This window comes from Ovis canadensis, chromosome 16 (assembly GCF_042477335.2).
Source record: "Ovis canadensis isolate MfBH-ARS-UI-01 breed Bighorn chromosome 16, ARS-UI_OviCan_v2, whole genome shotgun sequence".
Classification (NCBI taxonomy): domain Eukaryota; kingdom Metazoa; phylum Chordata; class Mammalia; order Artiodactyla; family Bovidae; genus Ovis; species Ovis canadensis.
In genome coordinates this window covers 48,421,633-48,625,099 of record NC_091260.1, presented here as the reverse complement: position 1 = coordinate 48,625,099, position 203,467 = coordinate 48,421,633, and the positions used below count along the sequence as shown (strand labels likewise).

At 38.8% G+C, this 203,467-nt stretch overlaps 1 protein-coding gene across 3 annotated transcripts; it reads right to left on the bottom strand.

Annotated features, from left to right (window-relative positions):
- Window positions 1-17,059: 17,059 nt before the first annotated feature.
- FYB1 (FYN binding protein 1) lies at window positions 17,060-189,605 on the bottom strand. Of its 3 annotated transcripts, none has more exons than XM_069555984.1 (19): window positions 189,487-189,605; window positions 116,378-117,539; window positions 64,484-64,640; window positions 53,442-53,488; window positions 51,084-51,103; window positions 50,609-50,643; window positions 49,518-49,638; window positions 46,526-46,685; window positions 45,882-46,026; window positions 40,679-40,701; window positions 39,547-39,613; window positions 38,397-38,534; window positions 36,743-36,768; window positions 34,723-34,789; window positions 31,767-31,857; window positions 30,620-30,782; window positions 22,289-22,322; window positions 19,922-19,953; window positions 17,060-19,159 (listed from the first exon to the last, which is right to left on the bottom strand). In XM_069555984.1, exons 1-19 carry the CDS (start codon window positions 189,487-189,489, stop codon window positions 19,137-19,139), a joined length of 2,514 nt encoding a protein of 837 aa, XP_069412085.1. In that variant the 5' UTR covers window positions 189,490-189,605; the 3' UTR covers window positions 17,060-19,136. The 3 variants fall into 3 exon arrangements, with proteins under 3 accessions (XP_069412085.1, XP_069412086.1, XP_069412087.1); XM_069555985.1 differs by lacking the exon at window positions 189,487-189,605 and adding an exon at window positions 136,623-136,848; XM_069555986.1 differs by lacking the exon at window positions 38,397-38,534.
- Between the last annotated feature and the right edge of the window lie 13,862 nt (window positions 189,606-203,467).

The following is a 203,467-nucleotide window of genomic DNA, read 5'->3' as shown; positions in this document are numbered from 1 at the left end:
ATATACCATAGTCAAATTGTCAAAAATCAAAGCTAAAGAGAAGGACTTCCCTGGTGGTTCAGAGGTTGAGTCCACCTGCTAATGCAGGGGACACAAGTTTGACTCCTGATTTGGGAATAATCTACATTTCCCCCTGATTTGGGAAGAATCTGTGGGGCAGTTAAGCCCATGTGCCAGTACTGAGCCCATGAGCTTCAGTTATTAAAGCCCACAGGCCAAAGCCCATGCTCTGCAACAAGTGAAACCACTGCAATGAGAAGCCCACACACCTCAACTAGAGAGGAGCCCCCACTTGCTGCAATTAGAGAAAAGCCCGCAGGCAGCAACAAAGACCCAGTGCAGCCAAAGATAAAATAAATAAAATTTTTAAAAATTAACAAAGAGAGAAAGAGAAAAATCTTTGTTTGTGCCATGCAGCTTACAGGATTTTAATTCCCTGACCAGGAATTGAACCCTTAACCTTGGCAGTGAAAGTGCAGAATCCTAATAACTGGACTGCCATGGAATTCCCAAGAGAAAAATCTTAAAAGCAGAGAAGAGAACCAAAAGCAAATTAACTACAAGCAATAACAATAAGAATTACTGGTGACTTCCAGTCAGAAAAAATGTAAGCCAGGCAAAAAGAATATAAGATATCAATTAAATGACAGCTTTAAAGTGAGAAAGAAAAGAAATGTCTAAGTCTAGAATTGTGTATCTAGTAAAATCAGTTTTTAAAACATGAAATAGAGACATTTTAAGACTTTCAAAAATTTGAAAGAATTTTTCATGAACAGATGTATTCTGCAATAAATGTTGAAGGTAGTTCTGTAGACAAGAGAAATAATTCCAGATGGAAATTCAGATCTACATGAAGAGACAAAGAATGCAGACAACAATGGTTAATATATACGTAAATGCAAAAGATGCTTTTTAAAAGATAATTTCTTGTTTAAAGCAAAGGTAACAACAATGTATTGTGGGTTTAAATTATAGAAGTAAAGTGTATGACAAAACCAGACTGTTATAATGTTCTTGTAGTATGTATGAAATGGTGCAATATTAGTTCAAAGTATGCAGTGATTAGTTAAGATAATATAAATAATTAATTAATATAATATAAATAGCTACATAGGCAATTTCTGCCCTTCCATGTCAATTATTATATTAAAAGTATATAAGTTATACACTTTCTGACTTTAAAACTTACTGCAAACCAACAGTAATTAAGGCAGTGTAGACCTGGCATAAGGATAGATGAAAACAAGAGGCAAAAGCCAAAAGAACTGCAAGGATAAAGAGATAAATACACATTTGCAGTCAAAGACTTCAACTCTCCTTCATCAGTAATTATGAAAACAAATATGCAGAAAATCAGAAAACACATTCTTTTTAATGCAACCAGAATAGATACAAGAGAGAGCACAGTCTGGGCCACAAAACAAATTCTAAGAAATCTGAAAAATTGAAATCATATGAAACATGTTCTTGGACCATACAAAGTTAAACTAGAAACCAATAGCACAAGAAGTTCTAGAAAACTTCCAAATATTTAGAAATTAAACAGAAAAGAAAGAGTCAAAGAAGAAAGAGTCAAGAGGTAAATTAAAAATGTATTTTGAATTAAATAAAAATGATAGCTTAGTATACCAAAATTTTTGCATGAAGCTAAAGCAGGGAATTAACAATATTAAGTGTTTTTATTTAAAAAAAGAAAGATCTCAAATCAATTGTTTAAACTATTACCTTAAAAAACTAGAAAAAGAACAACAAATTAAAGCCCAAATGAGCAGAGGGCAATAAAAAAGTTAAGTGCAAAAATTAATGAGGACAGGAAAACAGAGAAAAACAATGAAATCAAAAGTCATTTCTTTGAAATAAATGAGTGATAAACTCCTAGCTAGATTGATCAAGAAAAAAGAAGCTGCAGATTACAAATATCAAAAGTGAAAGACAGGACATCACTGTCGAACCTCCAGATATTAAAAGACTACAAAAGGAATATTAACAGCTTGATGCCAGCAAATTTGACAACTTAGATGAAAACTGGACCAGTTCCTTGAAAGATACAAAATACTAATGGTTATTCAAGAATCTCATTTATAAATATTAACAAAATGACTCTAAAGTTTATAAGGAAAGGCAAAAACAGAATAGCCAAGACAATACTGAAGAAGAAAAACAAATGTATATTTTTCGCCTGGGCCATACAGCTTCTAGGGTTTTAATTCCCCTACCAGGGATCACACTGGAGACCTTGGCAGTGGTCTCCAAGCCTAACCACTGGACCACCAGGGAATTCCCAAGACAGGGTAATTTTATAGAGAAGGATAGATGTAAATGAAATGAACAAAAATAAAGAGCTCAGATATAGTCATATCTTCAATTAATTTTTTTACAAAGTTGGGAAGACAATTAAATGTTGAAAGGATAGTCTTTTCAACAAATGTGTTGAATAAATTAGATATCCACATACAAAATAATAAATTTTTATCTGCATTTCATGCTTTATGTAAAAATTAACTCTGAATAGATCATAAACCCAAATATAAAGCCTAAAACTACAAAACTTCTAAAAGAAAAGAGGAGAAAATCTTTGTAATCTTTGGGGAGGCAAGGATTTCTTAGATATGTTGCCAGAAGCATGGTCAATATGAGAGAAAAACTGATAGATTGGATTTTATGAAAAAGAATAATTTCTGCTCTTAGACAATTTTAAGAGAATAAAAAGATAAATGATAGACTTTGAGAAAATATTTTCTTTTTTAAAGTAGTGTATAATTAACAAATAAAAGGATTGCTGCTGCTGCTACTGCTGCTAAGTCGCCTCAGTCATGTCCGACTCTGTGAGACCCCATGGACTGCAGCCCACCAGGCTCCTCCGTCCATGGGATTTTCCAGGCAAGAGTACTGGAGTGGGGTGCCATTGCCTTCTCCGAAAAGGATTGCTAACATTGAGTTAATTAACATTTTTCTCACCTCATAGATTTACCTTTTTTGTTATTGTTGAGAACACATCTACTCTTTTAATAAATTTCAATGACACAATACAGTATTATCAACTATAGTCATGTCATAGATTAGATCCTCAGAATTTATTCCTCTTGTAACTTAAAGTTTGTACCCTTTTACCAACCTCTCTTTATTTCCCACACCTTCTGCCCCTGACAACCACTAAACTGGTCTCTGATTCTATAAGTTCCATTTTTCAGAGTCCATATATAAACGAGATCATGCAGTATTTGTCTCTCTCTGTCTGGCTTATTTCACTTAGCATAATGCCCTCCAGTTGGACCCATATTGCAAACAGTAGGATTCCTTTTTTTATTGATAGTAATGGTTATGTGACTGTATGTGTTTGTTAAACTTACAGGACTGTATATTAAAAAGGTTAAATTTATCTGTATATAACTTTGACCTTGCAAAAATGGAAGTAAAAATTACCCCAAGATGTAGAAAATATACGGAGAGTAGTATAAGCTCTAACATACTTTAAAAGGATTCTCAGAAAGAAGGAATTGAGATATTAGAGAAGATTCAAATTTGAAGAGATTAGGGTTTACATCTTCATGGATTTATTAAAAATTCAAATTTACAAATACTAGAAGGACAAAGTATGGCAAGCAGGATAAATAAAATGAAATTCACACCTAGACACCACATAGTGAAAGTGCAGAGCATCGAAGACAAAGAGTTCTTCAAGGCAGGTGTAGAAGAAAAATAGATAACCTATAGGAATCCCCAGAAGAAATAATAGATGCCAGAGGAAATTCTCTTTAAAGTGGTAATAAATATGACTGCCATCCAAATGTCTGTACTAAAACAAAACAAAAAAATCTATCTTTAAATAATACAGAAAAACAAAGACGTTTCTAGATAAACAATGGGAACATTCACCACCAAAAGACTTGACTGTAGGACTCTTCATTATATGCATTTCAAGAAGAATAAAATGGTTTTGAAAGGATAGTCTAAGATACAAAAGAATGATGAGTAAAGAAATTAGTAACTCACATAAACAAATGTAAACAAAAAGTTTGCTTCTGAAAATATTTTAATATTAGGGATTAAAAAGGAAAGAAATAAAATACTGGACAATATTAGTTTGTTGTGTAGGAATGATGATCTGAATTAATCTGTCCAAAAATACTTATATTGTTCCAAGAGAGGGGATAAGTAATTAACCAGCTTTAGACTTCTTGAAGTATCCTGAAAAAAATGCAAGTATACAACTAAAATAAAAACAACGGATTATAGAGCTTACACATGAGTGATATGGGATTATGGGGAATGAACTAACAAAAATAGCAAAGGAAGAAATAAATCGGTCTTCAGAAAAAAGACAAGAAGGAGAACAAAGAAGCATAATACAAAACGGAAACCTGGGAGACAGAAAATATAATGCAAGATTAAAAACACATCTAATTATATGTACACAGATGGAATGCTTTATCTGTATTTAATTATAAATTGACCAGTTAAAAGTCAGAAATAATGAAATTAATTTTAAAATTCAATTATGCTATTGCTATACACTAAAATTTTTAAAAAGTTTAAAATTATACAGATAAAAAAAAATGAGTGTTTATATGAATATGAGAAAAAATAGACTAAGCCAAAAAGTGTAACTAGTGGCCCAAGTTATCCCAACATAATGAAAAGAGGCTCAGCGATAAGGAAGATTTAAAATTATAAAAGCATGTGTACTTAATAAAATAGTAACAATACAAAACAAAACAAAAATAGAAATAAATGAAGAAAACTTGCTGATCATTATAAGAGGAGAGTCCAAAATAGTTCTTCAACTATTGTTAGTTTAGGCAGATTTCTTTTCTGATGAATGCTGTTAAAACTTGATTTTCCTGTAAGGAGTCTTATCAGAAAAAGCAAGCACAGAAGAGGAAGTAAGTAGGATTCCTTAGAAAAGAGCTTCAAAGAGGTGGTTTACTCAGGCTCTCATTTACTTTCAGTGCAGACACACAACTTGTCAGTCAGAAGAAGAGCCTTGGGACATGCCTCAGTCAGCTTTAAGAACAAATGTCATGATCTGTGAGATTTCGTTTTTTCAAAAGAAGAAAAAATAATTACATGGTTGGTGCCAGTCGTTTTCAGATCCTATTTTAGGATTTTCCTGAAGATCATGCTAGACATTCATAAGAATTCTTTTGTTTAAGAAAGTAATTTGTTCAATAGAATAGCTCTTCTAGGGACTGAAGTGTCTATTTCTGCTCTACGGCAGTACCCTCTTTCCAGATATACCTTGGAAACTGAGGTTGCTTTGTCAGCATGAAATCAGAGAAATCGTTTCCTTATTTTTTGATAAGTTTACTTATTTGGGGCTGTGCTGGGTCTTCACTGCTGCTCGGGCTTTTCTCTAGTTGCAGCAAGCAGAGGCTACCGTCTAGTTGCAGCAAGCAGAGGCTACCGTCTAGTTGAGGTGCACGGGCTTCTCACTGTGGTGGCTTCGCTTGTTGCTGAGCCCAGACTCTAGGGAATGTGGGCATCAGTAGCTGTGGTGTGGCTCCCAGGCTCAGAGCACAGGCTCAATAGTTGTGGCCCATGGGCTTAGTTGCTCCATGGCGTGTGGAATCTTCCAGGACCAGGGATCAAACCCGTGTCCCCTGCATTGGCAGGCAACTTCTTACCACCAGGGACAACCAATAGTTAGATTTTTTGAAGAATATTTTAATATTAGGTTTTAACAAATTGTGTCTAATATTCCTCATTAACTTTTCTGACTTTTGTAAATTTCTAATTTGTATTTATGCTTTTATTAATCTTTTCCTTTAGTATTCCTACAAATGATAATTAATTCTTTTAATTTGCTACTATCATGGAGATTTTTAAAAATTATTATGGCTTCTTTTTTAATAATTTATTGATGCTTCGGGCTTCCTTAGTAGCTCAGCTGGTAAAGAATCTGCCTGCAGTGCAAGAGAGCTGGATTCAGTCACTGGGTTGGGAAGATCCCCTGGAGGACGGCGTGGCAAACCACTCCAGTATTCTTGCCTGGAGAATCCCCATGAACAGAGGAGCCTGGTGGGCTACAGTCCATGGGGTCGCAAAGAGTTGGACATCACTAAGCAACTAAGCACAGCACAGCACAGCACATTGAATTCTTTAAATTTTTTGCAAAAAGTGCTCAGAGTCTTGAAATTATCTGGTCAGATAAGAAGAAAAGTTCAGCATGAATTTAGCGGAAACAAATGTGAAGCCCTGGGAATGAGACTCAGAACAGATATAAACGAGACCTTAGCACGTGATGGAGAACTGGTCTTGCATTTAGTGAAGACAGTTGAACCAGGCAAAAGTGGTCTGAAGGAGGAGCTTAATTGGGGTGGGGGAAAGATTCACATTTTCAGGTGGATTCAAAGAATTAAACATGGAAAACAAAATGTTCAAACTTTTAGAAGTATAGAATAACTTCATGAACGGGTAATGATTAGAGTTTCTAAAATAAGACACACAAGGACTTCCCTGTGGTCCAGTGACTAAGACTTTGTGCTCCCAATGCATGGGACTGGGGTTCAGTCCCTGTGGGAAACTATATCCCACATCCAGAAACTAAAGATCTTGCATGCCACAGCTAAATATCCCACGTGATCCAACTAAGACTTGGTGCAACCAAATCAATAAATAAATATTAAAATGAAAAGAAAACCAATTGGAGATATCAAATGGAGATTTTTCTTGTGGAGGTATCTATTCTTGTGGAGGATGCCCCATTCTAAGATTTAAAAGTACCCCTCCTGGGTATAATGACAGAGAGAACCCTCATATGTGCTCCCACAGAAACTGACATGAATTTTCACAACAGCGTTATTTATGATGCCAAAAACTGGGAATAATCAAACTTAGATGGCAGTTTAAAAATAGAAGTATCTGTGATTTGTTTATTCAAAGAATGATATACCTTTTCCAAACATAATGAGGAGTGACAGAAGCAGGTTGCTGATAAGTAAATATAGTATGATACTAGTTACATCAAATTTTAACAAATAAAAAAATATTTACTGATAAATTTTGAAAGATACATACATATGTAATGAAAGTATAAAGAAGTACTTGGGAATGATGAACACCAAAATCAGGCACTGTTTTTTTCTGAGGAGGAAAGGAAGAAATAAAATGTGATTGGAGTGAAGCACACAGGGAGCTTTACATATATTTATAATACTTTATTTAATGATAAAATTCACTTTTAAAAGATGGCTGAGGGAGAAATAAAAACCTGTTATACCATTATTGTAAATGTAAGATTTAAATATTCAATGAAATTTATCTTTAGATACTAAGAAAGGTTAGATGAACAAGAAAATACCATCAACTTATAGTCACAGCTTAATTGTGCATAGAAGCCTTGCTCTGATTGCTTACCCACTTTATACCCTAGATGAAGTTTAAATGGTTTTAGCCCTTTTGCGAAAAACAAATCTACTTTCAAAGGATATACATTTATTATCTTTCGACAACAAAGATATTAAAAATAATTTGTTCTAAGTTCTAAAGGCAAATTTGAAGTGAAATTCTTCCTTTTTTGGCCTAAAAACAAATCTTAATCTTGTACAAATAGTTGAAACAAGTGTAGATACCTAAAATTGACTGCTTTGAAAGAAACAAATGCTAGGCTGAATGTGTAAATTTTGATATGTTTGCTAAAAGTCCTTCACTATATATTGTCTTTTTTTCCCTAAAGTTATTGTAGACTTTATAGTTCGTATTCTTCAAGCTGACCTAACAATAATTACATTTATATTTCAGTCTTGTAAGTCTTTCTCTTGAAACTAGACTCTGTACCTTACTCAATGCTAAATTTTCTGTTTGTCATCTGTTTTATAATAAAAAAAGAACCAACAGTGTTTCTAGTTTCTGACTACTTTGTGCCCTAGTGATAATTTTTATGTCTGCCTTCCTTCCATTTTTTAGTGTTCAGGAAACAGAGGGAGACGTATGTATCAGATGCACATGGAAAGCAGGTGATCACAGTAACAAGAACTCGGGTGCAAAGTGCAAGCCTCAGTGGCCATGTAACTTGGGAAAAGCGTGGATCATCTCTGAGCCTTGTTTCCTCTAGTTGAATGAGCCAGATGTAGGGCTGATGATAGGTTGATGATGTAGGTTGATAAGGTTGACATGGGGTTTAAATGGGACAAAGCTCATAGCACTCCGTTCAGTCTAGCACATGGGAAACTTTCAATAAATGTTAATGAATGGTGATGATGATGACAATGCAGCATATACATACTGGAAAAGTTGGCTTAAGGTTCAACGTTGAGAAAACTAAGATCATGGCATGCAGTCCTATCACTTCACGGCAAATAGATGGGGAAACAGTGGCTGAGTTTATTTTGGGGGCTCCAAAATCACTGCAGATGGTGATTGCAGCCATGAAATTAAAAGACGCTTACTCCTTGGAAGGAAAGTTATGACCAACCTAGACAGCATATTAAAAAATAGAGACATTACTTTGTCAACTAAAGTCCATCTAGTCAAAGCTATGGTTTTTCCAGTAGTCATATAGGGATGTGAGAGTTGGACTATAAAGAAAGCTGAACGCAGAAGAATTGATGCTTTTGAACTGTGGTTTTGGAGAAGACTCTTGAGAGTCCCTTGGACTGCAAGGAGATCCAACCAATCCATCCTAAAGGAGATCAGTCCTGCGTGTTCACTGGAAGGACTGATGTTGAAGCTGAAACTCCAATACTTTGGCCACCTGATGTGAAGAGCTGACTCATTTGAAAAGACCCGGATGCTGGGAAAGATTGAAGGCAGGAAGAGACGGGGATGACAGGGGATGAGATGGCTGGATGGCATCACCAGCTCAATGGAACTGAGCTTGAGTAAATTCCGGAAGTTGGTGATGGACAGGGAGGCCTGGCGTGCTGCGGTTCATGGGGTCTCAAAGAGTCAGACACGATGAGCGACTAAACTGAACTGAACTGAAGTCAATCACATACATAATTATATGTAATTATCTCACTCTTTTAAACAGTGAGATTGGATGGCTTTACTATTTGGATGAATGTATAAAAGACAGAATAATAATAAATAGGCTTATAATGAACATTCACCTTTAACTGCCTCTCAGCTTATTTACCCCGTGTACGTTTGGTGACAGATGATGCTGTTGCTGAACTGATTCGGGGTGCTGACAGGACCCTGACAAGCCAGGACAAACCCTTAATGATGTGAGGGGGGCTTGCTTTAGCATTTGGCTCTTAAAATACACACTTTTGTATCCCTTCCAATTTGATGAGAGAACCACTATTTCTGGAGGAAACTGATTTCTGATCTATTCTTGGTAAATTTTCCTGGCAGGTGCACACATCCTTCAGCTTCTTTAAGAAGTGGCTGCTGTAAAAAAAGAGTGCAGTAACGCCATTTACATGGATGAACCTAGAGATGATCATACTAAGATATGACGCAAACAAACTCATCTACAAAACAAACAGATTCACAGACATAGAGAACAGACTTGTGGTGCCAGAGGGTGGGTCAGGGGAGGGTTGGACTCAGAGTTTGGGACTAGAAGATGCAAACTATTGTACGTAGAATGGATAAACAGCAAGGTCCTCCTGTAGAGCACAGGGAGCTCTACTTCATATCCTGCAAAACACTATAGTGGAAAAAATATATTAAAAAAAGGAATCGCTCTGCTGTACACCAGAAACTAACACAACATTCTGAGTCAACTATACTTCAACAACCATGAAAAAATTTTTTAAGTGTCTGCTGAAGTTCGCAGCTGTACCTCACTCCAGGGAGTCACCCTTGGCCCAAAGGAACAACGTTCCCCCGAGATGCATTGGAGAATGAGATTGGGAGAGAAGGAAGCCTCTGGCAGCCAAAGACTGTTGACAGGGGAACACAAGCCCAGATGCTTTGCTTCAGTGAGGGATGAGCACTGTCCCAGCGCTTCCTTGTGGCATCCAGCTGAGCCTGGGCTGCACCTGTACCCGTCCATGTCTTTGCCTGCCTTCTTTTCCTGAACTATCCTGTTCCTTTTTCCTTACAGATTTCTCCTGGGAGATCTTCCTCAACAGACACCTCACAGAAGAATTCCAGTCTCAAGTTCTGTTTCCAGAGGACCCAACTTAAGAAACCTTCCTAGTAAGTCGACCTTGATAGCCATGTTAGGAACAGGAGAGATTTTTGTCTTCTTTCTCTTCTAGACGAATGCCAAAAAAACTTAATATGTCCCTGAATGGTTTGGGGTTTCGGTTTTCTAGTCCTCTATCTTTCTAGTCCTCTAGTTCTTAGAAGTTAGTAACCAGCATAGCTTAGCTTACCTCTTTTACATCTATACATATTAAAAATGAGAAACCAAAAGAAAACTTTGGTCCCCTGAGGTGTCTGCGGGGCAACAGCATTTCAGTGCTTTTCTTAACGCAGCTTTTACCATTAGGGTGAAACTCCGACAAGCATATCATATTAAAGTACAACAATCTAACTCTCATCATAACTTTAAAGTTTACTTTCAATAGTACTGCTAGCAATATGATGGTGAGGGAAGCTTCAGTAGCTCATGGCATGTGTTAAATCAGAAATTTGAAAGGTAAGAGAGAATTTACATGCCTGAATAAAATTCTTCACCAACTTAAAGTTTTGGAAAAATATTAACAATATTTCAAAAATCTATTTCCGAGAACTGAGATAAGAGGGTTGACATTGGTGGTCATAGAAAGTATTTCTTTGCTCACCTTTGTTTATAAGAATCTGACCACAAATGAAGAAAATAGCTTATATTAGCAATTGAATATCATTCTCAGCTGGGCAAACCCCAAACCACAATTTTGACTAGATTCCCATTCCAGGACATGGCATTTGCAGTGTATCAGAGGCTAAGGAATTTGTATGCGGCAGCATTAGTTTTTCTATGATTGTATTCCTATTAGACCTCTCAATGGCATTTGGTGTTAAAATGGAATCTGGCTGTAACAGACACTAAATAAATTTAGTCCACCATTTACACAAAAAGACTCATTATTGGCAAGTTGGGTAGCTATACAGTGGCCTGTGTTCTGTCTCATTGATTTCCCACCATAAATGGCTGACATTGCAGATGGACCATATGGGTCAAATCTGGCCCATAATAATTTGGGATAATAATTAGGGTTAATTTGTTAGGTCTGAATAGTACTTTTAAGAAAACTTGAATCAAAAGTAAAAACAAAACAAAACAAAAAACCCTAGGAAGTATATAAACCTTGACATCACTTCTTTTGAAAAATTGAAGACTCTGTTGACACCAGACTCACAATCCATGAGATTTGAGTCATACATCAGTAGCGCTCAGGTGAGAACCAGATGTTGCTGTTCAGTTGCTCAGTCGTGTCCGAATCCTTGTGACCCCATGGACTGCAGCATGCCAGGCTTCACGGTCCATCACTATCTCCTGGAGTTTGCTCAAACTCATATTCATTGAGTTGGTGATGCCATCCAACTACCTCATCCTCTGTTGTCCCCTTCTCCTCCTGCCTTCAATTTATCCTACCATCGGGATTTTTTTCCAGTGAATTGGCTCTTTGCATCAGGTGGCCAAAGTATTGGAGCTTCAACTTCAGTATCAGTCCTTTCAGTTCAGGGTTGATTTCCTTTAGGCTTGACTGGTTTGATCTTGCAGTCCAAGGAACTCTCAAGAGTCTTCTCCAGCATCACAGTTCAAAGGCATCAATTCTTCAGTGCTTAGCCTTTTATATTGTCCAGGTCTCACATCTGTACATGACTACTGGAAAAACCATAGCTTTCACTATACAGACCTTTGCAGGCAAAGTAATATCTCTGTCTAGCTTTTCTTCCACAGAGCAAGCATCTTGTAATTTCATGGCTGCAGTCACTGTCCACAGTGATTAAACTCAAATTGGGAAATTGGAGGAAAACTTTAAAAATGGATTGATTACACATGTGTGGACAGTGTGTGTGTGTGGGAACCATAAAGTAAAGAGCAGTACCCTGCTGCTGCTGCTGATGCCAAGTTGCTTCAGTCATGTCCGACTCTGTGCGACCCCATAGATGGCAGCCCATCAGGCTCCTCCGGCCCCGGGATTCTCCAGGCAAGAACACTGGAGTGGGTTACCATTTCCTTCTCCAATGCATGAAAGTGAAAAGTGAAAGAGTCATGTCTGACTCTTAGAGACCTTATGGACTGCAGCCCACCAGGCTCCTCCGTCCATGGGATTTTCCAGGCAAGAGTACTGGAGTGGGGTGCCATGAGCAATACCCTAGAACCAGTAATCTTAGGGAGCGACTACAGTCTTGGCGGAAGGAGAGGGAGAAACAGTGGAGCCAGGGAGGCAGCGCAATGGAGAAGCCTGTCTGGCAGAGCTGTGACTTCTCATGCAGGACACAACGAGCTTGTGGACAATGCCTCAGGGAGGAAACCACAGGAATAAATAGCTGAAGTTCACTCTCTGTCCCTCTGAGTGTCTGCTAGTGCTCCTCATAGGCTGAATGAAGCTAAGTCAAGGGAGCAGCTCATAAAGGGTAGTCCTGAGGGTCACAGAGAAGAACGAAGAAGATTGGAGCAGGGATCTGCATGTCCAAGTAGGAGATTCTCAGTATAATTAGCAACTCACCCCTGTAAATAGGGGATTCCCCTGTAGCTCAGTCAGGAAAGAATCTCCTGCAATTCAGGAGACCCAGGTTCAATTCCTGGGTGGGAAAGATCCCCTGGAGAAGGAAATGGCAACCCACTCCAGTATTCTTGCCTTCAACCCACTCCATGGGAGAATCTCATGGACAGAGGAGCCTGGCAAGCTATAGTCCATGGGGTCGCAAGAGTCAGACATGACTTAGCAACTAAACCACCACCACCTGTGGACAGAGCTTATATTCCACTCTTTGCCACAGTCCCACCATTCCTTATTGTCCTCATACCAAAGATAAGTATCAGTTGCCAGTGATCATCATGTTGACATCATGGTGTTTCTTATAGGAAAGAACCATTTCTCTATGTCTCTATCAAAAGTGAGCAAGGAAAGATAGAAGAGCAAATTCTTCAAGAGAACTCAAAATATACGAATATCTATCTACACATTTCTTATCAAGAAATATTGCTAACGTGTTTAATATGTAAACAAAATACACATTTGTCTTTCTTATATATACATGCACACATACACACCTTGGCTGCTTTACTCACGAGGTCAGGTTTCCTCTTCTTGGCAGCACTCTGATTTTTGTATTGGGAAATTATCTTCCCACCATTGAATATAGTCTTGCTTGAGAGGATGATTTTTGATGACTTTCTTTAAATTGGGAGTCAAAGAAGTAAGAGCCTCCCTGCCCCCAGCACGTAAGCAAGTACATGACTTAACCACAGTCAATGGATTTCTCTCTCTAGGGACTTTGGTTCCATGAGTGAGTTATGCAAAGGCAACACTTAATTTATGTTGCTTGCAGCCAGGAACTCTGAATTTTTATCTAAACTCGCGTAGGAAAACCATTAACAAGTTGGCGTTTAAACATACCTTTAAAAAAATTATTTAGTTAGTCATTTTTGGCTGCGGTGGGTCCTTGTTGCTGAGCACAGGCTTTCTCTAGTTACAGCGAGTGGGGGCTACTCTCTAGATGCAATGCACAGGTTTTTACTTGTGGTGGCTTCTGTCATTGTGGAGTATGGGCTGTAGGCTGCATGAGCTCAGTGGTTGTGGCACACAGGTTTAGTTGCTCTGTGGCATGTAGGATCTTCCCCGACGAAGGATTGAACCAGTGTCTGCTGCATTGCAACGCAGACTCTGAACCACTGGACCATCAGGAAAGCCCCTTTTTGACATTTGGAAAACTCTTCTAATTCAATAAGTTGTGAAGACACTTACAGAGCAATTGTTGCATGTGGAAAACCTCTCAAAGATGGGAGGTACCTGTTGCACATTCATTATTTTGCCAAATTTGCTGTTAAAGCTGAAGACTATGACTATGCCCTAGCCTACTCTAGGAGACCATACACAGTTCAGTTCAGTTCAGTTCAGTCGCTCAGTCGTGTCCAACTCTTTGTGACCCCATGAATCGCAGCACGCCAGGCCTCCCTGTCCATCACCATCTCCCGAAGTTCACTCAGACTCACGTCCATCAAGTCTGTGATGCCATCCAGCCATCTCCTAATATTTTCCTTAGTTAAACAGAGTGAAAACTGTCACTGAATTGGAAAATAGACTTGCTGTTCAGTTGCTAAGTCATGTCCCATTCTTTGTGACCCCATAGACTGCAGCATACCAGGCTTCTCTGTCCTCTCCACTATCTCCTGGAGTTTGCTCAAATTCATGTCCATTGAGTAGGTGATGCTATCTAACCATCTCATATTCTGCCTCATCCTAAAGAAAGTGAAAGTGAAGTGGAGTTGCTCAGTCATGTCCAACTCTTTGCGATCCCATGGACTGTAGTCTACCAGGCTTCTCTGTCCATAGGCTTTTCCATGCAAGAATACTGGAGTGGGTTGCTATTTCCTTCTCCAGGGGATCTTCCTGACCCAGAGATTGAACCCAGGTCTCCTGCATTGCAGGCAGATGCTTTACCCTCTGAGCCACCAGGGAATCCTAAAGAAAGGTAAGCACTAAAGAATTGATGCTTTTGAATTGTGGTGCTAGAGAAAACTCTTAAGAGTCCTTTGGACTCAAGGAGATCAAACCAGTCAATCCTAAAGGAAATTAACCCTAAATATTCACTGGAAGAACTGATGCTGAAACTCTAATACTTCGGCCACTTGATTTGAAGAGCTGACTCATTGGAAAGACTAGATGCTGGGAAAGATTGAAGGCAAAAGGAAATAGATGCTTCTATTATAAAAACCAGGATGATTACCTCCCTAGGTGTTTTAGGAGATATCAAATAAAAAAAAGATGTCCATCCTGTAACCTGAAACTCAGATGTAGGAACTGGACCTGATTGAGACATTGGGTTTATTTATTATTACATTATTTATATTTATTGTGTTAAATCTTAAGTGTTTCAGTGTTACTTCCAAATTTGTTGGTGGTGTTTAGTTGCTAAGTCATGTCTGACTCTTTTGTTACCCCATGGACTGTATCCTGCCAGGCTTTTCTGCTCATGGGATTTCCCAGGCAAGAATACTGGATTTGGTTGCTACTTCCTGCTCCAGGGAATCTTCTCAACCCAGGTATAGGGGTATAAAACAAGTAAGGCAGATTCTTTACTTTTGAGAAGTTCTGCTTAATGATGAGTCATTGAACATGAAAAGTGAAGGAGCAGAAGCAGAGAAACTTTTGGGTTTTGAGCTTGAGTGAATGGATGATTGATTTGTCATGGAAATAGAATCTATAGGAGGAATCATCAGCTGAAAGGGAAAAGAAGATGAGTTCAGTTTTGAGTCACGTGAAGTTAGAGGTACTTGTGGGATATCCACAGAACCTTGACTTGAGAGTAATTGTAGCGGAAACCAGACTGCGGTAAGTTGAAGATTGAATATAACTTGAGAATGTAGTAGAGGGTGAATAGGGGCCAGGGCTTCACATTAAATTCATATTTGAGTGAGTGAGTGAGTGAGTGAAGTCATTCAGTTGTGTCCGACTCTTTGTGACCCCATGAACTGTAGCCTAGCAGGCTCTTCCATCCATGGGATTTTCCAGGCAAGAATACTGGAGTGGGTTGCCATTTCCTTCTCCAGGAGATCTTCCTGACCCAGGGATTGAACCCAGGTCTCCTGCATTGTAGGCAGACAATATTTAGAGTTAATTAAAAATTGATTGAAAACAACAAGAATCTATTGTGTTGCACAGGGGATTGTACCCAATATTTTATAATAATTATCAAACAATAACTTAATAATATATTATATATATGCATAACTGAATCACTTTGCAGTACACCTGAAAACTAACACACAACATTGTAAATCAACCATACTTCAATTAAAGAAAATTGATTGAAACATTTCTTCACCAGATATTCTGATTCAGTTGATCTGAGGAGGACATGTATTTTTACAAACTCTCCAGTGCTACGGTGGTCCGTGTAGGTCTTCTGGAAAGCAAACACCAAGATGGAGTGAAAATGCAGTAATATGGGAGAGGGGGGAGGGGCAAATACATGTGTCAGAGGAAATGGGAGGAAGGCAGGGAAGGCTGGAGGAATCAACAGGGAGCAAGGCAAGTCTGAACCCAGAAAGGGAGGAGAAAGAGATGGTTGGGGCAAAGCATCTCAGAGTGCTATGATGGTAAGGAAGGGTTAGCCAGGCTGCTGGAAGGTTTTGTATCTTTCAGGAACAGGCCTGCCACACCCAATTGCTGGGTACATAGGAGCAGTCTGTCAGAAGGCTGGCATTGGTAGGACTGGGGCCTTTGGTTAATTAAGCTCTCTGTGGTTGAAGGTCCATGAGGCACATTTTCCTGGCTGCCACACATAATCTACTTTTTTGGGGGTGTGGGGCACATCTCATGTGAGGGTCTTTCTTCCTTGACCAGGGATAGAACCCAGGCCCCAAGCATGGAAGCATGGAGACCTAACCACTAGACCACCAGGGAATTCCATATACCATACCAATGAAAGACAACAAGATGAGGAAAAGAAGATAGAACAGACTGTAGTTAGAGGGGTATTTGGATAGTAGGCAAGATTTCCTGTTTTTCTAGCAGGAAAGACTTGAGTATGTTTGTAAGCCTAAAGGAGGGAATTTGCATAACGGGAGAAAAAGATAGAAAAGAGGAAATGAAGGAGGGAAAGAGGGATGGGGAAGAAGTAAGACAGGGAGGCTGAGAATGAAATAATTGTGAAAGAAGAAGACTCCAGAGAAGGCAGGAAAATGTGAGATAACAGGTTGTGGCTTTGACTCTGAGTGGTGATATCTTATTTTCTGGGTTAGTGTCTGGATATAGACTAAGGCTGCACCTTGTAGGATATTTGAAGCATTTGCACTTGGTTATCTCAATTTCTATCACACAACAGGAAGCGGGTCTCAGGGACATCCATGGTGGAAGGTTTGGTTTGAACCGGAGGTATCCCATCCTCTGAGGCCGAAGCCAAAAGAGATAAGAATGGGCTCAAACACAGTCTTATACAGATATGGGATCAAGTTATGGGACAGAAAGCCTGCTAGCCTTGATTTCTCGATAAGTAGGAGGCAAAGTTATCTGTGAAGGTATTATTTATTTGTCACTCTTCTCACATGACAAAATTCCTTATGTAAAACCAAAACAGAAATAATATTTAGTATATTAAAATTAATACTTCAGATATTTCCTTTATATTAAGGCAATTACCTATTACATAAATCTCTCACAGGCATGTATCTGTTTCTTTGTATATGAACCAAAATTCTAAAAGATTCTCTTGATATAATTTGGCATTTTTAAAACTGACATTGTATTGAGTTTATACTATTCTGAATCAGAAGAAAAAATTACTGGAAACATACTGACAGTGTATTCTGTATATTTGTTACCTGATTTAACAAATAAAAACCACATATGGATGATGTAATTTTATCTGGTTTTGAAGTAAATTCATCACATGAGCAAATACTGTCTCCTTCTATCAAAAATTAGGCATCAAATATTTCATAATTGGAAGAGGTCTTTTAAGATCAGTGTCTTCTAATCTGGGGGCCTCAGACTAGAGAAACGATAGTAGTTGATGATCTATTTTTACATTTCAAAGTACCTAATAGAAATCTCACTTAACCCATATGAAGACTTTGAATTTCTTTACAATTACTTGGAATTATTTCAATTCAGAGGGGCCACTCTTCAGACTCTCCAATGGGTGGGCCTTTGCAATATTAAAACATGGGTAATGCATTAATCATTATTTCATCACTGAATTTTAAAAATCAGGAAAAGCTTCTAAAGCACAGGGCTAGGGCAGAGGAGGATTATAGAAGTTAACTGATAGTGAAAACATTGGGGAAAACTGACTTAGTCTAATCCTGAAATTTGCAAATGAGAAAACTATTAATAGGAGGAAGATTAATAATTTATCCAATATCACATCAAGGTTCATTAATAGCAGGGCCAGCATTAGGATTTGCTCAATTCATATTTTGTTTGTTTAGTCACTAAGTCCTGTCTGACTCTTTTGTGACCCCATGGACTGTAGCCAGCCAGGCTCCTGTGTCTATGGGATTTTCTAGGCAAGAATACTGGAGTGGGTTGAAGTTGAAAAAGTTTCCTAATATACTTTTTTCTTGGGTGTTAGGTCTCTTCAGTTTGTGTCATGTTTAGTGTTCTTAGCTTTTGGAACCCAAATGATTCACATTTTGTTTTGGGATTGTTTTTGGTTGAGTAGGTACTAATATGAAAAACCCCAGCCCAAATGCTAAGATTTATTAATTTGTATGCCCTCTGTTGGCTAACTTTCCAGTAAAGTGGTTTAAAGTTTTTTCCATAGAGGTGATTGAAAAACAAAAACCTGTAAAAGAGTCTTCATAGCAAAGAGGTGCATTAAAGGCTAGTTACTTTCAAACTTCATTCTTCATAATTTTAGGGTAGTCTTCATTCATATCCACTCTAGCTACAAGAGCACTTTAAACAGAATTATACTGTTAGCATACAATCCTACAAAAAGAAAACATTTTAGACTCTTCCACCGTTTTAATCTCAGGTGTGTATAGGAATCGCATACATTCTCATCAAATAATTAAAACATATTCACAATTAACTTAGGGACAAACTTTATACAAAAGTTCCACTACTACTATCATTTTTAAAAACATTTAACCCACCAATAAGAGAGGAGACAGCCCTGCCTTTTAAAAGCTAGATAATTTGAATGGAGAATATAAGATATGATCATTAGAAGTACAAACAATAGTTTTCCCTCTTATGAAAAGTCTAAAAATTTCCTTCCTTATATTTTTTGTTGTTCTTTATGTTTCTTTAGACAACACAGTCATTTCTTCTCAAATGATTTTTTTAGGAAGAGTTGTCTATTGATGGACTAAAAGAAGTGCCTTCATTGTAGCTGAGGCAGAACTGGGTTTTTAATATTTATTACATCTCTTAAATACAGTCTTCTAAGACATTGATTAGGCAGAGCTATCACTTTCCAAGTCCAAAATTTCACGATGTATAAAAGTAATTGGAATTTTTGGATAAAAGTACTAAGTAGCTTTGTGCATTCATTTTCTATGATACTCGATAACAAGCCAATTAAAACCCAGACTTCACACTGATGTCAAATGAACGTAGCAGAAGAGCTTCTGAGAGCTAGTCATTGTCATAGATGCAACCTGAAAGGAGAAAACAGAAATTAAATTAGTTACACAAAATACATATTCCCTAAGTGTTCATAATTGGAAATGTAAATGATTCATACTCTCCTGGTTTAGGATTAAGGTAAAGCAGAATTGAAAAAGCAGTTAACTGGAAGACCATATATTTATTTAACACTCATTGCTTAGTGTACTTTTCCAAACAAAGTTTCTGGACAAATCTATTCTCTACCAAAATGAGACTCAGGATTATTTAATCTGAAACTTTATTAAATGTACCTTTTGAAAGTACTTCTGGATGAGGCTGAAAATATTAGGCATCAGTAAGAATCGTACATTTAAAAGGAGACTAAAAGGAACATTACACTATGCTTCATTTCAGGTGAGATTAAACTTTTAGATCGTAATTTAGAAGTGTTCAATGCTTAGATAATACTAATAAGTAATACATGTTATGAAATATGTACCTATTTACTGTCTAAGCACAAATATTTTTTGTGGATAAAAGCAATTTTTATTAAGACTCATGGTATAATGAAAAATTCACTAAATATTTTTATTCTTTTATTTTCAAAGGAAATAAAGAAGAGATTTTCTCTTGATTTCCAGTCATTTACAAAAATAAGTTTTTTTCATTATACCAAGGTATTTACATTTCCTAACATTTTCAGGTAATTCAAGTTCTGGAAGGCTCTTATTAATCCAGTAAGCTATTTCCAGTATTTGTAAGAACAGTAAATTCACCATTCTTCCCTGTGGTGAGTGCCACATGAGACTTACCATCAGCAATATCATCATAAATCTCTCCATCACTGTTAAGTAGAAAATAAATTTTACTTTAATGAAATAATCTGCTTAATATTAAAGTAACATTAGCTTAAAAGTTTAATAACATTTCATGTGATACAAGGCATTTAAGGATGAGAAGTATTATGATGATGAGTATTACGTGTTATACATTTATAAATGGGAAGAAATTTCATATACATCTGGATCCCCTTTTATTGACTATAAAAGTCTTCTGTTTCACTCTTAAACACGCATGCACACACACACCACACACACAACTTATTCCATATCACAGACATACAAAATAGTGAAAACATGCCCCAAGAACACAGACCATGCCTTATTCATCTTTTAATTAAACTACAAGCCTAGCATATATCTGTCCTTGGTTAAGAAATGTTTGTTGAACTGAACAAACTGAAAAATCAAAGCACAGTACTCTACTGGGGGCCCTCATCCAAAACTCTGATGAATTCTTTATGTTGTTAATATCAGATGTATACTACTTTCATGTGAATTTCAAGTGTTGAAGGAAATACAAAAATATTTGGCATAGGAAATGGGTGTATCATTTCTACAATATTTCTAATTATAATTTATAAATATTAATTAAAATATATAAGTATTGGTTACAAAATAAGCAGCCAGGGTATGGTTCGTAGGTGATTCTTATGTTACATAATTTAAAAAATGTTTGTGGTTATAGGCAGCATCCCTAATGATAGTTTGTGACTTTTACACATTTTAGGTTTTATCTGATCCTGAATCTTTGTGACATACTCTATTCCATACACACACTGAGTCCCTCCTACGTACCAGGAGATTTATAAGTAAGACACAGCCTTTATTTCTAGAAGCTTATAAGCTAATGGAGGAGAGAATGACATGCAAGTAATTAAAATAGAATTATAAATATTAATAGAACCTTGGAATAGAGGACACAGGTTTGAAGTGCAGAAATGTGAGGTGAGTTTGTCACTTAGTCCAGAACTACTCGTGGTTCCTGTACTACCTTTGTGCATTTAGAAGCAGCAGGCTTTTCAAATTGCTGCTAATTATGGCAGATGCTGTGAGTTCCCTATGTCTTCTGTTTGAATCCTTTTTCTGAGATTGAGGAAGGATTTGGCTAATGGAAATTTGATACAAATGCAAAGAGGACAGATTTTTTTCTACCGTTCATTCAATAAGCATTTATTAACTGTTCACTTCAATAGATGGTAAAGCAATAATTACTTAGAGTACACTTTCGGAATTCTCTCTAAATCATCCTGTAATAATCACCGATGAAGATGTGGTCCCATTATTTGTCACACATTCTTTCCTTGAAATTTGTATCTTTCATAGAGTAAAGCCCATTGAAAAATCCAATGCCTACTACTGTGATTAATGCTCTGAAGAAAACAAAAGTGTTATGATTATTTTTCTCTTGATTCTTTACTAGTTTGCTGACAGAGCACTTAACCTGCAGTTGTCTCTTTCTGATGGTGTCAGGTTGTTTATGGATACCGTCTGTGAATCCTCCTTGATTTCTTAATTATGCCGAATTCTGTAAATCTCTGGATTGGTATATGACCTACTGTGATAATGGAGCTCATTTCTTACACTGGTTTGCTTGGAACAGAATCTTGTAACATTGGGGTGGGGGAGGGGTAGGGGTGTGTGACTCTGTTAGCACTAGTACCAGACCGTGACAATGTCCTATTCATAAAAATAGAAGAATCATTGACCACTATCTTTTCTTTTTGGCGTGCTTCCAAAAAAGACAACTTAATATTCTATGATGCATGGCGTGAGTAAAGAAAAGCCCTCAATTAGGAGCCAAACTATAAACTGTTAACAGGTGATATTTGTACCTACTCTGCAGAGCTATTGATCTCCGATCAATCCAATCCACTGCATTTTTGTTGTTTTGTTTTGGCTATGAGGCATGAGGAATCTTAGCTCCCTGATCAGGGATCACACCGATACCCCCTGCATCGGAAGGTGAAATCTTAACCACTGGACCACTAGGGAAGTCCCTCAGCTACATTAATAGCTAGTGAATAGCAAAGTATTAATGAAAGTGCTAGCAGTTTTGACCTGTATCCAATGTTGCTATGTCTGTCTCCAATGAATATATAAAACCAGCAATGGTATAATCATGAATGAGAAGGGCTCCTCTTTTAGATTTAAAAGAGTGATACTTAAAACTAACTTCATTATGGATACTACCATATTGACATTAGTATAGTGTATTGTTTTAAAATTTATTTATGATAGTTTAGTAGATTATGTTATTTAAATGATATTAAAAATCCTTCCTAAAGAAAAGAATATCATTCTTTTTGAAACTATAGTAGGAGGAGAAAATAGGCTTACTTGTCCACCAAGTAGCTCCGGAGGACATAACCATCTAAGAAAGAAAAAGAAAATATATTTTAGTAACAATATAAACTTGAAAACTCTCTGCTATTTTTAAAGAAATTGAAATAGAATTTAATAATTAAAAGAATATTATATAATATATTGAATAATTATATCTATCTCCAAATATGACTCATTTTTATGTCCACTTTTCTCTTTCTTTTTCTCTCTTTCCTGTTTTCTGCCATTTACAATATTTCCTCCTTCTCCCTTAAATGAAAAACTAATATTTTCTTTTCTAAGCTACTGTATGTTGTAGCCCAAGCTTCTTTCACAGTTTAATCTATTTCTTCAAGGTGTTGCCCATGTGGCGCAATTTTAAGAATTTATTAAGCATAATTTCTCCAGTTACAAGAGTAGGTCACGGGGGTGTGTGCTTAGTCCTTCAGTCAAGTCTGACTCTTGGAGACCCCACGGACTGTAGCCTGCCAGGCTCCTCTGTCCATGGGGATTCTCCATGCAAGAATACTGGAGTGGGTTGCATGCCCCACTCTGGGTTGGATCTTCCCAACCTAGGAACCAAACCAGGGTCTCCTGCATTGCAGGCAGATTCTTTTATCAGCTGAACCACAAGGGAAGCCCAGGTCATGGTAGGGATTTTAAATATCTCCAGGTCTAAGACTTAACTTTTCAACTTTTTTTACACTGAACAGTCAGAATTATATTCTACTCCCCTTTCAGATCTGCAATCTAGATGTTACTTGGGGGAGTGTGCATTCGAAAAGGTTTCAAAACAGCTCTCTTGTAATCAGTGTGAAAGATCTTTCACTATTGCTTTTGCCGGTTGACAGAATGTCAATGTTTGTATTTTCATCTTTGATGGAACAAATAATTATTAGAAGAACAGATATCAGAGATTCCAGTGATTCCTCTGTTAAATAGAAAATAGACATTTTATACAGGAAAGCAAATTATTTTTTTCCACTTTATTTTTGCCCCTCTTGAGCAAAATACTCCTAAGAAAAAATATGCACTATTTTTCACAAGAAAGTGTCTGCTGACATCTAATTAATTTACTAACCCTTATAGCTGTTAGTTTTGTGTTAGCACCTAGTCACTATTGCTTGCTTGCCATTAGTACCGTTTATACTTTTGCCAATCAGCATCTAAATAATTTCTTGCACTGAGTCAATTTATTGGTTTTGTTCCACCTCAGATCTGGTTTTGGGCTCTAAATCAGAGTAAATGTGTAAAAAATGACAAAGCAAGATGTTCATAAATGAAAATTAATACCAATGCTAATAAACTTACTTAAACATAGTAATATCATATTGCCACTGACTTAACACATAAAAACTTTAAGCTGAAATCATATAACTGAAATTGTGCATTAAAATTTAAGGAAACAAACTTTCCTTTGAAATATTCCAGGGTAAAAATACTCCACCAAATATTCTGTCAACAGATTCATCGCTTTTTGATAAAAACTTTTGTTAAATTTTTTAATCTTATTTTATAAGAATCATATTTGGAAAATAAAGAATCAAAGTTATTTTTGAATTGCTGTAGCATAGAGGTAATGAATCATGTGTCAAAATCATAAAAACAGACTAATATTTTTCTTGGAATATGAAAAAATTAGACCACGTTATATCTTCCATTTTATTTCAATTAAAGCAGATGTGGAAAAAGTTAATATAAAGGTCATCTAAAATTAATATCTATGATCCTTGGATTGCCTTTGATTCCACAGTTCTTTCGTTTCACAGTAACAAACTTAAAAAAATTTAAGGTTGGACATCATCCATTTAGCGTGATTTTTAAAGGGGGATAAGCTCATCTTTAACAAATTCAATTCTCTGTGTGTCTCTCAAAAGAGAAACTCTGCAAATAACAGACTTTTAGAACAAACTGCAGATTTTGTATCAGGGTTCCAATAGTGGAAATCTGTCTTTATCTGTACCTGTGTTTAGGGCTAACATAAAGTGTGAACCATTTCTACAGACGGTAAGAGCCATAAACTTTATTTTTTCGTTAGTTAAAACTGATGGTTATGTTTTCATTTTTAATTTTCTCTTAAAAACAAATTGGAAAATAAAACAATACAAGTTAAGTGTTCCCATGATATTCATGTTTAAATTAATAATTTAAAAATAACGACTGAAGCCTTCAATGATGAAGTTAATCTCTTTGTTAGTTGTCTGGGCTTTGTAAAGTATCTGAACTAAAATTAGAATGTAGACAATTAGAGAAATATATAAAAAATAAGAAAATATTGCCAAAGATTGGAGTTATTCTGGCATCAAATATATTTGTAAAAAATATTTAGAAGGTCAAAAGAAACTAAATCCAAAATAAAGAATATAATCCTCATTTTGGGAATTAAAGGTTTTTATTTTGCAGTGCTAGAGGAGCCTGGCAGGCTACAGTCCATGGGGTTGCAAGAGTCAGACATGACTTAGTGACTACACCACCACCACTATAGGACATCTATTATTTTAAAACTCAATTATGCTAAAATTGCATCAACATGGATAAGACACTATCTGTAATTAGGTGTAAAACAGTACTTTCAGTGATCAAAGTTAATAACTCATAATACAGTTTAATTACCTAATCTCACAAAATTAATTACAAAAAATTTATTTTCTTAGCTTCTCAAACCTCGATTACATTTCCTCCTATATCTTGTCTGTTCAAGAGTTGTAACCACTTTTTCGTTAGAGGAAAGCACTAATGTTGCTGCTGTTTTTGTAGCTGTGAGATACATAAACATCAATGATTGGGAACATTATTTGAGAGCAAACATATTAAGGGGTTGGAGAAGGGTTGGTCCTGCGCTGCTCTATTTTAGTTCCCTGAAATGATGTGATCATTTGGGGCTCATTAGCTATAAAATTGCTATTAAATAGCATTTCTACAGGGTGAACAACTTTTAATACAGCATAGGTTTTGCTGTCTAGTACCTTTAAAAATCTCTGCTAAAACTTCATTATATTAGAAGCATGATTCATGACAGTGTCAAAACAAGTGTCTTACCATGAGTTTTTATACAATCTCTCCATTATAGTTCCTAGAAACAAATTTTTGTTTGCGGTAGAAAATGTTCTCTTTGCTCACATGTTCCATGTACAACCATCATAGGGAACATTAATGAAAAATACAAACAAATGAAATAAACAGAAAACTCACCATAGTTCTGAAACATGCAGAGGAGCTGCTGTGTTTAGTCAGCTCTATAATATGATGGACACTGGCACACCAAGGAGTCTCATATATCATATGAGATTATTATTTGGAAACTTCACATTCATAGAGCAGAACATAGAACACAATGGCTTGAGACAAATGATTTGAAATATGCGGTGGGGTAGACCTACTTAAGAAAGTCACACCCACCCCGTATACATGCCAGTTAATTTCTTCCCCTAACCTTTACTTGCTACAGGTCAGATGTGTCCTAGAACTAATGACTAACCTTTCTGAAGGGTGTTGTGAATATAAAATTACCAAGGATATACAAAGCCATCTTTGGAATAAAATGAAAGAGATTGTTGTTCTAATATTTTCAAATTTTTTACTCAGTAAAAATGATGAATTGTATTATTTCCTTATCATTTCATTTGTCGTAAGCAAGCCCAGAAATAAAGCTAAATTTACTCACTTTGGCCTCATGCAGTTTAAAAACAATAAAGTCACACTGCATCCTTTTACCCAGGCAAGTGAAACAATGTCGAGCTTCAAGAGAAAATGCTCATAGTGGAATAGAAATTAAAAATGAAATGCAGTATAAAATACTAAATATAAATTATTTTATCCTAGTGTATTGGAAATGTTCTCTTTCCTCTCTTTTTCTCTCCCTACTTAGTTTCAGGGTTTCAAATCAGATGAATTATTAAATTTCTGAACAAAAATTTTTTTTCTTCACTTAGCATGTGTTGTTTTAAAATGGAAAGCAAAATTACCAAAGCAAAGAAACGATCAATTGGATTGGGGACATTCAAAGTACCTTTAAAATTCCCCTTCCTTTGATGCCCAAAGGAAATGGAGAACATTTTGACCACAAATAACTCAGCTCATGTCTCATTCCACACATTTTTGTAGGAAAATTTTCTCCAGTGACAGGAGGTGGGAAAACTCCAGCTAACGAGAAATTGAGTTGAGGAAAATGCACAAATATTATCAAGAAATTCTAAACATTTGGGAATGTGCCATCAAATATATATGTAAGATCTCAATGCCGCTACAATATGCTCTCCTACGAGTCTGTGGGTGAGACTTTTTCAAATGTGCTAATGCCAGTAAAAGTGGTCTGTACTCTACTCTGCAGTGAGAAGGGATTACTGTTCATGCTTTAGCCTTGGATTTCTAGCATTACAATTATGTTTAAGTAAACTATGGTTTTCTCTTTTTTGTGTGTGTGTGCCAGATTAAAAAAGAATAGAAAGTAAGGAAAATGTTAGGATCACCATGGTGCTGGATTGCAAATGCTATTACTGCTAATTACATGTAGAAAAAGGAACGGAAAGATTTAGAGTCTCTCAAATGATACACAAGTGAATGGAATCACTAAGGCTAAGACAGAGAACTTGTGTCTTGAAACAAGTTAAACTATTCAACAGACTTCTTCCCACAAATGTCAGTATGTCAGATTTTCATCTGGTTAAACAATTGCAGTCTCTGAATTCTTATACTCAATTCAGCAAGTCCCAAACAAGGTACCAGGCAGTATAGAATGTATTGGCAATACAATGTTGAGAGCATTTCATTGAAGTTACTCTCAAACTCAGAGTTTAATAAGAGTAATATGTTGTTAAAGCAATAAGGACAATTGCCGCAGTAACAGTAGTGGTATGGTAGAGCAAGGAGAGATTAATTGTGTTAGGGAGGAGGGAATGAGTGTGCTTCCAATTTTAGATGACAACTGGTTTGTTTTTAATAGATAATTTATGGGCATTCCAAATAGAATACAATAGTATAGAAGCATGAAATAGCATAATTTACTCAGGGAATGACAAGTCAGTAGTCTGTATTTCTGAAGTATCACCTGCAGATGGGAAATAGTTGAAGAGGGGAAGGCGAGATCATAAAGGATTTTATATACTAACCCTAAAGACTTCATGTTTTTAAAAATAATATTCGGGTAACAGTGTGGTAAGTGGACTGGCTGAGAGTAATGGTAAGGGAGACATATCTTTTGACAGGTTACTGGAATAATCCAGATGAGGGAGGGTTAAATCCACACAGCAATGGTCCCAAATCCTATAGTGATATTTGAGGAATGGATCAGAAATTAAGAAAATTAAAAATGTCAAGGATTCAGTTCAGGGAAAGAATAAGGAGCGATTTTGGAAAAATTAAGAAAGATAAGAGATTTGGGGAAATAAAAGGGAAATGAAATAAACCTGATCATTGAATTGTGGAATAATGTAATTGAAGATGCTTTTGATGGCCCTCCCATATACTTTCACCCTCATGATTTCAGATTTGTGGTTCGACTTGCAACTGATAGTAATTGCATTTTCTGTTTATTTACTGATGACTTTTTTTTTTCCTGGCTTCCAGAACTCTTTTTGTCTGCTTTCCCAGTGTCCTGAATGACTGGCCACACGCCCAGGGGTAGTCTTCAATTCCTGATGGACAGGAGTTGATGTATAAATATCCCTGTTTGTTTCCCACCAGATGGGATAACACTGATGCTTGAGCCTGCCAATGCAGAAATAAGAGATGTGGGTTCAATCCCCGGGCCAGGAAGATCCTCTGGAGGACAGCATGGTAACCCACTCCAGTATTCTTGCTGGGAGAATCTCATGGACAGAGGAGCCTGGCAGGCTACAGTCTATAGCATCGCAGAGTTGGACATGACTGAAACATCTGAGCATGCAAGCTCCACCTACCCAAGTGATACCTCTTTTTGATAACAAGGTTTTATTAGCTGCCTTCTCTTCCCAGTCTACTCTGCCACTTGCCCATGGGAGTTTCCCAGACTCACCTTCCAACTGGGGAGGCCAAACTAAGACACAGTCCAGGCCAAAGAAAGTTTTTAAATAAAAAACAACTAGTACACAAGATATAATAAGATGATTTTCATTCTGTTTGAGATGAACCCCAAACCACCAAAGAATTGAATTAGTTATTAGTGAGCTTGGGAACTGTAAACTGCATTGATCCTATACTAGGAAAAAAAGAAAAAGATAAAAGTAACAAGGAACCCTTGATTTTATCATGTAATGTTTTCACTTCTCATTTTTAACAGATGATAAATTCTTAAGAGGATGGGAGCCCTCCGGTATTCATAGTAGTATTTAGAATGATTGATGTCCAAATAGAAAATGACAGCAGATTACAAATTATCCCTGAATGGCTGCTGCTTTTTCTCCTGTTTAAGGTCTGTTGATTCCTAGAGAGGAGTCTGCTCCAAATTTCTGTTCTTGATGCTGAATCTACATCTGCCCATCTGTATCTATACATGTCTGTTGCTGAGGTTATTTATATCCTGTTACTCAGAGTCTGTTCTGTGGACTAGCAGCATGAATTATGTGAGACCTTAGGAAAACTCCTCACCTCAGATCTACTAAATTAAAGTCTACATTTCTAACAAGATCTCTGTGAAGTGCATGTACTTTTAAGTCTAGGAGCATTGCTCTAGATGGGGTCTGTTGTTAAGGACAGGAATCTCTGGACAGCAGGTCAAAACAAGCCTGAAACTTGTCCTCTGGAGAAAGGTCCATATAACAAGCATTAGAACAATTGTCTGTTGTGAAAAATGTGACATAATTGGAAAAGCAGAGGGAAAGAAATTATCACCTAGGCCCATCACCCTGTGCATGGGTGCATGCTCATTCGCTTCAGTTTTGTCCGACTTGCTGTGACCCTATAAACTGTAGCCTGCCAGGCTTCTCTGTCCATTGGATTCTCCAAGTAAGAACACTGCAGTGGGTTGCCATGCCCTCCTCCAGGAGATCTTCCTGACCCAGGGATTGAACCAGCATCTCTTATGTCTCCTGCATTGGCAAGTGGGTTCTTTACCTCTAGCATCACCTGATAAGCACCCCACTCCATCACCTTAATCAGCCATTATTAGCATTTTAGTTTTATTTAAATATTTTTAAAACATGGCTGTAAAGAAATCCCATCCTTTATTAAGCAGGCTTCTTATTTCTGTTACTAATGGATCATGAGCATTTCCTCATGTTATCATAATCATCCTGGAAAATATTCGATTTGGTATATTCATCATAACTTCAATAATTTAAAAACCTTGAGCATTTAAAAAATATTTTGGCAGCCCTTTAAAGCATGCAGTTATCCGCATTTAAGACTATTCCTTAGGGTGTGTGTGCACAAATCCTGGATTGAGTTGGGGTATTCTTTGTCTCCTGCAGCTCTGTCTTCAAATGATCTCCTGTGACCTTCTAGTCTTAACACTACATACCCCTGCCTATTATCCTTTGTACCCACATTCCATTTTTCCCTTTTACAGCCAACCACACCTTGTCCATAAAAACTTTAGGTCCATTTTCCCCACCCTTGAGTCACTGTGTTTTATTCTTGAAAGATCCTTTTTGGTTCCTGTCCCTGAGTCACCTTCCTGTCATTAAAATTGAACTCAAGAGTTTTCCGTGCAGACTTACTGGGCTGATATGGGACAGCCAGGCTGGCTATTCAGTTTTAAATATAGGACATCATAATTTTGACTTACTCTTCCCTGGACTTTAAATGAAATAAGCTACCTCTTAAAATTGGACAAAAACATTTCCATCTGTCAGCTTAAGTATCTGTCAGAGAGGAAAGGACTGTCTTGTATTTATTTGGAAGAGTAGGTTATATTAAATGTGCCAAATAGGAAATGAAAACAAGTGAATTTGCAAGGTAGGAAAACTGGAAATGCTAGGTATGACATATGAGATATAATTTTAAAACCAGACCACAGCAAGACTCACTCAGTTCTTTAGCACAGTAGTTCTCACTTTTGTGTACATAGGAACAAACTAGGAAAGACTTACAATCTCTGTCTGACCCGCAGAGCTCATGACTCAGCAAGTCAAATGTGGGGCTAGGGTATTGCAATTGTGATAATTGCATCAGAGTTTTCTGATGCTGGGGGTCTGTGGGACCATATTTCCAGAAACACTAATTTGGCATTATCTTTGCAACTCAGTGCCAAATATAGCAGGTGGGAAATGAAAAAAATTAAAATGAAATACATTGATTCCAGCCCAGCAAGATCTCCAGTTTCTTAAATTTACCAAGCATGGAGCAAAAAGAGTTTGGAGTGATCACTAAAACTTGTTTAGCTGTTAAATGCTGGAGCATCATATTTCTGAATAGTAAGTAGTGACTTACATTTTCCTTCTTCATTTCTGCAGAGAACTTTTGTATCATCTGTGTTTTGTATAACTTCCAGTGATTCTCCAGGCTTTATCTGTAGATCTCTGTTGCCCCACTTTTTAGAAGATAAGGAGGGTGCAACTTTGGTGGAATAGAGGACTCTAATTTCACCATCATACTGGAAACATAAGGGAAAACATTTATTATTGATTGATGTGTATTATTAAAGTAATTCACTTATTGACAGACTTATTAAGAAATTTTGTTAAAAATTTCAGCAAAATTTCAAATTTTGTTAAAAAAAACTAGTTCCTTGTTATCTTTTCAAAAGATAACATAAGAAGATTAAAGAAAACTTTTTTGGAGAAAAATCACTTGCAACCTCGCCAATCTAAAATAATAATTATTTTTAAATTTAAAAATTTAAGATGTACATGCATTGATTTGTCACACTCATTTTCTGCAAAATGATTACTATCAAAACTTCAATTCTATTGGTTCGATCACTTTACATAATTACCATTTCTTCTTTGTAGTGAGAACACTTAAGATGTACTCTCTCAGGAATTTTCAAGTATGTAGTACAGTATTGCTGACTATAATCACCATGCTGTAATTAGATCCCTAAACTTACTCATCTTATAACTGAACATTTGTACTCTTTGACAAACAGCTCCCCCTGCTCTCCACCTCTGGTGATCACCATTTTACTCTTGGTTTCTGTGGGTTTGGTTTTTTTAGATTCTACATATAAATGATATTATACAGTATTTGTCTCTGCCTCTTGTCTGACAATTTACTTAGGATAACGCTCATGAGGTCCATCCACATTGTCACAAATGGCAGGATTTCCTTGTTTTTCATGATTGAATAATATTTCATATCTCTATATATATCACATCATTTTTAATCATTCTATTTTTAGCTTACCTTCTTATTGAGTTTCAAAGGACAGCTAAATTTAGATGATTACCACAGTATGTATATTGGGCATGTACAAGAGTTTGCTTAATTTCTTAAAGGAATAAATCTAAATCTAAAACAAAGTTTGTAGAAAATAAAGGTGTTGTGATGGATAACTGTGATATTGATAATTACAGAGATAATCATCAGCTTTTTCATTAAGGCTTTGAACTTTGTATGATATTTAAATGTAACATACTTTAAATTTTTTCCTGAAGTCTTTTTCTTCTTTTTCTTGCTTTTTTAGCTTCTTAGGGTCTTTTTCTTCGGCTTTGGTCTTGACTCCTTGACTAGGATGGCAGAACATACATAAAACAGCATTTAGTTTCAAAACATAAAAAGAATAGTGTATAATGGAGAATTCATAGCATTAAATTTTTGTTAAATTTCATTTTCAATTAATTTTTTCTTAGAAATCGAGTACATTCACTGTGATAAATGATGACTTTTCTTAATGTAGAATATTCTTGAAGAGAGTACAGCCTGAGTTAAAATGGAAGTTTGAGATGGTCATGTTGAACAATATAAAATGACTGAAGTATAGTTTAAACATTGTTACATATCAGCAATTTCAGATGATCCAACCTATTCTTGAATCCCCTATATTTTTCAACCCTTCCTAAATAATCAAGTGGTTTGGTTAACATCATAGAAAAAACGTCTTTAAAAAGAAACATTAAAAAAAAATTTGACCATGCCATGCAGCTTCTAGGATCTCAGTTCCCTGACCATGGATTGAACCCGCGCCCCAGCACTGAAGGTGCTAAATCCTAACCACTAGACCATGAGGGAATTCCGCCCCCCCAACAAAAGAACACTTTTTGAAAGACCGATTTTCATGGTTTAAAAATTTATCTATATATTAATTTTTTTATACCTACTTAAAGTGAAGCCAGGGTTGTATCTCATGATACCAGCTAAAGTTAATTACTATAAGAGAAGTCAACTGGTCTAAGCTAGTGATTCTCCAGCCTGGTCACAAGTAGGATCACCTGGGAAGTTTTTTTAAAGATACCACTGCCCTTGTCTAAATCCTAGAATTTTTAATTACATTAAATTAATTAAAAATTCTAATTAATTAGGTTGAGTGAGACACACATATTTTAAAAGCTCCCAGGTGATTGAATCTGCAACCAAGGTTGTGAACCATTCCCCAGGATTAAATATGGTTGCTAGGAAAAGGCTGTGAATCTCTGTAGGAAGGAATTTTAAAAAGCAGAATATTTGTGAATAATGACAGTTTTTAATCACTGATATTAATTTTATTTTGATTACCTAAGATAAAGCTTTGTTTGTAACTGAGCTATTTAAAATTGAGTTTATTCACTGGGAAGTGAATTAGTATACACTGTCCGGCCCTAAGCTCTGCACTGTCCCTCAGCACGTTCTGTCTGCAGGCTTCCCTGGTGGCTCAGTAGTGAAACATCTGCCTGCTAATGCAGGAGACACAGATCCCATCCTTGGGTTGGAAAGATCCCTTGGAGAAGGAAATGGCAACCCATTCCAGTATTCTTGCATGGGAAATTCCATGGGCAGAGGAACCTGGTGGGCTACAGTCTACAGAGTAGGAAAGAGTTGGACCCAACTGAGCAACTAAATAATACAATCTTCTGTCTGCTGGTGTCCTGGGCAGTGATGGAGTCCCTGGCCCAGATAAGCACACTGGAGCAATCAGAACACACACAAATGTTAAAAAGGCCCCACACGTTCTCTTTAAAGATAGTTTATTGAAATTTATTAAAAAAAAAAATGCAATGCTATGTTAGAGAATACACAATTGTCTTAAACTCTGAAAACAAGAATGGGAAAGAAAATAGTCCCTATTGCATAATGTTGAATCAGCTGGGGCTTATTTTGCTTAAAGAAAAGGGCCAATGGATGACTCTGGGTTCCTAGAGAGCTATTTAATGGAATGTGGTGGCATTTCTACAGTAATATTAAACACAAAAATGCATTTAAAACTGTCAGGGATAGAAGTGACTTCCCTATGGTAAGGACTATTAGATTTTCTTTTCACGGAGCACTAAAAAAGGAGAATGATTCTCCTTTCACATTTCTGGTGTGTTTTGCCTGTAGAACTTGATCTTCATATATAAATAACAACATATTTCCCCCTCAGTTTCTTTGATCTTGACACTGCATCTTGTTCCGTAAAATTAGTTTAACAATGTTGGTAAAAAAATAAATATTTACTTAGAGTTCACTCATGCATTTTTTTTACCAGTACAGCTCAGAATACACCACTTACTATATTCCACCGATGTTACTTTCATCCTTTAACTGAACAATTTCTGAGATCTTTTTATTCATCTTTCTCTTTTCTTGAAAAAGTTAAAGGTGTTCTTGCTTTTAGCATGTATCAGATCATCTCACATACTCACTGGAGTACAAGAAAGCATTCTACCATGTTACATTCTATTTCAGAAGAATTTTCAAAAGGTACTCCTCTAGTATTAACTGATTTTAGATTTTCTTACAATTTTTTGTCTAAAATTAAATTGAAGCCTTAGGGAAAATAAAGAATGTCACTATTCACTGTTGACTGCTTTTGTTGTTGTTGTTAGTTTGAATGGAACCTTTGAGAATCTGATGCTTTTGTAAACGTATGACATAACTTTTAAAAGTCCTTTCAAAATACAATTCTTGCTCTCATTTTTTTCACAAGAAGAAACAATCCTCTTGAGAAGGACAGAGGAGGTTTGAAGCAGGTGGGTTAGGATTTGAGATACAAATTAAGCAATGTCTTCAAGACAAACAATGTTTGGGAAAAAGTAAAAATAAAGGGAGGGGATGAATTAGTGAGATCAATTGCTACCAGGCTTTCAGATATTTTCCCAGTGAATGAGAGAATAAATGAACATAGACATTGGTGGGTCACAGGGCAGAGGATGACCAGGGGACCAGAAGGACCACTGGGGAAGGGGGAAGGGAAAGGGAGAAAAGTGGGGGAGGGGAGAGAGAAAGAGGAGGAGGACCTGGGCTATCCATCCATTCACAAACCTGGCAGAGACAGCAGAGCTGGGATCAGGGAGAGGAGAACAGAGCCAACAGGATGGCACATAGTACAAACGCACCCCATTGGGGTTTTATCCAGTTGAATGTTCTTGAACTGTTTGATTTTCATTACTTCACTGTAATGAGAACATTTTAATTACCTTATCTCTATTGGGGGAGGAGGGAAATCAGAGGCATCCACATCATCATAAACTTCATCTCCCATGTCTAACAAAAGACAGAATAGCAAACGGTGAAACACTGTTAGTGGACATTTTGATATGAGCATTCAGTGATATTTTTAATATATTTTAATATAAAGGACAACATATTAATATATTTTGTTTGAGGACAACAAAATAACTTTCCCCGAGGTCTCTGTACATTTCTCCTGGATGCATCATCTATTCTTTAAAGGGGAAAGATTTTTCTCTTCCTTGATGCATGTGTTAAAATTCCCTCAGCAACAACAACAGTGACAATGATTATAACTACTGTTATCAGGAAAAAACCCTCAAGTAGTGACTGAGATTATTTGAAGATCCACAAGTATGATGAAAGGCAAGATCAGTTGATTGCTGACAAACAAGTCAATATTCCTGGCCATTAGCAGCAGGTAAAGATATTGAAAAAGTACTTAAGAAACTTACCTTTGGGGTGCTATGATAATAGCTATCATTTTACGTATATGTTATGTCTTTGTCTATGTATCTATCTACTTATCTATTGATTTGTCTATAACTCTTTTTTTACTCACTGATCTCTTCTTCATTAACTTTTACCTTATAGTAATATTACCTGTGGTACTACCTGAAAATAAAATGTGCTTGTGATACCTGACCATTTTGAGAATCAGTATTGATGGAAAAGTGGCTATGACCTTAACTGCCTCAGGGATTTTTCCAATCTGTAGACACTTTTCTTCCTTCTAGACTTCTTGTTATTAAAGTCAGGAGCACTGCTTCCTTTCTGTACCTATTAAGTTGCCCCACAGCAAATTAAGCTGAAGAGATGGCTTAACAGGAGTACAAATGTTTTGAGGAATGCTTAGCACAGAAAGCTTAAAATGCTCTCTAATAGTGGCAAGAATTCGATTTTCTTTAACTCCCCCCTTTTCTGTATATATGTACATACATATACATGCTGTATTTATATGTGCATATTTTCCTTCCACTCAGATTAACTAATTTCACAGCATAAAAACTTGTTCAGCTACCTGAACAATCTAGAATAAATATATAAAAAATAATGACATATCACTGATATTCAGAAGAGGAAAAATTACTGTTCCATGCACATGCACTTGAGACATAATTAATAAAGACAAAATCAAAACGAGCAATACATTTGTACTTAATTGATCACATTTGTTCCATTTTATGCCTACTCTTTGTGGAGCTAAGTTTTTTGAGTACTTTTTAAAAATTGTAAGTTAAGGTATAAGTTCACCATCAGTTATTAATCAATTTGAGCTAGAGACTTACATATTTTCAAATTGTTAGATGAAAACAAAGTCAGATGAACAGTATGGAAGAATAGATTATCTCTGTGTTTGGTTTGCTTTTTCAATTTATTTATAAATTAAAATAAACTTTTTGAAAACCTCTGAATATACTTGCAGGATATTTTATTTTGTTCGAAGAAAATTTCAGAAAAATCCTTTAAGTCTCAGCAAGGGTAAAACATAAGATGATCAAAATTGTACAAAGGAAAAACTATTTGACATTTAGCAGTGAAAAAATTTCCAAAGACAATATAAACGATACATTTTTAAAAATCAAAGAAATTTAGATTCAGAAGGATCTTGGTTGCACATAGTGTGGCACGTGTTTAGAAATCTTTTTGCAGAAATCTAATACATCAAACTCTAACTAAATTGGGGTGGGATCCATTAGGATTGTTGGGGCCATCTCTACTCATTTGTCCCTTTCTCCATAGTGATCCTGTGACTGGGAGAACACTGGAAAATCACTGAAAGTTAAAAATTTCCTTTTCCCACTATTTTACTTTTGAGAAGCTGTGACCATCCCAGGTGAAGTTACTTGACAGAGTTACACAATTTATTATTTTCAGAGTCAGGACTTTAATTCGGATAGCGTGACTAAAGCAATCATTTCTGCTACTCTATCTGCAGGAAGTGAGATTTAAAATATATTAACACAATTAGTTTTTATTACTTACCCACTTGTTTAGGAGGAGAAGGGAAACTGGAAAGAAAATGAGAACATAATTATAGTCAGACCAATATAAATACAGAAATTGGGTCTTTTATTTAGGAAAGGCATGAATAAGTAACAGCCTTGAGGCTTATGAAGGCTAGTTAATCTGTTGAGTATTATTCCTTTCTCATCCTCCATTTCTCTGCTGAGTCCCAAGTTTTTGTCAAGCAATTTGGAATTTAGCAAGACTTTTTGTGAACTCTGGTATTGGCCAGACAAATCAAGAATCATGACATCCAGCGGTTTATTTTTCTCACAGCCATTGGACCAATGTTTTTGAATCTGTTCTATGAAGTTTGGGCATATTATCATACCAGAGTAAATGAAATGGTCTAAATATTTCAGAGTCATTGCAGAGTAGCTCCGGACGAAAACAGTTTGACTCAAAGAATAGAAGTGTAGAGTCACAACAAAAGTCACAGGAATCTTCATATGACCATATGGTCATATGCCACAGTATGACATAATATTGTTTGATAATATGTACACATATATCCCCAAACAGAAGAAAGGTGAATAAGAGAGGAATAGCCACTGAAACTAGAGAGTGAGAACTTATTCATAGAAGTGATTTGAAATCAGGATTGGGTGACTTTTAGTTGCAACAGAAAAAGACCTTAGTTTTTATTACTTTCTGAACTTTAAACACACATACCCACATAACTGGAAGAATGGTGCACAGTTACACTGAAGTGTGAGAGGTCATTAGTAAAAGTGATTTAAATCAGAATTAGCTGGTGTGTTATTGAGCAAAAAAAAAAAATTTGCTCTTATTTCTAAGCGAGGACTACATTTGAGTAATGATACATGAAGAGAAGATTTGCTACGTTTACTTACAATTTTAAGTATCTCGCTTATTGAATGTTGTTTTAGCGTCTCACGAAAGGATTTAAAATTAGGAATTCTATGTGTAATTGACATCTTATAAAGACTTCTGTTAAAGTGAGGTGAGTCAATTAGCATATATAAAACAATGAAAATTTGAGTGTACTTAAGGTCCTTCAAATTTATACACATGGAACTTATACTAAAGGATTATTTTTGTATAGAAAGATAAAATGTATGCTTTAGTCTTATTTATACAAACTGAAGATACTTAGAGTAATTTTAGTATAGGACAAACATGTAATTCAAGTGGAATTAATATATCATTATTGTGAAAGTTACAAAGACTTTAGATACTGTATTTAGAGAAAAGAAATTCCAAATTTTGTACTTTTTTTTCTATAAGTTAACTTTTAAAAGAGAATGTATATTTTGAATAGTCAGTATAAAATGTTATATAGTAAAATGCAGTGTTGGAATTCTGACCTTTTAGATGTGATTTACAGCTTAAAAAAAGGTCCTACTGAATGGAGGGTGAGTGTATGCATGTGTGTGTGTGTGTATGTTTGAACGGAAAACAAAATACATTTTTGATGTATATGATGATCTTATGTAAATGCATGAGTTTAAAAGTGACACAATAAATGAGACTAGAATGACTAATAGAAAAACACATTAAAATTTCTTAAGACTGTCCAAATTTGGTTATCGGTTATAAAATATTAGTAGCATTTGATTAAATTATTAGTGTAGTTATTGTGCACTGGATTTGGTGGTTGTTTGACTCTTACGATGAACCTTCATCATTGTCTGACTCAGAGTCTTTAGGTTTCTCTCGTATACTTTTCTTTTTGTCATCTTTTCCCTTTAACATCTTCAAAATCCCCCAGGACCAGGTGTTACTCTTCTCTTCAACCTGTAGTGTGGAGCTTTGGAGCATGCAGGCATTGATCAGATTTTTTATAATTATACTGTGTTGATCATTCAGGCTGTAAGCTACTTATTGTATTCAACAAGATGAAGCTATTAAGTTTATAAGTCATGGTCTTTGAATACTGCTGTGACTAGGTAAATAGTAGGCAAGTTATTTTCTCCTATTTGGTAGATTTATTAAACCTTGTTTCTTAAACCAGTGAGCTGAGTCAAAAGTTTTAAACATCAATTTAGCTTTACTATGATTAACAGTAAGTTGTTATTAGATTAAAATTTTTAAATATGTATTTAAATTTAAAAATGCACCACTTGAAAAGTTTAAACACCTGAAGGATTAAGTTTTCAATATTGCCACATATAGCCACAGATAAACATATGATCTCAATTTATTTGGATTGCTTACAACTTTGATTATTATACAAGGGCTTCCCTGGTGGCTCAGATGGTAAAGAATCCACCTGCAGTGCAGGAGACCTGGGTTCAATTCCTGGGTTGGGAAGATCCCCTGGAGGAGGGCATGGCAACCCACTCCAGTATTCTTGCCTGGAGAATCCCCATGGACAGAGAAGTCTGGCGGGCTACAGTCCATGGGATCCCAAAGAGTTGGACGTGACTGAACGACCAAGCACAGCACAGCACATGATTATTATACAAAGGCTAGCCATGCAACTACAAACTTTCCAGAGATTGTCACAAAAATGAAGTATGGATTGATAAATAAATGATTGGGAAAGGTTTGAATACTTGTAACCCTTACCCCTTTTCCATTTCACTCTTTTTGACATAGTTGTCAAGGTTCCAAGTGGTATATTCCAAATAATATACCACTTCATTTGAAGTGTGGTATAATTACAATTCCTCATTTGCCATTGCTATTAATTAAACATTTTTGGTTATGTAACAGGGAATGCTACTTTCTGCTTTTTATTCTAACTAGAAATCAAAACTAGTGACAATTTTAGTATATATAATACTTTGCAAAGAGGCAATTAAGCTGATTATTCTTACCCATCAGCAGCATCCTCTTCTTCTATCCCATCATAAATATCATCATCTGGGGGAGGTGGGAACATCCCTTCATGTGAATTAGGGGGGAAAAAATCTGTTAATTTTGTAATTTGGTCACAAATGCTCACTCAAAATTTGATAATAAATGTCTTATGCAGAAATAAGATGTAGAAAGCATCTTGTTTTCATATCAATTATTTAAATTAAAGTAGCTTTATTTTCCCACTCTTACACAGAAGTAAATTAATTTTTAACATCATTTTATAAGGAATTCTTAGAAGTGAACTGTAAAAATATGAGGGATGATATAGAGTACTGTGCACTGGAGGTGATATAAGTGGGGGAAATAACTGAGAAAAAGTAAAATTAAACAGAGGATGGAGTTGAAATTTATTGTGGAAAAAGAAGGGAAAAGTTGATAAGAAAAATTTAATTAATACTAAGGAGACATTCAGAAGAAAGCATTGATCAAGATGTAAGTAAAGGAAAGCAAATGAAAAGTGACTCTCTAAGCATTGATGGGAGCTGGGACAAAGAAAAGAACAGAAGGTGACTTTTTCATTTCTTTATTTCATTTCATCAAAGGAATATTTTAAAAGTTAAACCCTTGCTTGATTTGTTATCCTATGTTTGCTATTTGACAAATATTTATTTAACCAATGTTTACTGACTACCTTCTTTGTAAAAATGTGTATAATAAAGTTGAAATTAGATTTTTAAGATGAGAATTTCAGCACTGCTAGGTATTAGCAACCCTTATTTTGTTGATGGGATAATGAGAAGTCTTTAGGAGTCATAGCTATGGTGATTATGTAAGGTATCATCCAAATAGGGACATTTCTGAAAGTGAAGGGGGATACTACTAGAAATTGTGCTCAGACAACTGCGCAAATCAAGACTGCCCTGGGCACATGGAAGTGGAATCACCCTATGACCCATAACGTGAAAGAAAGAAGTGACTTGCTCAGGGTCACTCAGTGGCCAGGACTGGACTCCATGTTATTGATTCCCAGTCTATCTTTCTTTCTACCACATTAAGATCCTCCTCCTTATTTGCAAACAAGAGCATTTTGTCAGTAATATATACAAGAACGTCGAAGACTTGAGAAACTGATAAAAGCGGGTAGCTTACCTCCACTTCCACTCTGACTGTGGCTAGGAGAAAAAGAGTAGACATTAATTGATATATTAACTATTTAGCTGTCAGGAAAGGAAGTACATATGGAGCAGTTAAATGAGAGAAAAGATAACATTCCAGTCAACAGTTATCAGGATGTTATTTACAATTGTCAAGATATAAAAACAACCTAAATGTCCACCAACAGATGAGTAGATAAAGAAGACGTAGTGTATATACACGATAGAATGTTATTCAGCCATAAAAGAAGAATGAGATTTTGCTATTTGCAACAATACCAGTGGACCTGCGGGGTATTATATTTAGTGTAATAAGTCAGAGACAAATACTGTATGTTGTCACTTATATGTGGAATCTAAAAAATAAAACGAATAAATATTACAAAACAAAAAGAGACACAGATTGGAGAACAAACTACTGGTTATCAGTGTTGGGGTGGGGGTGGGAGTTTAAGGAGTACAAACTACTATGTATAAAATAAATAGGCTATAAGGCTGGGTGGCATCACTGACTTGATGGACGTGAGTCTGAGTGAACTCCGGGAGTTGGTGATGGACAGGGAGGCCTGGCGTGCTGCAATTCATTGGGTCGCAGAGTCAGACATGACTGAGCGACTGAACTGAACTGAACTGAAGGATATATTGTACAGTGTAGAGAATATAGTCAATATTTTATAATAACTTTGAATGGAGTATAACTTATAAAAACACTGAATCACTTCTATACCAAAACTAATATAATATTGTAAATCAGCTACTTTTTAATTAGAAGAAAAGTTATTAGATGTTATATGTGAAAAGGAAGAAAAATTGTTCCTTATTGTAATAGATGAGTAGTAACAAAGCAAAAAACAAAACAAAACTAATAAGGATCAAGTGAGATTCAGTACTCCATAAAATTTTCTAAACAATGATATTGTTTGTTTCTAGCATTTTACCATAAGGCAATATTCAGATTATATAGTATTACATCACTCCATAGATGGACTTATTAAAAAAGGAGAGTATTATTCTAGAACCGTTGCTGCATTGAATTCATTTTCCTCTCAATATCTTATAATGACAGCATTTAACTTCTAGTCCAATAGCATTACATTTTTTTTTTTTTTGCAGTATAGGATTCTGCATTACATTTTTTACAAGAGAATACTTAAAAAAATTTTGAAATCCTATTCATGGGGCCACTGTAGAGTGTAGCTCCTAATTCCCTAAATCTCTCTTTCTATAACATTCTATACCTCCCCTCTTTTAAAATTGTTTTCTTGCCCATTTCCCCACTAAATTGTGAATTATGTGAAAGCAAAGGAAGTCATCTAGTTCATTTTGCAGAAGAAAAATTGAGGCTCTGAGAAATGAAGTGATATGACCATGTCCACTTTGATTAACTGAAAAAATGAAATAATCTCAGTGTCCTGCTTTCCTGTATGGACGACATCATTTTTACTACACCTCGCTGTGCCCTCTGTGTCATCATTTTTGCCTTTTAGATAATCTTCCAAGAACAGATATCTGATATTACAATCGCATAGTATATTTATACAACATATGTGATCCTTAACCTTTAAGTCAGAATAAATTTAAAGTCTACCGCTAATCTAGAAATAAAAAGTATTTTCACTAATGGAACTTTGGAGAAAAACATGTTATAAATGTCTTAATATACAAATAGAAATGATTTTTGATGAAGCTTAAGTATATTTGCTACTTGCTTACAAACTATTTTCACACTCACTGTCTTTAACGCTTTCCTCTGAGCATGAAGTAAGCATTTAGAATTATGAGAAAAACTGCAAATTTGGGTTGGCTGCCACTTCTGGCAAATACAACATATTCCACCTTAGAGACTTCATACCCAATTTCCGAAGAATTGGGTGATCACAATCAGGAACAAAGGTCCTATATATTATTTGAATTCTAGAGCAGTTCTTCATTTTCTCTTTGGAATATAAACCATTGATCTGGTGAGCTAGAGGGAAGGAAAGGAGAGTGTGAGAAAAGACAAGGAAAGAGAAAGAGGAAAGGAGAAATGGCAGGAAAAAGGTTGGGAAACACACCTAGAAGAAAAGTTTTTTATATGGTGAAGGAGCGGTATTTGTACTTGTAATTTCCTTTTGTTCAACTTCTCACTTTTATTACAAAAAACTGCTTCACTGAGAAGGAAGGGAGAAGAACAGCTGCCAGGATCTGTGCTTTTTAAGCCCCCTGTCTGCTCTCAGAGCGTGAGGTATTCAGTTGGATCCCCTAACCCTGGAGAAATTGGGAATGAGTTGGTCAAGAACCTCCAGATAGGAGCCAGGAGGTATATGGGGGAGGCAGAGGAAAGGCTGGTGCTTTCTCTTATTCTTGCCGGAACAAGCTGCCAGCTATACTCAGCATCTCTCCTTGTTCTACTAAGGACAAAGCATGTTCTGTTATAAGATCTCTGCCAGCAGCAGCTGTAGTTAAAAAAAAAAAACAAACCACAAAACAACTTGTGTAGAAGTGATGTCTCTTCTTCCATTTTCTTATTAAATATGCATAAAGAAGGAATCAGTTCAGTTCAGTTCAGTTCAGTCGCTCAGTCGTGTCCGACTCTTTGCGACCCCATGAATCGCAGCACGCCAGGCCTCCCTGTGCATCACCATCTCCCGGAGTTCACTCAAACTCACGTCCATCAAGTCGGTGATGCCATCCAGCCGTCTCATCCTCTGTCGTCCCCTTCTCCTCCTGCCCCCAATCCCTTCCAATGTCAGAGTCTTTTCCAATGAATCAACTCTTCGCATGAGCTGGCCAAAGTACTGGAGTTTCAGCTTTAGCATCAGTCCTTCCAATGTAATAGATGTTAGTAAATACTGTGGTGATGTACTTGTTTAAAATATTAATCAGTGAAGCTATACACTTCCTCTAACCCCATTTTATTAAACAGAAGATCCCTTTTCTGCTACATGTTTACTAACTGGAGATGTCTCGTAGAGTTGTGGAATGTATGGTGGTGGTGGTTTAGTCACTAAGCTGTGTCCTACTCTTTGAAGCCCCTGGACTGAATGTAACATGCCAGGCTCTTCTGTCCATGGGATGCCCCAGGCACGAATACTGGAGTGGGTTGCCATTTCCTTCTCCAGGGGATTTTTCCGACCCAGGGATCAAACCTGGATCTCCTGCATTGGCAGGTGGATTCTTTACTGCTGAACCATCTGGGAAGCCCTGTGGTATGTACAGATTAGTTAAAATGAAAAAGGTAATGGCATTAATTTGGGAAAGTCACTTATTATGAAAATAATGCTTCATTTTAAGGATATCCCTTTTTTGTGGATTTATTTATTTTTTATTTTCATCAGTGTAAATATATATATATGTATATATATATATATATATATATATATATATATATATCACTGCTGCTGCTGCTGCTAAGTCACTTCAGTCATGTCTGACTCTGTGCGACCCCACAGATGGCAGCCCACCAGGCTCCCCCATCCCTTGGATTCTCCAGGCAAGAACACTGGAGTGTGTTGTCATTTCCTTCTCCAATGCATGTAAGTGAAAAGTGAAAGTGAAGTGGAGTTCTTTAATTCCAAAATAAGAGAAATTGTGTGTGTGTGTGTGTGTGTGTGTGTTTTTAAGATAAAAGACAAACATAAGGTATAGTGAAGTAGTTCAGTCGTGTCCAACTCTTTGCAACCCCATGGAATATAGCATGCTGGGCTCCTCCATCCATGGGATTTTCCAGGCAAGAATACTGGAGTGGGTTGCCGTTTCCTTCTCCAGGGGATCTCAGGCAGACTCTGCCATCTGAGCCACCGGGGAAGCCCAACATAAGGTATATATACTGATAATATACATGGTAAGACACACTCATGCCCAGAAAATTCTGTAACTCTCAGAATATGGCCATTTGGAACTCTGATATCAAATTTGACATTTGCTAACTTCAAGGTAGGTCAAGGTGTTTCTTATCGCTAAGGTCAATTTACAATCTGTAAACTCCAGTGCATACATGGGATGTTTTGATATGTATTGCATAATTTATGATCACAATATGTTAAGACAGCATTGCTATCAGTCATTTTAGAATGATGAACTGCCAGAAAGCAATATAGGTTTAACTGGTGCCATAAGCTCAAAACCATAAAAGGGAAATTTAATTCTTTATATGTTTCATAACTATTAGTATTAATAAATATTAATATATTTCTATTTTGATCTTTTTACATTTTTAGAATGCTTAATAATAAAAGCATTTTTTACTTTGAAATTTGAGTTATAAAGAATGCAGACACATTTTTTTCTCACATGAAGATCTTGCATAGATCATGTGGGGAGGTTTCCCTGTTTCACAAAGTGGGCATAGAAAAATGAGGATTCTTCACTGGGTTGGAGATTTTCCTTCTCCTTTTCCTTCAGTTTAAAGAGATTATGGCTCTACCAGGAAAGGGAGATATTGGAGGAAAGAAGGAATGAAAGGAGAACAGAAAAGGAAGAAAAAGAAAGAACAAGGAAGATCAGAGCTAGGAGAAAGAGACAGAAGAGGAAGCGCTATAAAGGGAGCTGGAGATGAGAAGGAAGAGAAGGAAAGTACGAGAGAGAAGTTTGCCCTCCCCTTTGATTCCTCTAGAAAGGATGTCTTGATCTGTCCCTCTGCTCCAGAAAGATGGTCCTGTAGTTTTTCCAGGGAAGGTCACAAGGTCCAATGGAAAGTTGAACCCTTAGTTGATTGCTGGGGATCATAGCTGATTGAGCTTTTACATTTTTACTCTTAAAGAGCAAAGTTGTCATAAAAAAGCATTTCTATTTGTTATATTTTCAAATAACAATGACAAATATATTTAGACTCAGATTTCAGAGAAAAGTATTTTATATTTTTAGAGCTAACTTTTATATCTCATGCTTCATAATTTACAAAGTCATATGTATTCTAGGCATATCCTTAAAGTCAAATCAGAATGAATATTGCAAAACAGTATTTTGGATGGACACCATATCTGCCAATGGCCTATTACATTTCAAGCAGTATTTAACACAAATAGCCAAAGAGTAAACTGAAAGACTATAGAGTTTCAAAGGAGTTATCATCCATATTGAAGTGATTGTAAACGGTAATTTAATTTAGTGATAGAAAGTAGTAGGAAATTAAGAAAGTAAAATTCTAGCATCTTAAAACTCACAATCTCTGACAAACAGATAGTTTGATTTGCTTTCCGATTTATTTTTACGTATACCTGCTAACATTTTCCTGCTCTGCAACGTCATCATACACTTCCTGGTCATCTTCAAAAGGTCTTGATGGAAGAGTGCTGAGACAGCCTTTTTTCCGTTTCAAGGAGTCATAGTCAATCTCTACAGCTGTTGTTTTAATATAGCCATCTACCAAAAGGGGAACAATTTATGTTCAGATAACTGTAGTTTAAATATCATAGAGTTGTAAATAAAATATCAATGATACACTTTCTTTTTACATTTTCCCTTTATTTCTTTGCTGGCAATTCTGACTTAAAGACTTGTTGACACATGCTTCACTGTGCTTTGTCAAAGTCTCATGATGTTGTGCTTTTGGGGTAAGTCTGGAGTCTGTTTTCAAGGTTCTAAAGTGATTCAGAAGAAATATTTTTGCTTTTTAACATCCATGAAGAATCTAATACTCTTTACTCCTCCTTGGGATATTATATTTGCATTTTTTCCCAACTAAAAATATTACACAAATGAGGTGAAGATGGAGCTATGCTTGTCATTTAAAATCTTCCTATTTTTGTCTACTCTGTAACATACTTCCAACTTAATGCTTATGACTAGCTTTGGAAGAATTTTCACATTAAGATTGGCTCAAAAGAAAACACTTTGAAGTCTTAGAGAAATATGAACTTACATGACCCCCTGGCTGTTCTGCCCAGCCATTTTCCTTCAGGGTTGTCTGTTATGCGAATTATTTCAATATTCTCTCCTTGCTTGAAGCTCAGTTCATTCTTTCCTCCTTTGACATCACAGCAAGCTTTTGCTTGATGGATGACTTGAATAGGGCCTGTTAGCTACAAAGAGGGGGAAAAAAAAATCACAACCAGCTTCTTACTATTCAGGAGATCCTTAAGGAATGCAGTTTTGAAAGACTAGGTCCACTACTTGCTAACCTGCTTATTACCAACACTTATAGGTTTGAACCAGAAGTTGAGGGTGAATGTTATTTCTGGTGAGGGTTCTTATAGGAGGGGCTAGGGGAAAATTGCAGAGGTCAGACAGAGCCAGCAAAAATAGGTAAGCACGTGTTCAGGGGCCAGGAGAGAATGGCAGTGATCTGTTAACCTTGGGAACTCTGTAGAAGATTTGAAGAGGAAGTGACTAAAAATCAAACACCACTTATATATGTGACATGCTGGGTGCTATGTGTTTTTATGGGGTATGCTGGTGTTCTGCTTACTAGACAGAGGTTATTTCCCTCTCTGCTTTGTGCAATTATTCTGATGGTTCTCTGCAGGCTTAAAATAGCAAGAGAGAGAGGGTTAGTAGTGGTGGTAGGCTGTACTTGTGAGAAAAACATTTTCTTTCCTTTTTTTTGACTTCAAGGTACTTGCTATCTATAAACTTGGAGTAGACATTACCTGTTATAAACAAGATAACAGTTTAGAAATAGCTTTGTGAATAAAAATAAATAGCAAACCAATATTATGTGATGTTTTAATAATTAATATCCTGAAGAGTACAGTGGTTTCTTGACAGCAGAGGAGTAATCTAGTTTAGAGCCCACGAATCCTAAAGTCCTAATTTCCTAATCTTTTGTCTTTTCAACAGAATTTCTTGAGTCTTTTGATATGCAAATATACATCATGATTTTTGAAGAAGCTCTACTTTATTTATTGAACTTGTGATATGATGAATTGTGAGATACCATCATTAATTATATACTACCAAGAGAGTAAACTAGCTTGATTTAAACTTTGATGTGCCAATAATGTTACAATGCATCCTAATTTTGGAATTTTAAAATGTGAAATATTTTGTCATAGAATTAATGAAATGTGGAACTGTATAACAGTTCTCACATTTATTTATTTAATTTGAACATCTATTAACAATTTTGTGAAAGGAATATAGCGTGTGAAGTCCTAGTCTTGATAAATGTTTGAGTTCATGTTTGGTGGTGTGATTTCATATCTTATCTTTTTCTTACTAACAAATATTATTTGAATAAATGAGTGAAACCATCCAAAATTGGCTTCTCCAAAAAAAAAAAAAAAACCCACACCCAAAAAGAAAAGCTTTACTAATTCCTTCAAAACTATAAACAACCTCTTCATAAAAAGTATGTTATAAAGATTTTCATTTAAGAAATTAATTTTCCATGTTTTCTACTTGAAAACTATGAACATTGGTAGCCATACATTCTGCATGAGTAAAATATTTTAATAGTCATATTGCAATCTTACTTTTGCTTATATATAGTAAGCAAAATTGAATGAGAGCCTATAATAGATACCACATATCATTTTATTTAATCCCATAACAAACTTTCAGGAGAAATATTGTCTACTCACTTTAAAAATAAGAATCTGAGGTTCAGAGAAGTTTAGCAATATGTCTACTATTATATAACTCACAAATGCAGCTGGAATTTGAATCCACATCTGTCCAACTGACTCTAAGTTTTACATTTTCCCTGTGCCTGCTGTTGCTTCTTTATTTCACTATAGTCAATATACTGGGAAATTATATATAAGCCAGGCTTTTATAACTCAAACCATATATTAATGCTCTGGAGGAACTAAATATTTAAAGGAAACTTGATATGAATCCTTTTCAAAGTGAAGAATAGTTTTGTGACTAGATAATCACTCTAAATATAGCTGACATACCAGACCCATACCAGATGGGCCGTGTCGTTTAAAGCCTAGCCAAGAGAGTATAGCCTGCAAGTATAGTGGTGGTGGTGGTAGTAATGATAGGAGGTGATAACTGGTGATAGGAGTCATCCAGCTAGAATGAAAGATCAGAGAAGACAGAGATCAATGAGGAAGAAGGAGAAACAGAAGGTATGAGAAGTCAGCATGTACATAGGCTTAAAGTAAAGGCATAGATGTGAGTCAGGTCTAGACAGCATCAGTCAGGGTGGCTCACGGAGTTTTATTGAGATGAGTCTGCTTAATCCAGACAGTTCTGTCCCATGCACCATGATAATACATGCCACAGGGATATGTATGTGTGTAGTCCTGAGCCCATATTCTTTAATCTCTTAGTTGCTCAGTCGTGTCCGACTTTTTGCGAGCCCATGGACTGTAGCCTATCAGGCTCCTCAGTTCGTGGAATTTTCCAGGCAAGAGTACTGGAGTGGCTCGCCATTTCCTTCTCCATGGGATCTTCCCGACCCAGGGATCGAACCCAGGTCTCCCGCATTGCAGGCAGACTCTTTACCGTCTGAGCCACCAGGGAAGTAGGTTAATATGAAATGCTCAGTCGTGTCCGACTCTTCGTGACCCCTTGGACTGTAGCCCACCAGGGTCCTCTGTCCATGAAATTTTCCAGGTACGATGAAACACATAACAAGGAGAGTCAGAATGGATTTGAGTAACTGAGTATTCATTCACCCAACTGACATAAAATTTCTTGAGCTCCCACCATATTTTGTTTAGATTTTATCCAGATTATAAGCCACATATTTTATTTGGATTTTATTGTATTGCATTTTTAGTGCAGGGATAATGGAGTGTAGCAGACAAAAATATTACTGTTATGAAGGAAGTTACTCTTTAGAAAACAGTGATTAAGTAGTTGTCCAACCATATAAGGTTTCAAAAAATGGTGCCCCTTTTGTGTGAAAGTTATAAAAAGAGAGGTTACTGTTTTTCACCCATCAGCAAGCAAGCTCTTACTTTAAATTTCTTCTTTATTTCTTGTTCTTTCTTTTCTCTCTCTTTCTGTTCTTTTTTCTCCAGCTCTAATCTCTTCTTTTCCTCCTTTTCTCTTTTCTTCTCTTTTTCTTTGGATGTGTCTCTGTGGATAAAAATTTGGTTGTTTCAGCACCTGCAGGCATTTATGTGTTAGGGCTCACTATTTAGAGGTTCCTACCCCAAACAGAAGATAGTATGTGGAATAGAGGTTAAGGTACAAAGCTAAGTCCTGTCAAAATTCCTGGGTGTGTGAGACTGTTCCTAAAACCTGCAGGAGGCATTCAAAGGAGGATGCCTTCCAAAGGTCCTGCTACTTTTACAACCCCTGAGGGCAAGTGGAAGGCATTGTTTTAAAGGTTCCTGCAGCCTGTCAGCATGAATACAATTAAGCACCCCCCCATCCCACCCAATCTCTCTCACAAGAGTACGCTCACTGGTACAAGTTCACATATACATATTCACTTGTACTCATAGGTACAAATCTTCATTTAGAAACTTTACTCAGAATTAGCTGAATTCTGGGTGGGGAAGATTAACATATTTGAATCAACAAAAGTTAAAATGAGAGAAAATGCTCATTTTTATTTTCACTCATTTGCTAAGAAATTTCTTAATCCTGGCCTGCCCAGAAACCCATTTGGGAACTCTTTTTAACATTTTTCTTCTTAAGCAGGTTAAAACTTTGGCATCCGGTGCTGTGTTAAATCGTCTCTCAGAGTACTGCCTAGGTGAGGACATTGTAATATATACACAAATTCATTTGCCCAGACACCCTGAGAGCAAGAAATACAGATTCCTGGCCCTGTAACTCCTTGCCTGTGGGCTGTCTAGTGGGTTGCAGGACTCTGACCTCTCACACAATGGCATTTTAACAGAGTCCTCTGTAAAATCCTTAGACAAGAAAGGAATCTTTAGTCCTTTGTATTGAAATAAAGGTTATCATTATATGCCCGTCACTTGAACAGTTGAACTTTCCCCCTCCTAGTATTGAATATCCATTCATTCTCCCTCATACAAATTATTATATTCATCTAAGAAGAAAAATATCATGGTAAAAGAAATGTTGCTCATACATGTCTTCATATGTTTCTCCTTCACTCTCTTGTTCCTGTCAAGAAAAACATTAATAGTGATTTACTGCAATTATTCAATAAGGGAACAAATATATACTACATTGCTCAAATACTCAGTAAAACAAACATAAATTTGTGTGTACATTTTACATATTTAATTTTTTTTTTCCTTTTTGGAGACAGACTGGGAGAGGAAGCACAGAAAGATTTCATTTTATATCTTGCTATGTAATTCAGATTTGTAGCCAGGCTTCAGTTTCTGTTTATCATAACAAAATTACTGAGTCAGTGAAATGACTGGGGTTTAATGTCTCAAGCATTTCGGGTGAAATAAGATTGCAATGGAAAAATATCACCATTATTCTTAAGAGTTTTCATTTGTTGGTTTATGTCAGTAGAAAATAAATCACAGCAATTGTTACATATTCTAGTTATAGCAACATAATATGAGAAGAATAAAAAAAGAGAAACTAACCTCATCTAGATTTCCAGTACCTGAAGTATTTAAAAAAAGGGATAATAATTAAGAAGTGCTTTAATAAAGGATTGTTAGATGTAACATAACATAATACTCAAAACAGTTCATGTTAACAGAATCTATACTTTACCAAAGGTTTAGAAGTAGATAATAGAATATGTGGTTTAGATCCTTACTATGGCTTTTCCAAACCTTGTAACTTGTTGTAAAATCATTTCATTAGCTTTCATAAAATAATGCAAAAGTGAAAAAAACTGAAGACACTCTTTAGTCTCTTTACAAATGGACGCTGAAAGCATCCACATTTGTTTTTCTGGGGCTTGTGTGGAACACAGGCTTTACCAGAAAATCACAGGTTCACACTTTCTGACTCATTTGTTCCCAAGGATTTGCTTTCATGTATCAAAAAAATCAAGTTAATTAGTTTTTTAAAAGATATTTTACTGCTCAAGTGTTTAATAATATCAACAAATTTTCAGGTATTAAGACATCATCTAAAACAATAACAATAAAAACCATGTGGAACTGATATGTGAATGAAGAGACCAGTAGAATAGAACAGAGAGCTCAGAGACAGATAAAATTTACATACACACAAATAGGAACACACATTTGTTGTTGTTTAGTTCCTAAGTCTTGTCTGACTCTTTTGCAACCCCAGGGACTGTAGCCTGTCAGTCTCCTCTGTCTGTGAGATTTCCCAGGCAAAGAATACTGGAGTGGGTTGCCATTTCCTTCTCCAGGGAATCTTCCTGACCCAGAGGTCAAACCCAGGAACATTATGTACACACAAACACACCTATGTATGAAAACACACAAACACACCAATAGTTAATATAGTAAATGTGGTATTATAAATTAATGAGAAAAGGGTGAATTTCATAGTATCATAGTGGGAAAACTGATTTTGTACATGAGAAAAAAAATCTAGGTTTCTACTAATTCCTCAGAAGTGGACTGCAAACAATCAAAGACCTAACTATAAAGGATAAAGTTCATAGAAGAAAATAGAAGATAATATTTTTATTTCCTAAAGATAGGAATTCTTACATAAAACTTTAAAAGTACAAAGTATTAATAAATTCGATTATATCAAAACATATTTATGTTCAATGAAGGACAGTATGGACTAAATAGACAATGGACAGAATGAGAGAAGATATTTGCAATTCCTAAAAGCTGCTGCTGCTAAGTTGCTTCAGTCGTGTCCGACTCTCTGCAACCCCATAGATGGCAGCCCACCAGGCTCCCCCATCTCTGGGATTCTCCAGGCAAGAACACTGGAGTGGGTTGCCGTTTCTTTCTCTAATGCATGAAAGTGAAAAGTGAAAGTGAAGTCGCTCAGTGGTGTCCGACTCTTAGCGACCCCATGGACTGCAGCCTACCAGGCTCCTCCATCCATGGGATTTTTCAGGCAAGAGTACCGGAGTGGGTTGCCATTGCCTTCTCCACCCTACAACTGATGTGGTATTAATATCTGGAATACAAAGGAACTCCTGCAAGTCATCCAGAAAAGGATACCAACCCCAAGAAAAAATGGTCAAGGAATTGGAAGTAGCAACTTACAGAAGAGAAAACCACAAAGGCTAATAAACAAATCAAGGTTTTGAACTCAGTAGTAAGCTGAGACATGAAATTGAAGCAAGACATTTTATACACAGAAGATTGGAAACAACTGGAAAGCTGCCTCTGCACTGGTGAAAGGCGAGCATCTTGGAATCTTCATGCCCTGGGATGGGACTACACACAGATGCAGCTCTTCTGGAAAGTACTCCAGTACTACTCAGTCAGAATGAATATGCCATAGCTTACAAGCAATCACTCTACTCCTTGATACACATCTTAAAGGAAGGCTCTCAGAGGTTCACACGGGGATATGGACAAGAAGGTGCATTGAACCATCAATATCATTTTCGGTAATAGCAAGTTGAAGGTGAAATATGCATAGGATGCATACCATGGAGAGCTGTGCAGTAGTTAACAGAAATAAATTAAATATACATATATTCACGGATGAGCCTCACAAAACTCATTAGTCTGAGTGTAAAAAAACAACCAGAATGAGCTATAATATACTGTTTATGCAAACTGAAATATATACATATACACATACAACAATATACAAAGAATGTGTACAAAATACATATACACACCAAGTGCATTAAAATATTTTACGCCGATGAGATAAGGAAGGAAAGAGAGTGGGTCGTGAAGAAAAAAAGGGAATAAATAAGTAAAACAAGAGGACTTGCATGGACTAATGATGATATTGACTCATTAATGACCCTATGAGAATAATTAACTCGAACTTTCATATCTGAGGGAACAAAAAATAAAACATCATTTGCCTCTTACCATCAGAGTGCATGACACTGTCTTGATTTTCTTCATTTACAGGGCCTCTGAAAACAAGAGAGAGGAAAAAGTGAAAATGGGATAAGTAGATGCTCCTCTTACAATGAAAAAGGAAAAAAAAAAAAGGATTCTTTAAAAATAACTCTTGGGCTTCCCTGGTGGTCCCGTGGTTGGGAATCTGGCAGGGGACCCATGTTTGGTCTGGGAAGATCCCACATGTTGTGGGCACCTAAGCCTGTGTGCCACAGCTGCTGAAGCCATGCTCCACAGCAAGAGAAACCACCAGCACGAGAACCCCATGCCCTGCACTAGAGAGCGACCTCCACTTGCCACAGCCAGAGAAAGGCAGCAAGCAGCAACAGAGACCCAGTGCAGCCAATAATAGTAATAAAAATAACAAAATTTAAAAAAATGAGATAAAATAACTCTTTTCTCTTTCACATCTACTCTGATTTAAAACTTCAAAGTCAGTAGAACAGGTTTTAGCTTTGTACTGGCGCTGCTACTGCTGCAAAAAAGTGGAGAATTGGGGAACTTGTGTCCAGCACTGTCCATTCAAAGTGAGCACCTACAATTAATCCATAGTTTCAGGGCAGTAATATGTTTTTCTGTTAAAGTGAAAGTGAAATCGCTCAGTCGTGTCCGACTCTTTGCGACCCCATGGACTGTTGCCCACCAGGCTCCTCCGTCCATGGGATTCTCCAGGCAAGAATACTGGAGTGGGTTGCCATTTCCTTTTCCAGTGGATCTTCCCAACCCAGGGATTGAACCCACATCTCCCGCATTGTAGGCAGACGCTTTAACCTCTAAGGACAGTATATCAATAAGTCAATTCTGAGTTCTGAAGGCAGATAATTGGCTGTACGGTATAGATTTCAAAGGCCATTAGTTTCAATCCTGGCTCCTCCCCCCTTTCTAGGTATTCTCCACCTGGCTTTGCTTCTTTCAGCTGTGGCTTGGACTCCAAGGTGCTTCATTTCAAACCACTTCACTCCAACTACTCATAACAGTCATCAATACCTGGGCCCCATGAATCCCTAATGATTTATGGAACCATCTGTATTCTCTATTTCTATTCTTGGGTTGATCAGCACAGCTGGGGAAAATTGCCATCTTACTGATTTGGGAGATTACAGATAATTGACATTCAGTCTTAGCTGCACTCCCAACACTATCCTATAAAATCGTTACACCTTTTTCCTAGTCAATCTTCTCTTACATCATTCTTGATAACTATTCAAGACCTTCACTTCTTCCCTTAAATCTCCTATTTATCTCCTTTCCTTTGTCATTAGATGATTCTGTTTCTTATTTCACTATTTAGCTGTTATTGGGAGTGAACTTTCTTAAGAAAATACGTTTCTTTAACTTCCAAGCTTATCTACAATTACACCCATCCTTAGATCTCCAAAGTTCTTCTTTCCGTCTGTGTTCTGAATGCTATCTGAATGATCAGTTATTTCATACCTTTTATTCCTTTTGTGTGTCATCGTATCATTTATTTATTATTATTATTGTTCTTCTTCTTTCACTCCCCATCCCTAAATATCTCACTATAGTAAGTCCTCTACAAACAAATCTTCAAGTTGCAAGCTTTCAAAGACGTAGATGTGTGTCTGTGTTTGCATATCCAGCTATGTCAGGAGTAAGTGAAATTGCAGCTTGCCCTCTGTCTCCTATTGCTGATGATCCTTCAGCTCTGCTATCTCCCACCTCTTCTCCCTCCTCCAATTAGTATCTCTTCTTGCCTGTCCACTCAATACCAGCCTCTGTATCTCAGCTATTGTAATGTTCTAGTGTATTTTGAAGACACTGTACCATAAGTGTAAAAATATTTTTTTTTACTTTTTGTGTTTGTTTTTTATGTATTATTTATGTGAAAAGTATTATAAACCTATTACAGTACAGTACTATATAGCCCATTGTGTTAGTTGGGTACCGAGGCTTGCAGTTACAGCCTAAGCAATACTTACAACCTAGGTTAGAACAAATGAACTTATGGGCTTTCTCTCGGAATGGACCTTGTTCATATGTAAGGGACTTATTATACTGTTTCCTCCCTCAGCTCAAGTTACTCTCATTCATAAAGAACACGCATTTCTCTTCACCTTTCTAAATTCTGCACGTCACCACAAGGAGATCTTCCTCTTCCTAGCCCAGGTAGGGAAAACTGTCCGTGCTCACTTTACTGGCTCTCCTCCTCTTTGTCTCTTCATTGACTGCAGTCTAACTTCCTTCGCTAATCCTTCACTGAAACTACCCTTACGGCTATTTTGCCTTCCTGGAGCTTCTTTTGGTTCCATGAGAAATCTCGTCTAGCTCATGTCTTGTCTCTCTGGTCTCAATCCCACAGTTTTTTTGTGGGTTAGTTTCCTCTGACTCCTCTTTTAATGATGGTGTTCTTTGTGTTCTTGTCTTGGCTTCTGCATTTTTTTCCTTCTGCCTTTGCCCCCAGATGGTCTTACATTCTCACATGCTTCCTCACCTTCACAAAGTATCTTAACGTCGGCGACTTCACACTGAAATCTCTAGCCCATAGAGAATCTTGTATTCTTTGTTTCAGACACATCTATCTATCTGTCATCTGCCTATCTATATATTCATCTTTCTATCTGTGTTTGCATGTCCCACGGATGGCTCTATATTAACATCCCTGAAGTGGAGGTTTTCCTTTCTCATGTCAGCCTAAATCTATGTTTCCTACTCAGTTTCCTACCTTGGTGAATTGCACCACAAATTCACTTCACCACCCAAGCCTCACTCAAAAAGTGAGAGCCTTTATTTCTTACTCTTTTACAGTGCTATGTCAAATTAATCAAGTTCCGTCAGTTCTATATATTTAATGTCTCCTATAATACACTTCCCTTTCCATCTCTCTCCCCTGTCCTCCTAGACACAAGAGCAGGATTCTACCATCACTAGTGTGGAGCCCTGCAGTGGCCTTCGGGATAGTCTTTTAGTAATGAGAATTGTGCTTCATTTTTTTCTACCCTTACAGTCCTTTCTTTATTCAGCTGCCAAAGTGATCTTTCTAAAGTGAAATTAATACCATTTGAAGAATGTGAACAGGAAGAGCCTTGCTATCACTTCGGCCATAAAAAAGGCTTAGTGGATGTCCTTGTGACTCTGGAAGAAATACCTTAGATACATACATGTAGTCATAAACTTTTATCTAATAAATTCACTTAAAAAATTGAACATTTAAAAATTAACATATATGCATAGCTTACTATCTAGGTAAGTGTGAACGCCCAGTGAGATTGATCATGGCATGACACTTGTTTTTCTTCTGAATCTTAGAAGATTCAGAATTAAATACAGAAAGGATGAAGTAATTCAAACCCGTGATACAAAAATCTGTGAAATAAATTTTCTAATCATTGGGACAATAATGTATGTTCAATATTTTAAGTGTTTGTTATGTTTAAGAAATTTGTCACATTAGATATGTGTGAGTTAGGCTTATTATTTTAGTTGAAAACTCAGGACTCTTAAGTGTTGAATGTCTATGATTGCTGGCCTCACAAAACAGAGTCAGCTAAAATTACGAGCTCCTGATAAAAAAAATCCACCATCACTTAGGAAGGAGTCTTATGTCTTACCTAAACAAAGAAAGAAGCACATTTAGAAAATAGAACGAAATTTGATCAAGCGCTTGTCTATATCCAACAGCCAGTTTACAGAGGAATGGGGAACACATTCCTTACTATAAGGAAGCAATCAGCACAATGTAGAATGTGGGCAACTATAATGCCCACCAACAACTTGATGTATTCAACAAATAAGCTGCAATAAGTAAAACGAAAGTAATGCAAGAGGAACCTATAGCTTGAAAGAGAATTGCAAAACATACAAACCACAGACTTTGCTTGGATTCTTACTCAAACAAACAAAAAGACCCACACAGGATTTAAGAGACAACTGAATAGTGGCTTGATGTTTTATATTAAAACAAAGGGTCTATTTTTAGGAATACCTACTGAAATATTTATGACTGTAATTATATGATGTTTGATATTAGTTTCAAAATAATACGAGATGAGGGAAGTGGGTAGCGTATAGATAAAACAAGATTGGTAGTGAGCTTATAATTGTTGAAGTTGGGGAGGGGTATATGGGTACTCATTATATTATTCTCCTTGCCTTTTTTATGCTTAACATTTTAAAAAATAAATATGTTTCTTTAAAAGTATCTGAAAAATCCAATTATAAATGAAATTGGATTATTTAAAGGAACTGGATATGATTTAATGGATTTGTGAGTTGTTTACAAGTTCTTGGGAGGGTTTTGCTGAGCAAAGTTATGAAATTTGTTCAGTCAGGCATCAGAAATGCTTAAAAATAAAATTCAGTATGTAAATTCATACATGCAATGTCAAACATGTAAACGAAGTTTATTATGAGCATAAGTATTGATATGAAAGAATTTAGTCTGAGTTGTCCAATCATTGATCAAAGATCCCCCTGAAAAGAATAATTTTTATTGAAATAAAAATTACTGGGTGTATAAATAGCATAGCAAATTATGTGAATTTAAGTACTTAAATTAGGCCCTTACACTATCAACTTTAGTAAATTGGGTATTAATTAAAAGCATAAGATGTAAAACACCTCAGACATCAAAATACATTGACATCCTATAGAATAAAGCCTATTGTCCTTTTCATAGTGTGCAGGTCCTTAAGATCAGTCCTGCTCTTTTACAGTTTTATTTTTCATATTTCCTCTTCTTACATTTTCTTTCCAGATATTAACACTGAATCCACTTATTCTCTGAAGACTGGTTTCTTGTTCCTCCATGCTTAGCCCACGCTATTGGCCTTCTCTGGAGTAATCCTCCCTTCTCAGCATCCCCTGTGGAGGCCCTCCTTAATCTTTAAGATTCTCCTTAAACACTCCCTCCTCTGTGAAGTTATCTCAACTCCCCCAAGCTCAGGCAGTCGCTACCTCCATCTGTCATACATTGCTCACTACAGAGACTATTCTGGATCACTGTAATTATACAGCAGTTACTTGCAGGTCTCTCTTCCTTCACTTCATTTCACTTCATTCCTACTATGAGACCGTAAACCCTTGGCATGATGAGATTATGTCTTTGTTAGTTAATTTATTATTATGACTGTCATTTTTAGGAAGCTGTTAGAATAATTCTTGTCAGGTATAGGACTTTTGACTAAATTAATGCTGTCTTAGTAACACTAAGAAACTAGCATTTATTACTAAAGCAAATTGTTTATTATTTTTGAAAATAATATTAAGTTAAAAAGACTACTGGACTTGCAGTTAACTTCCTGAAACACACAGAAGAGTAACAAATATTTGCAAAATGAAGATCTGGGTAGCATGCTCATTCATATCTACTTACACTTAATTCAAACCATTTATTACTTATAGATAATGTTTACATGCATGCATATATTCATGGACCCAACATTATAGCATTTAAATTTTAGTTTTATATAGGTCTGAATTCAACACATATAGAACAGCAAAATATTCACTAAGTATGAAATAATATTAAGAATAGGAATAACAGTGAAGAATAAAAGGAAGAAAGATGAGGGGGAGAAGGAGGTGAGCGTCATGGATAGACCCAGATCAAACTGTAAAAAAAGAAAAAAAAAGTGTTACAGGCATTGAGAAAAGCCAAACAGAGAGAAACAATCAATGAAACTAGTCACAACCCAAGTCCTAGAAAATGAAGCAGAGGGAGCGGGTGAAAAAGAAAAGGAGGCTTATCAGTTGTTACAGTAAGGACGTCTATTCAAGAAGGTCTTTCACTATAGTTCTTTGTTTTTCTACTTTAGCATACAGAATTAAAAAAGAAAAGCAAAATTAATTGAATGTTATGACTGTCATGCTCAGAAAGCTATTAGAGCTCTATTTCCTGACTTTTAAAGATGGGAAGCTATTGACCTTTATACCTTATTTGCCATTCATGACCTTTATTCTGTGACTTCAGTATTTCTCAGTTTGATTTTTAAAGACAGAGGAAATCTAAGTGACACTTTGTTCCATGCCTGCCCTCACTGAAAATGAAATCCAGTGAATTTTTCTCTGGAACACGTCTTCCTGTATTTAACGCATGAGAAATTATACAATTATGATGACTTGTTTAAGCCAATGGACTTAGGTAAGTCTGTCTGGGAGTGCATGACTGATACAGCAAGTCTCAAACTCCAGAAAATGTTAAATATTTCTAACTAATAAAAAAGGTTACAATGGTGAATTCTCACATTTCCTCTAATTTTAGAGCCAGAAAAATCTTACACTAAGAATGACCTCAAAATAAGATCTGGTTAAACTTCCCTTTTTCAACTTTAGTCATTTCTATTAGTTATTATTTTTCATTATTTCACTTTTCCTGTCTCATTACTATTAATAACCATGTAATTTGCCTTGTATACTAAAATATTCAACTATTGGTTCTATATTCATATGAATAATCAGTTACATTGTTAAAATTATAATTACTTTTTTAAAGTGGCACCAAGAAATATGTTACCCTAAAGAAGTTGATTTGAACACTGAAAATGATAAATGAGCTCTTCTGACCCATTTCATTTCCTCTTCAGACATCTGAATAAAATAGAACATGGAGCTAGCTGCTTTCTGACCACTAGGTGGGGAAACAATACAATTTAAAATGCACTATAACTTTGGCTTCAACTGCTTTCTTTTAAAATATGTTTATTATTTTAAATTCTCACTTGCCTCCTATTCTTTACATTCTTAAGGAAAATTCTGACCTGAACAATATAATTCCAAGTGACTTCTAGGAAGCAGGCAGGTAATAATGGCCATGTGATCCTCTGAAATTCTTTCATTGATCCACATTAGAAGTTCTTTTCCTTGCCTTAAGCAACACAGACTCAACACCCTGGGGGATATGTGAAACTTATCAGTCATTTATGCCTCTTGAGAGCCAGTCCCTCATTTGAGCACTGGTTCTTTTTCTAATCCTTGGTTCCAGGAATGCACTTCCTCTGTGATCCTAACAGTGTCTGACTTGAAGCATGGAGTATACACCCATGACAAACACATATTTATAACTCAGAACTCCCTTCCAGCTCTTCACTTCTTACACCTAACTGCCTCCTCAACATCTCTGCCTGCATGCACACCACAAGTTTGCACAGCTGGGCTGTCCTGATTTTCCCCACTCCCAAACTTGCTCACATTCAGCCGGTCTCATTCAGTTATGGACACATCATCCTTAGAGTTACTCAGGCTCAGAACCTTGGAGTCGCCCTGGATCCTCTTTTCCTTTCATACCCCAAGTCCAAATTCTGTGGTCTCTACCTTCAAAGTACATCCAGAATCTGTCATCATCTCCACTGCACCATCCTGGTTAGAATATCTTGCCTGCATTTCTGTAGGATCTGCCTAACTGGTTTTCCTTCTTCAACATTTGCCTATTACCTCTTTTCAGACAACAATTAAGGCAATACTCACAAAACGTGAGCCTGAAAACATCACTGACTGAGCAACTTCACTTTCACTTTTCACTTTCATGCATTGGAGAAGGAAATGGCAACCCACTCCAGTGTGCTTGCCTAGAGAATCCCAGGGACGGAGAAGCCTGGTGGGCTGCCGTCTCTAGGGTCGCACAGAGTTGGACACGACTGAAGTGACTTAGCAGCAGCAGCAGCTGCAGCAGCCACTCAAGCTCTTCAGCGTTTCCCATGTCACTTAGGATAAGAGCCATCATCTCTATCACGACTTGCAGGGCCTCCATGAGTCTGTCTCTATTACACTTTCCATCTACTTCAGCCTCAGTTACCGCTTTCCGAGTCCCTAGACATTTGAGGACTTTGTCCTGTCTGTCCTCTCTGATTAGAATGGTCTTCCTCCAGATATGTGCATGCTTTAACACCTTTACTGCCTTGAGTCTTTTCTCAAGTATAACTTCCTATAAGGGGAGCGACCCTCATCTCTCCTTTTAAAGTTGCAACACACTGTCCCCAGCCCTCACACCACCTAACCTGCTCTACTTTATCCCATATCACTCGATATTTCCTAAAATTCTATATCCTTTACTAGTTTCTTATTTTTTCCCTTATGTCTCTTGCCACCTGCTTTATGTGAGTAGGGATCTTTATTTTGTTCACTGATAATTCCTGAACTTCTATTACAAAGGCACGAACTGGTGCCTCACAAAATCATTACTAGAAGGGTGGTGGTGCAAAGTAAAAGCACAGAGACACCCATCTTTCACAATTTTACTTAAAGATCATTCTATACATTTCCCTCTCGCATGAAATATAAATTTGTGAGTCTGACTATCAAGACCTACTTTACTTTCATTTCCTCTTTGTGTCTTTTCTAGCTTCCCCTGCTTGGGGGAAAGTTTCCAACCTAGATATTTCTTCATTTTGGATTTTACTTGGGCTCTTTGATGGAAGCCTGAAAGTCTTACACCATATACCACATTTTTACTTTTGAAAAAATAATCTTCTGACAGATATTCCTTAGCTTTCATCTTCATCTGATATTTAACTTTTAGATCTGACAGTTCCAGCATATCTAGGCAATGTAACATCTAAATTCTTGTTTCTCGGCATCTTTTTTTTTTTCTGAGAATATACATTTTGAGGAGTTGGTAACTCTTAAATGAATCAGACTTTTGAATTAGGAGTCCTTAATAAAATGGAAATAAGGATGAAGTTAAGTTTATTACAACTGTTGGATTTTGCTAATTTCTAATGTTACAGGCAAAAATTTGAACCTGGTTGACTGGTGGACTCTTTTTGACTTTGTATGAATTTCCTACAAATGTGGGAAATTGACCAACATTGGTAGGCTGCAGTGCTCCAGGCTTCCGGTCTCTTTGAAATTTGTTCTTCCTTCCACACCTGTGTATTCCTCACCTTATCACAGTGGATTCTAGGGGCAGGTTTACAGAAAAGAGTTAACGTAGCAGGCCTGAAGCTGCTATTTTAAAAAGAATCTTCTACCAAGATAGTCTGTTGGCTTATATCTGGAAACTCAACTTCTAAAGCATTCCTTGCACTGATAGGAAAAGTTGCCTAATGATAAGAGTGCATTGCTGTGCCTAGACTGTATAAACAACACGACTTATGGTGAACACCTGCTTTACTTCTAGAAGTCTGGTATTTTGGTAGTTGCTAGGCAGAAGGTGCCTAGGTGGCAGCTTTCAATAGAAAGATGACTCTAATCGGCTTCCCTGGGAAGCAATACCACACATGTATTGCATTTTTGTAGCTAGAGAAAGGAGCAGTTTTACTCTGTCCACTGCCAAGTTTAGAAGAGTATGACTAGGATAAATCTTAGCCACAAGTACTCCTGTATGCTAGGTCCTGTGTATCCTTGCGGTTGATCACCAAACTTAGGACTGGTCCTGGGGACCCTCAAACAACAGGAATAGTGATAAACCCACCTCAATGATTTCTTCAGTCAAAGAATTACCAGTCTTTTTGCCTTATCAATTATCAAGAATTCATACTCAAGGTATTTACTGAAATTTCTCACTAGAATTACACAGAATCCAGAAGCCTAATTAAAGCTATCTGTTGGGATAGAGTCATTATAGTAAGCCTCAAAAGTACTGAGATCAAAATGTAATGGGTTAAATTCTTAAGAGTAGGATAAAGACATAGGATTTAATACATGTGAAAAGAAAGCAATTTATACAGAAATCAAGTTTATATAAGAGCACATATTAGTTATTTTAATTAAGTTAATATTTATTTGACACTCATATGTTAGTAGGCAAATGGCTCATATTCTGCTTTGGTAGCTGGTTGTCATATAAACTAGGATTCATAAACTCGAATGCCTGGAAGGGCATGTGGTTAACATAAATGTAAAATGCAGGTTGTAAGTAAGATAGTAAACTGCTCTAACATCTTCTAGTCAGCTGGAGTTTTGCTTTTAACCAACAGCACCCCCTCACTCCCCATCAAAGCCTAATAAAGTGAAACGTAGCACTAGCCACCCATGACAAGTGTGTTTTCAACTCTTGTTCTAAATTGTAATTATCAGCATTGAAGGAAAGCTGTCAATCAGACATGATATTAACTGGGTCTATCATGAGGATTATGGATATTAAGTACTTTAGATGTAATGAACATCAATCTCGTAGGGGACTGAAGTGAAGGAGAAACAACTGTAGCTAAGTATTTTTGGCATATTTGTGGTAAAGGATAACCATGCAAAACAATTTTTTAGAAGAAGAAACCGAAGATCTACTCTGACTTGTCGATAGAATCTATGCTTGCCATTGTCTATTTCTCTTTAAAACAATATTTCATTCTATCCCAGTCTTCTGCTTGTTGTTTTCTCAGCCAGCTCTTCTGGTAAATCACGGATAAAGAGCCTGTGCATAAAAACATATACAGTTTTGACATGTCTAAAAAGTACCATCTAAGAAACGTGAGAGTGGGCTTGAATAAGTTTCCTGTTTTTTAAATACACAGTCAGAAATCTGGTTACTTAGAGAAAACCTCCGTTTTTTTACTTATAGGAGGTTATTTAGCAGAGTGGTTAAAAGCATACAGGACAGTCTGCTATTGAGAGTCACTTAACCTCTGTAAAGTTCCATTTACTCATCTGTGAAATGATGAAAACACTACCCACTCAATAAAGTCATAAGGATTATATATGTAAAGTGCCTAGCACATTACAGGCCACCAATAAAATGTGGTGGTACTGGTGGTATAATGGTGGCATGAAAATGATGGTAGCAGTGATGATAATGCTAGTGGTGGTGGAAATGATGAAGATTAAGGAGATGGTGGTTGTGTTGACCTGAAGAATGCTTCAGAACTTCTAAAAAGGCTCTAGAAATTTTCTTCAAATGAACTCTTAACGGGAAAACCATTGCCAAAGCAGATAAATAAGAATTGCTTAAGGATATGGAGGTGTGAGAGCAGCTTGCTAAGCCATCTCTTCTCCCTGCTAACTGACCACTTCTTTTGCTCCACCAGAGTCACATGGAACCCTCAGCACTCAGCCAAGCATAGTTTGAAAATTCCTGACAAGAGACTGACAAAGAAATGGTGAAATAATCTTTTGCTTACTTGAGGTCTAAGGGAGGTTTAATGTTTCTGGGAGGTAGACTTGGGGCTGGCAATTGTGTTGGGTGAGATGCTGGCAATGGTGGTTGGCTGGCTGGATGGGATGGTGGAGGTGGTGGCAGGGCAGTTGTTGAGAAAGTCATTGGTCCTTTGTTGGTACCTATGAAGCAAAACAAAAAATACTGTGAATTAAGACAAATCTTCACCATGCAAGAACTGACCATTCCAAGTATGCAGAAATGAGGATTTTAAACATAATAATGAAGGAAATGCATTGTGGGTTGAATTAATGCTTTAAAGAATTTTATACTCTCAGTATCACGGGACATAGATTTTTAACTGTTCCATTTCTCCCCACCCCCCACCAACCAGTTTACTGATGTATAATTGACAAATAGAATTTTAAACTGTATAATGTGATGATTTGATACACATATATATTGTGAAAGGTTTCTCCCCACCAAGTTAATTAATATATCTATCACTTTACGTATTTGTCTTTTTGGGAAGGGTGGCAAGAATACTTAAGTTGTACTCTTTTAACAAATTTCAGTTATACAACTGTATAGTGTTGTCAGCTGATAGTGTTATCAACTGTAGTCACCATGTTCTGTTTTAGATCCTCACACTTTATACATCTTACCCTTTGACCAACCACCTCTCCTTTTTCCCCCCAACTCAGCCCCTGGCAACCACTTTTCTACTGCTTATATATTATATAAAAAGTTTCCTAATTCTTTTTAGATATTTCTGCCTCTTTTATGGTAATTATTAAAAATACTATCCTTTCAGGAGCCTGGCTACAGTCCATGGGGTCGGAAAGAGTTGGACATGACTGAGCGACTTCACTTCACTCCACTCTCTGCTCACTATCCTAGTCCTCTTGGAGTTTTAAAAATTGTCCAGTCCCTACACCCATGACTTGTGACATTGCTTGACAGGAGAAAATCTCACAGGCTTAGCTCGTGTTTTCTTTTGCCAGCCATTTTTTGGGGGGTTGAGGTAGGGATAATTAGTTCCCTTATAAATCTGATAAATGAAAATTTCTGATTACATTTATATGTTAGAGATATTTTTGTCTTTTTGTCATAAAGTTAAAGTTTTTTGATATTTAAGGCTAACTACTTTTTCTTGAATTTGATTAGTAAATTTTTTCATGGATAATTTGTCACTAGAGTTACATTTAAGAAGGCCTTCCCTACCGTCAATTCAGTTCAGTTCAGTCACTCAGTCGTGTCTGACTCTTTGCCACCTCATGAATCGCAACACACCAGGCCTCTCTGTCCATCACCAACTCCAAGAGTTCACTCAAACTCACGTCCATCGAGTCAGTGATGTCATCCAGCCATCTCATCCTCTGTCGTCCCCTTTTCCTCCTGCCCCCAATCCCTCCCAGCATCAGCCTTTTCCAATGAGTCATCTCTTTGCATGAGGTGGCCAAAGTACTGGAGTTTTAGCTTTAGCATCATTCCTTCCAAAGAAATCCCAGGGCTGATCTCCTTTAGGACGGACTGGTTAGATCTCCTTGCAGTCCAAGGGACTCTCAAGAGTCTTCTCCAACACCACAGCTCAAAAGCATCAATTCTTTGATGCTCAGCTTTCTTCACAGTCCAACTCTCACATCTATACATGACTACTGGAAAAACCATAGCCTTGACTATACGGACCTTTGTTGGCAAAGTAATGTCTCTGCTTTTGAATATGCTATCTAGGTTGGTCATAACTTTCCTTCCAAGGAGTAAACATCTTTTAATTTCTTGGCTGCAATCGCCATCTGCAGCGATTTTGGAGCCCAAGAAAATACAGTCTGACACTGTTTCCACTGTTTCCCCATCTATTTCCCATGAAGTGATGGGACCAGATGCCATGATCTTCGTTTTCTGAATGTTGAGCTTTAAGCCAACTTTTTCACTCTCCTCTTTCACTTTCATCAAGAGGCTTTTTAGCTCCTCTTCAATTTCTGCCATAAGGGTGGTGTCATCTGCATATCTGAGGTTATTGATATTTCTCCCGGCAGTCTTGATTCCAGCTTGTGCTTCTTCCGGCCCAGCATTTTTCATGATGTACTCTGCATAGAAGTTAAATAAGCAGGGTGACAATATACAGCCTTGATGTACTCCTTTTCCTATTTGGAACCAGTCTGTTGTTCCATGTCCAGTTCTAACTGTTGTTTCCTGACCTGCATATAGGTTTCTCAAGAGGCAGGTCAGGTGGTCTGGTATTCCTATCTCCTTCAGAATTTTCCACAGTTTCTTGTGATCCACACAGTCAAAGGCTTTGGCATAGTCAATTGAGAACACATAATTATTAACCTTATATTTTCTCCTGTTTCTAATTGGATACATGTTCTTACATTTAACTTTTAATAATTATTAGTAATTTATTTTGGAATTAGACGTGAGATCAGGATCTATTTTTATGGGTTTATTATTGTTCATAAGTCATTTATGAATGTCCCAGGACCATTTGTCTAATAAGGTATTATTACTTACCTCTTCTTTCATAAAACAAATATTAAAAATCCTAGTGAATGAGACAGATAATGCAGATTGTTATTTTAATTTATAAATAATATGGTTTGATAGAATCATAAGTGACTTGAAAGCTTTACACAAAGAGAATAAGCCACTGTGAATGGGTATTAATAAACCATTGGTGGTTTAGTCACCAAGTCGAGTCCGATTCTGCCACCCCATTGACTGTAGCCCGCCAGGCTCCTCTGCCCATGGGATTTCCCAGGAAAGAGTACTGTAGGGCATAGCCATTTCCTTCTCCAGGGGATCTTCCTGACTCAGGGATTGGACGTGGGTCTCTGCATGGCAAGCAGATTCTTTACTGACTGAGCTACCAGGGAAGCCCTAACAAACCATTATCCAAAGAGAAGAAAAATTATTTGTTAGCCATTTTGATATCTTTTCACGGAAAATGTTTTGACAAGTGGCAGACCCCACCACATGAGAGTGATCTAAGGCCTGAAGCTGAGAAATTATAGACATGGTTTGGGGAATGCTGAACTGGGTAGACTAGAACCCAACCTACCCTGAACTCTGTGCGCTACGGATTTATCTTTACACAGGATTAGGAGGCTTTCTCATGGGGCTGCTGGGGCAGCCCCCTGCTGTTCTTCTTGCTGGGCATCAACTCCCTCTTCCCTGGTTATAATAACTTGAGCTGTCCAGAAAGTGGGGTGATTCCCTGGACTTGTAACTCCAAGGGGTCCTCAGGGAACTATGACAGCCATCTCACCATCACCACCAGAGGGCGTGCCTGAGGGTGCAGTCAAACCAGAGGAAGGGAGAGCTGGGTGATGGAGAACTGGATGGTTTGTTTTTTCAAATTACTTTTGGAAAACTCTTAGAGACAGTCTGACAGGCTAAATGAGACACTAAACTATAAGTGTCTTGTTCATTAAACTTGAGGGAACACACACTAAAGTATTCTTATGTTACACCAGTATTTAGCAATGGGATATTTTGCTTTGCAAAATCTATGGTCACTTTCAAATACTACAAGGAATATATTTGCACGCATACAAATAATACTAAGGAAAAGCATCTTAGTTTTTCAGGGAGGCAAAAAACAGGTAGACTTGCCCTACTCTAATATGATTGGCTCTAAAATCTTAATGTAAACTTCAAAAATTGTGCCAAAATATAATTAATAATATCAGAATTCTCAAAAGCAAAAATCTAGTCTGATGTCATGGAAGCAAAGAATGGATATTGAATTATAATAAAGCAAATAAAGAAGAAACAGAAACAATAAATCTATAGGAAATTTCTGAGATTAATTTTAACATTAATAAATCATTTTTTTGCTAGGAACGACTTTAGGCATTTTGCACATGGAATTTTATTTAACTTACATAACACTTCTTTAGGTGTTATCTAGTTTCCATTTGATAAGTAAGAAAACTACCCAACTTCAGAGAGTCAGTAAGCAACAGATGTGGAATTCAAACTTGGCCAGAATATAAAACTTAGTTGATATCTTATGATGTTTGTGCCCTTTCTGCTATGTTCTGTCCATGCTCTTAAAGTCATTAGATGGAAATCATTGCTAAGTTCAAATGGATGTACTAACAGATTTTCATAAGTCCAACTTTTCTAATTGGTGCTTTGCCTCTTAGCGAAATATTGAGCAACTGCTTTCAGTATTATTAGGGCAATATTAACTCTGGAGACTATAAAATAATCTAGAAAGGAATTGAAATAAAGTGGTGTTTTGGGTACATGTTTCAGAATTTGACAATCAGATAGCAGGAAAGTAGACATCCAGGAGTTAGTGGAAAATAGGCCCCCAAAGATGGTTGACTGATACAGGTTAACAGGGCAAAAAATATCTCATGATTTGGAATTGAGGAGCTTGAAATAAAATCATGAAAAGATCTAAAATATATGAAGTAAAACAAAGGGAAAGAACAACAAGTTTAGAATTTAGTTAGTATCAAGAATTAGAAATGTAAAATTTGAGAGTTAACAACCAAAACTCTGATCAATCTATCTATCTATATATTTGGGTCTTATCCCTCAAGTCTCAGAGATATCAATATTGCCTAGGTAGTCTGTGGCTTTACAAGAATTGAAAGACCATTTGGAATTTCTTCCTCCGAGAAATGTGCAGGGATATGGGCCACATTGTAGCAGACAGAGCAACACTACTGGACAGTCCAGGACTGCTCAGGTGCAGGGAGCTAAGCAGGCAAATTTATATCCTACTGCCCCCTCTCATCCCAAGTCAGATTCAGGAATTATGTTCCTGGACCATTTAATAGGAGCTTAAGGCTTAAGGCCTTAAGTATATTTTCACCCTGCTTATTTAACTTACATGCAGAGTATATAATGAGAAATGCTGGGCTGGATGAAGCACAAGCTGAAATCAATATTGCCAGGAGAAATACCAATAACCTCAGATATGCAGATGACACCATTTATGGCAGAAAGCGAAGAAGAACTAAAGAGCCTCTTGATGAAAGTGAAAGAGGAGAGTGAAAAAGTTGGCTTAAAGCTCAACATTCAGAAAACTAACATCATGGCATCTGGTCCCATCACTTCTGGAAATAGTGACAGATTTTATTTTCTTGGGCTCCAAAATCATTGCAGATGTTGACTGTAGCCATGAAATTAAAGATCCTTGCTCATTGGAAGAAAAGTTATGACCAACCTAGACAGCATATTAAAAAGCAAAGACATTACTTTGCCAGCAAGGTCTGTCTACTCAAAGCTGTGGTTTTCTACAGTAGTCATGTATGGATGTGAGACTTGGACTATAAAGAAAGCTGAGCACTGAAGAACTGATGCTTTTAAACTGTGATTTTGGAGAAGACTCTTGAGAGTCCCTTGACAGCAAGAAGATCCAACCAGACCATACTAAAGGAAGTCCTGTTCTGAATATTCATTGGAAGGACTGATGCTAAAGCTGAAACTTCAATACTTTGGCCACCTGATGTGAAGAACTGACTCATTGGAAAAGACCCTGATGCTGTGAAAGATTGAAGGTGAGAGGAGAAGGGGACAACAGAGGATGAGATGGTTGGATGGCATCACTGGCTCAATGGACATGAGTTTGAGTAAGCTGCAGGAGCTGGTGATGGACAGGGAGGCCTGGCGTGCTTCAGTCCATGGGGTCACAAAGAGCTGGACATGACTGAGCAACTGCCCTGAACTGAACTAAGGCTTCAAGTAGATGCTGGCCATTTTGCTAAAAAGCTGAATGGGAGTTTGACTTACACCTAGTTGTAACACTTGAACTTCCACAAGAGATGTAATAAGTTTGATAATAAAATTCTTAACCATAATTTTAAAGTATGCCTAATAGCAAAAACAAAAGAGAACCGACCGTACGTACAGTAGGGAGCAGTTCATACTGGTTACAGAAAAATGGGAAGAGTTGTGAACGAAGGGGAGCGAAATTGCAGAACTGTCTAGGACATGAAAACAGCTCTCAAGAATCTGGGAAGTTAACAACTTTTGATTTGAGTTTTTCATTCTCTTTAATTTTGGGAGCTTAGTAGAGGCCTTGCACAAGTCATGTGCTCTGACACATGGGTGAACACTCGGGCCATTTTACTAGGAGGAAATGCCTGGCAGGGGCCTCCATGAGTCTGCCATTAGTCCCCAGGCATTATCTGCCCAACCCTGAAGGGTGGTTCCAGGTTCACTGAAACACCAGCTACCCAAAGTGGTGACGTTACGTCAGGATCTAAAACTATAAATGGAAAAGCAGAATTGAAGGGGAAGGGAAGAATGAGTGGGGAGAAGGGGAGGGGATAATTAACGAAGAAACTTTGACAGTGGTAGTATACTTATATATAGAAAATGGAAATTGTGTTATTTCACAAACTTTGTACTTGAGATCTTTTTTTTTTAATTTTAATAAATACTGGTTCCTGGTATTGTGACAATTCTTTTGTAATGTAAAGATCTATGAGGACTCAGGAAATCTACCCCTTAGATTCTGACACTGATGACTTTTGATGAAGAAGGTGCTTGTAACCTTCACGGTCCACGAGGTCTAGGGAGCATCTTGAGTTGTGGTTCTGGATTTCCTTTTCAATCCATGGATTCCTTAAGAAAACCAAAGATACTATGAGGACGTCTCTGGTGGTCCAGTGGCTAAGACATCACACTCCCAATGCAGGGGGCCTGGGCTTGATCCCTGATTAGGGAACTAGATCCTGTATGCCACAACTAAGGGTTCGCATGCCACAACTGAAAGATCAAAGATCACATGTGCTGCAACTAAGCCCCAGTACAGCCAAATAAATAAAATAAATATTAAAACATCCCAAAAAACAATGTATCATATCATCCCCAATCACCATAAAACCTTGACTGTAGAGTTAATTTCCAGTCATGATTTTGTTGGGATGTCTTAGAATTGAGTCAGACATTAGAAAACTGATTTTACCACCAGCTTTACACCAAACAGTCCTTTATCTTCAGCAAATCATTTAATTTCCATGTGATTTAATTTTTCTATCTGTCAAATGGGAGTGGTATGACCCCAACTATTTCATAAAGGTTTAAAGATTAGATGAGCTGATATGTATTGAAAGCATCTTGAAAAGTCTGAAGCATAGTATAAACATAAAAGATGATCACATAAGGATGAGGAATGTGACAAAGAAAAATCATTACTGAGCTATCCTGACGAGTTATTTTGAAATCAATAGTTTGAATTTTTATAAGGTCTTAAGTTATTTATTGGGGAATTATTATGTGCCTGCCCCCAAAATTGATGCTTTTGAATTGCAGTGTTGGAGAAGAGTCTTGAGAGTCCCTTGGACTACAAGGAGATCCAACCAGCCCATCCTAAAGGAGATCAGTCCTGGGTGTTCATTGGAAGAACTGATGTTGAAGCTGAAACTCCAATACTTTGGCCACCTAATGTGAAGAGCTGACTCATTTGAAAAGACTCTGATGCTGGGAAAGATTGAGGGCAGGAGGAGAAGGGGATGACAGAGGATGAGATGGTTGGATGGCATCACTGACTCAAAGGACATGGGTGTGGGTAGACTCCGGCAGTTGCTGATGGACAGGGAGGCCTGGAGTGCTGTGGTTCATGGGGTCGCAAAGATAACTGAGTGACTGAACTGAACTACACTGCCCCAAGATTTAGCCATTGAACTGGCAATGTGGAATATAAACTTTTATCTTCTATACACTTGCGTAGGTCGACATATGGCTATTGTTCATCCAAATGGGACAAAAAGCTCTAGCAATTGTCTGGTATTTCCTGAATCTAGGCTGATAAACTCTGCACTAAGAACAATCTAAGTGTATATTTGATGGGGTCCCTAGTAATTGTCTGCCCAAGCGAGTCATTTACACTACCTAAACACAGCCTCTTCAGAATCTGGTCTCACCGAGACCTTATCGCGTTTACCATAATAGTTGTTTAAAAGCTCCCCACATTCCCGGACCCTCTCACTCCTTCCTCGTTCACCACGGATACTTTACCTTTTATTTTACCAAGATCATGGAGAGCACTCTACTGGACCACCTCCATTTACCTTTTGTTCTAACTTAAAACCTCCTTTCATCTTGCTTCCCTTATTTCCTTTGCCTCTGATTCTCTGGAAAAAATGTCATTCTTACCAATACTAACTGCCATTCTTGGTTCATAACATGCCTGCTTTTTTATAGACTTTGCTCCATTAATCAATAACTCCTTCACTTTCATCAAGTAAGAAACAATTATTAAGCACTTACTCTGTGCTCTGGACTGTATTTCAGTCTTTACGATGCACTTCCCATCTTAAACGTGGTTTGATCTCCTGTACGTTAAAGAAACACAACAATATCCTTACTTCCTTGTCCCTCACTCTAGTTAACAGCTGCTGTTTCTCATTCCCTTCACAGCCATGTTTCTTGAAACAAATGTCTTATATTTGCCACTTCTATATATATCTTTATTGTGCTTCAGTGGCTTCATGGCTGAGGGAAGAATGAAAAGTTCTGGCATAGAGAGTTTTGAGTTTCAATTCAGATTTCACCACTCATATTCATTTAATTATTTATTACTCAGTTTTGGGGCATGAGTAAGTTGCTTGACATCCCCAAGTCTTTCTTTTCTCATCTGTGAAATGGTCATATACACCCACCTTGCAGAAGCATCTGAACCTTATAGTTCTTAATAAACATTCCTATTCTTAGCTATCACTTAATCTGGCTACATCATTGATACATGGCAGTCTCCCCATCTCAACTGTAAAAACCAAAAGCTTTTCCTCAAACCAATTATGAATAATTAGGATATGCATAATTAGGATATCAGTTAGGATATCTTGGAATGGACTAAGAATCAGGAAGTGTAACTCCTTATCCAGCCCTTCAGGTAATGAACAAACAAACATTGCTTTTACTTTCTTGATTCCTGTGTGTGTATGCTCAGTCGTGTCTGACTCGTTGTGACCCCATAGACTATAGCCTGCCAGGCTCCTTTGTCCATGGAACTTTCCAGGCAAGAATACCGGAGTGTGTTGCCATTTCCTTCTCAATTCTTGATTCCTGAACAACACCAGAAGGAAGTTTTCAGCATGGGAAGTGGAATGGTTTGATAGAATACTTGTGCTGAAATCATTCAGATCTAGGTTTGACTACCAATCCCAACTTGTAGTAGTTGTAGGGCACTGGATAATGTATTTTGCTTTTCTGGGTTTTATATTCCCTGGATGTTAAAATAAGACTACTGCTTCCTAACATGCAGGATGGCTATGAGAATTAGAAAGAGTATGTACCTACTATTTATACGCAACAGGGGTGTTCTGCTTAAGAAGTATCCTAGCATCTAGAACCATTTTTTTTTCTACATGGGACAGGCTCTTATTAAACCTTCAAGGGCACTTTTATGTCTCTATGTGTAGAGAGACTAGGATAATCAAACCTTACTATGCTTTTTTTCTTTTAATTTTTGTTGAGACATAGTGGATGTATAATATCATGTTAGCTTCAGGTATAGCCTAGTACGATTTCTTTTAAAAGTTTTCTAGGGACTTTCTTGGCAGTGCAGTGGTTAGGACTCTGGGCTCCCAATGCAGGGGGCATGGGTTCAATTCTTGGTAGGGAAACTCGGATCTACATGCATGTGAGATCAGTCGTTTCACCCGTGTTCAGCTCCCTGTGACCCTATGAACCATTGCTTGCCAAGCTCCTCTGTCCACAGGATTCTCCAGGTGAGAATGCTGGAGTGGGTTGCCATGCCCTCCCCCAGGGGATCTTCCTGACCCAGGGATCAAACCTGTGTCTCTAGTGTCTGCTGCAGATTCTTTACTGCCGAGCCACTGGGGAAGCCCAAAGAGCTACATGGCAAGGCCACACACAAAAAAAGTTTTCTAAACTTCCACTTGTGCTTGAAACAGCATGCTATGCTGCACTTGTGACCATTTTGCTACAAGCAAGCTTCTGACAAGCCACCTGTTTTTTTTAAGCGTCGTGTGGTTGCTCTCCTTATACTCTGGCTTGACACCATGCAGCCGAGTGCTGCTGGGCGAACTCTCTCATCTGTACACAGAGCACTCACACATGGTTTCTTATGCTAATTTTATGTTTTGTAAAGTTCCCATAAATTACGTTGTCACTTTTAAATTTAATCTCTTCCTAGTTAAATAGTAAACAGGCTGGGTCTGCACCGTCGCCATCTGTGTCTGCCCCACAACACTTTACATCTATCATGCATAGCAGGGTATTTCATGTCTTACTGATTCAGACTTTTTTTTCCCTCTCTTTTCCCTTTAGGAAAAAAAATAGTTTATTGTGGAATAAATATATGCACAGTAAAATGCTTAAGAAAAGATAAGAGGGAATACTGAAAAGAAACATCTCACATTCTAATCCCATCTCCCATTTTCCAAAGAAAACTGTTATCAGCCTCATATGTGTCTTTCAAGAAATATCCCATGCATGTTGTCACATAAATTGGACCTTAGTACATACAGTATTCTGTACTTTGCCCTTACAACAAATTTCTTTAGAAGATTTCTCTTTACTGGCACAAATAGGGCAATGAAATTTTCATAACTGTGGCATTCTCCATTGCATAGATTTAGTATCATTTATTTGACCCATCTCATTATTGATGGAAATTTTGATTATTTTTTTGAAAATTATTTTATCAAGTAAGAACTATATGGGTTTAAAGAGTATACTTTAGGGACTTTTCTGGCTGCCCTGTGGTTAAGACTACCCCCTCCCAAGGCAGGGGGCACAGGTTCAAACCCTGGTTGGGGAGCTAAGATCTGTGTGGTGCAGACCAAAAAAAGAAAAAAGGAGTACAATTATATGGAATCAATATGTTTGTGTTAGTGCAATCATCATCCTAATCTAATTTTAGGACACGTGAATCACCACAGAAATAAAGCTGACCGATTATTTTCCTCACCCCATCCTCTCCCCCTTACTCCTGCCTTAGGCAACCACTGATTTACTTTTGGTCTCAGTGGATTTGTTTATCCTGTGTTCTTCATTTTGATAGAATCATACAGTATACGGCCTTCTGTGACTGCTTTTTCACTTGGTTGTTTTTGAGGTTCAATCATGTTGCAGCAGATATCAAGATTTTATTCTTTCTATGGCTCGTTTATATCCCACTGTATGGATACCACATCTACTTATCTGTTTTTCAGTTGATGGACTTTTGAATTGTTTTCATTTTTTAGCTGTTACAAATAATGTTGGTATGAACATTTGTGTACAAGTTTTTGTGTGGACATATGTTTTCATTTCTTTTTACTATTAATATATGCCCAGCATAGAATTGCTTAGTAACTGTATGTTTACTATTGGGAACTTTAGTTTGTTTTGTATTTTTTGATATCTTTGGGTTATTAGACAAGTACAATTACAAAATTATTCTTGTACTTATATGTTTGATCACAAGTTTGAATATATGTGTAGGGTAAATTCTTAGAAAGTGGACTTCGTGAATCGAAAAATAGAACATTAAAACACTTTGGTAAACAGTGCCATTTGTTAAGAGTTTATCAATTCATGTGTCTTCTAACACAGGAGGATTACACCTGTTTTACTATAACCTCACTGACAGTGAGGTATTATCACATTGTTTTGGTCTTAATTCTGATATGTAAAAAAATGCTATGACATTTTAACTTGCATTTCAATGTTTGCAAGTGATGTTAAGGATCTTTTCATATGGTTATAAGACATTTTGTGTGTATGTGTGTTTCCTTAATATAGTATGTTAGTGATACAGCACCCTATTTAATTAAATTGCTGAAAAAAAGAACTTACTCTTCTATGATTGACAGTTGATCGAATACATTGCTGTTTGATCTAAAATAGAATATCATTTACAGTATAGGCATTCAAGTAGATATTGCCATTTATGTCAAAGCATCTTACAAGTTTTCAGAAGATCTTCAGTAGCTTTCAAAGGTAAGGATTTGAAAGTATTTATGAGCCTATCTGGGTCATAGGCTTAGAAAAACTAGTTTTGCAGAATTCTTTTTCTTGCCTAATTCAAAGTCATCTATTCTTATCTTCAAAGAATTTGTAGGCCCGTAGTGGATGTAAACCCACAGAGGATGGGAAATTTTGGAAATCAATTTGGTTGAAAACAAAGTACTGTAACTATATTAGTGAAAAACTCTTTGCTTTGAAAGCAAACTACCAAGAAAATGTTGGTCAGCTTAGAATATTCCATCAACGTCGAAAGAAAAGTAATACTGAAACGTTCCTGTTTGCATAGATAATTAAGCAGAAATTAAAATGAAGGTGAAAAGTAGAGATCAAAACAAATACAATCAATTAGAGGAAAATAAGTAAAGAAAGGCTTTGATCACTATCTTAAACTTCCCCCTTCTCAGATCTAACTTTGACATTCAATGTCTCTGAATCTTTTTTAATTCTTAAAAATTTACTTCCCCAATAACTTTGTTGGATTTCACAATTTATGTAGTTATTTTTATAATTAGATGTAATCTTGAAGCATTAAATGTTTTTATTTTCAGTTCATAAAATGACATGAAATTCAAATCAGGCAGTAATTTGACTGAAGATTGCTGACTTCTGAATCTTTATTTTTTAAAAAGGTTAAGGGATTTCCCTGGGGGTTCAGAGGTTAAGACTTGTGGCTTTTACTGCCAAGCCCTGGGTTCGATCCCTGCTCAGGCAGCTGAGATCCTGCAAGTAGTGCCGTGTGCGTGTGTTAGTCATTCAGTCGTGTCCAACTCTTTTATGACCCCACGGACTGTAGTCCACCAGTCTCCTCTGTCCATGGAAATTCCCAGGCAAGAATACTAGAGTGGGTTGCCATTTCCTTCTACAAAATATTATATTAAAAGGAAAAAAGTCAGTGTATAGGAAAAGTTTTTTGTCAGAAGCTGATACTTATAGAGTACCTTTCTTTTTTCTAAGATAGAGTGCATTGGCGCAGAAGATAATAATTGAATTTCTTTTCTTCAAAGGCTAAAATTTTTTTAAAAATATACTTAAACATATAGGAGTAAAGGAAGTCCTACTAGAACTCAAGGTTTAGAAAAGTCTCATATGAACTGATTGATATGTTGAAAGGATAGTGAATGTTTTGAGTTAATCATCATTTTTAAAATAAAAATCAATATAACCCAGAAATATAACATCTATGAGCAAAGAAGGAGTAAACATTGGTGATGCAGAGATAATATTATAGCTTCAGAATATGAGCAAATAGAGGGACATCTAAAGCGTATGCTCCAAAGTCAACTTTCAGTGGAAGCCAGGCAGCAACATGCATTTGTATGTATTGCTGGAAATTGACTGGTGAGCAGGAAATTTGTGTCGTCTTGATGGGGTCACTGCTACAGGATTCCAGCCTACTGTAAATATGTGGAGAACAGTTCTCGATTTTTCTGTGAAATCTTCCAATTTTTTAATATTGGTAACTAAGTAAACAAAACAAAACAAAACAAACACATCAAACATACACCCCCACCCCACCCCAAACTCTACACACCAAACAAATCTCAGTTTTGGATTACTTTGTGATAGATGTGGAATATTTTGTGAAAATTACTTTGTGATAGATGCCTTTTTTTTTTTTTTTTAAAGTAAGAGGAAGTGTTATAATGAAAAGGACTATTAAGGGAAATTGCCTGATCATAAGTTCATCCAGGAGGCCAGATTTTTCCTGCTAAAACTGGAAGGTTTTGAAAGGGGTAAATTAGACCATCAGACCAAGCAGACATGAATTGAGGAAAGAGAACGAGAACTGCCAATAAAGAAGGCAGAACTTCCTTGTAGTGCATGGACAGAGTATGAAGTGACCAAGATCCAGCATAGCTGGAAGCACAGCTGTGTAGACAGACTGGTTTAAACAGAAGGTTCAATTCAGTTGCATGCTCAGTCTCCCCTCCCCTGGAGGAGTGCATGGAAATCCACTCCAGCATTCTTGCTTGGAAAGTCCCATGGTCAGAGGAGCCTGGTGGGCTGCAGTCCATGGGTTCGCAAATAGTCAGATATGACTGATTGATTAACACTTTCATGCTTACATTAATTTTTTTTTTTTTAGATTTTCACTAAAATGATAATATAATTAAAAATATATAGAGAGGATCTAAGGGACTCTGAGAATTTCCAAAGGCCTCACATTGAAATATACTACCGTGACAGTTCACAACTCAGTCAGATTTGGGGTCACAAATAAAGATTTCTCCACCTCATTTACCTCATCTGTGTTCTTTGCTTAATGATTCTAACTGATCAAACAATACCAAGTTTTTCTATTCCTAAATCGAATTAATAAATTTCTTCACTATTTTATGCAAAGTAAATAATGTATCACATTTACATTGTGCATCTAATTTTGTATGAAGTCCAAATAGTAAATTGGTGACATTAATGTAATCAATATAATATTTAACAACCACTCATGTTGATTCCTATTTTGCGTTTTCTTACTCCCTATACCTAGCATGTGAACAATTTCTATCAGTGCTACCCATGAAACATATTCTGAATTCGTCTTCTTGTCTCTCCCACCCTAGTCATTTCTCACCTGAAAGTCTTCTAATCAGTCTTCAGATTTATTCTTATGTGCCTACATTTTGTGCTCCATGCAGCAGTCAAAGAGAAGTCCCAAAATGTAAACTAGATTAAAATATTCTTCTTCATAATGCCTCCAATTTCAGTGGCTTCCTATTTCAAATTCTGAACTATGACCTTCTAGAACCCAAGGAGTTTGGTCAGTGCCTACTTTTACAGCCTCATCTTGAACCACTCTCCCTTCACATAGGTATTCTAGCTGACATAAGGGCTTGCCATTTCTTTAACCACATCAAGCTGATTCTTGCCTAAGTAATTGTCACTAACTCCTTTCTGCGCAGACAATCCTTTCCCATATCACTGTGTAATTGGATCCTTTCATCATTCATGACTCTGCCTGAATATTATCTGCTCAGAGACGTCTTCACTGACAATCTCATCTAAAATCACTTCACCTTGTCTGCTACCTTCTCAATCACTTGGTTGCAGCGTTGGTTTTATTTTATTCACAACACTAAGCATTCTCTGAATTTGTTTATCCATTTATTTGTGTTTTATCTGCTCTTCTAACTAGGATGTAGGCTATATGAAAGCAAAAACTATATACATCATTCTTATTGTTGTATTCCCAGGCATAAGACTATGGCAGTCACTCACTAAATATTTGTTGAATAGATAAATGAATACACAAGAGATCTTTTGCTGGAAAAAAATAGGAAATGTCAAATTCTCTTGCATCTTGCTCTTAGAACAAAAGCAAGGATTAAACATAAAGGATTTATCTTGTAATTCATGTTTATCACTAATATTCATACTAAGGATCATCATCATTTTCAGCATGAAGCGGTGAAATTGAGTGCTACAGGGCACTGAACAGAAAGAATGACAGGCAAATATAGGCATAAAGTGACATAATTAGTATAAAGAATAACATTTAACATCAGACTTGGAACTGGAATAAGAAGTCATCCATAGAAAAATTCACTAGGTCAAAGTACAATTAAATTTTAAATCAATGATTGACTGAAAGACAGTAAGTCTTCGGAAATAAGAGAGTCCGTCCAGTCAGGAGTGCAGGACTGGAAGAAAGGATTCTGAATAGATAAGAAATGGACTGGTCAAAAACCATCTAGATTAGGGGTATTTATCCCAGTTGGTGCTAGTGGTAAGGAACCTGCCTGCCAGTGAAGGAGACGTAAGAGATGTAGATTCCTGGGTCAGGAAGATCCCTTGGAGGAGGAAATGGCAACCCACTCTGGTATTCTTGCCTAGAGAATCCGGTGGACAGAGGAGCGTGTAGGCTATGATCCATAGGGTCTCATGCACGTTCAAGCACATCCTAGAAATAAAATGGGATTGAGGTGAGGAAACAGGTGGGATTATAGCTGGCCTCAAATACATGAAAGACTAATTTGAGGATGAGTCATGTATTTGAACATACTACAGAGGCAGTATGAACACCAAAGGAAGTTATAGAAAGATTTCAGTGGAAAATAAGATTAAAATTTCTAGGAGACAGAACATGTTAAGAAGCGGATTCTCTAATCACAGAAATTTCAAGTGTAAGATGGTGCTTCCAGGGACTTCCCTGGTGGTCCAGTGGTTAAGAATCTGCCTTCTAATGCGAAGGATGCAGGTTTGATCCTTGCTCAGGAAACTAAGACCCCACATGCCGTGAGGCAACGAAACCCATGCTGCAAGTACTGAGCCCATGCCTCAGCTAGAGAGAAGCCTGTGCAATACTGCATGTGTGCCGCAACTAAGGCCTGATGCAGCCAAATAAGTAAATAAATGAAAAAAAAGAGATTATGCTTCCAGACATTTAGAGTCCATTCCTTTAGCATGGCTCAGTCAAAACAGCCGTCTAGCCAGGCTAATTACCAGAGGTGAGACCGTAAGTCCTCTACCTTCCTCTCATTTAAAATGGGAACGGCTATACCTGCTACATAAATTGAATGAGATAATGTGCATAGTGTACCAGGTACAGATTCTGCAAGCAAGTAGGGGCTCAGCAAATAAATAATGGTCATTATGGAAACTTTGCAACTATGAGAAGACAGCCCAGGATACTGATGACTTGATAGCTTGTAGGGGCCATTCAGACTCTCCAAGGCTTCTCAGTTCCCCTGATATTGATATTGAACTATTCAATTGATATTGAGCTAATCTTTGAAGGGAAAGGACAAATTTATGACTATTATTTCAGCCAATTTCTTTTATTTTGTTTTCAGGAAAAAATATTGCCAACATTCATATTCATTAAGGCCTCAACAAAAGCATTATATATATATATATAAAAGAATTGGTCTGGTCAAAATTCATACAGAAAGATCAGCTGGGAAGGAGAAAAGAGTCCAAGATAGGCAATGTAGAGTTCCAGTCAAAACCTTGTACTTTGGAGTTAATCAGACTTGGAGTTGTGGGCAAGTTATTGAGCTTGCCCATAACTGCTCCTCTAGTCCATTCACTGAGTAATCGTTGTTACTTGGCTGCAGTGTGCCTATATATATATGTAATAGTTAATCACTGTTATATAACTTGTGGACAATGAAGCAAGATAGTGCTGGTAGCCTAGTAAGAAGTCATATGTGAAACAGCAATACCAGATGCAGATAATACGACTTGCTAAATGCAGATTTTGCAACCATGAAAGTTAGTGATACTGGAATTTTAGCATGATGAAACTGGGGAGGGAAGGATAAGGGGCTTAGTAAAACTCCATTTTGCTCTTTTCACATGTGTCAAGAATTCACAAATGAAATATTTTATGTCCAACATATAATGGACACCAACCCAGTTGTCTTGAGGAACTAGGAGATGTAAGAAGCTATGCTCATCTAAACTCCCAGTCTGACTTCTTCTGATATGTTTTGCTAACACTGTATTACTTATACTTATCTTGGTAAATTTTAACATCTACAACTTGTGTTATAGTGTTCATTTTGACTAAACTTCTAATGCAGTCTTTTGTAGGACTGCTCAAAGGGGCATACTTAACTTAGATTGTGGATAACACCCTTGTTGAAGGGCCAACTGCTACTTTCAGTCAATTCAGTTCAGTTGCTCAGTTGTGTCCAACTCTTTGCGACCCCATGAACTGCAGCATGCCAGGCCTCCCTGTCCATCACCAACTCCCAGAGTTCATTCAAACTCACATCCATCGAGTCGGTGATGCCATCCAGCCATCTCATCCTCTGTTGTCCCCTTCTCCTCTTGCCCCCAATCCCTCCCAGCATCAGAGTCTTTTCCAATGAGTCAACTCTTCACATGAGGTGGCCAAAGTACTGGAGTTGCAGCTTTAGCAGCATTCCTTTCAAAGAACGCCTAGGGCTAATCTCCTTTAGAATGGACTGATTGAATCTCCTTGCAGTCCAAGGGACTCAAGAGTCTTCTCCAACACCACAGTTCAAAAGCATCAATTCTTCGGCACTCAGCCTTCTTCACAGTCCAACTCTCACATCCATACATGACTACTGGAAAAACCATAGCCTTGACTAGATGGACCTTTGTTGGCAAAGTAATGTCTCTGCTTTTGAATATGCTATCTAGGTTGGTCATAACTTTCCTTCCAAGGAGTAAACATCTTTTAATTTCTTGGCTGCAATCGCCATCTGCAGCGATTTTGGAGCCCAAGAAAATACAGTCTGACACTGTTTCCACTGTTTCCCCATCTATTTCCCATGAAGTGATGAGACCAGATGCCATGATCTTCGTTTTCTGAATGTTGAGCTTTAAGCCAACTTTTTCACTCTCCTCTTTCACTTTCATCAAGAGGCTTTTTAGTTCCTCTTCACTTTCTGCTACTTTAGAAGCTAAGAATTATATTTAAAGAAACCCCATAAGTTAGAGATATCTAACTAGAAATCATTAAACAAGTACAAGCAAGTCAATTACTTAGTGACCAAAAAGTTAGTACATGATGGGGAAGAATTAAGGTATGTACAGCAATCACAGAAAAACTTTCAGAGTACCCTTATTTCATTATAGGTGATACATTAATAAATTATATAGCATAGCTACATATTTATATCACATGGCTATATATTTATATTGCATACTACATATTTATATCACATGGCTATAGTTTAATAAGATCCGGCTATGCTGGGTCTCAGTTGTGGCATGCAGAATCTCTTTTTTTAGTTGCAGCATGTTGGGGTCTAGGGATCTACCAGGGATCAAACCTAGGCCCCCTGCACTGGGAGCATGGAGTCTTAGCCACTGGAATACCAGCTATTTTGAAACTTAAAATAGTTAATATTTTTAGATGTTTCAACTTAAATATCATCCCTAGTTCTAAAAAGAAATCACCTTTTAGACTGTTATTAACTTGTCAGACTTTTCTTGTTCAAAAATTGAGTATAAGGCTGACTATTGAACTTGGATCTGTAGCAGTAGTTTTCAGAATTTAAGAATGACTTGGTGCATATTTAATAAACAGGTTCTAGGAACCCATCTTTAGAGATTCTGATTCAGATGCTCTCAGATGGGGCTCAGGGATCTGCATTCTTGCCTAGAGTCTCAGGGAATTCTGATGCATGTAGACTATGGACCATGCTTTAAGAAACACTAGTTTTGCTATCGTCTCCTTTAAAGAAACAGTGAAACTCAAGCCAGCGAATGCTGGTACTACTGATGTGGTAAAAGGTTTAGATTAAGATAGGAAGAAATGTTTTACATAGATTGCTTACAGAATCTTAAAAAATAACTTAGAGATAGCATTTATCCATTTTCTTCTACTTAACATTGAACAATATCTCTTAAAGCGTAGACCCAACACTAGTAGTATCAGCATCATTGGAGAACTAGTTAGAAATACAAATTCTCAAGCCCCATCCCAGAGCTAATGAATTTAGAGATTCTGGGGGTGGGTTCCAGAAATCTGCATCTTAACAAGTTTTCCAGGTTGTTCTGATGCACGTCAAGTGTGACAATCACTGGTGCAGACTAAATGGTGGGGATCTGGTATGATTCGAAGGGCAATAGGGTGACATAGAAAGCTGTGAAGAGACTGGTAATTTAAGTAGTCATTGTGCTACCAAGGTGTGCAACCTGTTGCCTGGATGCTGGATCCAACCGGGGCTAGAACCCCGTACCTGGAGTCTGCTATTATCACAAATTCTCTTTCTTAAAGCACAACTTGCTTATTTTGTTTTTGACCCTCATATTGGTTACTAGCTGATGCTTTCAGTTTGTACTTTATTTTCAGTTCCTTCTGGTTATTTCTTGTCCTTTCTGTAGGAACCAAACCTTACAGGATCCAACCATAGTTGTAATAAGAGAACCTGGTGATTATAAAACAGGGAAAATCTCATTAAGATGATACCACACTGAATTAGGAGGTTGGGCTTAACATATACACACCAGATCTTCCCGACCCAGGAATCAAACCCGGGTCTCCCACATTGCAGGCAGATGCTTTACCATCTGAACCACCAGGGAAGCCCCTAAATGCAAAATAGGTAACCACAAAATCACTGTGGATGGTGACTACAGGCATGGAATTAAAAGATGCTTGCTCCTTCGAAAGAAAGCTATGACAAACCTAGATAGCAAATAAAAAGCAGAGACATCACTTTGCTGACAAAGGTTCATATAGTCAAAGCTTTGGTTTTTCCAGTAGTCATGTATGGATGTGAGAGTTGGTTCATAAGGAAGGCTAAACCACAAAGAATTCATGCTTTCAAACTGTGGTGATGGAGAAGACTCTTGAGAGTCCCTTGGACATCAAGGAGATCCAACCAGTCTATCCTAAAGGAAATCAGTCCTGAATATTCATGGCAAGGACTGATACTGAAGCTGAAGCTCCAATAGTTTGGCCACCTGATGTGAAGAGCAGACTCATTTGAAAAGACCCTGATGCTGGAAAAGATTGAGGGCAGGAGGAGAAGGGGATGACAGAGGATGAGATGGTTGGATGGTATCACTGACTCAATGGAGATGAGTTTGAGTAAATTTCAGCAGATATTAAAGGACAGGGAAGCCTGGTGTGCTGTAGTCCATGGGTGTTCAAAGAGTTGGACACAACTTAGTGACTGAACAACAGCAACTAACCACGACCTACTGTATAGCACAGGGAACAATACTCAAAATTTCGAAGTAGCCTATAAGAGAAAAGAATCTGAAAATGTATATATATACATATATGAATCGCTGTACTGTATACCTGAAACTAACACGACATTGTAAATCAACCATACTTCAATTAAAGAAAAAAAAAACGTAAAAAAAAATGATGATACCACATTACCCCTTTTATAATTGGATGGATGGGGAAATGAGAAGTAGGGGTGAAGGGTGATAATCACAAAGGCAAAGATCAGCAGATAACTTTAGGAGATGGCAGACTGAAAAGATTGGAGAAAGGAAGGCAAAGTGATTAGGAGCAATCTTTAATGAAAGTTTATAGAATACTGAATACCAGTCATCTCTCCATAAAAGAAACAGAACCAGGCAAAGGTAGATTCACGAAGGAGATAGAATTTATTTTGACTACCTATTTGCAGCCATGAAATTAAAAGACGCTTACTCCTTGGAAGAAAAGTTATGACCAACTTAGATAGTATATTCAAAAGCAGAGACATTACTTTGCTGACTAAGGTCCGTCTAGTCAAGGCTATGGTTTTTCCTGTGGTCATGTATGGATGTGAGAGTTGAACTGTGAAGAAGGCTGAACGCCGAAGAATTGATGCTTTTGAACTGTGGTGTTGGAGAAGACTCTTGAGAGTCCCTGGACTGCAAGGAGATCCAACCAGTCCATTCTGAAGGAGATCAGCCCTGGGATTTCTTTGAAAGGAATGATGCTAAAGCTGAAACTCCAGTACTTTAGCCACTTCATGTGAAGAGTTGACTCATTGGAAAAGACTCTGATGCTGGGAGGGATTGGGGGCAGGAGGAGAAGAGGACGACAGAGGATGAGATGGCTGGGTAGCATCACTGACTTGATGGACGTGAGTCTGAGTGAACTCTGGGAGTTGGTGATGGACAGGGAGGCCTGGCGTGCTGCGATTCATGGGGTCGAAAAGAGTTGGACACAACTGAGTGACTGAACTGAACTGATCCTATACCTTTCTGGAGCAAAGAGCCTAAGAATTAGGCTATTACGTCTATTTCTCAAGACAGCCATAAAATTGTAGGACTGAAAGTTCTTGTGAGTTTACTATTTTTGTGCCTTTCACATAATTTGGCATAGAAAATTTGTTGATTGATTATGAAGCTATCTTCCTGCTTCTGCATAGAACTTTGAAACAGAGAATAAGAAAATCACTTATTCTTGTCAGCCTTGTGTGTGACAAAGCACGGAATATCTCTTTAAAAAGTCCTCAATTCTGATCAAAGATAAGAAATTATCTGAGGTCCAGATAAGTTTAGTGATTCATGAAGGAATGCAAATCTTAAAATCATGAGGTCCTGATAAAAGAATCTTATTTTCCTTAGTCAAGTCTCATGTTCTTTCTACCATCCCTGGAAATAAAATCTCTCTCTCTTTCTCTCTCTCTCTCTCTATATATATATGTAATTTGTTTCTAAACCCTAAAGTGATAAAATTTTAGCATCTTCTTTTTGAAAGTTTTTTCAGTATCTCAACATTGAAACAACCAAAAATATACATGTTACTGTCCAAATGAAAGAAGCAGCTAAGGAGAGACTAGACAAAATAGAAAGTCAATAACTAACAGACTTATACGTAAACACATCAGGCAGAACTATTCTCCAATAAAGAAACAGTCTCCCAGTTGTTTTTTGTGAAAGGGAGGACTGTTATAATTCCCCAAAGTCGTGAGTATATGGTTGCTCACTCACATGTAAGTGTGTGCATGTGTGTGCAGAGATGATTCTGGGCCTGAGCAAGGCTGATAAATAACTTTCGGGAAAGAAGGGAATTATTCATAGTTAGATCTCTGAGTTGGAGGAAGGAAGGAGGAGCTTAGGATTGGAAGATAGAGCAGAGTGGAAATTGACCCAGGCAAACCCTGTGTTGAATGTTGAGTCTTCTTTGTGGATAATTCAAGAAAATGTCAAGGAAGGGACTCGGTTGGTGGGTGCAAGGTCATGTGTCAACAGCGATCTATTTGATGGGGTTTGGAGAAGACCTCAGTTGATCGATGTCGCTGATATAAGCACAGAGCTGGGTTTGATTGTGTTGAAATGGTTCTGAGGTGAGAATGTCTCACATGGGCTGGAGCATGGATATGTGATGGTGGGAAATAGAGAGGGACTTCTTTTGACCTCATTGAGCAAAACCCCTGCCTTCTGGAGACAAAAAGAGAAGTAGGACGAAAGTTGCTGCGATAGTATAATATGTGCAATTGCCACTCTATAAGTTCATAATGAGTTCAACTATTAGTGTGTCTTTTATGGGCAGGTTTCCTACTACAAAGGATGTTCCCAGAAGATTTTAAACTGAAGACTCAGACTGCAAAGTGGTCTGCTTGACCATCCTGATAGGATGCTAGGCAGAAGAGAATACCCATGTGCATCTGCTCAAGGGTCCAAATGGAGGTGGTTGGCAATACCAGCTTCAAAGGAAGCATTTGGAATTGAGGATGGGGGTGGGAGAGGAGGGGTTGATTTTGGCTGTTCCAGTGGTTAGTGAGTGCTACTTGCTTTTCAGTGGCTAGAGATCAAGGAGGCTAAAATTCTTGCCCTAGGCAAGACTGTTCTACTTGAGGAAGAATAGTGTGTCTCAGGCTGCTGGTGGCATTCCAAAATTATGAAGACTTCATTTTATACATGAGATCCAGGGGTCTCCAAAGCACAGAGCAGCCCCGTCTAAATACAGAAATGTAGCATCTCTGCCCCATAGTGGCTCCCTCATGCTTGTCCTCTTTCATTCACAAAATCCCAAGTTACTACTATCCACCCAAGGACGATATAATTATAAAGGCACACTGACACTGCTCCACTCCTGTAATCAGCAAAAGCAATTCTATATTTTCAAACAACTAAACATATAATAACTCCCCACTCTGGATGATCATATGATTAGTCTTCATTTGGCATCAATGATTAGGAGTGGCTTTACTATGAAAGTGCCAATTTTTGAAAAGATAAACCCCTCTTATCTCTCCAAATAGTCATAAATAGTAGGAAAAGAAAGTTGGAAACGAGAGTTTTTCAGAAGTGAGGGTTTTTGCTAGAGTTAAAAATAAAATAGAAATAGAGACACAACTTCCTGATTTTCAGATTCAAGTCATTTCACGTGCTAGTCATTTGGTTTGCTTTCCCAAGTCTACTTTAATTGAGATGGTGTAGGCAGTGAAAAGTGTACCCGTTAAACCACGACAAAGTTTCACCTTGAGAGACAGGACAAAAACAGGAAGGTAAGAAGTCAGCCTAATTTCCAGAGACTGAGAAATTACAATTTTAATGAGGCATTATGCACCCATGGGAGGAAGGTTGTAATCCTTCTCTTATGTAGTATTTGTGACTTTAAAAAATGTGGACTCTGGCTCAGGAGCTCTGGCCCTGGCAACCCTAGAAGATCACTTTGTGACAGCTGTCATTATTTCCAGCCATTCATGGCCTACACTTACTATTTCAGGCCCATCCTGAATTTAGTAACATGACACAGCGGCCTGCAGGCTGGAGCCTAGACACCTATCTGGTTTCCTGAGGGCTGTGGCTAACCTCTGAAGTTTATTGTTTCTGTTGCTGCCTTCTTACTGCCATGCCCCTGCTATCCAGACAGGTCTCTATTTTCCTTGAGGAATTAACAACCAGTCTTGAGATCTGAGACCCACCTATTCCTTTAATTTCACAGATTTTCAGAGCTGCAAGGCACCTCAGGGGTGATCCAGTTCTACCCTCTCCTTTTGCAAATGAGAAGGTGGTCAAAGAAATTACTTGTCCAAGATCAACTGAAGTTGACAGAGTTGAAGGGAACTTTTGACATTAAACCCAATTTTTATTAACTGCAGGTTGATCAGTCACTACTATTTATGGTACTGAAACTGGTGGGCATCATAGAATCAGGGAACCATTTAGCATGCAAAACTACTTTTTTTCCAGTAATTTTTTAAGCTTTAGCATTACTTTACTTCCAGCCTTTGAACCTCAAATTTTATATTGAAAAAGGTGCCACCAAAATCACCAATGTCCTTCCTCACCTCTCTCCTGTCCCTGAGGTTGTGTGTGCACATGTGTGTGCTCTCTGAGAGAAGGTGTCTTACACAGCTGGCTCTGAACAACAAAGTTGCTGAAGCTGTTAGAAGCTGCAAGAATACCCACTTCCTACTTTACTGGTGACATATTTTTGCAAAGCCGTTCTCACTCAGCTTCCCCATCTCAAGCAAATTAAGAGTTAGAACAGTGACTTCAAATTCCTTTTTATGAAGTTTCTGCTCTGTATAGTAAAACAACTTAGCAAACAAAATATTTTTCACCAGTGAATTTGAATTGCGTTTATCTCATGCAGCATTTCCTTCAAAGCTAGTTCCTGGGAACATTGGTCCTACTGAGCTATTTTGAGAGAGGGAGGGAAAAAAAAAGAGGTCTGTGGTCAAATATGATTTGGAAATTGCTGCAAACTATATTCTCTGCTTGATATTCATAGTACTCAGCAGTATATTAAAGATCTGACATTAAAAAACTGCCTTTCCTTGCAATATTTCCCAAGCACACTTGAATTGCTTTTCCCCATAATATTTATTAAATCCTGCAGAACTCTCAGTAGATGGGTAATTCTGAGAAAACATTAACCTTTCGGTATATCTCAGTGTTCCAAGCACTGAATGGGAATACATTTTTTTTTTTAAGGCTCAAATATCAGAATTCAAAATAAGATTCTGTAGTCAAAATGCTCAGGGTTCAATTTTGGCCACATACTAGTTACATAATTTTGGGTAAATTACTTGTTTCTGCTTTATTGACTATGCCAAAGCCTTTGACTGTATGGATCACAACAAACTGTGGAAAATTCTGAAAGAGTTGGGAATACCAGACCACCTGACCTGCCTCTTGAGAAACCTATATGCAGGTCAGGAAGCAACAGTTAGAACTGGACATGGAACAACAGACTGATTCCAAATTGGGAAAGGAGTACATCAAGGCTGTATATTGTCACTCTGCTTATTTAACTTATATGCAGACTACATCATGAGAAATGCTGGGCTGGATGAAGAACAAGCTGAAATCAAGATTGCTGGGAGAAATATCAATAACCTCAGATATGCCGATGACACCACCCTTATGGCAGAAAGTGAAGAAAAACTAAAGAGCCTCTTGATGAAAGTGAAAGAGGAGAGTGAAAAAGTTGGCTTAAAACTCAACATTCAGAAAACTAAGATTATGGCATTCTGACCCATCACTTCATGGGAAATAGATGGGGAAACAGTGTCAGACTTAATTTTTTTGGGCTCCAAAATCACTGCAGATGGTGATTGAAACTGTGAAATTAAAAGACGTGTGCTCCTTGGAAGGAAAGTTATGACCAACCTAGACAGAATATTAAAAAGCAGAGACATTACTTTGTCAACAAAGGTCTGTCTAGTCAGGGCTATGGTTTTTCCAGTAGTCATGTATGGATATGAGAGTTGGACTATAAAGAAAGCTGAGTGCCAAAGAACTGATGTTTTTGAACTGTGGTGTTGGAGAAGACTCTTGAGAGTCCCTTGGACTGCATGGAGGTCCAACCAGTCCATCCTAAAGGAGATCAGTCCTGGATGTTCATTGGAAGGACTGATGTTGAAGCTGAAACTCCAATACTTTGGCCACCTGATGTGAAGAACTGATTCGTTTGAAAAGACTCTGATGCTGGGAAAGATTGAGGGCAGGAGAAGAAGGGGACGACAGAGGATGAGACGGTTGGATGGCATCACCGACTCAATGGACATGAGTTTGAGTAAACTCTGGGAGTTGGTGATGGACAGGGAGGCCTTGAATGCTGCAGTCCATGGGATTGCAAAGAGTCAGACACAACTGAGCAACTGAACTGAACTTAGTTTCTGAGCCTCAGTGTCTTCATTGCAAAATGGGAAAAATTGGAATGGATTATAATATAATATCAGGAAAAAAGGGAAAAAAACCTGGTAGAATATCCAAATAAAATAAAGGAACATGAGCAATACTTGGGTTTTTTTAACTACATGTGTGCATCCTAAGCTGCTTCAGTTGTGTCTGACTCTTTGCCACCCTGTGGACTGCACCCCACCAGGCTCCTCTGTCCATACGATTCTCCAGGCAAGAGTACTAGAGTGGGTTGCCATGCCTTCCTCCAGGGGATCTTCCAGACCTACGGATTGAACCCATGTCTCTTGTATCTCCTGCAAAGGCAGGTGGATTCTTTACCACTAGTGCCACCTGGGAAGCCCATTTTTTTTTAACACCAAGATAAAAAAAAAATACAGAAGTCCTGTCATTATGTTTCTGATAATTATCTTTAATCTTTAAAGAAATATTGCTTGGGAATTTATTGTTGGATGTGATAGGACAGATTTTTTTTCCCTTAAAATCTTTTACCATATTGTAATACTTTTCTAACAGGTAGCTGATAATTTTCTCAAAATCTTAAGAAATCTCTAAGAAAAATATTATCTTGTAGAACACACAGAAAATTTGCCTAAATCTTAGAAAAAGTCTTCCTAGTTCTGACTCCTAGTGAATTGGTTCCCAGAGAAGGCTGTAAGTTGTTTCCCTTGGAAGTGTAGGTTAAACACTTATTTCCATGCTATCTAACAAGAGTCCTTTTAGCCCAGGCTGATAGCAAATAACATTTGTAGGGTACTTCCTATGGGCCAGGCATCTATATTCTCAAAGTTCTGCTTTTGGAAATATTCCTATAATTCCTCAAAAACTTAGAGGTAGGTAGCCTTATTGTTCCATACGTAGATGAGGAAACATGCAGATTATTATAACTTGTCCAACGTCTGACAGCTACTGGTGGGCAGAGCTGGGACTGACACCCACATAGCCTGGCTCCAGAAAGCATGTGTCTAACTGCTACGCATTGGCTGAATGGCAGATTCCTGTAGGGGAGCAAGAGAAATAGGGTAGAGTAGAAAAAGAGAAAATAAAGAGATGAGATCGTTTCCATTTCTAGGGAACCAAGAACAGTGTGTAGGATTTAATCTTTTCAGTACTTTTTTGTATTTTCCACACCTTGTCACTTCTCCCACAGATACTCTTTGAGTTACGGAAAAGTCCACCGTGGGGCCCCTGTCAGCTCTCATTTCTCTTCAGATATCATACGTGCTTATCTCTCTCTCCACCAGCCCTTCTTTTCAGCCTCTTGCCTCTTCCCTATCCAGTACTCTTGCCTGGCAAATCCCATGGATGGAGGAGCCTGGTGGGCTACAGTCCACAGGGTCGTGAAGAGTCGGACTCGACTGAGCGACTTCACTTTCACTCTTCAGTTTCATGCATTGGAGAAGGAAATGGCAACCCACTGCAGTGTTCTTGCCTGGAGAATCCCAGGGACGGGGGAGCCTGGTGGGCTGTGGTCTCTGGGGTCGCACAGAGTCGGACACCACTGAAGCGACTTAGCAGCAGCAGCAGCAGCAGCAGCCTCTTCCCTCACTGACCTGATTGACACTCTTTTCTGAGAGGGCTGGGGGTGTCTGCTTAGGTGTCAGTTCCTCCTCCTTTAATTCCCAAGAATGTTACGACTCACAGTACCCAGTAGCCTGTGCTCTCCTCTCCTTAGAATTTATCAGGGATAGTATATGTGCCCACTGACTTGTCCACTGCTCCTAGCACGAGACTAGTGTCAGGAGAACGGTGCAGCATTTGTTACCTCTCTGGCAGGTCCCTAGGGTCCCACACAGCACCTAGCACATGCTTGGTACTAAAGAACTATTTGCGGCTGTCCACAACTACAACTACTGTTATTGTTGTCTAGTTGCTAAGTCCTCTCTGACTCTTTTGTGACCCCATGGACTGTGGCCTGCCAGTCTCCTCTGTCCATGGGATTCTCCAGGCAAGAATACTGGAGTGGGTTGCCATTTCCTTCTCCAGGGGATCTTCCAGACCCAGGGATTGAACCCGCATCTCCTACATTGGCAAGTGGATTCTTTACTGCTGAGCCATCAGGGATGCCCCATTCCCCAGTGATTCACCATGTCCAAAATAATTATCCCTCACCTATGATTTCCTTCTTCTTTGTGCTTAAACAGAAAAATCATCTTTGACCTTACATGCCACTGGGATAAAGGAGGAGGAGTATGTGTCTACTCAAGTTTTGCATCTTCTGTCCTGTTTCATGTACCTCATCACCCCTCCTGGGCCCTCCACTGATGCTTAATTTCTATTCTGACCCTCCCATCTTTCTGTGTGACAAGGCAATCCCTTGTAAAAATACTGATGAACAAATACAGGTTGGGTGTTGACTAAGACTTGGGAAAGTTCCTATAGTGACCAGTCCCAGAAAGACTATGTGGCCAGAAGGCTCAACAACATCATGGTTATCTGGCCAGGTATTCTGGCTCTTGAGGGATAGAAACACAGATGCTATAGCAACAGATGTTACTCCTGTTACTGTCTCCATGAAGTGGTACCTGGTGGTATGTACTACCCACTGAACGCTGGTCTCATTAAAGCTGAGTGTTGTAGAGACAGAAGGCAGCTTGGGAGGACACCATCTCCTTTCTACCACTCCTGCCTTTCCTCTGATTATGTTTTAATTATGGGTAATAAACCCTCTTACTGAAGCTGTCTTATAAACCAGGTTATATTATTCTCTGCTTCCAAATTTCAGTAGTTATCTCACCAGTGTAAGCGATTACATAAGTGATTTTTTTCTACATATTTTGGGAACAGAATTTTAGATATTATCTTGCTCAGTTACTCATTCATTCAAGCAGTGCTTACCAAGCACATAGTACAAAGGCCTTTGGCTGAGTGACAGGGGACTTGAGGATGAGTAGGGTATGGTACTTGCTTTCACAGAAGTCACAGTACACAAGAGTTCAGGCACAGAAATAACTAGCACCATGTAACATGTAATTGGCATGATATTGTTGGTGATATTAATTCAGTTTTGGAGATGTAACTGAGGCACCATTAGATCAGCATGTGTGGTATAATGTTCTGGGATGATGAAAATTTTAAAATCTGTGCTGTCTTATACTATAGTCACTAGCCATAGATGGCTACTGAACATTTAAAATGTGATGATTGCAATTAAATAACTAAATTTTAGATTTATTTGTTTAATTTAAAGTTAAATTGCTCCCTGTGGCTAATGGCTGCTGTCTTGGACAGCACAGATCTAGATAACAGCGTGTCAGACAAGCAGAAATGTAAACACTCAGAAAAGCACTGGGCCCCAAGAGTCATACTGAGCTATCAACAATGTAGAGAGCGAACTGAAACTGCTCTGAGCACCAGACCCTTGTAACTATCTGCCTTTGTGACGGCTCAAGGACTCTCCTGATTGAACGTGTTCAAGAGAAAGATCATGGTCTTCTCGCATAGCTAACCCATCATTTTCTAGTCGATATTTCTCTCCTACCCACTCTCTTTTTCCACCTCTACTGTCGCCTCTTTTGTCCAAGCTCCTGCCTGGATTACTGCAGTGATCTCTTACTTCTTTATATTGTTTCTAGAACCATCCTTCCCAAACATCGAATCTAGCCAGGTCATACTCATATTTAAGCAAAAGTCTTAAGTCCTTTACATGGTCTATAAATATGAAGTTGGACCCCTGCCTACCTCCCTGGTCCCCTCTTTCACTGCTCTTATTCCTTTCTCTCCATTGCAACCTCACTTACCTTCTTTTCTTTTCTTTGGTCAAAATATTTTACAGCATCATTCACTCATTAAAAATGTTTCTTTGAATTTTCGCCTTTTAAAAGGAGTAGCCAAAAACCTTAATATTTAGCTACTAGCTGTTTTACACACTTAGGGTCATGTGTCAGAAATCTTTTTTTTCTTAATTTTATTTTTTTAAAACTTGAACTTTTATTTATTGTGGTAAAATGCACATAACACAAACTTTACCATTTAAACCAATTTTTTCTCCTTTTTTAAAAGGTTGAAGATTTACAATGCTTTAGTTTTAGGAGTTCAGCATAGCAATTCAGTCATATATATATATCTATCTTTTTCAGATTCTTTTCCCTTATGAATGCATGCATGTTAATTTGCTTTAGTTGTGTCAGACTCTGTGACTCTGCAGACTGTAGCCCACCAGGCTCCTCTATCCATGGGATTCTCCAGGCAGGAATACTGGAGTCAGTTACTGTGCCCTCCTGCAGGGGATCTTCCAGGACCAGGGATTGAACTTGCATCTCTTACTTCTCTTGCATTGGCAGGAGTGTTCTTTACCACTAGTGCCACCTGGGAAGCCCTCTTTTCCTTATAGGAAGTTATAAAATGCTGAGTATAGTTCCTGCGCAATATAATAGGTCCTTCTCATTTACCTTCTTATTGTCCATTAAACAATGCTAGTGTGAAGGGAGAGCAAGCGGCCTGTACAGATGCTATTAATGTGTGAGTGTGTATGTGCGTGGTTAAATATTATCTACCATTGCCATTTGGTTTCACTAAAATTTGTGGAAGCTCCCAGAAGCACTGTGCAGGTGTGTCTAAGCAATACAAATAGATGCTTTTATTTAGGCCTGAGGTCTATATCTATTTAAAATAAGTTTTAATTAAACAGAAGGCTTTCAAAGGGACTCAGGTTATATACATCATTTTAACTAGGTTAGTGTGACCTATGCAGGAGCAATGTCGGAAAAGTAAGCTTATTTGAGCACCATCATATCCCTCACTAACTTGTTCATCACAGAACTAAATCAGGGTGAAAACAAGGAGCCATAATTTAAGATCTTTGAAGGTCAGAGTATGTAGCATGTGGGTGATGTGAAATATTTAGTAAAATAAAGTACCCAGCTGGAGGCAGAAGAATGAGTGAGAGGAGACTTTCTTCACAGCATTTCTCTAGAGTAGTTGGCACCTTGGTTCGATGTATTTTGTGTTATTGTTTCTTTTCTGTTTGTAGTTGTTATTAATTTTTTAGGTGCTTCAGGAAAATGTCATTGTCCTCAAAAGTTATTCAGGACAGAATTGTCTTCTTAGGCAAAAGGAAACAAGTGTGGGCAGGCCTAGTTCTAAGCAAAACTGAGTTGACAAAGTTCGTCTTCAAAGGTCCCTGTGTCTCCTGTTTGCAATTGTTTCTCCTTTTAGGTACTCTCAAACTCTGGTCCATGAAGAAAAGTTGTTATATTGAAGATGTCTTTTTGCCACAACCAAAATCAAGCATAGTCTATGCATTTACCTGTTTGGGCCTATCCTAAGAGCACTTGACTCTTTAAGGAAGATTGGCTGAAATCCCTAGCATGATGGGAGAATAAATGTTGTCCAGAAGTTTTCTCTGATTCTACACAAGCTGTCTGACAAATGCCAGCTCTAGTAGAACTTCAGGCCAGCCCAGCATCTATGACAAAGTTGTATGGAATGATGGCTCAGGCCAACTGCCTGGTTTACCAGTTGTCCTTTTCTTTGATGTCTCTATCTTTCCATTCCTACTCTATCTGGGACTTACCTAAGGAAAATGAGTTTCTAATATTGCTCAAAACAAGCCATTGTTTACTTTAAGACACCAAAAAAGGCCTTTGCCCGGTAAAAAAGGGCTGATTTAAAAAAAAAGAAGAAACAAAACAAAACAAAAAAGATTTAAGTTTTCTCTATTGTTAACGTGCATAAGTATTTCCTGCGCAGTCATTAAAAATGGAGATAACTTGGCCTCAAAGCCAGAAGTTCTGATTCAAAAAGGTGGCTATGGCGGTGGTAGAATTGTGAGGCAGCAGTGATTTTGAGTTTTGTAAAGTCCCTAAACCCATTCTGATGTAAATGGTCAACAGGCCACACCTTAAGAAGTGACAGGTAAAAAGAAAATTTTGTGACAGTTGTCAGGTGAGCTATTCTGAGAAGATGAAAATTTACTTTTAATGGAAGACCCAGTCTGCCACTTAGCAACTTAGAATAAAACCTAATTTTCAATTATTAGAGAAAACATATTAATGTGTTATAAATTGATTTGCTAGGCTAATTTTGCGACCATATGAGAAAATGTGATTAAAACTATCTAAAGCAGATAGCTGCCAAAGTTTTAGGTGAATTGTAATTTAACAAATTGATTGATGAAGTCTAAAACATTTTGGAATGTTGTATGTGAAATAGAATAACAATAAGTTAAAATAATAAACAATTCAACCATTTTAACCAAAAGAAAGTTTGGTGAGCTTTCTTCTACAGGGAGGTATACTTATCATACATACATTAAATCAGTAATGTGGTTACCTTTTAAAATTATTTTAAATTACCAAAAGGTAAAAACTTGAAAACAAAAGTTAAATGGGTTATTTTGGTGAATTTCAATATGAAAATAAACTATTAGGTAGTATAGTTAATTCAGCTCTCTCTTTTTTCTGTTCATTCACAGAACACAAAAAATCCCAAGGAAAGTTCCAAAAAGTTTTTCCTTTGGGTGATTAGGCCATTTGAAGACTATGAAAAGACTCTTTTCATTTTTGCAGAGAATATTAACAAATATGTTACTGCTATTGCAAACTGGGCTTTTACTTAAATATTCTTTGTTGAATCAAGATGCTGAAGCAACTTGCATCAGTTCACTGCTGTGACTTAGGAAAAAAAAAAAACTCTTTAGTAAATGCATATATCTTTAGACAGTTCATCCTGTGCCCCTAAATTTGTTTAATAGTGGGTGCTATAGAGATACCTGCCAAATATATGTTTTGAATCATTGTTCATTTAAAAGTGAGAGATTGAGGGGAAAGGCAAGCAGGGATAAAGTGGGAGGTTGGAATTAACTTATGCAAACTACTATATATAAAATAGATAACTAGAAAAGACCTAATGTGTAGCACAGGGAATTCTACTCAATACTCTGTAACGCTCTATACGGGAAAAGAATCTAAAAACAGTGGCTATATGTACATGTATATATAGCTGATTCATTTTGCTGTATACCTGAAACTAACAAAACATTGTAAATCAACTATATACTTCAGTAAAAATTTTTAAAAATTCTCCACCAAAATAAAAGTGAGAGATGATGCACAACCTATTCTGATCTATATACCTATAAAATCTTATGGAAATTGTGTCGATTTTACTTATCAAAGATTAATTAATTTTTATCCCATAGTCATCTTTTGACTTTAATTTATTGATTTCCCCCCAAGTAAATGGAAAGCACTTCAAGTAAAAACAATTTTGACCCAGCTTTAATGAACGTGGATTCCGGATCATATACTTATAGCATTTATACCTCAAGTCTGGAACCCAAGTAAAAATCCATTTTTGAGACTACGTAATTTTTACAATGCCAAATAATGAATTATGTGTCCCTTTAAGGTGCTCAGATACGTTTTTCAAAGCTCTTTCTTTAGATCTTATAAGTCCTTATAAATAGGGAAGAGTACTCATTATACGTAAACATTGTTTTTCTTGTAACATAATTCAAGAAGCGAAAAGCCCACGTAAACAATTATCTTCTTAAAGATGGTTGTCTTTTATTATTACCAGGTGCAAGCTCTACACTGACACAGATATATTATCAACACATGAGGATGGTTGAATTTTTCACTGTTTTCTACACTATGTAAATTCAAACTTTAGGTGATTCTTTTAAGACAGCCCGTTAAGCGCTTTTTCTAATCTTGATGCTTTACGACAGTTAAATGGCTTACTAATATTTTTCCCTTAGATATATGATTAAACGTTCCTAGTCAAATGGCTGGTGGATTACCCACCCTAGCAACTCTGCTCACCTCAAATCTCTAGAAATTGTGGAAAAGATTATTGATGAAAACAAAGAAAAACTGTAAACATACTGTAAAGCAAGAAAGTAAATCCACGATGGACCAGCCATGCGGAATCCCTAAAAGCCATGAAGAATCCCTAAAAACAGATTTGAAGAAGAGATCTACTTAAAGAAGAAACAGAAGCTCAAATGGACCACAAGAGAGAGGGCTATAAAAGAGTCAGAGAGCTCTACGCTCAAAAGACAGAGATTGCTGGGGCAAGAAAGGTCTTTGGGGAGTACCTGGAGGGAATGAAGCGGTATAAGTATGGCCAGAGATCATGGGAACAATGATGGAGTTCTTGGGTGGGAGAAGCTGAGCAGAGCTCCAGAGGTGCAATACCCAGGAGGAAAGGGGTGTCCTGGTGAAGACAAGCCATCAAGGCCCTGTCCCCCAGCACTCAGCTACTCCCTCACGCCACTGAACCCTGCCTTTCCCCCAGAGCCTGCTGCACAAACAGAAACAGCAGTCTAACTAAATCTCCACTACCAACCTGCGCACAAAGAATCTCCCCAAATTCAGGAAAGGCCAGCGCCAAGAAAGGAGGACTCTGTAGTGAACAAATGGTAGAAATCACACCTAAGAAGACAGCAATACTTGGATGCAGGATGATAACTGCTTCTCAAAGAGAACCAAGTTAAAACTGTGAAAATGAAAATCTCGCATGCTGCATGGAAACAAAATAAAAAGTGATTTAAAGTCTGCAACAATTGGATGATGTTCTTATTAGTACTGGTTGATACCAGAGGTGACTGCTGATGGCTGCCCTTTATTACTCATCTATTTTTCAATGAGGTCTTTATTTGAACATTATCTTCATTTCTCCTTTAATAAATGTAATTAAATTTCTGCTGGTGATCTGAGTCTTCAGAATACATCAGGAACTTTAATAGTATATTTTATACCTTTTCATCGAATCCTCACAACAATTCCATGACACAAAATTGATTTCTTATCTCCATTAACAGATGAGAAAACTGGAGGCTTGAAAAGCTAAGAACCCTCCTTAGGGTTATAGTAAATAGTTGAGCTTGTACTAGACCCTGAGTCTCTAGCAACAGATCATCTGCTCTGAATTCTCCCTGACGAGAAACAATTGTGTAAAAGCTTGCATTTTTCAAAACCAAAAAAGCACTACTGTCTTTAGAATACATTTCACTTTCTCATAGATCACAGGGTGTTCAGAGTGTTTTCTGCAAGTTCCCATACCAATTTCAACAGCGAGATTAAAAAGAAAGTTTCCAGCTTACAAAAATAGAGTGAAAAGATTGAAAAAAATCCGTTTTTTTTTTTTTTTCCATGCTACATCTACCCTTTCCTTCTCTCATTAGGCTTATAAGAGCAGGAATCTGTCTGCAGCATGAAAACTTGAGACAACTTTTCTCCAAACTTGCATGGCTTTGAACCTCAACTAAAACAGCACTACAGAGGAAAGTGAAGTAAAGTCGGGACAAACATTTAGTTTTCTTTTGCCTTGGCTAAATTTCCAAGTTCTATGTGAACATAGGCTTATTTTGAAGGTTAGCAAATTAACATACCCAGAGAAGGTGATGGCACCCCACTCCAGTACTCTTGCCTGGAAAATCCCATGGGCGGAGGAGCCTGGTGGGCTGTAGTCCATGGGGTTGCTAAGAGTCGGATACGACTGAGAGACTTCACTTTCATGCACTGGAGAAGGAAATGGCAACCCACTCCAGTATTCTTACCTGGAGAATCCCATGGACAGAGAAGTCTGGCAGGCTACAGTCCATAGGGCCCCACAAAGTCGTGAGGGATGAGTGAAGTGACTTAGCATGCACAGCACACACAAGGAGGGGTAGCTAGGCCAGTACAGTTGCCCTTGGGCACTAATCAGATTCAGAGCATAGAAACACCCAGTGCTTTTAACTTTGCTCATCCCTTGGCCCTCCTGGTCAGTTTCAGTGGAGGGGACCCACAATCTCCAAGCATGGAGATCTCCCAAGGAAATAAGTGTGGCTACCCTAGGCAGGACTGTAGGCTCTCCTGTTATTCTGGCCGCCATCAATATAGTGGTAGTTCTTACAGTGATACACAATGATTCAGGTTTCCAAAGTCTCTTTATCTGAGCATTGCACTTTTCCCTTTGCCTTGAGTACCACCAGCGGGGCTTCCCAGGTGGTGCAGTGGTTAAAAACAACAACAACAACACAAAACAGGCCTGGCAATGCAGGGGATGCAAGAGATGCAGGTTTGATCCTTGGATCAGGAAGATCCCCAGAGCAGGAAATGGTAACCCACCCCAGTATTCTTGCCTGGAGACTCCCATGGACAGAGGAGACCGGGCTATAGTCCATGGGGTCACAAAGAGTCAGTGTGACTAGAACACACACACACCATCAGTAGTGCTAAATAAGGTTTTTTAATTTGATGAATAGTAACTATAAGTGGCATGTGAAACACAATGCTGAGCTAACCCGATGGCCACTGCAGGGCAGAGGGAAGCAAAGAAATGGAAAGAGAAGAGAATTGAGAACAGAAAAAAGGAAGAAAGGAGACAGAGGGAGCAAGTGGCAAGAGCCCTTGGTGACAGGTGTTCCGTGGGGGTACACTGCACTCCTCCAGGCTGGCTGGCAGCCGGGCTGTACCAGCCAGCTGGTGTGTATGATTTAACCACCAGCCTTTAAAACAGCCTAACTAGTTGAAGCTCCTGAGGGTTCCAAATACCCCCAGTCACCCCTGGATATCTCTGTCATCCAGCAACACACAGGTTAATGCCTGGTACAGGAAAAGACTTTCAAAACTCCAGTACCAGCCACCTAGATGGTAGATATTTGAATAGCACCTTCTCACTTTCCCTAACCAAGCAAATTTTTAAGATCAACACTTGGATACTATTTGTTTACTTAAACAGATCACTCAGTCATTTCCATGTTTTGATGTAATCACTAACTTCTAATATCCTGTCTCATTGTTTCAGTATTCCTTTTGTTTATGGGAAAATACCTCTGGCTTAGAAATCCTTCCTCTTCCATCAGTCCCTTTACCCCTCCCCGACTGGAACAGTTCTCATCAACAGCAGTATATCTTAACTGTGGTCCAGAAACAATTTGCAACAGAACCACTTGGTAATGTTGATAACTATTCCGATTCTTGGGTTCCATCTCAGGCTTCTTGAGCTAGAAGCTTCAAGGGCATTCCTAAGCAATTTAAAGTTTGAGAAACTTTGAAGGACTAAGACCCAACTTTGATGTTCTCTTCGCTTCTTCTGAGTATATGACATAGTCACTGTTGATTGGAACACCTATCCATTTGGGTCATCTTTTTCTTTAGGACCCATTTAATGTCACAATGATCTGGAAGACATGTAAGGGACATAGGTTTCCATGGCTGTCCTTGTTACATTTTAATTCAGGCAAAAGTCTGAAAACTTGCAAATCCCAGATCTGACAGAAGAAAACCACTCTCCAGCACTCTTAATTTTTAAAAAATCCCTGGTTATTAGACACTGCAAGTAAACAAAAGAATAAAACTACCTGACTGAGTATAGGACTATTTGGAACAATTCAGTTCCTGTACTTCTATCAGAACCAACCAAACTCTCCTGGATCTATTCTATTCATCATCAATTTTTTTTCTAGTAATAAAATGCATATCAACCGCAATATAAAATAAAAACATTTCCGCTGTCCCCACCCCTGGCCATCCCTTCCTGCAAACTCCTTCCACTCTCAAGAGACGGTGAGATGGCCTTTGAATGAGAAACTCCTGCTTATGTGCAAGGGAAGACCCCAGCTGAGTTCCAGGATTCGGATTAGAGACAAGTGAACTTTTCTGAATAAGGAAATGGAAAGAGTGTTCTCATTTTTCTTTACCACTGAGAAAGAGGAGTCAAAGAAGTGAGGAAAGAAAGAAGGTGAGTCACTGTGGTGGGGACAGAAGATTGAGCTGCAAAGTGCCCAACTGCTTTTGAAGAATGATGGTTGCCAAAGTTCCATCTTACACCTCCAGCCATGGGAACTGCTGTCTCCACACACACCTTCACTGAAGTCTGTCACTCACGCACACTCTTGCTTCAGTGAGTGGTTTACAGTGAAAATTAAAGGAAAGAGCCAGGTCTTGTTTGGGTGTTGTGGTATGGAACAGGATCAGGGCAGCAGTTGCTAAATGACCCCAGTTAAACTCAGGAGCTTAAAGCAAGAAATGACCTTGAGAATTCAGGTCACATGGGTTATTCCTTTATCTTCTGAGGGGACCATTAAATTTGTCCATGAAACCTAGGCTGGCATTTGGAATGAAATTTATCCAGATTTTTCAGGAGCATGTTAGCAACTTTTATTTCCCACTTTAGCTTTTTCATTTCAAAATCACGTTGATGCATGTATTTAGCCATACTTTCTTAGTAGTTCAGAGTTCAGTCACTTCTTTGAGCCTCACGCCTCCATAAATCTCAGCTTTTCTGCAGGTTTTATTCCCCAGGCTTCACTGTCCCCAAAATAAAGAGATTTGTGGTGATGGTGGACAGGGATAGAAAAGAATAAGATTTTTAAAAAGGAAACAGCTTAGAAGATGAGAAGAACAAAGCAAGAAAATAGGAGGGAAGCTGATGGTTCGGGGAGTGGTGGGCTCTCATTTGCAAATTTGAGTGGCAGAGGAATGTTTGTGTTCCTCCAAAATTTACATGAAACCTAATCCTTATTGTGATGATATTTGGAAACTTTGGGAGGTAATTAGGTTAAGAGAGTGAAGCCCTAGTGAATGGGATGAATGCCTTTAAAAAACAGACCCCAGAGAGCTTTCTAGCTCCTTCTGCCATGTAAGGACACAGAGAAAACAGCCACCTATGAACCAGGAAGTGGGCTCTCACCAGACTCTGAATGTGTTGGTTCTTTGATCTTGGACTTTCCATCCTCCAGAATTGTGAGCAATAAATGTCTGTTGTTGCAAAGTCACCAATTGATGATACTTTTGTAATAGCAGGCTGCACTGCCTAAGAAACTATGTTCACTCAAACAGAGGGACTATTAGACAATCACTCAGAGTCAGCAGAGAAAGCAGGCATTCCTAAGTGGTAGATAGAGATCGAGCAGAAGATAGTGATCTAGAAACCTTGCATGCCACTCAGCCAGAGCACGACTAACTCCTCCTCTTGAGGGCTGAGAACTCAAGTCTTCAGAGGAATCAAAGATAGCTTCTTAAAGCGTGAGATTTCCTGCTTGTCAAACTGATTTTATCTGGTCTACAAAATCCTCTTTAACTGAGAGTAACATGAACGACTGAACTGTATTTTATAGACTTGCCTAAAATTCCTTCCATATAAAACAGCTTTTGAAAGAAAATAGCTGAGGAGCCAGTCAAGGCTGTATTGTGTGTGGGGTGTGTGTGTGTGTGTATGTGTGTGGGGCCTTCTTACCCCATCTAGATGAACGAGAAGCTAAAGATTGGAGAACAGGCAGAAGTTGGGGGCTAGACCCTTAATAACTGAGAACACGTGATGTATCTCAACTTGTTTAAGGTGACCATTTGGAAGAGAAATAGGGACTATTGCAGGATTTTAAAACAAACCACTGAGAGGGGCTCTTTTCAGCATTGCTAGAGTAATGCCTAGAAGCTTCTTTCCCCACCTAACAACAGTTGAACAACTTTCATTCTAGATGAGGGGAACAAATACTCAAACACTCCTAGAATCTCTGTGATATTTATCTGCCTTGCTATTTTACAGGGACAGATTTTTAGCTGCCTGGTTGCAGCAATCCAATCACCACAGGGGTTGCTTCGGAAAATCAGATGATCTATCTTATTGCTCTAAGTAAAGAAAACCAAGAAAAGAGAGTGGCGGGTGTTACGTGGCAAGAACTTCCCTGTGCCCCTCTCTACCTCAACAGACCCACTGTGGCCCCTGGAGAAACACCTGCCCGGTTGCCTGGAGCACGCTCGCCAAAAGAGCTGTTGTGGTGTTCAGGAACACAGCTGCAGAGAGATGCAGACTTCTGTTAACAAATGCAAACAGCTGATTCTACAATGCAAGTTCTTTCTTTGGGGAAAGAAAAACCTCATATGGGTTTTTGTACAGATTGTTTTTTTCGACAACAGATGTCTCATCTTCGGTTACTTTTTCTTGATAGCATCTTTGGGTGTTTTTTTCTACCTGTGCTTTGCCAGACAACATGAAGTATAATCTGTTTTCTTTAGCGGCAATTTAAATGGAAGAGAAATAGGTTTCTTACCTACGTGTTTACCAGTTAATATGTCAGTTGGATTCTCCAGCGTATGGACTTTTTTTCTTTTTTGTTCCTCACATGTCGGAAAAACAATCTATTGTTCTAGATGGTTCTCTGGGCTTTAGAACCATGCCAGACCACCATGATTGTGCTTCAGTTCACTTTAGTCGCTCAGTCGATTGTGCTTACTCTATTAGTAAAAGGATAAAATATTTTCTGGTATTTTTTTACAAAATCAAGTAGCTGAATTTCTGCTCCTGAGGCATATTTTGCTCTTCTGGAGCTATTCTTGTGTTATCAAAGTTAATTCATTTTCTTTTGAGAATAAAACATACATGCACAAAGAGGTATTTTTTTGCATTCGAACTCATCATATTCAAAAATAGCTATTATTGGGAGTTAAAAAAGGAGCCTTCAATGGCAAATGAATATTATGAAATTCCAATTCTTTGAAAAAAATAAAAAAGGTTTTCTTTGGCTGAGTGCCGAAGAATTGATGCTTTTGAACTGTGGTGTTGGAGAAGACTCTTGAGAGTCCCTTGGACTGCAAGGAGATCCAACCAGTCCATTCTGAAGATCAACCCTGGGATTTCTTTGGAAGGAATGATGCTAAAGCTGAAACTCCAGTACTTTGGCCACCTCATGAGAAGAGATGACTCATTGGAAAAGACTCTGATGCTGGGAGGGATTGGGGGCAGGAGGAAAAGGGGACAACAGAGGATGAGATGGCTGGATGGCATCACGGACTCGATGGACGTGAGTCTGAGTGAACTCCGGGAGATGTGATGAACAGGGAGGCCTGGCGTGCTGCGATTCATGGGGTCGCAAAGAGTCGGACATGACTGAGTGACTGAACTGAACTGAACTTGGCTTGGATTGGAAATTATTTTAGCAGATTATATGAAGCAAGAGATCTCTTGTCCAGTAACCAGATTGAATGTATGTTTGTCCCAATCTTCCTATCTAAGGTTTTAAAAAACTTTTTAAAGTGCAAGCACAATTGAAATTAAGGAAAAGTTTGTAGGTTTTTGATTATGAGACTCATATATATTTGTATTTGACTCTTAGCTGTGACTTTATTTTTTACCCCCTTCTGTCCTCAAGTAAATTGCTATTTCATTTTATTGCTTTTATCTCTATGGGTTGCATGTTTAACTTTTGCCAGTTTTATTGAAATATCATTGACATACAGTACTGTGTAGGTTTAAGGAGTCCAACAAAATAATTTGACATACACAGCATGAGAAGATTACCAAAGTAGATTGAATGAACATCCATTATGGAATAAATAAAAATTAAAGAAACAGAAAAATAGTTTTTCCTTGTGATGAGAACTCTTAGGATTTATTCTCTGAACAGCTTTGCATGCTTATTTAAAGAATTAAACACTGTTGACCAAATTTGTTATATATTAAATCATTTTGTATGCATTTCATACTTTAAGAGTAAGTGAGCCAGTCAGTCATTATAAAACAATATATTCATTTATGTTATAAGTGGCCATAGCTTTTCTGATCTAGCACATATATTACGTGAATGCTAATATAATGCCAGTTGATTGGGCAATATTTCCATACTTTGCTTTGTAAGTGGCTTTAAAATATGCCAATTTCTGCCCCTTGGTCACAGGAAGAATTATTATATCAGGGTAAGTCATGGTGTGTTGCTCCAAACTGGGTTTTACTGAAATTTCTCTTCTCATAATGAGGAAAAGCAACAGTCCGTCTTACAGGCATGGTGACTATCACTGAAAGGAAACTTTTTACTGTGAGTTAAATGATAAGAATGGATAATTGTGTCAAAATTAATATTAAAAGACTAGCTGGTGTCTGAGCCATTAAGAATGAATTTTGATGCCTCAGGAAGGAAACAGGAACTTCAATATTCCGAGGGGACTTTTAGTGGTGGCAGTGATCCTGGAGAGGGGGACTCTGCCTTCCCCAGGAGTCAGCCCGGTGGTCTTTTCCTTTTCCTGGTTCATCTTCCTAGCCGGTATTCAATTCCTCTCTTAGTCTAAATATAAACTGATTGGATGCTAAGGCTTAAAATATGATTGCTCTCAGGGTATTGTAGTCGGTAGAGGTCAAACGTTATCAACTGTCTGAGGGAAGCCTCCATCCGGTAGCCCCCTCACCCCTTCTTGACTGTGTCCTGAAGACTCCTCAGAATAGGAGACTTGGGGTGGGGGGTAGGAGGGAGTGGTCATACAAGTGTCCATGCCCGGTAAGCCCAGTCCAGAGGGTCCACAACAAAGCTCTCCATAGGCACTCAACGTCACATGAGTTTCCTTTCTGCCATCTTGCTGCCTGTCCTGCCGAGGGGTGAACTTCACAAGGTCCCTTTGGAAATACTGCTGACTCCTGGATTATAGCTGAAATGCTTAGTTGGTATTGAACAATGAGGGAGGGACTTACAGGATGTCTCTCTTCTAATTACCAAATAAAATAGGAAAAACGAAATAAGGCAAGATAAATATTCTCCCAAACTCAGTTGCAGCCACTGCACAAGAAAAGGAAAATAACTTCATTGAAGAAACTTTTAAAATTAGTGACTAAGGGAAGAAACAGAAGAGTCTGGTGCCACAGGAGGCAAGTGAGGCTTCCCACTTGTTATGTGGGCTCAGAGGCAAGATGGGATGGTGGTGGTAGTAGGGGAAACAGGTATTCTAGGGAAACCTATGGATGCTCCCTAATACACACCAGGTTGGGGAAGTGGAATGAATAACCTGGGGAAGGTCAAGGCAAAGTCTATAGTGTGAAGCCCTAAATACCACAACAGGATTTTCCCAGAGACAGAGCGGGAAATGAGCTGCTATGGTTGGCCTTGCCTGTGCACACGCTCTAAACAAGATGTCAGAAAATGGAACAGTATTCACGTCCCCCGCAAAGACTGCCCTCAAGACCAGCACAGCTCACCTTCGTTTTGCAGGTGAGCTGATTAAAAGCAATACTCAGAACTCAAATCACAGCTCTGAGGGGAAGAAACATTTATCACACTGGATTAAAGTGAGTAGATGCGTTTGTCATCCATCAGTCAGATCAAAAGAAGTGGTGACGCCTCCACGTACATGGACCAGAAAATCTCTGAGAACTAAGAGGAATATCATCTCAGAAAATACTGGTGATAGAATGACTGACACAGATACATCTTGGCTAAATTTTAAACCTTAGTAAAGACAGAAATTCCTTTGGGAATCCAGACAGAAAAGCAAGTCATTTTCAAAGAGGGGAGTTCAGGGTGGTTTCATATTTCTCTACTGCAAAATTATATGCCAGGATATAAAAACAAAGACCATGAAGATTGTTTATAATAGTGATAAAAATATTGGATAAAAAACCCCTAAAGCATGCTGTTATAATACAGCAGGGGATAGGTTATTCAAGAGAACAGGGATTAGACTGAGGAGCTGGTTTATAGAAAAATGGTTGTATTGAATGTTTCCCGGTAGGTTTTATTAACCCCTATATGCACACCTGCAGTCAAGCTAGGGGTCCTTAACAACTCACACTTTGCTGGGAGGCACACACATTGGTGTCTGGGAGGAAGGCCTTTCACTACTAGCTCAGGAACCAAAAGGAACCACAGAAAAGGTTAGTTCAGAAAACATTTTGATATTTGGATTTTTTTATTTTAAGTTTAGGCTTTTGTACCTTCAATGATTCTGGAGAAAAGAAAAGCTGGTCATCCCATGCTCAGAAATGTAACAGGTTATATTCAAGCTATGGTTACAAGTAAGTAAAGGAATAGATCTAAAATATGGGTAATTTCATATAGATAGACCTTGGAGAGGAAAGACCAAGAATGAGAAGATCATAATATTTGATTCAGCTTTTTCAGTGTTCTGAAACAGCGAGATGTTTCAGAGGAATTTTCCTGGGATGTTTTTAGGTACCTTGTTCTTAGATTCCAAGCACAAAGCAGTGTAGTAATGCTTGAGGAAATCCTGCTGTAAAGGATCCGCTCAGCCTCACACTTCTTAAGTGTGCTTGAGCATCGAATCCCTTTTTCATGCAGTGGTTAGGATCCACATACACTGATATCAAACATTTTCAAATATACAATCTAATAAGGTGATTTTAAGAGAATACACGTAACAGGAGAGAGAAAGAGAAGAGACATGAGAGTTTCAGAGTCTGTGATGGAAAATCTTGCCCCTCCTAAAAACAAGTGGCTTGTTGATGAAAATAACCCAAGCACCTTTTGGTTCCCAGTTAGTGCAGAATGGATTAGTTAAAGTGATACAAATGAAGAGGGAGTGGGTCAGCCGCATCATTAGCCCTTTGTTATTGCCCACTGGAACCCTGGTCTTACCCCTTCAGTTGTCAAGATGACGAGGTAATCATTCTCTCTCCCTCTCCCTCTCTCTCTTTTTTAAAAAAAAAAATTTACTTATTTGACTGCACTGGATCTTAGTTGTGGCATGAGGGATCTTTGATTGTTGCAGAATCTTTTAGTTGTAGCATTTAAACTCTCAGTTGTGGCATGTGGGATCTAGGTCCCCAACCAGGGATTGAATTTGGCCCCCTATCATTGGGAGAATGGAGTCTTAGCCACTGGACCACTAGGAAAGTCCCTGAGCTGATCATTCTTAAACTAACATATGGAAAGATGAGTTTAGTTTCTCTCTAGCTTTCAAAACAAGACCAGAAAAACGGTTGTATTGAATGTTTCCCGGCCGGTTTTATTAACCCCTATATGCACACCTGCAGTCAAGCTAGGGGTCCTTAACAACTCACACTTTGCTGTGAGGCACACACATTGGTGACTGGGAGGAAGGCCTTTCACTACTAGCTCAGGAACCAAAAGGAACCACAGAAAAAGTTAGTTCAGAGAACATTTTGATATTTTGATTTTTTTTTTTTTAAGTTTAGGCTTTTGTACCTTCAATGATTCTGGAGAAAAGAAAAGCTAGTCATCCCATGCTCAGAAAAGTAACAGGTTATATTCAAGCTATGGTTACAAGTAAGTAATGGGATAGATCTACAATATGGGTCATTTCATATAGATATAATATTTATTTTGTATCAAAGCTTCATTCTATTGAGAATAATTCTATTGGAATGGGTTATATAGTTTGTTAAAAGTAATTGTTAAGCTGTAGAGAGTTTTCAGTATCACAGTAATCCAAGTCTATGCCCCAACCAGTAACACTGAAGAAGTTGAAGTTGAGTGGTTCTATGAAGACCTACGAGACCTTTTAGAACTAACACCCAAAAAAGATGTCCTTTTCATTATAGGGGACTGGAATGCAAAAGTAGGAAGTCAAGAAACACCTGGGGTAACAGGCAAATTTGGCCTTGGAATATGGAATGAAGCAGGGCAAAGGCAAATAGAGTTTTGCCAAGAGAATGCAATGGTCATATTGTAAACACCCTCTTCCAGCAACACAAGAGAAGACTCTACACATGGACATCACCAGATGGTCAACACCGAAATCAGATTGATTATACTCTTTGCAGCCAAAGATGGAGAAGCTCTATACAGTCAGCTAAAATAAGACTGGGAGCTGACTGTGGCTCAGATCATGAACTCCTTATTGCCAAATTCAGATTTAAATTGAAGAAAGTAGGGAAAACCGCTAGACCATTCCGGTATGACCTAAATCAAATCCCTTATGATTATACAGTGGAAGTGAGAAATAGATTTAAGGGCCTAGATCTGATAGAGTGCTTGATGAACTATGGACAGAGGTTTGTGACATTGTACAGGAGACAGGGATCAAGACCATCCCCATGGAAAAGCAATGCAAAAAAGCAAAATGGCTGTCTGGGGAGGCCTTACAAATAGCTGTGAAAAGAAGAGAAGTGAAAAGCAAAGGAGAAAAGGAAAGATATAAGTATCTGAATGCAGAGTTCCAAAGAATAGCAAGAAGAGATAAGAAAGCCTTCCTCAGCGATCAATGCAAAGAAATAGAGGAAAACAAGAGAATAGGAAAGACTAGAGATCTCTTCAAGAAAATTAGAGATACCAAGGGAACATTTCATGCAAAGATGGGCTTGATAAAGGACAGAAATGGTATGGACCTAACAGAAGCAGAAGATATTAAGAAGAGGTGGCAAGAATACACAGAAGAACTGTACACAAAAGATCTTCATGACCCAGTTAATCACAATGGTGTGATCACTCACCTAGAGCCAGACATCCTGGAATGTGAAGTCAAGTGGGCCTTAGAAAGCATCACTACAAACAAAGCTAGTGGAGGCGATGGGATTCCAGTTGAGCTATTTCAAATCCTGAAAGATGATGCTGTGAAAGTGCTGCACTCAATATGCCAGCAAATTTGGAAAACTCAGCAGTGGTCCCAGGACTGGAAAAGATCAGTTTTCATTCCAATTCCAAAGAAAGGCAATGCCAAAGAATGCTTAAACTATAGCACAACTGCTCTCATCTCACATGCTAGTAAAGTAATGCTCAAAATTCTCCAAGCCAGGCTTCAGCAATATGTGAACCATGAACTTCCAGAAGTTCAAGCTGGTTTTAGAAGAGGCAGAGGAACCAGAGATCAAATTGTCAACATCTACTGGATCATGGAAAGAGCAAGAGAGTTCCAGAATAACATCTACTTCTGCTTTATGACTATGCCAAAGCCTTTGACTATGTGGATCACAAGAAACTGTAGAAAATTCTGAAAGAGATGGGAATACCAGACCACCTGACCTGCCTCTTGAGAAATCTGTATGCAGGTCAGGAAGCAACAGTTAGAACTGGACATGGAACAACAGACTGGTTCCAAATAGGAAAAGGAGTACACCAAGGCTGTATATTGTCACCCTGCTTATTTAACTTCTATGAAGAGTACATCATGAGAAACATTGGGCTGGAAGAAGCACAAGCTGGAATCAAGATTGCCGGAGGAAATATCAATAACCTCAGATATGCAGATGACACCACCCTTATGGCAGAAAGTGAAGAGGAACTAAAATACCTCTTGATGAAAGTCAAAGACGAGAGTGAAAAAGTTGGCTTAAAGCTCAACATTCAGAAAACGAAGATCATAGCATCTGGTCCCATCACTTCATGGGAAATAGATGGGGAAACAGTGGAAACAGTGTCAGACTTTATTTTGGGTGGCTCTAAAATCACTGCAGATGGTGATTGCAGCCATGAAATTAAAAGACACTTACTCCTTGGAAGGAAAGTTATGACCAACCTAGATAGCATATTCAAAAGCAGAGATATTACTTTGCCAACAAAGGTCCATCTAGTCAAGGCTATGGTTTTTCCTGTGGTCATGTATGGATGTGAGAGTTGGACTGTGAAGAAGGCTGAGCGCTGAAGAATTGATGCTTTTGAACTGTGGTGTTGGAGAAGACACTTGAGAGTCCCTTGGACTGCAAGGAGATCCAACCAGTCCATCCTAAAGGAGATCAGCCCTGGGTGTTCTTTGGAAGGAATGATGCTAAAGCTGAAACTCCAGTACTTTTTGGCCACCTCATGTGAAGAGTTGACTCATTGGAAAAGACTCTGATGCTGGGAGGGATTGGCGGCAAAGGGGAAAAGGGGACGACAGAGGATGAGATGGCTGGAGGGCATCACTGACTCGATAGACCTGAGTCTGAGTGAACTCCGGGAGTTGGTGATGGACAGGGAGGCCTGGCGTGCTGCAAATTCATGGGGTCGCAAAGAGTCGGACATGACTGAACAACTGAACTGAACTGAACTGATAGAGAGTATGAATACTAAATTCCAATTAGACTTTGGTGGGAAGACAAATTTAAACAACTAACAAGAATATATTATTTCTGTGCTCTACATAGATCTTATTTATGGTATTTGTAGTATTTATGGTGGTATTTATAGCAAAACAAAAAAATGACAATTTTCAACCAAAGGACAGAGAAAAGGAGAAGGAAGAAGAGTCTGTGGGCTTCGTTTATGCTTGATTTATTATTTCATAATATCTTATATTTCAAGAGGGGAAAGTAGTAGGGAGGGTGATGAAGGGGTCACAGTCTCTGAAATCAGAGAGATAGGAGGACTGTGCCCCATGTCCAGGACCAATTTCTCCGCCTAGTCACATTGTTGATTTGGGCAAGTCCCCTAACCTCTCTGAGCTTTAGTTTCCAGGTAGAATTCCCATTTCCATTGGTTTCTTACGAGGAATAAACAGGGGTAACATGCATCTAATATGTAAGAAGTACTCAATCAGTGATAAGCATTCTTTTTATTTTTAAAGTTTTTTTTTTTTGGATGTGGACCATTTTTAAAGTTTTTATTAAATTTGTTAGAGTATTGCTTCTGTTTTATGATTTGGCTTTTTGGCCATGAGACATATGGGATTTTAGCTTCCCAAACAGGGATTGAATCCATGTCCACCTGCATTGGAAAGCATAGTCTTAACCCCTGGACCATCAGGGAAGTCCCCTTACTGGCTGATATACTGGACAAAGATGATAAAAGATGGAAGGTAGATTTGGGAAAGAGGTTTAAGGAATTAAATGTGAACCTGGAAAGGAAGGAATCAGGTAGAAGGCTAAGAAAAAAGTTCTAGAGTTTTGAAAACCTACAGAGTTAGATGAAGCTTCAATTAATTTGAATACTATGATATACTTTCAAACTCTGGTATTTTTTTCATCCTTCCTAAACGGAACGCTAAACTACTTAGTATGGAACAATAGCAGTGGCGGGATTAGGAGTCAGCGGACCTGACTATTAAGAAATTCTCTTTGTTCAGGAAACAAGTGTTCATTTTTGTGACGACACGTATACAGAGTTAATTTCTGCAGCACTGTTTTGAGGAGCAAAAGTTTGAAAACAATACAAATTGTTATATCAATTAGGCAAGTCATCCATTTACTGGAATATTAGGCAGCTCAACAGTAACCTCTTATTAAAATGTGTAAAGATAGGCAGGAATTGTATTTTCATTTTAAAAATACAATCAAAGGATCAAAGCAATGCATACTGAATTTTATTTCTTCAGTAAAAGGCAAGAGGATTAATATCTATATTTATATTTGCTTGGGTAAGCATAAAAAACTTTGGACAAATAGCAATTAGAAGAGTGGTTTCTGTGGAGACCCAGCAAATGGTGGAGACTGACTAAAAGTGCTTTTCACTGTATATCATTTTATAGTTGTTGTTTTTGAGCCAGATATAATTTTTACTTAAAAAATCAGTTAAAAATTAAATGATTTTTTAAAATTGTGATTGCCATAAAGGGGTGTTACTCAGAATTAGTTATGAATTGGATTGCTTTATACTGACAACAACTTGATGTCAGTTCAAATAAGATTGAGTTTTGAATTTATGGTTACCTTGGGGGAAAGGCGGGGGAAAAACCAGCTAGGGAGCTTGGGACTGACATGTATACACTGCGATATTTAAAATAGATAACCAATAAGGACCTACTGTATTAAGATAGGGAACTCTGTTCAATGTTATGGGGCAGCCTGGATGGGAGGGGAGTTTAGGGGAGAATGGAGACACATATATGTATGGCTGAGTCCCTTTGCCATTCACCTGAAACTGTCACAACATTGCTAATTGACTACACTCCAACATAAAATATTTTTTTAAAAAAATTCAGAATCTCACCTCCCACCAAAAAAAAAAAAAAAGATTGAGTTTTGATTTCTGGAAGAGGTGGATGAAGAGGGAACAGTTTGAAACTTAATACGTATCAAGGAATCAGAGGGTAGAGCTGGGTTACATTGATGAGAAGATTTAGAATCTTAACTGTGTCATGGGACACTTGAGCAGTGGGGAGGCACATCCAGATGGGGACAGGGTTGCAAAGAGAAGGAGAAAGAGGGCAAGAATCAACTTGGCTTCCTGAGCAATTTTGCTTGAGTTTCTGAGGGCTGTATTTCACTGAAAATAAGCTCCAGGCTCACCTTGCTGGGATTACAGAGCCAAAAGAGGGCTTCACTGGCATTTCAATAGCACAACAGCAGACGTCTGAGTACTACCATTCAAACCAGACAGTGCAGTGGAAATAGAGATGGTGGACGTGGAAGAAACCTCTCAAGGATTTCTATTTTGCATCAGGACAGTTTTCTTTGACATGAAATCAGAGGCATAGAATGGTGGTTATGATAGCTCATTTTCACCTGAGACACAGAAAAATTAAGACAGGGAATTAGAAATGGTCCTTTAGAAGATTAAAAAAAAACCCAACATTGCTGAGTTATGGATCAGTATTAGAACTAGTGATCCATAACTCAGAAATGTTTGGGTTTTTTAAAGAAAAAATCTTCTAAAGGACCCTTTCTAATTCCCTGTCTTAATTAGAACCAACACATGATGGATGACACATAAGGACTCGTTCTAGAAAACAGATGATGGGGGGGTCACTCCAAACTTGTTTCTATGTGAATGATTAATGGGGCATTTGATTACTGATCTGTGGTTTGACATAGAGAATACTGATCTCAGGAAAATGACATATTGCAAAATGCTTCTACAGGACCAAAATAAAACAAACTACCTTTACACTCAGAATTGCTTTAAATAGATCACATTCTTGTAAGTAAAAAGTTATATCTAGTAGTGGTGTGGTCACTTGTAACCATCCTTTTCCTTTTCTCATGATAAACAACAATTGCACATTCTTTGCCTAAAGTCTTTATCATTTCAAGCATAAGTGAGCTGCTTTCATCCCTCAGAGGGTTACCAATCTTTACCAAGTCATTCAGCATCAACTTTTATTGTATGCCATAGTTGGGTGGTAACATCTCTGATAGAAAATTAAACTATTTACCCAGAAGGAAAATAATGTGTCCCTCTGTCTGGCTTATTATCCTAAAGTACTACTTTATCAATCAGGAATGTTCAGAAAACTTTATGCTGACTGAAAAAGAGCAGCTAAAATATAAAACAGTAAGTGCCATTTCACAAGTCCTGTGCATTTCTTCTTTGAATACTGAACTTAGGAGACACATGATAAATTTGTGGACATTTAAAATCATTTGTAACAAGGTTTCTCAACCTCTGCACTGTTGACATTCGGGCCTGGATAATTCTTTGTTGGGAGGAGCTGTCCTGTGTTCAGTAGGGTGTTTAGCAGCGTCTCTGGCCTCTGCTCGCTGGATGCCAGTAGCACCCTGCAGCCGTGACAGTCAAATGTCCCCCTGGCTCAGCCACTTGACTCGGAGGTTGGCTCACCTTCTAATGCCTTCGTGGTACGAGAGGGAGCACACCTCACTCTTAATTCAACAGAAATGAAACCCAACAAAGGAAGTAAAGGAACTAGTCATCATTAAGCAAGACTGCCTAGTAATCAAATGGATGTATTCCTCCCCAAGCCCCCAAACCAGCTCCCTCAAGGCACTTCCTCACAGAATACGACTAAGGATTTCAACTCTCTCAGATGTCCTACACCAGAAAAAAGAAACCACCAAGGAAAAGTCATCATACACACAGGAGTACTGGTGATGGAATCATTCCTTGCTACAAATTTTTACCCAGAAGCTAGAACACCCTCTGATGGGAAGCAAAACATATGAAATAACAAAGGAGAAGAGAACTCACTGTTTCCAGAAGTGGCTTTTCGGAATTTCGACAGGTCAACGTGGGGTGGTCTGCTGGGCTTTGGTGGAGGGGGTCCCAGGGTAAGCAAGGAAGGCAGGGGTTTCTGCCTGGGGGTCGCTGAATTCTTGTCCCCCTTTTCCTTGTCTTGACTTTGGCTCCAGGGCCCTGTTGATGTCAGCTTCGAAGGGGTCTTCGAGAACCTGCCAGGAGGAGCCCCAGAGGCTGACTCTTCCTGAGTAATTTTACTCAGGAAGATGTTCTTAGCAGCGTCCATCTTCCTGTCTTCTCTTTTCTCTTCAGTATTTCTTGGGAGGCCTCCGGGGGCCCCTCTGTTTGCAGCAGGTTTCAGAACAACTCCAGGGAAAGGAGATACTGACGTCTCACCTCCATGCTCTTTATTCTCTGGCTCTTCCCTGGCTGGTTTCAAAGGGCCAGACTTGGCCTTGGCTGCCAGGGGGGCCAGGGGCCCTCTCTGTGGGGCTGCAGTCTTGGTGGGGCTCTCATCTTCCTGGGGATCCTCTGTATTCATAGGTGGCTTCTGGCCAAAGACAGGTTTGGGGAAGAGGGGCTTGGGGTCCAGATCTTGTGAGGCTGACAGAAACTTGCCTTTTGCCCCAGCCAACTTTGACAAGACTTGTTTTGGTTCATTTTCCAGGGCTGGAGGCATTGACCCCGGCTTGGGGCCTGGTTTTAAGTCATGGTCTTGGTTTACACTGGGAAGCAAAGGTTTAGTCCCAGGAGGCCAGGGAAATGCAGGTTTGGCGTCTTCTTTGGGTAAGTTGATGGGCTTGGGGCCTACAGGTTTCAGAAATCCTGCTTTCAGCTCGGAGTCTCTGGTGGCCGAGTTAGCCTGTAGTCCAAACCTGGGACTCACTCCCGTTGGCTTTAGAAATGGGGGCTTGGGCTCCTTGTCAGGCTTTTCCTCAGGAGAAGGTTTCACCCCCAGAGGTGGCTTGGGGGATCCAAACTTGGGCGAGTTGCTCAGTCCTGCAGGAGGGCTCGCATTTCCTTGGTTGTTGAACAAGTTCTTTTTGGCTTGGATTCCTGAAGGGGAGTTTTGTCCTGGGACCTTGAAGGGGCGGCTGTTGATGGAGACCTCCTCCGTGGGGTTGCCCCCTGTGTTAAACTTCGCCATGAGGGACTTCACATCTGCTTTTCCATCCTGCAAGCACAGGGAAGAAACACTCGCTGAGAGCCTGAAGTCTCACTTGCACAATTTAAAATACTACACTTTAAAGGTTTCCTGGTTTGAGGCCTTCAGCGTTGCTGATTGGTTCACGAGATATTGTAACATTTATCTTCCTCTATGGCAAAATAAGTTGTGAGACTTTCTTCAAAGGGGAGGGCTGTGATACACAGACTTCTCTTTTGGTTGTCTTAGACTGACTTGGTATTTTTTTTTTTTGTTGTTAAGTCACAACTTCTCTTTCCTTCTTACCTCTCACTGTTTCTCTAGCTCTCTTGTGGGATTTACTCTGAACTTGGTATTTATCTGTTTTGTTGAACTTGAAAAAAATGTGAAAGTGACTAACAAAAGACTTCTTCCATATTTTACAGCTGAGGCTCTTAAAGAGAAACTGCGTTTCAAAAATGAAAGCAAGCTCTTCTGTAAATTTAGGTTGCGTGCTTTATACTGCATAGCCACATTTGACATCTCTGTGGTTTTCGAGCCTGTTCTTGTTCGTATGTATATTTAAGCCCATCTGTTTGCTCATGGGGAGATGTGGCAGAAAAACCCACTCATTTTTATATATAAGCAATAAAGTGAGTTTTGTTCTGCTTATCGATACGTATTTAGTGTAAATGATTCAGTTGGAACCAGACTAGCAGGTCAACTGCACTTGTTTTCAAGGGTGTAGAGTCTGGGACACTGGAAAGGTGAAGAGGAAGGGGCTGGAAACTCTCATTTCCAGAAGCTGGTTTCTCCAGTCTGCTGCTACCGTTTTTGTCCCTCTTGTCTAGAATCAGGGTGTTACCTAGGAAAAGGGCGGGCTGTCACCTTCTCTGAGACTATAATCCTAAGTAACCTGGAAAAATTCATGGTGGATTTCCTTTTTTCTCCCAAAAGCTGGGAGTTGAACTTCCGTAGTTCTTTCAGGAAATTGAAAAAAAAAAAAAATCACAGGTAACCACAACAGTTTCCATTTCTGTGCTTTAAAAAAATTCACCTAGAAAGGTTTTCTTATTTCCCACACTCACCTATCATTGCCACATGCCCGAGCACATTTCTTCTCTCAAGGCCCCACTCAGATACCAAGAAACCAGAGATCCTCTCTGGTTGGAAAGAACTGCTTTCTCCTCTTAAGTCATGTAGCACCGAAGGCACTGTGATATACCCCCATGTTACTTTCTTTCATAATAGTAAGCGCTACTGTTTAGTGTGTAAACACATGTGCTTGATCCTGAACCAGGCATGTTATCTATGTTGCCCCATGTCATTCTTTTGAAGGATGGCATTGTTTTATTCCATTTCAAAGGAAAGAGCACTGAGGTTGAAACTGCAGGAGGATGTGATGGTAAGAGCATGGGAACTTGGTTGCAATTCTCATTGATTCACAGGGCCTCAGTGATACAATCTATACAATGGGGATAATAGCGATTATCTGCCAGAATTGTCACATGTGTTAAAGGTGGAGTTTGTGAAGTGGCTCCATGACTCTCAGCCTGGGCTCAATGAAAGGAAACTACTCTTATTAGAAATGTTAAGTAGCATATTCAAGGGTTCACAGCCATAAACTGTAAGGCCAGAGATGCAGATTCAGGTCTGTCTTGGGCTACAAAGTCCAGAAACTGTCTCATTTTCCTTTGTATAGAACCTCTGCAGTTCTAATATATTTGGGGAATTGTTCAGGTTGACACTGAGCTGAATTCTGTGAACGGTGATTTTTAAAAGAAATGGTCCTTTCGTTAAGAATTTCTCTCTGTACTAACCTATAATGTGTGTGTACTTGCAAGATGGGGGTTAGGAACCTAGATAGGAGGAGAAAACCAAGTGGAAGCGGCATTTTCCGGGTTGATTTTACTCTTTTAATTTATTACCCTATATCCAAGTTGCTGAGAATATCTTGCTTTCTACCTTGCCTCCTTTGACCATCTTTTTAATCCACATGATTTTCTCAAATCCTCAAGCAATCCCTGGGTGTAACAGGCAGGAAGACCAGAGAACCAGGGAGAATTTGGTTGCTGGAAGAAGGAACAGGTGAAGACAAGTTCTGCCTTTGCCTCCCGAGATCATAGCTATGGAAGACTAAATCTTAACACAAAATGGAAAAAGAATTATCAATACAAAAATTTCCTCAGTTTGCTTTCCTCTATTATGGGACTAGTAAAGCCATGTCATAGGGCTGTTAGGAAGATAAAACAAATCAATATCTGTAGGACATTTTAAAGAGTATCTGGAACTTGGGAGGGTTTCCTATTTTTACAAAGCAAGTGGAGCCTTGGAAATACATAGTTCACCTCTCTCACTGCATTGGTGACAGAACAGAAACCAAAGGATTTGAGTGACATCCTTTTTAGTCACAGTAACTTTACATCTTGGATTTTGGCTGGAGTGGGGGAGGAATTGGGGGAAATCCATGAAACACACTAACCCATTGTCAAACTGCATGGTCTGCTTTTACTTTAAAAATATGGACATGGTTAATTTGTAATTGTAATTTAAGTCCCAGGTGCCAACCCAGACCCAGAAGGCAGTGTAACATCAGGGTTAATAGCCCTGGCTCTGAAAGTACTGACTTGGGTTCAAACTTCGACCCGACTACTTAGTTATTGTGTGACCTAGCGAGTTATTTAACCTTTCTGAAACTCCATGCTCTTCATCTATAATGAGAATTGTAACAGTACCTATTCCTCATTGGGTTTTATTTTTTTTTTTAAATAAAAGGATTAAATGAGTTAATGCATGTAAATTTTCTTAGACCAAGAATTGCAACGTAATATACGTTCTGTGATTATCTGCCATTGTGATTTTTTTTTTCTAACTCACTAGTCACATAACATCATTTTCTCCAAGTGACCAAATTCTGAAGCTACAATCATTAATGTTATGTCCTAATTTTATATCAATGTGACTGAAACCAGCATACTGCTGGGTGATATTGTCAAGTTATGATGTTTGAGTTTGACTTACCTCCCCACCCCTCACCCTGTGCCCCCCAAACTTTAACTGGTTGTTGAAAGACAAGGAAAGAAAGAACCACAGATTAGCAACAGCCTCTGTGTTTACTAATACTTCCCTGGTGGTTCAGTGGTAAAGAACCTGCCTGCAATTCAGGAGACCCAGGTTCAATCTCTGGGTCGGGAAGTAGGAAAGGCCAACCCATTCCAGTACTCTTGCTTGGAGAATTCCATGGACAGAGGAGCCTGGTGGACTATAGTCCATGGGGTCACAAATAGCTGGACACGACTGAGTGACTAATATGTTCACTTTCTGAATGGCTCAAAATCCACAACTATTAATCTATTACATGGACTCTTAGGTTTAGAATTTTTGGTTGTTATCACTCTTAGTAAGTTTATTAGTTAAAATTTTCAACACCCAGGTTCACCCTTCATCTTAACAATAATAGTTGAATTTCTTCCTTAATAATAATGATAGAAAGGCAAAAATGGTTAAAATTTTTTTTTTTTACATTCTCCCATATTGATTTCATTGTAGACTGAATATTCATTCCATTTTCTAGGGCTCTTTTTGCTTTGAGAAAATTAAGAAGAGGATAAGAACAATGTATTTTATGATAAAGGGAAAAGTAATCCTGCTCTGAAGAGTTGACTCATTGGAAAAGAGTCTGATGTTGGGAGGGATTGGGGGCAGGAGGAGAAGGGGACGACCGAGGATGAGATGGCTGGATGGCATCACGGACTCAATGGACGTGAGTCTGAGTGAACTCCGGGAGATGGTGATGAACAGGGAGGCCTGGCCTGCTGCAATTCATGGGGTCGCAAAGAGTCAGACACGACTGAGCGACTGAACTGAACTGAACTGAACTGAACGGAATCCTGCTCTAAAACCTGACTCTCTAAACCCTCCTGCCCCAGGTCTAGGAGGGTCATAAACCTAACTTAACAGTACAACACAAGTTTATGCTTATTGTTATGGAATAATGATTAATAATCTTCCCTTTTATTCTCAAAATTGACCTGCTTTAAACAATAAATTGCGTGGAGAGCTTATTCAACTCCTCTCTAGAGTCAGTCAACCACTGTTATCAGTTTCTTATGTATATTTCTAAGCTATGTATATATTGATAAAAATGTATATAAATAAACACACATATATCTTTTCTGTCCCTATGTTTTGTACATGTGGGAAGCTCTGCTTTGCACTTTACTTTTTTCCTGTGTTACACACCAGCTCAGCAAGATAAACCATCAGTAGCCATTCTGATTGGTTCCTAAGCGATTCTAGTTGTTAAATACTTTCAGTATCAATTCTGCTTTTTTCCCTTAACAATTGATCCTTATCAGTGCCTATTATTTACACAGCCTTTTAAAGGCTTACTTTATTTTTTACAATAATTTTAGATTTATGGAAGAATTCAGAAGATAATACAGAGAGTTCTCACATAATTTATATCATTTCTCCTATTACTAACACCTTACATGAGTTTGCAGGACTTTTTAAACTTTTAATGATTTAAGGATCAGGCTTCTGCTTATCCTTAAGAAAAGATATTTCAGAATCTACTGTAGAAGGTCTCAGAGTTTAAGATATTTTAAATGAAACAAACATTTCACCTCAAATTACTCAAAATTTATTTTCCAAAGTTATTTGATGTAATTTGCTATTTTTTTCCTTCTGTTAATATATTTGTGCAGATCTTTCTCCACTTATGACGGGGTTTATCACTGCCATTAGTTGCTAAGTCTTGTGCAACTCTTCTGCGATCTTGTGGACTGGAGCCTGCCAGAATCCTCTGTCCATGGGATTTCCCAGGCAAAGATTCTGGAGTGGGTTGCCATTTTCTTCTCCAGGGGATCTTCCTGACCCAGCAGTCAAACCCACGTCTCCTGCGACTCCTGCATTGGCAGGCAGATTCTTTACCACTGAGCCACCTGGGAAGCCCTATGATATCCCTATGATAGGGCTGCATCCCAATAAATCCATCATAAACTGAAAATACCTAAAGTAGAAAGTGCATATAACTCACCTCACCTAGAGCACATTTTAGCTTAGCCCAGTCTCCCTTAAATGTGCTCAGAACCCTTACGTTAGCTGTTAGTTGGGCTAAAGCATCCAACAAAAAACCTGTTTTATAATAAAGTGTTGAATATCTCATGTAATTTATTGAATACCACACTGAAAGAAAAACAGGATGGCTGTCTAGGTACAGAGTGGTTGTAAGTGTACTGGTGTTTAACCTGTTTACCCTCCTGATTGCTCAGCTGACTGGGAGCACTGAGCATCACCTGAGAGTACAGTACCACATATCACTAGCCTAGAGAAAGATCAAAAATCAAAGTTTGGTTTCTGCTAGATGCATCATTATAATGTTGAACAATTTTAAATTGAACCATTTTAATTCAAGGAATGTCTGTACAATGTTTAGCCAAAACTACTACCCATTGCGCTATAATTACATAGATGTAATTGTAGAAATGCTCTTGATAGAAGTGAATTTCCTTTAGACCTCATATTTTCCCCTTCCTGAGAATTATACATCTTCATTGATATAAAGTTAACATGTTTTCCATAGTCCCTGGGAAGATGCAAAAATACTTTAGCTACATCCTCTGAACTTCTAGTTAACAACTCCAGATTCCAGAAAATCTTTTTTGCTTTCAGCAACTTACATAAAGGCAGTGAATCAAATATATATACTTAAACAAAGACTGAGATGGCATTTAGGAAAGACATCAAGAAATTACATATCAAGAAAATGTTTTCTTTTGTAGCTAGTTCATCTACATATTTTCATATGGAAAAATTGGTAATACCCTATCACTGTTATTGGTAACTGGATTTTGCTTGGTTTTAAATATGTTTTGGATATTAGGTTAATCCAGTGGTTCTCAAATTGGGGCAGTTTTTGCAATGTCTGCAAATGTCTTTGATTGAAATGGCTGACTGAGAAAGTGCTCTTGACAACTCATGAATAGAGAGGCCAGAGCTGCTGTTAACCATCCTACAATACCCAGGACTGACCCCTGAAACTAAGAATTATCAGTCCCAACAGTGCTGAGACTGAGAAGCTTTGAGCTAATCCTCTTACTCCTGGATTATTAGAAACATCTTACCAGAAAGCCTGTTTTTAATTTTTATAATGCAATATACTCTAAAACCTACAAAAAACTGTAGAGAAACTAAATAATACAAGAGACTATCACTAGATTGTTTTCAAAGTTCCTTGTCTTTCAAGTCTCATTTTTGTTAAGTTTCACTTGTAAAACAAACGAAATGAAACACCCACAAATCTTGGGTAACTAATGGATTTAAAATAATTTTGAAGATTTCTTTGGTGATGCAGTGGATAAGAATCCACCTGTCCCCTGTGCCAGGGGACACAGGTTTGATCCCTGGTTTGAGAAGATTCCACATGCCACAGAGCAACTACACCTTGAGCCACAACTGCTGAGCCTGCATGCTGCAACTACTGTAGCCCGAGTGCCTAGAGCCTGTGCTCCTCAACAAAAGAAGCCACTGCAATGAGAAGCCTGTGCATTGCAACTGGGGAGTAGCCTCTGGTCACCACAACTAGAGACAGCCTGCAGAAAGCAACCAAGACCCAGCGCAGCCAACAAATAATAAAACATAAAATAACTTTGAGCTTGATTTTGCTCCTTAAGATGGGGTAGTATCACTTTTGTAATTAACTCATGAGGAAAATGAACCCCTAGTATGGATGTTCTTATTCTTTCCTAAATGGAGACCATGGAATAAGAGAAGAAAATGATTTTACTTGATCGCATATAATGCTTTTAATCATGAGGAAAGTTGGCAAATAACAATAGTTTATTCAAATCTTTCTCTATGTCTCTGATCCTCCTTGTTCTTTCTTGAATCTCTGATCAATTTTACCATGTATAGATTTTCTTTTTTTATTGCTATGTTGAGATAACATATCATTGCTCAAATATGGTCTGAATTGTTGGTTCTACCTGTGGAACAAAATTAGTTCCTACCACTGTCACTATCGCCCAGAACAGAACCCCATGTAGAGTGACATCAGAGCATAATATGAGGCTGAGAGGAGATGCATATGTAACGGGAAAGTATTCCAGGAAGTCAGCCTTACTCCTGCCCAGTGAAGAGGGAAGGAGGCAGATGAAGGGTGGTGCACTGTACGGGAGAGCCCAGCTCCTGCCCAAGTGATGGCTCATGTTCTTCAAATTTAGGATCCACTCAGCCCAGGACTGACCAGAAGTATAGCAAAAAGACTGAAAAGATAGCACATTCTTCTATAAGCCAGATAAATTTACCACCCCTGAGGTAAGAATAGGCTGGTGAAAATTTGGATTAGACTCATGCAATTCAAACTTTCATAGAACAATAGTAGTATTTAGCCTCATTGATTTCTGTTGCTTAGATTAAATAAAATAGAAATATATTCTTCATGACCAAGCCAAGCCCTCCCAAACTTCACACATACACACACAGATAAGTTGCTTTTTCTCTTTAAATAGAACTGATCTGCTACACCTAGTAAACTTGGAAAAGAGAATTTTTTTGGGGGGGTGCAGTTATTTTAGTCTGAAAATAAAATGTCTTAAAACCCCTTTTTGTTAGAAATTATATAATAAAATGACTTTCATTGTTTTTGATTGTCAAGATAGAGTTCATGGCAGCTGACTAAAAATATAGTACTTATGACACAGCTTCTCAAGATGGTAGACAGTAAGTTCTACAATAGACATTGAAACTGAAGTAAAGTCTTTTCATCTCTGTTAACACTGTCTAAATATTTAGATGAATCATAATTTATGTATTTAATGTGTGTACTCTGTTTCCTTAAGGATTTGAAAAATCAGGGACCTGTTTTTTTTTTTTTTCCTCAAAAATGTTCCCCCTCTGTCTCTCCCCACCCAAATAAGGACTCCCATATTTCCTGACTCATTTATTTTCATAATTGCTAATTTTAATTTATTTTTATTTAAATATTTAAAACATTTTTACAATGTTGTGTTGAAAAGTGAAACTTTAAGTCACTCAGTTGTGTTTAACTCTTTGTGACCCCATGGACTGTAGCCCACTAGGCTTCTCTGTCTACGAGATTGTCCACACAAGAATATGGAGTGGGTAGCCATTCCCACTCCAGGGAATCTTCCTGACCCAGGGATCAGACTCAGGTCTCCTGCATTGCCAGAAGATTCTTTACCATCTGAGCCACCAGGGAAGGACCTAATGTTGTGTTGGTTTCTGCCACACAACAACACAAATCAGCCATTATTATATATACATAAACATACTGGCTGATGGGCTGAATTGTTTGAATTTCTCTGTGATTGATCAGACAGATGATAGTAAGAGAAACAATTTTCTTAGCTTCTTAAGGAGTGTTGAACCCAGCCATGAATCTATTCTCAAAACCTCCCTGTCTACTTCATGGCAAATGGGCTGTTATGAATTCCAGTTGGCTGAGCCTCTGATGCTGAAGGGAGCATCAAGCCCCTCTTTAACAGGATGTGGGAAAGTGCCTCTCACCACAAATTGAGTTCCTGGGGCAGGAGAGGGCTGCTACAGGCTGGTCAAAGCCCAGGGAGGAGGGGCTGGCAGCGGAAGAAGCAGTGGCAGCCCCTGCTGTGACAACCCCTTACATTTTTGTCAGCGACTTGAGAAGGTGGAGAGGGAAGGGTAGACGACCCACCTCAGCCTCGCGTTGTGAGGTATAATGTAGTCAGAAGAAAACAGCTGGCACGAGTGGGGTCTCTGGTAGCTGTGTGTGTGCCTGGCTTCCCCCCGGAGGCTAGACTGAGCAGCACCTTGGCAGTAACCTCTATGGATGCCACCGTGCATCATCACTCCCTCTTCTGTGATCTCAGGCACCTGCTGCTCTGCACTCCTTCCTGGTTCCCACTGGGTTCTCCCTTCTGGGTTGAACTGAAGTAGGGGAAGCCAGGTCACTCAGCGATTGGTAAAGTTTAGCCGGCGAAGGCCCATCTCCCAAATGCTGAGTCACCTTGAACTCTCCAGGTATATTGATCGGTCCGGCTTTTGTGTTCCCTTTGTCCTGAAAGATCAGGTCTGAAAATCACCATCACTTTACAAATTAGAACCTTCAAACATCTTCCTGGTTATCTGACCAAATAGCTCTGATGACTTAACCATTAATGGATGAGGAAATTAAATATGACTCTTTAAGTATTTCTGAAGTTTGTTCTCCTGTAAATTTTTGACTTCTTGATGTTAATGGAATGCTGATAGGATGTTGATAATAAACAGTTCTGAAACCATGGGTTTTTGTTATTGCATACAGTTTTTACAGCAAATTTAGCCCACATTTGCTTAGGATATAATTCATTTCAGTTCAGTCACTCAGTCATATCCAACTCATTGTGACCCCATGCACTGCAGCATGCCAGGCTTCCCTGTCCATCACCAACTCCCGGAGCTTACTCAAACTCATGTCCATTGAGTCAGTGATGCCATCCAACTATTTCATCCTCTGTCGTCCCCTTCTCCTCTTGCCTTCAATCTTTCCCAGCATCAGGATCTTTTCAAATGAGTCAGTTCTTCACATCAGGTGGGCAAAGGATTGGAGTTTCAGCTTCAGCACCAGTCCTTCCAATGGATATTCAGGACTTATTTCCTTTAAGATGGACTGGTTGGATCTCCTAGCAGTCCAAGGGGCTCTCAAGAGTCTTCTCCAACACCACAGTTCAAAAGCATCAATTCTTCGGTGCTCAGCTTTCTTTATAGTCCAACTCTCACATCCATACATGACTACTGCAAAAACCATAGCTTTGACTAGATGGACCTTTGTTGGCAAACTAATGTCTCTGCTTTTTAATATGATGTCTAGGTTGGTCATAGTTTTTCTTCCAAGGAGCAAGCGTCTTTTAATTTCATGGCTTCAGTCGCCCTCTGCAGTAATTTTGGAGCCCCCCAAAATAAAGTCTGCCACTGTTTCCCCATCTATTTGCCATGAAGTGATGGGACCAGATGCTATGAACTTAGTTTTCTGAATGTTGAGCTTTAAGGCAATTTTTTCACTCTCCTCTTTCACTTTCAAGAGGCTCTTTAGTTTTTCTTCACTTTCTGCCGTAAGGGTGGTGTCATCTGCATATCTGAGGTTATTGATATTTCTCCCAGCAATCTTGATTCCAGTGTGTGCTTCATCTAGCCTGGCATTTTGAATGATGTACTCTGCATATAAGTTAAATAAGCAGGGTGACAATATACAGCATTGACTTACTCCTGGCTTGATTAGGAACCAGTCTGTTGTTCCACGTCCAGTTCTAACTGTTACTTTATAACAAAGCCTTTGTTGTGTGGATCACAACAAACTGTGGAAAATTCTTAAAGAGATGGAAATACGAGACCACTTGACCTACCTATTGGCCTGTGTACAGATTTCTCAGGAGGCAGGTCAGGTGGTCTGGTATGCCCATCTCTTTAAGAATTTTTCAGTTTGTTGTGATCCATACAACAAAGGCTTTGGTGTAGTCAATAAAACAAAAGCAGATAATTCACTTAGCCTGCATTAACTATATGAAATCAGAGGGTAATCTCTGAGGAATTTACATTTTGTCTAATGAACTTACAGATAATTGAAGTGTTTTTATAGATCTCTTTCTAGGGACTTATTTGGATCTTAGGATAATATTTAATGTGCACATGGTGATACAACATAAGTCATTTCATTTTTCTGTATCTCCAAGTGTCACCCCAAAGAAATCTTATTTTCATCTACTGTTTCTAATGGCTATTCTATTTTCATAGAAAAAAAGAGTATGAACCAGCAAAAGAGAACACACTTTGCCAAACACATGAAATTTGAAATAAAACATTCTTGATGGCTGAGAAAGATACTCCTTGGCATAGGAAAAACAGGACAGAAATGTTCTCTTCTTTTTTTCCTCAGCCCCCACATCCCTCTCAATACACGTAAACACACGTTGACACCAAGCCTGGCAGTTCCTTTCTGCCCTTGACGGGAAGTTAGAAACTGAAAGGGCAAGGTCTACATGGAGTGAGTGGGGGTGGGGAGAGGAGGCCATCTGTGGGGTTTTCTAGAGACTTCCTTCCCAGCATTGAGAAGTTCTGTGTGACGAGAACCACTTAGAAGAGGAAGATTTCAGCAGGCCCATCAAGACAGAGAACAGCTAGCTGCCGGTCAGTGAGGGAGCCAGAGTGTGATTTGAGGGGGGGAAAAAAAAACTAGACATTAGAAATGGAAGGTTATGGGAGATTCATATCCATCCACAGAGACATGGATGATTTTTGAAACCTCACTTTACAGAATATGTGGACTCCTTCCCTCATACCTCTTTCTTCTCAACCCATTTCTGTTCCATTTCTTTTGAACTTGGAAGAAAATGCACTCACTATTTTAAATCAGGATTAAATAATATAATCACTCTGCAGTCCTGACCTCCCTTGTTTTCCTCTCCTGGAAGTCACAGCAGCAAGAGCCTGCCATGAAATGAGCAATTTCTCTCATCTTTGTTGTCATGGGTTCTTTACTGTCAGTTGCACCTTTTCTCATTAAAACTCTGAGGTTCTCAATTTCAACCTTTTCATGGTGTATATCCTGCTCTTAACACCTAGCCACTCTCTTTTCGCAGGCACCCTCAATTTTCCAAGGTGCTGCATGATTTCAGCTGCTCTGGGTTTTCACATACCCACTCATTCGTGCATTTCTTTATTTTCTCCAGAGGGTCCTAGTGATTCCTTGCTAATGTGTTAGTTCTGGTATGTGGCACTTTGCCCCTATCTAGTTCAAAATCTGTGCTTTACTAAGATTACTTATTTAGGGTACAGATGATCTCAATATTTTTCATTGTTTGCTTGTATATACGGCAAAAAACATTCTGGAGTTTGGTATTTTATACCCATTACTAATTCTATTATTAGAACTAATAATCACACTAAAAACAAAAATTCCACGTGTAATATCTCATTTGATCCTCCCAAAGCCTGGTAAATTCTTCTTGTTACAGAAAGGTATATGGAGTTCAAGCACATGGTAGAATGGAGATCCAAACCCAGATTTTCTATGTCTCATGTTCTCCTTACATCATAGAATCATGACTTTCTTTCCTTCTTGTGTAGTTTGTATTTGGAGTTTAGAGTCTCATTTCACATACAGAACTTTTTGTTTCTTATTCTAATCCAAAAAAGTTCCCATCAGACCCTAGTAATTTACCTTCAGTTCAAGAACCCCTCATCATTGCAGATGATGTGTTAACATCTGTTCTATCAATACCCTGACATCAACAAGGAGACAGAATGTGACATAGGGGATGTAGGTCTCTGGCCAGAATATGCTGACTGGTTTTGCAACATCACAGATCACCTGGAAAGGGGAAACAGCTAAGAGAAGACAAACAATGCTGCCTGCTTTTTTAGATGTTTGGTCTAAGTGTGTCTGGTGTAGGAGTTGGGGTTTAAGTAGATAACTATATTAAATCTCTTTCCCCTTAAAGAGCTGTTCCCTACAGTCAGTGACGTGAGTCCTGTAACTCTCGGTTTAGGGTCTGGAGCACCATTCTGGTTTATCCGTTGTCCTCTGGGGCTAGTGTTGATTGTTCAGCTGACTGAAACTTCAAGTTTACTACCAGAGGGAAGTTGAAGAAGGATGTGAACCAATATGAAAAAAAGTGCTTTTATATTTTCACACAGTGAGATATTTTTTCTTTTTATCTAAGTTACAGTGATTGAAAGAGCAAAATCAAAATGACTCCATCCCTCACACCAGACACAAAAATAAATTCAAAATGGCTTGAAGACTTAAAGATAAGATGAAAAGAAAGAAAAGTGTTAGTTGCTTAGTTGTGTCCGACCCTTTGTGACCCCATAGACTGTAGCCCGCCAGACTCCTCTGTCCATGGAATTCTCCAGGCAAGAATACTGGAGTGAGTAGCCATTCCCTTCTCCAGGAGATCTTTCCAACACAGGAATGGAATCTGGATCTCCTGCATTGGCAGGAATTCTTTACCACTGAGCCACCAGGGAAACCCTCCAAAATATACAAACAGTTCATACAACTAAAACAACAACAACAACAACAACAAATCAAAAGACCTAAATAGACAGTTCTCCAAAGAAGACATACAGATGGCCAACAGGTACATGAAAAGGTGCTCAAGATCACTATTAGAGAAATACGAATCAAAACTACAGTGAGGTATCACTTCATACCTGTTGAAATGACCGTCATTAAAAAGTTTACAAATAAGAAATACTGGAATGGATGGAGAGAAAAAGGAATCCTCCCACACTGTTGGTGGGAATGTAATTTGATGCAGCCAATATGAAGAACAGTGTGGAGGTTTCTTAAAAAGCTAAAAATAGAATTACCATATGATCCTCCAGATCCACACCTGGGCAAATATCTGGAAAAGATGACAACTCTTAATTTGAAAAGATACAAGTGTTCACTTGTGAGTTCACTGCAATGCTGTTTATAATAGGCAAGATGTGGAAGCAACCTGAGTGCCCATTAACAGATGAATGGATAAAAAAGATGTGATATATATATAGCTATATCTGTATATATCAATATATATATATTCCAATATATGCACAATGGAACATAGCTTAGCCATAAGAAAGAATAAGATAATGCCATTTGCAGCAACATGGATGGACCTAGAGATTCTTATACTGAGTGAGGTCTGTCAAATATCATATGATAGTGCCTATAGATGGAATCTAAAAAATAATAAAAATGAACTTATTTGTAGAACAGAAACAAACTCACGAACATAGAAAACAAATTCATGGTTACCAAAGGAGAAAGAGGGAAAAGAGATAAATTAAGAGTACAGGCTCTCCTGGTGGCTCAGCGGTAAAGAATCTGCCTGGTAATGCAAGAGATGGGGGGTTGATCCCTGGGTCAGGAAGATCCCCTGAAGAAGGGAATGGCAACCTGCTCCAGTATTCTTGCCTGGAAAATCCCATGGACAGAGGAACCTGGTGGGCTACAGTTCACAGGGTCACAAAATAGTTGGACCTGACTTTGCGAGTAAGCAACAACAATGGGATTAACAGATACACACTCCTATGTACAAAACAGATAAACAACAAGGCTTTACCGTAGAGCACAGGGAACTATAGCCAATGTCTTATAATAAACTGTAATGAAAAATTATATATTTATATGTACATATATACATACCTGAATCAATTTGCTTTACACCTAAAACTAACACAGTATTGTAAATCAAGTATACTGCTACTGCTAAGTTGCTTCAGTCGTGTCCGACTCTGTGCGACCCCATAGACAGCAGCCCACCAGGCTCCCTTGTCCCTGAGATTCTCCAGGCAAGAACACTGGAGTGGGTTGCCATTTCCTTCTCCAATGCATGAAAGTGAAAAGTGAAAGTGAAGTCGCTCAGTCATGTCTGACTCTAAGCGACCCCATGGAGTGCAGCCTACCAGACTCCTCCATCCATGGGATTTTCCATGGAAGAGTACTGGAGTGGAGTGCCATTGCCTTCTCCAAGTATACTTCAATTAAAAAAAAGAAAATGTCTCAAAAGGGAGGAAAAATGGTATTTCAATAATATCAAGCTTATATGTAAACATCTTACTGTTCAGATGAAATTTCAACTCAAATTTTTTTTTAACTTCTAGAATATTTTAAATGACACATGTAAGAGTGACTAACACATAACAGTGGACCAGTGTCAAATTTCTAATATGAATAAAAACAAAATCGACTTGAGAAGTATAAGCACATTGTCACTGACTGAAGTTATTTTTTGACTGATAGAGTAAATACAGATATTTTGAATGGTCTACTTTGAGGTTAAGACAAGGAAAGAGGCACAGGGTGTGGCGGAATCACCCTGGGGATTTTTTCAAGCTGCACATGTTAAATGTCCCAATGCATCCTGTTTTGTTTCTTCAAAGATTTCTTTATGGAGACTGACCAGCCCAGCCAGTACAAATGGGAAGGTGTGACATCACCTGGTGTATTTGGGTACAAAATGATTCAAAACCATTGGGACCTTGGATCTCTCTTGCTCTTATCCTCACACGTTTATTGAGTTGCCGAAATTCTGTGGCAAGGATTGGAATGTCTTTGGGGGCTACCGTGATTCAGCATGGGCTTCCCTGGTAGCCCAGATGGTAAAGTAACTGCCTATAATGCAGGAAACCCGGGTTTGATCCCTGGGTCAGGAATATCCTCTGAAGAAGGGAATGGCAACCCACTCCAGAGTTCTTGCCTGGAGAATTCCAGGGACACAAGAGCCTGGTGGGCTAGGGTCCATGGGCTTGCAAACAGTTGGACATGACTGAGTGACTTTCCCTTTTTTTCACTGATTCAGCATGGGTGAATGGAACTGAGGTGCAGAGGCTGCTTGTCTTTTTAAATTTCTGCCCTGTCTTCTCTACTCAACTGAGTCGTTTCAATGGTAGCAACCTCAAAATATATGTCCATGTCTCAGAACCTGTGCATGTGACCTTATTTGAAACAGAGGGTTGTGTATAATTAGGACCAGATGAGGAGATCATCCTGATTTACCAGGTGGCACTAGATCCAAGGACTCATGTCCCTGTAAGATAAGATACAAGGAGGAAAAGACCAGAGAGGATGAGAATGCCCTGTGAAGGAGGAGGCAGGCTTGGAGCGATGCACCCACAGGCCAAAGAATGCTGGAGGCTGCCAGAAATGGTGCGTGCGTGTGTGTGTGTGTGTGTGTGTGTGTGTGTGTGTGACTCAGTTGTGTTTGACTCTTTGCAACTCTGAACTGTAGCCTGCTGGGCTCCTCTGTACATGGAGTTCTCTAGGCAAGAATAATGGAGTGGGTAGCCATTCTCTTCTCCAGGGGATCTTCCTGACCCAGAGATCGAATTCTGGTCTTCTGTATTGTGGGAAGATTCTTTATCATCTGAGCCACTAGGGAAGCCCCAGAAGTTGCCAGAAGTTGGAAAAGGCAAAAACTGGATTTTCCTCTAGAGCTTTTGGAGACAATGTAGCCTTGTGGACACTCTGATTTTAAAACTTCAGCCTCCAAAACTCTAAGAGAATAAATTCATGTTGTTGGTCGTCACCTAGTTTGTGATTTGTTATAGGATCCACAAGGAATGAATACACCCACCCTCACAGAGATCCAGGATGCCTTTGTTCTGATTACTCTAAATGTCTGAGCACCTGCATGGGTGCTGTTTAGGATGAAGGGCAGGAAGCATTGTTTCATAATTATCTTTTCTGGGCCACCATAGTGATCATCTCAGAGCAAGGTGTCTCTAGTGGAATGGTCCCTGGCTTGGAACAACAGAATAGAGAATTATTAATACTTATATGCTGTAGGTGAGTTTCAGTGGCATTTACAGGCTCTTGGAAGCAAGATCAGTTACTAGTTTAACCAACATGGGTGGCACAGACTTAGCAACACTACTAATAAAGTATATATTGAATTTGTACAGCTCAAAGGTTTTGTTGGTTTCCTGTCATGTTAACGAGGCTAGTTAGCAGAGATAAAAAACCAAAACAAAACACTTTCTGAACTCTTCAAATGTATGAGAAATCCTAGACCAGCTTCTGACGGGGGAATATTCTTCAGTTTCTAGGACTTTCCATTGGGTTCTCATCCTGACCAAATATATACTTGGTTTATTCCTTGTGACTGATACAGTGAAAACTGTATCAGTAGTTGTAGCTATAGTTGCTGGCTATTTCTCATCTGCCAGCAGTTGTAGAAATAAATGCCTGGGAGACGCTTGACTCTGGGCTTTGGTAAAAAGAAAGATCAAAATGAACCTTAAAGGTGGGCCAGTTTTAATGGGAAGACTTGCCTTAGATTTACAGTGTTTGAGAAAGAAAAAATAACCTTAAATGATCAATGAATTCAAGCTCTTCATTTTGCAGGAAAGGAAACAGGATATGCGATCCACCCAAGGTCACTCAGCTACTTTTGGGCAGAATCAGAATCTGGTTGTCCCGTTTGCTCAACCATTGGGCGCACTGTCCTGCACCGCCTGATCTTTGAGACAGCAGTTTCTGGAGCATCTTCCTCTTAAAAACAGTCATGACAATAGATAATGCTATGGATTGCCTTCTTTGCTAGGAGCTCATAATAAACCACAAAGAAGTTATTGTTATCCCCATTGTATAGACAAAGAAACCAAGGCATGGGGCAGTTCAGTAATTCACTCAAGGTCCATAGCCGGTGAATGGCAGAGGCCCCATTCAAGCTCATTTCTTGATTCTGGAACCATGGTCTTAACCAAAACCCCTGGGACCACAGTTTTAACTTTGCCAGTGAACCACAGTCCTCTTCCACATTTTCACCCAGAAGCAGCCGCTACTAACGCCTCAGACCAATGAAAGATCTTGTCTACTTCCCCTGATTTTCTCTCCTTCTCTTTTTCTCCCTCACCCCACCTCACTTCTCTCCTTAACATGCGATTCCAATAGTAGAAAGAAAACATGCTTTTTAAGGGTCAGTAAGGCTAGAGGGCTTCCCTGGTGGCTCAGCGGTCAAGAATCTGCTTGCCATGAGGGAGACCTGGGTTCGATCCCTGGGTCCTGCCTCTGCAGGAGAGCATGGCATCCCACCCCAGTAGTCTTGCCTGGAGAATCCCCATAGACGGAGGAGCCTGGCGGGCTACAGTCCACGGGGTCGCACAGAGTCAGACGCGACTAAGCAGCAGCAGCAGCAACAAGGCGAGAACAAGCTTCAAGGCACGTATTTAGCCTTTGCGCCACTAGGTGGCGGTGTGACTACTCAATGAGGCTGCTCTTAGAATGCTGGAGCTTTTAGAATTTTCCCCCCAAACAGGCTTTACTAAACGCTGAGTCTAGAGCAGGGGCCTCTGGATTCCTACAGGAGCTGGGAAGCCTTAGAAGTGAGCCGGTAGTTAAATGGATGGAAATAACAAACAGAAAGCATGGATTTGAACTTTTAACATAATTTTCCAAGATAAATGGAGTCCTTCCCAGACATTTCTGTTTGAAACAGAAGCCTAACTTCTTCAGTGTGTCCCATGAATTTACACTAAAATTCCATTGATATTCATGATCATCTTTAGTGGAGCATTTTAAAAGATATAGTTTTATTGAAAGGAACCATCTAGTCCTCCTGCCCCTCATTTATCATTAATTTCTAGGAGCATCAAAATATCTAAAGTTTGTGTCCTGCCTTGTATATACTTGTTTCAATCAACCTAAAATCCTTCCCAACAGTCTCTCAGCCTGTACATAAAAGCAAAGGCATGATTTGGCCTTATGTTCATAAACCCATCTATTTTTCTACACAGAGTAATCTCTAATGTTAAAATATGAAAATATTAATAAATATTAAATCTTTAATAATATTTATTATTATTAATACCCAATAAGTATGTATAATTTTATACTCACAACAAACCTAGGAGGTAAGTACTATTATTATTCTCATTGTTTTAGCAGAGGAAGCTGAGGCACAGAGAGGTTAGGCGACTGGCCCAGAGTCATGCTGTTGGTAGGTCCATTTTAATTACCTCATTGTAAGTTTAGTTAAAGGGAGTGGGGAAAAAGCACTGTGATATTTTCATGAGAGACCCCAATTCATACAAGAGGGCTGAAGGCACCAACTAAATTTCGGATTTCCTCAGATGACTTGTAGCCCTTGTCATTGGTCCCACTTTGCCAGAATTCCTTTTGAGAAGGCAAGGTTGATGGTAGCATAGCCCCCTTTCCCTAGTCTGTGTAGGAATTTCACATGAATCCCCACTTCCTGTTAGCTCTTAAGCTTTGGAGAAAAAAATGGAATTTGCTCTTCATCAAAAGTGTAAGACCAGGCTTGTCAGGAGCCAAGACTGACATCAATCATCTGTGCTCAATTAGGACTGTGGTTCCGGTTTAATGCTAGCAACAGCAGACGTAGGAAGAGCCATGTGTGAGAAGCCCCATCTAGAGCAAATGACAGACACATTTTTATCTGCTTATCACCCTCTGGCTACAATGAAACTGAGCTGTGGTGTCTGATGGCCACCTCTTCTGCTGTTTGCCAACAAAACATGCCTTTCTGTCAATGATTCCAGCCAGCACAATCTGTGCTGCCAGAATTTGGAGGCAGTACATTTTCCTGCTAAAAAAAAAAAAAAAATCCCGTGTTGATTTGAAAGAGGAAACCTGGGCAGAGCTGTTACCTGACTCCTGCAGAATGAAGTGGGAGGGTGGTCTCACTGAGGAGGTCTTCCAGGGGCCAGGGACAGGACCACTCCTTACTTTGGGCTGTTGTGTCTGCTCAGGAAGGAGAGTCCAAGCCCTCTGGCACTTTCTGAGCCCTGGCAAGGAGACGTCCAGGGGAACGGTTGAGTGATCCACGCTTCCCCCCACCCCACCCCACCAGGCTGATTTAGACAAGAAAAGTCCTCTTATGCCCTCAGGATATTGAGTAAGAAGGAGGAGGAAGAGGGGAACTAAAAAGTGTCTGCTCAGCCTGAAGGCTTCTGCTGACATTCCCGCCAAGCATGTGATATTTAAAAGAGTGAAACCAAGTCAAGGCTCTCCTGCTGCCCCTATGGCTGTCTAAGGGAGGAACCTGGAAGGCCTTTGGTTCCGTAACCTTCTTGCACTCCCAGGATTGTCTGCCTGCAGTGGAAGTCAAGGACGGGGAGCTGTGATTAAGGAGGTTCTCTCCCTAATATTTGGGACCCAATTGCATCTGTGGTTGGGAGGTGAAGTGGGCTGCTTGACTCTAGGAAGCTAAGGGGGTGAAGCAGGTGGAAAACCCAGCAGATTCACTCGTCTGCTCTTGGTTAGAGTTTTTTTCAAGCTCTGGAGAAAATGGGGTCTTCAAATGACAATCTATGTTAAGGGATTATCATTGGTACAATATGGGATTATAAGAAATGGTAGCTATTAATCTCCCCTATCTTCCATTCATTCATTCATTCATTCATTCATCCCTCATCCACATTAAGCATCTACTCTGTGGACCAAGCACTGTGCTAGCCTCGAAAGGTGAATGAGGCAAATCTCTTCCTCCAAGTGGTTCATAATCTTGTAGAGTTCATGCTGGTTAAATAATTTTCTTTTCTTCCATAGGCTTGACACACTTTGTGTGCCCAATCTGACTTATGACCTGTTTTACAGAGCCTCAAACTAAGAATGGGTTTCACATTTTTAAAGAGTTGTAAGAAAAACAAAAAAGCAGAAGAACAACAATAATCCATGACAAAGACTGTGAGTGAGTGAGTGATAAGTTGCCCAGTTGTGTCTGACTCTTTGCAACCCTATGGACCGTAGTCCGCCAGGCTCCTCTGTCCATGGAATTCTCCAGGCAAGAATACTGGAGTGGGTTGCCATTTCCTTCTCCAGGGGATCTCCCCCACCTAGGGATGGAACACCGATCTCCTGCATTGCAGGCAGATTTTTTACCATCTGAGTCATCAGGGAAGCTCTGACAAAGACTGTGTGTGGTCTGAAATATTTACTATTTGGCCCTTTGCAGAAAAAGTTTGCCAACATCCGTTCTATAGGAAGAGATTTCTTGCTTTTCAGCCAGGCATACAACTACACCAAATAGGATATTTTCCAGCCCCTCTTGACACTAGCTGTGGCCATGTGACTGAGTTCGGGCCAAGGGGGTCAAGGTGGGAGAGATCTGTAGAGCTTCTGCCTAGTGTTCTTAAGCTGGGCCTGTGATGCTTTTCTCTCCTAGAAGGCTGTGCAGGCCTAAGCAGCTCAGGTTCATTGATAACTAGGGCTTATTAATGCCCTAGCAATGGCAGAGTCAGAGGTGGAAGGAGGCTGGACCCTGGCACCAGGGAGCACCTTGACCATCCCTGGATTTTATTGGATGGTTACGAAGGAGAGAAAGAGAGAGGAGAAAAATGTGAACTTTTTAATTAATTTATTTATTTTGAGCTGCACTGCATGGCATGTGGGATCATGCCATGTTCCCTGACCAGGGATCAAACCTAAGTCCCCTGCCTTGGAAGTGCAGAGTCTTAATTGCTGGGCCACCTGGGAAGTCTCCCAAAATGTTAACTTTTAAAAGTCAGTCTTATGTTTCCTCTCCCCAACAACTTCTTCCTGATATGCAAAACAAAACAAAATCTGCCATGACCCAGAATGTGCCCTGTCTTCCTGGAAGATACTCCCTCTCTTTTCTTTCACCTGGTTCACTCCTGCTGGTGCTCCAAAGCCCAGTGTAGATTGATCACGTCTAACCTCAGTCCCTAAAGACCAGCGAAGGCGGCTGGCTTCCCTCTGTCTTCAGAGCTTTTAGCTGTTGGAATCTGTTTCTCCCTCTAGACCTTGAGCTCTTTGAGGGTGGACTGTGGCTTCTTTGTCTTTGAATCCAAGCTTCTCGTACATATACGTCCGTCACACAGAAGGCACTTTATAAATATTGTGAAATGAATTAATTTATTAGAGGCCAAGGATGGCTTCTTGGGGAGGATGCTTTTTTAATGCACTTATCTCAGGAAAAGATGTGTAGCAGTGTCTGCCTCTGAGGGGTAGACATAAATTTAGCTTTCCAAATGAGAAGAAATATGCACACTTAGAAAGATTATATTTTAAAAATTGAATGTTTGATTGGATTTGGAGGGTAACTGTGCTTGCTGATAGTGTCTGAATAGGTTTGAAGATTTAATAATAAAAAGCCATGAAGTCAGTTTAGAAACATGATGATTTGTTCCTGAAATCAAGGGAAGTATAGATACTTACCCAAATCTATCTTACTTGAGATGATCTTATCATTATGTAATAATAAACACTCAATTTCCCCCTTATTTTTGTAAAGTCTTTATAAAGGAAAATATGTGCAAGAATATATTATTTGACAATGATAACATAATAATAATGATAAAAATGTTATTTGCGTCTCCCTTTCCCCCTCTATCTTATGTAGGTTGTAATCAATAAATGCAAAAGCAAAACCCACTGTTTTTGGTGTAAACCTCTTTTACCATATGCTCTTGGTATATGTAACTAATTTTCTGAGCCAGAAAATTAATATAAGGCTTTCAAGACATCATATAGCAGTAGTATTTTTCCTCTTCATTTAGAGGAAAGAATACAAGATAAGAGGGGCCTATTTTTCTTCACATATAGTCCTTCTTGAGATGGCATTAACAGAATGTAGAGCTGGAAAGAATTCGTTGTACAATTATCTTTTTTTAAAGAAACCAACAATGACATGTTGATGTTTGGCATAAACCAGCACAATACTGTAAAGCAATTATCCTTCTATTAAAAATAAATAAATAAATAAAACTAAACTAAAAAAAAAAGAAGTCAGTAATGTAACATGGGGTTTGTATTTGAATATCTATTTTTCCTTATTTTTGTACCTACCCCCTAAAGCTTTCCATAAATCACAATAATTTAAAATTTTCTTAAACCATATGTTTGATCTTACGTTACATCTGCTACAGAATCATGGCTAACACCTCAGTGCTTCTGGATGTTATAATAAATGTTTAGCGCTCTGCTCCTCCCCCAGCAAGAACAATTCTAAGCAAATGATGAAGGAGTCAATGAATAGCTCATTCTTTGTGCACTTGAATACCAGGCTTTTTCTTCCTCATCCTGGGCAATTTTGTTGTGCAACACAAGGAAATAAAATACTACAGGAGGAAAATTAGTGTGATGAGAATGGAGGAATTCAGCTTTCTCAACTCATTATTTCTAGTAGCAGTACCTAGTTCAGAGAAGGAAATGGCAACCCACTGCAGTATTCTTGCCTGGAGAATCCCAGGGACAGAGGAGCCTGGTGGGCTGCCATCTATGGGGTTGCACAGAGTCACACACAACTGAAGCAACTTAGAAGCAGCAGCAGCAGCAGCAGCAGCAGCAGTACCTAGTTAGGATATCAGAACTTCTGTCTTTGTAATCCAGGCACATTCTTCTACTATCCTTATCTCATCCCATCCTCACCTCTACCCTAGGCTGAGCAATCTTACCCCATCTCCATTTGGTAATTACAACCTATAGCACTGGCCTGTTTATACGTATAGCCTGTGAGCAAGCTTGCTTTTCTGATTCTAAATTAAAATGTTTTTGCATCGAACCTGGACTGGCTAGTCCAGGTTCGATGCATGATACTGGATGCTTGGGTCTGGTGCACTGAGACAACCCAGAGGGATGGTACGGGGAGGGAGGAGGGAGGGGGGTTCAGGATGGGGAACACGTGTATACCTGTGGTGGATTCCTGTTGATGTATGGCAAAACCAATACAATACTGTAAAGTTATTAATCTCCAATTAAAATAAATAAATTGATATTAAAAAAATAAAAAATAAAATGTTTTTGTTGTTGTTTGGTTGCTAAGTCATGTCTGACTCTTTTGAGACCCCATGAACTGTAGCCTGCCAGGCTCTTCTGTCCATGGGATTTCCCAGGCAAGAAGATTGGAGTGGGTTATCATTTCCTTCTCCAGGGGACCTCCTCAACCCAGGGATGGAGCCCATGTTTCCTGTATTGGCAGGCGGATTCTTTACCACTGAGCCACCAGGGAAGCCCCCTAAATTAAAATATTGTGTGTATTATTGTTGTTACACTTTAGCAGTTATGACTCTTATTGTCCCTCAATTAAAAAAATGATGTATCATATATTAAATAATACTGATGAACTTATTTGTAGGGAAAGAAGAGACATAGACATAGAGAATGGACTTATGGACATGGGGAAAGAGAGGTTAGGACTAATTGAGAGAGTAGCACTGACATATATACATTGTCATCTGTAAAACAGATAGCCAGTGGGAATCTGCTGTTTAATATAGGGAGTCCAGCCTGATGCTCTGTGATGACCTAGAGCGGTGGGATGGGAGGAGGGTGGGAGGCTATAGAGAGAGAGGGCATATATATATATAGTTAAGACTGATTCATGTTTTTGTGAGGAATTAATAAAAATGGCTCAGACAGTAAAGACAGTAAATTGCTCAGCCTGCAATGCAGGAGACCCGGGTTCGATCCCTGGCTCAGGAAGATTCTCTGGAGAAGGAAATGGCAATCCACTCCAGTATTCTTGCCTGGAGAATCCCATGCACAGAGGTACAGTCCATGGTATTGCAAAGAATTGGACATGACTGAATGATTAACACTTTCACTTTTCACAATATAAACCAATGCAACATTATAAAGCAATTATCCTCCAATTAAAAATAAATAAAAATAAATAGAAAATGATGAACTCCACAGTCTAGTTCTGAGGGGAGTGAGTGACACAAAGCCAAGAGCTAGTCCTGCTGCGTCTCAAGGAGAGGTATTCTGGTTCTGGTGGCTGCGTTGACTCTGCTGTGCCTTTTAAAGCCTCTTGAGATTTACTCAGAACACAAGTCAGAACGTGTTTGGGAGTGAAAACGATTTGGCCTGAAGCTGGGCCTTCGCACAATCCCAAGGCTTCCTTTCCCAGGAGGGTCTGGGTGTAGTGTGAAGACAGATGGCACAGGCTTCTGCCTTCTGCTCGCTCAGCACATGAGTGCCTTTGGCAGGAGAGCCCGAGCCTCGCTCTGCTCCACCCTGAGGAGCGCAAGATGAAGCACAAATGAATCCAGAGCTTGGGGCTGCGCTGCTGACAACATATGCCTGGGCATCAGGAGTTCTGTCTCGGAGCCCATGCCGTACAATCACAGGTGGTCAAAGGTGGGTATTCCTGGAGTGAGTTCATCGCCTGAAGTCAGAAACCAGTCTACTCCAGACACACTGGCAGTTAGGATGAGAGTGGATCCCGTAGCAGGCAAGTCAAGAAACAGGTTCTGCTTATTTTTCTTGCCTTTAACAGCTAACTCTCAACCCCACCCTTCCTCCCCGCCCCCCAAAACACCTGCACACAAGTCAGAGAACCAGAAAAACAATGTAACCTGCAAGATTCAGGACCAGTTCCAGGTTAATGTGTGAAGAAAGAGTGGCTTTTCTCCACTTTCTTCCCCTTTTTCTCCCTCAGACCCCAAATTTCTTCTCAAACCTGCCTTTTTCTTTTTGCTTCTCAGGAAAGCAGAAAATGAGTTAATCAACCTCAAAGATTCTTCCAATACTGAGTGTCTTAAGATTCTAAACATGTGTTCAAAACAGGAAAAGGCAGGGGACTTGAACACCTTCCAAGTTTTCTGTCACTTGGGGTTCTATCAGTGAGCAGAACCGTTTGAAAGAGGCCAGTGATCTCTGAGCAGTGGGCCTGCGAGACCTTCACCTGTGTTCCCTCATCTCCTTCTTGAGTCCTCTCCTGAGCTTTGTCATGCAGAAAAGTGGTCATTCAAGACTTTTCACTGTCGTAGGTAGCAAAAAATATATATTTGAGCATGTGCTCCTAATATCTGGGTATTTATTAGTGATATCTATCTATCTATGTATGTATCCATCCATCCATCTATATTACTTTGGGAATACACTTTATCCATTATGAAATGTAAACAAAAATAAAAAAGATGAGATTTTTAAAAAGTATAGTAAATATATAACAATTTCTCTTCATCTTCAACAAACTGTCTTGAACCCTCCTTTGGAGGGTCCTCCACTTAGGAGACCACTGGAGAAGAGGAGAGAGACCACTGGAGAGAGGATGTTGGCAAAGGACCCAGAGCAGCAACAAAACCCGCATCCCCTGTGGTTGGTTCCACCCATTCAAATGGGTTAACCACTTGCTTTCTTTAACAGGCAAATCCAGCCACACCCTCTGTCTGATCCACAGCCATCTCCTCACCCCATTCTGAGCTCACTGCATTGCCTTTCCTGGGTCTGAGGCTCTCACCATGGCCCTCCTGACCAGATAACCACCTAAGGAACGTTATTACCTAAATGTCCAACAGGCACCACAGTCACCAATTCACAGGAGACTGAATTGAGAGCCCAGAAGCAGCTTTAGCCTCCTTTCTTTGCCCCCCAGGTCCACATCTCCCCGAACATCCTGGTGCCTCGCTATCCTGAGCACTTCAGCTCCTGCCCCAGTGCATTGCCGCCCTCACTTTCTGCCTCTGTAGCTTCAGTGGTCTCTTATGGAACTGCTCTGCCTCCAATCCTCTCTTCTCAGGCCTGCCAAGCATGCTCTTCCTTTGCTCCACTGGATCATGGTTGCTTAAGGCCCTTCAGTGGCTCTCCAATCCTTCAGAAAAAAAAATAAAAATGGAAACCCTTCACCACGGATGCGATGAGACTCTCCTTCATCCTCTTTGCCAAATCTTCAGGACATCACATGGCAGAGCATCTGCTTCTCTCATTTCCATAGGTTTCCCCCTCCTTCTTCATTGGTTAACCCATATCATCATTGAACTCCACTCAGAATCTACATCACCCGATGAAGCCTTCTCTGATCTTCCCTCTGGGCTTCAGGAAGATTTATTGTGTCAGTGATAACATTTTATGGTTTGGTTTCACTAAAATTTGCCAGGGCTAGGGCCCAATTCTTAATTTATCTGTGGGTCTTTAGAATAGTAGTTCTCACACTTTAATATTCAGACTAACAGCTGGAGGTGTTTTTAAAATAAGTGCAATTTCAGACTGAGTAGGTTTGGGGTAGAGCCCAGCCATGGGCATTTGCAACTAGATTCTTCTTCCAAGTGTTTCTCATCCACCTCCTCAGAGTTTCGCACAGAGGAGGAGCTAAGACTTTCCATTAATAGCAGTGAGAAAAAGAATTCTATTTCCTTCTTTTGTCTTTCTATCCCTGATAATCAAATGCACTAATATGGGCCAGTGTTAGTCCCTCAGACATGTCTGACTCTTGGCAACCCATGGACTGTAGCCCGCCAGGCTCCTCTGTCCATGGGATTTTCCAGGCAAGAATGCTGGGGTGGGTTGCCATTCCCTTCTCCAAGGGATCTTCCCAACCCAGGGATCAAATCTGGGTCTCGTGCATTGCATGCAGATACTTAACCACTGAGCCACCAGGGAGGCCCATAATATGGGCCAAGACAGACCATATTGACTCTGCTTTTGGAAGTGGGACCTTTGACAGACTATACCTGGGTACAGAGGTGCACCCCGCCCCCCCACCACACACACACACGCAGTATGAAGCTGACCTGCGGACCTGCTTTTGTTGCCTGTGAGTGAGTGTGTGTGTATGTACACACACATACACAAATTTATAGAAATCATATTTATTGCTAACAATTAAAAATAGTTTAAAAAACACAAGAAGTTCTTCTCATGTGCCTCTTAGCCATCTGTATGTCTTCTCTGGAGAAGTACCTATTTAGGTCTTCCATTTGGATTGGGTTGTTTGTATTTTTGATATTGAGCTGTGCATGTGTGCATGCTAAGTCATTTCAGTCGTGTCCTATGAACCTAAGGACTGTAGCCTGCCAGGATTCTCAATCCATGGGATTTTCTAGGCAAGAGTACTGGAATGGGTTTGGGCTCCTCCAGGGGGTCTTCCTGACCCAGGGATTCAACCCTGGTATCCTGCTTTACAGGCAGAGTCTTTACTACTGAGCCACTGGGGAAGCTCCCGATATTAAGCTGCATGAGCTGTCTGTTTATTTTGGAAATTAATCCCTTATCATTTGCGTATATTTTCTCCTATTCAGAGGGTTGTCTTATCTTGTTTACAGTTTCCTTTGCTGTGTAAAAGCTTTTAGGTTTAATTAGGTCCCATTTGTTTATTTTTGTTTTTATTTTCATTACTCTAGGAGGTGAGTCAAAAAAGATCTTGCTGCAATTTACATCCAAGACTGTTCAGAAAGTAACAAAACATTGTAAAGCAACTATCCTCCAATAAAAACTAAAAAAAAAAAGAGGGTAGGAGAACTCTTCTAGATTAAAAATACCAAAGAGACATAACAATGAAATGCAATATGTAAATCTTGACTGGATTCTGATTTGAACAAAAACATGTATAAAATAATGCAGGGGTAATTGGAGAAATTTTCATATGGGCAGTTGAATGATAAAGAAATTGCTACTTTTCTTAGGTGTGATAACGGCATTATAGTTAAAAATGGAGAAGGTGCTTATTCTTAAGAAGTATATGGTTAAATTTCTAGAGATGAATTGTCATGATTTGCATAACTTACTTTTGCTGGTTCAGGAAATCATTTATACGTATACATAGAAAGAAAGAAAGATAGTGCTAAGTCATGTCCGAGTCTTGCGATCCTATGAACTGTAGCTTGCCAGGCTCCTCTGTCCATGGAATTCTCCAGGCAAGAATACTGGAGTGGGTTGCCATTTCCTTCTCCAGGGGAACTTCCTGACCCAAGAATTGAACCCAAGTCTCCCACACTGCTGGTAGATGCTTTATCAACTGAGCTACGTGGGAGGTAGCATACATATACATAAAACGTGGCAAAAAGTTAACAACTGGGTGAGTCTAGCTGAAGGGAATACAGTTGTTTGCTGTAGTATTGCTTAAGCTTTTCTGTAGATGTAAAACTTTAAAAAAAAGGGGAACATGTAAAAACTAGAGTGATTTCACGTAATTATTCAGATTTATGGCTTTCCTTGAAAAGTCTGAAAACCTGATTCAAAAATTAACTGAAGTTTCACTGAGCCTCTATGACTTGCTAGAACTATACTTAGGAGGCTTCCCTGGTAGTTCAGTGGTAAAGAATCTGCCTGTAATGGAGGAGATCCAGGCTTTATCCTTGGGTTGGGAAGATCCCCTGGAGGAGGGCATGGCAACCCACTCCAGTACTCTTGCCTGGAGAATCTCATGGACTGAGGAGCTTGGCAGGCTATAGTCCATAAAGTTGCAAAGAGTCAGACACAACTGAAGCCAACTGAGCACGCACACACAGCTCACGCTTACATGGGGCTTCCAAGGTGGCACTAGTGGTAAAGAAAACCCACCTGCCAAGGCAGGAGACACAGGTTCAATCCCTGGGTTAGGAAAATTCCCCTGGAGGAGGGCATGGCAACCCACTCTACTACTCTTGCCTGGAGAATCCCATGGACTGTGGAGCCTGGCAGTCTACCGATCATAGGGTCACAAAGAATCAGTCATGACTGAAGTGACTTATCATGCAGGCATGCATACTTAGATCATTAAAATCACCTCCCTAGCCAGAGGAGGCATTTTATTTGCAATTCATGAGATGGAGGTCAAGAACTCTTGAAGTTCTCCTCCTGGATTCTCTTGCAGAGTTGTGTCTCTTAAATCCAACAAGACTGACCTTAGGTGTCTTTTGTTGGGGAAAGCTTTCACCTTTCACCTTGAGGAGGCCAAATGGGAACTAGGGAACAGAAGGCTAGGGCTTGCCATGTAGGCTGTGTCTGTTCTTGATACACACAGAGCCTAGAGTGACCAGATTGGGATATGAGGTGAAAGATCCAGTGAGCAGCAGTGGGTGACTCTTAACTGGAGCAGTTATCATCTCCATCTTCTGAGATTTGAGATCCTGGCCACACAAATCAGGACAAACCAGCACTGACCTTGGTGGGTAGAGAATCACAGTGAAATCATGATGGAGACTGTCTTTGGGACGCCATGGTGGGAAACTGGCCTGAGGAGGAATGATGTCTGATTTCAACTTTCTGTATACAGTTTACTCTTTACATATTAAAAAAGACTTCAAGCAAATGTAACAAAAGTCTTGGTTATGGATCCATTGGTGTTTGTTGTATACTTCTTTGTGCCCCCTCCCCCATTTTAAATATTTCTCAAAAATAAACAAAGCAAAATATTACTTCTACCTCCCGAAAGTGTCCCACGTCCTGGACATGAAAACTTAGGAACTGTTGTTGCCTACAGAACTGAAGAAAGCAGCAGTATAAGCTCTCATTTTCCTGAAGATGAAAAACCACAGATTTTAATTTTAAGTCACTAGGGTCAATGTTTTTTGATATGGCGAGTTTCCCCTTAATTTCCCAGCAGTTAAATAAAGAGGTTATGAAAGGAAAATACAAGGCAGAAAATGTGTGAGATCTTTCTTATGTGTGATGTAATTTCCCTTTTCTTTTTTCTGACTCTGGAAGCTAATAAAGCAAGATCCCTCCCTTATGATGTAATCTCCCCTCGTTTTTGATTTTGGAAGCTAATAAAATTTAAAAACACAGTTTTAGTACTACAACTGACGAGTCTCTGCGGATTTTAGCTAAATACCTCCTTTTCTCACTGTGAAATTAGGTAGGTTCTTTTGGCCCATTCTCATCCTTAGTAATACATGAAAATAAAGCAGGATAGTAAAAAGGTTTTATCTTGTGGTGACGTCATGCAGAGGGTCCCATCTCTCTGTGCGGGAGGGTATGGCTGCCACACAAGACTGGGCTCAGTTCCAACAGAATATCCTGCTTCATGGGCTCATATGCGGCTGGGGCTGATGGAAATAATCTGGGGTTTAGGATCCCAGGCATGGGGAGCTGAGTCTTTTAGAAGATGAAGACTGATACTCTTTTACTAAGGGCAGAACTTAAAACACGAGTAGGACAATGAGCCCTATTGGGACGGGCCTGAGTTTACGCTTTCCCATATGGGACGGCTGGATGTGTGCACAAGATGCTAAGCTGATTTGTCCCGTAGGCTCTGCAGTGTGAATGGAGAAAGCCCAAGGAGAAACCAGCCATCACCCGGAACCAAATGAAAGGACACCAGAAACTATGAACTCTCCTATCAGTTTACAGGCAATCTCAGCAGAATCAGTTGGAACCCAAAACTCTTTAAAGTCTGATGAAGAGGAGTGAGTTTGAGGTATATTCTTGGAGATTCATCTTTTAAATTTATATTTTCCATCAGTTAGCAATATAATTTGGCCTGCTCCGTAAAATTGATAATTATGGCTATGTTTTATTGAAGATTAACATGTTTCAGGCAAGGTAGATGAGACTTCCTATATATTATCTAATTTAGTCCTCACATGACTGCTACGTCTTCCCTGATGGCTCAGCAGGTAAAGAATCCACCTGCAGTGCAGGAGACATGGGTTAGATCCCCAGGTTGGGATCCCCCTGGAGAGGGAAATGGCAACCTATGCCAGGTATTCTTGCCTGGAGAATCCCATGGACAGAGGAGCCTTGCAGGCTATAGTTCATAGGATTGCACAGAGTCAAGACAGGACTGAGCATGAGTGCAAGGATGCTTATTACGTTGATCTTACAGATAAGAGCACTCAGGTTTAGAAATACAAAGTGAGTGATCTAAGGGCTGAAGAGATCCTCTCCAAACAGGTATATAGGTAATACCTCAAGGTGATATCTCAAGGGCTTCCCTTGTGGCTCAACCGGCAAAAAATCCGCCTGCAATGTGGGAGACCTGGGTTCATTCCCTGGGTTGGGAAGATCCCCTGGAGAAGGGAAAGGTTACCTATTCCAGTAATCTGGCCTGGAGAATTCCATGGACTGTATTGTCCATGGGTTGGAGAGTCGGACACAACTGAGTGACTTTCACTTTCAGGCCCTGTCGGTAAGCATTCAGATACAGCTATTGCTGATCTAATGCAGAAATATTTTGGCTAATGTCAATTTCTGTAGCATCTTTCAAGCTATAAAGTTGGTGAAGTGAATTTGCCGTTCATAGCTATATGGTTGGCTCTGGGGTAGTCCTGCCTAGATCAGTGTTTGCTCTGACTTCTACAGCATGGGACACCTAGCAATGATTAGGCCATATTTTGACCACTTTCTTGGATTGGTGTAACAGCACAGCACCCAAGGTCTGAGATTGGACTATAGCTGATTTTAAAAGTTTTAAAAGCTGTAGAAGACTTTTTTTTAAAATGAAATTTGTGTTAATAGTAGACATAAGTTAAAATCACTCTAGTAGAGGCTGGGGTGTCAGAAACTCATTTCTCCTACCCCAACTTATGGATTCATCTCCTTGAAATTCCTAAGACTCCTTAGAGCAATCTGAAATTACTTTGCTATAGTGTTAGTAGAGGGACAGGGATTCCTGCTGGCCCCAGGCTAGCCATACGAAGAATGCAACATAATCTTGCACAAATATATTTTCATTTTAAGAGGAAAATATACTCATTTGATATCATGATATTGATTGATATTGATTAGGGAGAGGAGGAAGATAAAGATGAGGAGGAGTGAGAGCTATTAATCAAGAAATATTTACTAAGGGAGACAGTGTGATGAAATAGACAATGGTGTTTGGCTCAGAGCCAAACAGCTCTAGTTTCCAGCCACAACTGTTGTTGCACTTGGACTTCTGTGTGATCTTGGATGTGTCCTTACTTAATTTTGAGCCTCAAGTTCAAGGATTAAATTAGATGATTTTTGCAAAAGCACTTAGCACGGTGCTTGGCACATGGAATGTGTGGACTAAATGTTGGATCAACCTTTTGCATCTGTACTGAGTACTTTTTAGGCGACAAGGCATTCTATAATCAAAGATGAATAAGGCCAAATTTCCACTCAAGAAACTCAAGGCTGTTTGGGGAAGAACAACACATTTTTTTGGAAAATTTGTAGTATAATGATTGTTACAGGCAGTGTATTTTAAGCACCAAATAAGAAGTCCAGACAAGAAAAATTATTGTGCACTTGGAGTGATCCTGAAATACTGCCTGAGGAGCGGGCAGGGTTTGGTGGGGTGAAAAATGAGAATGGTGGAAACAACAGGAGAAAGCATGCTAATAAGGAGGATCTCAGAGGCTACATAATTCTGGGAGATGAACAGACAAACAGATAAGTATTTCTCTTCACTGAGCGGGGAACTGAGACAGAGAAGTCTATAGTCTCACAGAGTCAGCAATTCCCAGCTGCACCCTGTCCGACTGGGTGACAGTTATTAAACCACATAACTGTTGACGTGGTCTTTGAAGGCGGGTAAGGCAAGGTTGGATCACCAAAATAATAACAGACTTTTTACTTAGGTGATAAGACTTGAAAAGTGGTTATAAGCAGGAGACAAGCCAGAAGACAAGCTTCAGGAAGCAGAGAAGTACATCATCAAACAGTTTGATTTAGTCTGGAATCTTGGGACATGAAAGTGAAAGTGAAAGTGAAAGTGAAAGTGAAGTCGCTCAGTCATGTGTGACTCTTTGCGACCCCATGGACTGTAGCCTATCAGGTTCCTTCGTCCATGGGATTTTCCAGGCAAGAGTGTTGGAGTGGATTGCCATTTCCTTCTCCAGGGGATCTTCCTGACTCAGGAATCGAACCCACGTCTACCACATTGCAGGGAGACACTTTACCGTCTGAGCCACCAGGGAAGGCCAGGGACATGGATTAGTGTAGAGCAATTAGCAGTGGCAAACCTTCTCTGAGCCTAAGATAAGACTGATTGAAAGAAGGAGTCTGAAAGATATTTGAGAACATACACACACATACACATACGTGTGCATGCACACACATGCACACACAGGCACATGTAGATGAATACCAATGCTCTTCAATAGTCAGTTTTTATTAAAATGAACATTGCATTCTTGTATAAAAGGGATCAATTTAATATAAATGTCCCTAATAGCCTATATTACGTAAAAGTACATCCTGTGAAGCTAAACAGACTAATAAGCCATTGGAAAGATAGTCAGTGTTAATTTGGACATCAGTCTATCCATTCTCTTTGCAATAACTCACAGTGGCAGCAAGTCTCACAAGTAGCAACCATATGCTGTGACCACACTCAGCCCAAGTTGCCAACAGACATGCCATGTTCTCAAATTAATGTTGAATTGTTAAGCCACAGGGAACTCTACTCAGTACTCTGTAATGATCTATATGGAAAAAGAATGTTAAAAAGAATGAATATATGTATATGTATAACTGATTCACTTTATTATATAGCAGAAAGTAACACTTCATTATAAATCAACTACACTCCAATAAAAATCAATTTAAAAACTGAATTGTAATTGAAAACCATTGTAGATATGACAGTTTAAATATTTTATGAAATAAAACAATTTGTATGCAACTGAAAAGAGTTGGCAACTATTTGTCAAATAAATGGTTTGATTTATGAGAAAAGATTAAAGACTTAGATGCAATCTCCAAAGAGCTATGGATAATGATTTGATTGAATAAATAACAGTGGTCAGCATTTTTAGCAAAGTTTTCTGGTCAAGCTTAGAAACAGGGTTCAATTTGCTCTTTTCTTTCTTCAGTTAATCATTATCCAAAGGCCATTAATTTTGTTTATACTCACCATATTCTAATACAAAGATTCTCAAGCTTTTGATTTCAAAACTACATTGCACACCTAAAAATGTTCATTGCAACACTATTTACAATACTTAAGACATGGAAGCAACCTAAATGTCCATCAACAGATGAGTGGATAATGGATAAAAATGTGGTACATATATATGATGGAATACTACTCAATCATAAAATAAAATGAAATAATGCCATTTGCAGCAACACAGATGGACACAGAGATTATCATACTCAGTGAAGTAAGCCAGGGAAAGAAATGAGACAAATGTCATATGATATCACATATATGTGGAATCTAAATATATATACATATGTATATATACAAATGAACCTGTTTACAAAACAGAAATAAACCCACAGACATAGAAAACAAACTTATGGTTACTAGGAGGAAAGGGGTGAATAGGGATAAACTGGGAGTTTGGGACTAACACATACATACTACACACTATATATAAAATAGATAACCAACAAGGACCTACAGCACAGCACAGAGAACTATACTTAATATTTTGTAATAACCTATAAAAGAAAATAATCTGAAAAAGAATATACATATATATACACACACAGCTGAAGCACTGAGCTCATATATCTGAAAGTAATACAACATTGTAAATCAACTATACTTTAAAAAAAAAGAAATATTGGAAGATCCTAAATAGTTTTCATGAATGTGGATAGTAGCTGAGAACATTTTCATTTATTAATTCATTTAAAATGACAATAGTAAATTATTACATATTAGCATGGATAACACTTTTATGAAAAATATGTTTTCTAAAACAAAAAATTTAATGAGAAGCATAGCACTGTTTTACATTTTTGTAAATGTCTTCAATGTATGGGTAGTAGAAAACAGCTATATTCTCCTATTTGGTCTACATTCAATCTGTGGTGACATATTCTTTTTTTGGGGGGCGGTGAAATATGTGCTATATGGCCTCATACATATATGTATCTGGAAAAGGGAAGTATAACATTAGCTTTTTCATATAATTTTGGGGTCTCTGAAAAATTCCACTGAACATTCATGAGAGAATGATAATAAAAAAGGCAAATAACATCTTAGTAGTATTATGTAGATAGCATCAACCCTGTCCAATCCATGAAAAGGAGTTGGTGATTCCCAGGGGATCTTCAGACCACGCATTGAGAATCTCTGCTCTAGCCTTTCTCTGGCTTTATGTGGGGCAGATGTATTTTCAGGGGACTTGGGGTTTCCTGTTATCTATAGATGATTCTTCAGGTTAACTAAGTAGACACTTCAAATGTATGATATTCAGCCTTCCTGGCATGTTTCTAGGTATTCTAACAGAATCTTCTACCTAGTTCCATTATAAAGGCCCCATGATCACAGCACACATATGTCAGATAGTCTGATTTTGCAGGGAGCTAGGAGGAATCTGGGCTTCCCTGATAGCTCAGTTGGGAAAGAATCTGCCTGCAATGTAGGAGCTGCTGCTGCTGCTGCTAAGTCGCTTCAGTCGTGTCCGACTCTGTGCGACCCTATAGACCCCGGTTCCTGGGTTGGGAAGATATGCTGGAGGAACAATGGGCTATCCATTCCAGTATTCTTGGGCTTCCCTTGTGGCTCAGTTGGTAAAGAATATGCTTGCAATGCGGGAGACCTGGGTTTGATCCCTGGGTTGGGAAGATCCCCTGGAGAAAGGAAAGACTACCCACTCCAGTATTCTGGCCTAGAGAATTCCATCGACTCTATAGTCTGTGGGGTTGCAAAGAGTCAGACATGACTGAGCAACTTTCAATTATGGGCTTCCCTTGTGGCTCAGCTGGTAAAGAATCCACCTACAATGTGGGAGATCTGGGTTTGATGCCTGGGTTGGGAAGATCCCCTGGAGAAGGGGAAGAAAGAAAAAAATAGAGGAAAACAATAGAATGATAAAGACTAGAGATCTCTTCAAGAAAATTAGAGATACCAAGGGAACATTTCATGCAAAGATGGGCTCAATAAAGGACAGAAATGGTATGGCCCTAACAGAAGCAGAAGATATTAAGAAGAGGTGGCAAGAAAACATGGAAGAAATATACAAAAAAGCTCTTCATGACCCAGATAATCACAATCATGTGATCACTCACCTAGAGCCAGACATCTTGGAATGTGAAGTCAAGTGGGCTTTAGGAAGCATCACTACGAACAAAGCTAGTGGAGGTGATAGGATTCCAGTTGAGCTATTTCAACTCCTAAAAGACGATGCTGTGAAAGTGTGGCACTCAATATGCCAGCAAATTTGGAAAACTCAGCAGTGGTCCCAGGATTGGAAAAGGTCAGTTTTCATTCCAATCCCAAAGAAAGGCAATGCCAAAGAATTCTCAAACTACCACACAATTGCACACATCTCACATGCTAGCAAAGTAATGCTCAAAATTCTCCAAGCCAGGCTTCAACAGTATGTGAACTATGAACTTCCAGATGTTCAAGCTGGATTTAGAAAAGGCAGAGGTCAAATTGCCAACATCTGTTGGATCACTGATAAAGCAAGAGAGTTCCAGAAAAGCATCTACTTCTGCTTTATTAAATATGCCAAAGCCTTTGACTGGGTGGATCATGACAAACTATTGAAAATTCTGAAAGAGATGGGAATACCAGACTACATGACCTGCCTCCTGAGAAATCTGTATGCAGGTCAAGAAGCAGCAGTTAGAACTAGACATGGAACAACAGACTGGTTCCAAATAGGGAAAGGAGTACATCAAGGCTGTATATTGTCACCCTGCTTATTTAACTTATATGCAGATTACATCATGAGAAACGCTGGACTGGACTGAATGATCCAGTGATCAATGAAGCACAAGCTGGAATCAAGATTGCCAGGAGAAATATCAATTATCTCAGATATGCAGATGGAACCACCCTTATGGCAGAAAGTGAAGAAGAACTAAAGAGCCTCTTGATGAAAGTAGAAGAGGAGAGTGAAAAAGTTGGCTTAAAACTCAACTTTCAGAAAACTAAGATCATGGCATCTGGTCCCATCACTTCATGGCAAATAGATGGGGAAACAGTGAGAGACTTTATTTTTGGGAGCTCCAAAACCACTGCAGATGATGACTGCAGCCATGAAATTAAAAGACATTTACTCCTTGGAAGAAAAGCTTTGACCAACCTAGACATCATATTAACAGCAGAGACATTACTTTGTCAACAAAGATCTGTCTAGTCAAGGCTATGGTTTTTCCAGTAGTCATGTATGGATGTGAGAGTTGGACTATAAAGAAAGCTGAGTGCTGAAGTATTGATGCTTTTGAACTGTGGTGTTGGAGAAGACTCTTGAGAGTCCCTTGGACTGCAAGGAGATCCAGCCAGTCCATCCCTGGGAAATCAGTCCTGAATGTTCATTGGAAGGACTGATGCTGAAGCTGAAACTCCAATAGTTTGGCCACCTGATGTGAAGAACTGACTCATTGGAAAATACCCCAATGTTGGGAAAGATTGAAGGTGGGAGGAGAAGGGGAGGACAGAGGATAAGATGGTTGGATGGCAGCACTGACTCAATGGACATGAGTTTGAGTAAGCTGCGGGAGTTGGTGATGGACAGGGAAGCCTGGCCTACTGCAGTCAATGGGGTCATAAAGAGTTGGACATGACTGAACAACTGAACTGAACTGAACTATGGAGGAATTTGAAAAAAGGTCACTCAAAGAGGTTGTTTTGTTTTTAATTAGTTATGTTTTATTATTAATATGACTGTCTTAGAGTTAATTTCAGGTAAGGAGAAATATAATCTTAGATACATTTGATAATTAGACATGTATTAGTTTAGTTTATGTATTTTAAAATATTTATTGATAAGCAAACAAACTTAATGGTTATCTCCTGTGGGACCTTGTCCCAGGAAATGGGATTGTAAAACTGAATCAAACAGTCCTATTGTGCCAAGAAGCTCACAGTCCTTGAAATATGAAAAAGTAATAACAAAACCACAGAGTTCATAAACACAAATTGAATAATCAATTTAAATTTTATGGCAGAAAAGAGGCCAATTGGCTGGTGAAGCAATGGAATTGCTTTCCTGTTTGTTTCATGACTAGGAATGGAGGCAAGAAGTGATGACTGTCAGAAAGCTTGAAATGAAGAGGGAATTATGGATAAGACCCCAAAGAATAGCTTTTACTTTCCCAGTCAGCGCTGGATCTTAAAAATGTTTTTCTTGAGAAGTGAACAAAGGTGACATTTCTACCCTTTGGGCTTAGAAGTGGCTCAGTGCACATTTCGAAAATAAATAACTCCTGGGTGATTTGATGCAGATGTCATTTACAGCTGTCCAAGTAGGGGCACAGGGATTGTCAACAATTTGCCACAAATCTGTATTTAGAATTTGGCAGAATTCATGAAATGTAGACTATTTGTGTATAGAAAAGCTTGCTTCCTCATACACTGCTTAAATATTTAGTTGTTTTTTTAAAAAAATATTTTTGTGGCAGACAACTGAGTGTCCCTATAGGAGCTGCCATCTTTATTCTACACACACTTGTTAAACATTTCTGAGCACTTATTAAGCACCAAGTGTTGAATAAAGTGGTGAATAAAACCCTAAATTAGCTTCTTATTTGCCAGAACTTGTAGTTAATATATCATTTGTTGCTGCTGCTGCTGCTAAGTCGCTTCAGTCATGTCCTACCCTGTGCGACTCCATAGATGACAGCCTACCAGACTCCCCCGTCCCTGGGATTCTCCAGGCAAGAATACTGAAGTGGGTTGCCATTTCCTTCTCCATAATATATCATCAGTTGGTATGAATTGCATGAAACATATATTTTTCAACAGAACTACTTATAAACTTTTAGAGGAGTGCTGTCTAATAGGTTTTTTTTTTTTTTTGTAATGTAGAAATGCTCTATATCTGTGCTATCTTATGTGTAGCCATTAACCATATTCCACTACTGAGCACTGAAATGTGGCTAGTACAGCTGAGGAACTGAATTTTAAATTTTATTTACATCTCATTAATAAAATTTAAATAGCCACATGTGGCTCAGTTCAGTTCAGTTCAGTCGCTCAGTCGTGTCTGACTCTTCGCGACCCCATGAACTGCAGCACGCCAGACCTCCCTGTTCAACACCAACTCCTGAGTTCACTCAAACTCATGTCCATTGAGTTGGTGATGCCATCCAGCCATCTCATCCTCTGTTGTCCCCTTCTCCTCTTGCCCCCAATCCCTCCCAGCATCAGACTCTTTTCCAATGAGTCAACTCTTCGCATGAGGTGGCCAAAGTATTGGAGTTTAAGCTTTAGCATCATTCCTTCCAAAGAAAACCTAGGGCTGATCTCCTTTAGAATGGACTGGTTGGATCTCCTTGCAGTCCAAGGGACTCTCAAGAGTCTCCTCCAACACCACAGTTCAAAAGCATCAATTCTTTGGTGCTCAGCCTTCTTCACAGTCCAACTCTCACATCCATACATGACCAATGGAAAAACCATAGCCTTGACTAGACGGACCTTTGTTGGCAAAGTAATGTCTCTGCTTTTGAATATGCTATCTAGGTTGGTCATAACTTTCCTTCCAAGGAGTAAGCGTCTTTTAATTTCATGGCTACAATCACCATCTGCAGTGATTTTGGAGCCCAAGAAAATAAAGTCTGACACTGTTTCCCCATCTATTTCCCATGAAGTGATGGGACCAGATGCCATGATCTTCGTTTTCTGAATGTTGAGCTTTAAGCCAACTTTTTCACTCTCCTCTTTCACTTTCATCAAGAGGCTTTTTAGTACCTCTTCACTTTCTTCTATAAGGGTGGTGTCATCTGCATATCTGAGATTGTTGATATTTCTCCCGGCAATCTTGATTCTAGCTTGTGCTTCTTCCAGCCCAGCCTTTCTCATGATGTACTCTGCATAGAAGTTAAATAAGCAGGGTGACAATATACAGCCTTGATGTACTCCTTTTCCTATTTGGAACCAGTCTGTTGTTCCTTGTCCAGTTCTAACTGTTGCTTCCTGACCTGCATATAGGTTTCTCAAGAGGCCAGTCAGGTGGTCTGGTATTCCCATCTCTTTCAGAATTTTCCACAGTTTATTGTGTTCCACACAGACAAAGGCTTTCCCTTGTGGCTCAGCTGGTAAAGAATCTGCCTGCAATGTGGGAGACCAGGGTTTGATCCTGGGGTTGGGAAGATCCCCTGGAGAAGGGAAAGGCTACCCACTCCAGTATTCTGGCCTGTAGAATTCCATGGACTGTATAGTCCATGGGGTCGCAAAAAGTCGGACACGACTGAGCTGCTTTCACGTGTGGCTAGTGGCTACATAATTGGGTAGCACCATTCTAGAGGGCCAGAATCACACACCATACTTTTGTTTTCTAAACCTCTCAGCATCATGAATTCTGGGCATGTAATGGAATTTTAAAAGATACTTTTATATGAAATTATATTAGTCATATTTTATTAAGGCCCAAATCTGGGTTAATGAGAACTTAGCTTACTACTTACTTTGCTCAGAAGTTAAGAATAGATTTGGAAATAATTATTAGAAGATTTATGGAACTAGATCTCTTATTTAAAGTGATCAATTTTCTTGGAAAATCTGCCAGACAGCCTGGACTATCATAAGCTAAAGGAAGCATGGGGGCTTTTTGATATTATAATCTATGAACTGAAAAATTAAGCTATCAAATAACTGGGCAAAAGAGTAAGGCAAATGCAGAAAATAAAGGCTATTAATGTAAATTCAATTACTTGAACACAGTGTTACATAGCACAGGTGGGCCAAAGGTAGTATGTTGTTTTGGCAACAATTTAGAAATTGAGATGTCATATCCACAGAGACAAGTGACACCTAAGATCTATTAGGGGTCCAGGTTTTGCAAAGTTTGTCAGCACAGTTGGACAGATGACAGAAGACAAACAGGCAAGCAGCTACATAAAATTGTAAGAATCAGAGACTAACAAAAAACAATCAAAAGATTATCACATGACAGCAAAATTTTAACTGCCCAATTGGGAGTTTGGAAAGAAATGTGAGTTCAGCACAAGCTAAACTCACATTGGACAAAGGCAGTAGACAGAGGGTGTTACCTGAAGTTAGGCTGAGATTTGAAGGCTTAGCTCCTCACTTAACGATCAATTTTTCTTTTTGACCAAGTTGATTATGTTTCAACTTTCTTATTTAAAAAATTGAAAAAATTTTAGCTAACAGGAGAGACTGCTGTGAAAGATGGCACAGGTCCCAACACATAGTAGGTCCTCAAGACTATCAGACTACTGAAAGAATTATGAATTCACTACTACCACCAGGATCTTCTGGAGGTAGAACAAATATAAGAAATCTGATGCTGTTGGTGATAGGCAGTGAATGCGTGAATTTAACTTGAACTGAGGTTGTTGGAAGAATTTGTAAGAGATAAGTTTAACAGGTAAGTTTAACAGATGGGCCTAAATAATTTCTCTTCCTTAATGAAATATTGACAAAAGAATTTAAGTTTGACTGTCGTTGGTGATGGGAAACAATTACAGGTTCATGCCAGAAGCAGTGGGGAAATAGATTAGTCAGTGACACCACCAATGACAAACCTGCGGGAAAGGCAAGGAGAGCAGTTAGGAGGATGTTAACAATAATCCAAGTGTGAGATAACGACCTGGACTGACCAAGATGGTAGCTGCAGAAATGGAAGTAAAAGAGCAAATACGAGACATTTAGAAGAAAGAATGGACTAAATTTGAACTTCCTAGCTGTATGTGCCAAGGTGTTGCAGGTTAGTTGAGATACTGGTGCACAAAGCCTTGGGGGCTGTGGGGCACCCCTTATCCATCAGCAGGCAATAAATTTCAGGCACAAGCAGCCTCTTATGTTTACTCAACCAATCTAGCATCGTCATTTCTTGTGTGGGACATGACATACAAATTTCTGAACTAAAATGCTCAGTGCCAGTCAGGATATAGGAAAAGAAGGGAAGAGAGAGTTAAAATGACTATAGCTCTTTCCATTTCTCCAAGACAAGATGGGGAGGTGTTGATGAAAATGGCATAAGTAGGGAAGGGAACTGGTTTAGAGAATTTTGTTTTGAGTATTTCAGGGGCTGTGCATGTGAAACATTTGTGTGAATAGGTTGTTGGGAAAACAGGGTTAGAACAAAGATGAGACATCTTTTTTTTTTTTTTTTTTTGGCCACACAGCACAGCATATGGGATCTTATTTCCTCCACCAGGGATTGAACCCATGCTCCCGGCAGTGGAAGCACAGAATCTTAATCACTGGACTCCCAGGGAAGTCCTGAGATCTATCTCACAGACAGAAATTATTTGAATTGATAATGTAGTGGTGGTTTAGTCACTAAGTTGTGTCTGACTCTTGCGACCCCGTGGACTGTAGCCCACTAGGCTCTGTCAACAGGCAAGAATATTAGAATGGGTTGCCATTTTTCTTCTCCAGAGGATCTTCCCAACCCAGGGATCAAACCCAGGTCTCTTGAATTGCAGGCAGATTCTTTAAAGACTGAGCCACCAGGAAAGCCCCCATTGATAATGGAATATAAGCTAAGCTAAGCTAAGTCACTTCAGTCGTGTCTGACTCTGTGCGACTCCATAGACGGCAGCCCACCAGGCTCCCCTGTCCCTGGGATTCTCCAGGCAAGAACTGGAGTGGGTTGCCATTTCCTTCCCCAATGCATGAAAGAGAAAAGTGAAAGTGAAGTCGCTCAGTCGTGTCTGACTCTTAGTGACCCCATGGACTGCAGCCTACCAGGCTCCTCCACCCATAGGATTTTCCAGGCAAGAGTACTGGAGTGGGGTGCCATTGCCTTCTCCAAATGGAATATAGTCAACTGCATTGATAGAATGGACCTAAAAACAGCTCAGAGGTTAAAGCATCTGCCTGGAATGCGGGAGACTAGGGTTCAATCCCTGGGTCGGGAAGATCCCCTGGAGAAGGAAAATGGCAACCCACTCCAGTACTCTTGCCTGGAGAATCCTATGGACAGAGGAGCCTGGTAGGCTACAGTCCACGGGGTCACAAAGACTGAGTGACTTCACTTTCACTTTCATTTTCAAAGACAAAGCAACTGAACTGAAAGACAAAGGAGATTGAAACAGGTTGATAGCAAACCATTAATTGACATCCTCTGAGTAGGATTTTAACCAAATGCAATTGATAATGGCATGTAGTCAACTGCATTTGTTTAAAACCCTACTCATTGATGTGAATTAATAGTTTGCTATCAACTTGTCTCAATCTTCATTGTCTTTAGGTTTGTTCTATTATTTATTTTAATTTTCATGTTAGGCACAGATATGGAAGGATTCTGCTATTTACAAATCATACAAATATGGGAGAACTAGCTAAAAACAGTGGTTGATATAATCAAGATTTGGAATGATTTGTTGACCCTAAACTAAGAAGATAAAAATAAAACAAGTACACCCAACAATGCAAATGTACTTGATGCTACTTAACTGTATGTATACATATAAAATTACTGTGGTTGGGGGTGGGGTGGGGAAGGTAAGTCATAAGGAAGCCTTAGAAGAAAATGAGAATGCTTTGCCCTTTGCTAGGTAAATGTTTTAGTTTCTTCCTTTGGATCTCCCTTAAATAAGTCACTCCTAATTTGACAAAGATCACAATATTTAATTAAGCCAAGATCAATTTGTTTGCAGGGCCTCCCTGGTGACTCAGAGGTAAAAGAACCTGCCTGCAATGCAGGAGACCTAGGTTCAATCCCAGGTCGGGAAGATCCTCTGGAGGAAGGCATGGCAACCCACTCCAGTGTTCTTGCCTAGAGGGAAGATCCTCTGGAGGAAGGCATGGCAACCCACTCCAGTGTTCTTGCCTAGAGAATCCCATGTACAGAGGAGTCTGGCGGTCTGCAGGCCACAGGATCACAAAGAGTCAGATATGACTGAAGCTAATGAGCAGCAGCAGCGGCAGCAACTTGTTCGCATCACTACTGTGGGCCAGTCCACCTGCCTCCTGAAGAAAGGCCAATAAAAAGCAGCTATTGTGTGAGCAGAAAGCTGGACAAGGACAATGCTGTCTCTGTGGTCAGACACAGAACTCTTAACAGGGCTCAGGAAGAGGAAAAAAAAGAGTTCTCAAGCCCTGTAATTATCTGTGCTTAATGTCTACAGCTCGGAGAAGGCAATGACACCCCACTCCAGTACTCTAGCCTGGAAAATCCCAAGGACGGAGGAGCCTGGTGGGCTGCAGTCCATGGTGTCGCTGAGAGTAGGACACGACTGAGCGACTTCACTTTCACTTTTCACTTTCATGCATTGGAGAAGGAAATGGCAACCCACTCCAGTGTTCTTGCCTGGAGAATCCCAGGGACGGGGGGCCTGGTGGGCTGCCGTCTCTGGGGTCACACAGAGTCAGACACGGCTGCTAATTCGCTTTCAGGCTCCCCCGTCCCTGGGATTCTCCAGGCAAGAACACTGGAGTGGGTTGCCATTTCCTTCTCCGATGCATGCATGCATGCTAAATTGCTTCAGTCATGTCCGACTCTATGCGACCCTATGGACAGCAGCCCACCAGGATTCTCTGTCCACGGGATTCTCTAGGGAAGAATACTGAAGTGGGTTGCCATCTCTCCTATTTCCTATTTATTTCCACCTCCTTCTCTTCCACTTCCCCTTTACTCTTGTTCCTCAAAACCTAGAATTGCTGCTGCTACTGCTGCTGCTAGAGTGATGAAGAGGTGGTAGAAAGGAAGGGAAGTGAGGTTCGGTAGGGTTTCCACCTTATTTCCATTTTCTCTCATTTCCAAGCGTGGCTTTGTGCAGGCAAAGCACCAGGTATAGTTGAGCTGATTGTGCTCTGCACAACCTCAGGGAGCACCATTCATATTGTGGCATACAACGCGAAGCACTTGCCATTGAGAATGAAAAAGAAACATTTTGGCTCATCTGATTTGTTTCTTCTACATTTAATTGCTGGAGGGTATCTGTTAATAATTCTGTTCAGAGAATGTCATTTAAAGTGCAATTCTCTTGTAAATTTACATTAAAACCCCAAAGGAAGTTTTATCAGGCCAAGAATTTTGCATTATGCTCCCTCTTGGCTGTAATTCACCTCTAGTCCCTTACTTTTTTAGTCATCCTGAGGCTATGCTGCTAACATCCTTCAGGAGGCTTACATGTTGTTTTTTGTACTCCAGAAATTGTTAAGTCATTTCCCTGTTGGCTTTTCACCCCACTGTGGTTCAAATAATCCCAATTCTCCTAGGTTGCCCCAAAGTTTTTCTTTTCAATAGACTTCAACAATTTTTTCAAAGCTGTCAAATGCTGGAATCCAGAGTTAATTTCCTTAAAAATTAATTTTTTAAAAAGGTAATGTGTGTGCATGAAGTGGGGGAGGGGATGCATCTAATTTGTACAGAATATTTTCCCAACTCAAAATGAGACATGTGATCATAATAGCTATAAATTTCTGCACTAAATTTGTTAGTAATTATATTTGTCAGTGTTTGTGTGGATGTGTGTGTGTGTATGTGTGTGTATTTGGAAGAGTGAGGTGAAGGAGATGGAAAACGTAATTTATCAGGTTTTTTTGAGAAAGAAGCAAGAATAAGATGATGGTTAGACAATTATTCCTGTGAATTTTTGAGAGAGTTCTAGCTGAGAGTTCTCTATGGTCTCACATGACCCACCAGCTCCTTATATTTTTGGCTGTGCTGCAAGAGTTATGGGATCTTAGCTTCCCAACCACTAAGGATCAAACCCTGGTAGTCTTAACCACTGGGCCACAAGGGAAGTCCCCTGCAACAGCCCCTTAGACCAGAGACAGCAGAGCTTGGAGTTGCATTTAGGAACACCTAAGAGAAGAGGCTTCCTTGAATGGGATATCCCAGCAGGAGGAGGAGGGATGGGCTTTTGTACGGCTTGACAAGCAAGGTTCTTAGCTCCTAGACTATCCTTCTTCAAAGAACACCGCATGTAAGACTCAGGGAGGGCCGTTTTATTTACTTCCACTAGAATTTTAACTTCTTCTTTAGAAATTTCACAGCAACTCTGTATGTCAAAGGGATAAAGAAAATATTTTTCCCCTCTGTTTTGTTTTGTCCATACCTAATATACAGAGAAAAAATACAGTGGTGTACCTCTCTTTGGGGTGGATGGGTGGCTCAGAGAATAAGCATTAGAAAACCCTAAATTAAAGGATGAAGCATAAAGGCAAATGGAAAAGGATTCCTGTGGGAAGGAGAGACCTTAACCTCAGAACTGTTCTATGAGCACACGACTGTGTCTCCCAAATCACAAAGCTGTCGTTTTTGTTTTTCTTTCTTTCCTGGCTGTGCTGCGTGGCTTCTTCCTTAGTTCCTTCACCAGGGATTGAACCTGGACCCTTGACAGTGAGAGCACAGAGTCCTAACCACTGGACCACCAGAGAATTCCCCAAAATTGTCATTTGTAAAAGCCTAAGTATAAGAACTATCTTTCTCCTTGTATGATAACCAAATAAATGTGTGGGAATATAGTATATAATAAACATAATTGTATGATTACAAATCAGCTTAGGTCTACCAATTTCATTTTTATCATAATGATAACTTCAAATGATCAGGGAATTTTTCCACATCAATATTTTAACCCTGCTAAGTTCCTGTCACACAAAATATCATTTCCTCCTAGGAGAGCTCCAAGTTACACTGTCCACATACTCTTTTCACTTGTTTCCTCTCTTATGTCATGCAGGCAATTGTTCTGAGAGTTAAAAATAGTGAAAAAAAATAGAATTCAAAAATCCACATAGAGGGAAAAGGTTAAACAACATATAGTATTATCGAGATAAAGGAATATTATTTGTCTATTAAAAAGAAGCTACCGAGGTTCCCTGGTGGCTAAGATGGTAAAGAATCTGCCTGTAGTGCAAGAGACCTGGGTTCAATCCCTGTGTTGGAAAGAACCTCCGGAGAAGGGAATGGCAACCCACTCCATTCTCCATTGTCTGGAGAATCCCATGGACAGAGGAGCCTGGAGGGTTACAGTCCTTAGGGTCACAAAGAATTGGACATGACTGAAGTGACTTAGCACATATCACATATGCTAGAGTCATACTGTGTTTTTAGTAAAGTTTGTTCTTGGGATTCCCTGGTGGCTCAGATAGTAGAGTCTGCTTGCAGGAGACCTGAGTTTGTTCTCTGGGTCAGGAAGATCCCCTGGAGAAGGAAATGGCAACCCACCGCAGTATTCTTGCCTGGAAAATCCCATAGACAGAGAAGCCTGATGTGCTACAGTCCATAGGGTCTCAAAGAGTACTTAGAAACATTTGAAAGTTTGATCCACTAGCAATGTGTCCTTTTCTAAGCTCTGGGTGTACTTTTCTATATTTTTTCAGAGAGACTATTGTCCCTCTTCTGAGGTTTTGGGGATTTGATCTGGCAGCTTAGAAGTAGTCAAAGCATACCTCTTTGGTAGCTCCTGTGTAACAGGAGGAAAATTGTTCCTGATTAAGGTGGTCCCTACTCTGTGGCCACTCTCTGGGTAGATCAGGAGTCAAGGAGAAACATGCCACAGCAATAATTCATTTTCTAAAACTCAAAGCCTCCTACTCAAGTTCACTGATAATATTTGGTTCTGTCTTCCACATCCTCCAAGAAATCCCAGCTGTTTCTGAGCATTAATAGAAAGTATGCCACTGATCTTTTTAATAAGAATTTTGAACCTTCAAAACCATTTTGAAGGGAATCAAGAACTTTCTGACTTTAAGGTTGTGAAAGTATTTGCATTTGAGGTGTGAAGCATTTTAAACAAGACAAAATATCAAACGTCCCATAAGCGCCCATTCAGGGGTAGGCTCAGTGCTAAGAGCTTTTGTGGTGTTTGCTTATTTGATGTTCACTGGCATCCACTTGATGAAAGTGAAAGAGGAGAGTGAAAAAGTTGGCTTAAAGCTCAACATTCAGAAAATGAAGATCATGGCATTCGGTCCCATCACTTCATGGGAAATAGATGGGGAACCAGTGGAAACAGTGTCAGACTTTATTTTTGGGGGCTCCAAAATCACTGCAGATGATGACTGCAGCCATGAAATTAAAAGACGCTTACTCCTTGGATGAAAAGTTTTGGCCAACCGAGATAGCATGTTGAAAAGCAGAGACATTATTTTGCCGACTAAGGTCAGTCTAGTCAAGGCTATGGTTTTTCCTATGGTCATGTATGGATGTGAGAGTTGGACTGTGAAGAAAGCTGAGTGCCGAAGAATTGATGCTTTTGAACTGTGGTGTTGCAGAAGACTCTTGAGAGTCCCTTGGACAGCAAGGAGATCCAACCAATCCATTCTGAAGGAGATCAACCCTGGGATTTCTTTGGAAAGAATGAAGCTAAAGCTGAAATTCCAGTACTTTGGCCACCTCATGTGAAGAGTTAACTCATTGGAAAAGACTCTGATGCTGGGAGGGATTGGGGGCAGGAGGAGAAGGGGACGACAGAGGATGAGATGGCTGGATGGCATCACTGACTCAATGGATGTGAGTCTGAGCGAACTCCGGGAGTTGGTGATGGACAGGGAGGCCTGGCGTGCTGTGATTCATGGGGTCACAAAGAGTCAGACTCGCATCTGAACAGTCGCATCTGTTGTGACTGAACTGGCATCCAGAGGGAAGGCTATCTTTGCCACTATTTTACAGAAGGTGAAACTGGACCATTGAGGGTGAAGCAGTTTGAAAAGGGGAAGGAGGTAGCAGAAGGTAACGCTTGGATTTGTACACAGACTGTCTGGCCTTGGAGACCATTCACTGTGCTAATCCAGGAGGCAGATGATTCCTAGGAGTGCGTATGGGCAACACTGACTACTTGGCGAGAGAATAAAAAGAGAAGTGATCTGCTAAACAAACCGCACCATCATCATGCATTACTTTATCCTTTTTCTCTATATTCTTGATCCTACAGGGATAAGACATTAGACTATAAAAAAGATAGTAGAACCTTAAAAAGCATTTGAAATGGATTAAAATCTTCTGATTTTAAACCTCAACAAATGAAAACACATCAGTGTTGAGAAAGTGTAAAGCACCTTGAAGTAATTTGTCTTAAAGTGTTAAAGGAGTTCCTAAAATTGTCGGTATTTATGGTGGAACTTCAAAAGGAAGTGTGTGGAAGCTTTGTTTTGATATTCTGAACCCTGCGAATGTGCCGAGTTGTAGATTTTTGGCTGACTTTGAAATCCACCTGTCTGGGCTACATTCTCCAACACTCTCAGAATCGACACTGACATTTTTTGGCTGTTCCTCTTAAGGACTGTTGAATGTCACTGTCTTTTGTGTCACACACACAACTCAACACACTGGGCTCATATAGGTAGAAAATTCAAACTCTAAAGTTTCTTGACATCCTTAGTTTAGATCATGTTAAAATTTGCTACGACTAAATAAAAAACCGGTTAGCTGCAGTAGCTAGGGGTCACAGAAGCCACAAGTAACCCGTGTGTTCTCAAAAAAGGCCCAGTGAACAGATGTCATAGAGGTCAAACAAGTAGGTTGGTGGATTGGTCATGGACTGTTCATTACTACTTTTAGAAGAATGTGGCATTTCTGACTCTAAGTCTCAAAGATGCTATTATGAAAGTGAAATTTAAAATGTGTAAACAAAGTCAGGTGGCTAAGGGGATTGTACTCAGCTATTTTTCCCAGAAAGAAGTCAACATGTCATGGAGGGGGGAGGGGTTACTAGGATATTTTAGCACTTGCACAAGCAGCCATTCTTCATTTGTCAAAGAGCTATCAATGAAGAAAAGAGACTGACATGTTGAAAAAGAAGTTTGAATGTGGAATTAATCTATTTGACCAGTATTAATTAAGTTTCTGGCACACACTAGCCATTGGATTAAGGGCTTTTTAAGCAGACAAAGATGAGTTGCGCCAGGTTCTGCATTCAGGGAATGTTACTCTGTTAGGGGAGATAGATCAGAGTTAAACAATTTTTTTTCCTGATCATATGAAAAAATATGAGGACACAGTACAAACCCTCAGTTTTTTGTGAAGAGACCAGGGCTTAGAAGTCAGAAATGCCTCCTCAGAAAAGGTGAGCCTTAATTCACTGTTGAAATGTGTCTCCCAGATAGACAGGGTATTCTAAGTATTTTAACTATTCCCGTTAGAGTGACCAAAGATATTGCTGGTGACATTGTCTAGAATAACTCTGTCTGACGTAGTAGACACTAGTCACATGTGGCTTTGCTTAAACTTACATTGATTATAGTGGAATGCAGTGTAACATTTAGTTCTTTAGTTTCCCTAGCCACATTTTAAGCACTCAATACCCACACGTGGCTAGTGGTTATCACATTGGACAATGCAGGCACACCTGCCGTCACCGCAGAAATGTCTCCACCACTGCAGAAATTTCAACTTTCAGTGCTGGGAAACTGTGAGCAGACAGGCACTGTTGGAGGGTCAGTTTTAAGGGATGTGTGGCAAGAGCTAAGCCTGGAGGTAGGGGTTGCAGGTAAAAGATGAAGGTCTCACGTGTCATATCTCAGAGTTCAGTCTGTACCCACTGGGTTAGGCATGAGCAAAATTTTCTGTAAAGGGCCAGATTGTAAATATTCTTGGCTCCTGGGACCACATCGTATTTGTTGAAGCTGTATAACTCTACTGTTGTCGCCTGAGATCAACCACAGTCAATATAGAAATGAACGAGTGTGACCATGTTCCCATAACACTTGATTTGTGAAAACTGAAAATGAGCTGTATTCAGCCCACAGAGCACAGTTTGCTGACCCTGCACTACGGCATTAGGAAACCCCCTGAAGGGTTTGAAGCCAGAGAGTTGCATAATGAGATGTGTGCTTTAGAAAGACCATTCTAGTAGCAGAGTAAAGAAGGATTTAAGGAGTGTGAGGTGCAAGACTAATAGTCTGGTCCAAAAGGATAAGGGCCTGAAATCTGAATGCAGCCTATGGACTACGGTTGGAGAGAAGGGAATGTGCATGCGCTTTTAAGTTAGGTGGCAATGGAGAGATATTAAACAACAGAAATATAAGGCAGGGTGGTTAAGTAGATGGTGGTACACCATCTTGGCTGCACCAAATTGTACAATATAAGAAGAAGAACAGATCTGGGGAAAGGTGCGATTCATGGGGTCACAAAGAGTTGGACACGACTGAGCGACTGAACTGGAACTGGAACTGATGACTTCAGACTGGGTCAGGTGGCATTTGAGATGCCACACATGTGAGTCATTAGCAGAGGGTAGTAGCTGAAGCTTTGAAAGTGACAGAAAATACCTAGGAGGTAGGGCAGGCAGAGTGCTTGCAAATGATGGTACCTTGAGTGTTACCAAAATGGAAGACACGTTCAAAGGGAATTGAGAAAGAATTGTTACTGGCACAGGGAGGAAAACCAGGGAAGGATGGTACTGCAGAAATCAAAGGAAGACTTTCAAGTGCTATTGAGAAGATTAAAAAGATTCCATTACGTTTGGCAACTAGGGAGTCATTTTTCGAGCGCTTTCCAGAATAGATTTCAGAAATAAGATATATTAGGTTGGCCAAAAATTTCATTTTGGGTTTTCCATAAGATGTTATGGGAAAATCCCAATCCAATATATCTTATTTCTTATTACCCCCAATAATAAGGAAACTCCTTTTAAAGATGATTAAGTGGGATAATAGCTGTGACTTCCCATGTTCTTGGTTTTCATGTGTGTGTGTGTGTGTGTGTGCGTGCGTGTGTGTGTTCACAAGGGACCCTGGAGATTTATGTAATAAACACATGGTACATATAATAATAATTTTAAAATGAAATAACAGTTTTAAGACAGAATCATATGATTTGGGAGTGCTCCATTTCACAATTTAATGGTCAAAGAATTAGTCACCCCTTCAATGGAGGAGTGTCAAATGACGATTTATAGCCACCTCAAAGGGGTTTATATTAGGAAAATATTTTACATTCCTAGTGGATGAATATAACTCACTCAAGCTTTGCATGATTTGTTGTTTAAAATTTTGTCTTAAAATATGGAAAAACTGACAAAAACATGCTGTGGTTTTTAAGAGTATTTCATGAGAGAATAAGAGTTGGTATTTGTTCCTGAAGGAATTGCTTTAAAGAGCATGAAAATCTAAGGAACACACATTTCTCTTCGCTTTAAATGACTTTTACCTCTCAGCAAGGGAAAAGTGAAGTGGAATGACAATAATACAATAATAATAACAATAACAATGCAAATAAAAGAAGGAGCCTCTTCATCACCAGTGACTAGTTGGCTCACTGGGTAGACGGAAATACAGTTTCATCATTTTTTTTTAGGTTGCATTAGGCAGCTTGCAGGATCTTAGTTCCTTGACCAAAGATGGAACCCATGCCTACCCGCTGCAGTGGAAGTGCTGAGTCCTAACCACTGGATCATCAGGAAAGTCCCTGGAGTACAGTCTTATCTAGCACTAGAGTTTTACTGATGGCTAACTTTTTTCTGTTTAGACTGCTCTCTATTCTTTGGCAAGACTCTGCCCTGAACTGAAAAGTCATTCTAAGAATATGTGGGGCTACTTGAATAGACAAGAACATCTCTAAAGTGTGATATATGAAAAGTAAATTGAACTCTATACAGAACTACATTGAAAAGGAAAGCTGGATACTGTACACTATTTTTTTCTTTTTTTGATACTGAAAGAGTGACAGAATCACAATAGTAATGTTTGAAGAACTTAATTATAAACTTTACTTAGAAAAATACATGGGTATAAACATCAATGAGTATTGTGACAAAAGAGCAATGATGGAGGGCATAAAGGAGATTAGCTCTATTAGATATCAGAATATATTATACAACAATAATTGAAAAGGTATAATAATACAAGCATAGATATGGGTGGCTCAAAAGAAAGCCATAATATGCGATAATCTAAAAATAATAAAAACAGGGAAATAGAATATCCAAATAACAAAAACAGGGAAATAGAATATCCACATAAATATTATTTTAACTTCACACTGAATTTCGTCTCTAAGTCATAGTAGATTGCAAATAGAGAGTCCAGTTAAAAGGAAAATCAGCAGAGCATTGATTACAGTTTTTATTCAGAAAGGTGTGGACTTCGAGAGAATTTACAGCAGAGGAGACCAGCTCATAAAGGAGATAAACCTGCCATGTGACAATAGACAACAGCAATAAAATAAATAGAAAACAAAATATATAAATTACTTGCCCAAATAATATATTTTAAATTAAGAATTTAAATATGAAGATATCATTAAATGTCAATAGATAGCCCTTCACTCCCTGTACATCCATAAATCCTCTGTGAGAGGAAATAGTAACCTAATGTAATTGAAAGTGTTCAACAGCAAGTAAAGAAAATTTATTTAAAATGGTTCTTTAATATTGTCTTGCTGCTGCTACTGCTGCTAAGTCGCTTCAGTCATGTCTGACTCGGTGCGACCCCGTGCACTGCAGCCTACCAGGCTCCTCCGTCCATGGGATTTTCCAGGCTAGAGTACTGGAGTGGGTTGCCATTGCCTTCTGTAACTGCATAGTGATACACCAATTCAACTTATTGCTATGGGGGAAAAACACCATTTAATGACACATGAAGACAAAGCACAAACCTGACTAAGGGGACACACGCTGTGGACCACGCAGGGCTATGACCAGAGCAAGTGGGGGGATGGGGGAGGGGAGATGGATGGGTAAACTACAGCCTTGGGAGCGGCGGAGGGGGGGTCTGGATTGATTACAACTAAGCAGACAACAGGATGAGACAGGAAATCAAAACCAATCATGAAAGCAGACACAGAGTCAGAGAACTCCAACAGCAAGGAAAACATACAGAACTGTTCTTTTACAAATTTTCGGAAAGAAATCAAGCATGAAACCATAGAGAAATTGTCAAAGAATTTTAAATATCAACTAATTAGCCAGTGATGCAAATTATAAAAACAGTGTGTCAAAAGACCACAAAACGGACTAGTTACTATTAAGTAATTAATGTGAAGAAATTGACTCTTATTCTTTCAGTGTTTCTGTATCCATAAACTACCAAAAAATTAATTACGAAAACAACCAACATTATTATATGCAAGAAAATGTTTATTACAGTTTTCTAATTGGGAAAATTCCTGGCAGCAAACAAAATGTCTAAGTCAATTATGATATCTTAACTTAAATCATTAAAAGAACTATGAGCAGCAGGTAACAGCATGGAAGAATGCTCATGAATTAAACTTAGGTGAAAAAATGCTCTGAAAATTATATTAAAATATTTATATATTTACTTGTAGATAAAGAATGAATGGTCATACAACATGAGGGAAATAGTTTTGACTGTGGATTATTTTTCTTTTCGAATTTCCTTTAATATATTTTGCTTAACAGACACAAAAAGAAAAAAAATCTGTTGTGCACAGAAGAGGGAAGGAAGCAGAAGTCAACTTGATGTTTTTCATAAAAGGTTAAAGCATTTTTTAATAGAAGGTTAAAGCATATGTCTTAAAAGAAGGGCTCACAGCATCCATTTAGCACAATTAACTAGTAATCTGATACTAACCGAGTAACACCCACCTAGAGAAAGCTAAACTGATTTTAATTTATGAAATGATAAGTTCCATCATGCCCTACCTCTAGGCTGTTCGAGTGCCATTTCTTTGTAGCCTAGAGTCAGCCAAGTGGAATGGTTCAAGCATAGGCTCTGGAGAAAGTCTGGGTTTGGACCTTAGTTCTACCACTCATTTACTGATTGTGAGTTATTTAGCCTTTGGTTTCCAGATCCATAAAATGGGGTAAAGTAGTATATCTCACAGAATTGTAAGAATTTACTGAACTGATATTTTTAAAACATACCATTGTCTGGTATATAGGAAGCACTTAGGAAAATGTTAGCCAGTGTTATTATGTTCCTTATTTCCTTAGTACAAAGTTTGAAAAGTGATTCAAATATCCATATAACTCAGGACAGTGCTATATTAAAAGGAGGGAGATAGAAAAAAAACTATTTTTATAGTTCTAAAGAAAAGTATACTTTTTATCACCCAGACTGTCTCGCCTGTTAATCTATTATTTGAGATTCCCTGAAAGTTTTTAATAGGATTAAGATGTTTCTATAAAATAGGAAACCATTTAAAAATTTACAGTGCAAAAAGGTGAACTCAAGGAAACTCGTTGAAGTAGATTTACTAAAGACAGTTTTCAAATATGAGAAAAGAATATTTCTTTTTGCTCTTAAAGAATCAAAAATCTAGTTTTATTTCCATGAAATAAAAATAGCCATAAAAACTGCCAATACCCATCTAGGGAGCCTGAACCTTCCCCCACTCTGTTAGAGACTGTACCAAATCATTTATTATGAGCCCTTGGGAAATGTCAATGACAAAATCTAAGGTAAAACTTGCAGAGAGGTTGACTTATATTTTCTGAAATAATTCTATGCGTTATAATTTCTGTGTTTTCCATGATTTAGCTGAAATGGATTGGCACAGATATCCTTATTTTTGAATCAAGTGAGAATTTTGTTTTAAACTACGAAGTTACTCATTAAATCAGGAGGACAGTTTGCCTTAATCAGATTAAGTTCCAGTAAAATTATGAGTCTGACAGCAAACATGTATCGGCAGCTTGAGGTATGCAAGATAACATGGTAGGATACAAAATAATTGGGGAGAAAACGCATTTGAATATTAGAGGTGCTTGATGAGAATTTCAAGGCATTGACAAGAGAAATGCTGAAGGTAGGACATGGCAAGTCAAGGGGGTGTAAGAGTAGGGCAAGAGTGAAAAGTGGAAGGTTTCTTAAAGGAAAAAAATTAGAGCCATGCATTAAAGGAAGGGTCAGAGCTGGGTGGGCAGAGAAGAAAATGGAGAAGTAGCAACAGCTTAGCTACAAGAGGCATGTATAGAAGATCTTAAACACTCTCTAGGGGTATGTCTTGAAAAATTATTACTAAAATGTTAACTGTGATTTTCTTCAGATAGTAGAACTATTACTGTCTGTACATTTTACTTTCTCATATTTTTGAAAAATATTCATATCATGCATATCATTTTTATAAGAGGGGAGAACAATAAGGCTATATGCATTTAGAGGGGAAAATACTTTTTGCTGATATCTCAGTAGATAAATGGAAGCTGTATAAATAAACACACTGGTTAAGAATATAGGACATGGAGTATTAAAATTCCCAGCTCTGTTTACTCAGTCTATTTGACACTTAAACTTTTTACCCCACTTTTCATTATAAAATATTACAACCATATCTGAAAGTTTTTTGAAAGTGAATATCAAAATACACCCCCTCTCCTCAGAGTCTACATTTGTTAGCATTTTTCCACTCTTGTTTTTGCTTTCTATTTATTTATCCATTCATCTTTTTTTTTTTTGGGGGGGATGCATTTCAAAGTGAGTTGCAGACATCAATACCCTCTTTGATACTAAATTTTAACCACTCACCAGTTTCCTCTGTACACACACACACTAGTCCAGAACCTTTCAGCTGGTTGTTATGCACTGAAATCTGATCACACTTCCCTTATCTAGATACTGCTTCCAGTCCAAACACATCCCGTATCTGCTGCCTACCCAGAAGACCATTTACGAAACTTTACCCTGATTCTATATACCCAGAACTATGGAATTTATTCAACTCATAGAATATTAAAGCCAGAAAGGAAACTATCTGATCTGGGGTCACCAACTCCAATGTTTCCAGGAATTAAGTAGGTAGCTTAAAAAATGGGTGTCTCCTGTAAAATAATCCAGCGGATTAGGTAATGGAGACTCATTGTGGGGAAGCAACAAGGAGAAACAGAACAACCCAGGGAGCTTGAGAAAACAGAGTTGACCCTGAGGCAAGACTTCCAGCCTCAGCCTACAGTTCTAATGGCCCGGCATTTTAACCACAGCTCTTTTTGTCTCCTCTGTGGGTCTAGCACACTTAAAGAAACATATTTGTTAGACTAACTGAAAGAGTACACTGTTAAGTAGAATCTCCCTTTAATTAAAATTACTTATGGATGCAGACTTTATAGCCTACAGTTAAATACAGATCTTAACAGTGCAAACAGTAACACACATATTACACATGTAAAGATGTGTTATATTTCTAGTTTTTCCACATTGCTTGCCCAAGAAGGGAATATTCCTTCATCTCTGGTGGATTAACTACCTGTCTATGTATCCGTAATGAACCAGAAGAGAACAACCAGTTTTCTCACTGATCAAAGGGTAAATGTAGTGTCATTTCTCAGGAATGTACCTGCAGATTTCTTTTTTTCTTTCTTTTTGGTCTCTGTGGCTTGCAAATTAAATAGCAGGAGTTACTGTGTGGAAGGGGAGAAAAATGGGGCTGTAGGAGGGTCAGGATGTATAGATATTATGCCTGCTTTTTCATGCCCATTAGCCACCTAGATGTGGTTATTTCGCCTGCTTTCTGAAACTTCCTCTCTCCTTGCCCTGCTTATCAAATTCAATCAATGTTTGCTCAGCCTAGCTAACTTCTACATCTATGGAGAATTGAAACCATCTACTTTTCATTTGTGCGGTAGCTACAGGTGGACTTTGCTTAGAAATCAGAAGGTACAACAAATTCGCCTTCACAGTCTTTCCTTTGTTTGCTTGATAATTAAGGACAGATAGTTTGGAAACTCATCCCTCCCCCAACCCCATCCCTTAGGGAACTAGCTTATTAAACACTGTGTATCTCAGCCTTACTGTGTTGGGATAGCTAGTTCTGCTATTAAAAAGAATCCACCCAGGCCTGAAATGCTGTCTCATGCTGTTGCGAGTACATGTGATAAAATTAGGTTCTTTCGGGTGAATGTCCTTTTGTGATAAAGTCAACTCAACTACTTTCAAAGTTATGATGAATAAAATTGCCAGTAGTTCTTTTGGAGTATGCCTGTACACTGACAAACCAAAATGTATTAATGTAAATTAAGCTCCTAAACCTCGCATTAGAGACTTTTTACTAGATTTCACATGAATTCTTTCAACTAAATGTCTGTTATAGATCAAATTCAGCAGATGTTTATTTCAACTTCTTTTGATCTCTGCCAGTACTTACATAAGGATTCAATTTATTGTTGGCTTATCAGTTTTTGTAGTTAAAATCTGACTAGAAACTAGCGATTCTGAGCTCTGGTTTTACAGTTCCACTAGCTGGTTTTATAGTTCCACTAGCTGGTTTTATAAGGTATATAGTAAAATTCTGAAAAATTTTAATAAAATTAGTTTTTATTGAATTAATATTTTAAAGAGCATATAGCATTTTGGGGGGAAAACTAGTCATTTAAAGTAGAAGATCCTATTATGAAAAAAAAGAGAAAAAAATTTGAATGCTTTAAAAATGCCCATTCTCAAAACACTTATTTTGACTGAATTTTGTTTTGCAAATTCTTTGCACATTTTGCTTATGAGACAAATAATCTTTTTAGAAAAATTTTGTATAGCTTTCTTTATGCAATAGGCATTACTCTGAAGACATTCGTATGTAAAACTACATAAGCCTTATAACAACCTTAATAAGTAGTAGGTATAGTTACTCATCTCTTTTTACACACGGGGAAACTTAGGCACAGAGAGGGTAAGCTGATCAAAATCACATGGCTGAAAATGGGCAGCACTGAGATTCAAACCCAAGAAGTCCAACTCCAAACCAGACTCACTTTAAACTCTATTCACTAAAAATTTACCAATTTTCACTTAGGGTTCCTGTTACACTGGGTTAGACTTGGTGTACATGATCATCAAAATGGGTTAAGCAGTAAATAAATAACTAAAGCAAACTTGGGATGTTTGAATCTTTGGGGGGAGCTTAAAAGAAAAAAGTACCTGAGCCCCAGACCAGACCAGCTGAATCAGTATCTCTGGGGCATGGCGCTCAGACAACGGTGTATTTTAAAGTTAAACAGCCAGTTCCAATGTGCAGCCAGGTTGAGAGCCACTGGTTCAAGTCTCTAGCCATCTTATTATAGGGAATCTCAAATTTGAGCAGGCATCAGCATCACATGGAGGGTGTGTTTAATGTACAAGTGGCTGGGTCCAACTCCCAGAACATATTCTGTCAGTCTTGGGCTCCACCCAAGAATTTTCATTAAGAATCCAGTTCAATGAAGTTGATGTTGCTGGTTTAATGATCACATTTTGAAAAATACTGTGTTAATAAGTTGGGACAGGGATAAGGGTGGTAATAGAGACCTAGAAGAAACTGGACTAATTCTTCAAGTATCTCATCAACCCTGATGCTGACACATTTCCTCTAGTTTGTTGATTTACGTAATAACATTGATTGAGGATGAGAGAGAAAAGAAAAAGGAAAGATACGACACTAAAGGGAAGTCAGGGAAGTGAGATAGAGAAGAGGAATTACTGGCCTAAACACGTCAATGACAGAATATGAAATGAGAAAATTTAACAATAGCAGCCCTCAAAAAGAAATGCTCCTTTCTGCATCAGAAACAGAACAGAACTGAGTGAGAGCAAGACTGGAGGGGTGGTCAGGTGGGCTGTTGGTTTAGGGTACAGAAGTATTTATCAATTCAGCTCTTATAGGTAATCTGAGAATCTGAGCTTTGTCTGATCTTTGAAAGCAAGAGTGGGGACAGATATGCTTCTTCCCATCCTCAGCACCACGAAAGATGACCAAATGATCAATGCTAAGAACTGCCTGAGGATAGACCAGCAGTGCTCACCTGGGGATGTGAGCTTGGTAAGGGGAGCAGGAAGCATGTTTTGTAATATCTGGAAATGCTTTGTGTTGTCACAATGAGGAGGACAGGGGTGCTGCTAGAGTTAGTGGGCTGGGACCAGAGATGCTGCTAAACATCGTGCCAATGTACAACATTGCTAAGCTGAGAAATGCTGGGCTAGGCACAGTCCTAGAACCAGAATCTGGGCCAAGAGGCCAGTTGACTTAGTAATGAATATACTAAATGTGAAAAATTATTGGGGGCCTGAATCAGCTATCAATATAGACTTGTTTCTGGGCTGGAGGAACCTCAGGAAGATGTAGAAGTAAGCACAACATTGGAGACGGCAAATAGAAAGCAAAAACTAAGCAATCTACCAACAAAACCATCTCAAATGGGTTACCACATAGTTCCAAAATACAGAAAGATGACTATAAACAAAAAATAAAAATGCAACAAAATCAACAATTGAAAGATGGATTTGCCTCAGTTTAAGCTAAAATAATAGGACAATCTGAAAGTGACCTTAAGGATACATCAAGTAAAAATAAATGAATAATATCTGTAGGAGAGTATGAGAATACTTGAAACAAAAATGGGCAGAGATTAGGTAAGAACAGGTGATTACCGAAAAGAACCAATTTAAAAAATTAGAACTAAAAACCTTAACCATTGAAACATAAATTCAATATATGGGATGAACTATGGCTTGGACACAGGTAAAGTGAACAAGTATCTTGGTCTGTCTGGGACCGAGAAGTTTCTGGAACATGGGACTTCAGTGCTAAAACTGGGAAAGTGCTGGGCAAACTGAGACTGTTGGTCACCCCAGACATAGATGAAGTGAATGGGAAGAAGTTGATAAACTGATTCAGGATTCATCACAGAGGCATAGAGATAAAAAAAATGTGAAAGAGCAGTTATAATCACATAGGATAGATTGAATCTATCCAGCTTTCACTAGAGTAACAGGGATGCTAGAGAAAAAAAAAAAAAAAAAACTAGGAAGGAGGAAATGACAGAGTAATAGTTTTTGAAGAAATAATAGGTTAGAATCTTATAGAGTTAAAGAAAATCATTAGGCTTTGCATCAGGGGTTGACAACTATAGCCCATGGACCAAAGCCAGCCTGCCACCAATGTTTGTGAATAAAGTTTTATTGGAATGCAGCCACAGTCATTTGTTTATGCATTGTCTTCAGCTGCTTTCATGCTACAATGATAGAGCTGAATAGTTGAAACAGAGACCACAAAACCTAAAAATATTTACTGTTGGCTCTTGACAGAAATATTGTAGATCCTTGCTCCAACTTGCAACTCTGAGTATCAGGAAGGATAAATAAAAATCAATTCACATGTCTACGAAGCACAGTAAAGCTATGAAACATAAAGACAAAGAAACGTCTTGAAAGGAATGACAGAATTTTACCTACAGGGTAAGACAATTAGACTTACATAGCATATGATTCCGGAGAAGGCAATGTCACCCCACTCCAGTGCTCTTGCCTGGAAAATCCCATGGACGGAGGAGCCTGGTAGGCTGCAGTCCATGGGGTCGCTAAGAGTCAGACATGACTGAGCGACTTCACTTTCACTTTTCACTTTCATGCATTGGAGAAGGAAATGGCAACCCACTCCAGTGTTCTTGCCTGGAGAATCCCAGGGACAGGGGAGCCTGGTGGGCTGCCGTCTATGGGATCGCACAGAGTTGGACACGACTGAAGCGACTTAGCAGCAGCAGCAGCAGCAGCAGCACATGATTCAGCAACACTGGAAGTCAGTGAGGTAAGTCTGTAAAGTGCTGAGGAAAAGTAATATCAATTTAGAATATTTATGTATGGCTGTGATTCATGGGGTCGCAAAGAGTTGGACACGACTGAGCGACTGAACTGAACTGAACTGAAGCTATCATTTAAGATTGAAATTTAAATGAAACAGTTTTCAGTCATACAAAACTCAATATACATTGTAGTATATAATATTATTCCTCTTTCAAATGGGTATTACTGCCATTACCCTGAATGCATAAATATTATACATCCCTACATCTCTATCCTTTTTAGCTGAGGCATGACTATGCAATTTATTCTGGCTGATTAAATGTGAGTAAAAGTGGAGTACATTTCTTCCAAGTAAAAGTGTTAAGAACTAGGAATTGGATTGGAAGTTTATATTCAATGGGTAATTGCACTGTATTAAGATTTTGTTGTGTTTGAGAGAATAATAACAGAAATACTAAATAGCAGTAGAAATTGTTAAACAATAAGTTAGAGCAAGTGTACTTGGGTAAGAAGATATGTGAATCCAGAGCCCAAGAGTAAGATGTGAGGAATAATGCTATATACAGAGTTTTATGAAGTATACAGATCGAACAATATATGAGAGTTAAGAGCTTAGAAACAGAGTCACACATATATGGGAACTGGACATAGGACAAAGGAAGCAACAGAAGGAAGTAGGTGGAAAAAGAGACTGAACTAGAGAGTACCTGATAATCAGTTATCCACAGGTATAAAGACCTGATTATTAAGACCTAAAGGTGAAAATAAAATCTTTAAAATATTTAGAGGAAAGTTGAGGAAAATAGCTTTAATATTTGAGAGTAGGGAATAACTGTTTAAAACTGACATCAAAGCAGAACTGATAGACTTATTTTAAAATTTGACAGCATTAGATTTAAAATTTGCGTATAAAACAGCGACACTAAAAATAAAATAAAAAAGCCATGGATTCAAAGCATAAAATTAGCAATGCATATAACTGACATGAGCTTCCCTGGTGGCTCAGATGGTAAAGAATCTGCCTGCAATATAGGAGACCCAACACCTGGATTGGGAAGATCTCCTGGAGAAGGAAATGGCAACCTACTCCAGTATTTTTGCCTGGGAGAGTCCATGGACAGAGGAGCCTGGCAGGCTACAGTGAGTCAGTAGGTTTGCAAAGAGTTGGACATGACTGCGTGACCAACAGGTTCCCTTCATAAATGACATAGAGTTAATCCCTAGAATATATAAGGAATTGCTATAAATCAACATGAAAAGATAATCCATAGGAAATGAACAAAGCACATGAGAATTTACAGAATAGGTTACCTGAATGGTCAATAAACTTACAGAAACATGTTCCATCTTGGTAGTAATCAGGAAAATTGAAACAAAAATGAGTTTTGCTATGCCAACAAGAGTTTACTTTCCAAAATATACAGACAGCTCATACAAGTCAGTATAAAAAAATTAACAATTCAATCAAAAAATGAGCAGAAGGCCTAAACAGACATTTCCCCAAAGAAGATGTTCAGATGACCAACAAGCATGTGAAAAGATGCTCAATATCAATGATTATTAAAGAAATCCATATCAAAACTATAATGAGGAATCACCTCATACTGATCAGAATGGCCATCATCAAGTCTACAGGGGAGTTCTCTGGTGGTCCAGTGGTTGAGAATCCACCTTCTAATGCAGGAGACACAAGTTTGATCCCTGGTCAGGGATCTAAGATCTCACATACCACAGGGCAACTAAGCCTGAGAGACACAACTAGAGAGGTATGTGCACCACGAATAGAGAAAGCCTGCACATAGCAACGACGACAGAGCACAGCCAGGGTAAATAAATAAAAGGAAAGAAAAAGGGTCTACAAATAAAGCAGGCTGGAAAGGGGGTGGAGAAAAGCAAACCCTCCTACGGTGCTGGTGCTGCCACTATGAAAAACAGTATGGAGTTTTCTTTAAAAACAAAAAATAGAGTTACCATATCGTCCAGCAGCCCCATTCCTGGGCAAATATCCAGAAAAGACAAAAACTCTAATTAAAAAAGCACGCATAACCAATACAGTATTGTAAAGTAATTAGCCTTCAATTAAAATAAATAAATTTAAATTAAAAAATATATATATATTTTAAAAAAGCACCCAAATTAGAATACAACCCTGAGATCTGGTTAAATGATCAACACTTTCAATCAGCTTTCAGAGGTCACATGTATCGGTTTCGTTTGAGGCTATCTTAAGAGTCAAATAGAAAACTGAATAAGAGAATTATATACATTTTTATATAATTATATAAATCAAAGACTTAAACAAAACAAAAAAAAAGCACGCATGAAAACCACTGTTCTTAGTAGCACTATTTACAATAGTCAAGACATGGGAACAGCATAAATGTCTATGGACAGATGAGTCAACAATGAAGATGTGATATATCTGTATTTATATTTATATTTATATTTAATAGAATATTAGTAACAAAACAGAATTAAACAATGCCATTTACATGCCATTTTACATGGATGGACCTAGAGATTATTATACTAAGTGAAGTAAGTTAGTGAAAGAAAGGCAATTATTATATGATGTCACTTACATGTGAAATGTAAAAAAATAATGCAAATCAACTTATTTACAAAACATCCTCACAGACATAGAAAGCAAACTTATGGTTACCATAAGGGGAAAGGAGGGGAAGAAATAAACTAGGAATTTGGGATGAACAGATATACACCACTATGTATAAAATTGATAGACAATAAGGATTTACCATATAGCACAGGGAACTATATGCAATATCTTGAGATGACCTATAGTGTAAAGCAATCTGAAAAAGACTATATATAGATATATCACTGTGCTGCACACCTGAAACAACAGTATTGTAAATCAAGTATAGTTCAATTTAAAAATTTTTAAATGAATAACATTTTGCATATAATAATACATTCTCAAAACTTTATCAGTAAATCTGGCAATACCAAGTTTTAGGGATGATGTAGAGAAATGGGAAATCTCATAAAAGATGAGCAAGAGATAAATTGTTACAATGATTTCAGAGAAAATTTTGCTAAATTCAGTAAATTTAAAGGTGCCCAGATCCCTTATGCAAAAGAATATTTATTCTAGTAGTGTTTGAGATGGAAAATAATGACAACAAATTCAACATTGGATAATAGATGACTAAATAAATAATATAATTACACAGAAATAAAATAGGTGGAATTAGAGCTGCATGTGTCCAAATGCATATATACTGAAAACATACCAATGTCAAGATAAAAGAATGCAAATGCAGAAATCATAGAAAAGCAAAGTGGGCAGTCACTCTTATTTGGTATCTTATGGATACAGGCAGATTAAATAAAAATATAAAAACATGTTAGGGAAGGTGAGGTGTCACTCTCAGAGTCGACATTCCTCTACCTGTAGAGGGAGGGGCATGGAACTGGGGAGGGTGAAATGAGGGCTTCAACTTTGCCTTTTTTATTTTTTGAAAAGATGGCAAAATGGCAATAATGTGACAAAATGGTACAATAATATGCATGAACTCTGGGTGTGAGTATGTGAACATTTGTCACGCTGTTTGCTAACATGCTACAGTATTTTAAGAAGAGAAGGGTATAGGAGGAAAGAAAGGTCAGATGAAATGCATCTCCAAGAATTAGGGAAATGATATTATATTGAAGCTACCAAACCCGGAGCTGGAGCCCCCACCCATTTGCTTCAAGAGCAAGGCTGCTGAGCATTTAGCGTCTGCGCAAATGTGCTGTAAAGTGCCTCTCATTTCCTCCTCCGTGCATTGACCTGTGCATGAATGAGATCTCATATAATTTGAACTTTTCAGTCTTGGCTCAAAACTTGTCATAACAGAGTTTTTTTTTTTAACACATTGGTACAGATCTTGCAGCAAAAGGGAGGTAGTCCGTTTTGCAGAAGCAGAGGATATACAGATTAAGAGTAGAGAGTAGGCGTGCATGTGAAGGGAGTGTGTGGAGATATGTGGACTTCTATTTGGGGACAGTAGCCCGTCATTCAGAACCGTGACTGACCCCCTCCAACTTACATGATAAAGACAAGAACCACTGCTCTCCCTCTCCATGAAAGACCTGGGTAGGAACCCTAGTTCCCAGAGGGATTTTTGTAGCTCAGATTTCATTCTCTAAGTTGCCTGGGATACCAGCTCTCAATTGAGCCTCCATTGCATCCCCTCCAATTATTTGTGGGGTCACAAACTAATTCCCCTCAGAAATGCTTCACAGTTTAAACTCTTGTTTGTGTTTAAATCTGGGGCTCACAGTTTTAAAGGATGAAGGAGAAAAAGTCAGTATTGACTTTCTGAAGTCAATTTGAAAAGTTAAATTAATGAAGCCCCCTGTCATGGTCAGGGACATCCGGAAAGGATGTGCATCGGTTCAGAAAAAGCCCTCTCTCAAAATGTGAATTGGACAATGACACGGACTCCTTTGCTTGGGAGTCTTCAGTGGCTGCTGGAGGGGAACGAAAGATGATCAAATTCATTGTCATGGCCCTGGAAACCCAGCAACATGTGACAGTTGCCTCTTGCTAGAAGCCACCTCTTTGCCCCTCTCCTCTCCTCCTGCTTCATGTGTTCTTTTAGATCCAAGCTCTCTCCTGCCTCTTGTCTTTTGTACCTGCCATTCCCTGTGCCTGAAATGGTCTTTACTGCCACATTCCCTGTGCCCAGCTTATTCTCAGTCTTCGGTGCCATAATTCTCAACCTGTACCAGGCCCCACTTTATACATTAAGGTTTTGATTTAACCAGTCTAGGCTGGAGCCTTGAGAATAGGTATGATTTATAAGGTACTCACGTGATTTCAATGTACAACCAGGATTGAGAACCAGGGCTTTAGTTTAAACATCACTGCATCAAAGACCAGACTGGTGTCTAAAGAGGATGTTTCCTTCTTATGTTCTGTCTCAGCTCCTTATTTATCTCCTTCAGAGCTCACTACCTGGTATTTTACTTACATGCTTACTCTAATTGGTGGCTCAGATGGTGAAGAATCTGTCTGCAATGCAGGAGACCTGGGTTTGATCCCTGGGTCGAGAAGATCCCCTGGAACGACTACTCACTCCAGTATTCTTGCCTGGAGAATTCCATGGACAGAGGAGCCTGGTAGGCTACAGTTTATGGGGTCACAAAGAGTTAGAAACGACTGAGCAACTAACATTTTCACTTGACTTTACTTGAATTAGCTTTCCATCTTTCAGGGAACAGTGGTCCCCAAGTGTGGTCCCTGAATTAGCAGCATCAGCATCACCTGAAAATATCAACTAGAAATGCAAATTTCCAGGCTCCATCTCTGACCCTTCAGGATATTCAGATGTGTGTTAAAGTTATATCCACCACATTCAGTGTGAGCTCCAAGAAGTCAGGCCCTCACCATCTTTTTCGCCCTGCATTCTTGTCCAGCAGAGCCCAACAAGGAACAAGGGCTCAATAAGCCTTCATTAAATACAGAGTGATAACACATTTCTTCTGTAAGTAGCTCACATGCAAATTGCAAGCTGACTGAAAGGAGCAAAACAAACTAATGAAACCCTCAAACCAATTTTATACTTCATTTCTTAAACATTCTAAGGTTTATTGGTAAAAGATGTTTCCCCTCACTGACTGTGAACATACAAAAATTTGTTCATGATTCACTATTTTCTTCTCATTCTTTTTCAGGAAATCTACAACTTGAAGTGTGCCTAAAAGTATTTGTCATGTGGACAGTTATCATTCTATTATTTCCATTTCAGGCTGTGAAGTGAGATAATTTGTTTAAAGTTTCAGATTAAGTTAATTTCCACAAGATCAGATATTTGAGAAGTAGAATCTTACTTTTTTGTCCTTCTGCTTCTAAAATGTAGAATCATATTATAAAGAACATCAAGGAAGCCATAGCCAATCCTCTACTCTTACTAAGCAACTTGAGAAAGAGCTGGCAAGACCAAGTCAAGATCCCACTGCAAAGCCAGCACTCCTTGCCACCAGGTAGCTGAAATCCATCATTCATTATAGCTTATGTCCTTGTCCTCACAAAACCCCATGTACTTTCCCACCTAATTCCCATAAGTTTCTACAGTTCCTCTACAAATAAGTTATAGGAAGAGGGTGATAACAGGTGAATTTCTCAATAACCACATGGGCCACCGTGTGGTTCCACTTTCTAATACCCACTTCCGGCACTCAACCTGGAAGAGGCAGGCTTAGTTACACCAGTAACAGAGAGCTTAGAGAAAGGCTAAGTATTTAATCATTGAATCCCTTTTTCTGAGCCCTGGGGTGGAGAGCCGCAAAGCCAGTGACCCTTTCAGTCTCCCACCCCAACAGCTCTACAAGATTTCTGTAAAGTGATCATTCTGAAAATAAGATAATTCATAATGGTACTAGCAGAAGTTACAAGCAATGCCTCCCAGATCTAACAGACGTGGTCACCAGCCTCAGAAAAGGTCCTTGGCACTTCTAAAAACCAATCCCGGGCTTTTCTTAAACCACTATCTTTCTTGGTACCTACTTTCCCTCAGCAGCATAATACAGAAAAGCTCAGGCCTTGAGAGCAGACAGAATTGTGCTCAAATTCCAGTCCCAGTATTCAGCAGCTGTGTGGCTGTGAGTAAGGGAGTCATCCTTCCCAAGAGTCAGTTTTCTCAGATAGAGAACAGGAACAATAGCAGTAACTGTTTGCAAGGAGGTGATAGGGATTTTATGGCAGAAAGTGAAGAAGAACTAAAGAGCCTCTTGATGAAAGTGAGAGAGGAGAGTGAAAAAGTTGGCTTAAAACTCAACATTCAGAAAACTAAGATCATGGCATCTGGTCCCATCACTTCATGGCAAATAGATGGGGAAACAGTGGAAACACTGTCAGACTTTATTTTGGGGGGGGGGGGCTCCAAAGTCACTGCAGATGATGACTGCAGCCATGAAATTAAAAGGCGCTTGCTCCTTGGAAGGAAAGTTATGACCAACCTAGACAGCATATTCAAAAGCAGAGATATTACTTTGCGAACAAAGGTCCGTCTAGTCAAGGCTATGGTTTTTCCAGTGGTCATGTATGGATATGAGAATTGGACAATAAAGAAAGCTGAGCACTGAAGTATTGATGCTTTTGAACTGTGGTGTTGGAGAAGACTCTTGAGAGTCCCTTGGACTGCAAGGAGATCCAACCAGTCCATCCTAAAGGAAATCAGTCCTGAATATTCATTGGAAGGACTGATGCTCAAGCTGAAACTCCAATACTTTGGCTACCTGATATGAAGAACTGACTCATTTGAAAAGGCCTTGATGCTGGGAAAGATTGAAGGCGGGAGGAGAAGGGGAGGATAGAGGATGAGATGGTTGGATGGCATCACCAACTCAATGGACATGAGTTTGAGTAAACTCCGGGAGATGGTGATGGACAGGGAGGCCTGGCATGCTGCAGTCTATTGGGTTACAAAGAGTCGGACATGACTGAGCAACTGAACTGAACTGAACTGTTAGGGATTTAATGAGATGGTGGATGCCAAGGCTTGGGCTTCCCTGGTGGCTCAGATGGTAAAGAATCTAGCTGCAATGCAGGAGACCTGTATTTGATCCCTGGGTTGGGAAGATCCCCTGGAGAAGGGAATGGCAACCAACTCCAGTATTCTTGCCTGCAGAAATCCATGGGCAGAGGAGCCTGGTGGGCTATAGTCTATGGGGTCACAAAGAGTTGGACATGACTGAGTGACTAATGCTTTCACTACTTTTTCATGCCAAGGCTCACAAACGTTAATGGCCATTATTATTATCTTCCTGTGTTCACTAGGAGTCGTTATACCTCCTTAGGAAATCATTTATTTGGGGCTGGAAAGAAAGAATCCAATATTCGTTCAGTGTCTGGCGGCTGCCTGCACTTTAATGGGTGCTTTATAATTGCAATCTTATTTACTCTTCAAAACAACCTTTCAAGATACTGTCATAATCATCTTCATCATTTTTGGATAAAGAAACAAACTCAGAGCTTAAGTGACTTATGAAAAAACCATGCAACTAGAAAGCAGAGAATGAGTAGATAGAAATACAGTCTTTGACTGATCTATGACGTCTCCCAAGGAGAAAAAGTAGAAGAGTTTTTTCCTTCCTTTTATATGCTACCTGCCTTTCTGCAACTTGTTATAGAATGTCAGAGGCAATGTTGGGGAGAGAGAAACTAAAGGAAATCTACTTCCTTTTCAAGTAAAACCTTGATAAGCTACAAAGATAGGCATCATATAGCTTATTGCAACTGGGAAATTCATGCACCATGACACTATACAGTTTTGTTGTTTAGTTGCTAAGTTGTGTCCAACTCGTTTGCAGCTCCATGGACTGTAGCCCATCAGGTTTCTCTGTCCATGGGATTTCCCAGGCAAGAATACTGGAGTGGATTGCCATTTCCTTCTACAGGGGATCTTCCTGACCCAGGGATTGAACCTGCATCTCCAGCATTGGCAGGCAGATTCTTTACCACTGAGTCACTAGGGAAGCCCTCACTATATAGTAGGTAAAATTAAAATATGTTGCTTTACAAGAGGGTAACTTGGTTAAAAGTCGAAATATATGTTTTTTTTTTTAATCTACCTATTCTTTTAGCATTTCTTGCAATGGAAAATAATTAGGCAACAAATGTAAATGAATGTTTGTGATAGTCTTATCTGTATGACTGTAAAGAAAGTAAAATAAAACAAAAAACAATCTCAATGTCCAACTATATGGAACCGATTAAAATAAATTACAGAATACAATGCAGTCACTAAAAATGATTCATTATTAAAATGGTTTCATAACTCAGATATTATTCAAGATATTTTAAATTAGAAAGCAGATAAGGGAATGGTTTATAAAGTATGATAGTACTTATAAAAAATTATATTTATAAAATACATTTTAAATGACAAAATTCTAGAAGGATCTATACTAATTTAGCAATGATTGCCCCAGGTGATAGAACTATAGAAAATATGTATTGTGTCATTTCCGCATGTCTATATTTCTAAGAAATTTTCTTTAATAATGTGTTACTTTTACAATAAGATTGTGCTCTCTTAAGAAAACATTATGTAGGACATTAAACACACTATCCAATTAAACCTTTCTTTTTTTCTTCTATTGCTGTCTTGTGTTCCCTAAGAAAATTCAAATAACCCTGTAAATCACAATGCCCTCACTTATTTTTGAAGAGAATATGGCAATTAACATCAAGATCTTTTCTAAGAATCCTAGATCTGCAGGCGGAGTTTGGAAACATTAGTGATAGTCGTTCAGTAGTATCTGACTCTTTGCAACCCCATGGACTGAAGCCCACCAGGCTCCTCTGTCCATAGCATTTCCCAGGCAAGAATACTGAAGTGGGTAGGGATCAAACCCAGGTCTCTTGCATTGCAGGCAGATTCTTTACCATCTGAGCCACCTCTGTACTTTCCCCATTTTGGCTCATAAGATTTCAGACTACAAACTCATGCCATGAATTCTTTACCCTGTTCATTCCAGTGCCTACAGAGTGCACTCTCTACCCCCACCAAGTACCTGTAGGGATCATCGCCTTGTCCCCATTTTCCCACTGGGAGGTGGCAAAGGCCGTCATCTTCTCTATAAGAAGAGATTTCTCAGTCACAAAATCATGTTCAACTCTGATCCCATGGACTGTAGCCCACCAGGCTCCTCTGTCCATGGAATTCTCTAGGCAAGAATACTGGAGTGGGTTGCCGTTTCCTTCTCCATAAGGAGAGAAGGGGTAACAAATTTCTAGTCTTGTACAAGCTGGAGAGTTGGGGAAAGTCGTGTGGAATTAAAAAGTTATCTCTCTTCTGGACTTTGGGCATCTAAGAACACCACATGTATGAGAACACAGTCAATTACACAGAGAAATAATAGGAAACTAGCAGAATATTAGTGCTATTGTTTAGGTTCACTATGGGTTAAGCTAGTTTTTATAGTACACTGGGAACCCAGTCATGATTTTAAGCGTGCTCCACATAAGGATTTTCTATTAACTTTGGAACACAAACTGTCCCTAAGATTTGGACTATTTGGATTTTGTTTGCTTCTCTTAACTAAAATAATAAAATTCATTTTTTTTTCTCTTTCTTTTTTTAAATTTTAGTTTTTGTCCATGTTGTAGGAACATGTGGGCTCTTCGTTCCCAGACCAGGGATTGAACATGCACCTAGAAGTGCGTAGTCTTTACAACTGGACCACCAGAGAAATCCCCTAAACTGCATTTTTCTAAACAAAAGAACTCCTCTTGTAAAACTTCACTATGTTGTCAAAACTACCCTCGTCTTCAGCGATATTGCCCAATGTATATCGCTGGAGTTTTCTTCAGGTTTCTAAAGTGCTCATGAAAGGAAACTTGATTGCACTGTGGTTCTAAACCAACCATCTTAAGAAGCAAAGACAAAGAATGTAGCTTTCCTTTCTTTAAGGCGTAACTCTTCCCCTGTTCAGAGGCCAGAATCAGAAAAGGGAACTCCTGCGGCCACAGGCTCTCAACTGGTATAATAATGCCTTAGCAACTTTATTAACAAAGGGAACGAAGATGAGATAAGCAAAAATTCCAGAGGCTCAGAGGACCTGCCCGTAAGGCACACCCGGCCCTCTCTGCTCGATGTAGAAAAGATCAGATGTTTGCTAGGAGATCAAGGAGAGTCATAAAATCTATTACTTACCATTTTTCTATGAACGAGTTGATGTGCGTGGCACACAGCGACTCCGAAGATGCTGTAACTCGGACAGTGAATGTGCAAGTTAGCTATGCAGACGGTACTTCCTTTTTTGAACCCTGTGGTCTGTCCAGTTTTCACACATTGATATATAAGGTTTATTTGCATGTTATCTCAGCCCTCAGAACATTTGTGTAACTGGCCAGGTTTATCCAGTTACTATGCCTTACTGATTGATATGAAAACAGCTACAGGTAGAGCTTTGAAGTCTTAAAGATTGACACAGAAGTTTTTTTAAAGTGTCTGAATAGTAAATTCTGTGTATGTTATTAACCCATTTTATATATAAAATGAGTTTGTAGAGGATTCATATTAACATGTTAACAGTGGTTGACTTCGGTGGTGAATAAATAATAATATTTATTATTATAAATAATCCTTGTTTTGTACTTTGCCGACTTTTTGACTTTTCAATTTTGAGTATATAATACTTGTTTAAAACAACTATAATCTTAAAAAGAACAAAATTATAACGATAATTTTAATCATCAATTTCAATGCATTTAAATCTATCTCATCAATATTTAAATGCAGAATATGTTTTAACCTTATCATAGGATGTTATTCATTTCATTAAAAACATAAAGTACATAACAGTCTAGGTTCATGCGTTAATTTTTTGGTAATATTTGTTAGCAACTGACATCTTAATTTGGGGTTGCAAATTTCTAGATCTTGTGTATATTATCACGTTAACCTAGAAGAGGGGCGTCAATTTTTTTTGTTTGATCCTGAACTAATAGTAATTACTATCATGACAATAAAAATTCTTTAGTAAGTGGATATTTCCTTTTATTTATTTATTAAACAAAAATGTTTTTCAAAATTGAGATGTGGGTAGAAATATGGATAGAACCATTGCTAGGACAAGACAGAAAGGCAGAGCAGGGGTCAGTTCCCAGAGGTAGAAAGGAATTTGAGATTGCCTTGAAACTGTAGGTGTTTTTAAAATGGGGCTTGAGGATACTCAGGAGCTAGGAGAGTAGTCAGAAATTATACTGTCCCTGGCACATCGTAAGTACTCAATGAATGAATAGAGGAGGAAGATCAAGGCAAGACAGGTATGAGAAAACTAGGCATTTTTTTTTAGACAATAAGACATTGCCAGAAGACCTTGAAATGGAGACATTCTTTAGCATAACCAGGAAGCCTCTCATCCACTATCTGTTGAAATACTACAAATTAGGTTCTAAAGCAGAAGCTTTTCACCTGGCAGCCCATTAAAATCACCTGGGAAATTTTAAAAAATCCAAGTTTTCAGGTTTAACCCGAGACCATTAAATAAAGATCTCTAGTTTTGAGCCCCAGGCATCAGTGTTTTTTAATACAGTTCCCCAGGTAGTTTCAAGGTACAGGCAAGCCTGGGCTCTAAAAGGAGGAGCAAGTGACATACTAGGGAGATGACAAACAGATTAGCAGGCAAGATTTGCCAGTGGAAATAATCCTGATACCCTGACACTGTTTACTACTAAGTTTATCAACCTATTTTCACCATGCACTACGTAATAATTATTTTTTCTTGATCATTCCATGACTTTTCTCTCTGGGCCAGTCAGTTGTACAAAAATCACATGATAAACAAAAACTGAGCAATCTCCAGTCACAGTGTAGTACAAGTCTCTGGTTAAATGAACACTGAGTTTCAATTTATTCATTTGAGTTCCATTTCAGTTTGTGTTTATTTAATATTTCTAAATGTAGTATATTTAAGAAAGGTATTTTGGCTAAGAAGAAACAGGCTAAAGTTCCCATCCATAGCTCATAATACACCAATAAGTTTTTAGTTTTTGGAGCATAATCATTTTACTTCAAAAAACATGTATTTCAATTATCACCTATGTGAGTACATTTCCTGTGAAGTCAATTAAGTATGCAAATCCTTGAGCAGGAAGATGAAACAGGAAATGCAAGAAAGCTGACACAATATAGTGATACCATCTGAAGAAGATAAAGGTTTTTTTTTTTTTTTTTTTTTTGTGGTATAGGCACTGAAATCATTCCTGCTAGCAGAAGGGTGAAGTACCTTAGAGAATGCAAATGTGGTTATAATTCTTCAAATCTCTTTTCATAAATTTGCATTCTGGAGAACTATTTATGTTCAGGCAGTGGTAAAATTAAGCTGTCTCCCTGGTACAAAGTGACAGCTAGATGGAGACTGTGAGGCTCAGAGACAAAGTCGGGGGTGGAGGGGCTGGCAAATCCAGCTTCTTTTTTTTTAAGTCAGTTTACAAGATGGGGGAAGGGACCACTAATAACAATGTAAGTCACACTGCTTATGCTCCTTATTTAAAAACACTGTTGTTGTTGTATCTATCAGGTTTTAAAAGGAGCATGGTTGAAGTTGTTAGCATAGAGGGTAAGAAATACTTAGAAACTCTTACATGATTGATTTCAGCTTTGTAACCTGAATGGCTAACATTTTAGAAAAGAAACAAATGACCATCCACTTTACGTGCTCAACATTCACAGGACTGGACGAGACCCCTGAGATAGAACAAGAGGATGTTGAGTCTCACCTCTTCCAGGAAGCTTTCTCTGCTGCTGGCTCATTCATCTCCCCTTTTTCCTGGATTCCTGCAGAGTGAACCTGGAAATGAAGCTCTCTGATGTTTGCCTTTTATGGCGCTTCCATTGTATTGGCTGCGTTGTTTGGCTCCCTAACCAGTTCTGAAATTCCTCCAGTGTGAATTAATTTTTGTACTTCCTTCTGTCACCCTAAGAGCATAGAGTAGCTTTTACTCTTTTTAAAGCTTTTTTGGCTTATGGGTTCCTTTCAGAATCTGATAAAAGCAGTATGTAGTTTGCACACTAATTATGCATGTGCACAGCCTTTCTTGAAGCCCATCATTTCTGGGAAGCTGTAGGAGAACTCTTGGCTAAAATATCTTCAAATACTAGGAGGTAATCACTATATTGGTGCTTTTTGATGATGAAATGAAAGCACAGAAATGTTCAGTGATCCCTTAAATTTCCAAATTAGGCAACTGGTCAGCTGAAACTTCATTATTTTGTAAACTTGTCTCCTTTTATCAACACGCATTTGAACCTTGCCAGGAAAGAACAACTCAAACTCACAAAATAGATTCAAAGAAATTCGAGGAAGTTCAAGTCTCCCTGTGTGTGGAGATATGGAGTAGCCAAATGAAAAGTAACAGGAAAAAAGCAGGATAAGAATAAGTGTGCTTTAAAAAATTGTGCAGGAGGAAATGGGTAGCTCCTTGATTTGGTTTATTTCTCTTTCACTTTTTGTTTTGAAAATAAATTTTTTTTTCACTCTTGTACTTTCTATTTTTGATGAAAGGAGGCCTTAACCCTTTCAGAATATCCATGCACTGGGAAGAAATAACATGTTACACCAGTGAAAAATCAATTTCTCTTTCAATAGAAAGAGAAATTTTATATTTCAATAGGATCATTACCTGAAAACTGGGTTTGCCTCTTGGTAAGCGTCGAGCCAAAAGACACACCAAGCCAAAGCATAGGAGAAAGAAGGATTTTTTACTTGCAACAAGGAGAACATTAGGGATCTTTCCCAAAGCAGTATCAGCTGGAACAGCAACACTGGGGAAGTTTCAAGTTAAGGGTATATACATATTCATGAAGCGGCTTGGACAGTTAACAGTCCAAGCTTTAGTTGGCTGAAGTCACGAGAGTCATCAAAGGTCAACATCATCATCTCTTGTTGTTGTTCCGTCGCCCAGTCATGTCCAACTCTTTGCAACCCCAAGGACTGCAGCACGCCAGGCTTCCCTGTCCTTCACAATCTCTTGGAGTTTGTTCAAACTCATGTCCATTGAATCAGTGATGCCATCCAACTATCTCCTCCTCTGTCATCCCCCTCTACTCCTGCCTTAAATTTTTCCCAGTATCAGAGTCTTTACCAATGACTCCGCATCAGGTGGCCAAATTATTGGAGCTTCAGCATCAGTCCTTGCAATGAATACAGTCTAAGGGACTCTCAAGAGTCCCTCTTACATGATCTGGTGATGGAGGGCTTCAGGCTGATCTTTATGACTCCCAGTGAAAGACTCCCATTGAACTGCATTCTTTTGTTCCCTTAAGATCATTAATTACTGAGACCTGTTCAAGGACAAACATTGTGGCCAAGCTTAGAGCACAAAATGGTTAAACAGAAAATGCCTTCTCTTCTGTCAAGAAAGTCATACAGCGTGCCAAGTCACTTCAGTCGTGTCCGACTCTGTGTGACCCCATGGATTGCAGCACACCAAGCTTCCTGTCCTGCCAGGCTTCTCTGTCCATGGGATTCTCCAGACTAGAATCCTAGAGTGTGTTGCCACGCCCTTCTCCAGGGGAACTTCCCAACCCAGGGTCGAACTTGCACCTCTTAGCTCTCCTTCATTGGCAGATGGGTTCTTTATCACTAGTGCCACCGGGGAAGCCCCTGGAAGAATTCTATGTTGTATATTAATTTACTTATGACTTTCCTATTTTGTGTATAATTTGTATCTTACCCTCTCCTGAGATTTGGGAACTCCTAAAGTTTTTCAGGGGCTTCCTTGGTGGTTCAGATGGTAGAGAATCTGCCTGCAACGTGAGACACCTGGGTTTGATCCCTGGGTCTGGAGGATCCCCTGGAAAAGGAAATGGCAACCCACTCTAGGATTCTTGCCAGGAGAATTCCATGTGCAGAGGAGCCTGGTGGGCTACAGTCCGTGGGGTCACAAAGAGTTGGACACAGCTAAGCAACTAAGAAATACACAGCTCTGTAGGATTCTGCTGAGTCTTGTAATCCTTTTATCTCACTGGGTCTCTAAGAAAACATTTAACTGGCACCATCAAAATATACACCTTCATTGGGTTGATCATTATCTTTGAAAACATGTTAATGACAATTGCAGTTTAATGAATAAAAGAAAGAAAAGGTCCTACATGAAAATAGATGTTTTCTTTTTTGCCCTTCCCCATTCATTCATTTGTTCCCATTTTCCTTCCAAACAGAAAAGTGAAGCCAGGAAGATTTGGAAAATAAGTTGATGGGCTTCGGGAATGAATAGACTCAGAGAAGATGACAAAGGGGAAAATGGGTCACTATCCCATTCTAGAGTTGTTATCCTGTCCCACTGTCGATTAACTGCAGGTGTGAATATTCTCATTTTCTTAGTCTGTTGTTTAACTTTTTAAATTTATTTTTAATTGGAGGATAATTGCTTTACAATATTGTGTTGATTTCTGCCATATAACAATATGAATCAGCCACAAGTATACATTTATCCCCTCCCTTTTGAGCCTCCCTTGCATCCTCCCTGTTCAATTTTAAAACAGAAATATTTCCATTTTAGTATGGGATAAATAATGTTGAAGCCATACAGCTTTTTTGTGTGTGTACACTCTTAGAATATATTTCAAATTTGTTTATAATAGTTAATTTAATAGAATCTCCAGTTTATACTTTTTTTCCTTGAGTTTCTTTCTTTTCTCCTTTTTAAACTTTAGAATTACTCTATTCTCTCCATTTGAAAGATTACTCAACCTTAGTCTTTTTTGCACCCTATTGCTCAAATCAAGATTTGTCAGACAAGAAATTTTCCTAAATACAAAATTATTTATGACAATACAAAATTGGCCATACCTGAGTTAAACTAGTGACAATTTTCTTTTTGGTCAGAAGGATAGTAATATTTCTGTTTTCAATTCTATAGTACTTTTTGGAACAAAATACTACTACTTCATAATGCTATATGGAGGATGTAGAAATATCTATAATATAGCTATGAAAACAAACATATTAGAACACCATGTGTGAAATGATTCAGTGTCATCCTGATCCTCTCTTCTCTTGTCCTTTCCAAGTAGATTGACTCTAGTAGGCTAGCACATGGTTAAAAAAAAATCATTGATCAACAAATGATACTGGGATATTCACATTGCAAAAGAATGAAATTGGAACCTTTCAGTTCAGTTCAGTTCAGTTCAGTCGCTCAGTCGTGTCTGACTCTTTGCGACCCCATGAATCGCAGCACGCCAGACCTCCCTGTCCATCACCAGCTCCTGGAGTTCACTCAGACCCACGTCCATTGAGTCAGTGATGCCATCCAGCCATCTCATCCTCTGTCGTCCCCTTCTCCTCCTGCCCCCAATCCCTCCCAGCATCAGAGCCTTTTCCAATAGGTCAACTCTTTGCATGAGGTGGCCAAAGTACTGGAGTTTCAGCTTTAGCATCATTCCTTCCAAAGAAATCCCAGGGCTGATCTCCTTCAGAATGGACTGGTTGGATCTCCTTGCAGTCCAAGGGACTCTCACCATATACAAAAATTAACTCAAAATGAATCAAAGACCTAAACATAAGAACTAATAAAGTATAAGACTCTCAGAAGAAAACATAGGGGAAAGCTTCATGTGACATTGACTTTGGATTCAATGACACCGAAAGCACAGGCAACAAAAGGAAAAGTAGGTGAATAAGACTTCAACTTTAAAAACTTCTTGCAAAGCGTATATCTGATAAGGAATTACTTTCCAGAATATATAAAGAACTCATACAACCCAACAGCGATGATACCAGCAAACAGGCAAAGGACTTAAACAGAAATTTCTCCAAAGAAAATATACTAAAGATCAATACCCACATGAAGAGATGCTCAACATCATTAATAATTAATTAGGGCCGTGTAAATTGAAACCACAATGAGATACCACTTCATACCGTACTAGGATGGCTATTATTTTAAAACAAAGTCAAAGTCACAGAGATAGAAAGTAAAATAGTGGCTACCATCCTTGGGGTGGCAGGGAATGGAAAGATACTGTTTATTGAGAGTTTTAGTTTGGGATGATGAAAAATGTCTGCAGATGAATAGTGGTGATGGTTGCACAATATGAATGTACTTAACACCACTAAACTGTATTGTTAAAAATTGATCAAATGGTAAATTTTATATAATGTATATTTTGCCTCACACTCACAAAAAAGCCTCCCTTAAAAAAAAAAAATCACTGAATCCATCAATTAGATAGAGGAGAGTACCAAGCCACTCTGTCATATATTGTTATACTCCATTTTTAGGTTTAATCGTCTTGGCTGCCTAATGTCACATACATTAGAGTCAAATTTGAAAAGATTTATATCAATAGCCTTGCATGATAACATAACAACAGCAACCGCTTCTTGCTCTTTGGTGCCAAGGTCTTTATATGCACTATCTCAATGAATCAACCTAACAATTCTATGAAGGAGATATTATTATCCTGCGGTGTGTCTCGGAGTTTAAGAGTTCAGTAACTTGTCTACTATCAAAAAGCCACACCATTCCATTCTCTTGAACCATTTCACTGCTCTCAGTATAGTAGTTGGTAATGAATATGAGGTGAGGGTGGAGGGGCTGGGAGGGGGCTGGTGAACAGAAGGATAGACGGTTGTTCTATAAATTACTTGTGTGTGTTTGTGTATGAGAGAGAGACACATCCACAAACAGAGACAGAGAGACAAAAAGTTTTATTTTCTTTTAAACTAAACTTAAGCTGAGTCTAGTCTTTATTCACCATTTTGGACAGTTTTTCATAAATATTGAGACACTAACTCAGGAGCTGCTCTTGTGGGGTTTTGGATGCAGTATTCTGCTGTGTTTACAATCAAATACCTACTCAAAAGGCCTTGGGGAGACAATGATGTAAAACAAGATATCTCTTGGCAGTGATATAGGTATATGTCTATTGTGTCATAAGTAGAGTAAATAAGCAACCAAAGTTTTAAGTATGAAAAAGGAAAACAATAAAAATGTAGTGATTCTCTAAGCTTTCTTTCCCATTAGGCCCAAGGAAACATGAATGTCCATCCAGCTTTCCCAGGTCCTTTGGTAATGGCTGGAGCTCAATAAAATGAACTGAACGTAAAGCCTGAGTGTCAGAGGACTATTCCCCCCCACACTCTTCTCTTTGAATTTGTGGGGTGGCCTCTCAGAGGGCTGGTTATACTGTGTTCAGTCTGGCAGGACCAAGTGAGGACTTCGCTTCTTAGGAAACCTCAATCCAAGTTGAACCATGTAAGCCTTAGCCTCCAGAGGTCTTCCTCTCCCCCAGTTTCTGGTGATTGATCCTCTGTGCTGATTCCTGTTGGGCAGTTTCTGGTGTCTCAATGGTGCACCCTGCTGGAAATGCTCTACCAGATACATCACCTCTGGAGCAAGTTGGAGAGTCTCATTGTCAACAGTCAGTCAACCTACACTGTTCCCCCCATTTCTAGTAAAGGGACTCTGATAAATCATTATGCTGACCCTCAGGGATCTAATCAAGGCTCAGTTCTTTTCTTGTTTGACATTTATAATTCACAAGGATGCAAGGAATTCTCAGTAGTATGGTAACTCTTCCTTGATTCAAAGGCTCTACATTAGAAATTCTTTCAACAGTGGATTGTCTAGGAACAGATTGTAGTATTTCTATGTATTGAACATCCTAATTCTTTCTGATTGACTCAGACTTCTGGGGGAAGGAAATAGGCACTCTCTTGAGTGCCAATGCTATTTTATACCCTAAAGGGTTGGACATTGTTATTTTTAGAACACCATCTCTGTGTCCTACCTAATATTAAAATACGTGTCATATCCAACAGGTTTTTTCTTTGCTAGGAGAAAAAAAAAAACCACTTGAAAATTGCTTCTTAAATTTTTCTTTTGAGGGGAGACAAGATGGCAGAGGAGTAGGTAGAAACTGAGTACATCTCTCTCCACAAAGATGTCAGGAATATATCTTCAGATGCAGAGGATCTGACAGAGAACCAGCTGAGTACTGGCAGGAGTCCCTGACCATCAGAAAGGAAAATATAGTTTCATGCAAAACTTGGCAGGATGAAGAAAGGAAGCGGGGGGCAGGGAGAAGAGTGAGTGGCACCTGATCTGTACCTAGCGGGTGGGTGAGCTGAAGCAGGAGAGACACCTGCATGCAGGTCAATCAGTTGGGACAGAAAGGGAAACATTTGAGGGTGTCAGAGAGTGAAGCAGCTGATTTGTGACAGTCTGAATGGATTGAGAATCATAGAAACAATTCATGCTGTGGTCCTACGTACCCTGAACAGGGAGACAAGTCCACTGAAATGCACCGTGGCTGGGAGCGGGAGCATGGGGATCGGAGAGCGATCCCAAGGCAAGGACAGCTGTTGACTGTGGGAAGATGGCCAGAGGGGATGGGAGCGAGGAAGTCGGTGGTGAGGAGTGCCTTTGGAGGAGCTCTGGGCGGCTATGGAGGCAGGGTGTTGAGTCATTGCAAGGGGTGGAGCCATCATGGTCGCCTCTCTCGCCCCACATACTAGCGACCAATAGGAAAAGACCTCAGCAAGGGTGGCCCTTTGAATGCCTAACTCGCTGAGCAATAGTAAAGCACCCCAGCCAGAGGTGCCTTTTGAGTGCTTCCTGTGCTGAGCAGTCAGGACCAGTTAGGGAGGCCCTTTGAACACCACCTACCAGAGACTAAAAGAGAATTCTAATAGTGCCATATCTTCTGCACTTGTTACTGATGGCTTCCCTATACACCTAGAGCTACTGGGGTCCCTGCAATACAAGCAGTGGCACCACCTCCACGCTAGGTCTTCACTGGGATAGAGCTGCCAGAGGCTAGAAAAGAATCCTTATAGCACCATATCTCCTGTGCCTGTGGTTGCTCGCCTCCCTGAGCACTTGGTGCCACTGGGATCCCCACTATACAAGTAGCCACGCCACCTTCACAACCGGTCCTCACTGGAGCAGACCCAAGTCCTCCAGGGCAGCCTCAGGAGCAAACTTCTGTGGATGACCCACACATAGAAAGGGAAAGTAAAAGTGTTAGTTGCCCAGTTGGTCTGAGTCTTTGCAACCCCATGGACTATAGCCCTACAGGCTCCTCTTTCCATGGAATTTTCCAGGTTAGAATACTGGTGTGGGTTGCCATTCTCTTCTCCAGGGATTTTGATAACCCAGGAATCAAACCTGAGTCTCCTGCGTTGCAGGCAGATTCGTTACTGTCTGATCCATGAGGGAAGCACCCCCACGATTGAGATCTATGGATGGAATGGCTAAGGAAGAGGTTTGAAAACCTTTCCACCAGCTGTACGAGCTGAAGATTAAATCCACACAATCACCTAGGCAGACTCTGTGTCTATGTCATATATATAAGGATAACGAGCATTTCCAGAGAAGAAAGTACTCTAGCTCTGGCAGCTGTGGACATTGGAGGTTAGAACACGCAGGAGTAGGGTCAGATTAGTTTGAGCTAATTAGTCCCACAGCAGGTCCAAAGACTAGACCTCCAATGCCATATTGGAGGGCTTCCTAGATAGACGGCAGTGTGCTATGGCTCACAGCTGGGAAAAGGACACAGACTGTCATTTTATGGAACACATAAAAGATGATTATTAGTATTCTTATGTTTTGATTTGTCTGTAGTTCTGGATTTTTTTCTCTGTTGCTGTGATTGCTGATTTATTACTATTATCTCTATTTGGGCATTTGAGAGCTTTTTCTTTTTTCTTTTTTTTTTTTTAAGCACACTTTTTATTTCCTTTATATATTTCTAGTTCAACTTTGGCTTTCTACAGTTCTGCATTTTTATGTTTCTTTTGATTTTGTTCCTGTTCTTTCCTTGTTGTTATTATATATATATATATAATATATTTATATATAAAAACATACAATATAATTTTATATTTATATAAATATTATATATAATATTTTAATATATTATATAATATATATCACATATAGATCTTTTGAATATACTTTTATTTAACTTTGCTTTTCCACTTTTCTTTTTTTCACTGTTTGTTTCTTTTCTCTCCTTTGCTTTATTCCTTACCTGGCTTTATGCTCTGGTCTTTTTTCTGTTTCAGTTCGTTTTTAATTGTTTGATATTTTCGGTTTCCTTTGCTCACGGGGTCACTCTCCAGTGCTTTGTTTTCTTCGGTATGTTTTGGTTTTGTTTGTGTGTGTGAGTATGTTCCTTTGTTTTGGTTATTGTTTGTCTGAATTTGCTTTTACCATTTGTCTGGGGTTTGTTTTTTGTTTCTTGTTATTTTGTTTGTTTATTAGTTTTTTGTTTGTTTTAATGCTCTTTATTGCCATAACAAATGGCTTGTTGGGTTTTTTGTTTGTTTTAATGCCCTTTATTGCCATAACAAATGGCTTGTTGGGTTTTCATTCTCTGACCAGAGGTTGAGCTTGAGACTCTGGGATGGGAGCACTGAGTTCAGGACACTAGGCTTCTGAAGAAATATTGACCTCAAGGAGTATTAATCAATGAGAACTCCCACAAAGACTTTCATCTGTATCCAAGACCTGGCACCACCCCAATTGCTGGCGGCACCCACCTCAAGATGCTTCACCCAAACAATAAGCAATATAAGAACACAAACTCAATCAATCATTAACAGATGTCCCAAAACATACCGCCTCACACAACCCTGCCCATCAGAGGGGGATAAACTCACCTCTTCCCACCAGAATGCAGACACAAGTCCCTCCCAACATGAAGCCTTCGTAAGCCACTGGACCAACCTCACTCACTGAGGGCAGAGAGCAAAACCAAAGGGAACTATGACCCTATAGCCTGGGGAAAGAGACTTCAAAACAGTAAGTTAAGAAAATGGAAAGACAGAGAAGTATTGTGCAAGTGAAGGAACAAGGTAAAAATCCACAAGATCAATAAAAGAAACAGGAAAACCACCTGAGAAAGAACACAAAGTAATAATAGTAAAGATCCAAAATCTTGAAAACAGAATGGAGAAAATGCAAGAATACTTAATACATTTAACAAGGACCAAGAAGAAATAAAGAAAAAAGCAGTGATGAACAACACAATGACTGAAATTAAAAATACTGTGGATGGAATCAAGAGCAGAATAACTGAGGCAGAGGAATGGATAAGTGAGCTGGAAGATAGAATGATGAAAATAACTGCTGGAGAGCAGAATAAAGAAAAATGAATTAAAAATATTGAGGATAGTCTCAGCCACCTTTAGGATAACATTGAGTGCACCAACATTAGAATTATAGGGGGCTCAGAAGAAGAAGAGAAAAGACAGGGTCTGAGAAAATATTTGAAGAGATTATAGTTGAAAACTTTCCTAACATGGGAAAGTAGTCAATTAAGTCCAAGAAGCTCAGAGAGTCCCATCAGAATAAAACCAAGGAGAAACAAACTAAGACACATATTAATCAAACTAACAAAAATTAAACGCAAAGAAAAAAATATTGAAAGCAGCAAGAGGAAAGCAGCAAGTAACATTCAAGGAAAACCCCATAAGCTTAATAGCTGATTTTTCAGCAGAAACTCTACAGGCCAGAAAGGAGTGGCAGGATGTGCTGCAGGGAGTGACAAAGAGTCAGACATGACTTAGTGACTGAACAATAACAACAACAATGAAAGGGAAAAATCTACAACCAAGATTGCTGTACTCAGCAAGGATCTCATTCAAAATTGATGGAAGAATCAAAAGCTTTACAGACAAGTAAAAGTTTACAGAATTCAGCACCATCAAATCAGCTTTAGAACAGACGCTAAAAGAATTTCTCTAAGTAGGAAACATAAGAGAAGGAAAAGACTAACAAAAACAAATCCAAAATAATTAAGAAAATGCCAATAGGAACATATATATGAATAATTGTTTTAAATGTAAATCGGTTAAACACTCTAACCAAAAGACAGAGACTGGCTGAATGGATACAAAAGTAAGACCTACATTTACACTGTCTGTAAGAGATCCACTTCATATCTAGAGACACATACACACTGAAACTGAGAAATTTGACAGTAACAAATTTGACAGTACTGGGAAATTGACAGTAACACAATAATAGTAAGGGACTTTAACACTCCACTAACACCAATGGACAGAGCATTAAGACAGGAAATTAATAAGGGAACACAAGCCTTATATGACACATTGCCTTAGATGGACCAGTTGATATCTTCAGGATATTACATCCAAATGCAGAAGAATACACTTTTTTTCTCATGTGCACATGGAACATTCTCCATGATAGATCACATCTTGGGTCACGAATCAAGTCTCAGTAAATTTAAGAAAACTGAAATCATATCAAGCATCTTTTCTGACCATAATGTTATGAGACTAGATATCAATTATAGGAAAAAAAAACCTGTAAAAAACACAGACACATGGAGATTAAATAATATACTCCTAAATAACCAACAGGTTACTGAAGAAATCAAAGAGGAGATGAAAAATACCTAGAATAAATGACAATAAAACACAATGATTGAAAACCTATTGGATGCAGTTCTAAGAGGGAAGTTTATAGTAATATAATCCTATCTCCAGAAACAATAAAGATATTGAAAAGACAACCTAACCTTACACCTAAATCAACTGAAAAAGAGAACAAAAAAAGACCCAAAGTCAGTAGAAGGAAAGAAATCATAAAAATCAGATCAGAAATAAATGAAAAAGAAATGAAAGAAACAATAGTAATGATCAATAAATCTAAAAGCTGGTTCTCTGAGAAGATAAAAAAAATTGACAAACCATTAGCCAGACTCATGAAGAAGAAAAGAGAGAAGACTCAAATAAACAAAATTAGGAATGCAAAAGGAGAAGTTATAAGAGACAATAAAGAAACATAAAATAAGAGACTATTATGAGCAACTATATGCCAATAAAATAGACAACCTGAAAGAAATGGACAGATTCTTAGAAAAGTTCAACCTTCCAAGACTGAATCAGGAAGAAATAGAAATTTTGAACAAACCAATCACAATTACTGAAATCAAAACTGTGATAGAAAAAAGTCTCCCCCAAAGCAAAAGCCCAGGGCTTCACAGGTGAATTATATCAAATAATTTTTGATAGAATTCTATCAAAGAATCCTTAGAGAAGAGCAAATGCCTGTTCTTCTCAAACACTTCCAAAAAAATTGCAGATGCAGAAACCCTTCCAAATTTGTTCTATAAGGCCACCATCACCCTGATACCAAAGCTAAAGACA

What these genes read in the sequence shown, in the direction of transcription:
- FYB1 (XM_069555984.1), bottom strand. An exon ending in AAAAGCCACTTCTGGAAACA is followed by an intron (nt 64,641 to 116,377) that starts GTGAGTTCTCTT and finishes TTTGCTTCATAG; the next exon opens with GTACCAACAAAGGACCAATG. An exon ending in GACAATGATGAAGGTTCATC is followed by an intron (nt 36,769 to 38,396) that starts GTAAGAGTCAAA and finishes TTTTCTTTCCAG; the next exon opens with TTTCCCTTCTCCTCCTAAAC.